The sequence below is a fragment of the Ochotona princeps genome, chromosome 10, assembly GCF_030435755.1.
Source record: "Ochotona princeps isolate mOchPri1 chromosome 10, mOchPri1.hap1, whole genome shotgun sequence".
Lineage (NCBI taxonomy): Eukaryota > Metazoa > Chordata > Mammalia > Lagomorpha > Ochotonidae > Ochotona > Ochotona princeps.
The window spans coordinates 66,755,803-67,044,160 of NC_080841.1; the positions used below are offsets into that span (position 1 = coordinate 66,755,803).

General features: G+C 40.8%; 3 protein-coding genes across 11 annotated transcripts; 2 read left to right on the forward strand and 1 right to left on the reverse strand.

The window, feature by feature from the left end:
• Positions 1-2,679: 2,679 nt before the first annotated feature.
• ZMYND11 (zinc finger MYND-type containing 11) lies at positions 2,680-110,745 on the reverse strand. 8 transcript variants are annotated; one of them, XM_058669548.1, is made up of 16 exons: positions 110,612-110,745; positions 74,511-74,645; positions 46,741-46,900; positions 36,995-37,039; positions 34,260-34,421; positions 20,066-20,143; positions 19,498-19,590; positions 17,515-17,602; positions 16,650-16,705; positions 15,236-15,313; positions 14,303-14,421; positions 9,518-9,725; positions 9,012-9,080; positions 7,700-7,972; positions 7,207-7,392; positions 2,680-3,234 (listed from the first exon to the last, which is right to left on the reverse strand). In XM_058669548.1, the coding sequence occupies exons 2-16, from the start codon at positions 74,624-74,626 to the stop codon at positions 3,112-3,114; spliced, it is 1,854 nt and encodes a 617-aa protein (XP_058525531.1). In that variant the 5' UTR covers positions 74,627-74,645; positions 110,612-110,745; the 3' UTR covers positions 2,680-3,111. The 8 variants fall into 8 exon arrangements, with proteins under 8 accessions (XP_058525531.1, XP_058525530.1, XP_058525532.1 ...); XM_058669547.1 differs by lacking the exon at positions 110,612-110,745 and adding an exon at positions 109,720-109,860; XM_058669549.1 differs by lacking the exon at positions 110,612-110,745 and adding an exon at positions 103,610-103,628.
• An 81,426-nt stretch (positions 110,746-192,171) lies between these two features.
• Positions 192,172-222,974, forward strand: LOC105942025 (putative ankyrin repeat domain-containing protein 19). Of its 2 annotated transcripts, XM_058669555.1 has the most exons (11): positions 192,172-192,513; positions 197,173-197,287; positions 197,445-197,618; positions 199,774-199,880; positions 202,772-202,906; positions 205,232-205,299; positions 210,600-210,793; positions 217,022-217,122; positions 218,781-218,904; positions 221,320-221,361; positions 222,767-222,974. In XM_058669555.1, the coding sequence occupies exons 1-11, from the start codon at positions 192,296-192,298 to the stop codon at positions 222,818-222,820; spliced, it is 1,332 nt and encodes a 443-aa protein (XP_058525538.1). In that variant the 5' UTR covers positions 192,172-192,295; the 3' UTR covers positions 222,821-222,974. The 2 variants fall into 2 exon arrangements, with proteins under 2 accessions (XP_058525538.1, XP_058525539.1); XM_058669556.1 differs by lacking the exon at positions 202,772-202,906.
• A 28,623-nt stretch (positions 222,975-251,597) lies between these two features.
• RHOU (ras homolog family member U) lies at positions 251,598-258,984 on the forward strand. The gene is made up of 3 exons (XM_004588456.4): positions 251,598-252,164; positions 253,746-253,804; positions 258,419-258,984. Exons 1-3 carry the CDS (start codon positions 251,903-251,905, stop codon positions 258,872-258,874), a joined length of 777 nt encoding a protein of 258 aa, XP_004588513.1. The 5' UTR covers positions 251,598-251,902; the 3' UTR covers positions 258,875-258,984.
• The last annotated feature ends 29,374 nt before the right edge of the window (positions 258,985-288,358 follow it).

The following is a 288,358-nucleotide window of genomic DNA, read 5'->3' on the forward strand; positions in this document are numbered from 1 at the left end:
AGTTGCCAATTAGTAGGTGCCGCACAAGTTGTTACATCTTCTCAACTAATCTATGTATTCCTATTCTGTCTTGAGTAACCAGATTAAGCCTATGGCTTTATTATGGTAAAATCTCACTTGTTAAAGGATCTCTTCCATGCAGCTATCTGATTTCATTTTTTTAATATTAGAAGCTTCTTATTCTGATTCACCTGTTTTCCTAATTCAACCTGATCTTGCCCCAATTACCCAGGGGATCTGCTACTTCACCTTCACTTGTTGAAGCTATATTTGCTTGTCAGTGATATTCAAAAACGTTTTATTAGAGAGAAATTCCAGCAACTACAAAATGATTTTAGAGGTAGCTGCTAAGGAGATTAAGGACAAGGTGAGCTAATGCGTTCCCATCCACTGGTTCAGGAGGCCAGGGTCCCCAGAAATCCCAATATTTGACCAGTCACTACTACCTCTCACCAGCTGAACTGGCAGGAAGCTGGAGTGAGTACCCAGCCACTCCAGTGGCATCGAACTTCTCATCTCAAGACTCACCTCACACAATTCTGATGAAGGTGTAGCATCAGCATTGGTGTCTCAGACAACACACCACTTCTGAGTGTTGGAAACTTCAGAATTCTACAGTAATTAGGAGTTTAATATCCCGAGCCAAACCATCTGATTCTAGTTGTATTACATATTCAGGATAGCGTTAAAACCTAATAAGGTAAACTAACTTCTAGTTACTATACCAACAAGTACATGAAAACAGAGGATAAAATTCATTCATTTCCACTTAAATCTGATCAGTTCTGAGTACTGCATAAGTTCTCCAGGCTCTTGTTGAGAACTGATGGGTGTGGATTCGCTTTAAATGTCTAACACACCAGATCATCAACATTTAGATGCAGTTGTGCTTGGTCTCATCAGGGACTGGACTAAGTCAACACTTTACTAAAGCCAGTCTTTTTTTTAAATACATTTATTAACCAATGTTAACACATTAAATGAATCTATATATTGCTAGTCAGAGCAGCTTACAAAATGCCAGAATGCATCATAGAACTGGACAGCCACGATGGATACTTACAATGTGCGTAGTGGCTAAGCTCAACACCTTGATATAGCTTTATGATTCGCAGAAAAAAATTTAATGATTCCTAAAACAATCAATTGTTATTTTACCTAAAACTTTTACAAAACCAGGCCACAATCTTTTTTTTTAAATTTTTTTAAACACACAGTTTTCACGCTGTAGTAACTTGGAAATGTGCAACCGTGTCAGCAGAGACAAAAAGCCCAAGAAACACGAATCTCACTTTCATGCAGCTATCAGTTAAATATTACATACTCTGGGATGATTTGACACCAAAAATATTTCCACAATAACTTGCTCTCATAGGGGTGGATCGAAGCTTTAAAACTTGGAAAACAATCAAAGAAGGTTAAGTGTTCTTGATGAATGATATTTCTATCAGCGCCACAGCACTGTGGCAACGGTGAGTAGTTTCACAGCAACAAAGAGGGGAGGATGATGCCCAGTTACTGCATAATTTAGATACACTGTATGAAATAGGGCTACCGGGTAGTTTGTACAAAATATTGTGCACCATTTGGCAGTAGTTTTGTCAATTAACTTGTGTCACCACCATCTGCAACAGCATCTCAAGATTGGATGAATAGTTCACAGAAGACTTACTTACATTGTCATTTTTAGAGTGACCCTGACAAACCTGGAGAAAACTTTTTAAAAGGCTTTTCTCCCGATTCTTTCACTTCCATTGTGAGTAACTGCTTCAAATAAATATCAAAGGTCTAAATAAATATTTACAAATTATTTCTCTAACCTCAAAAAAATACCTAAATGATAATTGGGGATTTGAATTGGTCTAAGATCAGTCTTAAAAAAAAAAAAACATAAATGTTCTTGATGGTGAGCATTTTAAAGAAAAGTAATTTAAGTTTTCCTGGTTGTTTCTTATATTTATATGTATATAAAAAATCATTATTCAACTATCGATCCATTCCTATTGGTAATGCTTCTTAGTCCAGACATTCCGCAAAATACAGACTTTTTACAAACCACGGCATCTTTAATACAGGAAAATTAACATGCATTATTCTTCATTCTGTGTACAGTGATGGAGCTCACTTAGTAGGTAATGACCCATTCCTACAAACATAACGGCTTCTGTGAAACTTAAGTGCTTTCTTTCCTTTCAGTTTTAACTTACAATATACGAGGTGACACCAGATAATAGGCAGTAAGATGATTATTTGGGGAGGAAAGGGAAGAAATCTGTATGCCTCAGCTATAATTTCATGTATGAATAAAGGTAGTTTTTGGCTTTTTATTTTTGTTGTTTATTCATTACAAGCACTCATGTTAGGACAAAGATGAAATGTGCAAACTTTAAAATTTAAATATTCATTATCTCTAAGATCCAGCTCAGTAAAAGATTACCCCAGTTCCCTGCAATTTTAAACTACAAGATCAAAGCTAATAATTTGTTATAAAAGTTATATATTGAAAAGAAATAATGAAAAACACAATTGGGAAATAGTTAAGAAAAAATACGCAGGACTAGCCCTGCTGTGTCAACCCTGTTCCCTAAATTCAATCATATACCCACTGGCACAACCAATAGATAATGCCTTTGAACAGTAAATTAAGCTGAACAAAACCAGCTCAACAAGGTTAAGAAATCAATGTCACATCAAGGTAGTATGTTTTATTTCTGAAACAGTTCTGTAGTTCTTACATTCAGATCTATTCTAAATGCTTCTTTGTTAAACTCACTTGTATTCACCTGTTTTTTTTTTAAGATCTGCTGTTTAAAGGTTAAAATCTCTGTAAAACCTAAAAATGTTTTAAAATTTGCTGAAAATGCAACAAATTCTCAATTAAAATTTATTTAAAATAATACCCTCCACTGATGTTACTTTTGCCCCCTTGAAAAACTCTGGAGGAGCATTAACAGAACATTGAAACTACTGTGCAAAATTTCTTCACGAAAAGTGTTTAAAGGCTGGTGCAAAATGGGAAGCAAATTCGAAACAATTTTGGCTTCTTGGAAACAAAAACCGCTTTGTCTGAGAAGAGTAATGGTTGGGGTGGCTCTCCTGGGAGGACCGGCTTCATCTTTTCCGGCGACAGGTGCGCTTGTGTTCCGCATGCCAGTGCTCCTGCTGGCACTTGATGGAGCAGTAGGACGTGTTCCAGCAGCAGTGGTACATGGCCTCCTCTTCACAGTTGTAGCACTGCAGACACAAAGTGGGCACCGATTGTTCAGACTTGGAAGTGAATGAGTAAGCATCTCTTAGAAACTGTAGTCGCACGGTTGTGCTTTTAAGATTCTCCTGGCTCAGCCATGAAAGCTAGTGTCCTATTTTACACACTGAGCAGCAGGAGGCAACAATGGTGAGGCTTGAGATGGCAGCATGTATCTGGCTGTCAGCAAACTGCAGCTCACCTGTGATAGCACAACCTTTCATTGATCTCTACGGTCATTATCATCAGCATACAAGCATCATTTACTTACAAGCTCTTGCCCTGCTCATCATTCCCAGCTACCACTGTCTCTCTTCCCCCTCACAACCTCCTCCAAAGAATCACCTTTACTTCCCATCCTTTCTCCCAATGACTGCACAATTGTACTTCCACCAACGCAATGCATGTGCTATTATCAAGGTCACCTGTGACCTCTAATCTACTAGTCAAGTCAGCCTCCACAGTTTTTTTTGGCAATGTTTCACATATTTCTGATTGTCATTCTGTCAAGGAAGAAGGTATTACTGATGGTGGAAGTCTGGCATCCTACATCCCAAAACAAACAGTATGCAACATTGCTCCTCTGCCCTCCATGCTCTGGTCCAAACGTCCCCAGTACTCAGTTGTACCACTGGGACTGAAAAGAAGAAAACAGTGAGGGGTTCGCACTAGTACGATAACTGCAGCCTCAGGATGAGGCCGGGAAATCAGCAACACTTGTCAATGGGTCAGGACAGATCTAGAAATACATCAAGATGTTGTGAGAATAGAACTAAAACACAAAGTTATCCAGCTCTTGCAAAAATTTCAAATCCATGCATAGTTTTTTTCCATGCATAGTTTTTTTTCATCATACATATTTTCTGGGGATCTTTTGAAGTACCCATGGACACAAGTCATATAGAGAGAAGCATACATACTAAAAACAAATGTCAATTTGATACGTATTGAGCCAAGGAGTAGGATCCCAGGGATCCAGTTATCATTCAAGATCTAAAAATCTAAAAATTCACCTTCTAATTTCTTTCCTGATTGCATATTTTATGCCTCGTTTCTTAAAATCAGTTTTTTGAACTGTTGTATTATATCAGCCATTGCAAGTCCATGAAGTTCTCTTACAGGTTGGTGGGGGCAGGCCACCTCTACCACTGTTCCTGTGACTTTGGGCAAAGCCTTATCTTTAAATTGTATTTATTTCTTCTCCTGCCTCCTAAGTGCCCCATTAACTTATTTGTGCATTCATTTGTTTTCCATTTCTTCTTTTCTTTATAGATTTATTTAAAAGGTATGTTTCTCTTGATTGTGTCTCAAAGTAATACTCACTTTTTCTTTTCCTCTAACATGCCTGCATGTTTGCTTTCCTAACACTGTATCATTTCTTCCAATTATGTAAAGCACAGCAATGGGGGCAGAGCAAAGCTTAGGAGCTACAGACTCACAACAAGATGAATTCTAAGTCTATCAACCAGGTTGTTTGTTCGTTACTGGTCAATTTCACAGGTTTCAAATTCCTCATGAAAATGCTAGTTTTACCTGTTTCACAAATAGTAAAATGCTATAAAAGGTAGCATTAGAATTCTTGCTTAGAGCCATGTTGTTTTCTTGAGTTTTAATAAACATACAAGAAATTTCTTCTCATAAGTCTGGCATGTGATTTCTAGATCTTTTTTGTCTCTAAAGCCAAAATTTTTTCATCTTGTACCTGTTGTCACCTTGAGCACACCTTAGTTCCATTTAGTGATATTTCCTTACATCACTTACCATTTGTTTCCTACCAAACTTTCTTCATATTTATGTTATCTTCTTTTTCTTCCTTCCCAAACCTTCACTGCAAATTTTTGAATGTTTTATTCTTTCATGAAAAATTCACACATATTTAAAGAATCTCTTTATATAATGTAGGGTAGATAACATGGAGAATTAAAAGGCATCACAAAGCTTCTATAGAGAAATTCTAATAATTAAAACCAAGTTATGACTACTCAGGTGTTCCCCCACCGAATAACTACACATTGTAGAGGCTGTCGAGCACAAGGCTCTTGTGCAACCAGAGACATCCACTTTAGGGAGAACAAGACTTAGAAACAGAACATGACTGATGCACGAGTCAGGCTTCAAAGAGTGTAGCTGGAGATCAATAAGGCGTTATTACTATAAAGATTTCTAATGTAAAATGTTTAGTGCAGAGAAATATCAAAAGGTTTTATGTATTATTGTTATATTTGCAGTTTCACAATCTTGATATTAACTACAAATGCTCATGTCAAAGGTAGGACTGTCCAGACAGTACTGGATGGCATATCTGAGATCTGGGCCTTGGGGCGGGCCAGGCTGGGCCAGGCTACAGCAGCTGTATAACACAGCCTCTCAGAACAACCCCTCAGAAAAACCTCTCAAAACAATCTCAACTCACGCCCCTGGAGCAGTCTTCCCCACAGTGGGGCCTCAAGCAACCACCTCCTCTAGACACTGATACGATGTGATAGCAAGGGGCAGTGCGCTACGCTGCCTCCTCCAGTGCTGGTGCAGGAGGGAAGAATGCAACTTTTATCTTACCCACTTTGCCTCAGCCCGACCCCTTCCTTCCTAATTAGAATTGGAGGCCCACATGGGTCTGGAACCTCTTCACATGTATAACTAGCATTAAAATTTTTAAAAAGAAAGGGCCATCCAGTTGCACTAATGGAGAAATTATAGAACAAACTGTACATAGATGTTATGAACTGAAGTGCAAGGCTACTTTAGAGAGTTCATACAAAACTTATATTATTAAAAAAACTATAATAGATTTAAAAACCTTTTCATCAAAAGAAACTTACCTTTTCTATTTTCCCATAAACTTTTTTTTATATTTTTATTAATATTTTGCATTATGTGACAGTTTCATAGGCTCTGGGAATCCCCCCACCCCTCTCCCTCCCCTCCCATAAACTTTTAAACATCTCTTTCTGTTATAATTGCAATTTAACAAAGCAAGTCTGACCAGTAATGAGTAATAGAGTTCTGGTGTTAAGAGATTACATGATTTCTAATAGAAATTTTAAATTAAGTGGGGATGCGAATTGTACAATAGATTTTATTTCAGGAATAAGTTTTGCATCTAACTCCTTTACTACTCTGGATTAATTTTCATCATGCCTGTGGTAAACTGTCAGAAATGAGATTCTAAAAACTATACTGAAGAGGCAGAACAAGATGGTAACTGAGTGAGATGTTCCACTGGTGGTCTGAACAGCTATCCCTGCACCAAGTCACCTAGACATGAGCTACAGAGCCTAGTAAGAGAACTGCCTGCCTGCCTAGGGTTACTGCAGTAACACTAAAAGATGCACTGAGGGATACAGGGCGGGAAGATGGCCTGCAACACCCTGCTCCCAGGTCCAAGCACTCAGCAGAGAGAGAGAGGCCTCACCCTTACCTGGGAACGGGTTGGGCAGAGGGAACCAAGTCGAGACCTCAGACTTGAACCCCAGGGCCAAGTCTTTGCTCTTTCCTTAGTCAGGCAGCCAAGGAATCTCTTCCACTTGGGATTTTGCCCTGAAGTTCAATGCCAGCGCTGCTTGTGGTGTGACGGCTTAGGGCAACGCCCAAGGCCACTAGCACCAGGGCCAGGGCCAGCCTCTGGATCTGCTCTGGTGTCAGTGAGATGGAAGCCCTGGCGGGGAACTTGAAACATCACATGTCCCTACCAGCCCTGCCCAAGCCAGGCAAACACCAAGACTGCACAGGACCCGGGGTGGTAATGTGACTGCATTACTCTACATTAATGCATGAAAAACTGAAGCCAGGACCTGGAAGGCCCTAATGGCTAGGAAACACTAATTTCTTGAACTGATCAGTTTATCCTGTGTGTGTGTGTGTGTGTGTGTGTGTGTGTGTGTGTCTTGAAACTGTACTGCATCTCATAAAAATGTAGAAACACTGAATATTAATAAAAAATGTGTAAAAGTACTGATACTTACCCACTGCTTTTTCTTGGTCTGAGAAATGAGTTGTTTGTGCTGTGTTGCTAGCTTCTTGATTTCTTCTACAAATTCTTCTTTACACTTTTCTTTTACTTGCTTACATTTTCTGTCCATTTCACCCTGCATGTTGGCTACTGCTTTATTTACAGCTTGTCTTTTTTCTTCTTCCATTTCAGAACGTAGCTGGAATGTAGTTAAACCACCATATGTCAGTTCATAATTTACATGGACCATGTACACTGAATAGAAAGCTTTAAAAACACATAGTTTCCATTCAACTGATACTTCTTTACCATACATTTAATCCAAATGTATCAAAAAACAAAGATAATGAAAGTACCATTATGGATTAAAATGCTATAAAGGTAACAGTTTTATTACATTCTTAGTTTTAAAAACTTGCTACCTTGCTCATGCATAAGGAAAGCAGACAAGCCACTGCAGGAGAGACCCAGGTTCTAGAAGCTGGCACTACGGAGACAAGCTTTACCTTTTCTAGAGCTTCTCGGACAACTCGCTCAGTTTCTCGTTTGTGGTCAGATTTCATTCGGTCTTTAAAGTCATTGAAAATTTTGGTGTACTTGTCATGGCACATGCTCTGACAGATGCCATCACTGCTGGTCTGGGTGCTTCGATGCAGCATCCTTGGTGAAGAGGCACTTAACTTCTTGGTCTGAGTTGACACCGATACTTTTTCGATTGGCTGAGGCATTGTAGGAATTTCCTGGCTAGAACTTACAGCTTCAGTTTCAGGCTCTGGTTCCTTAAGGGTAGGAAATGTACTTAGATCCAGAACAAAGCAGTACAATTCACTAATTCAAGAACAGCAAATGAGGATATTTCTAACAGTTTATAGACAGTGTAATTAAAAGGTAAATTATTTTGGTGCACATTTTTGAAATCCATATAATATATATACATAATATTTATGTATATATTGTATACATATAATATTTATACATATAATATAATATTTATACATATTTTTCATTTCTTTTTGTAGACTCCTCGCAATAGGATGTTAATCAGTGATATGTTCATATATACTGCCATATAAAAAGTTTCTATTAAAAAGCATGTAATTAAGAAGCTAGATTTTATTGTGCCTAATTCATCTCTGTTTAAAACAAACCTCTCTCCAAAACATCAAATAAAAAAAAACATGCAATTTTAGCAGCTAACATAATCTTGAACAGAAATTTCATTAATAATTTCATCACATATTAATATAATAGATTTTATTTTCAAAACAGACTGAACAAAAAGTAATCATAGAGAATGTAAAATCATTAACTTAATTCACCTCCTTGGAATAGATTAATTAACAAATTTCCTAAAATCCTAAACCACTTCTCACTGAATATGTGTTTGGAATATTTCGAGGTTTACATGGTTTTAAGACAAGCACAGCTCACGTAACTTCCAATGGCTGAGCTCAGTCACAGTCTCCTCTGGTTTTCAAACACTGGCAGAACCAATTGGTTGAATAAATGCTTTGCCTTTAATAATACTATGAAAAATATTAAAGTGCCCAGGAAATGCAAAACATACCCTTCCCACTTAGCCAAACTTTGGTTGGTAGTTGTTAGTGAAGATGGAGACTTTGAGCATGTGTGTGCCAGTTCTAGAAGCAGTAGATAAGAACAGCAAAGTCAGAAGACTAGGTTCAAACTTGATGGATATTATTTGATTGATGACAACTAAATTTCACAAGTATCTACCAGAACCAATGGCCTTGATCATACTTTGAGAGTATTTCCTGTTTCAATTGCCACCTGAAAATTGCTAGGTGGGCAACTTACTTCCTTTTTGGGTTCCACACTTTGATTACGTCGTCCTTTCTTTGCTCTTGGTTCTTGGGTGACCTTCAGCTGTGGGCATTATAAAAGTAATATCATATTATTCCAGACACTAGGAAATATGTTTCGGCTGAAAATACCTACAGGGGACCCACAGGTGAGGAATGAGAAAGTTACTCCCTTTTCCATTACATCCTTCCATCCACTCAGTTATCACTTAATCTTACTTACTGATTCTGGTAACTGACGGTTTGAAAGAGCTAAAGTAACTGCAATAATGAGCAGAGGATTTACTCTCGTCACACTGGGAGGGTCAGGTTCAAGGTCAATGACCCCTGTCTCTATTGATTCGAATTGGTTTTGGCTTACTTGTGCAGATCATTCCGCAGTGTTTATAGGAAAGGGAAAGAAAGCGATCAATCTGTTCATTCCAGTGAGGAGTGTACACTGAGACATTCACATTTACAAATGATAATTAGTGGGTAATTCCTAAATGAGACCCCGCTCACTTGCTCGTTGCTGGTGGAGGAGATGCTGGATTCTGCCTCCTCCTCGCCTCGGTCCTCGTTCTTAGATTTCCAAAATCTCCCTTCACGAAGGAAGCGCTGGTGCAGCTCCAGCTCATCACAGGCCTTTTTCCAGCCCATGCTGCGCTTCACATGCAGCCGATGAATGTTGACTGTGATGTCTTGAATGTTTTCAGAAGGAATCCAGGCTCTTAGGAAAAACATTCAAAGTGGTACAAAAAGTATTAAGAATACTCAGTGGACTCTCCCTGTTGTAAAGTATGATTTCTGGCATCTATAGTCTATGAAGACCATTAGTTATTGCTTGGAAAAAAAACCAAACTGACAGAGTTCGAAATAAGTGAGATTTTTTTTCAGTCATCAAAGTTCTCAGAATTGAAATAAATCATGAATACTTCCTAACCATTCACTTTTTCTTCAGTCAGTTCAGCTTGTTACAGTTGATTTACCTATATTTTCATAATTCCTGTTTGAAACAGTTAACTCTGGGAGAGGCTATCTGGCACAGAAGTTGAAATGCCAAGTGAGGTGGCTGCATTCCCACCTCAACGTGCCTGGGTTCTGGCTCCATTTCTGAATTAACTGTTTACTCACACGCATGCTGGGAAGCAGCATGTAATGCCCTAAGTACACGAGTCCCTGGCACCCAAGTGAGAGACCAGGATTTAATGTCGGGTTCCTGGCTCCGTCAAGCCAGACCCAGCTGTTGCATGCCTCTGGGACATGAGCCTGTGGATGAATCTTTCCCTGCTTCTTTCTCTGTGCCTTTCAAATTAAATAACAAACAATAAAAAAATAAAAATATAAAAAATAAAAAAGTCCATCTTATTGTTTTGAATTCTCTAAGCAAGCAGGACCTATCTATTTAACAAATCATTTGAAAATGGCCAAAAAATTTTATGACAAACACACAGGCATATAAAATGAAGGCATCTGAAAAATACTAAGTATTATAATAACTATCTAAGTAATTCATATTTACAGCAGGTGCCTATTCATTACGTCATTAGGACAAATAGAGAACACAATTTTAAGTTCCTCCGAAGTGTACATAAAACAGATGTAACACTGAAGAATAAAAATTAAAAGTATGCTTAGTTTCATTGGAAAGAACACTCAAATATCAAGAAATTTTCCTTGGAGACTAACCTTTTGACTGAATTTTAACTAGTATTCATCTATAATTTTGGATCAATTTAACAAACGTTTAATGTCAAATATCTATGATGAAAGGCACTACAAAGAATACAAATGCAAAATTGGGTCTACATGTACAGAAGTATGAAACAAGACGCTTACTTCATACCTTATTCAAAAACCAACTCCTGGTGGACCAAGGATCTAAACCTACAGCTTGATACTGTTAAATTTGCAAAGGAAAACATTGGAGAAACTCTTACAAGACACTGGCAGAGGCAAAGACTTCTTTTTTTTTTTTTATTAATTATTTTGCACTATGTGACAGTTTCATAGGCTCTGGGAATCCCCCCACCCCTCTCCCTCCCCTCCCCCCGGTGGATTCCTCCACCTTGATGCAGCATTACAGTTCAAATTCAATCAAGGTTCTTTCCTTGCAAACATAAACCAAGCATAGAATCCAAATTGACTGGGATGATATTCTACCAGCTCTAACTTCGGACCAGAAATGGTCTCCCCAAGAAACTGTTCAACCCATCTGGACAAAGACTTCTTGAAAGACTCCAGAGCATGCAGTAAGAATAAAATACACAAATGGGATTATATCAAATTAAGAAGCTTCTATACTGCAAAAGAAAACATCAAAATGAAAAGGTGAGAATCAAGATGGTGGAATAGGCTAAGGACACGTTAAACAGATGGAGAAACATTAGTCGGTGAGGAAGAGAGGGCACATTCCAGGGAATAGCACAGGGCAGACTGATAGCACAGGGGCACCTGGAGAATGATGGACACAGCAAAGCAGTGAAGACAACGGTGTGGTGCTGCAGTGACCTGATATGCCAGCGACATTGCCAGCGGCATTCAGCAAGTGGTGATCTCCACTGGCGGCTTGAATTCCACCAGCAAACAGGTAGGAAGGGAAGTTCACCAGGAACTCAGCAGGTGAACCCATAAAAAGAACTGCCCATCTTGCTGGTAAGTTTGATTTGACCAATAAAATAACAATAATAAACAACCCATTGCTAAAATGACAGGAACAAATTACCACCTATTTATGTTAACGCTGAATGTAAATGGCTTAAACTCATCAATCAAATGTCATAGATTAGTAGACTAGATTAAAAACACAGAACCCATCTATTTGTTGCCTACAGGAGATGCATATCACCAACATAGATCAGTGGAAACTATCTCATGGATTTTCACATTTTTAGCTTCATTTCTTCAAAACACACTTTTTCTCATTAAATTCTTTAATGACTGATCATACAGTAGTATCATTTTCTTCAAGAACCAATATAGAAGTTCATCAACTAGATGAAAAAAATCAACTAGATAAAAAAAATGTGGTATATATGTTTATATAGCCATGGAATGGAACACTCCTCAAAATGGATGCAACTGGAAACCGTTTTGCTTAGTGAAATAAGCCAGTCCCCCCAAAACTAATCTCCGACATGTAGTAGGTAATACAGAGTTTAAAAAACTGTGTAGGAACAATTTGGAAATCCTGTGATTTGATTATTATTTTTAGCCCTGGTTGATAATCCTGTGGAACTGTGGTATTTTCCACTTCTTACTTCCTAAATATTATGGTTAGTGGTACATTAAGTCTGTGATTATATAGTAGACTAAAATTACATATATTTTTAAAAGTAAAGAAAAAAATGAAGGAATGAGGTAGAGTCAGGGTTGGAAAGGGAGAGAAGAGGGAATGAGGGAAGCATGATTATCCTAGAATTTACCTACAAAATACATGAAATCTGTCTCTTAAAAAGAATCCACTCCATCACTGTAATCAGTATTGTAGTTTCAAAAAGTATCACAAAATACACCTTCTGATCTATAAAAAAATATAAAAATAAAGCAAACACCTCAGAACTTAAGCAAGTCTAATAAAAATTATAGTAAAATTTTGCTGTACTTGCATGTCTGCCAATTTTGAATGTTCTGAATATTTGCAGAGTAAGATATTTCCATGCTCTTATGGTAAATAACTTAAAATGTTCTACTTTTTTTGCTTATACGTTTTTTTTTGTTTGATCAATGCCATCTGCATTGATCTATGTGCAGCAAAAGGAGATTCAGCCTTTTTAAAAGATATTGTCAGCTATTTTATTCCTCCCTGGCAGGTAAAATCATGTTAAATGCAATCACAACGAATCGTTGTCCTGACAATTTGCAAAGTGCTCAGAGTATATAAGAAGGATCATTCTATTTTATTTGAGTGTGTAAAAGGGACTAGTCCCAGAACATTATTTGTTTAAAACTTTTGTATCCACATTTTTGTATTGATATTATGGCTATCAAAAGAATATTTATTAAATAAAAATTTCTAAGTAGTGGCTTCTTAGCAGTTTTTTTGGTATGTTTTATGGTGCTTACATAAGTAAAAATCCATGACTATAATGTTATAAAGGTCATTTTCAATCAAATACTTATTTATCTATTTTTACATATTTGAGATGCAGAAACACAGAGATAACAAACAACTCTCACCCTCTAGGTCACTCCCCAAACACCCTTAGTAGTGAGCTGGGCTGAAGTCAAGAACTCAATCCAAATCTTCCACATGGGTGGCCGGGACCTAATTACCTGAATGATTACCACAGTATTCCAGGGTCTGCACGAGCAGAAAGTTGGAGTCAGGAGCCACACCTGGGCACTGATCCAGCTAGATTCATGTGTGACACAGGCATTTTAATCAAGAGATTGGCTACCTGCCCTGAATCTTTCAATTTCAACATGATAAGAATTGTTTTAAAAAAGATTTTTTTTTTTTTTTGGAAAATCAGATACATAGAGAGGAGAGAGAAAGACCTTCTGTCCACTGGTTCACTCCCCAAGTAGCCACAATGACTAGAGCTGAGCCAATCCAAAATCAGGAGCCAGGAGTTTCCTCTGGGTCTCCCATATGGGTACAAGGTCTCAAAGTTGGCCCATCCTTGACTGCTTTCCCAGGCCACAAGCAGAGAGCTGGATGGGAAGCACGGCCACGTGGATTAGAACCGGTACCCATAAGGGATCACGGAACATTCAAGATGAGGATTTAAGCTGCATGGATACTGCACAAGGCCCAAGAACTTTTAAAGTATATCCTAATAACTGACTTCAAATATCTTACTGAACATACTATGTGCAGGAAAAGCAGAGGAAAATGAGGCCCACCTGTTTAAAACTGGTGATATCTTCCAGGAAATGAGCTTGAGTGGGCAAAGGAACTTGTGGAAATGTAATTTTGTGTTTAATATTCTCCTCGCGTGACACACTTATTTAAAGACTCAAGTATGTTTTCTTCAAATATTCTTCAACAATACTTTCTGCACAGTATTCCTACTGACACTGAAACTACTATACTATCATTACAGTGTTTAAGGAACGGATGTTTCCTGAGGATGCTTCCACACCACTGCACTATGAACTCAGTCTTAGCACTATTATGTTCAATAGCAGCAGATACTGAAAAGATCCTGTTTAGTAAGCAGCATCTAAAGAACGACTTACAAACATCATTGTCTGCACTGCGCAGTTATCGCTGTGTTTTTCCTAGCTGAAATGAACTTCGTGTTCTCTCTGCACTTCCTGAGAAGCACAGCTATGATCACTGCTCACATGTTCGGGCATTACCTCTGGTGGTGATGGCCAAAGAAGCGAACATCAACTTGATTGTCCTCTTTTTGCATGACTTTGGCTGGCCAAAATCCAAAACCTTTCATTTTAGCCCAAACCAGCTCATGATTAGGTATCTGGAAATAAAATATCTTATGTTGTTATTAAGCATTAAATGCAAGTATACAATCAAAATTGAATTATACAGTGAAATATAATCCATTATCTTGAAAGTATTTGTTAACTTCTAAGCAAACATTTCTTTTTTCTGTGAACAGGGTTGCTTTCAAGAAAAACACAAAAAATATGACTCTTGTTTCTCACAAAGAGGAGGAACTGGAACAAGGAGACAGCCTGCCAAGACAATGACCATGTGAGCAATGATGGCGACTAGAACATCCAACTCTGCTTCAACAGTGCGGTCTGGGAATTGCTTAGAACTGGTGGACCTTTAGGTCTACGATTTCAAAACTGTACATTTGAACAAGATCGTCAATGGACTGTAATGCACAGTAATGTCGCAGAAGGATGGCTCCTTGCTCGAGTCTGAAGCTAATGTCACTGGGACTGCCTGCCAAGAGCACTCACAAGTTCTCTACCAGTATTGTTACAATCACACCATTGTAGGTGGAAACTTATATAATCTATGGACATATACAAAGCCTGAGAGCTCATGTCAAAGGATAAAAAGAAAAGCAAAAATTCAATTTATTATCTGTTAAAGAATCCAATGTTTAGTCTTAAGTATCTCATTTAAAAGTCAGAAATGTACAATCACAGGATATCTCCCCCATTTCTGTTGCTTATCCTCACTAAAACTACATATCATCTGAAATAAAAAATGTTTAGCATGGATCATAGTGTTTAAGAAGCTAGAAGTAACATCCTTAGAGCACTGCCAGGATAAAGTTAGGAATTAAAAACAGACAAAAACCGCAAAGTCTCACATACACAAGGATAGCAAAACCAATTGTCAGGACGTGCATTTGACAAATAGAAGCAGTTCTTGCAAAGCTGTAGTTCATCAAGCTGAAAAAGAAATGAAACAATAAAATACACATGTACATTAAACTATAAAGTTATTCATTTATATTAGTATTTTCACATTATCTTTACACATAGTTTTAACTTTCATTCCTCTGTGATCTCAGAATAGATTTTCAATAAATTATTTCTGAGGTTTAGCACAGTCTAATACTGCCTTGCTTTCATTTCATTGGCTAACACTCAGATTAAATGTTATTTTCACTAGAAGGTCTTCCTGGGGCAAGAATTTGGCCTAGTAGTTAGGATATCTGTGTCCTACATTGGAGTGTGGGGGTTTAGTGCCCAGTTCTGGCTCCTGACTCCAACTTACCCTAAGGAGATGCATTCTCTTTTCCAGAGTTCCTCTTAACAGAACTCAATGAGCAGGAAGCCTGGGCCCTGATAACCATTATTTTTTTCTTCTTTAACACACTGCTGGCTAATCTTGAGCACTCATCAAAGGAATAGTGAATGAATAAGAAAGTAAATTTTGAAATTAACTGAAGAAAAAACATTTGTTATAAAAACTGAGCAAGTTGGCAAAAGTATAGATCACAGCTGTTTTAAATAAAGAACAAAAAGACTATAAATTTCTACTTAATTTATTTCATAGACATGAATTTTGATTGTTTTGTTGTCAATGGAATTAGTGAGGATTCAGATTTAAAGCCTTCATTTAGGGCCCAGCATGGTAGCCTAGTGGCTCAAGTTCTCTCCGTGCACGAGCCGAGATCCCATATGGGCACTGGTTCTAATCCCAGTGGCTCCACTTCCCATCCAGCTCTATGCTTGTGGCCTGGGAAAGCAATTGAGGACGGCCCAAAGCCTTGGGCCCCTGCACCCGCGTGGGAAACCCGGAAGAGGATCTGCGCTCCTGGCTTTGGATCGCATCAGCTCCAGCCATTGAGGCCACTTGGGGAGTCAATAGAGAGAAGATGTTCCTCTCTGTCTCTCCTCCTATCTATTTTTCTGACTTTCCAATAAAAAGAAGCCAATCTTTTAAAAAGCCTTCATTTAAAGATTTATGTATTTATTTGCTTATTTATTGCTTGTCATCATACCATATTTACATGCACTATCTGATACAACAGCTCTTACGGGTAGTTCTAAGATTCCGTGTAACTGTTACTTAGTAATTAACTTTAATTTTCAAGCTCTCTCTGAGCAGTTGTGCCAAAAACTTTGTCTTCCAACTGCATTACAGCCAATATATTGTTACAAACATGAAGATAACATTACATTGAAAGGAAATGACATAATTGAAGAGTAGATGCAAGAGCAGAGTCCTGACGTGAATTTGGGTTAAGCCAAGAGTTTAATTATTAGGCATGAATAGTACCTCATGACATGTGTCTTTATATAGCATCCTTGCAATGTCAGCTTGCTCACTGTCTGCTGTAATAAAAACATAAACAAAATTCTATCAAATACCATCACTTTATTTGCTTTTAGTGAGAGGGGATATATACACTAAACCGACATGTGTATTTTAAATAAAGTTCAGGCAACAATAAAGAATTCCATGGGCAACTTTTATTTTGCTTGCAACACATCCAATAATTGTCTAGGTCTATAGTTATATTGTGATCCCTTACCTTAGAATGATGGGATATTAATGTAATGGGGAAGCAATTAGAATTAACATGCTAATGAAAAGTCTCAATGCTAAACAATAAATACATTTTCATCACTTAATAATCCATGTTACAGTTTTAAGGGCGGGCATTCACTTTCATACATCCTTAGATTTAGACTTTGATGCTACTTACTCTTTAAGCTATTACTTTTCAGGATGTAATGCTTTATAAAACTATTTCTCAACATAGAACGTAAGTGATACTTTTAAAATATGCACACAAGGGGCTGACACTGTGGCAGAGTGGGTTTAGCCACAGGTTACTACACTAGTATCCCATATGAGCACTGGCTGCTCCACTTTGGATCCAGCTCCCTGTGAACGTACTTGGAAAAGCAGTGGAAGATGGTTCAAGTGCGTGCAACCCTAGCACCCACTGGTAGACCCACATGAAATCTCAGGCGCTTGGCTTCAACCTGGCCGAGTCCTGCTCATTGCTGACATTCAGGGAGTGAATGAGCAGAGGGACACACTGTTTCTTCCCTTTCTTTGTACCCCAGCCTTGCATCAAAGAAAATAAATATATTTTTTAAAATGTACACAGAAAGAAAAACAGAAAATATTCAACCTCCATAGAATATCACTGTGTTGTGGAGAAGTAGTTGAGCATCAGCTTTGAACTCTTCATAACTTCGGTACTTCCCTTCATTCACTTTCTGTAGAAGACAAAAATTAAAAAAATTAAATTTACTGAGAAAATACATGTCTGAATTATGTTTATGGGGTTAAAATATGGGAAAGAGCAGAGATTTTCTTGGATAACAAGATGACTACTTCTGTCTCATGGTTCTAATGCGGAATATGCATCAAGTAAACCAACAGTTGCCCTCTTTTCTCTTTACATCGTACTATGGTACGATGAGGCATGGCCATCCAGAGAGCCTGCAACCTAGTTACTACACGCAACAGGAAAGAGTCAATCTCAGAGCTTGAGCACTGCGTTTCCCAATCGGGATTTCTGAGCGTCCTGGGGCTAGGGCTGGACTTAGGTACTGAGACTGCTCAGGAGCTCACTCAGATGACCCGATCCACACACAGCTAATAACCACAACCTCCCCCGAGCACTCCCAAAGCACCCGCGTGGAGTTCTGCACTTAATCATGGGCCACATTTTCATCTGTACCATAAATGGCTACAAACATAAATATCAAGTCTCCTTCTTTTCCTTATGGAAGTTTTGTTACAGTCAGCACTTGCTGGGCCCATGGCCAAGCCGCTGTGAACCCAGCTGCAGTCAACCCATCTACTCAGATCAACCCGGATCACATGCGGAGAACTAGGAAGACTTTGTTGGATGAAATGGCTATGGAATTCCATCTTGGAATATCTTTTTTTTTTTTTAATGAAGCTTCACGAGCAAAGTAAAACATAAGAAAGGGTGGATGGGTTTCTGAACATCTTGTACAGGGGCAGGCGTCACGGCAAAGCTGCCACTGGCGATCGCTGCGCCCCACATCTCAGCTACCGTATTTGTGATCCAGCTTCCTTCTAATATGACTTGGAGATAGCAGGAAAACAGCCCATGTAATGAGATCACTGCCACCTGTATGGGAGATCTGCACAGAGTTCCAACATCCTGGCTAATGTCTGGACCAGTTCCACCTTTTGTAGGCATTTGGGAAATGAAGTAACAAATGGATGCTCTTTTTGTCTATGTCTTTGATCTCATTTGTCACTCTGGAATATAATAAATAATTAAAACTTAAAAATATTCTTTAAGTCTTAGAGATTAGGAGAAACTGAAGATGGAAAGTAAATTAAAATTATTTTTATTCTAGTATTTGCCAGTCACGGTAAAAGAACAATCTTAATCTATACTGAAAACTGAATTCTTAAACTTCTCATGATAGCAAAGGATTGTTAATGAGTTTGTTAATAACAAAAATCATGTTCAAAAATGAATCTTTACATCTGAAATATTAAATTGCCCAAACTACAAAATATTTGCTAATCAGTTGTTTAAAATTGAGCCTTTCAAAAGATGACACCTGATGGCCTGGCACAGTAGCCTATAGATTCCTTGCCTTGCATATTTTAGGGTCTCATACTGGCACTGGTTCTAATCCTGCAGGCCCTGCTTCCCTTGCAAACCCTGCTTGTGGCCTGGGAAAGCAGTGCAGGATAGCCCAAAGCCTTGGGGCCTGCACACGTGTGGGAGACCTGTAAGGGACTCTTAGCTCCTGGCTTCGAATCAGCTCAGCTCCAGCTATTGAGGCCACTTGGCTGAGTTTGAACTAGCAGATAGAAGATCTTTCTGTCTCTCCTTCTCTCTGTAAATCTGACTTCCAATAAAAATAAATATATCTTTATGCATATAAATTTAAAAAGATGACACCTGATAGGTACTAGAGCAAACTCCTGAAATTTGCAATAAGTAATAAGTCTTCACCTGGTAGCTTTGCCTTTTTGGTTCGTTTTAATAATAAATTGGAGAAGATGCACTCTCATGAAAGAACAGCAAGCACAATCACTCTTTAACTGACTATGTTACTGCATAACGTGATCATTAAGGACACATATTTGAAATGGAAATAAAAGGAACCAACATTACCTCCTGAATGGTGGGCACGTCAACAGCTGAATGTACCAGTCTCCTATACATTGGATGTTTATTGTCCTTCCCCTTTTTATTAAGATCAATGGCCTAAAAGGTGGTCAGAATATCAGTTTTAAATGTAGCTAAAGAGAGACAGGTAAAACGTGAACTTCTAAAACTGAAAGTATTTTCTACCTTTAAAGGCACATCTTACATAAAATACTTTAAAACCAAACATAACAATCCACACATATTTGTAGTTTTATGTTGCAGTGTCTGGGATTTTGACAGAACCATTTTTGGAAAATTTCATTTCACTTTAAACAGTACTCACCAATGCAAATGCTTATTCTGATAAATGAAATTAAAAACTACACATCTCTGATCTAACATAACTTAAAAAGAAGTCAAAACCCAAAAACGAATGTTAAGTTGGCTATTATATAACTATTTGGTTCAGACAGCAAGTAAGACAGTACAGGTTTCCACATTTCATATTGCTATCTCCACATTCACACTCAGCAAACGAGCCAGGGGAAGGTATGTTTGGGGTGGTTTTTCAATGCACCTGAGCACGACTCACCCTCTCCTTCATGCGGGAGACAATGAACCTCAGGTATGTGCCCATCTCCTGTTTGTTGGTATTTTTTTTCTTAATGCTCTGTTAAAAAAAGAAGAGGTGATATATAAAGTCTGATCATTCTTACGGTTATTGTCATGTAAAAGGCATGTTCAGACTAAAGCATGCAAATATTAATAGAAATACATTTTCTACATAGTTGTCAAAGAGAAATTTAATCTCTTCAGGATAGAAATAGTATTTACTGCTGCAAGGTGAGAAACTGAAAAATTTCCATGCTGTAGTTGATATAAAATTTTAGAGATCACATTTTTTCTTGTTATTTTAGAACTTCAACAAGTTTTCAGATAAAAAAGTAATAGATACAATGGACATTCAGTTATTTTATTAAAATACTGAAGGATAAAGTGGTTTGGGGGCATATTTCCAATTAGCAACTAAATGGTGAATTCAAGTGTAACATTCTTCATTAAAAAGGTTTTCAAAAATCAATGCATAATAATATATCTACTTAAAAGTGTTACAGATATACACAATAATAACTCCAATTTCTATTAGCCTGGCTTATGAAGCAGTTTTCAATTTACCTTTCAAGAGAAATCTCACACACACATGCACGCACACACACACACACACACACACACACACACAATCAAAATTCTGTTTTTTTATGTCAGTTTTAGATGGCTAGGAAATAGGACAAAGGGTTCTGTCTACTTAATCAAGGCCAAGGCATTAAAAATAGTCTAAAGAATGCAAAGCCTGGGCCTGGCACAGTAGCCCTGTGACTACAGTCCTTGCCTTGCATGTTCCAGGATTCCATATGGGCACCACTTCTAATCTCAGCACCACAGCTTCTCATCTAGCTCCCTGATTGTGGCCTGGGAAAGTAGTGGAGGATGGCCCAAAGCCTTGGGACCCTGCATCTGCATGGGAGACCTAGAAGACACTCCTGGCTCCTGGCTCCTGGTTTTGGACCGCCTCAGCTCCAGTCATTGTGGCGACTTGGGGAGTGAATCAATGAACAAAAGATGTTCTTCTATGCCTCTCCTTCTCTCTGTACATGTGACTTCCCAATGGGAAAAAAAAGAATGCAAAGGCCAAATTTCTGGACATTTGAATGCAATTAGATTCTCCCTGGAGGAGCTGAGTGGGTTTGGCCACTGTTTCAATGGATATTTTAACATTTTCATGTGACTAAATTCTAATTCTCTGTCCGGTGATAGAATTCTCTTCAAAAAACATTATACACAAGAAGTTATTTAATTTTGTTAAAAACAGTAGAAGGTGGGCTTTTAGAATTTTTAACCAGAGCTTAATCAAATAGAATAAATAGGTCCATAGAACATTAAAATATCTGAATAAAAGGACAAACATTTTGTTATGTACAGTTAATCTTATCTACTTCATGTTTAAGGCACGTTCTTCCTTCCATTTCCACTTCTGACCTCAACTCTCAGGCAAAGCACACACATGTCTGTTCCGCCCCGTATTCAGCCTTACCACCTATGCATACAGCTTCTAAATTTATGCTTATTTCAAACCAGTTTTTTCCCAAACCTAGCTATGCATCAGACATGGGTGATTTTCCATCAAATGCAATTGTGCTTCACTCCTAAGTGTCTGGGTTGAAATTTCTAGAGTTTCTGTGCTATTTGTTCATTAACCTTTTAATTATTTAGACTGTTATGCTACCAATCCAAGAATGAGTTATAAACAGAGATGAGGTTGGAAACAATAAAATTTCCTGAATCCAAGGTTCATACTCTTTGGGAGGGATAAGCTCTCTCTTCTTTAAGCAAACAGGAAGAAATGAACTAAATTTCAAATGAGTAACAGCATAGGCACATTAAGAGAAAAATGAAATAGCATAGATACACAGTATTTAGTCACAAGCACAAAACAGCTTTAAAACAAACACTGAACTCTAGTGTTTTTACAATGGCCTGGATTAGCAATTCTTTTTTAAATAAAAAATTTTACTTGCAAAACAAAATTTTACAAACTTACAATGCACAACATGATTTCAAATAGGTATACATTATAGGTTCCTTAAGTTGAGCTAACTGCCACATGTGTTATCTCATGTCCTTAATCATTTTTGTTATTTTGAAAGCACTAAATTGCTCTCATATTTAGCCAGATACCCCAGTGACTGTCATACATTTAATAATTATTAGCTGGTCATTCATGTGTGCTAGCTTACAACAGACCGATGCTCAGTATCAGAGGGCCTTGGTGGGCTTGAAACACCATCTGCTATTAAAGCTTAGGGACAAATGTTCTCCCTAGCAGGCGGAAAGCCTTCAGTGCATTGTTCTGTATACATAAGAATCTGACAAGAAGTCAGACACAGCAAACAGGGCTAAGAAGGTCGGAGATGGCTGCTTTCCTCTCAGCACTTGGAAAGTCTACCTTCCTTTTCAAAACATGGGAGAATAAAAACAAACCCTTCCAGCCATGTGACCTACTGCCATCCTACCTCTAAAACATCCATGTGTACTGATTTCACTGTAAGTCTCACTAAATTATGAATTTGTGCAAATTCAGATATAATAGCAAGCTTTCTTTCAAGAGGTAACACATTATTTAGAGGAAGTACACACCTTACACAGGACTGCAAGTTCACTAAATATTTTCCCAAGTCCTTCTGGCAACTGAACAGTGTGGAAAAACCCTGCTCTCTAAATCTTCCTTTGAATAATTCACAATTAAGCTGAACAATTAGAAGGCTAACCACCAGACTGTCAGACTAGCTACAAGTAAGAACGTGTCTGAGAACTACTGGCTGGCCTCACCATGTCCAGGACAACCCCCTGCTCTTCTTCCAACGCTGCTGTGAAACTAGGTATATTGTCCTCCATGTGCTCTAAACATAAACCTATGAAATACCTCACTCTGTTAGCTTGAATCTGAGTTCTCCTGTTTTACAGCCTTAGAAAATAAAACCACCCAGTGCTTCTCTATGGGCAAAATAATGCATTGCTAGAATCAGACTTAGCATTACTATGGTTAAAATATGTTAACCACATTGCTTCTTCTTTGAAACAACAACAAATATTCAAACACTTTGAAGCGATTGTGGAAACTTCTACTTTATCATGCTTAAGTTTAGGTAGTTCACATATTAACTTGCTCATGCAATTAGTTCCTACCATTTTTGAATATAGAATCTATAAAACTGTGGCTATTAAGCACTCTCATAAACTGGTTTTACCTCCAAACTTCTTAAAATGAACAGCTAATTTAGTGTTAGCCATGTTTGCTTCTGGGGTGACTGGACACAGATCACATTAAGGGTACTCATTTCACATAACTAGAGAGTTTAACAAAGGATGGAAACCTGATTTTACATGCTGTTCAAATTTGCTTAGAGGTAAGTGGCTAGAGTTATCTCTTTTCAAAGTGCAAGTAAAAGTAGAGATTTAAACTTGGAAATATGAATTCTCAGCAAAGTCTGAAAGGAAATAGAGCAGGCTGGGTAAGAATTGTTCTTATCTGTCTCCGTTCTGTTTGATGGAAACTATCCAGAATGCTTTAATATATTACCTTCCTATAGTACTCCAGGAAAATCCTGCCCTTACTTAACAAAGTGCTCTTCAGGCTGATAGCTCATGCATGATTGTTTATCATATTACAACCACTTGGGGAGCCTTCAAAAAGCACTAGAGTTTATTAATATAAAGTCTTAGAACAGGCAAAAGTTATCTATGATGGAGAATGAACTGAACAGTTGTGGTCTGGGGAGAAGAGCCCGATAGTTGGTTTTATTCCAGGGCCAATAGTGTTGAACCTCCTATGGCTCAATGGGATTTGGATTACACTGGCATATGACTTTGTCTATTTCTCAGATGGTACACTGAATACTTGGACACACCTCAAAAACTATATTCTACCTTAAAGTAAAAACCCCACCAAGCTCTAAATGCCAATTCCAGAGATTCAGATACCACTGGCTTAGGGTTGGAGCTGATGTATTCATGGTGTGTGTATGTGCGTATGACTATGTATAGTATATATCACACATGGATGAATCTATCTATCTATCTATCTATCTATCTATCTATCTATCCATCCATCCATCCATCTATCATGCAGTCCTGAGAACCACTGGATCAAGTTGATAAAATATGCTGTTTAACTAAATAAGTGAAGACACAAATTGCTAGAACAGTTCAAATATTAAACTTTGCTGCCACATTCAAAGAATAAAGTTATATCTTTAAAAGTTCTCTTTTCGGGCCCGGCGGCGTGGCCTAGCAGCTAAAGTCCTCGCCTTGAACGCCCCGGGATCCCATATCGGCGCCGGTTCTAATCCCAGCAGCTCCACTTCCCATCCAGCTCCCTGCTTGTGGCCTGGAAAAGCAGTCGAGGACGGCCCAATGCATTGGGACACTGCACCTACGTGGCAGACCTGGAAGAGGTTCCTGGTTCCAGGCTTCGGATCGGCGCACACCGGCCCGTTGCGGCTCACTTGGGGAGTGAATCATTGGACGGAAGATCTTCCTCTCTGTCTCTCCTCCTCTCTGTATATCTGACTTTGTAATAATTAAATAAATCTTTTATAAAAAAAAAGTTCTCTTTTCAAGTTATCTTGCAGGTAATATGCATTTATAAAAAAATCCTCAGCAGATCCAGCATGGTCTCGGTCTACTTACTCATGCATAAAGGAATACTACATAAGCCAAACTTGCTGTAGTGGTTGTACTGTAAGTGTTTGTGAGCTCTATGCAGCCACTAAAGTGAGAAACAACAATGATTTTGGCTATATGAAAGGATGGACCAAAAGCTTCACAAAGAATAGTTTTGCTGAAAGCTCCCATGTGCCTTTACTTATAAAGTCAAAAAGGTATCTTTTCAGAGACTACTCCAGACCTTATGAGGCAGTTCTGAACTGACATGCATGTTCACATACTGCTTGGTAATGGCATGGTAATGGCCCTGGGATCTCACACTACTCAAGGCAGGGATACAGTGGCTGATAGATTCCACTTCTCCAGGCTCAGGAGTTTTCCTGGTTAATTGTGGCAAAGACAAGAGGACACTTAACAGAAGCCAAATCTTTCCCAACAGTTTGTAAGAACAGGCATTTGCTGTGAGATGTTTTCAAGTCGATAAACTTTTGGTTTGTTTTCTTATGTTTTCATAGTTCTAATTTCAACTTAGCATTTCAGAAAAGAAATCAAAGATTTACCTTCTGTCACTAAGATTTCTGGGGAATTCTTAAACTAGGAAGATTGGCTTTCACAAGCCAAGTATCAGCTGGTGCCTGTCAGTCAAACTGAGATATTTAAAATGGTTTGAGGGCCCGGTGGCGTGGCCTAGCAGCTAAAGTCCTCGCCTTGAACGCCCCGGGATCCCATATCGGCGCCGGTTCTAATCCCAGCAGCTCCACTTCCCATCCAGCTCCCTGCTTGTGGCCTGGGAAAGCAGTCGAGGACGGCCCAATGCATTGGGACACTGCACCTACGTGGGAGACCTGGAAGAGGTTCCTGGTTCCCTGCTTCGGATCGGCGCGCACCGGCCCGTTGCGGCTCACCTGGGGAGTGAATCATCGGACGGAGGATCTTCCTCTCTGTCTCTCCTCCTCTCTGTATATCTGACTTTGTAATAAAATAAATAAATCTTTAAAAAAAATAAATAAAATGGTTTGAGAAAAAGGTGCTGCAACTAACAGAAATTATAGGAGTAGCTTCTAACATAAATATCATTTTGTTTATAACAATAAGGTTAGCAAACATTTAGGAAGACTATTTGAAAGAATATTCAGGACTAGATGCTGGCCTGAATCTTCAGTTTTTTCTAGAGATCCAATTTTTCAGCTACAGAAACATATTTTGGCAGAGAATAATGTCTCTATCATTTCAGTACGAGTGTTTCAATGATGCTCAAAATCAGTAATCTAGATATCTTTTATCAGTTAATATGTTTATATTGATGCAGTTCACTTCATCCAATTCCCTCAACTTGGGCTCATCAAGGGCTTCAAAATTTGTTTGAGGATTTCAAATATACAGAATGCTCTATGCACAACAGACTAGACAAGATATCAAGATTTTCCTATAACAGACCAGGCAGTGAATATTTTAAGCTTTACAACTTTTGTCTGTCTCAACTGCTTACCCTTGCTGTTACAGTAAGAAATTAGCTGTAAATACACATCACATTAATATATGTTCCAATACAACTGTAGGATACTGAAATCTAATTTTTAAAAATTATTTCCACATGTTACAAAATATTATCCTCTTGGTTTTCTTCAACATTTTAAAAACATAAACCCATTATTAGCTCAAACGCAGTACAAAACCACAGGCTAAGCTCTGGTCTAGACTAAACATTATCAAAGGAGGTACCCTACAGCTCATGACAAATGTTTGATCAATATTAGTTGAACTGGACAGGCAGCATTCATTACTAACTAGCTTCACTGCCCACTAGAAAAACTATTGCATTTACTTGAATTTTTTAAAAAAGAAGTTACTTCTAATAACAGAAATTAATTCACAAGTATGTGTTAGCATACTGCAAGCAATATGTGTGTGTATAGTTTACTTTTGATGTGTGAATCAATTCATTGCCAGCTAACTACATACCAGTAGCTGTTGACTTCCAACAGTCCAGAACAGTAGCACCAACAGCTCATTTCAAAAGGAACAGATAATCACCTGTGGTACTTATTGGAAATGCAGATTTTTCAGCCTGATCCAAGACTGTTTGGGGAAGGACTTTGGACGTTTCACTTGGGGTGGGGGGAAGAGCATTCTAGCTGTTCTGGTATAAGCGGCTTCTGAATCTTATCTGGAGAAAATACTGATGTGAATACAAATTTACTGTATCATTTTAGGCCAAAAGAAGGTCTAAGATCTCTAGAACTGTGATCACAGAACACAAACATTAAAAGGATATTCTATCTGCAAAACTGCATTATGTTGCTATGGACTGTCAAGCACTGTGAAGTATCTTTGAGATGTGTCTGTAACAATGGAGTCATAAAGAATCATTTTTAACAAATGCCAATAACTAAAACTTTAAAAATAGATGTCCGATGGAAGAGACAAATGGCTTAATTAATCCTATTACTTCTCCCTTGAAACCAAAGAACTTACAGTAGCCCAGCAATTCAAATTACTCTCCAGAACTATGTCCTAAAAATGTACTTATATTCACTCTTTTGCACTCCAGCGACACACGGAAATTAAATCTTTACAAGACCAGAAGAGCAGCTCATCACATCTATTTCTGGCATTAACAGCAGGATAAATGGCCTTCCCAGTCCTGCATGTTGGCCAGCAATGGTTACCTGCACTCCGGTTGCTGGCAATTTTTCTTTTTAAACTTAAATAAAAACCTTTACATTACAACACTAGATTCCCTGCTTTTATCTATACCTACCATGCCATGATACATGTAACTAGCAGAAAGGTAGACTTTTAATTATTTATGACACTATTGTGATGATACGGGGGAAAATGCAGGGAGGGGGAAAAGAGGATAGAGGAAGGGGAGGGAGAAGGGTGAGCTGCTACATCTACAAAATCGTATTGTGAAAACTGGAAAAAAAGCCCTTTAATTTAGAAGAATTTCAGTTAAAAAAAAAAAAAACCTCTAAACTGTCACAGATGTGCTTTCTTACAAGTCATTGTTGTGACTCAGAATAACAAGTAAGACTACCTAAAGGTGGGTTCTTGCTGTGTGTTGGAAGACTGGACTAGTCGCTTGCCACCTCTGGTCAAAAACGTTAATCCAGCAGAACTATTCATGCAGCATTTCAAAAACACAGCCAGATTTACAATGGCAACACTGAATGCAATTACAGCTGCATCTGTGCTTCTTTATAACAATCAACTGTTATCTCAAATGATGCTAAGTACTGACTGAGCTCAAGAAATCAGACGAAACAAACAGCTCTGCAGCAAACAGTCTAGAATTGGTGAACAGCTTTTAAAACATTTTCCGAAGTAAATTAACAGCCCCAAACAAAACTACGACAACCATAAAAACATGTAATATTTAAAAATTCAGTAACAGATTCACAAAGGAACTGCCAAAATACTATAAGCTAAAGACATAAGGTTTGTTCAGCATTAATGCACTTTTGGAGGTAACTTCAGGCCCCTCTGTGGCTTGCTATTTGAATTAGAAATAGAATAGAGGAAGTCAGCAAAAATGTTATGGAGCACAAGATTTGTTTCTAAGGCTCTTTCCCTCTCTTACACAATGTAATTCTTTAAGAAAAGAACAAGATTGAAAAGGCAGGGCCCAGCGCCATGACTCAGTGGCCAAAAACCTCACCTTGCACACACCTGGTTTGGGCACCCCATATGGGCACTGGTTTTTGTCCTGGCTGCTCCACCTCACATCCAGCACCCAGCATGTGGCCTGGGAAAGCAGCGGAGGATGGTCTCAAGTCTTGGGCCCTGCACCCATGTGAGAGATTGGGAAGAAGCTCCTGGCTCTTGGATTCAGATCAGCTCCGCTCTGGCCATTGTGGCCACTCAGGGAGTGAATCAGCAGATGGAAGATCTTTCTTTCTCTCCTTCTCACTGTAAATCTGCCTTTCCAAAAAAATAGGCAAGTCTTTTAAAAAGCGCAGAGGAAGAACATATTTCTCAGTGGAAATTCCATTTTCAGAAAACAACTTACAGAATCATTTTAGTGACAAGAGCATGCATACCAGCAGTTCATCCCTATGGGGCATGCAGCCAATAAAAATGTACTTCCTGTCTACTTCTTAATTCTCTCAAACCTCTACCCTGCGCATTTTGCATTATAGAGACAACAGTAGGTAACTGTACTTACTCCATAGTTTCAATTCCTTGGTGTTGGAAACACTGATGAACTTTCTATCTAGATGAAGTTATAACCATCCTTATAAAAGAATCATGCTAGCTACTAACATTTCATGTTCTTGAATTTAAAAAAGATAAAGGTCAAGTAAGATTCTACACAAAGAACCAGAAAATAGATCACAAACATGAAATACATTACTACCCAAAATATTCCATTCCTATATCCAGGTCTTCATTTTTTCCTAACCCATCTTATTCTTAAATTTACCACAGAAATGCAACATGATACATACATGAACTTTTTAAAAACTGCTTAGGTAGAATATAAGGGATTTATAAGAATTAGATAATACATGACAATTTATAGTTTTAAAACTTGAAGCCAATTTTTAAAAATCATCTGGCTTAGGGCTGGGGCAGTGGTATAACAAGTTAATCCTCTGCCTTTGGTGCTGGCATCCCATAATGGCACCTCTTCAAGTCCTGGCTGCTCTACATTTTGATCCAGCTCCTTGCTTTTGGCCCAAGAAAGCAGCGGAGGACGGCCCAATGCCTTGGGACCCACTTGGGAGATCTGGCTCCTAGCTTCAAACGGACCCAGCTCTGGCCTTTGCAGCCATGGAGAAAGTTAACAGATGGAAGATCTCTCTCTGTGTCTCTTTCTGCCTTTCTGTAACTCCACCTTTCAAATAAATAAATTCATCTAAAAAAGACAAGACATATTGAATATACATATTCTCATTCATTACTTTTGAATAAGTTAGCTTTTCTTTTGTGACTTAGACTGGTCTTTCCATCTAAAAGTCACAGTAAGTTTTCATAAGTGGCATGTAAATTGAACCAAAGTTAGCTGTATGATTTAAAGACTAGCAATTCAAAACGTTTACATTGTAAAATGACAAAACTCTAAAATAAAACTCTTGCAAGGTCACTGTTCATCTTAGAGGCTCAAATGCATGGAAACCAAGTGTATCATGCAACTTTCCCATCCACTCCCTTTATATGAGACTCATTCACTGTCAAGCACACTGTAGAGTACACATTACACCATTTAGCATCCATAGATTTGACTTTATAACGACACATGTAAAACTTACAAAACACAAAACCTGTATTTATTTGATTTTAAAGGGGAAGAATAACATGAGTCTGCAATGTTTCTAAATTATGAAAATGGCACTCATTTATGTGAAGAACATGTGCCTGTTAAATGATATTGCAGGAAACAGGAAACAGGGATCAACTTTCAAACGATGTCTCCGAATTGCTAATCTGGAAAACACCACTTATTCTGTTTGTCAGTCTTTACTTGCTTTGCTAGATAGCTCGCCTCCTCAAATTAACATGTTCACGAGGTAATATAGATATCACAAACACTAGTCCATGCAGGCCAGTGTTTGCTACAGAATCTGTTGTGTACACTAGGGAGAGGAAGCCTTGAGGAAGCAATTGTTTGAGAATTCTCCAAAAGTACAACTATGGCTAAACTGGGAGACAAGTGCACATTTTGTAGCAAAGGATGCTTATTGGGCAGTAGCATGAACATTTGGAACGTGAATGACCTTAAATGGTAACTATGAGCTGCATATACACGGCACACTGAAATTCAGTTCTTCAGTGCACAAGCTACATCCAAGGACTCAACAGACACATGGGGTAGTGTCTGATAACTGACAACACACACAAACCACTTCAACACTACAGAGAAGACTCTTGGATAGGGCTGCACTAAAAACCAATGCAATGCCAGCCCAGCATGAGGTCCCGGGATGTCTTTATGAAACACTACTTGGCTGCAATTTTGTACTAAAATTTTTTACGCTATCATTCAAACACATTGTTACTGTCAGGTTTTAGAGCAGTCAGTGTGCAGCGCACATGGGAGCTCATACAACTCCGTGTATGTGTGCATGCACAAGGCATATATAGGCATACAGAGGCTTACCTCTAGCCAGCATATCAAACACAATGACTATTATCTGGAAATTGGATATTTGAAGCAAAAGTAAAATGAAACTTCTGTTTTCATCCTAGCAATTTAGCAATGAAAAATACTTTCACAGGCCTGGCAAAATGGGGTGTAATCTTCTAAAAGCCACTTCATGGCTTTTATAAAAAAAATCAAAATTGTTATTACTATACTTTAAATTGAAGCATTCAACTTCAAGTGAACTTATTTCACAAAAGATGATCAAACAATTACACAGATGTATATATAAATTAGGTTTTTTGCTAAAAAAAAATGGACTCTCTTAAAAATCATTCCTTTGTACAAATAAAATCTTATAAGCATTTTTTCAAAAGGGTATTTTTCCCTCAGAAAATTCATGCCTATTTCAGGAAAATAAACATCAAATAAAAGAAACGAAATGCAAAGTTAAACATCAGGCAGACCTAACAGTAAGAGTCTTCCTCACATGCTACCGGTGGAGGGTGATTTCCGATACATGAATAGAAATGTCAGTTTGCCAGATTCTGGGCAGACACGATGTAAGTGTGCATCAATGGCCATTTGATTCTATCATGGCACAGGCCACTAAGTTACAACACATACAAAATAAGATGCCTGGGACATTTGTTAAGCCAAAGTAAACTAGCTATAACCAATAATGCATGTGAAGTTTTTACAGACGTAGACATAAACATGCACACACACACACACACACATTCAAAGGGAGACGTTTATATTTACTGACAATGAGTAGGATTTCTGGGAAGTTGGTTTTTCTTACATTTTTCTAAATTATTTCATTGTCTTAGGAGAAATTTTAAAAACAATTTTAAGGCACCTCTCAGTAATAATAACAGTATGAAACTGAACAATAGTTAATATTTTTTAAAAGAAAACTCTAATGAGATACTTGCTGACTATTTTCATTAACAATCTACTGTGTCCTTAAAGTAAAAGTTTATATTTTAAAAAAAGCAGACATTCCAAAGAGATATCCTGTGTTCAAAGACTCCTTTTATTAGGAAGCAAAAATTCCCATTTTTTATTAGTCTGTATATCAGTAAATGAGTTGTAATAATACAAGATTCTTGAGGTTATAAAAACTGGCAAACATTTATTTATTCAATTAGCAAAACGCCTGTTAGTACTCTAGTAAAATAGTTTTTTATATTTTTATTATTTTATGATACAGTATAACTTGACAAATAATCAGACACATTAATTGAAGGCTTGTGAGCGGAACTGAATCTGGTAACTAGCTGAGAAGATAATTCATTCTCAGGAACTGTTTGAACAACGCTTGGACAAAAATCATGTAAGAATGGAGTCCTCTGGGAACTCCAGCAAATCAGAAAAGGGCAGAAGTGAATCCTTCACACAGGTAGTGCTGACGGACCTTCATTTACTACTTTCACTGCTAGTAAAACTCGGGTTTGGCATTTTACCTTTATTGGTATACGTAAGCTAATCTGCGAACATTAGTTGTTAAGAGAGTGGAAGATTATTCTGACTTACAATCAAAGTATTTTAGCATGGACCTACAGATTCAGAATCTAAACTTTCCTAGAGTTCAAGAATCTTGCACCTGGTCACTCACTCTGATTCTCTGAGCATTAAAAACAGCTAACACTTTGCTACTTTAAGTTTTTAACCACAAGATAAAATCTCCTGTACTTAAACAGATTTTGTGGGTCTTACTCCAAAGCAGTACACAAACTACAAGGCAAATGCACCATTTGGGATTTAACAATGACTTACAGCATTACTGAAATTAGCAGAAGTGTATATTTAAAAATCTAGATGAACAAAGTATAAAGAAAGTCAAATAAAATGGAGAACAGAATAGTGTGAACATGTTCCTGGCCAGTCAGGCAGATTGAAAAATATTTTAAAAATTCACTGAATCAGTAAAAAGAACAATTAGAAAAAACAGAATCAGACAACTTGATAGCATATTCTTATAAAAAACTATTGCACATTTTTGCTAAAGGCTAATTGTTCAATTTCCACTCTTGATATAAAAAATATAAAATGCCTACAATTAACTCATCTTCAATGATCCGTGGCTACAAACCCCAAATAATGCTGTTTTTCTCTTTCTTTCACATTTCCACAAATAGTATAGTACTCTTGTGCTTAAGATCTCATTAACTTTTAATTTCTCTTAATGTAAATTTTAACAGAAAAGAGATAAGTGTTTGCTGCAGAAATACACAATCCAGATCCTCAAGAGAATAAGATATGAATCCTAAGGCAGCGTGTCAGCTTGCAATCACCAACACTAAGCCGCACTTAGGGGCTGACCACTCCAGACTACCTATTAATGTCCTCAGACACGGGAATTTTAGCACTGCTTATCCGACTTATATGCAGTTTACTGATAGAACCATTAAACATTTTTTAATGCTATCCCAACTGTCTGCCGCCTATTAACTAGCTACAGTAATGCCGAAGAGATTAAACGGACTCGGGTGATATAAAGCCTTAGTTGCTAAGACTACAATGTACACTGTGTTTTGCTCATCACACAAGCAGAAAGGTTTTGATACCACAGAGGGGGAAAATATGAATGCAAAGCTTTTCTTTTGGAAGAAGAAATGATGATTTAAATTGTCCAAGGCCCGCAAACAATTTTTAAAAACTGAACTAGCTTGGATCCAAAGAAGGAGAGTTTATAATATCAAATAAAAAAATAGAGGCTGCAATCAAATAATTCCTTGCTTTTTGTTATCAGTGCCATATTCAATGTAGTGTTTAGTCATTACAAATCACTCATATACAGACACACCACATTCTGCGTCAGACAATCACAACAAGCATATTCTTCAGTGGGGGAAATGAGTTTAAAAAAACTGTATAAAGCATCTGTTTTATCTCCTAGAAAAATTCATTTTGCTTTAAATAACGTAATTAGAATTATTTACACACAACTGCCCCCTCCCTCCACACTCCAAATAAAATATAACCAAATAATAAAACTAACTGAAGATAGGACAAAAATAAAGGCTACATTCCATGGATATAAAGTTGTAAATAGATACAAAAATGTCTCCAGCAATGTGCCTCTTACTACCATGACTTTTGAATGGTATAAACTGCACAGTTTATTATAAGGTACTTATTGAACAAATCTTGGTATGGTACATATGATATATAGCTTAGATTTCCAGAGGCTATCTGTTAAGGTAGTAATACATTCCACAAGCAGGTGTTAAGAATGGCTACAGAATTTATGTTTACGCAATTGAAACTTCTAAAATGCACACTGACATGCAGAATGTGTTCTGTGATAGCCATTTAGGAGTGCTCTGTGTTCATTCACCATTTCAGCAGATAACCCCCACCCTCCAGGACTTTATCCATTCACCTGGTAAGAACACCTGGGGTATCTTTGTGAGGCTATTTGTGAAGTCCGACCCCTCTGACCAGCACATGAAAGCTCGTAGGTACTCACCCTGCAAACTGGGCACTGCCAGTGACTACTGCTGTCTCTAAGCCTGAACTCATCAGACAAACACTTGGAATGATACACACGAAAACACAGGTCACATATCAACACCTCTCCAGGCAAATGGCATTCAAAACAATACCAGTCATGATTTTCTGTTTCCCAGTCCTACAAAAAATACAAAATAATTTCGTATGACATTTTGTCAATATCTGCAATGACTAAGAACAAAATTGAAACTAGACTCCATCAGAAGTTAGGCATTATAAACAATTTTATACATTTCCTGTGTTAAAAACAAGAGGGAAAACAACTAGAAAGGTACTGCTTTTATATCTGAAATTCTTTCCTAAACAGTTTTAATTCAGAAAATCTTAAGGTGATCTGATAGCAAACCAGTCCAAAATGAAGTTAAGTCCAAGGCCAACCCCAGTACTAATATTATCTTTCACTTTTAAGAGTATAATCTAAGAAATACTTTTTTCAGTAAATTTAGTATCCCAAACCAAGCTATGCTTAACATTTGATGCAAACAAATATTTCCTAAACCTTTTCTTTTTTCCTTTTTTAATACTTCCGGCACATGGCACACTATGGGAGCATTCGTAGTAATGCTCGTTATTTATCTTCTCTACCATGCTACTGGATGCTTCACTGAAGACAACTATTAATCAGAAATGTCCATCATCTGATACATCAAATATTTAGACTTTCTAATTTGGAAAAAAATTGAAAATGTGAAACTAAAGGTTCAATGATTTTGTTCAAAGGAGATAACCATGGGAGGTTGGGGGAAGGGAAGCAGGCTTATTTCCTAATTGTAGCTATTTCTAGAAATAAAAAGAACATGACTACAGGTACACAGGTGTTCCTCACATGTTCTTAGTTGTAACACATTTTTTGTACAGTCCATACAAAAACACACAAACAAGAAGACTGTTAGAAGTTCTCTTGGTTTAGAATTAACTCTTAAGAAACATCACTCAGTTTTTATTAAAACAGTTACATAATGAGTGATGAACTGATTCTCAACATTTTTTGTAGATACGCTAACCAAATAACAAAGAGAAAACCTGTAGGTAGTGGGGGATCTGTGAGACCCTGCATTCTAGAACTTGCCTTCCTATGGGAGGTTCTGAGTTTCATCACTTTTCTTATTACTCTGTTTCAAGAGTAGAGACGTTTTTAAAAATTTTTCTCTAAGGAAAATATTTTCCCAATGAATGGAGTTTTAAATAACATTCACCTGAGTAATTAATCACTTCTTTAGAAACAAGGTTTAAGTATATTGCTTAACCATATTTGAGTGCCACTATTAACTCCATGGATATGGAAAGGTTTCACTAGTAATAGAAAAAAATTCATTTCTTCCCACACACATCCACAGTCATGGCCAAGTATAGTAGTCAATCCTGCAAAAATATAAGCTTTCTGACTTGCTTTTTATTTAAGAAATTGGAGGTCTTCACTGACCAAAGTTATAGAGGAAAAATATGGCTATTTTTAGTTAATGATTGTAGATCTAAATAGTCTGCCATCTCATTTTGGTGGAGTAATTGCAGTTGGTCTGTCATCATAAAATAATGCCTTTACGCAAAATTCTGATTGTGCAGAGAAAAAAAATCTCTAAGAATTCTGGCACAGTGGCACCATATAGATATAATACACGTGTATGGTGCGTCTACTCAAGACAGATCACGTTACATTTTAGCTGTTTCAAATTTTTTTCAATCAGAAATGTTCCAACACAAACTACATTTTGATGGGTGTAAACTACCTCTTCCATATTTAACGAACATAACTCTTCCCATTTTTTAAAAAGAAGTATGAAAGAATACCTTAAAGTTATCTAGAAGCATCTTACAGTATTTTAGTGGCTTATATTAGACTCATAAACAATAGAAAAGTGCCATCTGAATCATTTGACATTTTTATTCTTCTTCACATGATAGTGGACATGTGTGATGATAGTAAGTTAATTCAGAGAAGCAAGAACATCTCTCGAGCCTCTTCCACATTAACCCCTACCCTTTCCCCATCCACCCATGAAATGAAGATGAAAATGGATTTGCCTTTGATGGTGTATACTCTAAATCCAGTTTTTCAAAGCAACTGTAAAAAAAATTTGAATTCAAATCCTGTAAAACTAGAGAAAAACTTGGGTATATGTTTATATAATGGCATATAGCTATATCCATTATCTGATATAAAAGTATGGGCTAGGAAACACAACGTTATTCACTTTTTTATTCAAGGCAAGAGCTGTTCAGAAAATACAAAACACGCAAGTCAAGTTAAAACTTACTACACTCTGAATCCAGAAATGATTTTCTGAGATATAAATGGATATTATTATGCGATCAGTTGCCAACAATTTTCTATAATTAAAAATTATATAGTGATTTTTGACTAATATTTAATACCTATGCTAATAAGCTAAATTTGCACTTACACTGGATTCTATCAAAACTAATCACCTACTCTAGCACAGCCTGATTAACTATGTATGTAAAATGCCACTTCAAAATCAGAAAGCTCTTTAAAAAGCAAATCTATTAGCACAAAATTCAAAGCTAGAAGCAATGTAAAGACAGTATGGTTTTAACAAACGATTCTAGCAAGAATTAAGTAAACTAGCCTAAAGTAAGACAGAAATGTAATATTAAAGAATAAAACAAACAAAAAAAGCCCCAAAATTCAGCAGAATTAAAGCAAAATAACATATTGCAAAATGAGTTCACCTTGTTTGGGGTTGCTGTCCTGGAGAAAGGCTGCGTACTGTAGGCCTTTCAAAATAAAAACAAAATCATCTTGGTCTCTCTACTGCAATTGTGCTCAATATCAGGCAATACACAGAGCTTAAGGGATTTCATATATGGTCAAACGGTTATCATTTGCTATATGACTCACACTATTTTGAAGATATTAACTGATAATCTATCAATTTGCTAACCGTTAATGAGAACACAGTAGCATGCAAACTTGAGTTATTACCAGTTACAGAGGAAACTTTTCACACTAACACAAAAGCTACAAACAGACAAAGAAAGAATTTCTCCCCAGAACTTAAATGCCATGAAACCTATGATGATGGTGGTGAAACATTTGACTAACAGATAAATTTGTTGTCATTATAGATATACACAATACCATGAATATATGTCTCAGTGATCTGAAATTAGTTCACACTGGATATTTTAAAATTTGAATTGATGAATGCAAGTGTGATGAATACAATACCTCCCCACATTACAAAATTTATAGGCTGTCCTCAGAATCTAGTCGGAAAAAAGTTCCACCATCTAGTAGCAGTCTACTGATCTAAGCCTCTGTTATCGATAGCGCATTTGGTTAAGACTCTGGAGCCAGACCGGTTCAAATCCTGGCTCCGGCACTCACGGCTGTGTAATCTTGGGCAGAATGCTTAGCTTCTCTGTATGTCACTTTCTATCTGTAAAATGAACAGAATGACAGTACCTAGTTTATAGGGATTGTATAAGAATCAAATGAATATGTATATACTACCTAGTTGAGGACCTGGCACATGACTGCTCAGGAAATATTAATGATAACTGAGATTATCTGTTTAATGCAATAAACAGGAACTGATGTAACATGCTTATATAATTATCTGCACTATTTTTCCAGGCACATTAAAATGCATCATCCCATCTGACCTTCACAATTCTGTAAGCTGTATAGAGAAAAAAAAACCAATAATGATAATATTAATCCCAATTTAGAAGTAGAACTGAAGCAGCCGGAAAAAAAAAAAAAAAAAAAAAAAAAGCTGTGCAGGCAGCAGCAAGGGTGCCAGGAAAGACTGCGGGGAGAAAGTATTCTAAATTGTAATCCCCCCGACCAACAACTAAAGAAGCATTTTAACTGTTAAAGTTTTAACTTTCTATTTCCACTTAAGGGAGAGGTAAACATTACACTACCAGTATGATATCATACTTTAATGTAAATAGAATGCGAAATTAATGCTCTACACTTGTAGGTTTGGTTTCATTCTGTTAATTCAGTTAATCATTACCACAATAAATTTAGATGTTTCACAATTCTAGTTTTCTTAAACACTGTTTACTTTTCTACAATATCACTACATGGCCTCACTGAAACAGAATTTACACAGAAGAAAGAAAAAAAAGAGAGAGAACTCACATACACACACACTATCAAACACAAGCTCAAGGCAGTAGGACAGAATACTGCGACCAAAAAATATTTTATTAAGTAAACGGAAATTATTTAAGCAAGAATAATCTATGAACTGAGAAGGCTATAGTTTAAATGCACACAGAACTCTAATGTAACTGGCTCTAATTAATCAATAAACACTAACATTTTACTCAGCAAATAAATGATTTTTTGACATTTTTGTAACTGAGAGAATGAACATTTGGAAAGAATAAATGGTTCTTTATGGAACTGACATAAATAGAATAAAATATATTTTACATTAGAAAAATCAACAGTATTCAAGGTACATCAAGTTTTACACTTAAGGTATTTTAAACATCTGGTTAAGTTGAAAACTACAAATACAACAAGAAAAAGGCAAAGATTTAAAGATTTAAACTAAAAGCAAACAAACGAACCTGAAAACCTGTTACTTTTCTACACAACGTTTATGAAAGTGGTCTGGAAGAGCCAAGCTTGGCAGGAATTTAATGTTGTTGTCTTCATGCTTTTCTCAAGGAGGAACTAACTTCTTGCTATGAGTGTTGATGGTATGATTTTTGAAGGATAAGGTTACAAACTCAAATTTTATCTTTTCTTATATAAAAAAGATGTAAACTTAGCTTAATTTCAGCAGAAATGTAACCCACAACTTCTTTTTGACTGGACATGACAGTGAAGAAAGTATCTATTTTAAATCTCTGTAAGAATTCAGGACTATTTAGCCACAACATGTCAATCTCTTTTTGCAAAAAATACCATATTTTTGCTCATAATGATTTCCTAAAAGGTATCACAAACTTTAAATAAATGACATAAAGCAAAGACAGAGAATTGTGCCCTTCATTTCCCCTTCCTACTTCTTGGGCTGTTTAACAGTAGCAGTACAGACCTCAGAACTCAGCAACACGTCGGGCAGAGCCTTGAGTTCATGTCTGCATTTACTCTTTAATGATAACCAGCAAAAGAAAATGCATAAACTGTGCTTTACAAACTGGTATGGCACTTTTGTGCTACGATTAATCATGAAAAAAGTGGGCCTCCAAATCCAAATTTGGCAACTAAGTAATATTGTAATTTTGTGCTGGGGACTGTGAAAAATGTTAGAAAGTTACCTAAAAATCATAGTACTCTCCTCCATTTCAAAACATACATCAATACATTTTGTCTGAAATTATAAAATCCTAACTGAATATTACCTGTTTTACTATATCATGTTAAATTCTTTGGTAAGTTCTTTCCATTTTTAGTGAGTATCTTAGTAGTTAAGAGCTTAACTTACAAAAAGATTAACTTCTATTTATTACAAGGTGAGCTACTAAACATCAAACTAGCTCCATTTAGTAAATGATAATATTCTGCCCAAAAATATACCTGTCAAACACTGAGAATAAAGGGGGAAAAGTACTGTGAAGAAATATGTATCAAGTATAGTTATCCATGTATATTTCTTTAGAGCAAGTAAATAATGCTGTGGTCTATGAATTTTGAGAATATACCTCATTTCTTTTTAAAAACTCAAAAGTCATGAAATAACAAAACACAGAATGGTCAAACATTACAAAGTTTTTCTCTGTGCCCAGTCAAATGACCTTTTACCACTGTCATTTTAAAAGCTGAAAAACCATCTTTAGATGAATCATTTGGGTCTTAGGAATGAATATTACTGACATGCCAAGAAAGTACTTGGCCTAGCAACTACAGTGTCAGTTGAGAATGCCCGCATTTCCTATCAGAAGGTCAACATTACTCTCAGACAAGACAGAGATCCCATTCTCTGGCTTGTTTTCCAATGCTGACAATGACTATGATTAGCCAGGGGAAAAAAATACAAAACATGAATCCGAGATGTGACAGAAATCAACCACTTGGGATGTCATCACTCCCTCACAGGGCTCCCACCAGCAAGAAGCTTGAGACATGAGCCTTTGGTGTGCAGTGACAATGGAATGCAGACATCTTAACCACTCGGACAAACACCCACCCTCTAGCTTCCCACTGAGGCACACGCTGGGGAGCAGCGGTGCTGACTCAAGTGGTTGGGTGCCTGATACCCAAGAAGACCTGAAGTGAGTTTCCAGCTCCCAAACACAGTCTGGCTTAACCTGAGATCATGCAGGGTATCTGAAGAATGAACAAGAATGATCTCTCTTTCTGTCTCTCAAGTGAAAAATACATAAAAAGTTTAATAAGAATTTATCTTTAAAAAGCTTATTTGTTGCCTAATTAATTTAGCCATAGCTCCTTCATATATACTATCACTTGCATAGGCGGCTACAAATCATAGCTGAGATCAGCATCACAAAATGTTTAAAAGTTGGGGCCAACAGTGGTAATGCCTCCTGTAGTGCTAGCACCCCATATGGGTGTCAACTTGTGACCTGACTGCTCCTCTTCTGATCCATGTTCACATCCAGATATTAGGATAATGGCCTGAGCAAAGCAGTAAAACAAGACCCAAGAGATTGGGCTCCTGGCTCCTGGCTTTGGCCAGGCTCAGTCAGGGCCACAGCAGCTACTGGGCTCTGTTTCATCCTCTCCTTAAAATAAAGAAATATTAAAAAAAAAAAAATCCAGCACCAGCATTATGGTGTAGTAGGTAAAGCTCCCTCCTGCAATGACATATGGATGCCAGTTCAAGTCCCAACTGCTCCAGTTCCAATCCAGCTTCCTGCTGAAGTGCTTGGGAAAGCAGCAGAAGATATCAAGTGGTTGGGCCCTGTACCTACACAGGAAACCTGGATGGAGCTCCTGGCTCCAGCCTTGCCCAGCTTTGGTAGCAGTAGCCATTCTGAGGAATAAATCAATGCATAGGAGACCTCGCTCTCTGTCTCTCCTCCTGTCTTTGTAACTGTCTTTCAAGTAAACAAACAGATTTTAAAAAACAAAAGAAACTAAAGTCCCCTAAAATCATTGAAGTTCAATAGAAAGTATATCATTATCAAGGCAATGAACGCCTTTGCCTTATGTAGAATTCTTCATAGACTGTGTATAACTATATACTGATACACTACAGTTAGGATTTCATTATAAGACAGCTATTCTTAATAAAAACAATACTCAAAATGTTTATTTCTCAATTATTTCAAGAATACTAATCGATGAAAAACAGTACCAGAAGTGAAACTAAGATAGAATCCCAAAGGGCTGGCACTGTCTGCATCACCAACATTCCATATGGGCACTGGTTCGAATCCCATCTGCTCCACTTCCAATTCAGCTCCGTGATTATGGACTGGGAAAGCATCAGAAGATGGCCCAAGTTCCTGGGTCCCTGTACCCACATAGGCTCAATGGCTTAGCCTGGCCCAGCCTGAGTTGCTGTGGCCATTTGGGGAATGAGCCAGAAGATAGATCTCTCTGTGTCTGCCTGTCCACTTCTGCCCCTCCCTCTCTGTAGTTGTGCCATTCAAATAAGTAAATCTTCATAAAACTCTCTGACTTTTTAACCTAAACTATATTCTTGTCTACCTTCTCTTTTTCAACATAACTACAAAGTAAGATAAGTAGATTGCAGTCTTTTTCCTAATACAAAGTTTCTCAGGAGATACAATTTGTGGAACTTATGAATACGAAGCATCTCAGGAACTGTAACTTGTGGGATTTATCAATACAATTCCTTTATCTTGAGCCTATACTTACTATTTTGGGAGGAAATAGAAGGAAGAGACTTACTGCCTGCTTCTAGAATGAAAAAACTGAGTATGACAAATTTATGTAACTCTGAAATGTTTAAATAACAAGATAGTATATTAAAAACGCACAATACTATAACAACTAAAAACATTCTGCACTCTTCCTTTTCACACACACTTGCATTTTTCCTTTCTTGACTATGTGGGAAAGGCAACAGATGAACAATAACATATCTTTCAGTTAAAAACTCAAGATTTTTAAGGCACTAAAGTAATTCATACTATATACAAGGTGGTAAAACTACAAAGGAGGGGTTTGGCACTCAATGCTGGCATGCAGGACAGTCACTAGCCCAGAAACACCTCTGGATAATAAGGTCACTAGGCACCCTTAGTGTATACGCTCTTTATTAGACTAAGACACTTCACTATTATGTGCTAGAGAACTGTTAAATAAAGTTGTTAGAATCTGGTTATATGCATTAGCCTGCATGCACAGGCCAAAGTTAACAGAAATGCACCAAGGGAGCCAGGGTAGGATGACTGTGCCATGCAAGAGTCAACCTAGTTAATTCTATCTCCTCCTAGAGTGTCACTAAGGCTTGGAAACTGCAGCCTGCTGACAGCCCCTGAGGAGCCAGGTGGCAGAGCAATCACTTGGGAATCAAGGCAACCGCACAGACATATAGTTAGCCTCACTACTTTACACAATGTTCCAGTGCTTTAAAGGAAAATATCTTTATAAATAACGTGTTTGAGGACATAGGCTGAAAAGTAAAAAAAAAAAAGCCATAAGAATTATTATTAACACAGTTAGCAACAAAATTTGTATTTCTGCTATGCCATACATAGGCATTTTCTTGTTTCAATCATTTTAAAGTTTTAATTAATAAATAATTATATGTACTTATAAGATACAATGTGATGTTTACATGTATAGATTTGAAATAATTAATTCAGACTAATTAAATGTCTGTTGACTAAAACACTTATGTTTTCTTTGTAAGAACATTTAAAAGTCATTCTCCCATTAGTTTGAAATATATAATATCCTACTGTTCAGTACACGCATCTTCCCAGGTAACAGATCACCATTAAGTGTACATTTCTCATTGGTCAAAAGTTTGCAAAGTACATGGTATATATCTTTACATAAATGACCCCAGAACAATCTAATTAAATTGATACTAACATGCTGTTTTACACCTGATTATTAAAGAGGTTAAGAAACTTCCTCAAGCTCAGAAAACTAAGTGCTTCAGATTGGAATCTTTGTTTACTGTAACATATAAGAATGTATACCTTTGGAGGGTTTGGGGAGGGGTGGGAGAACCCAAGTATCTATGTAACTGTGTCACATAATACAATGTAATTAATGAAGTTAAATAATAAAAAAAAAAAAAAAAAAAAGAATGTATACCTTTGAATCTTAAATGTTTACTTATTTTTATAAACTACAAAATTTTGATACTGACTTCTGCTTAGAATACACATACATATGTGATATAAAACACTTGTGAGTAGGAACTAATCATGGCACTGTGGCATGGTAGTTTAGGCTGATGCCTGTAATGGTGGCATACAGGTGCCAGTTCATGTCCTGGTTGCTCCACTTCTAATCCAGCTCCTTGCTAACACGATTTTAAAAAGCATTTGAGGATGGCCCCACCTCGTGGGCTTCTGCACTCATATGGAAGACACAAATGAAACTGCTGGCTGTGGCCTGGCCCAGTGCCACCTGCTTGTGACACTTAGGGGAGTCAGTCTGACAGCTGGAGATCTCTCTCTCTCTCTCTCTGCTTTTCAAATAAATAAAACAAATCTTAAAAAAGAAAGAAAAATGGAATATACAGTCTAACGTAGTGGGGAACATATAAGCCCATTACTTGCTTATTAAACAAAGAAACTCCAACTTGATAAGGAAGAAAAACAAAAAATCAGAAACCTATACAGAAAATGAAAATAAAATCACTTATGAAGAAATGTATACATGACCCATGACCAAACTCCTATGAATTACACTGTACCTGGTATTACTATTATAGAAATGTTAGACGTTAGCTGTATAATAATCTTTTGTACTAAACCTGTAAGTTTTTAAGTGTTGGGGATATAACATTTTTTAAGATCTGGATTATGGGGCCCAGTGTGGTAGTCTAGTGGCTAAAGTCCTGCCTTGCACATTCTGGGATCCCACACAAGTACGGATTCTAATCCCAGCAGCCCTGCTTCCAATCCAGCTCTCTGCTTGTGGCTTGGGAAAGCAGTCAAGGACAGCCCAAAGCTTTGGGACCCTGCACCCGCTTGGGAGACCCGGAAGAAGCTCCTGGCACCTGGTTTTGCATTGTCTCAGTTGCAGCCAACTGGGGAGTGAATCATCAGATGGAAGATCTTCCTCTCTGTATATCTGACTTCCCAATAAAAACAAATCTTAAAAAAAAGAGAGCTGGGTTATGTTGGGTATATAACTGGTTATTAATTACTAACACCCTTCTTTTAAGTGTGTGATGCAAATGAATTTCTGTCACTTGACATTATTTTTATTGTGTCTTGGCAACCAGTTTCCTCACTGACAACAGAGCTTTAACTTTAGGTAAGGAAACTCAACAGGAAAATGGTTCTGACTGAAACATTTTCCCTTAATATTTAAAGAACACTTCCAGTGTATAAACCACAATTAGCAGTGAAAGCAAAAAATTTTTCCTTTTATCTTCTGTTGTGGAAAATGTGACTTTTTTTTCTTCCAACTATGGAGACACAGACTCGGCTGGCAAAAACAGTGTTAACATGGAACAATTCGAGGTGCACAGATGACCCAGTGCTTAAGATATTCACACCCAACCTCAACGAGTTTTGTTCCCAGCTCCGGCTCCTGACCCCAGCGTTTTATCAGTTCAGATGCTGGGAGGAGGCAGCGATGGCCTCAAGTGACTGGCCATGTTCCAGGGTCCCAGCTTTGTCCTTGGCATGGATCATCAGCATGAACCACTGTGGGTGTGAACCATTCGGTGGAAGCTTGCTCACTCTCTGCTGAGATCTCCATTGCTCAAGTCAATCAGTAAATAAACTTCTTAAAATTGAACAAGTTTTCTAGGCACAAAACACCACGGCTGCTTCTGTGAAACAGTTCCCCTTGGAAACTGTGGTGGTGAATTCACTGCTTTAGCCCTGACAGGTTAGCATATCTAATGACTCATCTGCTGTAGGCCAAAAAAAGGAGATAATGTTTTGGGTAAATTCTTCTGCAAAGAACTAATTATTAAGATTTTATTACTTACGCAATTTCAAGTTTCAGAGAATTTATGATAAATCAATCTCAAAATATCCTATTACTAAATACATTCTTCCCTAAATGAAAAAAGATTTTAACATCTTGTATTTGAAAGTTATATATGAAATACACATAATCTGATCAGCTTATATAAATAACAAATTAAACTAAAAAAAGCTAGAAGTTGCCATCTTAGAAGATGCTTCTTTGTAAAAATTTAGACTAATATATATGTTATATATATATTATACATATATATATTGTATATAACATAGGAAGAGAGAAATACTACATAAGGCCAATTTCTACATAAGAAAAAGTACTTCTTTACATGTCTCTGAATATAAAGTATATTCTGAAAGGAAAAAAAGAACAAAAATAGCTATAATGAAAAGAAAAGTCAGAGGCTGGCATCATGGCACAGCACATAAAGCCACTGCTGGCAACACTGGCAACCTATATGCACAAGGATTTAAGTTCCAGTAGCTCCCCTTCCAATCCAGTTCCCTGCTCAAGGCATGAGAGAAGCAGCAGAAGTTGGCCAAGTTGTTGGAGTCCTTCCACCCATCTAAGAGGACTGGATGGAGCTGCTGCCTGCTGATTCCGGTCAGGCCTTCTGAGAGAGAACCAGTGGATGGAAGATCTCTTTATCTGTCTCTCCCTCTCTCTGCTAAATCTGATTGAATAAATAAATAATAAATAAATAAATAAATAAATATTTTAAAAAGGAAGGAAGGAAGGATCAAGGGGGACAAGGAAGGAAGGAAGGAAAGAGAAAATGAGAAAGAAAGAGAAAGGAAAAGAGTCAAAATCAGAACCAGATAAAAAAAATAAAGAGAATGAACCACTCTCATTCCTATTTGTTTTCTGTTCCAGTGCATAAAACCTGCGACAGTCATACCTCAATGAAGACTGCTTAGAGAAATTTTATATTTGGAATATTTCAACTTCAGCAATATTCCTACTAAAGTGTAGCTTGGGGTCTGAAGCCATTGAACCTCAAATGTGTCACTATTTCCCTAAAAAAAAAATTAATCCCTTTCAGTTGTTGACATAATATTAGCATTAACCTGAATGGAAATATTTTTTGCTAGTTTTTATTTTTAAAACCCACAATACTTAGGAATGTCATTAATTTTTGTACATTTAAAAAGGCTTTTTCTTATTTTTTTAGATTTAAGATAACACAGACAATTAGAAGGTAAACTCCTTATAAAACTTATCTCCTAAAGAACCAATAAAGAAATTAACTGACTTTTGATAGGCTAATAGATTTCAACTGTTAAAAACCTTGAAATAAAATAAATCGCTCAAAATGAAATAAGCTATAAGATTTTGTCTAAAATAATGAAAATAACTGGGTCTACATTTCTAAATTTATCAAATAAAACATACTTACAATCTCATCTCCTGGCAACCAATATCCTTCTTGCTCAATACCAGCTTTAGAGCCTTTGCAGCCCACTGTTAGCGTCTCGACAATAAGACCATCTTTCACAGCTAAGCTCAGCTGACGCGTGGTCTCTTTTGGATGCATACCGTGGACTCGAGACATATACCTGAACACAGAAGAAGACAAATTTATAAATCCCTTAGTGCTAAAAACTGAAAGTTAACCAAAATAAGGAGGTGACTTGTTTATTATAATTTCTATCCATGAAAGTTCAAAATACTTCACTCTTCTAGTTATATTTGAAATTTAACCCAAAATCTATTCTATTTTTATTATATTTTTGACAATCTTTACATAGTTAATTAGGGCAAAAAGGCACAAGGGCTATAGGAAAGTGGGTAAGACTATTTCCATATTGTTTCCTTCATATATCTGAGGTAAAGGGAATATTGAGGGAGAAAATATAATAAAATAAAATAAAATAAAAAATAAAGTAACTTTGAACACCAAAAAAATCTATTCTTCATGTAATATTTGTTCAACAATTCCAAAAATACAAATGCAAATCAATTGATTTCAGTTAAATATTCTATTTAGTTTTAGCCTCCAGAGCTATTACCACCAACTTTGCAGGTTCTAAATTTAGAACTATATACTGTATGTATATATATACTATATACTATATACTATATACTATATATACTATATATATATATCCTCCCCCTCCAACAGAATCACAGAATCACAAAAAATTGTTTTCTAATATTTTACTCAAAACTTTGAAAATGATACCAGAAAAAAACAGAAATTACAATGAGTAGTTATCATCATGTGAGCATAAAGAAAACAGATAGGCATAAAAAAAAAAACCACTTCAAGAAAATATACTTTGGACACAGTTTTTTGTTTACAAAGAAAAAAAAATGAAATACCTGAAGCATACCATAGATCCTAGAAAATAACGGTACACATTCGTTTGTATCCGCCAATTACATTTAACTCCTGTTAAGATTTTTGCATTAACTACTTTATGTTTATTGTCTGGAAGAAGCGTTACAATACAGTTACATATTGATCAGTTTTGATCCCCTCCAAACAACCCTCAACAATGATATCTCCAGCTACAACACTTTCAAAAGCTCTTACAATACTCAGATGAAAATAGACAGTGAGATAAAATCAAGTCCTTCAAGTCTTTAAAGCCATCAAGTAGGATCAAGAATTTGATATCCAAATAGTCTATTAGTCAATGCAACAAGTAATTTTGAAAAGGCAAAACCTCAGCATTGGAGGTCCTTATAAACTCAGCAGATGAATTCTCACAGTAGACCCAGCAAAAGGGTTAGCATTTGTGTTTCTAGCACATGGAGGATGCCCTTTTCTGTTTAGGACAGTTGATTTTTAAACGGCCTTTGGGGGCTGGTGTTGTGGTAAAGCTGCTTAAGCAGCCACCTGCAACACCAATATCCCATATGGACATCTGTTCAGGCACCAGCTGCTCCACTTCTGATCCAGCCCTTTGCTGGAGCACGGGAAAGCAGCAGAGGACAGCTCACGTGTTTTGGGCCCCTACACCAACATGGGATACTCTGCACACAGTCCTCGCTCCTAGCCTCAGTACAACCCAGCTCAGCCCTGGCAGTTGTGACCACTGGAGGAGTGAATTGCAAGACGGACCATCCTCTCCCTGTCTCTGTAATTTTCAAATACATCTTTAAAAAACAAAAACAAAAAAACCCTGCCTTTTTCTTACCAATCAAGTTAACCGAAGGACTAAAATGGAAAGAAATGTGGAGATGGTGGTTACAGAACAGGAAAGAACATTAGCACTGAAAACGGAGACATGCTGTAATTAGCAAAGTGGAGAATATGGGAGAGAAAGAAGGTGGAAATTTAGTCAATCATATTAATTTTGTCACCTCTCAGGTTAACTGTTAGAAGATACAGAACGATAAATTTATAATATAAATTAAACATGTTTTTGCATATGAAGGCAAGCTGGTCATAAAAATAACCAACTACAGATTGTCAAGTGGAGAAACATGATGGGTAAAAGTAAACATCTGCTGATTTCCTTACCATTCATAGTACAAAACAAATTTTAATGATTATCTTAGAATTACGGATATTATTCAGATTTTATAAATGCAATTAAAATTTTTCTGTTACCTGATAACATTCATATAAAAGACATTATAAATGAAACACAAAATGACAAAAGAAAAAAACATGGGCTAGGCATTGTGGTTTGGTGGGTTTAGCTTTTGCCTGTAATCCCACATCCTGTATGGGCACCCAGTTAAGTCCTACCTCCTCCACTTGCAATCCAGCTTCCTGATAAGATACCCAGGAGGGCAGCCCAAGAGCCCAAGCACTGAAAGTCCTGTTACCCGGGTAGGAGCCCCAGTTGAACAAATAAGCCTTTCTTTAAAAAAAAAAAAAAAAAAGAACATATGAGGAAGAAAGGAACATAACCAAATATATTTGTCCTTTTTAAATAAAGTAGCTGAAAAGTTATTTTAAAAACTCACAATAACTCAGATTGAAAACAATAGGCAAAGACAAATACAATCCAAATGCAGCAAGGATTAAGCCTACTCTGGAGGGGACGGGAGTCCCTGCAGGCAGTGTGTATCACAATGCCTGGGCTGGAGTCCAGCTCACTGCCAGGGTAAGCTTCCTGAAAGGCAAGCAGCCTGGAACACAGCATACGATGTGAGTCAACGCCACTCACACAACAGACTACACTGAGCTTCTGGTCCCTCTCTCTGGACTTTCACCTGTCCCAGCCCTGGCTGTTGTAGGCATCTGAGGAATAAACCAGCAGATGGGGAAACTGTCTCCTTAGCTCTCTGATTTTAAAATAATATGGAAAAATACTTACAAACAGGGAATGGGTATAACATTAAAACTATTTTAAAAAGCAAGGGAAATATAGCAAAACAGAATTACGAGATTTTAACTCCCTTGTCTCAGTTCACAAATCCGTGAGAAAACAAGTATGCATTTATAGAAGATCTAACGGATAAGTCATATTGTAAAATTAAAATGTCTCCAAAAGCTCTACAGAACATTGATAAAAATTGATTTCAAAACTGCCACTATGATCTTAATAAATTCCAAAACTAATAGTCACAGTGAGATAAAATACCAGTAGCAAAATTTAAAAATTCACAATCATTCAATCAAAAAGTCTACCTAAAAATTGTAAAGATATGAAAACAATGTTACAAAAAGCAAAGGCGTGCTTGTTAAAAAAATAAGTATCACTAGCAAACTCTTCACTGTGACGATACAAAGCAAAACATGGAAAATTAAGAAATGTCTAGATACATACTACGTGTAAAAAGGAAATTACAAAGTCACAAGTAACTAACTTGTTCCATACCAAAAAAAAAAAAAAAAACCAGTATGAATGCTTTCATTTTTGAAGAAAATACAAATGACCAAAAATTGACTATACCAAAAAACAAAAACAAAAACAAAACAGAATACTTAGAAAGGTCAACTTTCTGAAAAATAAAGAACTTGATGAAGCACTCTCTAGGAGACATCAGCTAGGGGAATATTTACAAACCAACTGTTAAACCTTTAGTGACCAGAAAACTCCAACTTGATTTATACTCTTCTAGTTCATAATAAAGGGATGCAAGAAATCATGCATATAGTAAAACCCTATACAGCAGTTCAGAGAATGAATATCAGGAAGTGTTTGGTGCAGGACTAAGACACCTTCCTGGACAGCGGCATCCTCTGCTGGAGTGCAGCTCTGCTGACTGCGGCCTCGCAGGAAAGTGCACCCTGGCTGGCAGCAGAGGACGGCTCGTGCCATCCACGTGGAACACATGGATTGAGCTCTGAGCTTCTGAACTTTGGCTTCCTCAACAGCCCAACTGTTGTGGAAATTTGGGGAGTAAACCAGCAGAAGAAAGATCACTGTCTGTCTCTAAATTGAATAAACAACAACAACCACCACAGGAAAACTAGTTTTCAACAGGAATTCTGAAACATAGCCTAATATTAAACATAAATTAACACCTATTAATAGACAAATATGCTTAAAGTATTAGTAGACCATACCAAGTGTTCAATTCCAGGAATTCAAGGCAAACAGGTAAAGTTGCCTTCTGCACCAAAAATATCCCATAAGGGTACCTTTTGGAGTCCCAGTTGGTCTATTTCCCCTCCAGCTCCTTGCTAATAACCTGGAAAAAACAGCATCTGAAGATGGCTCAAGTCTTTGGGGTGCTGCCACTCATGCAACAGATTCTGAAGAAGTTCCTGGCTTTCAGCTTTCTCCCAGCCCTCCCTAGTCCTGGGAACAATCAGAGAGTGAACCAGCGGATGGATGATACATCCCTGTCTCTCTGTAACTCTTCCAAATGAATACATCTTTAAAACAAACAAAACAAAAATCTAAAAATAACTCAGTTCATCCAAGTTGCAGGTCAAAAACAAGTTGGTATTTGGTTATATTCAACAAGCAACCCTTAAAAACGAGTAACTGCTTCTTTAATCAGAAATATTTACATAAGCACTGCTATCATTTTACCACTCCACATAGTTAAAATAGGTATAAAGGTGGTAAGGCTGAACACCATTATCATTTAGAAATTGTGTATCTAGAAAATCCAAGATATTTAGTTGATAGTCTATTTTCAACTAATTCGATAAACTTTGGGAAATACACTAAAATTAACAGCACTTACATATACAAATTACAGAACAGAAGATTTGAAAGATTTACTGACAACAGCAGTAGGAAAACAAAATTCGTAATAAACAGAAGCTAGGGCAAATCCTATACAGAGGAAATTATGAAATGTAACAATATAAAATATATTGTAAAAGATTTATTCATCTTTGAGAGGCAGATTCACAGAGAAGGAGAGAAAGATAGAGATACAGAATTTTCCATCAATTGGTTCACTCCGCAAATGGCCCTAAGGGACAGACCCAGGCAGATCCCAAGCTGGGATGCAGGAGTTTCTTCTGTTTCCCAAGTGGGTGCAGGGCCCAAGGACCTGGACCGTCCTGCACTGTTTCTAGAGCCACAGCCATGGAGCTGGATGGGAAGTGAAGCCAGTTCCCTTCTTCCCTCTTAGGTTAGGTGTTGGGCAGTGGAGGAAACCAATCAGCAAGACAAAACTGTTAGAGAACACTGTCTCACAATCACCCAAACAGCAACTACCTATATTGAAAAAAGGGTTGGGGGTAAATTCATCCCATACATAGCGAATACTCATAACTCAGCTATGTATATACACAGTTTCTAGTATACCTGAAAAAACCTGTTATAATTTTTACTTGATCTTTCTAACATGTTTTTTCCCCTCTCTTTTCCTCCTTGAGAAATACCATGAACTTGGTGGCTCCCCAAGCAGTAAGCAGAATGAAGCGCACGCCAAAGAGCATGGGTCAAAATAAAAATAGCTGACCCCTCCATATCATCTACAATATAACACGTAAATTGAAAATACAAATAAACCCTCCTCCTAAAAGTACTCGTTAAATTAAAACAGAGACCAAGAAAAAGAAAGAAGGGGGAAAGAAAAGAAAGAAAAAGAAAAGCAGAACCTTGAACGCTTTGGTTTTTTTTTCTTCAAACTTTGTTGAAAAGTCATCTCGCTGGGCAGGCGGTGGGAGCCACGAGGGGCGGGCGTTGCCAGCGTAGGGCCAGTTGGCCTCTGTGCGGAAGAGCACGTAGCCGCATTCTAGGACAGGACGTGGAGAGTACAGAGAGAGGCCACAGGGATTTTCCAAGCTTAGCTTTTCCCTCAACTGCCTATTTAGCCATGGTTGTCATTTTCTGTAGGTGTTTCGGCCTCCTTGTCAATATCTCCACCATTTTCCTTCCAGTTCACCTTCTTCATCTATGTCTTCGGCGTCCCCTGCTTTCCCCGTTCGTCAGCAGGGGTTATCTCCTCTGCTTTCGGCCTCCTCCTTGGGCTCTGGGCACAATCCTAGGGCTGCTGTCAGCGGTTGTCCGCTGCTTGGTGTCTGGCGCACATCAGGGATCCACAATTTGAGCCACAATTTGATGGGCATCACCAGGATGGAGGAGCCCCCTGAGAACAGGGCAGACATGGCTTCTCAGAGCAGCTGGAGGGACGGGAATTGTGGAAGGGATGGCATTTCCAAGAGTCGATGGAAAAATATGAATGAATGCATGGCCCTGGGACAGTTGGCTGTTTAACATAAAACTAAAGCTAAGGTCCCCTAACTTAATCTGTACCTATAAAGTTTAGATCAGGCTTACATATGAAAACAAGATCACAAACTTAGAAACATTGGAGAATGTTTCTCACACTGTTGTGAAAAAAAAAAGAGTGATAGACGACTCACAATTTCAAAAACGAAAAAGTTAAAATACAAATGACATATATATAATGCCTATCAAAAACGACCCAAGATGTCCTACAGATTCCTAATATGGAGGCAACACCTGCCTATACACATTGAGTATCCATTCTCTGAAATGTCTGGAATCAGAAGTATTCAATTTTATAATATATATATATATATTGTTTTGGATTTTTAAATATTTGCAAAGACAAATTATGTCGGGAACGGGAACACAGTCTAAATATGAAATTCATGTGCTGTGACAAGATAACTTCAAAATGTTAGTATTTTGCATTCTTACAGTCCTTCAAACATGAGTAGGTGCCTTTTTCTACAGCGTCACCAAACCAGTCCTATCAGAAACATGTGAGGAGGAGCTGCTGCCAGGTTGCACTCCCTCCATCTGAAACACTTGAATCTAGAAAGGCTTCAGACTTCGCTTTTTTTTTTCAGATTGTGGAATATCTGCATATACATTATGAGACATCATGAGGATGGGATTCAAGTCTTCAACAAACACGAATTGTATAGTTTACATAGTAACATTATTAAATATTTTTAGTGATTCTGTATTTTGACTGCAGCCCAACCCAGGAGATCAAGTGTGACATTCCCACACAATCAGAATGGCCAAAATAACATACAGTGATGCTACTAAATACTGCTGAAGATGGAGAGCAACCAGACCACTCACATACTGCTGATGAGGAGTTAAGATGGGAAACAGGGGCTGGTGCTGTGGGGTAATAGGCAATCCTCCACCTGCAATCCCAGCATTCCATATGGGTTCATGTCTGGGCTGCTTGATGCAGCTCCCTGCTTGTGGCCTGGGAAAGCAGTGGAAGATTTCTGGACTCCTAGGACCATGTAGGACATGCAGAGGAAGCTCCAGGCTCTTGGAATTGGTCTAGTTCAGTCCTGCATGCTGTGGCCATTCTGGGAGTATACCAGTGGATCAAGATCTCTCTCTCTGTATCTCCCTCTTTTTGTCTAACTCTGCCTTTCAAATGAATCAATCTCTAAAAATAACTGAATCATTTAACAATGTAGTAACAGAGCAGTCATTTAGCATAGTGGTTCAGGCACACCCTGGGAAACACACATCCTCCTACACAGTGCCAGAGTGGGGTATGGGGTCTGTTCCTCCTCAGTCTAACTTCCAGTTAACGTGCAGGATGAAAAGCAGAGTGACGGCTCCAGCACGAGGACCTACACTTCTTTGGCCTGGCCCAGCTCTAGCTGCTATGGACATTTGGGCAGTAAATCAGCAAATGGGTGATCTTTGTCTCTCTCACCTTCTCTGTTTTCCAAATAAATTTAAATAAAACAATAAAAAATGAAAAAGCATCCACTATATCTTATCCTTCTAGTAAACGTACGAAAAGCTCCTTTTTCCTACATGAGCTTATTCACCTTGGGCAGTTCTCTTTCCTTTTCAAACTTACCATAGTTTTCTTGGTCATTCATTCTTACATAGTGACTGTATAATCAGCTTGCTAACATCCATGAAGAATACTGATGGGATTATAATTAGCTTGAGAATAAATGTTGATACATAACATGATCTTTTTCCTCTGATAAATTTGGTACATCTGCTCATTTAATGATATGGTATTTTGTGTCCTTAATAAACTCTTATGATTTTCCCCATAAAATTATTATCTGTATTTTGGGTTTTTCCCACATACTGCTTACATTTATTTTGGAAATGGATTTTATTTTGTAAAATCTTTTCTTGCTGGTGATGTATGTTGATTAACATTGTTAAACTTCCATTAGTTATAACTTTGTCAGTCTACTGAACTTGGATGTTTTATTGCTCTGATTAGGACTTCTAGTAATATATAAAATACACACACACATCCTATATAGCAATAGTTGGTATGCTTATATTCCAGAGTTTGGTACTTGAAGATGGTTAATGGGAGATGTATTTTATCAACGTAAATTGGTAAATATAAATACAAACATGATACTTGCTATAGGGCTTTGATACATATCTTTTACTAACAACATTCCTTCCCAGACTTAGCTTTTTATTCCATTTAAACAAAAATATCATAGCATTTTATTATTTGTTTGCTTTTGTAGTTTTTCTTTTACTTTTATACTTTGCATTTTATTACTTTTCATCACATTTTAAATTTAAAAAATTTTTGAAAGGTGAACGTACACACACACACACACATCACTCGTCTGCTAGTTCATGTAAAAAATGCCTATAACAGCAAGTGGCTGGTCCAAACCAAACCCAGACCGAATCCAGAACCTTCGTATGGATGGCAGGAAGCCAAATACTTGCGCTGTTAACAGTTGCCTCTTCAGGTGTTCTATAAGAAAGGTGGTAGTGTGAGGACAGCCAGAACTCCAACCAAGGCACTCCAACATGGGATGCGTCCATCTGATCTTTTTTATTCAAACACATTCACCACAGAAGTCAGTCTTTTTCATGGATAACACATTGGTTTTTGTTTGTTTTTTTTTTTTTTAGTTCAAGGAGTACTGAAGTCATTTAAAGCAATATATTATGGTCATTTTGGTCTTAGAGGAACTACAAAAGATGCATAATGAAGAGCAGGCTGACACCGGGAGGTGGGGAAGGGGATTTGTAGCTGTAAGGATCAGGATGGGGTACTGGTTGAAAAAAATCCTCCTAACCAGACTATGAGGACAGCCAATGACGCAGAAGGAGGGAAGGGCTGTGCTTCCTGACACCACTGATCCACTCTAGTAAGTTCATGGTTGTATGCATTCGGAATGGAAGGACTGTGTTCAAGCAAATCAGAACAAGTCTTCTAGTCTGTAATTAAAGTGTCATCGGAAGGCTAAGAACATATTTTCATCATTTATAATATGGGCAAATTTGAAGAAATCCAGACTCAAAAGTGAGGCATCAACACAATCGACTGCTTACTTTCCTCCATATTCTTTAAAAAGTGGTTGCTATGTTCTGAAGAGAGGTTGATGCTAACCTGTTTTTCTTCAAAAGATAAGAAGAGTTATCCTGACTCAGATCACTGTAGCTATTCAATGAGTGTTATGGGCCAAATTTATTTGACAAGACTTAAGATTGTCTTGAATTAAGTATAAACTCAGAAGGGTGAATGATTTGCATAACACCTCAAATGTAATAATGCTCCCACTTTATTATTCATTTTCTTAGATCACCACTCAGGTAGTGGGCCTCATGTGAAAATACTTACGCTAATAATTCCGGTGAAGGTCACCCCTGGACTTGCATTTTCAAATAAGCTGCTTAAGGCATTACAATGACTTTATCTTCTAACAACGAAGCAAAACCAATCATTTGGGCTTGAGACACATTTACAGGGGACTGCTAGTCTCCTATTTGGACTTCACCTAAATAGCATAAATCATGAAATTTTGTACAAATGTCTACTATTAAAATATTATAGCAAATTAAATTTTTTTTTAGTTTTCTCACCTCCTACTCATTTCTATCCTGTAATTTTCTTCCCAATATCTGAAGCCCCAGCCTGGTCCTCTGTCTTCCAGGAAACTACTTTCCAATTGTTATAAAGCAGTGAGGTGCATCCAACCACTAGGCTATAAAACCCTCAGCTATTTCCTCTCTCCCAATATAATTCTGCATGTTCCAAGATTCATTCCCCGGCATGCCGAAACACACATTTAGTCTGTCTCACTTAACTGATTTTCAGCACACAGTTAATAACAGACAATGTGCCTATGTTTACTTAACTTGGCTACTAAAATAAAAAATTCATGAGTCCTATTTCCATGCAGTAATTATCTTTCTAATAAGTATTCAATCTCTGAAACTTCCGGCATGTTATTAGAAATGGGAGATCAGCACACTGATGAGAACACAACTTCACCATATGAGAGAATGAGCTCCCACAAAACACAGTGACATGCTTTCCGTTAAGTAAAACGTAATGAAGGCTGCTAATAACCTCTTGTCCCTTACAAGCATCTTCAGGCCACTCATGCAATCTAGAGGTCTGAAAAATTTTAGAATTAGCATATACTGTAAAAATTTTAACATATTCTGGGTTATCTGGATAAATGTATTAAAAGTCAGTGCTGCTGGGGCCCCGGCATGGTAGCCTAGTGGCTAAAAGTCCTTGCCTTGCATGCATCAGGATCCCATTTTGGTGCCAGTTTGTGTTGCGGTGGCCTGGTTTCCCATCCAGCTCCCTACTTGTGGCCTGGGAAAGCAGTTAAGAACAGTCCAAAGCCAAGAACCTTGCACCTTATGGAAGACCCAGAAGAAGCTCCTGGCTCCTGGCTTCAGATCAGCTCAGCTCCGGCCATTGTGGCCACTTGGGGAGTGAATCAGCAGACAAAACATCTTCCTCTCTTTCTCTCCTCCTCTCTATATATCTGACTTTACTATAAATAAATACATAAATCTTTTTAAGAAAAGATTTTAGAAAGTCAGTGCTGCCTCACAATCCCAGTACCCAGCTGACCCAGTGAAACGGTTAAGTCTGAAAAAAAAAAAAACCTTGTAAAACAACAGCATCATTAATTCAAAACAGAAATCTATGTGGACATTGATCTAATCTCCCATGTTAAAAGACATTCGGGGGATAGTAACATAAGGAGAGAATATTAAATATCTGACCAGAAAGGAATTTACTCATGACATGTACAACATGTTTCTAGCCTCTGTAACAATAACCACTAACTTTCATTCTGCAAATTAAAAGCAAAATAACTGGAAAAACATTTATAACAAATATGATACAAAGCTCATGTCCTTAAAAGTTAAAACTAAAATAAGAAAACTATTTTCCTCTGATAAATCATCAAAACATTGCATTAGTTTTCTCAGTTTGGATAAGAAAGCTCACAAGAAATTCATATTATGTAAACACTATGAATGGATTTCAAAACTTTATTTTGCACCATAACACATCTGCCTGTTAATTTCATTTTCCATGAATTGTTTTAAGTGTTTTTGCACAGTAATTCAAAGGTCCTTTTAGAAAAACAGTTTAGCATTATATAACATGTTTACAAATAATCTTATAATTTGACAGTAATTCCACTTCTAAGAAAATACTTTGACCTAAGAATATATGACTTAAGTAGAAAAAATTGTTCTTTACATCATTTTAGAGGGGAAAAAGGCACTAAATGTCCATAATAGCAGAATAAATATGGTATTTCCATTCAGAATTATATAAAGCTAATAAAAATTAATGGTTTAAAAATAATACTGTGAGAAAAATGCTCATATAACAGATTTAACATATATACGTATACACCCATACATACAGAGCAGGAAAGTGTATTCTGCTACCAGTAAAAGTCGATTATTTAAAAAAAAATTTTTTAATATTTGTCTTTATCAGAAAGGCAGATTTACAGACAGAAGGAGAGATTGCCAAGGCCTTTTCTCCTCTGGTTCATTCCCCAAATGGTTGCAAAAGCCAGAAATGAGCTGACCGGAAGCCAGAAGCCAGGAGCCTCGTCTGTGTCTCCCACATGGGCGCAAAGTCACAAGCACTTGGGCCATCCTCCGCTGCTTTCCACGGCCGTGACAAAGAGCGGACAGGAAGTGCAGCAGCCAGGACATGAACTGGTGCCCACACAGGATTCCAGCACCACAGGGTCCAACAGTCAAGGTGCTGGCCACAAACTTGACTACATTATTCAGCTCAATGCTTCCACTGAGAATCAGAAAGAGCACTATTCAGCAAAAACCCATGAAAACAATTCATTTAAGACCATCTGCCAATTCTAGAAGCAGCAACTGAAAGGTTCAAAAGTCAATCAGCCTAATAGGGCCAAGGAGACAAAACTTGCAATTTCAACATACAAAAAAGGAGATCAGGCAGAGGTCAGTTCATACAGGCACTAAAGCTCACCTTCAAATCTTGTCAATTCCTTATCAGACTGAGGTGAGCGGAGGTTGGGTTACACCAGACAACATCACCCAAGAGCATCTATGTGTTTCCATATGTTTACTCAATCTATTTTTAAGACACTGGAAATAATTTTAAAAGGGCATATGAAAGATGAGAGACCATATTATATACAAATTAATTTTTAAATTTGTTTTCAAGTCCTAGGCTAGGGTATAATAATTTTTCTTCTCCATTTCTATCCCACTCTACAACTACTATGCACAGAATTTATTCATCACAGAAAAAAAAAATTTAAAAAGCTGAACTAAAAAATGTTCATGTCGCTTCCCTAATTAAAGGTTAATCGTAAGTGCTGAGTCTTAATTTTCCTCACTTTCAAACAAACAGCAAGGAATTTGGTGTTCACTGAATGGAAATACATTTTGAAGATTCTATGGAGAGTAATAAAAAATAATCTTCTTTTCCTTTAATAAGAAATGCATGACAAAAACTTGATCTTCAGAAATTATTACAAATGTCACAATAGAAATAATTATCTTTTATTTTGATCAGTACTGTATGTACCGTGACTTTAACTAAAACTGCCAAGAAAAACCTTTTTTTTTAAGTTACTTTAAACTAGTTGCAGACTGAGCTATCACTTGTATAACAGGTGTGTTTTTGGGGGGGAAAGAAATAGTTCTCCTGTGATAAATAACACTACTTACTACATAGTTCATGCTACTTCTGTTTTATAAAAGGGAAATAATTTAAATTCAAAATCTTGATTTCAATGATTAAGTATAAAATTTACAGAAAATGGGCCTGGCACAGTAGCCTACCAGCTGAAGTCCTGGCCTTGCACATGCTAGGATCCCATATGGGTGCCGGTTTGTATCCTGGCAGCCCCGCTTCCCATCCAGCTCCCTGCTTGTGGCTTGGGAAAGCAGTCGAGGATGGCTCAAAGCCTTGGGACCCTGCATCCGCTTGGGAAACTCAGAAGAGGCTCTGGGCTCCTGGCTTTGGATCACAGCAGCTCCAGCCATTGAGGCCACTTGGGGAATGAATCAATGGATGGAATCTTGCTCTCTGTCTCTCCTCCTCTCTGTATATCTGACTTTCCAATAAAAAATAAAAATAAAATAAATCTCTAAAAAATTTGCAGTAAATGTTTTTACATTATTAAATTAGAAGTATCCCAGATGTTTATCAACTTATGAATGAGTCAGCTAGCAAAAATGACAAATCTGTATAATGATATAAGAACCATTTGTTCAAAAATAATGTATTTGCCTCATATCTGGAAGTGAAATATAGTACAAGGGTGATGGTTGGCTTCCTCTACAGTTCAAAAAAAAAAAAAACAGAGCAAGAAAAACAATATTGTTTGGCATACCTTATTATAACAATATTTTAATTAATATTATCTTCAAATCTCCCCCTGATTACTCAAGAGTGCTGTACAGTAGTGGCCTGAGTTGCCTCTTGGTAGCCCCACTTCTGACTCAGCTGCCTGCTCATTCATGGTCTGGGACAAGTAAGAGCTTGGGTCCCCAATAGTCACATGGGGGACCCAGATGAAGCTCCGAGTGGTTGTATCCTGTTGGGGAATAACCAGCAGATGGAAGTATCTCTCTCCCTCTCCTGTGTTCCCTCCCTCTGCAACTCTGTCTTTCAAATAAATACAACTTTTAAAAAATTAAATGCACATTATAAAAAATAAACATCAACTTTAAAATATTTTGAAACATTTTAAGGCAGACTATAAAGACGGAAGCTAAGGCTTATAAAAGCATTCTAAAATGGGATGCTGGCATCACAAGTGCTGGCTTAATCTGAACAGCCACAATAGCAGCCATCACAACGTACATTTCCCCACACACTTTTTGAAGTTCTCTCACATTAGCTTTATACTTGGCTATATTTATGCACTAAACTTCATTTTATTTACCTCAATCTTTTCCTTACCGCACAATACAAATTAACTTACTCTACTTAAAATGTTTTTTTCCTAAGTGTTCCCCAAACATTCTTGGAATCATGAAGATTCAATAAAATATACTATTTATGATATATACACATGAAAACAAAGCACATTAACACACATGCACACATACAAATCAAAATCCCTTTATTCTTTCTGCATGTTTAAAAGGATCCTATCAGCTAGACTGTTTACTGTTGCACAGCACGATGCATCCTTATTTTTGTTTTTAAATTTATTGATTTTTATTGGAAAGGCAGATCTACAGAAAGATCCTCCATTCATTGGTTCACTCCCCAGATGGTCAATCCTAAGCCATATCTAACTTTATTTTCTGCAGTGCTCAGTACATTATTAGTACAAATGTTTCACCAACTCTGTAAGATAAAAATTTAATGATTAGCAAAATTTTATGATGTATTCCCAAATGATTTTTAAGGCTTTTCTTTCAAAATGAGTACACATTATTTTTTTAAAAAGCAGAACAGCACGTCTTGTTAAATTGGCAATTTTTATACTTCCATTTTCAAAACATGACAAAATTTTAAAATTCAAATTTTCATTTACAAAGTTTATTTATTTAAAAGGCACAGCACACCCATGAGGAAGGAGAAGGGAGGGAGACGGAGAGGGGAGGGAAGGAAAAAGTGGGGAAGAGACAGAAAGAACAGTCAGTCAGTCTTCCATCCTGTGTATATATATTCCTAAAAGCACATTTGGTTTTTAGCATTATCATTTTCTCCCTTCCTTCCTTCTCTCCCTCTTTCCCTTCCTTCCTCCCTCCCTTCTTTCCTTCTTGTATAGCACCTCATTGAGACAACACTGCATGCACTTCCCTCATCTGTTTCCTTCCCTCACTTGCATTTTCCTGAAGTTAATCCACACTGAAGTAGGACACTCTACTTTTACAGCAGTTTATTAGCTTGCTGTAAAAATGTATGACTAACCATTCTACTGTTGATGATCATTTGTGGTGCTTCTAGATTGGTATTACAATTGTTCTAGCTTATTTTCTTCCAAAAATTGAATCTTTTTATTTCATATAACTATTATTTTACTTTTGCTAGCAAATATATTAATTCTTCACTCACTATTCAGTTTTCATTTCAAAGATTTCATTTTTGATCTCTTTGTAAAGATCTGCCTTACGCAAGTCACTCAGGACTCCTTTACTTTTGAATGTTGTCTAAAGGTCTTTATTTCAACCTCCTCCTTGGAAGGTAAATATTTACAGGCTAAGAGTTATATCCCCTCACTAAACACTGAAGCCACAGTCATGCGAATTCCAGCACTGCAGCTAAACAGTCAGTTGTGACTGTATCAAACTTTGATAAGTTATGTCTTTAAAAAAAATTCATGGTTCCAATTATGATTTTGCATTTTAAAACTTTTTCTACGTTGATCTTTCTGGGTCTTGGAATTAGTATCTCTTAGTAATTCCAGAAACAGCTTGGCTGCTGCTTCTATGAGTGTTGATACCATCTCAGTCCATTGTTCCTTCTGTAACTATACGTGTACAGATCCATCACTGAACTTGTATGCAGAATCAGCAGCACTACAAATAAACCAACTCAATAAAAAATAGGCAAAGATTTTGAACTGATAATTTGTGAAAGAAACATGGTCAATAATCAAATAAAAATTTCAAAAATTTTTTTTAACCAATCACTGATTTGAACCATAATGAGATCCCACAACAAATCACTTGAAATTTTTGAACATATTGGAGAGAAATGTGGAGAACTGGAATTGTCACATTTTGCTACTGAAATTATTCCAATGGCTTCTTTGTAATGACGTTAAACATACCTTTTATTATCCAATTATACTGAAACCAATGATTACACCTGTAAATGAAAGCACATGTACCTTTTGTCATTGCATCCTCAATGGGCAAAAAATATACATACTTCAGGACGTGAATGGATCTTGAAAACTCTTCTATATATATGCAGTAGAGTACAACTAGGCAGTGAAAAGGACTCAATCACCGATACACATAACACATGAATTTCAACATGAGACCAAGAAAAATCACAATATTCAGGCTGACTATTCCATACCTAAAATGTTTGGGAAGAGAAGTGTTATAACTTTTGGGAAGTCTGCAGGGATTTTTGGAACATTTGCAGATTCTGCCAGCTGACCATGCACAAACTAAAAATATGAAATCCAAAGTGTTCTGGCATGTGAAACTTTCTGAATACATCTGAGATGACCCAGACATTCCAAAAGCTTTGAATTTTGAAACATTCTGAATTTTCAGATTAAAGATGCTCAATACATTATGTAATTCCATCTACATACGATTCTAGAACAAGCAAAGGTCATCACTGTGACAGAAAGCATTAATGATGCCTGGAGCTGGGGAGTTGGGGTAGGTTCACCACCAAAGATCGGAAATGTTTTTGGATGGTGAAACTGTCCAAATCTTGATTCAGATGTTACTTTCAGAGAGCTAGGAAAACCATTTCCTCAAGAAAAAAAAAAGTTCATTAAAAGCACAGATGATAAAATTTTATTAAATATATCATGCTTCCTGTTGAAAGGACAAACTCACTGCAGGAAAAGACCTTACATTCACTTAGAACTCAAAAAATATTGCTGAAGAAAGCAGGATTACTGTCATACATCAATCACTAGTTCCAGGTGTTTGGTAGATGCCAATACACAAAAAGAAATTATTAAAAAAATTGCATAGTGGAAAGAAGGCAAAATGATCTTGTTAATAAATAAATGGTAGATTACGGAGAACCTAAATTATATCCCACAGTGGCTTGGATTTTCAAAATAAAGCCTTAAAAAAAAACTTACATGAGGGGCTGACATCACGGCAATAGTCTAATCTTCCACCTTCAAGTGCCAGCATCCTTGAACAGGTTCATGTTCTAGCTGCCCCACGTCCCAGCCAGCTCCCAGTTTGTGTCCTGGGAAAGCAGTAGAATATGGCCAAAGCCTTGAAAACCTGCACCCATGTGGGAGACCTGGAGGAAGAGCCTCCTGACTTCAGATTGACTCGGCTCTGGCCACTGTGGCCATTTGGGAGTGAACCAGTGGACAGAAGATCTCTGTCTCTCCTTCTCTCTGTAAATCTGCCTTTCCAATAAAAATAAACAAATCTTTTTAAAAAAATTGTTTCAAAGTCAAAGAGATAAACACACACATATACATACACATGTGCACGGTTATTTTTACGCTAAACAAGAGGGGTAGGGTCTGGAGAGATGTTTCATTTGTTGAGTCACTACTCAGATGCTCACAATAGCTGGTGCATCCCATGCAGGCTTGGGTCCTGCACCCATGTGGGAGACCCAGATGAGGCTCTAGGCTCCCAGCTTCAGCCTGATCAATCCTGGCAGTTGTTGCCATGTGGGAGTCAATCAGCGGATGGAAGATCTCTCTCCTCTCCCTCTTCCTCTCTCTTTGAAACTTTGCTTTTCAAATAAATAAACAAATCTGTACCAAAAAAAATGGGTACATTATTTGAATTCTGGTAGATAAATTATATGTGGTTATTTTCCTTTTACCTATTTATTTTCCAAATGTCCTGTAATTTGGTTATGTTACTCTGACAAGTATTTTAAAGCAATTAAGTTTTGCAATATGGAAAAGAAATATGTTCTTGTAAAATTGTATTGAATAAAATGTAATTCAATACCTAAACATCTTTATTAATCCTTCACCAACAAATATTCAAAATTTGAGCATATTCTGAAGAACTGGGTTCTGCCTAGTTTTAACACTTAACAAGTATGAATAATCTACTATGAAAGCCTTTTGTTCTTCACCCAAGAAGTGGGGGTAACTTTCACCTCACACAGTTGGGGTGATACAGAAGTACTGTTTAGACAATCATATTTTGAAATCTCAAAATCCTGCAGGGATATAAAGACGAATCTGGTAAATACCAGAAGGAAACCTGAAACGATGGACAACTCGCCCGTCAACACTGGACAGATCTCTTTTCAAACTTCAGACCTCACACCAACAAGCTGAGTGACTTTTGGCAGTCAGTTTGTCTTCCTAAGTTTCACTGCTCAGATCAGCAATATGGAGATGATGACCACATACCCCTCACAGTGACTGTGAAAATTGAACCAGAGTGTCAGATACAGTGCAGAATGTCACAATATAAGTATTCATTCCTCAGATGTATGAAGTATTATAATCCTTTTTGAAACCACTTCTACAGTGGTTTTTACATTATTGCTAATGTCCCCAATTCACACTAAGTTCCAAAGGTAGTAAAAAGAGACTTCTGGCTTTTAAAGTGATGCTTGTACTATCAGTAAAAGAAGTTTTTTGTTCAAAGACATTACTGAAGTAAGAAACTTTAATAAATGAACATATTGAATATGTATGCATAATACATGCGTACCTATACATATATATGTATGTACACATATGTATGTATTAACGACAGCAAAGCAAAAGTGAAGTAGGTTGTTTATAATTAAGATTGTATTAAAATCTCAAAGGAAACGATATGAGTTGGATCTTAAAGGGTATGGTTTTGTCAATTAATAAAGAAAATATAAAAATAACAACTACATAGGATACACGGGTGATAAAGCCACATCTCAATAAATGGCATATTTTGTGCGAAGAATCCAGGTATACAATGAGAAAGAGTGCCAGTGCTGTGGCTTAGTAAGTTAAGTTACCAACTGCAATGCTGGCCATCTCGTACGGGCACCAGCTTGAGTCCCAGCTTCCCACTTATGATTTAGCTCCCTGAGAAAAGCAGTGGAGATGACTGAAGCACTGGAGCCCCAGCATCCACGTGGCAGACCCAGAAGAAGCTCCTGGCTCCTGGCTTTGGACTGGCCGGGCTCTGGTGTTGTGGCCATTTGAGAAGTAAGCTAGTGGAAGAAGACTTCTCTTCCTCTCCCTCCTTCTCCTCTTTCTTTCTTTCTGTAACTCTGCCTTTCAAACAAACTAATCTTTAAAACACATGCAGAAATGTTGGGATCTAATTTGGAAATGCTTTCAGCAATGTCCTACTTACATATTTGGACTTTATGAACAACAGACACACAATTTAGAAAACCAGCTAACATGCTGTGAGGCTCTGGGGAAGACACTCCCAGGAGTCTCAGCATGGTATCCCACCGTGTGGGAAACACCAGATCTGAGACCTGGTGCCACCTGACTGTGCAGCAGCAGGAGGTAACAGCAAGGAGGAAGTCGGGACAGTCACAGCTTTGCATAGCAAGAGAAAAAGGTGGGCAACAACAAAGCAGTTTGATAAGGAAAGTTTTATACATGTACTTCATAAGTAAGGTTGATTCTGCCTCTATCGGACCTTCCAACCTCTCACAGAGACTTTCTCTCCAGAGAAGGTTTAAAGGATTATTTTAAATCAACAAACTCTCATTGCATGAAACTGATACTACTGTTGTATTCTTTAATGGAAATTCACACCTTTATGTGTCTTCTCAGCAGGTTTGCTCTGTAGAAATGAAAAGAAATTCACAGAAAGTGAGCTGACATTAATCCAAGGCACAACTGTCATACCTATAATGTCAGGATACATTTCAATAGCAAATGATAGACTTATGACTGTTCATGAAGGACTGTACTGTTGTAATAATATAGGGGAAACTAGTAGGGAGAGAGGACTTGGAAAAGGGAAATCGCAGAGCCAATGGAACTGTATCATAAAATTGAAAAAAATAAAAAATCCAAGGCACAGTGAATGTCATAAGAAATTAGCACAATGAGGCCCAGTGCAATTGCTCAATACTTAAATTCTCACCTTGTAAGCACCAGGACCCCAAATGGATGCTGGTTCATGTCCCAGCTGCCGCACTTTCTTTCTAGCTCCCTGCTTGTGGCCTGGGAAAGCCATCGAGAAGGGCCCAAAGCCTTGGGATCCTGTGCTCCCAGGTGACACCCAGAAGAAGCTCCAGGTTCCTGGCTTCAAGTAGTTGGCTCAGCTCTGGCCATTGCGACCTCTTGGGAAGTTAACCAGTGGATAGAAGATCTTTCTGTCTCTCCTTCCCTCCATAAATCTGATCTGCCTTTCCAATAAAAAAAAAATGAATAAATTTTTTAAAAAAGAAAGAATTTAGCACAAAGATGAAACCTTACTATGGACTATGGCTATTCAGAATCAAATACTTGCTAAGATGAAAAATAATGAGGATGATAATGATGAGATGTATCTGCCAGTGTAAGAAGGGAAAAATCAATACAGATAGAAATGAGAATTTGGTGAATCTTTGTAAAGAGTGCTAGGGACTACATGGATTCATGTAATTCATGTAATCCCTATGTTCATGTAATCCCATCGTTAATGAATGGGTTTCAAAACTTACTTCAAAGAAGTTACTTAGTTAATGGCTGTTTGGCTCCTGTCCAAAAATTCTGTGCGAGGGAACACAGAGAAGTAAAGAGAAAACATTAAAAAACAAGGTTTTGGTTTTTTTTAAACAAAAAGAGACTCAGTTATTTGAAAAACAGAGTTAGAGAGAGGGAACAAGAGATGCAAAGATAGGTCTTCTTTCTGCTGGTTTACTCCCCAAATAGCTACAGCAGCTGGAGCTAGGCCAGACTGAAGCCAGGAGCTTCTCCCATGTCTCCTTTGTGAGTGCAGGGGTCAAGGCACTTGGGCAATCCTCCAATGCTTTCCCAGGCACATTAACAGACAGCCGGCTTGGAGATGGAGCAACTGGGACTTGAACTGGTACTCATATGGGATGCCAGGACTGCAATCAGCGCTAACACACCACACCACAACCCTAGCCCCAAAGTAAAGTTTAATTGAAATGAATACCTACTGGAAGTTGAGCTTCATACAGTTAAAAAGCAACAAATAGTAAAGAGGTAGTCAAACTTAGCTGCAACTTCAATGGCAAGCTACACACAAAGAGGACTTAGACTTTGGGTTTCTGTATCTGTAGCAACAAGGCAGATCCTAAGGGAACATAAAAGTTTTCATGCCAAACATGTCACAAGAGGCCAGAGGTCAGATTTCTAACTGGGATTTGAGTCTAAAGTAAGCAATACATGTAATTAACTGAGGCTGTAATCTGAAACATTAACCTCAATAGACTAGTCTTCCAAGCCAATGCCATCTAATCATGTTAATCATAACGTAATAATCCCCAGAAGCACAAATTCAAAGTTACTCAAGCTGGCAAGAAAACCTAAAAATCAACAACTATTCCAATTATTTTGCACAGAAGTCAATTCTGAATAAATTGATCTCCATCGACCACAGCTGATAATGTCAGTAAAGAGCAGTGTAAACTGTGTACTTGTGTCAAAAACATATCTTAAAACTATGTCATAATTTTTATTTAGAATAATTATGGCCCTCAAATGCAATGCTATAATTACCAAAATTAGATGTGAATAATTTGCTTAAATTAAAGAAGAAAAGGAAGTAACATGTATATGACTCACTTTTTTATTGGATAATAAAATATAAATGACAGGCAAGGTAGACAATATCAGAATAATTTGTTCTACTTAATTTTGTTACAACGATAAGGAAATCATTCACAATCCCAAGGAGTACAATTAATTATGAGTCTCTCAGGCTTAAACGCTCTGAAAAGCTGCAAGTTCTTTTTACAACCCCAGAACAACTCTTAGGATCTTAAGGATCCTGTGTTTGAAGAGGACATTGCATTGATTCTGATGTCTAGCATTACATACAAACATGAAACAGGTTTAAATGACTTGTAGCTCTGACTTTGGACTTTAGAAAATATCCAGTATGATCAGGCAAATGTCCTTTTCTTTTTGTAACAAAAATCACAAAACTTTTTTGCGCTAGATGATGGTAGAGGTAGCAAATTTTTAAATCTTGAAAACAAAACACTCCAGGACTACATATACAAAACAATTCAATAATACTGAGTCTTTTTAATCCCAAATTTTGAGACGGTGAGGACATATCTCCAAGAGCTATAATCCCAATTGGCACTAAAACCTGGGTAGGAGAAAAGGGGCACAGGAGAGGATCCAATGGGAGTGAGCACAGGCGGATAAAATAAACCTCTGGCTCACTGGGAAGCACAAGAGGCCAACTTGAGAACAACTGAAACCGGATTGGGTATCACACATTCCTATTTTAAATGACTCACGGCCCAGTCTCGCAGAGCTAGAGCATCATGTGCCCTGTGAATGCTAGGGCTAAGGTATCAATCACCACTGGATTCAGTTAGAACAGGGGAAAAATAGGGGGGAAACTCATATATTATGATGTAATATCTTAGACATTTAAAAAAACAGCGTAGGGATGAATTTTTTTAACCCAGATATAGAAAAACTATTCAGAACCACTTTCTCTTAGTACAAATTCAAAACACCTGATTTCACACCAAAATAGCCCATGGACAAGGACTAGGATTAAGGGAGCAGAATAACACCCTTACAATGAAGGTATGCCATGGAAGGTTCTCCCACAAAACAGAGGACGATTATAGCCCAATACTGCAAAAACACAGAAATCAAGAAAATCATAGAAGATATGAAAAATTCTATAGCAGAATTAGAAAAAACCCAAAACATAGAAAGCATTTGAAGAAAATCACTTTGGAAATGAAGTCTAAACTAGAAGGTATACAATTAATCACAGCCAATGTTATAAACAAAAGCTGCAGAGAAGGAAACTATTTAAAAAAAAAGATTAAAAAATCTCAATGGAAAATTTCAACATACTAGAAAGCCCCCAAATAAAAGCTAAACAAGATATTTTCATACAATGGTTTTCAAAAACATCCATGAAAAATGAACATTGTTGTTTTGAAAAGTATTTATTTATTGAAGGAAAAAGCAACACATGCATACACACAAGGAGAGGGAGACAAGGGAGAAAGGGGGAAAGAAGGGAAGAAGGGAAGGAAGGAAGGAAGGAACGAAGGAAGGAAGGAATAGAGGGAGGGAGGGAGCAAGAGAGGAGGTCTTCCCACTACTAGTTTATTCTCCAAGTGGCTACAAGAGCCATGTCCGGGCCAAGCCCAAGCCAGGACCCAGTGGCCCACATTCTTGAGCCATTTTCTGATGCCTGCCAAGTACTATCAGGAAGCTGGATTGGAAGTAGACCAGCTGGGACTCAAACTGGCACTCCAACAAGGGCTGCTGGTGTCACAGGTGGCAGTTCAGCCTCATGTGCTGCAATGTTAGCCCCAAATACTTTTAATTCCATTTTTATACAAGCTTTTTAAAGTACCCTCATACACTATGTAAAAACTTACTTTATATATGATACACATGTATACGTAATTTTTCAAGTAATTTTTTGTATATTGAATAAAATAACTGAATTATATGCTATTCTAAAATTTTATCAGTCATGAAATCCTAAAGAAGCATGAATCTTACTATGTCAGATAACAGATAAATATAGTTAAAGAAAACCCAACAGTCACAAATTTAAGTGTAAAACATCTGTATGATTTCATGAGGCATTTTTATCTTTTAAAAGCATTTTATTTCTTAATTTTGTCCACTCGAAGAAAGACCAACCTATCAATAATGAACATACAGAATGGCTATACAGTGCTACTGAAATGCAATTTCAAATTTCAAACAAACGAACAGAAAACAAAAACAGAACCCATGGAGAAATGGGTAGCTCCAATTCCAGGGCAAGATATGTACAAAATCAGTCTGAGAAACCTTGTCATATGAGAAATCAGGAAGGAACTTTAGGGGGAAAGATTTAGAGGATATATCAGCAGTGGATGTGCCAGCTATGATCTGAAATACAGCAACTCCATTTCATTGTACGAATCCCAATTACACTTTTAAAAAACTAATTGGTTATTAATAGAGTATGCTGTTTTGAAAACTAGTAAACAAAGAAAATGAAATACTTACTTCACTCTTCCTATGTGAACCATACTACAGGGTAACCGAATGGTAGATGATGACCTTATAAAATTTTCCAGTTTAAAGAATGATAAAATAATAACCATTTTGCATCTTTAATGAATTACTTGGCCTAGCATCAAAGGCTACAATAAAAGAATCAACAGCATGTAACTCCTGATGGCATACTATCAGCTATGAAATAATCTGACTGGCAATCCTAAACCTTTCTAAGCAGTTGTCAATTTCCATGAAATGGAAAGGACTTATTAATAGATTAAATTCAACTACAGGGTTGTGATTAGCAAAAGCCAAACTATGGGAAATCATCAGAACAAATGACTCAGTTCTTTAACAAATAAGTCCCAAAGAAAACCATCATCAAACAAAAACAAAAACAAAACAGAGAGAGAAAATCCTAGGTTAGAACAAAAACAAGCAGAAGCAAGTTATCACAGAAATGTACATTAGAGTGTTAAGGATATACTGGGCTAAGGGGTACATCATGATGAGCTATGCAGCCTTTATATCTTTGTTTTTATAATAGAGTCACTCGTCAGTCAAAGCACAGAATGAAATTTTATATAAGCATCTTGACAATAGCTCTCTCTACTACAGTCGTCAGAAAACTAAGGTATTTCAAACACGGATGTCACTATGTTCAGATTTAACCATAACCAAACAAGCTTGAATTAAAACTAATGTAAGGTTTGAAAACTAATTACCTAAGAGGTGTGCAAAACAAAAATACCCCACTTTAGAGCAGACCACGTGACTTTCTAGCATGACCCACTGCTGCTTCCTTACCTTGGACAAGGTAACAAGCAAGGGAATTAACATTCACCAAGGAGCAAAGCACTAGTTAGGCAATTCTCTAGACAGTTCCTTCGTGGAGCTGACTTTCTGGTAGGAAAATAATTATAAATGTGATTAATGTTATGAAAATGTAGAGGATTCTCTCAAGTAAGCCACTGTAAGAAAAAGGAATATAGAATCACTCTCAGATGAGATGAGGCAGACGAAACAATGGGAATCACTCTGAAACAATGAACCTTTGATTCCCTCCTGCGGCCTCCTCCCCTTCCCATCTCCCACCATCTTTGGCCTTTTCCTTCTCACCCTCCCTCCTTTCTTCTGTTCCTTCTTTTTTTCCTCCCATTTTCATATGAATCTGATAAAAACAAGATTATTTTGAAGGCAGATACATTTTCTTTGTATTTGGTTTAAAAACGATAGAATTTGTAACATGAAGAAATACGCCTTGGTAACATTTAAGCCTGCACCAATGCAGAGAGGAAAAAAAGGACGGCTCCGCTCGTCAACAATCTTCAACACCAAATGAGAAGGGAGATGCAGTCATGTTAACTATCTGTGCCTTTTATCACAGTGTAAAATACATGTACATGTATGCACACAGATGTCGGGATAATCCAAGAGAAATTTAAACCATTACTGGATAAATTCATTCTCTTCGCCTCACATTAGAAGAAAGTTAAAACCCGACATCAACATTCACTCACACTGGTAGGTTCTGAGGCTTCCTAGAGAATGTACCTAAGGCTTCTAAGAACACAACATTCTAGAAAAACTGAAATAGTTCAGTAAAGCCTACAAGAGTTTTATTTTATCCAAGGTACTGTATCTTGCTCCAAAAAATTGTATAAACAATTTTTATACATTAAAACTTTTTAATAGTTTCACCTATGAGAAGATACTTATGCTTCTTATTCTTTGCAATTTTATGAAAACTAAGATATTATTTCAGTATAAGCTGTATGGATTTAGCTACTATGCCCCCAAGTTATTTGCTTATTTAGAAACATAATAATCATGGTAATGTATTACTTATTCTTATTTTCCACACAGTGTTACTCTATTGCTTATTTTTCTCTACCCATGGAACCTAAGAATTGTACTTAGTCATCTTAAAAAAACACAAAAATAAGGATACAGTTAGAACAGCATATTGTCCATCCTCCTTTCAATTTCATGTTTCTTTGTTTTTAAGTAAAGTTTATAATCTTCACCAGAAAACAAAAGACAAAACATAGTGAACTAAAATTTGCTACTTGTTTATTAAAGCCAAAATCAAAGGCATTTTTATGTAAAGAGCTTTTATAACCAATCTGTCATCCATTTTATCCATAACATCTAAAAATGTAGAGAATATGCAAAAGATGTGTATCTAAAGAAAATTTATCCAAATTAATGAAAAAAATCATCCAAGCATTTTAAAAAGTTAAATTATTTTTATTTATTTTATTTTAAAAATATACAGAGTGGCCAGCTTTGTGGTACAACTGGTTAGTCTGCCTCCTGGGATGCTGACCTCTCACAGCACAGTGTTGGTCTAAGTCCTAGCTACTCCCATTCCAGCCCAGACCCCTGCTATGTGCACTTGGGAAACAGCGGGTGATCGCCCATGTACCTCAGTTCCTGTCACTCACATGGCAGTTCCTAACTTTCACCTTCAGGTTCGCCCTGCCTCCACCACTGCAGTCATACAGAGAGAGAACTTGTAGACAGTACGTCCCTCTCTTTCTCTCTGTCATTCTGCCTTTCAAAACATAAATAAATAAAACTATACAGGGAAGGGTAGTGAAGACTGGTTGTAATATTGATGTTCTCAGAGTGCCCAGAATTAAGCTGCAACCCTACACTGGGAGGTAGTGGTAACACTTTCAGTTGAGTCCACGCCACCCATGCACGAGTTTCTGGTTCTTATCTCTGGCCTGGCCTGGTCCTAGCCACATTTGGGAAATGACCCACAGATAGGAACACTCTCTCTAGTAACAAACAAATAGAACAAATAATTTTAAAATACCCAGAGAAATATGGGTATATACCAAAACAAAACCAATGTTTCTAACTGAATAATTCCTTGTAATTAGTATGTAACATGTAAAAAGAGGATTCATCAGACAACTTTTTTTTCTATTCTGAATCTTTGTCTATGAAAATAAATAGCATTAAAAACCAGGGGGAAATACAAATTTCTTTCTTTGAGGAAAATTTAAAATTGAATGTCCTTTTATTATTACTACTAAGACATAGAATGAAACTGTTAAAAAATTTTTTTTCTTCAAAGGGTTATAAACTAGTAAAATGGTGCTTCCTACATGTCCGATACTCATCCTACATTAAGATAAGTGATGAGGAGCTGGCAGTGTGGCCATGTAAGTTAGGATACTGCCTATAACAACAGCATCCCACACCGGAGCCCAAGTTCCAGTCCTGGCTTGTTGCTTCCAACCCAGCTTCCTGGTAATGAGCACGGAAAGAAAGCAGGTGACAGACCAAGCACTTGGTCCCTGACACACACAGAGCAGACCTAGACACAGTTCTAGCTTCCTGGCTTCAGAGTGGCATAGTAATGGCCACTGCAGCCATCTGGGGAGTGACCAGTTTGATAGGAGATCTCCCTCTGTCTCTCTGTCTTTTAAATAAATAAACCTACAAAAAAGTAATGAACAACAAATTGCTCAGTTTCACTCTAAAAATAGTGATTCATTACTTTAAAAGACACTTAAGGTTTGCAAGTGTTTAAAAATCTTTTTAGCTAATAAACTATCATAAATAGTATATATTGATATTTTACTTATCTCATGTCTTAAAAAAAACCTAAATAAATACAAGTTATTTGGGTATGCTGCCGTATTTGTTGAAAAACACCATGACACAAAGTGACTTTAGTTCTTTTTAATACATTAGCAGGAAAAAAAATAAGTATTTTGGAGAGCCTTACAGGATATTTTACAGAGATATTTTTGCTTACATTTACTTACTTTGCAATACGGTCAATGTTGGCAATTTGCTTCTGGTTTCTTATAATCTCAATGGCTGCCCAAAGATGTTGGATAGCTTTTGTATCCGCCTGTCGTCTTTTTGTTAAACGTGCCATGACCTGTTTACTTCTTTAGCTGTAGTGATATACAAACACATGAGGAAAAAAACATGGATTAAAAATGAATCATCAATAATGAACTTTTCAGCATCTCTTGACCAACACACAGGATGTCATACTGTCAACTTTGTATTTGTATTTATATCACCAACTATTTCATAAAAATTATCATTTTTTTCATTATTTTCATTACTTTAAAATGACACTCTTAACAAGCAAAAAGTCTAAAGAGGACTTCCCAAGATAACCAGCGTATATAGGTATCTTTTAAGTTTTATTCTAAATTACAATGCAAGGTGAGCTTCGATTTAAAAAAAAAATGTGTAATTTTATCAATACAAAATACAGTGTATAAGTATTATTATGTACTTTGGAATATTGTGGTATAAGAAATCAAATGACTTAGATATAAGTAAGTAGACAAATGGATGAAAACATTTTAAAAATAAAAATAAGATGTTACAAGCAGCTACTTCTCAGGTGAGATGGGAAAAGGCCTTGGAAGATTAGAAACAAATGCTTGGATTAGGTGTTAGTTTCAAGGCATTTATTACATTATTTGGCAATAACATCCGGATTTTTTGCAAATTTCAATATTCTGGGTGAACTCAAGAAAGTGGCCACACCATCCTTAGCTGTCTCCTAGAGCGACCGATGCCTGACTAGAGATGCTATTACAGAAGAGGCCACTCTTCAGCATGGATTCTGCCGGTTAGGAGTGCTCTGGGCCTATCAAATTCTCACCACGGACTTTGTCTTAAATCATGGATAGTAACTGGGGCACCTCTGAAACATACCATCTCTTTTTTCTTTTTTTAAAAGATTTTATTTTTATTTGAAAGGCAGATTTACAGAGTGAAGGAGAGATAGAGAAAGGAAAGGATAAAAAAAGAAATAACGATTCCAGTATTTACATTTTAAACAGGGCTTTAGCGGACCCTAAGTTGCGGAATGACCCACTAGAGAGATTTCTCTGTTTCACTGTCTCTGTTCTTACTCTCTCTCTGTAACTCTGCCTTTCAAATATATATTAGATCTTCTTTTAAAAAAAAAAAAAAAAGAGGACTTAAGGAAAATCAATGGTTCCATATAGGCTTAGACATATAACTAAATGACTAAAAAAATATTTTTGTTTTAGGAAGTAATCCCTTTAACATATGCAGAAACTTCTTAGGAGTACCAACTTTCAAAATTAGAAAAGCCTAAAAGAAGAAAATTGTTGGTAATCTACAAGATGTAAAGGAGACATCTAATAGTGGACTGTGTTCATACAACTAGATGTGATACCAGATTGTTCAACTACTCAGATAAAAGAACAAATTTCAGTTATGATTACATACTTTATAAAAACATTTGTTCACTACGTTTAAGGCACTGTGCTCAAATTTAAAAATGTATAAACAGTGATCCTTGCCAGAAAACAGTCTATAGAACTGGTAGTAAAAGTTTGAAGTATACACGAAGCAGCACTAACTGTAAGGTCACATAGGACAGAGCGTCTGGAATATGTGCTATCACACACAGGAGGCACACTAGGCAAAATCTGGCAAGGAGGGAACTCTGCAAAATTGAGAATATGTAGAAAAATGTAAAGATTTACTTCTTTTTTTTCTCAATTTCTCAATTTTTTCTCAATTTCTGCCAGCTGAAATGCCAGAATCCCAGATACAAGTGACAGTTGGAACCCAGGCTGCTCGACTTCCAGTTCAGCTCCCTGTTACTGCAACTGGGAAGGCAAGAGAAGATGGCTCCAGTGACTAGGCCCATGAGACCTTGATGGAGCTTCAGGCTCCTGGCATTGGACTCACCCAGCCCTGGCTGTTGGTGCTATTTGTAGAGTAAAACAGCAGATGGAAGATATCTCTTCCTGTGCCTCTCTCTGCCTTTCAAGTTAAAAAACAGCAACAACAACAACAAAAGCAGAACAGATAACTTGCTTAAAGTAAGATAAACACAACTAACAGGTGTCATTAGATATTATATGGAAACCATTGCACAATGAAGGGAAAGCAGAATGATATTATTACAATTTTCTTTTATTTTTCAAATAGTTTATTTCCTAAGTTTTAAATTTGCAAAACAAATTGTGTAATGGTAAGAAAAAGAGTTGCTATATACCCATCACTCCTATTATTAGCATCACATATTAGTATACTTGTATACTTGTCACAATGAAAGGAATTTCTTCACGTGTAGCACCATAGTAATTCGAGGAGAGACCATATAAATTAACATGCAGACTATGAACTCTAGAGCAAGCAGTGACTAATACAAATATGTATAGGTAACATGCAGGTCAACTTGTTATTTATTTTAAATACATAGAATCTGTGCAATTAATAACTTATTCAAAACTAGAAAAATGTGTAATAGCAAAGGTGACATTTTAAAATAATATTTTAACAGGTATGACAATCAGAAGAATATACTGGGGACTAAGCAGCAGAAAGTTTTCCAATGATGTCATATATTTTTAGAAATGATTACAGACAAGACTAAAGAATAGGGGCAGGTGTTTGGCACAGCACATCCCTAATTCAGTGTGCTGGGCTCCAAGCCCAGGTCTGCTTCCAATGGTGACTTCCTGATAATGTGCATCCTGGGAGGCAGCTCAAGTACTCCGGTCCCTGCCACTCTAATGGGAAACTCACATGCCTACCTCCTAGTTCTAGCTGGACCTAGCTGTGACTGTTGCAGGCAGTTAGGAAGTGAACAAGCTTCCTTTCCCTCTGTGTCTTCTCTTCACAATAAAATGAAAAAAAAAATGTTTTCTTTTAAAGATTAAGGATTGAAGCAATGCTACACCTCAAGAAAAGAGACATTAAGTCAAAATCAGATTTCTGAGGCTATGGTTTCTGTCAGTAAGATCACAGAACATAGATAAACCTTACAGTAAAGATAAATTGTGAAATGGATGACCACTGGGTTATAGGAGCCCAAGTGGAAAAAGAATGACAAATAAGTACAATGAAGTTTGTGATACATTACAGAAGTACCAAAACAATATGATGTATTTATAAAATACAACCAAAGCCTTCTTTCTTTTAAAACCAAAATCCTTTCATTCATTGCACATTTTATGCATATTTGCTACATGCCAGGGACTACTCTACCCTAGGAATACAGCAATTTTTAAAATAGACAAAACTGCCTTTTAGTTAACAAATATGATTAAGAATGTGACTAGATAAAAGGAAACAATAACAATTTTAGTATTCATCAGTTAAGTCTCAGTAAACAGGTTTCTTAGATCCTTTATACAAATAGTTGGGTCTTTTAAGGCCCTCAATGAAATGATCACAAAAAACTCTTCAGTCTGTTCTTATCAGAATATGTGCTACTATTAAACTACATTTCTCACAATTCTCAAATATTACGCTAGCCTTCACGTTTCTATCCCATTGTCTAAGCAGTTAAACCATTTCAGAGAGAACTGCTTAAGCCATGAGTTGGAAATGATTAATTTCTCTTTACTAATTACCAAAATTCCCCTGTCCTTTCTAGAAGAATGACCAACCTTTATTTTTGGAATCAAAGGAAATAAAACTCAAATGTCTTTTATTTTTTTTATTTATTAAATTTATTCATTAATTACATTGTGTTGTAATTTCATAGGAACTGGGATTCTCCCCACATCAAATGTCTTTTATATGCTAATAATGTGTTTATATTTTAATGAACAAACTGCTTCTATAAGTTACTTAGAAGTCCTGAAAAAGAATTCTTCAACTGAGGACATTCACATTTATTTTTACAACTAATATCTTCCAAAATTCCTAGTATTGTTTTGAACATGCTAAACTTTCACTATGACATTAAATTTAACTTTTCCAGTCATGTTATGTAAAGAACAATATCCCAGATAAAGCCTTTATTTATCCTTTATCAAAGACTGAGACATCAATAAGACTTACAGATATCATTTATATAATCTCCAAACTATTTTCTGTTCCGACATATCTGTAGAACATAACAATCTCCTTTCAGTACAAGTGGATCCTCCAGGAAGTGATTCCCGGGAGGCCTATGTTACAAAAGTAGAAGAGGCTGGCTCTGTGATACAGCAGTCAGGTTGCTGCTTGGAATGCCTAGAGTCACATTTCACGATGCCAGGCATCAACCCAGCCCCAGCATCTAACGTGCCTGGGGCAAAGCAGTAATGGCTCAGCAGCATGAGTCCCTGCAACCCAGCTGGGAGACCTGCTCCAGCCTGGCACCAGCCTGGCACCAGCCTGGCTTTGGAGGGTATTTGGGGAGTGGACCAAAAGTCTGTGTCTTTCACTCTGCCTTTCAGAAAAATAAATACTAAAGTTAAACAAAGCAGAAACTTTTAAGTAACTTTAATAAGCCCTCAGGTGATATTCTGTACTCTTATAAGTCCAGATTCACTACAATACCCTCACTCTAAAGAAATGCTATAGTTTTAATCATATCACTTTTACAGAAACAGAAAAGCCGGTGTGTGTTGGGGGGGGATTAAAAAAAAAAAAAACAACCAAGCCAGGAAACCTTAGAAATAAACAAAACTAAATAATACATTGCTTAGTGATAAATATGTCTGAGAACTGTATTTTATTTTTATTTATTTATTTTTTCATTAATTACATTGCATTATGTAACACAGTTTCATAGGCTCTGGGATTCCCCCAACCCTTCCCCGCACCCTCCCCCCTTGGTGGATTCCTCCACCTTGTTGCAGTATTACAGTACAAATTCAGTCAAGATTCTTTCATTGCCAGCATATACCAAGCATAGAGTCTAGCATCTTGTTGTCTGGAAAAATTCAACGGTTTCTTGGGGAGACCATCTCTGGTCTGAAGGCAGACAGAGCTGGCAGAATATTAACCCGATCAACTAAAAGCCCCAACATAACATCAACAACAATTTACAACATTATGGAATTCATTGACATGATATTGAGTAACCAATATATTAAAAAATGCAAGTTCTTAACCACATCCTGTGACTACCTCATTAACATTTCAATTTTAGTTTATATATAGAACCGGCTGCTAAACACCTTAAAGTGGCTATAGGGTTCTATTCAGCTGTCTCGTGTCTATTTTCATTTTAGTATTTAGCAGTTTATAGTGTTGAAGCATAATTTTGCTGAACTTGACAGATTTTAGGAGAGTCTAAACTGGCTTATAACTCTAACAAGGCATATGTCAACAGTTGAGGTGCAGAACAGTTTTAGGAGGGGTGTGCAGAGAAATCTTCAATACCTTAGTGAGGAGTAACTAATCTTTGTGTCCTACCTAGTAAGGTATATGTGAATACATGCTGACCGTTTCCTGTCTGGTTCTAAGCTTTCCTTCTTGGAGAACTGTATTTTAATGCAATCTATGTTAAACATAAAAGCAGGGAGCACAGAATAACTCAAGGAGCAGGGAAGTGGGATGGAAGGACAATGTGAAAACAAATGGCAGCAAAGGTGCCATTCTTCTGGCACTGGGGTTCAGATTTTAAAGTAGTTATTATTTTGCATGAAATGAGCCTAAAATATTTTCAAGTATTTACATTGAATATTGCATAAAATTTGAAAATTATTTTAATATGCATTTATTACTTAGTTATAAAACTTTCACAAGTCTATTAGCAATTATAAATTATCTGGCTGTCCACATCACTTTCGCATTTACATATTTTTTTCACTTAAGGCTACTCATAAGATATTTTTCATTTTTGTAATTTAAAATCCACTGAATAAGGGTCGGTGTGATAACTTAATTGTCTAATTCTCTCCCTGCGAGCCCTGGGATATCATATGGGAATCAATTCATGTCCCAGCTGCTCCATTTCCCATCCTTCCCCCTGTTTGTGGCCTGGGAAAGCAGTAGAGGATGGCCCAAAGCCTAGAGACCCTGCACCTGCATGGGAGACCCAGAAGAAACTCCTGCTCCTGGCTTCGGATTGGCTCAGCTCTGGCCACTGCAGTCATTTGAGGCATGAACTAGTGGATAGAAGATCTTTCTCTCTGACTCTCCATCTGCCTTTAAAGTAAGTCTTTAAAAAATAAGAAAATGAAATCCACTGACAAAATCATACTAAGGGATTGGCATCGCACTCAGTGGGTGAAATCATTGCTTGCAATGCCCATATCTGAGTGCAAGCTTGAGTTCTGGCAAGCCCCCTTCTCACCCAGCTTCCTGCTAATGCATGGGAGAAGGCAGTGGAACATGGCTCAAGCGCTTGAACGCCTGCAACCCATGTAGGAAACCAGAATAGTGTTCCTGGCTCCTGGATTCAGCTTTGTCCATATCCAGCTGTTGCCGCCATTTGGGGAGAGAACCAGCAGATGTAAGACTGTGTCTCCTCCCAGCTCAACTCTTTCTCTTCAAGTAAATAAAACCTTCAAAAAAGTCTGAAAAAGAAATTATACTGCAATCCAGTTAGGTATTCCTTTATGAATACTGTTATTACAAGTCTTTTATATTTCAGATCATGAAGATATTCAATTGCATTTTTAAGTATTTTTACAATTTGTTCTTAAATAATACTTTTCTCAGTTTACCTGGAAATATTTCTAAGAAATATTATTAATAAAATGTTTACTTTGGAATAGTTTTGTATTTCTTGCAAAACTGAGCAGGAAATAGAGTTTGCATCTATTCCTATCCCCCATATAGGTACAGCCTACTTACTCTATTATCTCTTGCCAGAGTGGGAGATATTTTTATAAACAATAATAATGTGTTATTTCAAGTAAAGTTCACAGTTTACTGCTACTGTTGTATACTCTATGGGTTTTGAGATATACCTAATGAATGGCAAGTAAATATAGATGTTGCAGCACACAGAGTAACTTCGCTGCATGGAGAACCACCTGTGTTCAGCCCACTCATCCTCCCTCCTGAAACCCCTGACAAGCTCTAATCTTCTGTCTTCACAGTTAAAACTTCTCCAGAATGTCATATAGCTGGAAATTATAGTATATAACCTTTTGGGATTGGTTTCTTTCATTTAGTATACACTTAACATCCTTCTAAATCACTTCATAGGGTAATAGCTCACTGTTTTGGTAGTAGATAATATTCCATTGGGGGGCAGACATGAAGTCGCTGCTTGGAGTCCTAGAATCCCATATGGGATGAGTGGTTCAAGTCACAAACTTCTGATGCAGCTTCCTGATAATATACATTCTGAGAGGCACAATACCATGGCTCAGGTACCAGCCCCTGCCACCTGCATGGGAGACCAGATTGGGCTCTTGTCTTTGGTCTAGTCCAATCCTAGTTATTGTTGGAATTTGGGTAGTGAAGTAGATGGAAGATCTCGTTCCATCTATCTCAGTCTTTTAAATAAGATGAAAACAAAACTGGTTTTAAAATACCACTTGATTGAACCCAGTGTGATGATGGTTCAACAGCTAAATTCTCACCTTCTAAGGCCGGCTGCACCATTTCCCATTCAGCTCCCTGCTTGTGGCCTGGGAAAGCAGTCGAAGACGGCTCAAAGCCTTAGGACCCTACACCAGTGTGGGAGACCCGGAAGAAGCTCCTGGCTCCTGGCTTTGGATCAGCTTAGCTCCAGCCACTGCAGCCACTTAGGAAGTAAACCAGTAGATGGAAGATCTTTCTCTCTGACTCTTCTCTCTGAAAACCTCATCTGCCTTTCCAATAAAAATAAATAAATCTTTTTAAAAAACATAGAAATGAAACTGCTAAACTATGGAACTACCCCTTTACCAGGTTTTCCCAACATCACAAATTAAACATGCCAGATGTTACTCATTCTTTTCCTGAAACTTCTCCTTGTGTGTGTTAACAATTGTTGTGATAAATATTTTTTCAAGTCCTTGATTTTTAGGATATGGGCAGAAGGAACCCAGAAGAGAGAGTTGGCTTGTTATTGGGCATATGCAAAGGTAAGCCTAGCAGCAGAATCAGAGCCCTTTCACAAGTGTGAGATCCACTGAACATGAACTCCAGAAATAAAAGTCCGTATTGCTGTGCTGGCCCAATTCCATGCCTCTCAAAATCTGCTTTATCAGTGTTTCTGTAGAGCAGCCTCCTCCTTCCTAGGTGATCCACAAAAACCTTCTTCACACACTTGAGTTGGGATTCAGATTTAAAGATGAGCCTAATTCTTCACTTGATCACCTTATTAGAAAAAAAAAGTCTGTGAAAGACTGTAGGCAGCATGTTGATCTTCTGATATCTATGGGCAGATGGACTCAACTTTGAAAGCTCTCATCTTTCAAAGTGCACATACCAACTAGCAATGAAGGAACGTTCTTGCTGCTCCACACATCCTTGCCAACATTTGATGTTGTCTCTATTTTTTGGACTTTGGCTATTCTAACAGGCTTGTAATGGAATCTCATTAAGGATTTAATTCCTAATTCTTTAATGACATGATGTTAAGCATAATTTCAAACAGAAAAATGGGCTGGCACTGTGGTGTTGCAAGCTGAGCTGACGCCTGCAAGCCTAGCATCCTATATCACAGCACTCAGCTACCAATCCAGGTTCAAGTTCCAGCTGCTCAGCTTCTAATTCAGCTCCAGGATACAGTGCTTGTAGGCAGTACAGGATTGCCCAAATACTTGTGCCCATTAGGAAACAAAGCTCACACATGGGACACCTGAATGGACCTCTGGACTTCTGGCTTCAATCTGGACCAGTGCCAGTAATTGTGGCTAAGGTGTTGGGGAGGACCAGCATATGGAAGACATCTGTCTGTGTGTGTGAGAGAGAGACAGAGAGAGAGAGACAGAGAGAGAGAGAGAGTGTGTGTGGGGTAACTGTCCAAATTTTAAAAAAATGCCAAAAAACAAGAGAAACAACCAACAAATATATAAACTTGGAAAGTTCAAAAAATCTTTATTCACAGAAACAAGTCTCATAAGTAAGAATGTCATCTGCAAACAAAAAGGATGTTAGTAACAATTCATTTCTCCAGGGATACAAAGTTGCAAACCACTGACATTTTAAGTTACTTGTTCTATACTGTAAAACCTAACTGATTTGGTCTGTTACAGAAATTTAAGGAGATGATACAGCGCTTGAATATCCTTTATCTGAAACGCCTGAGACCAGAAGTATTTTAGATAGTGAATTCTTTTTTCATATTCTGGAAAACCTGCAATACAAATGAGATATCCAGTGATGGGTTTCAGAATCTAAGCACAAAATTCACAAATGACTCATATATGCCTAATACTGAAGGTCTGAATGTAACGTCATATAATGTTTGTAGTCAGTCTATGATAGAATTGCAACCTCTTACAGCAGATCAAACATGGAATTTTCCACTTCTGCATCATGTCAGCACACAAAAAGATTAGAATTCTATAACATTTTCATATGCTCAACCTTCCAAAGAAAAGGAAAAAAAGCTAGTCCCACTAAGGGAAAAAGCATTTTCCCACCATGGAAAAAGCATGTGCAAAACAGACCAAACTGAGAAAGAATGTAGCAGACCATAGTATATCTGGCACAGAAGACAGTGGTTGGAATGTAGTAATGAGGAGTGCCGGGATCACAGGAGGATCCAATTGGGAAGGACCTAAAGTTCATCGTAAGCAGTCTGCAATTCAACGTTAAGTTCAACAGACAGCAACTGAAGTGGTTGTAAATTGGAGTGGAATTGAAGAGGTAATTGGGAATTAAGCAAAAAGCCACATAATACATCATGAATAACTGGTAGTCCCTTAAATTCCAGATGCCTGCTCTCAGGCTTGGGCAAGAGACCAAATATTCCAAATAATACCTGTATGGAGAAATTAAATGATCCCTGAGAAAGGACTTTTAGAGACTGACATGTGAACAGACTCAAATTAAAAGCCATTTTGCCATCTGATGTTCCTACAGTGAAGCCTAAACACAGGGTGTCTAGCCTGCATTTTATTGTCTCATCCCAAAAGTACAGACAGACTCCCACGAAGGGCAGCCAGACATCTGAGAGTAACTGTGCAACAACAGAAAGGACACACTGTGACAAACCACACTGAGCTGCTGCTGGCATCCCAAGTACAGTGCCAGTTCAAGTCAGACTGCTCTGCTTCTGATCCAACTTCCTACTGATGTGACTAGGAAAGCAGCAGTACATGGCCTAAATATTTGGGTTCCTTCCAACCATCTTGGGTGACAACTATGGAGTTTCTTGTTCCTGCTTTGGCCTGGTCAGACTGGCTTAGACTGGTTGTTGTGGTAATTTGGGCAATGAACCAGCAATGGAAGAACTTTCTTTCTCCCTCCCTCCCTCTGCTCACTCTCCAACCCTCCTTCTCACTCTCTCTCACGCTCTCCCTCTCTGTCACTGTATTTTTTCAAACAGGTCTTTTAAAAACAAGTTAAAATCAGAGAAACAGGCTGCATCAAGCGGAGGAAAAACGGTCATAGGAGGAGGAAGAGAGAGGAATCAGAAAATGCAGAAATGGTAAATATTAAAGAACAAAATATAATAGGAAGTAGAACAGTATTTATAAACAATAAATATGACACTATAAACGGGAAATTTCAAGAAATTCTAAAATGTGATAAAGAACAAACTCAATTAAAAGATTAAAGTTGGGCCTGGCATGGTAGCCTAGTGGCTGAAGTCCTCGCCTTGCATGCGCCAGGATCCCATTTGGGCACCGGTTCATGTCCCAGCAGCCCCACTTCCCATCCAGCTCCCTGCTTGTGGCCTGGGAAAGCAGTTGAGGATGGCCCGAGGCCTTGGGACCCTGCACCTGCGTGGGAGACCCAGAGGCGGCTCCTGGCTTCGGATGGGCTCAACACTGGTTGTTGTGGTCACTTGGGGAGTGAATCATCAGACGGAAGATGTCCTCCTCTTTGTATATTTGACTTTCCAATAAAAAATACATAAATCTTTAAAAAGGATTAAAGTTGTGGCAATCTCCCACAAAGAAGACAAAGAGACAAGACATACATAATGGAAGGTAAGGAAATAATAATAATCTTTAAAAAACACTTTAGGTGATACACTATCTGAATGAGTGAAAAAGAAAACAGAAAACAGGGAGGGGAAGGAAAGAAATTAATTTGAGAAAAGTATCTAGCTTTGAAAAGCAGCTTTAAAAGGGAAGGGTCCACCAAATTCCCAGTGTTGGAATGGCAGGGAGGTGCTCAGGTGCTCTCACCGCCGTGGGAGGTAAAGGTACCACCCACAGTGCCAATCCCAGCTGCTCCACTTCTGACCCAGCTCCCTGCTAACAGCCCGGAGAAGCAGCAGAAGATGGTCCAAGTGCCGGGGAGGGGTAGTGGGAGGGACCCTCCCACTCCTGCCCCATGCTGCAGCCATCCCCATCCGGCTACTGAACCAAATGATGAAAGATCAATATCCTCTCTCTCTGCCTGTCTCATTCTCCCTCCCTCTCTTTCTCTATAACTGGCACTCAAATAAATAAATAAATAAATAAATACATAAATCTTTCTAAAATAAAAGTGGTGGAGCCTGAAGGGAAGAGGTCAAAAATCAAAGAGATTTCAGTTTTTTCAGCAGCAACATGGCACCTAGAAAACAATGACAGAATGCCTTCAAGTTGTGAAGACCAAAAAATGGTGTTTTATTTTTTTGAGGTTTATTTATTTAGAGGTCAGAGCTACAAAAACAGAAAAGAGACACAGAGAAAAAGATGGAGATTTTTCCATGCACTGGTTCACTCCCCAAATGGCCCCAATAGCTAAGGCTGAGCCAGGCTGAAAGCAGGAGTTCCAGGAGCTTCATCTGTGTCTCCCACATGGGTGCAGGCATTCACCATGTGGACGGTTGCCTGCCATTTCCCCAGGCCCGTTAGCAGGGAGCTGCATGAGACACAGGAGGTCTGTGACTCCAGCTAGCACCTCTGAGGGATGCAGTGACCCACAGCCCCACAGCACCAGCCCTGAGGAACTAACGCTTTTCAACCTGAATTTCTAATCCACCTCAGTATCAACTAGCATGGTGTCAGTGTAAAAGTTTATTAAGGCCATCCAAAGTTTTTTCAAAACATATGTTGAAGACTCCATGTACACTGCCAATATTCAAATTTCTATCTTCTCAGATCACTTACGAATTTTTTTAAAAAGGTATTTCCTTTTCTTGCTCTTAAACTTTAGATTTTATTAAGCATTCACATATGAACGGTTTACAATTAAGTAATAGAGGGAGAAAAGCTATAGCCCTGAAAGAGAAAATTAAAACTTCAGGAGACATGATTTCCCTGCCCAGAATATAAAGATGACAATATAATGCCTGACAGCATCCTAATTTTGATATACTTGTGAAGAAGACAATCATGGATTAAAGCTTGGAACAATTCCCCCTCCAAAAAAATTATAAAATCACTGGTCATGGCAAAAACAGGAAAACAAAATTTAACACAGAAAAAAAATGGAGGAAAAGTAACCGGTTGTAAGGACAGCAACCCAGACCAGGAAAAATCCATAAGTGTTGCTCCTTTTAAATTTATGCAAATAGAACCAATTCCATGTATCTTATAAATACAATTTTGAGCTCTTAATGATAATTCTTACTCTTCCTTCCTTTTCATTTTTTCAATTTACTTTATAGTCACATACTTAATCCTTTACTAAATGAAGAATTCAACAAGTAGAAAGACTACCGCTCTGCAGCACTATAATCTGCAGGAATACAAAACAAAATAGCACAATCATTTATCACTTCACCAACCACTATGATGGCTACAATGAAAAAAAAAATAAGACAATACAAGTTTTGACAAAGATGTAGAGAAAACAGCATCTTCATACACTACTACTGGTATATATAACATGGTACAGTTTCTTTCAAAGTGGCAGCTCCACAAAAGGAAAAACAGTTGCCTTAGGATGCAGAAATTTTATTCCTGGGTATATCCCCAAAGGAACTAAAAGCATGCCTACACAAAAATGAATACACGTCTAGGTTGTCTCATATCTAGGTAAGTGCTAAAATGCTAGGAGAAAAGTAGCCTGTAGCTGGTGGGTACTCTTGGCGTGGTGAACACATACTCTGTGTTAACTATACCAATGTATGAGCAAAGTTGCCTTTCTATTTATTTTTTTAAAGATCTTGAAGGGAGGAGGCAGAATGCCTGCCACACCACTGTGGGTGCTCGCCAGCTAAGGGCTAAGGGATTGCTGATGGGTAGGAATGGGGACTGCGGGAGGATATGGCATATAAAAAATGATTTCTGGGGGCTTTCACATACCAAGCTACTGCACCTGCAGGTAATGAACAAAGCTGAGAAGGGAGGATCAAAAGAAGGAATCTGGAGGGCCTCTGTGAGTCAGGCTGAAACACCTGCCCATGCACATGAGAACCAGGGCTGGGGGTAGAAAGGGCCAGAGTAGGCTGCAGCACCAAGTGTCAGGGCTGGGTGTGGGCCAAGACGGGCTAGGCTGTAACACCTGCGGGTATACACAAAAGCTTGGGCTTGGAGCATGTCAGCTTGGGCTAGGTCACAACACCAGCTAGGCCAGTACCCCCCAGAATGCAAAAGAACCATAGTTGGTGCAGTTCTGGCAGGGGATCCTTGGGGATACCCCTGCTAGGCTGTGGCACCAGTTGGTGTGTGCAATTGCCAAGGCTAGGGACAGGTCAGGCTGGGCTATGCCACAGTACCCACCTGTCAGAGCTAGAAATGGGGACAGGGTTGGCCAGGCTAGGCTGCAGCACCCACAGGGACATGTGAGAACTAGGGTGGGCATCATAGGGATATGTAGGGGTCACGTTGACTAGGATGCAGCACCTGCCAGAGCACACATGACAGAGCCAGGGCTGGGGTGGGACATACATTGACTGGTGCGAGGGGCAGACTGAGACCAACTGGAACATATGAGAAAGGTCTGAGGATCTCCCAAGTGAGGTTTCCTAGAGGGCTTCCCAATTAAACAGCTACACTCAATCCCAACTTCAGAGAAAATTGCATAGATATGTGCTCCAAGATGGGAGCACATGTTGTACAACTGAGCCACCTCAGTTGCTTACCCTTGTGCAAAAATGGAGACCATACACAGATGAACATGAGAGATAAGACAACTAATTCACCTAAGTCAACAAAAGGCTTTGAGTACTTCATCAAAAGATGGGTTATTATAAACCCACAAAAAGGAAGTGGAGTACTAACACACTCCATAACATGGATGAATGTTGAAAATATCATGCTAAGTCAAAGAAGCTAGACTCAAAAGTCCATAAATTATGATTCCATTCCTATAAAATGTTCATAATAAGCAAATCCGTATAGAAATTTTAGTAGCTGCCAGGGGCTGGAATAAGAAAATAAGCAATGATATTTGTTAGATCTAGGATTTCTTTCTCTCTTTTTTTCTTTCACTTTTTTTAAGGTTTTCTTTTTGATGTGATGAAATGTTCTAGATGGAGATGGGGCTGCAATATCCTATAAGTATAGTAGAAACCGCAGAGTTACACACTTTAAAAACTCACCAGGGTCAATTTACATGCCATTTTGTTTAAGTGACAAGTTAGCAAAGAGGTACTCTTTTAAAGTTTCTATTAAAAACAATCAACTATCAAAGAATTTTCCAACCATGATTATTGACTTTTTTCTTTTCTTTTTTTTACATGTTCCTTTTTTTATTATTTTTATTAATTACATTGCATTATGTGACACAGTGCCATATGCATGTGCCTCCCCTTCCTTTCTCTGGAATTCTTCCTCACCTTTAAGTAGTTCCTGTCCTTTTCATGGTCATTACTGTCATCATTGACTTTAAAAAGAAACATCATAGAAGCTTTCAAACTAAAAAAAATTACAAATAATAATTATAGAAGCTTCTGAGATATAATAATTTATTAACATTTTACCATATAAACTGCTAATAAATAAATTATAGGGGACAGCATGGCCCCTATAGCTTCTGTGGCTGCTACCCATAATGACAGCATCCCCTATCCGGGTGGCAGTTTAATACCTGGCTGCTCCACTTCTGACCAAGGTACCTGCTAATGTTCCTGGAAGAACAGTAGAAGATGGTCTAAGTACCTGGCTCTCTGTAACCCATCTGGGAGACCTAAATAGGACTCCGAATCTCCTAGCTAGCCACAACCACTATACCATTTTCTCATTCTCTGTCGCTCTCCTTTTCAAATAAATACTTTAAGAGTCAATTATAAGACCTAGGCATTTGGCTTACCACTGCAACACGGGGTAAGATGCCCATACCTCTGTAGATTGCCTGGTTTGATACCCCAGCCCAGTTCTTCATTACAGCATTCTAACACAGAAGCTGAGAAGGCAAAGTGACAGCTCAAGTTGTCAGGCTCCTGCCATGCACATGGAGGACCCGATTGTGTTCCAGGGTCCCAGAAAAGCCCTCTGTACTGTGTGGCCATTTAGGAACAGAACCAACAGACAAAACTGACCTGTGTCTAAAAAACAAAAGCAAAACAAAAGGACATTGATTCTAACACCTTCTCCTCTTATCACCAAAGTTTCCAGAGATATAGACTATACATACTGACAACCCTTAGATAGCATTAATACCACAAAAGTCTAGATCAGAAAGGCATTTTTATTGTGTTTTTAATATGGCTCCTATTTTTGTGTCTGTATTAAACAAGTATTGTGAATCATGATTTGTATATTTAGGAAAATTCAGACTAAACAATCAGGAAACTTCCATTCCACAAATATACATTGTTCAAATTAGTACCATCCGCAGTTTATTGCCAGATCTAAATTATTATATTACTTGAAAGTTGGAGAATTAGTTGTTTTGTTTTCACCTAAATAAAGATCTTTAAACTAAATTACAGCATTGCCTGTTTGAAATTGGATGAAAATTAACTTTAACAGAAGGATGTAGCCTATTCATTTAAGAATAAAAAGAAAAAAAGATGAACCATCAATAATTTAGCTGATTGAATAAGCAAAGCACTAAAATACAGTAATACCTGATTTATTCTAATTTTAAAATACAATGTACTATACATTTTCCAAATACATAATTGTTAAAAATGTCTTAAAATAGTGTGAATGGAATCCAGCATACATTGGAAATATCCCTTTCTGCTTTAACAAGGTTTATTGTAAACACAGGTTTTACGCCTCCGGGGTCACGATGTGCAGCAGCACAGGGACACTAGGCACACAGGTGCAGCTCAGCTGCATGCCGTCCACAGCAGGAGCTGCTGGAGGCCACAGCCCCTCAGCTGCAGGGCCCTCCTCAGCTCTGCAGGAGGCTCAGCAGCGGCCCTGACCTCCACGCGGCATGACTGCAAGAAATGAGACTGTAGTAATAGTATCAAAACTTCATCTCTCGGCACATTTTTATGTTTAAAAAGCTACATTTATAAAATTATAAAGATTCTATAGCCCCAAACTTATGATATGTAGAGTTAATTTACTGGAACCCCACAGGCCACTGTAAAGAATTTGAGACTTGAAGGACAACAGGAGGTCACTGAAAAACTTTTGGTCTGAGGAGAGGGATGAGATTCCCAAAAGCCATTTCCAAATTTACTCTGTTCCAATCATGGTAATTCTATTTCCCCTTTCTGCTGAATGGTCAAGTGACCAGAAAGGGGAAAGGTATGATACGCATTCCTTTAGGATAGGTTTCCCAGATCCTAAAAAATTATCTTCTTCTAAATATCACTGAGTATGGATGTGATGTCCACAACTCATATGGCCATCTTGCAACCTAGAATAAATCTAACGCTATGGATAGTGGACTGCAACAAAGAAACAGTGGCCCTCTGAGCTGTTGTCATGTTACCTGGTGTCCATCTTATCTCTGCACTTCTAATTCATGAGAAGGTAAGTTTGTGAATGCCTGATGACACTTCAAGTCAATGTTTCCTGTATATTGCAGCAGGAATCATCTTAGTTAATAGAATGCATCATGTTGTTGGTATAAATGAAATCAGAAAACAGGGATGAGACTCTGGAGGGAGACACTCAGTAGCAATGGAAGGAGTCCCAGGGATTAATACTAAGGCACTCCACATTTAATCCTTGGTGGCAGAAGAGGGGCTAGCACAGAAGCAGCAGAAAGACTATAAACAAAAGCGTATGAGTCTGGTGTTACAGAGACAGACACTCAGAAAAAAAATCAGTATTTCAGATTTCAGGCGTGGGATGGCAAACTGCACGCAATGCTGCTGGAAGGCCAAGCAAAACGAGACAAAAAGAACTCTGCAGGACAGAGAACATGGATGACCTTGTTAGAGAAGTTAGACTCTAACAGTGGCAGAAGCCGAACTGCTACAAGCTTGAGAAATTATGGAGAAAGCAAAACAAAAGAAAAATAGGTGATTCTCTAAAAAGGAGAGACTTTGAAGGCAAGAAAAAAGAGAAAAACAAACAAACCACAAGAAAAAAAAACTGAGCAATGTGTTTGAAATTTAGAAAAGACGTGGTGGGTTTTTTTTTTTCCTTTGGTTTGGGTTTTGTTTTATTTTGCAGTGACGGGAAACTGCTGCATATAAGTAGATGCAAATGCAAGGGGGCTGGTAGAAAAGAGGACAAGAAGGCAAGTGAGAAGTTTCTGGAAGGAATGCTTCACAGAGGACAGGTGACGAAAAAGACAAAGGAAGGCAATGGTCAATGCAGGTGTGTGTTTGCACCTGTGGAGGAAAGGGTGGTGTGCCCAAGTGACCTTCCACAAGGGATGGGGAGAAAGTTGTGAGGAATACCAAAAACAACAATCAGGAAGGAACCTGTGGAGTAATACACTAACTGGAGAAATGAAGGGCAACCGAGAGGCCCACACGTGCTGGTTTCCAAGGACCGACAGAGTGTCCATCAGCTCCACCGTTTCTTTCCACTGGGTCACAAGCAAGGAGATTGTTAAATTCCCCCCTGAACCTGAGTTCAACAAAGAGTTCTGCAAAGAGAATGGGACTAATTCTCTCTCTCATTTTTTATTTTACTTCAAAGTCAGAGTCACAGAGAAGTGAGACAAAAGAGAGAAATTGTCCATCCACTGGCTCACTCCCAACATGGCCTCAACAGACAGGGCTGGGTCAGGGAAATGCCAGGAGCTTCTTCTGAGTCTACCCTCCTGGTGCAAGAGTCCAGGGACTTGGGCCATCTTCTGCTGCTTTCTCAGGCTAACGGCAGGGAACTGAATCGAAACTGGAGCAATAGGGACTCAAACTGGCATTCATCCTGGATGCTGCAAACGTAGGCCACAGCACTGGCTCCTGGGGGACTTAATTATTTCTAGCTAACTATGCATACATGTGATTTATTTTACAGACAGCACATTTCTGAACTTTTTAAAAAAGATTTATTCATTTTTTTATTGAAAGGCGGATATACAGAGAAGAGAAGAGACAGAGAGGAGGAGAGACAGAGAGGAAGATCTTCTGTCCAATGGTTCATTCCCCAAGTGACCGCAATGGCTGGAGCTGAGCCAATCCAAAGCCAGGATCCAGGAGCTCTTCTGGGTCTCCCACGTGGGTACAGGGCCCCAAAGCTTTGGGCCATCCTCGACTGCTTTTCCCAGGCCACAAGCAGGGAGCTGAATGGGAAGTAGGGCTGGCGTGATTAGAATCGGATCCCATATGGGATCCTGGGCATACAAGGTGAGGACTTTAACCACTATGCTATCGTACCAGGCCCCTGAACTTTTTCTAAGATTTATTTTTATTGGAAAGGTAGATATACAGAGAGAAGCAGAGACACAGAGGAAGATCTTCCATCTGATGTTTTACCCCCCAAGTGGCCGCAACTGCTGGAGCTGAGCCAATCCGAAGCCAGGAGCCAGGAGCTTCTTCCAGGTCTCCCACCAGCATGTTCAAGGCAAGGACTTTAGCCACGAAGCTATCATGCCAGGCCTTGGGCTTTTGTTTGTTTGTTTGTTTGTTTTAAGAGTTATCTGATTTTTTATTGGAAAGTCAGATTTACAGAGAGAAGGAGAGACAGGAAGATCTTCATCTGCTGGTTCTCTCCCCAAGTGGTAGCAAAGGCTGGAACTATGCCCATCTGAAGCCAGGAGCCAGGAGCCTCCCCCAGATCTCCTACGTGGGTGCAGGGTCCCAAGGCTTTTGGGCCATCCTTGACTGCTTTCCCAGGCCACAAACAGGGAGCTAGGAGGGAAGTGGAACAGCAGGGATACAAACCGATGCTCATATGGGATCCCAGCACATGCAAGGCAAGGACTTCAGCCACCATGCTACTGTACTGGGCCCCTCTGGGCATTTTAAAAATATTTTGAAAGTCAGGGTTTGCAGGTCAAGAGCAAGGAACAGAAGCAACGTTTAAATAAAAGACAATGTTAGAAGGGGGCCAATTTTAAATAATGTACCAGTTAAACTGAAGAAGCAGCTCACTGTGGGGTGACAGCTCAAGATGCGGAAGACGAAACATGACAAGAGCTTTCAATGCCAAGAAAGTTTAAACACCAGGCAGGCTATTTAATATGCCAGAGTTAACCGTGATTTAAATACCTGTTACAAAAATCAATAGAGTGAGTGGAGGAACTAGAAGTTTTAATTAAGGGTGTAGTGGGAGAGAAGGTAAAAATGCTACAGATTGCAAAGTGTCCTGAGTGACAGGACTGTGAGCCTAGAGGGAAGGACAATTAATGCCAACAGTCTGAGGTTCGCCTCAGTTACTCCTGGGGGCAGTTTCCAGGGCACAGTACCAGCAAGGCCAGATGCAAAATGAACCTCTGGTCTCACCATGTAGAAGACAAAGAAGACAGACTGGACTGGCCAATTTTCAGTTCAGCCTTTCTTTTCATAGAATCTAAATTCCTCAAAGATCAATTACTTTCTATTAACCAGATTTTACAGCTTCTTCCCTTCCTATTACAGTTAGTTAGGATCACTCAATGATCCTTTAAGACATAATGCAACGTAATTAATAAAATATATATATATATAACACTGTTTCAAAAAATCAATTCCAGAAACCATAACTAAGAATGTAACCCCTGAAAATATTTGATATGCAAAAGAGAGAAAATGATGTACATTTGGGAAATCTGACTTCACATTCTTGAAAGACATAATTAGAACTTCGTTAGCACCTGAAATACCAAGTATACCTGAAAAGACACTAACACCACAGGAAGTCAACTGTTTCAACTTTCTTTCTTCTGCTTCCTTGAAACCTCATCTAACACAGGACTTCACTTTTAGGAATACACTACTACATTCAGGAGAAAATAAAGAAACCTGTGGAATGATCAGGCATGGCTAGGTTCTGGGATCCCTCTGAAGTCTCAAAGCTTATATGAAAAATACTGTCACTGAGGACAGAATGCAGTTACTCATTAGTACAGCTGCAATGACAGTGAGTTCTACAGTTCAAGGACTTCCTCCCAGAGGCAAAGTAAGCCATGTTGTTCCAATAACTCACTCAAAGACTGTGATCTGCTCCTACTGATAGCCATTCCTGTGGAACAACCTGTAAGAGGAAATTACACTCCTAATTTAGAGGAATATCTAGAATCACTAAAAACCGACATTAGGGCCTGGGATAAAGAACCAGAAAGATAGAGACCAAAAACGATTCTCAAGTGGTCTCATTACAGACTGCAGATGTAACACTGAGAAGGTTGGTCTGTCCGCGCTCCTGAGCAACAGTGGTTTTTCCACTTACTACTGTTGAAGTGTTGATTTACAGGAGCATTTAGCTTGTGATTATAAAGTAAACTGAAACTGCACCAGTGCCAAAACTAAAAGAAAACTAAGGAAGGTGGAGGGAGGAGGGAAGGATCAAGGGAGGGTAAGGTGGGAAATGTCATTATGTTCCTAAAGCTGTATATATGAAATATGTGAAATGGTGTCCCGTTTGCGTTATTTCTGAAAAGAAGGCTGATTCAACGGCCTAGGAAAGATATCCAAATCTTCTGCTACTCATTAGGATTATGAGAACGATGTAGAGTTCACAAGAAAACAAGGTCCAGATACTACTGCAAGTCAGGTTTATATCAGGTCATTTTTCATCACCATTTTTGGGAATATGCAAGTGAACTGAAAGTTAGCCTTTAAGGATTACTAGCTATATACCTATCAATTCAAGTTGACACATTAACTGCTTCTAGTTCAATAAGCCAAAAATATAAAGTTTAACTTTCAAATGAAAACAAGTGTTTTCACCTGAAACAATCCAACATGAAAATGGATGAGAAATGACAGATTTCTTAAGGTTGTGTATGAAGACAGATGTGGGAGTGGCAAAACAAAAACACTTACCAAAATTAAAACTGTCAGGTATTTCTATATTAAATTGCATTAAATTTAATATTTCTAAGCATATAAAAATATTGTTAAATTGTAAATGTAGTAGAAAAACAAATTGTCTTAGATTTTATCACCTCTACAATTTAAGAAGACAACATCTCTATTGAAAAATAAACTCCCATCACATTTATTTCAAATGACATCAATAGAAGCCTCCAAATAAATTATTTTCATCTTTTTTTTTTTTAATCCAAGAGACACACATACCCACACAAAGATGACCTCCATCCACCGGTTCGCTACCTAGGCCAAAGCCACCAGCCAGGCAAAAGCCAACATCCAGGACCTCAATCTAAGACTTCTGCGTAAGGCAAGGAAACATACACCTGAACCATCACCTGCTGCCTCCCAGGGTTTGCAACGGCAGGAAGCTAGAGCCAGGAGTGTGATCCAAGAAACAGAGCGAGGCATGTCAATGCAGGATACAGCCACCTTAACGAGAATCCTATTCTCTCCCATTCTTATTTTGTCTATTGCAAGAATTGGACAATTGAAGTGGATATGTGTTCTATTAACTGTGGCAGGACTGTCAAAATTCAGTTAAAAAATAAGGATTTGTTCTCGTAACATTTATCAGGTGCCTTTTTGAGAGAGAAAAATAATCAATAAACAAATAAATCAAGAATTTACAGGGATTAGCCTGGCTAATCCGTCTCCTGTATTGCTAACATCCTATAGGGTCCCAGTTGCTCCACTTTCAATCCAGCTCCCTGCTAATGTGCCTGGGAAAACAGCAGAGGATTGCATAAGTGCTTGGGCCACTGCCACCCACAAGGGAGACCCAGAAGAAGCTCCTGGCTCCAGATCAACCCAGTTCTGAATGTTGCTGCCATTTGGGAGCAAACCAGTGGATTTAAGACCTCTCTCTATCCATGGCCTGGGGAGTTGACCTGGAGGCAGCAAAGTGGGCCTGGGGACTCATGCAAGTGCTTGGGTTCTGGGTAGATAGGTGGCTGGGCAGATGTTGGGGTTAGGGCCCTGGGCAGGCACACTGGCATGATGTGCTGGTACACTGAGCTTGGAGATTGTGAACGTGCTTGGGCCTCAGGTGGGCAGGCAATAGGGCCCAAGGTCGGCAAGCCAGTGTGGGCCTGAGGACCTATGCATGTGTACTGGTCCTAGGTAGGCAGAGTGGTAGGGCCCCAAGCTGGCACATGTACCAGAAGACTGGGTTAGGAACTGGAGCACATGCTTCAGTCCCAGGTGGGTAGAAAGAGCTCCAGGCCAGCTCATCATTTTGCCAGAAGACTGAGCTGTGGAACGCAAGTGCTCACAGGCCCAGCAGCTGTGGATTGCTCAGGCAGAAGGGAGTATGGGATGTGTGAGAGAGAAGTATGTTGCAGATGAGAAATGAATTCTGGGAGACTTCCACTGGCAAGGTCACTGTACTTGCAGATAAACAAGGGGGTTAAGTCCGGGAGGTTAAGAGGAGGGAAACTGGAGGGTTTTTCTGGATTACACCCATGCGGGATACCTGAGCTGGGCTAGCCAGCATTGACCACCGTCCACCAGCACATGTGAAAGCTGCCTGCCTGTGAGGGTCAGAACAGGCGATGAGTCCTATTAGGTTGATCAACATGAAAGAAAACCAGTTCTTGGGGCAGATTCTATGGGGGATTTATGGACTTACCTCTGTGGGTCTACAATATTTGCTGATTTGCTTAAGAGCTGGGGGTGGTGGCGGGCCAAACCAAGCACAACACAGAACTCACTGACACTCATAGGAATTGGGTTCGAGAACTGGCTGGGCTAGTCCATCCATGCTGCAGCACCTGCAAGCACACCCAAGAACTGGGTGTGGGGTGGGCCAGGCTGCAACATCCACCAGCTCACACAAAGGCCAAACTAGGGGGCAGACTATGCCAGGTAAGAGCCTAGCACCTGGTGGTATGTCTGAGATCTGGGTCTGGGAGTGGGCCTGGTGTGGGGCAACTTGGGGAACTCTCCTGGTGGGCTGTAGCCCCTGCTGGTAAGCACATGAGTCAGGGCTGGGTGGTGGTCAGGCCAGGCAAGTAGCTCCACTTGTCAGCAGGTGTGTGGGTTGGCTATAGGGGGTCAGACCAGGCAGAGCGGGGCCAAACCATAGCACATTGGCATGTACAGGAACCAGGGGAAGGTACAGGCTATGCCAGGCTAGGTTATCACACTTACTGGTTTGCATGAAAACCTCGGATAGGGGCAGGCTGGGCAGGGCTAGGCTGCAGCACCCACCAACAAGAGCTGGGACTAGAGGACTGTGGAAGTCCAAGGTGCAGCATTCGATAGCAACGGCCGAGCTGGATGATGGGTTATGCTGGGCTGAGTCAGAGCAACCACCAGCACACACAAGATCTGTGACTGGCAGCGAGCCTGGTCAGGGAGCCAATGGGACGCCCCTGTGGGCTGCAGTTCCCAGTGCCCACTGCAAGAGCCTGAATGGGGGCCATGAACTGGGAAGGACATGACTGAAACATGGGTGTGGATTGGGCATGGGGTGTGCCAGACTGGGCTATGTTCTAGCACCCGTTAGTGTTTGTGAGAGGCAGAGTGGGCTAGGTTTCAGATACCCACTGAGCTATGTGAGAGCTGGGTCTGGGGGTGGGCCAGGCAGGACTAGGTTGTAGCACCCATCAGCAAGAGCCAGGTACCTGAAGGGACAGGAGGTGGGCCAAGTCAGGCTAGGCCAAGCACCCACTGCTGTGCACAAGATCTGCCACTGGGAGGTGACCTGACAGACGAGTGTGAGGAATTTTTCTATCAGCACACAGTCCCAGGGGGTGAGCACAAGAACCAATGCTGACAGCAGCCCAGACCAGGTCAGCCGAAATACGTGTGGGTCAGGTGTGGGGGCGCAACATTCACTATGAGAACCAAAATGGGGTGCAGAACAGGTTGGGTTACACAGCCAGTACATCAGAACGGGCACTGGGGTATGGCTGGGCTGGACTGGGACTGGGGGATGGCTGGGCTGGGGTAGGCCACAGCACTCGCCAGCATGAGCTGGATCTGGAGGCAGGCTGGGCTGAATCAGACTGCAGCATCCACTGGCAAATGTTGAAGTGATGCGGTTCATGCCAGATGGCCGCAGCTCCCACCAGTACACGTAATACCCAGGGGGTTGGAGGGTGTGACATGAAGAGCCTGGTAGGGGGGCTGCAAGGGCTCCCCTGCTGGGCCATTACTGCCATTGGTGAGCACAAGAGCTGGGCCTTGAGGCAGCCCAGGCTGGGCTAAGTGACCATATCCACTGGTGCATGTATGAGCTAGAGTTAAGTGAAGGCTTGTCGGGCTTTGCTGCATCATCGGCTAGCAGGTGCTCAGACTGGGGGCAAGTCCCGTCAGGCTAGACAGCAGAACCACTTGGGAAGTGCAAGATCTGGGGCTGGGAATGGGCTTAGTAGGGGAACTCTGGGCACCCCTCTGATGGGCTGCAATTCCCACCAGTGAACATGAGAACCAGACCTAGGGGCAGTCCTGGTTGGACAGGCAACAGCAGCTGACAACGTAAGTGTAGTCTGGATAGTGGGGTCAGTCAGACTGAGCTAGGCTGCAACCCCATTGATGTGCACGACAGCCAAATAGGATGCAGGATCAACTGGACCACTCTGCTGCACATACTAACATGTGCAGGAACCGAGGCTGGGGGCAGGCATGGTGGGATTGATGGGGGTCGCTCCAATTAGGCTGTAGTCCCTGCTGGTGTGCTGGTGTGCTGGTGTGCATGAGGGATGAGTATGTGGTGGTCAGAATTAGGCCTGGCCACAGCATCCATTGGTTTACACAAGAGATGGGACTGGAGACACAACTGACTGGGCATCTGCAACCACCAATGTGTGTGTAGACTGATGTGGCAGATGGAACGAGCTGGAATCTGCACTGGCTGGCACATATAGGAGTGAGGTCTGGGGTCACCTCTGGCAAGGTTTCTTTGGGGACCCCCTCAAACTTAAAACCTCAACCACAGGGTGAATTATAGGATGTGTGGTTCTACCATGAAGTGCATCTGTCAGAACTGGCCTCCTTGGTTGTTGAAGCCTGTGCAGTGGACAGCATGCCCAGGTAATCACGGAGGACATGACAACCAGTTCATTGAGGGCTGCAGAGGATGTCTTATACCACTGGGGGCAGAAGAAATTGGACAACTCTCCTGGCCAAGCTTTGACAGCAACTTTCTGGATGAGTGGAGACTCTAGGGTGTACCATGTCAATCAATGGACCTTGGAAGGATTTCCTCAACCGTGGTGCAACAAAATCAATGACATCTCAAAATTTTCTAAGTCACTTAAGCAGTAGCCTTGGAACAGGCTCCACATCGGGGATCCCAGGATGATATCCAGATGTGGATAGACTGCTGGCAGCAACCCTCTCCTCTCTCCCTCCAGGTGGAGAAAGAGAAAAAAAACTGGAAGCAATTGTCTTATCCACTTTTCCTCATGCCCTGACTCTTCCCACACTAATCAGTAGTCCACATGAGTATACATCCTTCTCAACTATGTAAACATCATCAAAAATAAAATCTGTATCTAAAAAAGACCTCTCTCCTCCTCTTGACTCTCCCTTTTTTTCAAGTAAAATAGATTCAAATCTTAAAAAAATTCCTTTAAAACAAAAAAATCTACAAAAATAGAAAACTAAAAATTTCATAGCATTCAAGTCAACACAACTTCATGCCCAGCCTTTATTTATTTATTGTTAATTAACATTTATTTTATGATACAGTTCCAAAGGCTTGAGGACTCTCCCTCCTTCTCCCTATATTATTACAATAGCACAGTCCTCCAGGAAACAGTCATAAATCCATCATTCTGCTATTTAAGTGTATTCTGACATTGTGGGTGTGGAGAAAGGCAGGGTCCAGCATCCTATGGTCAAGATATATTTAACCATTTCATGGGGAGGTCAGCTTTGATCTGGAAGTAGACATGAACACTGCATTGTATCCTCACATCTCAATATGACAGTCTATTTTTTTAAGATTTATTTCTTTTTATTGGAAAGCAGATATACAGAGAGGAGGAGAAACAGAGAAGAAGATCTTCCATCCAATGTTTCACTCCCCAAGCAGCTTCAGTGGCTGGAGCTAAGCCAATCTGAAGCCAGGAGCTAGGAGCTTGTTCTGGGTCTCCTACATGGGTGCAGGGTCCCAAAGCTTTGGGCCGTCCTCAACTGCATTCCTAGGCCACAGGCAGGGAGCTGGATGGGAAATGGAGCTGCTGGGATTAGAACTGGTGCCTATATGGGATTCTGGCATGTTGAATGTGAGGATTTTAACTGCTATGCTATTGCACCGGGCCCTATGATAGTCTATTGCACAGTTCCTCTAGATGACTAGATGTACCTGCATGTTTACCTATATATCTACTGATCTTGTATTTTGCTTGAAGGTTGTCTTATATCAGACAGAGCATATGATATTTGTCCTTCTGAGATGGATTTATTTCACTGATTATAATGGTTTCTAGTTGGGGCCATTTGGCTGCAAATGATAGATTTTCATTCTTTTAAATGGTTGAGTAATATTCTATGGAGTAGATGTACCAAGCTCCTTCATCTATTCCTTTTTGGATGGACATCTGGGTTGTTTCCATATCTTTGCCATTATAACCTATGCTGTTGTAAATACAGGATTACAGGTCCCTTTCTCATATGCAGATTTCTTTTCCTTTGGATATATTCCCAGAAGTGGGATAGCTGGGTCATACCATGCATAACCTTTATTGAAAATGTTTCCATGAGAAAACCATATTCAATGTCCTGTTATAATATTATTACTGGTGACTGAATGGATTCTGAATGTGCTACAAACTACTTGGCCCATTTCTCTCTCCACTTTGTGACAAAATGGTATCATTTAAAATAATGTAGAACTACCCTAGAGTTCTGCAGCCTTGCTGGCCAGCATGGCATCAAACTGGATTAACCCACTACTAGCATCCCTTACGGATGCCAGCTGCTCTCTGTTCAGGTGCCGGGGACAGCAGCAGTGTTTGGGCCCCTGCACACATGTGGGAGACATGGATGAAGCCACTGGCTTCAGCTAGGAACCAGACCACTGTGGTCATTTGGGAGTGAATTAAGAGATTCTCTCTCCCCTCTCTCCATAGTTCTCCCATATAAATAAGTCTTTAAAAAGGAATTTTTAGCAGTTATATCGGCTTTTAAGAGAGTATTTATTTCATCTGAAGAATGACAAAAGATTCCTTAAGACTTCCGCTTCTAGGACAGCAGGATCTTGGAGTTGATTTCACACACTTCTCCTACATATAAGTATTAAAGACTGTGAGTCCCTCCCTGCAACTTGCTGCCCTTGCACCTGAGCCAAGTAATCATCATAACATGAGCTATCTTAGTGACAGCAAGAAAATGAGCCAATTATCTAAGCATGTTCTCAGATTACCACCTGTTATTACCACTGAAATCAGAATTAACCCCTTTTTAATGTACAGAACATTCTATTGAACAGGTTTACTACCTTTTCTTCCTCCTGCTTGTTTTTAAACATACACTTTTTTTTGTTTGTTTGAAAGGCAGTTACAGAGATGGGGAGAATCAGTACAAATCAATTTTCTGTGCATTGATTCACTCCTCAAAAGGCCACAGCAATCCAGGCTCCTAGAGCTCCATGTGCATCTCCTAGGCAGGTGGCAGAGGCATACGCACTTGGACTATCTTCCACACTTTCCCAGGAACAACAGCAGGCAGTTTGATTGGAAGTGGAACAACCAAGACTTCAAAAGAAATTAATTTATAAGTATTTGTGTGTGGAGACAAAATTGTGGTGCAGTGGGTTAGGCCACCACTTGTGAAACCAACATCCCATATCAAGACAGAAGTCCTGGATGCTGGCAGTGGCCTGGCCCACGCCTGGCTGTTGCAGTCACAGCAGTGAATTAGCAGATGGAAGATCTATTGCTCAATTGCTCTCATTCTCTCACTCCCTTTCAAATAAATACTGCAAACAAGTTTTTTTAATTCATGCATACTCATCTTTTGTTTTCACATGATAAAAGTTTAATCTGAAAAAAGAAAATCATTAGTTCTTCAATTACTTTTTAAAAGATAGTTATTTATTTATTTATATTGGAAAGGCAGATTTATAGACAGGTTCACTCACTAAGTGGTCACAATGGCCAGAGCCGAGCCAACCCGAACCAAGAGCCAGGCTCTTCCAGGTCTCCCAATGACTGCAGGGTCCCAAAGCTTTGGGCCTTTCTCTGCTGCTTTCCCAGGCCACAAGAGGGAGCTGGATGGCAAGTGGAGCAGCCAGGATAAGAACCAGTGCCCACATGGGATCCTGGCACATGCAAGGCGAGGACTTTAGCCACTACGCTACCACACCGGCCCTTACATTTTAAATTTACTTAACATACACACAAACCAAAAAAATAAAAACACTAACAATTTTAAATGTGTCTAACTTTCATACGCCTAGATAATATCTGGAAATCATAATAAATGTTTGAAATTTAATATTAAATCTCAAAACTTTTATCAAATAGAATAAACTACTAATCAATGTTGTTTCAAAACACCAGGGTGTGATTAATATAGTAAAACATCAAAGTTACAAATTGGAATAAATTGGAAAAAAGTTACAAATTGGAAATCAAATGGGGCTAGTACTGCAGCACACCGAGTACTAATCCGCCATGGGCAATGCTGACACCCCATCCCAGAGTGCAGATTGGAGTCCAGCCTACCAGCCTGCTAATATGCCAGGGAAAGCAGCAGACAGGAGCCCAAGGACTTGGGCCCGTGCCATCCACAGCAAGGTCTCCCAGTTTGAGCCTGGGTCAACCTTGATTACTGCAGCCATTTGCAGAGTAGACCAGCAGAGGGAATACGAACCTCTCTTCCTCCTCACATCTCCCACAGCTCTGCCTTCCAAATAAATAAATCTAAAACAAAACAAAACGCAAAATAATTTCAATACAATATACCTTAATTATACCTTAATTTCAATACAATATACCTTGACTCTTACACCTGCTTTTTTCTGTCTCATTTTATTATTTGGGTTATAGTAACTGTATTAACATACACTATGCACTAACTCTACAATGGATCATGACAGGTGTCTGGAACATAACAGCATTTTAATAAAACACCAATGTGTTAATAAATTGGATCAAGATATGGAAATTGCAGATTCCTCTTAAAAGAACCTAAGTGTATTTTAATGCAAGCCTATAAAACATTATAGTTAGGTGGACAATAAACGCATGTATTCAAAAAATAGCTTATCTACAAAATACTGTTTACAAAAATAAAAACACTGTGTACAAGTTTTCAGGAATATACATTTCCCAACTAAAGTGTAAGGTAATGTGATCTGAATATACATATTCCTCTTATCCCCAAAGAATTAAAATAAAAGATAAATCTATCGTGGCACAAAAAAATTGGTAATCCATGCATAAAGAACTCCTTAAAAAATCCATGGGAATTATATATTAAAAATAAACCCTGTGCATAGATTTCACAAATTTTTGGATCAAAATAAATTTATTTTTTACCTCCATTTTTCCACAAGTCTTTGGAAGAACACTTGTTTGTGATCTCCTAAAAATTTCTAATACAACCTTATGCCATTACCTTTGTCATTTTTCTGTCTGTATTTTACACTAAATTAAGGAAACTTACAGTTATTTATCAAGCATATACTATGAACATTTACTGATACTACCAAGCTTTTAGGGACATTTGCCATAGACCTAATATAGTGGTAAGTGTGCAATGAGTTAACAGTGTGACTAAAATACTTAAGTCATTGCACAAATGTATTTCTACTACTACGTTTTTATCAAGAGTATTTTAAAAGACTTTCTTGTCCATATTATTGAGAATAATTTACATGTTACTAAATTTCCTCTTTAAACACACACACATACACAAATCAGAAAATTTGGAGCCTGGCATGATGATGGCCTGATGGCTAAATCCTTGCCTTACATGCCCTGGAACCCAAAAGGGCCCCAATTTGTGCCCTGGCTGTTCCACTTCCCATCCAGCTCCCTGCTGGATCATCAGTAGAGGATCATCAAAACCTTGGGATCCTCAAGATTTTGTGTGGGACACTCAAAAGAAGCTCCTGGCTCCTGGCTTTGGCTCAGCTCAGTTCTGGTCATTGAGGCCACTGGGGAGTGAACAGGCAGACGGAAAACCTTTTTGTCTATGTCTTCTTCTTTCTGTAAACCTGCATTTTCAAAAAAAAAAAAAAATCAGAAAGTTTTCGGGCTGGTGGCATTGCGGCAGAGCAGGTGAAGCCACTGCAGCACCTGCAATGACACCTGCAGCAACAGCTTGTAACACCAGCGTCCCATCTGGGGGCTGATGCAAGACCTGGATGTTCCATTTCCAATCCAGCTCCTCGCTAACGTGCCTAGGAAAATAAAAGATGCCCCATGTCCCCGGGAACCCGCACCTGCTTAGGATATCCAAGTGAAGCTCTGGGATCCGGACTTCAGGCTGGCACAGCCCCGCCCTTTGTGGCCACTGGGGAGTGGACAAATGGAAGAACACCCCTCTCTGTCTCTGTCTCTCTCTCTGTCTCTCTCTCTCTCTCTCTCTCTCTGTAACACCTCCTTTCAAATAAATATATTTTGAAAAAAAAATCAGAAAGCTATTCTTAATACTTTCTATCCTCCCAAAAATGAAAAATTAACTAAACTTTCAACTATGTTAAGTTATATATTAACTTTAGCTAAAGCAGTAAATCTATTTGTGAAATTTACCTCAAAAACATATATCATGTTTTGAGATTCCAAAAATCTTCTTTAATGTTGACTATTTGACTGCATTTGTAATTAATTATAATTCATATAGCATTTTCATAATACATATTAAGTAACTTTGGAAGAATCTTCTACGTGAAAGATCAGTATGAGAAAGCATCACCAACACAAAAGCATACCTCCTTAAAGCCTTTTCTGCATAGAAAATTACAGCTGCAATTATTCAAAGAGACGGTTCACTGCATACTTAGAAGATTTGGATTCTACCTCACTTGTTATCATATATCTCTCACACCAGGATATTCTCGAACTTTCACGTGACACAGATTACATTCTCTCTCAAAACAATCTGTGCACTTCTCTATAGTTGACCCTTGTGTGGGCTATACTGGGATGAGATGGAAAACTGTCAGGGGGTGTGCTACAAGCAGGTGAACCCTCCTAACAATAGTCACTACTACATGGCTCAGATAATACATAAGAGATTTTCAAAGGCGAACAGTGGCTGAGGCATAGCAGATATAACTGATTTGCATTATTAAGGCATTAATTTTGGCATTCATTTATGTAATAAAATTGTAGATAATAAAACTTTTCAAACATCAAACCATCCTGGAGAAAAAACCCCTGGTCACTAAGTCTTCACAGAATCACCATCCCCAAGCAGATTTCCATTGAAAAACAAACTTGGCAATGATACAGCAAAGTTATAAGAAATTTACAAGAGTACCTCAAAATTTTCACAGAAAACAGAATTTAAAAAACTATTTCTTTTAAAAGCATAAACTTGTAAAATAAACCTCAAAATCCATTCAGCTCATATTATTTGAGTTATAATTAGAAACTCAGTTTGTGTGTGTCTTTTTTTACTTCTTGCTAAAATATTAAAAAGAAATTGACAAAGGATTAGTTTCCATAATGATCAAAAGAAAAGATGACAAGTTTCTCTTTATTAAGAAAGTCTGTCTCTTTCAAGAAAATATAAAACACACAACCTTAAAGTAGTTACAGACAGGAGATAAATGTGGAAAAAAAACACTTGAACACAATAGTGGTTCATTAAAGCCAACAGTTAAGAACCAGCACACTGCGCATTTTAGTTTCCTGTATTGTTCATCCAAGACTATGAAGTAATGATAGGAACTTTTCTTAACTCATTTGGGTGAACAATCCCTGAGGAGCGTAACAAGTGCTTATTTTGTAGCCCTCTGAGAGAACGAAAAGCAAAAACAGGGACTCGGAGGGACATTCTGATAGGTCAGCACAAACCAGTAACGAGCTCTACCATCTGCGAGCATGGCAGTGTTCATCGCAGATCATTACCCCTTTCCATTCTAACTCATTTCTCAAGAGAACAGAAAATATCACCTTTATTCCACCCTGGATCACTTAAAGATTAGAATTCCACGGAGTACACAAGATGGCCTATACCAGAACACAGTACGAGAACTGAGACAACTGGTTGAGGACCTACAGTTCCTACTGCAAGCACAGAATAGTGCAATGGGAAAAGATCAACTTGTGTTACCCTTTCCTGGCTAGCGCTTATTCTGAGCCATGCACTGGTTCAAAAGTTTTAGTGCATTACTTGGACCTTACAATAATTCTCCAAGTTCAGTGCAATTACTACCATCCTTGCTTCAATACACAGGACCTGCGAGTCCACATGGCATGGTTAAGTAATCTGCTCAGGGCTACTTTGCTACTAAGTGACAGAGGTGAGACTCAAATCACTGAAGTCTGCACTCCTAACCATTTTGATGACAACCTCCCCGCCGCCCCCCCCCCCCCAAAAAAAGACAACAGCAACACTTACACAGAGAACTAATTCTCCTGGAACAAAATCCTATGTTAAATCTGAGTTAAAGTTTCAGTGAAAAGTATTTCACTATCCTGTGACTAAGTCTCATTACTGTCTGTTTTCTCCAACTGCTTTTTAAGATACATCCTCTGTGCTTTAATGTACGAGTTCTTCGTGTAAAATTCAATTGAGAGACAAGAAAAACAACACACTCTGAAGCTAGGGATTAGGACTTTGCGTAAGCAATGCTAAAGCAGCCTATGACCTATCTATTAACAAATGTGAAAACTCTCCCTGAGCTCCAACTAATGTCTAGGTTAAGGTGTGCCAAACAGTAGGAATACCTCTTTTATACACTGAGCAACCTTGGAAAGAAAATGGTTACTAGAAGGGTGACAGTTCAAATAAACATGTCATTTACTGACATACGTGAGGTGCCATCCACAAAAGCATAAACATGATGCTACCTTAGGAATATTGAATAGCAGCTAAACTGTATCAATTAAATTGATTTTTCACTTTGAAGCTGGAAGTCCTCACTTGTATTTAAACACCTTGCACAAAGTGACTGCAAAAATAAATCACCCAATTTAGACAACGTGAAAGGGAGAATCCGCTTTGATATGAACAACAGCTATAGAAAAAGCATGTAAAATACAGAAATCCTCTTCAGTACTGAGTCAAGCAAGAAAAACATGCTGGTTCTTTCATAATTATATCTTCCCAAAGCTTCTGATCTTTGATTCGCTAGTGTGACCATCTTGGAAAGAAGAATCAACCAAAACAATGATTCTATTGGAACCCGCAACAGCTAGTCAAAAACAAGGAAATGAACCAGGCTTACATGGAAACTTTAATTTCTCCTCCTTGTACAAATCAGATGCTCAGAGAACTCGTAAGTATGACTGCCAGCCAGAGAACACTCAAACTTCTCACCAACAGCCAACACTATCAGCTCCTTGATAACTTCACTCATCAGATCCCCAAATCTGAGGTCAAGCATGCCATATAATCACTAAACTAACATAACGCCTCCACTCAGAGACAACAAGTGAACGCTTCTCTTCTTTCAACATCAGTTATTTTGAATAACAGTCTAGACTCCATACAGCACAGCTAAATACTGCGAGAAGCAGAATGTCCAGACGAGGCACAGGGACAGCTGGGGACCCAAACCTCAGGGACTGAGGTGGTGCCCACAGACCCCCATCCTCTTTCCCAAAGGAGTCACCCGAATATCACCTCCAAGCTCCCAGACAGGCCTGACACCAGGAAAGGCATGAACACTGGCCGGGGCACTGGGTACCGCAAACACAGCACAGAAGCATCCAGAACACTGAGTTCTCTGCATATGACACCAGACACTGTTCACACACTGTATATGACCCTGGGAGGGCCTGCACACCAGGTACTGGGCACACTGGGAAACCAAACATCAAGTCACACTGGGGACCCCGGATACTAATGTGGCTACTTGTCGATGCCACCGTGTCCTGCATACACAGCGTTACAAGGATACTATGTAAACACGTGCTTTGTGACTGACTCCTTCGAACATGGGATCCTGTGTACACCTCTGAATTCACACCCAGCATTCTGCACAGCCCATAGGTGACCTCGCGGGGGTGCACTGAGCACCATGGACACCAGGACTGGAAAGTCGGTCCCATAGACACATCGCAAGTGCCCCCTTGGCCTGGCCCGGTGGAGAAGTGAGAAGAGGGGTGGGGGGTGGGGGAAGATGTTGCAAGGGAAAAGTTCAGGTCCTGCTGCCCACAGGAAGCCCCCCTCATCCCAACAGGGGTGCAGAGCTGTTCAGCTCTCGCGCAGGGCTGGAAGGAAAGCAGCGCAGTCAGCAAGGCTGGCCCAAAGGCCCTGGAGGACCTGTTGAGGCAGAGATGGCCTCGCCACGGGTCGCCTGCAGCCCCCCGGCAAAACAGATGGATAGATCCCTGCCTCAGGCCAGCGGACCTGCTCCAGCCCGCGCTCTGTCCGCACGCACAGAACGCGCCGCCAAGACCAAGACTCAAGCCCTCCACCTCCACACGCCCGGGGCCTGACCGGTCGCCACCGCGTCAAGGACCCGAAGGCCGGGCCGCGCGGGGCCTGGCGGGGCGGCGCTCACGCGACTCCGCGGCTTCCCGGCCCGGGCAGGCCCCGCGCGCTTCTCCGAGGCCTGCTTCCCGGGTCTCCGCGGCGAGCGAGGGGGGCAGCGGACAGAGGGGGACACGCCAGCCCCCCGCAGGCCCAGACACCGCCACCGCCGCAGGCCCCGCAGGCCCGCACGCCGTACCACAAAGCTCCCTCCCGGGGCAGCTCCGAGCAGAGGCCGCACCACGGGCCGCGCCATCGTCACGGACGCCCTCGCCCTCCCCTCCGCCGCCGGCCGTCCCGCCGCCCCGCCGACGCCGAGCTTTCCCCACCATTATGCTCCGGCTCCGCCGCCGCCGCCGCCGCCGCGCCCGGCCCTCCCCTCCGGTGCCGCCTCCTTCCCGCCGCCCGGCGCCTCTCGGGCCTGAGCCGGCTACGGGCGCAGGGGGCGGGGGTGGGGGACGCTCAGGCCGCCGCCTCCTCCTTCTCCTGCTGCTGCTGCTGCTGCTGCTCCGCCACCTCTCCTCCTCCTCCTCCTCCTCTCCTCCCCGCCGGCCTCCTCCTCCCTCCTCCCCGGCTCCCCCCCGCCGCCGGCTCTGCGCGAAGGGCTCGCAGAGATCTCGGGTCGCCATGTTTGCAATTCTCCACCATAGAAAACAGCGCGGCCGCGCCCGGGCCGAGGAAGGCGAGGCGACGAATGAGCGAGCGAGGGGGTCGTTGTGTGCGGGCTGAGGAACGGGAGGGCACGGAGGTTTCGCTGGCCGCACTTACTGGGGTGTCCCCCCGCCGAGCGGCGGGCCTCCGGGGACTGGAGGGGCACCGGGGAGCCTCGAAGGCGCCAGGCTGGAGTTGGTGGCGGGGCCGGGGAGGCTGGAGCGAGGTCGCAGCCGAGTTGGTGCAGGGCGGCAGCCGGCCGCGGGCCCCGCGGGGGAAGTGGGGTGCCCGGGCCCCGCCGCCGCCGCCGCCGCCAGCCGGCGATGTTAACGTTTGTGCGAGGCCACGGCCGCCACTCACGTGGCCAGGCTGCTGTGCGGGGCGGCCCCTCGCCCGCTACCGCAGCGTTGATTGTGTCTGGTAGCGGCTCTGGGGCCGGCGCCACGGCCTGGGCCCTGGAAGCGCATGGGGAGCTCTAGCACCGCGAAAGCCGGACTTGTGCGCCTTGGCCGGGTTGGTAGCTGCCCGCTGCCTCGAGGCCCGGAGCCCGTGCACTCCTCCAGCTCCTACCTTCGCTGCAGTCCGGTCTTCCGCGCCTCTCTCCGAAATTTGTTTCAGCATATTCGGAGGGAGCCACACATGCACCCCCTTAGCAGACGCACGTGAGAGCGACGTAGATGCAGGCGCGCTCTAGCCTGCAGCTGAGGTGCGAGGGGAGCATTGTTAGAGCTGGGACGGTCCCTGGTTGGCAGCCCCTACTGGGGCCCCAAAAGACCTGTTCTGCGTTGTTCATGGTCTCGGAGCGCAAAGCAATGGGGACACATTCATGCTGACTTGGACAATAGTGGGTGAGATGGTTTGAATAGCTTGTGCATCCTGGTGTCAAAGAAAGGCTGCAAGATGCTACATGCGCCCTTTAGGGCTCAAAAAGAACGGAACCACCCATGATCTGGTTAGCAAAAATGTTACAAGTTTTGTGGGAGAAAAAACAGGTTATCCTTTACAGTAATTCTCCAGCTAACCAAAGGTGATCCCATGGACCCTGCGAGGTTGAACGAATTGCAAGCGCTGAACGTAATTTTAGGTTTAGGAATAGATTCCAATGACTTTTGTGAGCTAGAAGTTTGGAAGGACAAAGAATCAGGCAGAATTTCTTACCACCTTTCTCGTTGACCAGAAGAAAACCATCCAAGAAATTTCGGGATTCTCATTCAATTTCATTGCTCTCCAGAAATCTCATATGCACCGGTTACATAAAGCTGACCTTTCCCTACCATTCACAACCCTGGTTCTGCTCTAGCCTTGTTTTTCAGTTACCTCAACATTACAAAATAATTTAAGATGTTTTTAAGGAGAGATGCCCACCGTTAACCCTTCAGTAGAGTGTCACAAGAAAATCGAGGCACATGAAGTCCAAGTTCCAACAAGGAGTTGGATCAACAAGCAGGTGAATCCGCTTGTTTCGTTAAAGTTGGCTACCTTCTCTAAAACAGAGGACAACATGCTTCTGTGTGTTGCAGAGAGGCCTCCCAAGACAGCAGCTGAGTTGTGCAAAGCAAAAGCTTACCTTATAGGAAAGAAGTGGCTGTGTAACTCTACAAGTTCCTCAATTACACTTTCGAGGCATGATTTTTACTTTTTTTATCCAGAAACCACCTCTCAGTCTACCTAAGTCAGATAACTTGTCGCATACCGATTTTGCCTGGAATTTCAGCTTTGGCTCTGTTTAATTGGTCCCATTTGTCCATTAGGTGTTAGCTATGAAGTAGGGGAAGAGTGAAGGGGAAGCCTAGGAAACAAAATTACTTAAACCCATACACCCCAAGTCATGTCATGCATTTGTCTAGCAAGTTGTGGAAAGAGGGTGAAAGGCGAAGTTGGAGAGGGAGAAAAAGGGTGTGATGGGACATGAGGAATGGTTTGTATAATCCCAGACGTGTTTCCAAAGTTACCACCAGAAGATACTCCCTCCAAAGCGTGGTTTGTCCCTAGTCCCTGCCAACACAATCTATCCTTGTTCTATTGGATCAGCACATCACTTTCGAGATTTCTGCTTTGAGAAACATCATGTCATTCTTCATTTAAGAAAGTACTTAGGGGCCATGATCCATTAGGCTAGCGTCCTTGCCTTGCACGTGCCAGGTACTGTCAATGTTTTTATCATAATGAAATGTTGAATGTGTGGGGACACAGATTTACCTGATTGGTCATTATGCAGTATACATATATGCTTAGAAACAGCACAAAAGGTCCCAAAAACACATATACAATAACTTCAAAAATAAAAAACAAGTTATACCCTTATATTACTCCGTTTTATAAAAAGTCTAAATGAATTAAACTTACTTGTAAAAACAGAAAATCTTTCCTCAAAAGCCTGTCAAAATGCAGGTGAAGATATGAAAGATTGGAGGTGGAAAAAATACTCCTGAAAGTGCTAGAACAATGGAGGAAAGAAATAGGCTGATAGGAGTTCTCCCTACTGGTTAAGAATACCTGGGTTTGATTCCCAGCAGCAGCTCCTAACTCCAGCTTCTTCTCAAAGCTGATCCTTAGAGGCAACAGTGATGGTTCCAGCAACTGAGTTCCTTTCACCCAGATGAGAGACCTTTATTCTGACCCTGTGAACCCCAGCCCAGGCTGGTGTAGGCATCTGGGAAGTGAATCAGCATACAGAAGCTATTCTGAAATATACCAACATACGTTTCATTCCAGCACTCTTCCTCCCACTGTCTTCACATGGCTAAGACCATTCATGTGTCCTTAGTATTAGCATGGATAGGGCCACATAGGATTATGCACAATTGGAGTCTCTTGTTAGTTTGCAGGGTGCTGACCGTTTGCTATTATGTAACATGCATTGGTCCCTGAAATTTTTTTTGACATTGCTGTTCTATTTTTTACTTTGTTTGCATTAAAGTTGAGTTATGTAAATATTGAATATTACATGCATGCTTTATTTGACAGCAGTCTTTTTGTAATTATTACATTTTTTTTATTTGAAAAAAGGAGAGGAAAAACAGACATAGAGTTTGATTTACCGTCTCCTGGACCACCCCTATATCAGCTAGGGCTGGGTCAGGCTTTAGCTCAGTCTGGACCTCCTATCTATAGTGATGGAACCCAAATCCTTGAGCCATTAGCCTGAACAGGAAGCTGAGCTGGTACTTGCACCCAACACTTTATCAGGAATAGGGATATCCCAAGGAGCACTGTAGTCACTACACCAAATGCCCACCCCTACCACAGAGTCTTAAGTGCACAGTATCGCACAGCTGTGAAAGCCTCTGGAGTGCAGACCAACAACACATTACAGAGAAACTAGTGAACAGGAAGTATTGGGTTGTGGTATGGTTACTAATGTAAACTAGACAAATAAACAGGTCTACCCCAGACAGACTTGCTGTTATACGCTTATGAGGACTTAGTAACCCATGGTATCTTTTTTCTTCTTGAAATTTATAGTAACATTTTCAAATTATAAGAATATTTTTCTTCAGGCATGCTTTTTGAGGAAGGTTATGAAATATTTATGAAAAACAATAATAGGATACTAATCTTTTTAATATATATATATAAAATGTAACACTTATTTTTTTTTTTCACTTATCCATTTGAAAAAGAAAATTCTTATCCACTGTTCCACTTCCCAAATGCCTGCAGTGGGCCAGGACTGGAGAACCCAATCCCAGCCTCCCGTGTGGGCATCAGGAAGCTGGCTACTTCAGGCATCATTGCTGCCTCCCAGGGTATATATTTGCACAAAGATGGAGTAGTGACGCAGAGGGAGGCATGAAACCCACACTCATAAGAGACATGGACATCCTATCTTGTGGTCTCACCATAAGGACAAATGCCCACCCTATGGTACTTACCATATCAATAAGGCAAATGCCAAAATTCCCACAGGCAAACAAAGTAACACTGATACATGCAGGTTTTCAAATTTACTAGCCATAAGTGACAATAAAACATGACACTGCTTTCCTTCCAATGGCAGAATTTTCTTTTCAATGGTAATAGGACTGAGGGTAAGCTAAATGGATATTCTAAGTAATAGACAGGAATTGAATTGGTGTGAACACATATGAGCTACCAAAAGGCTTCCAAATTTTTCCATCTTTAACTTGAAAAATCCATAAAAATCAGCCCTAAAGATAACCATCTGAGAAGCCAGTACCTGTGAGGTTGGCATCCCGTATAGGCACCAAGTTGAGTACCAGCTGCATCATTTCAGGTCCAGCTCTTTGCTAATGGGCCTGAGAGGCAGAGGAAGGTGGCTCGAGTGCTTGGATCCCTGTCACCCACATGAGAGGCCTATACTGAGATCTTGGCTCCTGGCTTTACTCTGACTCAGCCCTGATGTTCCAATCATTTGAAAAGTGAACCAGCAGATAGAAGATCTCTTCCTAACTCCGTATTTCAAGTCAATAAATACGTTTTTACGAAGAAAAACAGATACCATCTGAAAGACAAAGGTTCATGAACAAGTGTATTGCTTCACAACTAAACATAAAGCAGCCTTCAACAGATTTCTCCTGCGTTTCAAATCAAGTCCAAACTCTTGCTTGACTCTCAAGATGCTACACAGTCTCGCCCCATCTGCCTCCTACCTTTAACTTCAGCCCTGCCACACTGACATTGCAGCATCTTGGCACAGTGCAAGGTTCATTCCTACCTGGAATGTGGTCCTTCACTTCTCTAAGGCTCATCCGACTCAATCTTCAGGTATCTGTTCAAATATCACTTTACAGATACATATGTATATGTAAACATGTATATACTTAAAAGGGAGAGTTACAGAGAGACAGAGAAACAGAGAAATCTTCCATCTATCGCATCAGCTGATTCTCTCTCCCAAATGGCTACAATGGCCAGGGCTGGACCTGGACAAGCTAGGTGCCAGGAACTTCATCCAGGTCTCCCATGTGGGTGTAGGGGCCCAAATACTTTAGTCATCCTTCGTTGAATTTCCAAGTGCATAAACAGAGAGCTGGATAGGAACTAGAGTAGTTGGGATTCAAATCTGGTACCCAGACGGAAAGCTGGCCTGTAGATGGTGACCCTAGCACACACAGCTCTGGTTCCTCACATGGCACTTTCTAAAAAAAAAAAAAAGCCTTCTGGAGCCCCAATCTAAATTAGGTTTCCCTGCATTTTTCACCATAATATAATAATCGTGGAAACCAAGCCTTAACATGTCTGGATTGATGGGAGGTTTGTCCTGCAGGGTATAGTTAGGCACCCAATGCATACTATGAAATGCAAACGTACCACAGGTAAATTGGGTCTCAGCTGAAAGCAAAGCAAGATCACAACTTTAGTATTTTATTTTTAAATAACATAGTAGCCTTGGCCCTGTCACTCAGGTATTGTAGTCTTTCTTAATGCATATTAATTAACACTACATGTTAATTGGATCATGTTGTACTTAGGTTAATAGCCTAGGGCTGTGGAGAAAAGGATCTTGTTATGCAGGTGTACCAAGCCCCAGGAAGAGCTGCATAATATTCTCTCTTGCCATGGATGCAAATATACTACAAAGACAAATGCATTCCTGGGGTAACATTTTGGGGGCATGTAAAAGCCCTTTTCTCCTTTATACTTCCGTGTACATGGTGTCTTCAGAAAGCCAGAGGCCCCTGTGCATCATGATGAATGGTGTCAGGAATGTCACAAGACTATGTGCAGGGGATGGACGTCTGGTGCAGCAGCTTGGATGACACTTGAGACACCTGCATTCCTTACCTGATGCCAATTTGAGACTCAGCGCTACTTCCGACCCCAGCTTCCCACCACCGTGCACCTTAGGAGGGAGCAAGTGATGGCTCAAGACTTGGGTGCTTGTTACCCACAAAAGAACCTTGGATTGAGTTCAGGGATCCTAGTTTCAGACTGGACCAACTCTGCATGGTCTGTGAGCATTTAAGAAGTGAGCCAATGATGGAAAGTCTGTCTCTTTTCCTGTACCGTTCAAAAAACATATGTTTTTAAAAATATGGGGGAATTTGAGTTCTTAAAGTATATTGGTGCAAAATGTTTTGAAACCTATGCACTGTTTTGTCACAATAATTCTCCATCAACTACCTGAAGGCCCCTCACATAAGGAAAGTAAATAATTCCCCTTCTGAGATGCTAAATATCAGGATTGAAAAAAAAAAACCAGCGTAGACAGGAAAGGAGATAACTTCTATTTTCCACTTCACTCTGAAAGTGCCCTCCAAAGCAGGGGTGAGTCAGAATTCCAAGCCAGCTTTCCCATGTGGGTGGTATGAACCCAATCATTTGGGCCATCCTCACTGTCTCCCAGGAAACTGGAGTTAAGAAGTAGAGCCAGAAATCAAACTCAAGTACTCAGATGTAGGATTCAAGCATCTTACTCAGTATCTTAAAATGCTAGGCTAAGTACTTACTTCCTACCCTCTCTCTGGCTCAAATGAGATATTTTGATTTTATTTTAAAGATCTATTATTTGGAAAGCAGAACGAGAGAGAGAGAGAGAGATCCCCAAATTCCTACAAGAGACAGGGCTGGAAAAGACCAAAGCCAGAAGCCTGGAACTCTAAGAGAAGGTGGGAGGGATCCAACACTGAGCCCTCATCTGCTGCTTCTCAAGGTCTGTGTCAGCAGGAAACTGGGTCAGAAGCAGAGCTGCGACCCAAACCCAGGAACTTTGCTATGGGATTCAGGGTTCTCAAAATAGTGTCCCACAAGGCCAATTTCCTGGCAGAAAAGTTCTTTTGTTTTTTAAATTAAACTAAAAAAAAGATTATTGGAGAGGCAGATATACAGAGACAAGCAGATACAGAGAGCAAGATCTTCTGTCTGCTGGTTCATTCCCCAAGTATCTGTAACAGCCAGAGCTGAGCCGATCTGAAGCCAGGAGCCAGGAGCTTCCTCCAGGTCTCCCACACAGTCACAGAGTCCTAAGGCTTTGGGCCACACTCTACTGGTTTCCCAGGCCATAAGCAGGGAGCTGGAAGGGAAATGGAACAGCCGGGACACGAACCAGTACCCATATGTGATCCCAGTGCGTGCAAGGCTAGGACTTTAGCCACTGTGCCAGGCTCCTGGTAGAAAGTTCTAAGCTGCAGCAATGCAACAGTACTGCAACCCTACCTTTGTTGAACAATAATTGTCTTATTTTTCTCCATTTAATACATATTTGGAATCAGTTCCAGCCTCAGAAACACATGCCTATGACCACCCAAGGTGGGAGACTAGAGACAAAGCTGCACAGAAGAGGAAATGTGAGGTATATAATTGCCTAAAGGTAGGACATTTTCTGCAAACATTGAGACACAGCTGATGGGCCCAGAGTCCCAAAGTCGGAGCCGGTTCTCTGCCCATTCCCATTCCTCAGATGCCTCACTCGTCTTTGTGTTCAACAGGACAGTAATGCTACCATTTCCTTCAATAAGAGTTTAGTGGCAGGTGGTATGACTGCAGCTACCCCAAGATTGCAATAGCACCTGTGGAGAGGGCCAAGCTGCTGTTACGGGTGCAGAACGTCCCCAGGGAACAGGGAGTCCCGTCCTTCTGGCGTGATAACCAATGTCATCTGATACCTCCCCACACAGCTCTCTCAACTTGGCCTTCAAAGAGGGGGTCCTTTCCTGGGTCGTGTGGATGAGAGAATCTGCTTTGGGCGCTACTTTTCGGGGAATCTGGCATCAAGTGACTTGTGTTTTGTATATCCTCTTAATTTGGCCCCTGCATGTCTAGCAGCTCACATGGATAAAACTGGCACTGAAAGAGAATCCAAAAGACTCAGTGACTGCCTGTTTAAGATCTACAAATCTGATGGGATTAAGGGCCTGTAACCAGGCTTCCCTGCGTCTGCGCAGGGCATTATCCTCTACCAATCTGCCTACTTCAGTATCTGTGGAACTGCCTAAGGAATGCGTCCAGAACACACACGTCCTCACCAGCCCCTCCCTGCCATTCCTGGACTGGATTCCTAGCCATTTGAAACTGTTCATCGCCATGTGATAATACAGTCAGGATCCAAAAGAACTGATATTATAGAGGCATGCTGGGCTGCTACGGGAAGACTGTTAGTAGTGAGAGAAGCAAAACTTTTTCCAAGGTGTATGGTCCAGTGTCCCCAAAGGCATGGGTGGTGTTTTTGTGTTTGCCTTACTTAATGTGATGAGATCAAGAAATTCACTTGCTTTCTAGGTCTGTTCTGTGAATAGACATGTTGTATTACATAATCCTGAGCATTCTTTGACAGACTTTTACCTGTCTGTTTATCAGAGGCAACTGTATGCTGGCTGACAATAGAAAAGAATAGTATTTTTATGAACAGTTTTCTCTTAAAGTCATTTGATGGTAGGACTCAATTATATTTTTATTGGTCCCTTTTGATAAATAATAATGACCTTGAAGAACTAAAGATATGAAACAAAAAGAAATGGTTTGTGATTTAATGAACAAACTTCGTCACAATGCATTCCTATAGTATCAATAAAATCAAATGGTAACAAAATAAAAATCTAACAAAAATGTAAAAGAATGTAAAACTACATATGGTTTCCATTTTGCTGAATATTATGGAGGAGAATGTTTAAAATGTATATTTGAGGCTTTAAGTATCTTAAAAACATTTGCTCATATTAAGGGAAAAAATCTGCAAAGTATTGACCAAACATTCAAGTTGTCTTCTGTGTTGGAAACTGTACATAAGAACCCCTTACTGTAAAGAGCATATTATATCCACTCTGGGGCCAGGCATTTGGTCTGGTGGTTGAGAGATCAGATAAGGTGCTCATTTCCACAGCAGAGAGCAAGGGCCTGGCTTGTGGCTCAAGCTTCTGATTCCAGCTTTCTAATGCCAGCCTGGGAAGGCAGCAAGCGCGGGTTCAAGCAGTTTGGCTTTCAGCCCAAGCCAGTCCTGCTGTTGTGGGAACGTGGAGAGTGAAACAATCAAAAATAAGAACAAAGAAGTAGAGATTTCTGTGTATTCAATATTATAGGAAGTATAGTTTGTGGTATAAGATACTACCAGAAGCAGCTACATACTAATAATAAGGTGTGGAGTGTTGCAAATGACTGTGTGTATTGTAGAGTGAAGGTTTTCCTGTAACAATCTTCTTTCTTTACTCATTTGCCTTTAGAGATGCTTTCTGGAGTAGGAGAGAAAAGATGGAATTAAAACATAACGACTTAGAATCTGAGTTAACCAGGCTTATATAGCATCTGTGTAGCTTAGCACCTGTATCCCAGGACATTTCTTTAAAGATTTGCTTATTTTAAAAGCAGAATGATAGAGATAGTGGGACATGTGAAGTACCTGGTACAAAAGGAGCTTTCCTTTCAGAAAATCCTAGAGTTAGGCAGGGTGACCATCAAGTGAGGACACCTGAAGATACAAGGACATGCCATGAAGAATGATAGGTGCGCCTTCAGCTCTTTGCTGTACCCTTCACATCCAATAGCATTTATTTATTTATTCATTTATCTGAAAGGCAGAATCACAGAGAACATGATAGATAGATAGATAGATATCTTCTATCTACTTCCATCTTTACTCTCCTATTGACGAGGACAACTGGGACTGGGCCAGGCTGAGTCCTGGAGCCTGAAACACTATCTAGGTCTCCCACATAGGTGGCAGGGGTCCAAACACTTAGATCATCTTGCAGCGTTTTCCCAGGCACATTAGCAGGGAGATTTATAGAAAATAGAGCAGCTAGGACTCAAAAAGGCGCTTGTGTGGGATGCCAGTATCATGGGCAGCAACATTACTGCTTTTGCCACAACACCAGTCCCATCACTTGATTTTTGATAACTGAAGTGCAGGCAAAATACCAACATTTGGAACAGAAGATATGTAAAGCTAGCAGCCTGTACTGATTCCTTTTGTTGTTATTTTCCGGTTTCAGTAGTCATTTTCCCAGACATTGCCATTAGTTATATAACTCGGCAACTTTCACTAGTTTCTTTTTCCTCTGCTGAAAAGGAGGGAGGTCTACTAATTGCATTTGAATATTCATATTACATTCATTACTTTATGAACTCCAGTGCTATCCTGGTACGTTCCTGGGGATTGTGTTGTGTTTTTGCTCTGTTCTTACCGTCCCTGTTTTCTCAGATATTCCTTCTGGTTTTATGCATCTTTATTTCTGCACTGATTTCCCTCCATCCCTCCTTCCTTGCTTCTTCCATTTGTCCCGTGTGCTTACTGGTTTAGGTTTAAAGCCGCTACCACAATGATTGACTCAGGACCTCTCTGCCAGCTTTATTACACTGGTGACTCATTCTGAGAGTACAACAGCAGGTGCACATTGAGCAAATTACTCTTGAATTCTCGGTATGAATATACAAAGGCCTGAGGGGATAATCTACGTGCTCTTCTGAAACGTTTTCTCTTCTAGGCCTCTGTTGTGGCATGGCAGGGAAAGCGGCTACCTGTAGCACTGGAACTCCATATGGGCACGGAGTTCGAGTCCTGACTGTTTCATTTGTGCTTCACCTCTTGGATCATGCCACTGGGAAAACAGAGGAAGATGGCCCAGGATCTTGGGCCGCTGCACCCGCCTGGGAGACCTAGAAGCAGCTCCAGGTCTCTGGCTTTGGTGTGACCCTGCCCTAGCCGTTGTGACCATTTAGGGAGTGACCCAGCAGATGGAAGATTGCTTTTCTGTCCCCCCTCTCTTCTGTGACTCTGCCTTTCAAATAAATGATTTTTTTAAAAAGTTTTTGTTCTTCACATAAACATTTAAAATACTAGAAAACACATATTTACACATTTCTGCAACCTTTGTCCAGGGATAAGTGCTCAAGATCTTGTTACTTTCGAAGAAAGACAAAATTTAGTCAGATGCCATGTTACTGTCACTTTTCAAACCTAGTACCATCAGTTCACGTTAGAAAAAGAGACATTTATACCTGACCCTTTTGAAATAATGTTTGCACTCTCAGTGATTGCAAATGAGCATGTCTGGCCACACACAGCTCAAACAGACGTTTTCTTTCTTATCGTCACCTATTTATGGAGGCAGAAAAGAACCTGTGGGGATTTTTTTTTTAAAACCCGGTTCTGTGGTAGACTAGTCAGCTTTCGTTACCACAGTGATTTCCCCAAGACAAGCTGCTTGTGAAGAATGGAAACTCATTGTGGCTCACCATTCTAGAGGTTCCTAGCCCAAGAGGAGGCGGCCTCCACCGGCTCACTTGTCCAGTGAGACAGTGGCAGAGGAGACGCTATACGCTGCAAAGTGAGCCAGGAAGTGGAGAGAGAGAGAGAGGCCCTGCTGGACTCGGCTTACACAAGCAGCCCTCTCTGAGGAATCACATTCCTGGACATGTCCCTGGTAACCTAAGGACCTGCCCCAAGCCCACCTCTTAGACATGACACTTGGATCACGTGCCCACCTCGTAATGCCATCAGTCTATGATCTTGGCACTTGGCCATCGGACTGGGGTGAGCCAAATCACATCCGAATAGAGCATGTGGTTCTATAACAAAGGATTTCAGACTTTCCTTTCATCCTTTCCCTTCAGCTTTGTGATAGCTGTACGTGGATAGTTATGCTCTCAGGCAAATTGGTGGTTAAGAAAATATCAGAGTGTTTCCGTTTATACCTCTGGAATTTTATCTTGGTCTTGAAGATTCTTTTCTAATATTTAGAGAAAATTTTTTTTTTAGATTGGACTATTTCACATGAAATGAAAATGGATGTTACCTTTATGCATGTTTTAGTTTTACAGTACCAATGGAATTGGAGGGAATTTTAAAAAGTCTGAGAGGATAGGATAAGTCAAAGTAACAAATCTAAGCAAACACTCCCTGTCATGTAGAAGCAATAGAATACAAAATATCTATTTGTGTATTCACCTTTCATTACTTGAAGGAAACTCTCACTCATTAAATTGCCCAGTGCTAAGTCACTTCAAGAAATTAAGGAAAACATAAAAAAAAACATTTTGGATCTCTCAGGGGAAATATGAGGAAGCAGAAATCTAGAGAGAAAAATGAAGTGAAATGTGAATAAATGTAGCGTGAAGTTACTCTTTCTATGAAAAGACTACAAGCCAAGAATAGTTGATGTTATTTGGTTCCTGTGTCTGCATGTAGTTTCATCGGCTTCTTTTGCTGTGTGAAGCGTCTTGCAAAGTCCCAGAGAAGCAGCCGAGAGCCTCACTTCCTTTTATCTTTCATTGAACGGTACTAAAATGTTCACACACAGGAAGTTCTGTGTCCTGGACTGCTAAGCAACAAAACCTGGTGCATTTCTTCCTGTGTCAGTGGCCTGGCTCGGCATCGCTTCATCTCCGGTAGTTGCGGCTTTTTCTTCTTCCGTCCTTGTCGCTGAAGCCCTGTGTTAAATTCACACATGCACAGTGATTCAGGGGCTGACCAACCTTTGCTAAAGCTGTTGGTTTCTTCTCCTATTTATGGTTTGTCAACTCACCCAGAATATGCGGCACAAAGAAAGGAAAAAGAAAAAGTGAAACTGAACATATTTGTGTTTCTTTGTGATTAGGACTTTAGTGTTTTAAAAGACAGATGAAGAAAGAATGACAAAATACAGATTGCAACTACATTTCAGGATAATTACAGAATTCTTTGTGTATTTATTAATGGACTAAGTGCTAATTATAAAACATTTTTTGAAAGTTTATCTGCTTTTGTTTAAAAGGCAGAATGAGAAAGAGAGAGAGAGATACCCATTTGCTCACTCATTCTTCAAATACCTGCAACAGTCAGGTAGAGCAGGCCAATGCCAGGAGCTGCGTTTGTTATGTCACATGGGGATGACAGCGACCCTGGCATTGAAACTGTCACCTGCTGCCTCAAGGTGTGTATCAGCAGGAAGGTGGAGCTCAAGCAGAGGCAGGACTAGATCCCAGGGACTCGCAGATGTAGGTGCCCCAGGAGGCAGTTTAGCCCCCTGTGCCACAACACCCACCCCTATAAAGCTACGTTAGAGCACAGACTTACCTTAAGCCTGCATATAAAATCAATAATGCTGCTTGCTTTAGATGCATTTATTTCTGTTGCAGCACTTAACTGGGGGTTTATATTTGAAGTGCTCAGTTGTTTCATGTGAATGAATCACATTTTGAAATTCTTTATGTAAATGATATGTCAGTAGGTATTTCTCACACACACATAAACACACACAAAGAACATGGTTAGGTAAATTATAATTTATTCATAGGATAAGATTGATGGAACCACTTAAAAAGTGGTTTGTAAGGTTATTTTCCCATGTTAAATAAAAGACAGCATATGTATTTTTTTTTAATTTCTTTTTTTTTTTTATTGTTAATTATTTTGCATTATGTGACAGTTTCATAGGCTCTGGGTATCCCCCCCTCCCTCCCCCTCCCCTCCCCCCGGTGGATTCCTCCACCTTGATGCAGTATTACAGTTCAAATTCAATCAAGATTCTTTCATTGCAAACATATACCAAGCATAGAGTCCAGCTACTTATTGTTCAGATTGGTTGAACAGTTTCTTGGGGAGACCTTTTCTGGTCTGAAGTTTGAGCTGGCAGAATATCATCACAGTCAATTAAGAGTCCCAATATAACATCAACAGCAATTTGCAATGTTATGGAGTTGACATGGTTTTGAGTAACCAGTGTATTAAAAAGAAAAAAAATAAATAAAAAAAAAAAAAAAAGGAAAACAAGTCCTAGCCACAACCTATGATTAGCTCATTGACATTTCAATTTAGTTCATATACAGGACCGGCTGCTCTATACCTTAAAACGGCCATAAGGCACCATTCAGCTGTTTCGTGTCCATTTCATCTTAGTATTTAGCCAGTTGTTGTGTTGAAGTAAAATTTTGCTGATCTTGGCAGATTTTAGGATAATCCAGACTGGCTTGTAACTCTAACAAGATATATGTCAACATTTTAGGTGCAGAACTTTTTTTTTTTTTGGGGGGGGGGTGCAGGAAAATCCTCAACACCATGGTGAGGAGTAAAACTAATCTTTGTGACCCACCCAGCGAGGCATGAGCCAATCCATGCCAGCTCTTTCCAAGACAGCATATGTATTACAGCAAATAATCACATGATAAAAACAGACAAATACTAGGAAGAGGTCATTAGGAAGTATACAATAAAATCTGGCAAATATGGCCATATGCATTAACTTTTTCTCTTAAAATTTTTTCTTACGCATGTTTACTGTTAACGGTTATATTCTTAAAAGGTCTGAACGTTAATTATTTCATAGTGTCAGGTAAATAAATTTAAATGGTGTTCACTTAGTAATGAAGCTGCCCTGAAAAGTAACACACAATGCAGAACAGAAAATATATTTCCAGTTAAAATGTCTTTGAATACATTATTCTATTCAGTAAGCAACAGCTCTTAATAGCATCAAATTAAAGCCCTTTTAATCAAAGAAACTGAGCATGGAACATCTTTATGTGTTTCAGCCTAAGAGATGGCCTTGAGAATTTCAGAACGGAAAAAAATAGAAGTAAAAGGGAAGCCATGGGCCTGGTGCAGTAGCCTAGCAGCTAAAATTCTCGTCTTGAATATGCTGGGATCCCATATGGATGTTGGTTCTAATCCTGGTGGCCCTGCTTCCCATCCAGCTCCCTGCTTGTGGCCTGGGAAAGCAGTCGAGGACGGCCCAAAGCCTTGGGACCCTGCACCTGCCTGGGAGACCCGGAAGGGAGTCTTGGCTCCTGGCTTGGGATTGGCTCAGCTCCAGTCATGGCCATTTGGAGAATGAATCATTGGACGGAAGATCTTCCTCTCTGTCTCTCCTTCTCTCTGTATATCTGACTTTTCAATAAAAATTTAAAAATAAATCTTAAAAAAAAAGGAAGGCAGACACAGGAAATTGTAATCAAATAGAATAGTGGAGGTCCAAAGAGAAGAAAGTGCTCCAGGTAACATTCAATGAAAATTGTCTGTCACAGGTGACTTCTGGAAGTTACATCATCATTTTGTGTTTAGCGCTCTAAGGAGGTTCCACTCTTAAGCCTACAAAGCTAAGAAACTCTATGATGGTGAGGAGTCATAGTTAGGAAGTTTATTTCCTCCAGAAATTTCTCCCTGTATAATTCCATGCACAGTGACGGCCTGTCTTCATAAAACTGAACCATTCGAGTCGCTAAGTGGCAGTGGCTGCGCTCCGTTTACTCTCTAACAGCTGATACCACTCACATTTAACTCAGGAGTAAACAGATTTTGAAAGATGAAAGGTCTTGCTTAATCTAAGAACTGGGAAGTGACCTAATTTAAATTTGAGTCCAAGATAAACTCCTCCGAGAACCTAAAGTCTGGTATATTTACTACCACTCAGATTTGTCCCTCATTTCAGATCAATATCTGAATGGAGAGCACAGAGTTTTAGAATATACTTTTGGTGCCATATACCTAATAAAACTTGCATTATGTTTATCTGAACAAAAGATGATTTTTAAACGCACATTCTTTAGCAAAAGCTTTCAGATATGCAAAACCCCTCCTCCAAAAAAAAAGCTCCAAATATTGTTTTCAGATGAGCTACTCAGACTCATATTTTATTCTTACTTATTGTCCCTTAGATTGGAACCTCTGAGAGCTCCACTTAGGGCTGCCTTCTACAAATGTTCTCCAAAAAGGCACATGGAAAGTGTGTGTGGAGAAAAAACTATACGTGCACTTTTTTCATCAAAATATGCTTCTGTTTGAGCTCCACTTTCCTGTGAACTGTTTGAACTGCTCTTGTAGGAGTTAGGACCTTGAAGAGAAAGAGAAGCCCTGGAGAGAAACATCTGGGCTGGACTGAATGCCACTGACTTGAGAGCATATGTGGAGGGTCAGAGGAAGATACACGAAACAAAGCCCTGGAAGCCCACCAAGGAGACCACGGGTCGGCTGGTGACGGAGCAGGAGAGCTGTCTTGGCATGCTGCTGTAGAAAGAAGAGTATGCCTGGCATGTAGAGCCTGACTGCTTCTGCCTGGGAAGGGAAGCTTTTTTTTTTTTTTTTCTGCTAAGGCCCATTTGGATATTTGTAATATTACCCACAGGCTATACAAAGTTATCACCATAAAAATTACATTTATTAGGGCTAGTGCTATGCTGTAGTGGGCTAAGTCATTGCCTGCAATGCTCTCTGCCCACAGGGATGCTGGTTCAGCTCCTCGCTGTTCTGCTTCTGATCCAGCTGAAGCACTTGGAAAAGCAATGGAGGCTGGCCCAATTGCTTGGGTCCCTGCCACCACAGGGGAGAACAGAAAGAAGTTCCTGGCTCCTGGCTTCAACCTGACACAGCCCTGGCCGTTACGGCCATTTTGGACAGTGAGCCAGCAGATGGAAGATCTCTCCCTCTGTCTCTGTCTTTTTTTTCTGGCTTTTCCTCCCTCTCTCCTTCTCTTGGATTCTGCCTTTCAAATAAATAAATAGATATTTTTAAAAAATGAGATTTATTATACCCCAGGTCCTACGTGCAGTTGCCTTCCAGCTTGTGGGCTGGCTGTGCCTCTCCCCTGGCTGATACTAACAGCTTGTGAGTGGTCAAGGCAGTGATGACAGATGGTTCCTTTGGATCTTGTTGGTGGCCTTCACATGAGCATTTTTACTGTCGGAGTGAAGTGAAGCCAAAATGGTGTTAGGTTACTGAGCACTTGCCTTAGTTCAGAAGAGAAATATGAGAGAAAAGCATAAATGTTTCAGAATGGTCTTTGTCACCAGGGTGACGAGGTTCCAGAGGAATGTTCCAGAGAGGAGACTCAGGACTCTCCTGATCCATTAGGTTGGAAGATGAAAGGAACATCCCATGTATTCTGTTAGTCCAAACATCCAGTTTCGTTTCATTTATCTGTCCATTAATTTAAAACATAGAAAAGGATGTCTTTTTCTGTCCACTTGTGTGAAATTAAGACAGAAATGACAATGTCCTAATATTCACAGAATAACAAACAGTCTCTCTATAAGGACAGCATATTTAAATGGAACATGCAGATATAAGCACTGATAAAATGTGTATTTTCACATTCATAAATTTTTTTGAAAAAATCTTTCAGGGCAAAACTGGGCTGTATTGTTACAGTCTTGACTGTTATGAAGCAGAGACAAGCCAGGGAGGTGCTGAGAATACCAGTATGCCCATACAGGCTTCCAGAATAAAATCTCGGGGTTTGGGTTTACTGACATGGTGATTACAAATCAGATTACAATTAAGTATCCAGCATGTAACTTTGTTGTGTCTATGATAAATGAAGTATGTGTGTATGTATATGTAGTCGGGTGACAAATACTTGGTTCCAAATAAACAATACCTTTTGGGGTTATTATAATATTATAATAGTGCATGATAATAATCTTTTCATTTGAAAAGATGATAACTGGGCAAAATGATGTATTATTATGACTTTTTATTAAATAAAAATTTCCATCCTTCCATATGCCAATCTACAACATACACAATGACCTTGGAGGGAGACCCATATGACAACAGAAAGTCTTTCTGGTGTTTATGTAAGAAAGCTAGGTCCCAGATGTCTACAAAGGAAATAAAAATTTCCAGAAAATAAATTGTTTGGAGTGTGTGTTATTAATTTATAATTCTACCGAAACAAGACTGAAATTTAATGGATGATTTTGTTGTTTACTCTGTCTCATTCTCTCTCCAGCTGGTTTCCATTTGCGCCAGTGAGATGATCTGGAGGAGGGGTTTATGAGAAGCCTGTCCAAGACTGATGTCCAGCGTTTACTGGAAAGAGTATGAGAGCTTGAGTGCTGGGAAGGCATGTGATCCCTCTGTGCCTGGTGCAAAGGGTGGTGGGGAGGGGACCAGAGCCCATTTGTGGGCACCACTCCCAGGAGCCCTGCTGACAGGGTGATCCTAGCACATCGAGTATCCTATAAAACCTGTGTGAGAAAATTAACCAGTTAAGCCAATTATTGAGTACATTGGAAATCATGTTAACCCAAAGAAAGTCAAAGGAAAGAGAGTGAAAGGAAAGAAGAGGGACTGGGGGAGGGAGGGGAGTTTATCTTCTTACACTGCATCTATGAAATACACGAAATCTATTCTCTTACTATTGATAAACATTTTAAAATAAATAAAAAGTTACTGAATGCAACACTGCATATTGTATCTTTCATGTAAAATGAAAAAGAAGAGAGGTTTTTCTGTAGATGCTTTCTGCTTTGTCTGTTTGCTGCAGCAGAAGCCTGTTCACTTGTGTGATTAATTCCACCTTCTTCAAGCCCTCACTATTACGCTTTAGTGGCGTCTGACCAAGGTAAAGTATCTTGTCCCACAGTCACTGTAGTCTCTCTGGCCACTGTTACAACCAGATTCCTAACACAAATAAACTTGATCACCACACCACCAGGGATAAAGAGATTTCCCTGAGATCCAAATTGCCTCTCCCAGCTTTTGGCACTGGGGCAGTGGGTGGGTAGGTGAGGGGGCGTTCTTTATGGTGTCAGCAACCTTATCCTCTTTCGGACCAGGAAAAAAAAATAGATTAGCTCTTTTAAAAAAAAGGTGTCAATATTTAAAATCCATGCAATAGTTTCTAGGAAGCATCCGAAGAACACTTTAAATGCAATTTCCATTTTATGTGATTAGTAAAGTCCATTATTTGTTTCTTTCTTAGAGAACTCATATTTTCACTGGCAAATGTATACTAATTGGTCTCCACCCTCATATGAAGATGTTATTAGCATAATACATCATCAACATCTGAAATTTCAGTGAAGTCCCATGATTCTATGTCAGAATAAAAATCACCTTTTTCGTATAAAATAACAATTCTAACAATGGAATCAAGAATAGTTAGATTGGAAAATAGCATGTGTGATTCAATTTCAAAACTAGCGCAAGGCTTGGGCAGTGTTTTGCCATTTCCTCCATGCACACTCACTTGGCCTTGCCTTTCTCAGTCACGGAGCTGCATTTCATTTTTTCCCACCATTTCTGGGCAGGAAGATGCCAGTGTCGAACTCCACTACTATGGGATCAGGGAACAGATGCTAAGATTCAGAAAATGTAAGGATGAAAATAGTGATGAATTCCCATGTTTGAACTGACTCCGTTCTGAAAAGGAATTTTTTAGTATTTATCAGAAGCTAGAAAAGAGGCTAAAGCGCTTGAAGAGGGATTGATGACTGTCAACTGCCCACTAGCTCATCCCCATCGGAAGTTTTCCTTGCTCCTTTTGCAAGACTTGATGGTGTCCATGGCAAACTGTTGACCCATCTTCTCACCCAAAGATCCTGAATGCACACGTAGCAATCACCTACAATTCCTGTGCTTGGCAGTCACTTCCTCAGAGTGCAATGTACATTAAGAAGTTCTGGGGAATTCACTCTGCCAAAGCAGATGCTTGTCCAATAGTGTCTTTTATGTGTTAAAGTGCTATGGTAAAGTTTGAACTCTTCCTCTGACAGAAGTTGCTGTTCTAGCAGAATGGAGCAAATCTGCCTACCCCTGGAAATAGGTTAAATAATGGACTCAGCGAAGACGGAGAGTAAAGACCCTGAGTAGGCTGCTAATGCCCTAGGAGTTGCTGCTCCCAGAACGCACTGCATCCACCTGCAGTAAAGAATTCTCTCTTTTGATTTCCTGTGGGTCTTGGTTACATGGACTCCATGTGTAACCATTAAACAAACCTCCTTGTATAGCTGGTCTGTGTTTTTATGCCTGACTGGAGGGAATAATAACCCTATAGTCTAATGCTGCCTGCTGTGTGGTTGCTGGGAGAGTGGATTAGCTATGCCTGTTTTGATTTCAAGTGAATAGACCCCCTGGCAAGCCATGTGGCCAAAATAGTTTCTTGGTGGCAAGATCACTACATTAATAGACTCGGTGGTTCATCCTTACAAACACCCTGTATCCATATGGGACTAAGCTTTCTTTATGGAGGGGAAAAAAAGCACAGACACAGGATCAGTTTGCTTGCCTGCTTTTCTTGTTTTCATTCTTCTTTCCTCTCAGCCATCCGCTCTCTTCTTTCTTCTGTAAGAACGTAAGGATGCAAGGATGTTTCAACAAGTCTTACCTCTCTAGGAGCACCAGACCAATCTGTGTACAGATATGATCCACATCAGGAAGTTAGGAGTCCGTGAAAGCATCCAGCTCTGAGTTTTGTGCTCAATCTATTACTCATGAGCAAAGCATTTGCCTGAAGCCTTTGTGCAGCTGTTCCCTGGTTTTTCTCCACTCGGAATAAATACACTGACAGAACCAATCTGTGGCTAGTGTGTGTTTAGCCCTACATCCCTTCCTGCAGTAGGAGAATCCAGTATCAAAGACCCCAAGAACTCATCAGGCAGTGGGGTGAGAGAACTTAGACTGTGGTGAATGAATTTACAACTTGGTCTGTTGTGTGCGTAGCAGCTGTGGCCTTCTCTGTGACATGGAAGCTGTATACTTAGAGATCCATGAAGGTGTCAGCAAGGAAAGAATAATTTCAAAATAAATACAGCTCAGGATAACACATTTTTATAAAATTAGCAAGGGAGATTAGTAAAAAAAAATTACTGATGGAGATTAATAGCTTGGCATGGTTAGAGCTCCTGGTGTTTCTAGTGAATTGTGACTGATCACTTTCTCCTGTTGCCAGAAGCTGATTTTTCAACAATATGGGGGTGGGGGCGAAGTATGGATTTATTTAGCTAAGAGTAATGTGCATCTGTGTCCAATATGTATTATACTGGTTATATGGGTCTAACCAAGCAATCCAGTAAATACTTATAGGGGAAGAATTATTAATTTTCAGGGATTGCAATGATTGAATCTACTGTTATTTTCATTAAAAGATAAAAGGAGAGATATCTCATTTCATCTTAATTTCTGTTTTTTTCTTTTTTACCAAGAAAACAGAGTTTTTATTTCTCTCTGGTTACAGACAACTTTTCTTGCCTTCCCTTAATGTCTATATGGCTGATTCTGACTTGTTCTCTTTGTATTTTCTTCTCTTTCTTAAAGCCAGTCAGCAGGGAATCGAGATGGTGGAATAGGGTAAGGACATGTTTAAATAGACAGAGAATCATTAGCCAGGGTGAAGGAGAGAGGGCACATTCCAGGAAGTAGGAGAACACAGGTCGACTGTAGAGTGCTGAAGACTGACACATAGAGGAAAGCAGTGGAGACAACAGTGTGGTGTTGCAGTGACCAGATACCCCAGTGTCAGTCAGCAAGCAGCAGTCTGAGCTCCACTAGCAGCCAGGTGGGAAGGAGAGTTCACTGGGAGCTCAGGAGGTGAACCTGAGGCAAATGAGCAGGACAGGCAAAGAACCGTCTGTCCTGATCATTTGTTTGATTTGATCAGGAACAGAGAAAGTGCAGCAGATCCCAAACAGGCTGTCCAAAATGGTAGATTTCACAGCCCAGATCCTCACCAGAGCTGCATTGGGTGCCATTCCAAAGACTTTGGGATAGGACTGTGCATGTATTTATTTGAGAGTGAACTCATTTTTGGCTCAGTGCATTGCATCACCATGGCATTCTACAGGTTCCACCCAAAATAGGTCTGGGTAGCTCCCAGACCTAATGGCCAGCAGAACTCCATGAGTCACACATCAGGCCCCATTTTGTACAGTGTGGCAAAGGCTGTGAGACTGCAGAACAAGAAATGAGCTGTACATGCACTGAGCTGAGAGCGAACTTGCTTTCTGCTCAGTGCATTGCACTGGTCCCAAGAGAAACGAATATAGACATTGGCATCGTACGGGTCAAAATAGGTGCGGGTGACCCTCAGACCTAACGGCCCACAGGTTCCTGCAAGATCAGCACCACCTAGTTATTTAGGACATCTGGTATCTCCCTAATCCTGGGAACTGTGTGGACCAGAAGTGGGAGAAAGTTTGTACAGACAACGGTGCAGCCTCAGCAAGGTATCACAGGAGGTGGAGACTGGTAAGCCAGGAGCTGGGGCTATGGAGACCATGATGAAAGTGTAACACAAGAGCCCAAACCTGAAACTTGCTGGAGGGAGTGGCACAAGTGACTGCAAAGAACCGTGTACCAACTGCAATCAGTAAAATTGAATTGTAGACCTATGAATGACACAGCTTAGAAACCTGCCCTAATGACAAGAATCTGCTAAGCAGAAGTACAATGACCATGAGCAAAAGAACAGACAGAGGCACAATGAATATTACTGAAGACTCCCCTGCAAAGGAGCAAAAGCCTTTGCCAACCTTAGAGTTAACTGAGGAACACATTGAGAAAATGGCGAATATAACACCCACAAGGAACACAGAACTCCCAACAGGGTTGACCAAAAGTGATCTTCACAAAACACACGATAATCAAGCTCTCTTCAGTTGAACATATGGAAAAGATCCTTAAATGTGCTCATGAAAAAAATCAATTGACCTATAGAGGAATGGCAATTAGACTCACAGTTGATGTCTCACAGTAAACTCTATAGGACAGAAGAGAGTGGAGCAGCATATTCCAGATTCTAAAGGGAAAAAAAATTGTCGGCCCAGGATAACATATCCAGCAAAGCTTTTCTTTGTCTTTGAAAATGAAATAAAATTCTTCCACAGTCAAGAAAAGTTAAAAGAATATGCCTCTTCCAAACCTGCCCTACAAATGATACTTCAAGATGTTCTCTTGACAGAGAAAAGGAATAGGGTCCACCAAAACCAAACGTTAATGTGAAGAACATTCCAGTAAAATAACAACAGGAGAGGAAATAAAAAAATTAACAACCCATTGCTAAAATGACAGGACCAAGTTACCACCCATTCGTATTAACCCTGGATGTTAAAGGTTTAAATGCATCAATAAAATGTCATAGATTAGCAGACTGGATTTAAAAAAAATCTATCTGCGGCCTACAGGATACACATCTCACCAAAAAAGATCAGCAAAAACTATCTCATGGATTTTGATGTTTTTGTTTTTATTTTCATTTCTTCAAAACAGTTTTTTTTCTCAAATTCTTTACTGACTCATAGGTCATACAGTAGCAGCATTTTCTTCAAGAAAATTCTTGATTTCTTTTTCATTTTTCAATGACGCATTAGTCATTTAGTGGCATTTAGTGGCATGTTATTTCACTTTATGACATTGTAAATTTTCATTTTTCTTCCTGTTGTTGATTTTGTTTTGCGGCTTTTCATTTAAGGGGATATATAGTGATTGAATAATGGAGACTATCATATCCAGTAGCATGTTATTTGGTTTATTGCACTTTTTTCTTAGAGAAGTCCATAGATGTTTAAGAGATTGTTGAAAAGTGTAACAAAAACATTTCCCATTTTTTGCTATATTTCTCCATATTTTCCTGTTACAACCAGCTTTATTAGGCTTTCATAGTTTAGAATAACTTTTGTGAAATAACTGAATAGGAACAGGCACTTGTCCTTGTGGTTAAGATGCTGGTTAAGACGCCTGTTTCCTATTGCAGCACATGGGTTTGACTCCAGGTCCAGCTGCCAGCTCCAGCTTCCTGCTAACACAGAGCCTGAGAAGCAGCAGTGAGGGCTCAAGTCATTGGAATGATGCCTCCCTGAATAGGAAAGTCACAGATGAGAGAGAGAGAGATCTTTCATCTTTCATCTGCTGGCTCACTCCCAAATGGCCATAATGGCTGGAGTTGGGCTGGTCTAAAGCCAGGAGACAGAAGTTTCCTCCAGCTCTGCCATCTATGTTCAGGGGCCCAAGCACTTGGACTATCCTCTACTGCTTTCCCAGGGAGCTGGATCAAAAGCGGAGCAGTCAGAACATGAACCAGTGGCAATATTGAATACTGGTGTCACAGGGCAGAGGCTTAACTTGCTACTCTAAGCTGATGGTCTTTGGATTTAGTTCTTGGCTTCATTTCAGGCTCAGCCCAGCCCCTACCATCATACGCATTTAGGGAGTGAACTAACAGATGGGAGCTCTCCCGTTCTCTGAGAAAGGGAGCTCTCCCTTTCTTCTCATTGCCTCTCAAATACATTAAAATGAAACAATGGACCATTCTGTCTGTGGGAATCTGATTGGATTCCACCTTGCATGTGAGGGCGAGGCATGGTAAATCAGCTGACAGAGCTCAGCTCAGCAAAGGACTTCAAACTCTGAAATTGACAAAGCCATCTGTCTGTCCCTTCTTCCTAAACTATGAGATTAAACTGGTAAGAATATGGCATAGCTCCACGGTGAAGAAATGCGATGTTCAACTCGTCTCCCCGCTTTCACACTCCTCATTTGAATGATTCCTCCTTTTCTGATGGCTTGTCCTTCAAGCAGTGCTAGAGAGAGCTCTCTGAGAAGATGGAAATGTACTTGGTCCGCCCTGTCCCAGGAGACTAACCAGCACTTGATATGCAACTGGTACAACTGATGGACCAAATTTCCTTTCTATTTTATTTAAATTTCAGATGCAATTGCTATTGTGTAGGATGGACTAGCCTTAGAACAAGTTGTTTGCTTAAGGTTAGTTAAAGAAATACTTGCTATAATCAGAAATGGTTTTTAGAAGATTATAATTCTCACAACAATGGTAATCTGAATAATTGTTATAAGGTAACAAATGTTATAATTAATCTTTCTATATTTTGACAACTTGATGTACATTTAAGAACTTTAAAAGCGATTCTTGGGGCCAGTGCAGTGCAGTGGCTCAACAGATAATTCTCCACCTGCCCATGCCGCCACCCCTTTTGGGTGCCCATTCGCTTTCCATTTCCACTTCTAAACGAGTTCCTTGCCTCTGGCCTGAGAAAGCAAGGGAGGATGGTTCAATTCCTTGGGCTCATGCACCCATGTGGAAGAAACGGAGGAAACTCCTGGCTTTGGCCTCAGATCAGCTCATCTCTGGCCATTGCAGCTCTTTGGAGAGTGAGCCAGCAAATGGAAGATCTGTTTCATTCTCTGTGTAAATTTGACTCTCAAATAAAAATAAATAAGTCTTTTTGAAAAAAGTGATTTTTTTCTGAGGATGATCAAACGACAATTTTATTCAATAAACCATGTGCAGTATGAGACACTTTGAGCTAAAAAGTGTTGTGAGGCTCAGGACTATGGTACAATAGTAGAACCAAGGCATCTTGACTTTATTTGTGATTATGACAAGCAAGAATAATCTACCTGGATAATGTATTATTTATTTTATATATGACTTTTAGAAGTCATTAATTGGGAGTTGGTAAGACATGTAAACATACAATTGCCATTTAACACTCCCCAAATTTTTCATGAATTAACAGGGGTTCCCTAATGACTTCTTTTTGCACTTGCATGTATTTTTAAAGATCTAACTTATGGCTGGCTAGGCATTGTCAATATCACCAATTATATTCAAGCTTTGTCCAATATAAAGATTATTTATTATACCACAAAAGAACGCAGAATCTGTGTATTCTGACAGTTCAATAGTTCAAGCACAGGCATGCTGGAACAAATGTCATACTGAAAGACAAAGATGCAGGGTTGCTGGCTTGAAGGAAAACTGCAGAATATCAAAACTTGGCTTCTGTTTCATTCTCGGAGTTGCTGTTAAATTCAAATGCTATCACCAAGTTAACGTTTATCTTTCATAAAATTGAATAAGATGCCAAGTGTAAGTGGGGAAGAAAGAAGCTATCAGAGGAAAACCCTGAGTAAAAAGTGGGCTATGGGGAGAAAATGCACTTACTGTTTTGACTGCTCCTCCCAGAAGGCAGTCTGACCAGCAGGGAGTTCTCTGCGAGCCCTTCCATTGAAATCCCCATGGAAACAAAGGGACGGCTGGACCCTGCACAGCACACATGGAGGGCCACGGGGCTCACAAAGGAACGGGCTGCCAACGGTCTGTCCACCTCAGCCACCCCTGCTGCACTCCAAGAACTTAGAAGTCTTTTTTTCTCGTGAGAAAGGGATCAGGCCTGCCTCTGGGCCTGCTGTATAAATCCCAGAGTGTTCTGCTCCTCCTGGTTTTCCCTTTTCTCTCTCTTGTAAAGGTGGACAGTTTCCATTGTCCATTGCTTTGCTTTTTAAAAAACGCTTTCAACGGAGCAAGCCCTGGGGATAAAGGAACTGAGAATTGTATCTTAAGGGTTTCTGTGTCATTGTTCGGTTTCTCAGTATTCTTTATTTCCCACCGAATATTTTAATTGGTAAAATGAGATTTCCTAGAAGTGTGCTTTATTATCTAGGATGATGCAAGTTTCAAGTACACAAAGAAAAGCTATGGGATGATATGAAAAACTTAATACTAAAGGTTGAAATTAACTAGAGTTGCTCACATTTAGTTGTATTGTTTACTCATATAGTTAATTTTAAAATTCAAATAACATAGTAAAGGGGACACACATAAGTATCCTTTCATGTAGAATTCAATTTCTGTCCTGTCCGTGTGTGTTGAAGATTGATGATCACTCCTTCCACTTTAACATGTGTAGCATTTGTTCTTAAACTTTCTAGGTGAATAGCAAAAAATTTTCCAAGTTATTCTAAAGAATGTTTGTCAAAAAAGAAAATGATCTCCTTTATTCATAGACACATATTTATTTCAAGGTTCTGATCACATTTAATGAATATTAAGTTATTCATTGGTGGCTTCATCTGTATCCTCCGGCTTTCCAGATGGCGCGGCAGGAGTCGTAGGGGAGTCCTGCAGGGGTGCAGGAGAAGATGTACAAAGCAGTGAATGAGGGCTGATGCTGTGGGGTAGCAGCCTAAGCCTCTGTCTGGCACTAATATCCCCTACGGGCCCTGGTTTGTACTCTGGCTGCTCCATTTAGGATCCAGCTCCCTGCTAATGGCCTGGAAAGCCAGCAGATGACCCTGGCATTTGGTGCCTGTCATACATATGGGAGATCTGGATGGAGTTCCAGGCTCCTGGTTCCTGGCTTTGCATCAGCACAGCTCTGGCCATTGTAGCCATTTAGGGTGTGAACCACTATAGGAAACATCTCTGTGTGTGTGTGTGTGTGTGTGTGTGTGTGTGTTTCTCCTCTCTGTTTTCTGCCTTTCAAATAAAATTATTTTAAAATCTTTTTAAAAACGGACTTCATTTTCACAAAGAATGCGTTGGTCTACTGATGTACTTTAGCTCTGTGAATAATCGAAAGCACTTAATAAGATACTTGCTTATCACTTTGATGATTTCATTCTTGCTCTCCGTTTCCCTCTTCTATTACTGATTTATTCTGTCATCTGATTTATTAAACCAGGATGGGGTAATGGAGAAGAAAATCAATTGATAAGACTATTGGTCAAAGATTAGCTTGAGGTAAAACATGAAATATGAATAAAATTTAGTTGAAGGATATGCACTTTTTGTTTACTCATTGCTGTCAATCTACGCTGACCGCTGTAATAAAATCCCATAGACTTGGCGGTTCAAGCAACAGAAGTCTGTTTTGTCATAGCTCTAGAGGCTGAGACATCCAGGCTTAATCTGTTGGCCAATTTGATTTCTGGTGAACGTCTTCTCTTATCTTGCAGACTGCTGCTGTCTACTTCTTCTTAAGGTTCATTTACTTACTTAGAAGTTAGAGTTACAACAGAGAAGAAACAGAGAGATCTGCCATCCATTGGTTCATTCTCCAGATGGCTACAATGGTTAGGGCTGGGACAGGCCAAAGCCAGGAGACAGGAATTTCCTAGATCTGCCCCCCTGGATGACAGGGACTCAAAGCACTTGGACCATCTTCCATTGCTTTTCCCAGGCTCATTAGCAGGGAGCTGGCTGGGAAGCAGAGCAGCTGGGGCAGGAACCAGCGCCCACATAGAATGCCAGCCTTATAGGCTTTATCTGATATACATCGCGATGTCAGCCCTGAGAGCTCTCTTCTCACTGTGTCCTGGGAGGCAGAAAGCTCCCTGGTGCCTTTCATATAATAACATGCAGCATGCAGTATCAGAGCCCCACCTTTGAGAAATCCCTGCTTCCAAAGGGCTGTATTAGGCTTTAGCCCCTCTATGTATGAATTTGAAGTAGATACCATTCAACCCACAACACTCAAGATTTCCTCCTTCATTACATTGGAATTACCTAAGACCAAAGTGGGCATAGCTTTATCATTGAAGTTCCATGATATAAATATCGCTCAAACAGTAAAATTTTATCAGAAATTTGCAAACATATAAAAACTTCAAAGACCTTGGCACATAAAATAGAGTAATCCTTAATAAAATTGTCTATAAAATATATAAACATACAAACACTACAAAAATGTATTTGTCCTATAGAATCTAGTTGCAGTCATAAATAAACTTTATTGCTGATCAAGTAGAAAACATCAGTGTTAACTATTTCCTCCAAAGTAATTGTTTGACTCAAATCTTTTTAAAGATCTAGTTGTTTGAAAGGTGGAGGACAAAGTGAGGGACAGACACACACAAAGACACGAGGGAGAGTGGTGAGAGGGGCAGAGAGAGAGAGAGAGAGAGAGAGAGAGAGAGAGAGAGATTTTTCATCAGTTGGTTCATTCTTCACATGGCTGCAGCAGTCTGGGCTGACCTAGGCCAGGCTGAAGCTGGGAGCTGGGTACTCCATCCTGGTCTCCCACATGGGTGCAGTGGCCCAACCACTGTGGGGTTATCTTATGCTGTTTTCCAGGCACATTATCAGGTAGTTGGATCTGAAGAGAAGCAGCTGAGACTTGAAGTGATGCTTAAATGGGATGCAGTTGTCTCAGATGATGGCTTTACTCACTATGCCACAGTGCCAACTTCAAAAATATTTTAAATTTACAATAGATAAATCATTGTTAAAAACCACAATACATATTTTAACAGGTCCAGCCCATTTTCTGGCCAGGAAACTAAAAATCTTTCAGGCCGTTGTGAACAACAGTAGCTTTCACCATCTATATTACGTGTGTAATTATTATGAATTAAAATGGAATCTTGCCACTAAGTTTCTTCTGCAGCCTTCCTAGGCATATTAGCTGGAAGCAGGATTGGAATTCATGCAGCTGGGATAGGAAACACCAGAGGCTTCATCTCTTGCTTTATTATGGGTTAGATTCCTGACCCATGTCATGAAGCAGGCACCTTGAAAGGTGTAACAAAGGTCTCCCTCCCACTCCTGCCCTACAAATTCCCACCTCACTCATTTTTGTTGGATGTAACATTGGAACTTTTTGAAATTACTCATCATCTTCCTGCTTTAAATAAGTACATATGACCCCATTGCACAGATATATGTGAATTATAATAACCCATACCTTTTTCTTTCTTACTTTGGTGTTCTGGATGGTTCACTGGCTGCAGCACGATTTGAGAGAGGGACCTGGCTGCATGCAAAAGGGAGAGAGGGCATTGTGAGACAGGGAGCAAGAGATGTTCAGGAGACAGCCTTGTCCTTTTTTGTAGCAATGTGCTCTCACAGGAACAAACTGGAGTCCTTTAAGAATCAATTCCCAAAGATACAACTTGCTTAGGATACTGGCAAGGAGGCAATTCTAGACCTTCCACCATTCCCTCAGATGTGTGGGTTCACAGCACCTGCGGGCTGACAGCTCCAGCAGATCCGTGATTTCACAGCTTGACCTGCAGAGTGCTGCAGGCTCAGTTAGAAAGTTTCAGCCACCTGAATGATGATAGGACCTGCCATGTAACAGCAGGTCCTGCCTGCCCTTCTATGACAGCTTGGCTGGCAGTGGGACAGCTCTCTGCACCATCAAATCCCCTTGCTGTGCAATCCATACTCTCTTCCCTTTCTATTTTCTGTACTCCACCCAAACCACTGTGTGAACCCCTTCCCCCACCCCCCATGCTGCCACCTCATCCACATAGCAGAAACAGCAGGTTCTGTAATGGTGCAAACTTGGAAGCAGGGCCAGCTGGAAATATGGCTGCAATATGTGACTCTTAGGTCATTAGAATGCAATTACTATGCGAGCACTCCTGTTCCCCTAGCAGACCTTATGCCAAGACACTCCTGAGAAAAGGGCACAGGAATGGGTGGTGCTCAAGCCCTACCCCAAATTCCAACCCACTTTGAAGGTTCAGTCAAATTCCAACCCATTTACCATCCCCTATGCCCTGGTTAGCATAAAAGGACAGCTGGAAATTGTGAAGGGTTTGTTGTTGCCGTTGTGTGTTTTAGGTCTTACATTTTAGCTTTCTGTTTATTTTCCTTCTCTTAAGCTGGTCTTCGGTGTTCACTTTGGGTGTTCTCTTTTGTTTTGCTTTAAAGCAAATAAATACGTCCTGCTTTCCTGTACACGTTTATGCTTCCACTTCAAATTCTTTCACATGTGGAGGGAAGAACTAGGAAGGGAGCTTGCCTGAGGACCCTAGTGTCCACAGCAAATACCCGCCCATCCTCGCCACCACCCCCATCTCCACATACTGGCAGTCAAGCTTATGAAACTGTGGGACAAAACTCAAACAATATCCATACCATAGCTGATGGATAACAGTTGCTAAAGCAATGAGTGTTCTGTTTAGTAACCTTACACATACATTGTGTTGTATACAAGCAAAAGTATTTATAAAGTAAATTTGCAGAAATGCAGTGGCTGGATCAAAGGATACACTCACCTGCCATCTTTAAAGAGCTTAAATGTTTTTCCGAGGAACTGTTCCAAGTAAAGACTCTAGAAATGCAAGAAAAACTGTTACCTCACAGCTGTACCAACAAACAATACACTGAGTCCAAAACAATTCTCTTAATATATACCTGGTGTTTAGAAAGGACTCAACAAATACTTGCTTACTTAGGTAATTAATATATAACCAGAGAGCTGCATTTGGAAATATTTTGTTACTCTTGTCTAAAATATACATGCAAACATTGATAATTCAATTGACTCATTCATTCATTTATTTGTTCAGCAAGTATGGCACTCCCTTTGTATGCCTTGCACTGGAACAAGACGGATATTGCACATACATCATGCATGAGAGGAGAAAAGGTAGGAGATAAGTAAAAATTGCACGTGGGAAAAGTGATAATCAAAGAAAAAAGTGCCAAAATGTGAAATAGAGGGACAAAGTGTCAGAAAGTGACTTTTGACTTAAGACTTACTTAAAAAAAAAACCAAAAACCAGCCATTTGAAGAGCTCAGAAGAGAACATTCCAGGCAATGGTAGGGACAAAGTGCTCAGGGACGACATACATGGAGTTAGAGAAGAAGGTGAGAGTACTTCTGGTCTCAGGTTACCTTATGGGTCCTGGTGAAGATTCAGATTTCAAATTTTCTTAAGTTGCATTTGAAAGGCATATAGAGATATAAGGGAGAGAGGGAGAGAGAGGGTGGAGAGGTGGGGAGAGAGATCTTCCATTCACTCCCCAAATGCCCACAACAAGGGCTGGTGCAAGCCCAAGTCAGAAGCCCAGAACTCCAATTAGACGTCATACGTGGGTTTTAGGGAACCAAGTACTGAAGACAATGCATGTGCCTCCCAGGGCTTGGGACATTAGCAGGAAGCTGAATCGGAAGTGAACCAGCTGGAACTTGACACAGGCAAGCACAAGAGATGGGCCTGGGGGTGGCCAGGAGAAGGCTCCCGGAGTCTCATGAGCTGTTACATGGAGTGTGGTTGTTCCATGTCAAAAAAAAAAAAGAAAAGAAAAAAGAGGCGGGTAATGAGCACCCAGTGCAGTGGCCTAGTGGCCAAAGCCCTCACCTTAAATGTGCTGAGATCCCATATGGGCACCGGTTATAATCCCAGCAGCCTTGTTTCCCATCCAGCTCCCTGTTTGTGGCCTGGGAAAACAGTCTAGTCTCTATTACACAGTTACTATATATCCCCTTAAATGAAAAGCCACAATACAAAATCAGCAACAGGAAGAAAAATAGCAACTTACAATGCCATGAAGTTAAATAACATTCTACTGAATGACTAATGTGTCGCTGATAAAAATGAAAAAGAAAATCAAGAACCTTCTTAAAGAAAATGCTGCTGCTGTATGATCTATGAGTCACTGAAGAATTTAATGAGAAGAAAGTGTTTTGAAGAGAAGAAGCTAACAAAAAAATCAAATCCATGAGATACGGTTTCCACTGATCTTTGTTGGTAAGATATGTCTCCTGTAGGCAACAAACAGATGGTTTTGTTTTTTAATCCAGTCTACTAATCTGTGATGTTTGATGAATTTAAGCCATTTACATTCAGGGTTAATAAAAATAGGTAGTAATTTGGTCCTGTCATTTTAGCAATGGGTTGTTCATTGATTTAGTCTTCTGTTATTTTACTGGGATGTTCTTCACATTTACCTTTGGTTTTGGTGGGCGCTATTACTTTTCTTTGTCAAGAGAACATTTTTTAAAAGATTTATTTTTATTGCAAAGTCAGATATACAGAGAGGAGGAGAGACAGAGAGGAAGATCTTCTGTCCAATGATTCACTCCCCAAGTGACTGCAATGGCTGGTGCTACGCTGATCCGAAGCCAGGAGCCAGAAACTTCTTCCAGGTCTCCCACACAGGTGCAGGTTCCCAAGGCTTTGGGTCATCCTTGACTACCTTCCCAGGACACAAGCAGGGAGCTGGATGGGAAGTGGAGCTGCTGGTATTAGAAGCGGCGCCCATATGGGATCCTTGGCACATTCAAGGCAAGGATTTTAGCCACTAGGCCCCTGTGCCAGGCCCTTAGCATATCTTTAATCGAGGACAGCCCAAAACCTTGGGACCCTGCACCCACATAGGAGACCTGGAGGAAGTTCCTGGTTCCTGGCTCTTGACTCCTGCCTTGAGATCTGCTCAGCTCTGGCCATTGTGGTCACTTGGGGAGTGAGCCATCAGACAGAAGATCTTTCTCTCTGTCTCTCCTCCTCTGTATATCTGACTTTGCAATAAAAATAAAATAAATATTTTTAAGATGGTGTATTTTTTTCTTAGCATGATAACAACAATGGAAATATGCATTTCATTAATTTTAATACTGATTAACTGCTAGAATCAGATTAAAATATACTTAAAAATTTCTTGTTTCAGTTAACATTTGTGTATATGGTATCCTGCCTTGCCAACTTCTTTTTTTTTGCATGTATTTATTTATTTATTTATTAATTTTTTGCTGGCTTAATAATACTTTATTATGCATAACATACCACATACCACAGTCTTAAATGTTCTTCAGGGCACTTATGATGTTTTTTTCTCTCTTTTTTTTTTTATTAATTACATGCATTATGTGACAGTTTCATAGGCTCTGGGTTTCCCCCAACCCTTCCCCATGCCCTTCCCCCATGGTGGATTCTTCCACCTTGTTGCAGCATTACAGTTCAAATTCAATCAAGATTCTTTCTTTGCAAACATATACCAAGTATAGAGTCCAGCATCTTATTGTCCAGATAAGTTAAACAGTGTCTTGGGGAGACCATTTCTGGTCTGAAGGTAGAGCTGGCAGAATATCGTCCCCATCAATAAAGAGTCCCAACATAACATCAACAACAATTTACATTATGGAATTGACATGGTTTTGAGTAACCAATATATTAAAAAAAAATGCAAGTTCTTAGCCACATCCTGTGACTAGTTCATTGATATTTCAATTTTAGTTTATATACAGAACTGGCTGCTATACCCCTTAAAATGGTTATAGGGTACTATTCAGCTGTCTCATGTCTATTTTCATTTTAGTATTTAGCCATTTGTTGTGTTGAAGTATAATTTTGCTGAACTTGGTGGATTTTAGGATAATCTAGACTTTGCCAACTTCTTAACTTTAATTTTTAAATGTTTGCCACAAAGGCGAGGGAGTGATAGGGGTCTGTGGGGACAGATGGGCAAGAGAAATGTCTTCACCTTCACTCCTGTGTCCTGGGAGGGAGGACAGCAGGAGAGGAAAGAGAGTATACCATACCTTGCTGTCAGACTACAGCAAGGCCATGGGACGGGGTGGGGGGGGGTCCCTTGCTGCTGCCTTGGGGACCCTAGTGGTAGAAACAATGTCTTGACGGTATTACTTGAGTTGTAGGCAGGTGAGACTGACATAAAGAGAGGGAGATGTGACTTCCGGCCCATGGCCTTAAGCTTGCTGTCCAGTTGTTCCAATTCTGACCCTTATCTACTGCATTCCTACTGCTGGCCTGAGCCATTCCCTTCAGTAGTTGTGTCCCCCACATTATCCCAATTAAGCTTGCATCTTGTACTGAGGAGCTATACTAGCATAACATGGGGACAAATGGTAGTAGAAGAAAATGGGGATGGAGGAGGGGAAGGAAGAGGGAAGATCCCCCATGCCTATGCACTTTACTGTGGGGAGAAAAAGATGAAAGAATACAAAAATAAAAAAATAAAAAATAAAAAAAGACCATGTAGATGGAGGACAGTAGGAAAGTTTAAAAACAAGCAATAAATAAACACAGCATACACAATCCCCTTCAGCATCTGTAAACACTCCAACACTCTCCTAAGCTTCCCTACTGTAGGCCTGTTTGTAGAAGACCTACATTACTTATTTGCCTCTTCAGTATGCTTTTATGGTTTCCATGAGAGCATTTTGAAGAAATCTTTCAAAGAACTTTTCAAAGTATATCTGTTCTTGTGAAAACAATCGCAAGGAACTGATGAGTTGGATTCAGTGCGAGGAAACCTGGTTAGAAGTGGATGTGACGCTCCATGTAGGGACCAGAGGTCTTGAGCTGAGAGGTACTCAGAACCAGGGGCAGACAAGCAGAAAGAGTCCTTAGGCCAGGCAAGAGAGCATGTCAAGGCCTCTGTGGTTTTATCATTCACAAAGGAACTGCTGAGAACAAAACATGTGACCTTATGATTCCGACTCCACTGTTCTTATAAAGAAATACTTCATTTGCGTAGAATAAGTGGCACTTATTACTATTGCAGGTTAAGGTCTTCCAATGAGCTGCTACTCTATATTGCAGAGTTTTTATTCCCAGCAGATTTAATTTTCAAATAAAATGTTGTATTTTATTTTAGGACTGCTGGGTAACATATGCCAGAGTTTCTTTTACACTCTACTGATATGATGATTCTACTAAAGAAAATGATTAAAAACTGCTAAATAGTCGTGGTTAGTTTTCAAAAACATCAATGATTTTTTTAAAAGTTTACTTTCATTTCCTATGGCTTTGTGCTGCACATTTTGTCACTAAGATGTGTAAATTTGACTGAATATAATAGCATTTAAACAAAGAGTTCCTCTTTCTTTAAATTGATACTATATTTACATTGTTTTTAAAAAGCATTTGTTATTTCCAAGTTTTGGACATTTAAAATCTGAGTTGTTACACAAGTTAACTTACTCAAACAGTTTACTTTGGCAAAGATTCTTCAGCCAAACTTTATTCATGCTTCTGAGTCTTCTGGAAGGTCCTTTTGTGTGCTACTTCTTCATGAAATCCAGTTTTAGCTAAGACCTCTGCTAAGTTGGCTTACTAAGAGCCATCCCCTAGCCTCGTCCTCCATATCGGATCAGCCTGATTGATCTCGGTTCCTCATCCTCTAGTGTCCCCTGGTCTGTCCTTCATAAGAATTTTGAAAGGTTGGTTTAGAGAATCTCCTACATTCTTGCAGGTTCCTCTTAGTAACTTCCACCCAGTTCTTTGGTGAGACATCCCGTCTTGTGTGTGCTGCAGCCAGCACAGAGCTCAGTCTCTCCTGTCCACCACAGGACACACCCTTGCACTAATCTCTGCAGGAGTCCAGTGGAGAGTCTGTCTTACCATGCCTTAACAAGATCACTGAACAGCTTTTCCTTAACCATCCAGGTGGATAGCTAGCCTAGGGTCACAAGCTGGAAGCCACACTCACTCTGCCCTTTGTAAATCCCTCCTTTTTGTCAATCAATGACCCCTCCGCAGGATGGCTTTCCCCTCTTCTGGAACCCAGAGCCACTTCCTTTCCCAGGATCACACATGGAAACCGGAAATGCTGAGGTGCCATTTCTCTCGCCCCACCAACACAGAACGGAAGACAGAAACATTTCATCCTTTTCTACCATTCCCCTCCCAATCCTCTCCATCTTAAACGTGCCCCATGTGTACCTGTGATCTCATCTTTCAAACACACTTTTTTTAAAAAAAATGGCTATTTGAAATAAGATCAGTGGGCTTACATATTCTGTTAAGAGTCACCATCTTTTCGTGGTTAATAATGGTGCTTTTTGCCCTCAGCACTAAATCAATATTCTGCTTCATATTAATTTTCCTCAGAAAAATCATGCTCTTATCTTCATATATGTGTGCTAACCACTTTTCTAGATCTGAGTGAGTTGTTCAAAGAAGACCCTAAAGAAATGCAAATTAGATATTGTTCCTTTCCTGATACGGAAAATTCCAAACATTATTAGCAAAGAAGAGAAGGGAACTAACAATGATTCATACAATGTTATTTCCGCTACATTTTTCTATATATATATTTTTTTGCTTTAGTTGGTTTGTGTTTCCCCGTACTTTTTTAACAATGTTATCTCTTAATATATTTAGTATTTACAGGCTGTGTTTCTCAGTCACTTTATGTTTATTTTTGGTGGTAGCTCGTTATCTTGTTTTTCTCCGCTGTTACTTCTTAATGGTGAACATTTGAATTTGGAATTGGGCACTCATGTAGATGTAGGCAGCAAGCCATTTTTCATTGGGCTTGTCTGGATTCTGAACAGCAGAAAACAGGGCAAACCAGTTTGAAGGACGTAGGAAATGTGACTAAAAATACTGCATTTCACAATTCAGTGGAGGTTGAAAATGATGAGTACAATTTCCTAGCAATGATCAAACCATTAACTTACTCATTTGTATGAGAGGAATGTTGAAGCGAGGAGTCAAGGTATCATTCACTATGGAAGGGAGGTTGGCTTCTTTCATTTTTCTAAGCTTTCATTTTCTTGCTCTCTCCAGTGTGCAGAGTGGCTGGGGACTCGGATCTACTACGGTTCCATATGTCAGTAGTTACACCTTTTCTATAACTAATCAATTAGTGACTTTACTGCTGCATTGTTGATTCCTTTTGCTCCTTTTTTTCTCAGAGAAAGGCTTAGTTATGAAATATATATCTATACTTTTTAAAATTCCACATTTAAGGTAGTGGTGCCATGTTCTTTGAATGATTTTTTTTGCTAACATCTTGCCTTAATAAATCTGTCCAAACCTCTAAAAAAAACCAATCAAGCAAAAGCCAGAGCAAAAAGGGGCTTCAAAACCTCCATGAAAAATGCATGTTATGATAAAAAATTAATTTGAAAAATCTTTTTGCATTTAAAAGAGCTTATTTTATAATTAAATTTTCTAGGAATTTTTTTGAATTTCTTACACTTAATGCTTTCTCATGCACAACAATAAATTGTGTTTACATGAATTTTTTTCTGGGCACATTTCTGAGACTTTCTTGTCGTTGTGGTTACTGTTCTAGAGCAGTACAGATGTCTACCTCTTCATCCAGGTCAGTGTTCCCTTCTGTGCAGAACATAGTAGTGAGAGCCTGGTGTCCACTCAGGGAATGGGCCTCTGTCTTTCCTCTGCTCACCACTGGCGCATGCATCAGCGCTGGGTACACAGCCACCACCCAAATATTTGCTGAGCTGACAAATCATGGCTGACCTACATGATCTCTACTTCCAGGGCTCAAACTTTTCTCTAAATATAGTATATCATATTGATGTGTCATGACCCTATTTTATAAATAGTGCTAATAATTCTCAGAGAAAATGAGGCATTTTCTCTCTGTGTTGCTAGTTTTCTTTTCTGGAAAGAAAAGCTCTGGGCTGTCAGTTGAATGTATTGTTGTCACTGTAGCAAGGCAGTTAGCAGGTATTTAATTTGACTATTGAAAGTCTAATGTTTTCTCTTTTCCCAGCTTTGGGACACCTAGAAGAAGTGAAAAGGATAGAGTTGGACTGCAATTGGCTGGTCCAAAGTGTTGCATCCTGTTTACTATTGAAACTTTACAGTGGTTAAAAAGAAATGTATTACTTGAAATACCCTAACTCAAGATGTGTCCAATGCATTTGCTGAGTTCACATGAGAGTCAATTTATTCTTTTTTGTACTATACCTTCTTTGAGTTAGAAACCTGGGCAAGGTGGGTGACAATAAGTCACCTATGAAATTGTCAGACAGTAAACTGATATCTCAGTGCAGGTAGTGATCGCCGTGATTAACCCACAACACACTTCTAGTTAGTACCTTGAAATTATTTGTATGTCTGTCTGTCTTTTGGGTGAGTCTATACATTCTCAAAGGCAAAGCCAGTAACTCATTTGTCTCTGTAAAGTAAATATAAAGTTCATGATCCAGTGAATAAATCCACACCGAAATGAATATTTTATATAGGGTGTATACACACCAAAAACTTGTCTAGATATTGTGACACAGCAAACTGATTTTGAGTAAGAATTAATGGCCATAAGTCATTGTGGCATTTGTATATGATTGAGACAAACATTTGAGGGGAGTAGATGTTTCTGTATTTTCTGAGACCTACATGTCATAGTTGAGGCTTTCAAGTATTACACAGATGTGATTCCAAGAGCAATGGCATTCACGCATTGCACATAGAAAACCCTTTAGAGTTATCTATTCCAATCTTCATACAGTGCTTAGTTTAAGATGACTACCATCTCCTAAGCATGGAGTCCAGGGACAGAAGGTTTATATTCAGTTTTACAAGGCCATAAAAAGGAAAATAAACTCTTACTCATTTTGTGAAGCTGTATGGAAAGAATGTTATTAGTAGTCACATTGTTGCCAAGTTTCAGGAAGAAGGGTCAGCGTTAGGGATCAGATTTCATCTGGTATCTTGTCTAGTGAGCAAGTTCGTGAAAACTAGGAGTACACAGAGCAAGAGAGTTCAGCATGAATGCTGCCAAAGATGCTTAGAAATTACATATTAATAGAAAATATGCTTATGTCAATAAATACCCTACAAGCAGCCTTTAAAAGAAGTTTTAAGGTATTTATTTCAGAGAGAGAGAGAGAGAGAGAGAGAGAGATCAAAATTCCATCTGTTAGTTTACTTCCCAAGTGGCCATAATGTCCAGGGCTGGGCTAGGCTGAAGCCAGGAGCAAGAAACTTCTTGCAGATCTTCTATATGGGTGATAGGGCACCAAGCACATGGTCCATCTCTTGCTGCTTTCCCAAGAGTATAAGCAGTGAGTTCGATTGGAAGCGGAGCAGCCGGGGTGCTAACCAGTGCCCATAGGAAATGTTGGTGTTGCAGACAGTAGCTTAATGTGCTCTCAGACAGCTTTGTATAAAGTATTATTTATCTGGAAAGTTTGGAAAATTAGATTAAGAAAACTAATAAAAATGAATAGTAGATCTAAACACAACTCCAAGGAAGATATACAAATGGCCAAGTACATGAAAAAATGCTCAACACCACAAATCATCAGGGAAATTCAAATCAAAACTATGGTGTGGTATCACCTCAGTTTTGGTAGACTGAGTATTACCAAAAAGACAAAAGCAGCAAGTATTGGTGAGGATGTAAAGGAAAGGGAACGTTGTTGCTGGGATTGTCAAGCTCAGCTAATGTGGGAAACAGTACTGTGTATCCTCAAAAAACTAAATACAGAACTATTGCGTTATACAGCAATCCCAGTATATATCCAAGGGAAGTGAGGGCAGTTCATGGGAGAAACACTTGCACACCTGTGTCTACTCTAGCACTTTTCACAATTGCCAAGACAACCCCTCAGCAGCCTGTCACTGTGGAATGCGTAAATAAAATGTGGTACACGCATACAACGAATGCTATTAAGTCATAAAGCATGATGGAATATTTTCACTCACAACAACATGGATGGAGCCAGATGTCACTGTGTTAAGTGAAATGAGCAAGGCACAACAATGATGACTATCCCAAGATCTCATGCATTTGTCAAGTGTGAAAAAAAAATGACCTCATAGACGTTAAAATTAAAATGATAACCATCACAGGTTGGGAAGTATGGTGGGAAGGAGAGGTGGGAAAATGCTGATTAATGGATGCTAACTTTTGTCTACATGTGAGTAAGTAGTTCTATTTCCTAACAGGATGATATAGATAATGTGAATGTGCTATATTTCTCCAGAATCAGAAACTTAGAATACCGACATCTGAATGTTTTCACCACAAAGAATTTTTATGTATGATGTAAGGATATAGAAATATTTATTGTGATACACAACACACACACACACACACACACATCTTGCAACAGCATTTGGTACTACATAAATAGTTGCAATTTACATGTCTGTTAAACTTAAGAAATAAAATCAAATAAATATCGTGTCAGGTACAATGATGCAGGAGGTTCAAGCCACTACATGAACACCTGCATTTCATTTCCATATGCTGGCTGCAGTCCTAGCTGCTCCACTTCTGATCCAACTTTTTGTTAATGTATAATAGCAGGCAGCAGATGAAGGTGCCGGTCTTCACTGCCTGTGTGTCAGGTCCGGGTGAAATTCTGGGACGCTGACTTTTTTGTGATATGGCAACTGCAGGTGTTTGGTGAGTGAACCGGAAGATGGATGATCTCTGTCTGTTCCTCTGCCATGTTGACTTTCAGTCAATAATAATAAATAGATAAACATTTTGATAAAATTACAAAAGTTCACAAAGACAGAAGGATGCACTCATGAAAAGAATTAGATAGCTTGTATGACTTGTATGATTGAAACTAACTTAGAAGTTGCTCTGAACATATTTTACATTTAAAAAATTGGAATATTTCTATTTTTTAGTGATTTTAACTTTATTGACCTGTGAGAAACTAATTTATTTAGGCAGATATATTACAGATTTTTTTTTAAAAGTTAATGATTTTATACAAATATTTGTATAAAGAATTAAAATGATGTGAATCTTTGTTTTCTAGTGATTAATTAGGGATGTTTTCCTTATAAGAGTAAGAGGCTGTTAATTAAATATGCAACCAGTAAAAGATTTTCAGTGAAACTTTTCAGAAAAAATTATTTTTACATAATGTTGGACGGTGAATTTAGTGTTTTTGAGAAGCAGCATGGAGGCTAAGAAGAAAAGGCAGGCTGAAGTTTAAGAACCATTTGGTCTTTGCAAATCGGATCATGCAATCTTTTTAAAAAAAATTTTTTTTTTTGCCAGATAGAGAAGTATGTCTTCTTTCCTAGCAGTTTCACAAGTTAACGCTATTGTGAAAAATTCTGAAGATTTCCATACAACGAAGATTTTTCTTTGGTTTTTAATGTATAAAGAACCTTAAGATATCGCTGGAGTCTCTACTTGGGTTCATTCTATTTGTCAGGGCACAGACAGGAGGCACAGTGTTCCCAAGAGATCAGTAATTTACACAGCTGGCCTGCGAATTCTCCATTACTACTTAGATATTTGAGGAAAAAATCCCATTCCGGAGCTGGCCTTGTGGTATAGCAGTCATCCTGTATGGATACTGGCTGGCTTCCTGGCTGATCCACTTCCAGTTCAGTTCCCTGCTGATGGCCTGGGAAGGTATTAATGGCTATTAATGCTCATGGCCCCTGAACCTATATGGAAGACTGTAATGAAGTTCCTAATTCTTGGTTTAGCCTCAGCCATTATGGCCATCTGGGTGAACCAATGGTTGCAAGTCTCTCTCTCTGTGTAATTCTGCCTCTCAAATAAATCAAATCAATATTAAAAAAAAAAAAAGAAAAATTCAATTCTATCTGGCTCCTAAAAGATGTGTGTGTGTACCAAGGTTTGTGATTCAAGTTGTTAAATGATTTATACTAATGTGTTTTTTTTTCTTAAAAAAGATTAATTTTTACTTATTTGACTTATTGGAAAGGCAGAGTGACAGAGAGAGTCAGGCATGAGCTGGTTCACTCCACAAAAGACTGGCTACGTGCCAGGAGCTTCACCAGCACATCCCATGCAGTAGAGCAGCTGGGACTTGAACCAGTACTCAATATGGGATGCTGGTTTGTTTGTTGTTTGTCTGTTTATTTATTATTTCCCCTGCCCCCTCCCCGAAACTCCCCTCCCACCAAATTCCCCTATATTATTATTATAGTATAGCTCTTCATAAACAGTCATATGTTCATCAGTGTGGACATGGACAATGGCAGAGAGTCCACCCCCCCGTCAATATACGGCGAATAGTCTCATTGGTAGTTTATCTTTGATTTGCGAGTAGAGATGCACACTGCACTGCATCCTCACATCTGGACATGATAGTCTCCATTACACAGCCACCACACATTCCTCTTAAATGAAAAGCCACAACACAAAATCAACAACAGGAAGAAAAATAGAAATTTACAGCACCATGAATTTCTTAACAGGTTTTGATAGTTCAACAGTCCTGAATTGCTGGCGAATCTGCCACTCCAATCATGATGAAATCTCTCCCGAATCCACTGGCCGCTATAGTCCACCTTAGTGTCTCCGTCTGCCCAGATCTTCACTGCCAATGATTGGCTGGGGTAGTTGATCAATTTGCTCTGTCCTCTGTCCTCTGCCATGGTACCAGGTGTCCTCTGGAGGCTCCAATGGACTGCCATATCCTCCATGTACATTTGGATATGCTGTCCTCTGCTCCATCTGAGCCACTGAGGAGACCAGCTCAGACACATCCACTCCAACAGTCAGCCCATGGAACCTGCAATCCTCTCCATGGTTAGGGTTTTGAGTCCAGCAGTTCAGTTGGTAGGAAGTTGCCCAAGAAACTTCATCTGAAGCCATTCCATACCTGATTCTTGTGTGTGTTTGCCAATACAGGGTTTGGCACAGTCTGCCACCCAAATCAGCCTATGCACAAACTGGTAGTTGCAATTTTCGGGTCAGTTCTGTCTCCAGCCCCATGTTTTATGAAACACGATGATGTTGGGGCCCAGCCTGGTCCTGCCCACCAAATACTCTGCCTTCACATAAACCAGTGGGAGCTGCGGTCTAGTCAGAGTGACCCATAAAAACCCCCACCAGGCTCACCCCTACCCTGATCCCATGCTTGTTTGCCAGTATGTACAACAGACAGGACCCGTCTGTCCCACATCCCATTCAGTTCTCGTACATGTTGATGGGTAGCAAAACCCAGTTTGTCTCAACCAGCCCCACTATTCAGTCTGCAATGGTGCCGGCGGGTGCCACCATCTAAGCCATGCCTGACAGAATTTGGCCCCTGTGCCAGCATCTGCCAGCTAATGCTGCTGCAAAGTCCAATCAATCCACACCGACACTGGCTTATGCATGTACCAGAAGGTACACCAGCCCAACCTGGCTTTTCCCTGATCCAACTCACATGCAGGCCATCGGATATGGCCCTTCCTGGCCTGGTCTGCCCCCATCCCAGCTCTCATGCTCACCAGTGGGAGTAGTGGCCCAGCGGGGGGCGGGGAGGGGCTTCACAGCCCTCTCACTGGGGCCATTCCCACCACCCCCGGGTTTCACATGTGCTGGTTGGGTGCTGCAGCCCAGACTGGCAGAGCTGTCTCACCTCGGCATTTGCCAGTGGGTGCTGTAGCCTGGCCAGGCCAGGTCCACCCCCAATTCCAACTCATGCTGGTGGGGGCTACAGCCTAGCCCAGCCCTGCCAGCCCCCAATCCAGGCCGTCATGTGAACTGGCTGGTATTGCACTCTGACCCAGCCTGATCCACACTAGATTCTGGCACTTGGATTTGCCAGTCGGTGATATGGACTGACTCAGTCTGGCCTGCCCCTGACCTGCACCAAATGTATGCTGATGGGTACTGCATTTTGGCTTCATCTGGGCTGCTCCTCATCGTGGTTCTTGCACTCACCTGCAGGGAGTGTGTCCCAACAGAGAAGTTCCCTAGGCTCCTCCATCCAGATCTCTCCTGATGCCAGATCTCGTGCACACTGGTGGGTCCATGGGTCAGTCCTACTTAGTCCACCTCCTGTCCTAGCCAGAACAGTGGTCTTTCCTCACCAGCCCTCACCCATTATGGTTCTTGTTGTTGGGTGCTATAGCCCAGCCAAGCCTGATCCATATCCAGACACAGCTCACACATAGCTCAGTGGGGGCAGAGACCTGACCTAGCCCGTCCTATACATACCCTGGTTCTCACGAGTACCAGAAGGTGTTGGATTCTAGCCCAGTCTGGTGCATCCCATACCCAGCCCATACACATGCCGAGGGATTCTGCAGCTATATCCAGACCAGACCGCAGCCCCTACCCTGGCCCTCGTACTCTCCAATGGAGATCACAACCCGGCTAGGGTGTCCCCTTTGCTCCCAGGCCAGACCTGCTCCCCTCCACAGATCTCACCTGTGCCAGTGGTTGCTCTGACCCAGACTGGCATAGCCCCCATCTGTCTTAGCCTTTGCCTTTGGATGATGTAGCCTGGCCTGACCTACCCAGTCCACAGTTCCAACTCTCACTGTCGGGTGCTGCAACCTGGCCTTGCTCTGTCTGCTCATGTGAACCAGTAGGTGTGATACCCTACCCTGGTATGACCTGCAGTCCAGCCTGGTTTCTGCACTTGCCAGTGGGCTAAGATCTGCTTGGCCATTCCTGGTTCACCCCCTTCCAAAACCAACCCATACACTTGCCAATGGGTGGGGCTACCTTGCCCAGCTTGCCTGACCCCTAGGTCTGGAACACATTCTCACCAATGGGAGCTATGGCCCAGTAGGGGAGTCTCCCAGTTTCCCCACTCAGCCCACTCCCAGACCCAGATCTCACATGCTCCAGCAGGTGCCAGGACCTTGCCCGGCATAGCCTACCCCTCCATCTTGGCCTTTTTATGAGCTGGTGGATGTTGTGGGCCAGCCCGCACTACATCCTGTTTTAGGATGCACATGCAGGTCCTGCAGCTTAGACCTGCCCAGCCTATTCTCAGCTCCAGTACCCGTGAGTGTTGGTGGGTTCCATGTTCACTCCTAGTTTAGCCAGTCACCACCCCAACTCCTGAGCTAACCAGTAGGACTTGTATTTCCATAGGGTTGGGCACACTTATCCACCACAGAGTCTACCCCCGGGCCTGGTTTTCTTGAGTGCTGGTTAGTGTCATGACCCTGCCTAATGTGACCTGTCCCCTGTTCAGGTACTTGGATCTAGCTCTTCTAGACAGGTCTCCAGCCACAACTTTCGAGTGGTATGGCGTGTACTGGTCAGTGATGTTCTGCACTAACAAGCACATCTCAGGACTGCCATGTAGGCTGGTGAATCAGTCTGACCCATACAGATCTTCCAATCTCTCCCCTCCATACCAACAGGTCTCAGTCCCCTCACTTACCAGCCAGTAGGGTGGCCCTGTTGTTGGGTGTCCCTCAGGATTCATTCCTCACTTGCACATATGGTATCAGCATCCATGGATGTCCCTAGGCAATATTTTGTCACCTCCAAGTCCCCAGAGCTCATCAGCAGGCGGACACCCGATAAAGCCCAGAGCCTGATGGGCACACTGGCCGCCTGCAGAATAAAGATGGTGCTGGCTGCTTAAAAAGCAGCCCCAGGGGGGTGGGGTGGGGAGGATGGGCTGCTTCCTCTGCTCATCAGCCAAGATTGCCTGATGAAGTAGAGTTCTGCTCCACGTGCCCGACCAACTGGGATGCTGGTTTTAAGGTGGTGTGCCCTAACTTGCTGCACTATGATGCTGGCTCCCAAAGCCTTAGAACATTCTTTGTTCTGGGGAAAGAAAGAGTAGCAATCAGCTCTTACCAGTTGAGAAGAAAAGCTCTCCTTTCTGGTTCCCTTTGAGAAAACCTCTGAACCTCAAGGATTGTTTGTCGCAGGAGTGGGAACTTCCTTCAATGCACTGATTGTTCTTGGTGGCTTGTGGGTCTGTTTTCAGCTCTTTCATCATCTGGTTATGTTTTATTTCTCTGTGTTCATGGCCTACTCATTATGCATTCTACTCCAGGAGTTTTTTATGTGGAAGATCCGGTCTGATTCTGATTGAGTGGCTAACCTGATATTTTCAATGAACGTTTTGATGAACTGTAAACCTGGCAACCATAAATGCACATCGTAACTATCTTTTACATGTGGGTGTGCTTCATGAAACAATACTACTAGATGCTTTTGTAGATGAAAATAGCATTTTCAATGGGTTTACAATCTACTTGAGGAATGAATAGTAAAGGCAAACATGCTGGCATGGCATAGGGAAGTAAAAACAGATTCAAAATTCCAGAATAAAAAAAAATTCACTGTGAGTTGTCTTTACTACATCATAGGGAAAAAATCCTGGACAAGGACTTTGAAAACCTAATAAGGCTTATCATGAGTATTCCTAAGGAGCCAGAGAAATTGAGATTTTTTGGAATGAGAAAATATTTACCAAAAAACTCCATATGCTGTAAGTTTCTTGGAAAAACAGAAATTTTTGATCCAGTTTATTCCTTAGCTTATGGAGCACACTGAAGTTGTTTTAACAAGGCAAGGATAACAGGAAGAGAGGAGTGACAGGTTTAACAAAAGGTATGGGGAATAGAGATTAGCAGTTCCCAAACAGAGATTATCCTCCTGAACTGCTGTTAGATACACAATCCTGCAACTTTGCTCCTAAAACAGTTTAACTCCTTACATCTTAGGTGTGAATGTTTCTACACTTGTTCCTGTCTCTTGGTGTTACTAAGTGAAAGTCTGGTGACAATGTTCCAAGGGCAAATGAGACATTGCTACCTCAGAGAGCTGTCGCCCAATCGCCAATGTTTCAATCAGTGGGCTTTCCTGTTCAGATTCCAACATCTTCTCAGTAATGATCAAGATGTTTCAGAGAATAAAGGGCAAATGACGTTAAGGGATATTGATCTATTAAACTCTATGCTAACACATCACTGCTGTATTACTGACATTCCCCATAGTGAAGTATCTTTTTCAAATTTATGTGCAATAGATACATAAGAATCTATGAATAAGCCTTTTGTTTTGATATGGGAAAATACTGTTGAATTTCTTAGAGGAGGCTTTGGATCATCTCTTTGAAGAAGCTGTTGAGAGTGAAGATATGTTTTTTTGTTTTCCAAGATGAGATTTCTATTAACAAAAGAATGTACAAGGTTGAATGGGGGGTATGGCTTTACTGTTGCTTTTTTTTTTTTTTTTAAAGATTTTATTATTATTGGAAAGCCGGATATACAGAGAGGAGGCGAGACAGAGAGAAAGATCTTCCATCCGATGTTTCACTCCCCAAGTGAGCCGCAACGGGCCGGTATGCGCCAATCCGATGCCGGGAACCAGGAACCTCTTCCGGGTCTCCCACGCGGGTACAGGGTCCCAAAGCTTTGGGCCGTCCTCTCCTGCTTTCCCAGGCCACAAGCAGGGAGATGGATGGGAAGAGGAGCTGCCGGGATTAGAACCGGCGCCCATATGGGATCCCGGGGCTTTCAAGGCAAGGACTTTAGCCGCTAGGCCACGCCTCTGGGCCCTACTGTTGCTTTATTCTAGAACTTTCTACCTAAAAAAACTATCTTGAAACCACAAACCTCATCTCTGCAGATGACATAGACATGTGAATTTTGGACAGCTGAGAAATAAATTCAGAGGGTTAAGACAAAATCTGGATCCTCTTGGCATGTGATGAATTATTTTAAATTAAAAAAAATAAATTGATTGCTAACCTCTTCCTCTGAATATGTAGAAACACAATGCTTGAGTGACATTTAGGTCACGTCACTTCTTATTTTGTCTTTCTGTAGGATCACTGTGTAAGAAGCAGGATCTTTTCCATGATGACTGTATTTTTTTTCTAACACAATAAATAACACAAATCCAAAACTCTGTTCTCATTATATTTTAGTATATGTGCTGCCAAAGCGAGCACGTCTCTGTTCTCATTATAATGAAGAACAACTACAAATGCTACAGGTGTGTGTGGGAGGGCTGGTGCAGAGACATGTCAGACTAACCGTCACCTGCAGCGCTGGCATCCCAATGGGCATCAGTTCTAGTCCTGCCTGCTCTACTTCTCATCCACTCCCTGCTTGTGCCCTGGGAAGGCAGTGGAGGATGGATCAAGTCCTCCAGTCTCTGCACCCACACGAAAGACCTGGAAGAGGCTACTGGCTTCCAACTTTGGATCTGCTCAGCTCCGGCCATGCTATTTGGGAAGTAAACCAGCAGATGGAAGATCTCTCTTTCTCTCTTTCTCTGTGAGTCTGACTTTCAAGTAAAATTAAATACATCTTATTTAAAACGCTAGGGAACATGACAATTAGAGTCCTCGTGGCACGTCAGAGCATCATAAAGTAAAAATTCCTAGTGTCACTAAAAATTATGAAACATTTAATATGGAACATTGCACTAGCAGTGCTAAGTTTTTGCATGGCTCAAAATTTAAATATTTCATACAGCACTATTTTTATCTTTTCTGTAATATCATATATTCACCTATCATAATCTAAAAATTCATGATAGATTATGAGTATTAAAAGAGGCTAATAGTATTTAAACATTACAGTTGCTTCTTCTATGCTGAGAATACTAGAGTTTGATAAGGTGATTGACAAAAATAATATACCATGAGGGATGAATGTGTTTGCTTTGGATTTTTAGTCTACTTGCTCAAAAGAATACTTTATTTCCTTCTCACTTAAATGATAATTTTGGATTCAATTGATGTGAGAAAGTCTGAGGAATGTAGTCAGAATTTCTTAGAGTTGTTAATCCAAAACTAATAATAGCAATTTGATTGAATTATGGTTGGCTTACAATACTCTACTCCTGAGTTCTGGGTCATCTGAAATCACTTCACAAGTAAGAAAATGCATTTCTAGGTAGCGTAGGCTTTTCCCAAGTATCCCAGCATTGTGGCTTTCTCGGTTTTTTTTTTTTTTCAGAGATTTATTTACTTTTATTACAAAGTCAGATATACAGAGAGGAGGAGAGAGAGGAAGAGCTTCCATCCAAGAATTCACTCCACAAGTGAGTGCAACGGCCGGTGCCATGCCAATCCGATGCCAGGAACAAGGAACCTCTTCCAGGTCTCCCACATGGGTGCAGGATCCCAAAGCACTGGGCTGTCCTGGACTGCTTTCCCAGGCCACAAGCAGGGAGCTGGATGGGAAGTGGAGCTGCTGGCATTAGAACTGGTGCCCATATGGGATCCCTGGGGCGTTCAAGGTGAGGACTTTAGCTGCTAGGCCATGCCGCTGGGGCCCTTTCTCGGTTTTCTTTGAGGATGTTTTGTTCAGTTCTTTCATTTTACAGAAGAGAACCCAAAAGTGAACCCGAACATTGAGTCCAGTGTTCTTCCCACATGGGTTTTGGAAAATTACAGCTAAATACAGATTTTAATTTCTAAATTATTTTGGCTCTGACTGAGAAGCTAACAAGCATAGTGAAAAGTGTTGATGTTAATGATTTCCCAGAAAATTATCTTTTGTTGTTAGAATAAAAATCAATTTATGTTTTGAGGCCAACATGTCTCTTGTTTTTATTAGAATATCTTCAATTTTCAAGGCATGTTTTCCCATGAAAAACACTTACAAATCAATGTCCCTTACTTGGAGAGCCATTAACTGAAAGAGAAGAGTTCCCACCCACATCGTAATAACATTTATCTTGTCTTAAGGTTTTCTTTCAGGAATTAATTGTACAACTGCACATTAGAAGAAGTCTGACTAATGTAGCAAAAGCTCCAGTGAAAGGAGTTTGCTACTTTTTTTTTTTTTAGTGTGGAAATGTATGTGAGAGAGTTGGGGGAGGTGAAGACACAATTACCATCTGAACCAACTTCTTTTCTTTTGAGAATTTCGCAGGATGAAGCCTGCAGTTAGCTCTTCATCTTTGTAAAGAGGAAACTTGGGGGCCTCCTGAAACCTGGAGTTCTTTGTAGACAGAGATCACAGCGATCTGCTTCATACCTTGTTACTGTGGGATTGTGTGAGACCTGAGACACTGTTGGTGCCCTCTTCTACTTTCCCCCAAGGGAATTCCTGAGGCACTACCGGTGTAAAGCCACAGAGAATACATTGCTTACCAGCTGCATGCACTCTGCAAGCCTGCCTTGTATTTGTGGGAGGAAGCTAAAAGCCTTCCAGGCAGCAGTGGTGTCCCAACAGGCATGACGAACTGCTCTCCAAGGGGCTGTCAGCTAACTGCCAGGCTTGTGTTATGCTCAAGAGTTGGACACCGAGGAACGCGAGGTGGAAGGACAGGCTCCAAGAGTGTATTTAGAAGCTGGGTGGGGCAGAGCAAGGGAGGTGAGCTGTAGAGCAGGCTGCAGGGCACTGTGGCAGTGAGCACTCAAACAGCAAATGCCAGGTTGTTTCTTTTAGGATATCTGTGAACTGTAAGAATTCAGTTTTTGTTCTCAGTTAAATCTGTTATGTCAACAGACTCGATAAACTTGTTGCAGAAATGCTGAAGACAAAGCAGTTTTTAAAAAGGGATGTTTACCTTTTGCTAGATGGTGTATCAACGCTTTAACATGGGTATTGATGCTCCATTCCAGAGGAGCTTTCTAGGCACAGAAACTGTAAATAACTTATGTCGAGTGACATAGCTAGAAAGCGCCAGAACTTGCATGCAGGTAACCCATGTTTTCTAACTCCAACCCAGTGCCCAGTAGACAATATGTTTATAATTCACTGGCAGCTGTTGGAAGCAAATCAGGCACAGAGAAGCACCTGCTTTTCCGCTCTGAGTTAGATTGCAGAGCAGAGTTCACAGGGGGACTGAAGACAATGGGCATGCCAGGATGCTTTCATGAACTCTTCATTTAGCATGGCTATCCCATGTTCAGGAAAGAGAGAACTCCACAAACCGACTGCACAACTACACATTCTGAAGCTCATTTTGGAGAAGACCAGTTGTGTCCTAAGTAGTGTTCAAGGATGATGACCAAGATTCAGAGCAAGGTCTACAGTCAAACTATGTATTGAGTGTTCGCTATCCACCTGTCCCTCTCTTGGGAACTTTAATTACTGGCAGAGAACAAAGAGAAACTTAAATTCATCAAGTTTACTTTCTAGTGCAGGGAGACAGAGAATAAATGTGAAAATAAGTAGCTAATATGAGATAACAACAATAAATGTGAAGAAAATAAGAGAGTGCCAAGGACTAATAAGCAACTGTGGTGGAGCTGTGTGAGGACTTGAAGTAAGGTGATAGTAAAGGACTTTGTGGGGAATAGTTGGCTAAGCTTCTGCCTGCAGTAGCAGCAGCATTCCATATGGGTGCCAGTTCTAGTCCTGGCTCCTCCACTTCTGATTTAGCTCCCTGCTAATGTGCCTGGGAAAGCAGCAGAGGATGACCCAAGTGCTTGGGCCCTTTCATCCATGTGGGAGAACAGGATGAAGCTCCTGGCTCTTGGTTTTAGGCTGGTCAGCTCCAGGTGTTGTGACTATGTGGGGCTTGAACCAGTAGATGGGAAGTCTCTCTTTGTTTCTCCTTCTGTCTCTGTAGCTCACCCTTTCGGACAAAAACTAAATTAACTAATTAATTAACCAATTAAATGGAGACCCATCTGCACATCAGCCTCTTCCAAGCCTATTACCTTGACTTCCCATTAACTGGCAATGAGACTCTCTCAGATGGAAGATATTTGTCTTGGTCAGTGAAAATCTTCTTGGATGATTTCTCTGTAAAAATCTAAAACACAAATGAGATAGTACATACTGAAAAACCAGTTTGTGAACTGCCTATGCTAACTGATGAAAACGCTGCCTTTTTTCTGGGAATTTCATTGTTGTTGTTCAGATTGAAAGTCAAACTGCTTCTACTTGCACTGTGACCTCCACTCACAAATGAGGAATGGTTTTGACTTCGGCTAGCCGCATTACTTTCTAGTAGCAAAACTATTCCATTAACCTCCGCTGGGTTGTGACTTTAAAATGGAAAGGGTAATATTTGCTTTTGTGAATTTCAATTAAGGTATTCTGTATATGATAAATATTTACTCACAGTGAGTAAACATTAGACAGACATTTTTCCAAATGCTATGAAATCTATGTTATCTTACAGTATTATGAACGGTTGTACTTTATCACAAAGGGAGAATGGTTTTGCATACTCCATAATCTTTCATAGGCTAATTGTGGCATCCAACTGCTTTATATCTGTAGTCTGACATATCCTGATGCCACTGCTTGACTTTCCTCCCTAAAGGAAATTACAGTGTTTATTTATCAACTTTGATTTTCATTAGCATTAGGTTGTGCAATTCAAGGAACTCAGCAAACTTCTTCCTGGAAGACTAGAACACTGGCATAGCTACTGGAAATCTAGACTCATTTATTTTGTAAGTATTGAACTGGATATCTGAACATGTCTGTTTTCCTAATTATTCCTTTTTAGAAGATTTTTTTTTTATTTGAAAGGTACAGTTACAGAGGGAAAAAGGACAGGAGAGAAAAAGGGGGATGGGGAGAGAGAGAGAGATCTTCCATTTACTGGTTCACTCTACAAATGGCTGCAATGGCCAGAACTGGGCCACAGTGAAGCCAGGAACTGAGAACTTTATCTGGTTCTCCCACAGTTAGCTTCAGGGGTGCAAAGACTTGAGCCATCTTCAGCTATTTTCCCAGGAGCTTTAGCAGGGAGATGAGCAGGGAAATGGAACATGGGAGACTTGAGTTGACAATCATAGATAATGTTGGGGTTTCAGGCCACAGCTTAATCCACTGTCCTGTAACATTGGCTTCTAATTATTCCTTATTTGTCCCCTCATATTTATTCTATCCCACTCTGTGCGGAAGGGACTCTGTCATTTTGGGAATGTTCTCGATAATACATGACCCTGTAAAAGTAGCCTGGAAGCTATTAGTGGAGCTAAGTGAGAATTTCACTTCCTACAGGTGCTACAGACAAAGATCTACCTGTTGGAAAGTTTAGGTAAGGTCCTACAGTCCACTATAAAGGTGGATTGTTTTCTTTTACTGCTACTCATTAGTACTTTTGCTGAATGGAAATTATTCTGCATTCAACTGGAAGAGCCTCAAAAACAGGTAGGGAAGAAAGACCTTGCTGTTCCAAACCAGAGCGTGTGTATTTTGATTACTGAAGGGCTGACACAAAGGTTGGCACATGTTTCATAGTCCGCGGGCTGAGGTGGTTTCCAGGTAGTATCTTTCAAGAGTGTTTGAAGACAGTACACGTACATTTTTTTTTTCTCTCCTCTTTCGGGAGTTAAACATTTAAGAAAATCATAGTCAGGTTGATCACAGAGAGAATAAAACAGAAATCTTAGCAACTACACAAAATAAGGAAGACACAATAATAAAACACCAGTAATCCCCGAAGAGACAGAAAATCAGATTTCTGGAGTTATACTGTCAACATTTCAACAAAAGTAACACAGCACACTGGAACGGGAATGCACATTGCCTTTCACAGGGAAATAAGACTTTGTCAGAAACTGTCCATGAGGAATTTTTGACACTGAAATGATCAACCATGTCTATTCAATCATTTGTCTTAGTTGTGTTCAAGACCTTTAACAAACTAGAACTGATGACAAGAAACTAATGCTGAGCAAAATGAGAATATTGACACATAGCAATTCTATCAGTCACCACCATCACAAAAGCAATGAAATCCCAGAGATTTAGGTGTTGAAAATTCCAATAATTAAAAAAAAAACTTTTTAGAAGGGTCCAAAAGCAAATTAGAGCAGGCAGTTGCAAAGATCAGAAAACTTTGTTTAAGACATCTTAAATTATCTGGTCATAAGAGCAAAAAAAAAAAAATGAAGGAAACTTAATAAAGCTGGATAAATTTATGAGGTCTTACAAGGTCCGGAAACAGTGGGACATCATAGGAGGGGAACTGGCCTAAGTGCTATTGGGACAGTCTTATCGGGACTTGAGTCAAAGTGGCCACACCTGTGGCCACACACCTGTGGTAGGGCAAGAACCTTGGATCCAGAAGCCTACATATTTGTGAGCCTTCTGCTTCCAAGCATCCCCAGGGGAAGTAGACATTTTTAGGTAGGCAGTTGGCTAAGTTGTTCATTAGCAGAACTGAAAACATTAGGGGTCCCACAGGGAGTTGAATCATTTGCTGCTGCTTTCACAGTCCACTAGCAGGAATTGGAAATGGAGCAGCCAGGATTTGAACCAATGCTCACAGAGGCAGGCAGTGGTTTAACTTGCTGCACCACAGTCCCCACAATCATAGTATTTTTATTTGGTGCAACTTCTCTCTTTTCCCTATATCATTTAAATGTGAATGCCTATAGCAATAATGATACATCTACATTAGTACACAATAATAAAGATATAATGTTTTGACAATAGTGATACAAAAGAAGAGGGAAAGCTATGTATGGAGTGTTTTTTATAATATTGAAACAAAGGTGATATTATTCAAATTAGAGAGCTATAAGCTTCAGATATTACTTTTAACATCTAACTTACACAGCAATTTAGAATATATGTGAAAGAAAAGCATATAAAATGTAGCTAAATATATAAACCATGAAAATGATCTAAATGCTCAAAATGGCAGTAATAAAAGAATTTAGGAACGCATGTCAAATAAGGAAAAAATAGTTAGTTGGTAGAAGCCAGTCTTTCTTCATGAGTAAACACATCACTTAACCATTGCATGCAAATAGATTAAACATACTACTTTTAGTACAGAGTTCAGACATTTGTGTTTAAAAGACAATATTTGTTTATATGTTGTGTATAAGACACAAAAAGTTTGGAAATGAAAATGTGGAAAAATATGTGCCGTACAAATTATGATCAGGAAAAACTAGTGTTTATATTATTGGCATACAAAATAGACTTTAAATGAAAACAATTCAAAAGATAAAAAATTGAATCCAGAAATATGACCCAACAATTACACATGTGTATACATTCAACAATAGAGCCTTAAAATATATGGAAGCACAAATGAAAAGAACTAAATGAAGAAATACTGTTCAATGAAGATTGTTAGAGATTTCAATACCCTAAGTAGAAGCAAAAAGACAAAAGTTTAATAAAATGCTCTATGTAACACTAGAAGAATATACATTCTTCTTAGGTATACACAGAACAATCTCTTAGATCATTTGCAAGGTCCCAAATGAGTCTTGATAAGTTCAGAAACTTAATATACTTCAAAGTATTATTTTCATAGTAATGAGATAAATGTAGAACTTAACAATAGAAAAAAGACTGAATATTGGTAAATGATAATTAAACAGCACACTCTTAAGTGGCCAATGTCGCGGAAAAAACTACAAAGGAAATTAGAAAACAGAGACAAATGCAAATGAAAATTTATCAAAACCTATGAACTATGGAAAAGCTATGCTTAAAAGGAAATTTCTAATGATAATACACATAGATAACAGAAAAGCAAGACAAAAAAACAAATAAAATTTATAATATTTTTTTATGTTGGCTAAGGAAAAGGTAAGATTCAAATTATTAAATTCCAAAATGAAACAGGAACAGCATTACTGGCTTTACAGAAGCAAATGAAGATTTTTTAGAGATCAGTCTGAAGAGCCATGCATTGTCAGATTGGATGACTTCTATGAAAGATAAAGAGGAAGCATCAGATCAGACTCAGCAATGATAGAATTGTTGGTATTATTAAGCCAAATTTTAAAACAGCCATGATGAGGATGGTAAGGACTCTGTTGGAGAAATTGCACAGCATGCAAAAACGTGGGAGTAGTGCGATGAGAAAGAGAGGAACTCTGAGAGTGAATCAAAAGGAAACAAGGAATGAAATCACAGTAACAGAAATGAAGAATGCCTTTGATGGTTTCACCAATAGAAAAGACATAGTCAAGTTAGGAGTCAGTGAGCTTGAAGAAGTGGTAATGGAAACTTTCACAATAGAAACACTTAAATATGACAGAGAGCATAATAAGTAAGTTAAAGCAAAAAAAAAATTAATGCGTATATAGCAGAAATATCAGAAGGAGGAAAGAGCAAAAAATATAAATATTTGAAGATCATTGATTAAAATTCACTTGGAATTCCCCCAATTTAGTGAAAAGACATTGACTAATTTTCCAGGGCTGTCATAATAAATCAACAGAAATCCGGTAGCTCAAACAACAGAATGTGTTGTGTCCCAGTTCTGGAAGCTAGATGTTTGGATGGAGTGTTTGAAGGTGTGTTTCTTCTGAGGAGTAGAAGGAGACACCTGCTCTGTTCCCCTCCTCTAACTTCTGGGGGCTTTCTGGTCATCTTGGGCACTTAGCTTGCAGGGGTATCACCACAAGTTCTTTTCCATCTTCACATGACATTACACTGTGTGCACAGGTAGGGTCTTCAGTCACAGTAGAATAGTGACCCACCTAACATCAGCATGTCCTCATATTAACTAATTGTATCAATAATAGCACTGTTTCCAAAAGATGACATTCATAGGGAGTTTGGGCTTCAACATACTCATTTAGAGTGATACAATTAAATCTACTCTAGATGACAAATCACAGACCAGGGAAGCTCAGAGAATTTGAAGCAGGATAAATATCCCCAAATCTACACTGTGTACATCATTAGCAAGCTGCTCAAAATCAAGACAAAAAAAAATCTCAGAAGTCAGAGGAATAAAACGTCTCATCCATTGAGTGGAAAAAATAAGAAATATATTGGATTTTCTTTAGATATCATTCAGCAAGAAGAGAGTGGATCAAATATTTAGTGTGCAATTACCCCCCCAAATTGACATTTTTTTTATGCTCAGGAGAATTATCCTTTAGAAATGAAAGTGGTTTTTAAGATCTATTTATGTTGGAAAGGTAGATCCACAGAAAGATGGAGAGACAATCTTCCAACCACTGGTTTACTCCCAAGTGGCTGCAATGGCTAGAGATGAGCCAATCTGAAGCCAGGAGTCACTTCTGAATCTCCCATGTTGTTGTACAGGGTACTAAGGCTTTGGTACATCTGTTTCTGTTTTTCCAGGCTACAAGCAGGGAGCTGGGTGGGAAATGGAATGGATGGGACACAAACCGGAGCTCGTATAGGATCCTGGTGCTTGAAAAGGGAGGATTAGCCAACTGAGCCACTGTGCCAGGCGCCTGAAATGAAAATATTTTTTAAACAAAATTTGTGGGACTGCCTTGTAAGAGAAGGAATAGTATAAGTGTTAGAAATTCATATTTATGTAGAAGGGGAAGACTTCAGAGAAGAATAAATGAAAGTCTTGCTTCCTATTCCTAATTGACTAATCAGATATTTTCATCAATAATAGTAACAATAATGAATTCAAGAATACAGATAGCTTATGGATAAGTGGAATGACAGTGTTGTACGGGAGAGTAGGGGTGAATTTGGATACTTCCCTTATAATGTATTTGTACTATCTGTGAGGTACATGCACTACCTGAGGCATGGCAGAGTACTATTTTTTAAATCAGTAAATTACCACCTCAAATCCATCCTGCAGTGACCTGTGAAAAAGTTACAGAAATGGTTCTAAGAAGGTCTGAAAATGACACTTGACACAGAATTGGAACTTAGTTTCAAGTTATTTTTCCACATCCACCATACTTTAACATACTTTTTACCCTGTGGTAATTAAGATCAAGTGTACTTTAAATTTAACTCCAGTCAGAATCATCATGTCAATCACACTGTAAATAACACGATCTGGTATAATCTGTTGCTCCCCCAGTTCTTCCAGCTGTTCCCCTTTGCTCACTTCACTGCCAGAAGGCTCCGTTCCCAGAACCCTGTTCAGTCCTTTTCTTGGATGACTGATGTTCTGATTCTGTTCTATGTCTAGGTCTTTCTTGCTTTCCTGATTTTTTCTTTCTTAGCCTTCTCATGCTCAGCATCTGGTCTTGGAGAGTCATATTTATGTCCCCTCTTCTCACTTTGTATAATTTCTCCCAGACTCAGCCTGGCAAGAATGCTCTGCAGCAGAATCCACACTGATCTCTGCTTCTCTTTGAACGGCTGTCATCGCATCTGAGCCTGGTGCTTAACCAGAGCAGGAACATGACTTGTGGTGCCTTTTACAGTTCCTACGGTCCTTATTGTCCTTTGAACAGGGAGGCTAACATTAGCGTTCAAGCACACGCGTAAACTACTTACCTATTGTTTTTATTTCAGATTCTAGGGTTATGCGCTCAAATGCTGACTTTTTACAAGTATCTCCCAGGTAGCTTCTCAGACAGTATTCAGTTCTGTAGCAGGTGCACTTGCTTCAACACACTGTGGACACTAGCATAGCAACAACTGACGATACATTGCATATGCATCTATATTCCCAAATAAGAGAAGGACTCCCAATGCAACTGTCAAATATATCTTGACTAAAGGATGCTGGACTTTCTACCATTGTCTATTCCTAAAATGTCAGGACACACTTACATAGCAGAATGATGGACTTGTAACTGTTGTAACAACATAGCGGAAATCAGCGGGGGCAGGAGGCAGGAGTATTTTTGAAACAAGGGAAATCCATGAACCTGTGGAACTGCATCATTAAAAAAGCAACAAAAGGAATTTTTTTTGGTTCTTCAAACTCAGGCTTTTTATTCAGCACATACAATTTGAGAGGACAAGAATTGGAAGTTCTGGGGGAAGAGGGAATGGCCTTGGGTCATTATCCATAATGATTTTGTAACTACATCAAGCGAAGCTTTTCGTTTGTTTGTTTGTTTGTTTTTAGAGCTGATAGAACATTTCCACGCAGCTTGTGGAAGGAAAAGAAGAGAACAGAATACAGGGTGTCATTATCCTGTCTGAAATGTTGCAGCTTCAGGAGGGGAGGTTGTGCACATACTCTTCTCTTTCTCCAACAAAAGAAATTTTAAAAACCCGTGGATTCATTTCATTTCATCTTCAGAGCCTCTTCTGTCTTTTCATATCCACATGTTTCTGCTTTGCTGGTGAACTTCAGAAAATCAACTTGATGTTTCCTAAATTTAACTCTGCCACAAAAATCTTCCAAAGTAGTGTTCACTTCAATAACAAATTCTTTATCTCTTCATTTTAAAAAATGGTTATGTGCTTTACGATCCTCAACATAAACACTTGAGAGGATCAAGCACGGCTGATCTAGGCTGACCACACACATTGGTGAACTCAGTGTTAGAACTAACAGTTGAACATTATTGCACAAGATGACATAGAATGTAGTTGTCCATGTTCATGTAATTCATCTAAACGTATCTGAAAATGTTCTCTATTTTTATTCAATAATCTTCTCCCAGTAAATTCTTTTGTTTCTCTTCTTTTTCTTTCTAAAGCCAAAAGCATTTTATGAAGGCAAATAAATGTATTTTCTTTGTCCATCTTCTGTGAAGGTTGGGGTATCCATCAGATAGTGTTGGACTTCAGATTAAGCAGAAGAACCTGTTTAGCCACATTGTTGGCTATGCTTTTTAAGGTTTCCCAATTCCTCTTTCGTAATTGCTTTGCTTGCTTTGTCTCTTTCTTTGAAAGAAAGTACAAAGCGACTTCATCAATTTCAAGAGAATCACATCCTGATATTGCTTTTCTGTCACCTCTCCAAACATTGTGTCAGGTTGTAGAAGTCATGTTTTCAAGGAAATACAGACAAGATCCTCTTACTTTTTGAATTTGGTTTCTCTCTCTCTCTCTCTCTCTCTCTCTCTCTCCTTATTTGGAATCTACACATATCAAAGATCTTTTTATCCTGTCTCGATTTTCTGGTTGTAGAAAATGGGGCTGTGGACCTTGGGGTGGCCTCTTCCTGCTTCAGCTTTGATTATGGCATGCAGGGTTGATTCTGTAATAAAGCGGGCAGCAACAATGGCACTTTACTATCTCTCAAGACACACTGGTTCTTTACGTATGGCACAGTAAGATTCTTTAGTTCTAGAATTACAGTAGTAAGTGTTTCTAGGTCTGACACAATGACACATTTGGCTAATCCTCCCCTTCAAGCACTGGGATCCCATATGGGCACCTGTCTGTGACCCAGTTGCTCCACTTCCCATCCAGCTCCCTATTTGTGGTCTGGGAAAACAGCAGAGGACGGCCCAAGTCATTGGGCGCCTACACCCATGTGGGAGACCTGGAAGAAGCTCCTGGCTTCAGATTGGCTCAGTTCCAGCTGTTGCAGCTACCAATGGATGGAAACTCTTTGTCTTTCAGCCTCTGTGAAGTTACCTTTCCAATAAAAATAAGTAAATCTTTTTAAAAATAGTAAGGGTTTCCAGAATCAGATCTGTACTCCTTCCACAGCCATTTAGATAACAGATGTTCAATAGATGTTTTTTCTAAAATAAAAGATCTATTTCGAGGGGCAAGTGCAGTGTTATAGTAGGCTTAGTTTCCATTGTTTATGATCTGGGAAAGCAGTGGAGGATTATCTAAGTTCTTGGACACCTGTACCACTTTGGGAAACCCAGAAGAAGCACCTGGCTCCTGATTTCAGATGAACTCAATTCTGACTGTTGTGGCCATCTGGGGGAGTGAACCAGCAGAATGAAGATCTCTTTTTATCTCTCTTTATCTCTGTGACACTGTCTTTCAAATAAAAATACATTAAAAAATTTATCTTGAAAGTCAGGGTAATAGTAAGAGGAAAGAGAAGCAGATAGAGAGAGGTCTTCCATCCACTGGCTCACACCCCAGATAACTGCAATAGTTAGGGCTAGGCCAAGCTGCAGCCTGGAGCCTGGGGCTTCATTTCAAGTCTCCCATATTGGGGCAGGGACTCGAACATTTGGGCCATCTTCTGCTGCTTTTCCAGATCATCAGCAGGGAGCTGGAGCAGAAGTGTAGCAGCTGGGATACAGTCAATGCCTATAAGGCATGCCAGTGAAACAGGCAGTGGCTTTACCTACTGTGTCACAATGCTGGCTCCCTCAGCAGGTGTTTTAAGTTCCTCTGGCTTCCCCCAGGTAGACTATTTTGTTTTGATACTGTGGTCAGTTCTCTTACCACATCACATATGTTCAGTTCAAATTACTATTTATTGCCAGATATTGCACCTACTCCTGCATGCATACTATTCACTCATGGTACTAATACAGGCTGCATGGAAACTTGAGGCACATGAGACACCACCATTGCAGCCATTACTGAAGACAACGTTCCATCATGCTTCATGAAGTAAGCCAGTCCCAAATGGGCAAATATCATAATTCTCTATCATGTAAGACAGACAATATACAAAGTACAATATATTTATATGTACATGTAAAATATGTGCATATACTAACATATACATATATACATACATACACACACACATATATCTATGTGTGTGTAAAGTTCTCTACTTCCCAATAAAAGCAAGACTCCCAATGAAACTTGTAAATACACCTCTATGCTATGATACTAGGGTTTCTACCTTTGCCTGTACTTATCATGTTGTGTTAAGCTTGTAACTTGTACTAAGGGAAAACAGCAAGGTTGGGGGAAATGAAGAAGGATGGGGAGAAAGAGGGAGGAATCCTTATGCCTACAAAATTGCATTGTGAAAAAATCAACAACAAAAAAAGAAAAACACAACTGACCACAGCTGGGTCAGAAACAAATAAATGAGCAAGTGAATAACAAATGAGGAAACTGAACAAATAGAAGGAAGAGAGGGGTAGACTTATGGCCTATTGAAGAAGACACCAGTTTAAACACACAGATCCCATGTCAGCATATTTGGACTTAATGTCTGGTTCTGGCTGCTGACACAGCTTCCTGTTGATCTGTATCCTGGGAAGAAGTGGTAATATCCAATGTACTGGGATCTGCCTCTCATGTGAGAGGCCTGGGTGGAATTGCCACATTTAAAAGTATATATTTATTTTATTTGAAAGGCAGAGTTAGAGAGAAAGAGAAAGAGAGAGAGATCTTCTATCTGCTGGTTCACTCCCCAGATTACTGTAATGGCTGGAGCTGAGCCTATCTGAAGCCAGGAGCCACGAACTTCTTCTGGGTCTCCCACTTAGGTGCAGAATCCCAACTACTTGAGCCATTCTCTGCTGCTTTCCCTGGCCATAAGCAGAGAGTTGGATGAGTAGATCAGTCAGGACTTGAACTGGCATCTATATGGGATGGCAGTACTTCAGACAGAAGATTAACTTACTACACCATAGAACCAGCCATAGAGGAATCTTTTCCTCTAAAGAGTTTTAAAATTTATTTGTAGAGAAACAGAGAGAGAGATTTTCCATCTACTGATTCACTCCCCAAATTGCCACAACGGCTGGGGCTGGGCCAGGCCAAAGTCAGGAGCCGGGAGTTTCTTTTGGCTCTCTCACATGGAATCAAGAATCCAAGCACTTGAGTCATACTCCATTGCTTTCACAGAAGCATTAGCAAGGAGTGAGATCAGATGCGGAACTCACACAGGCACCAATACAGGATGCCAGCCTTGATGTTGGAGGCTCAACCCATTTTGCCACAATGCTGCCCCCACAATGTCTTTATGTAGGAGTAGATTACTCTTACAAAACTAATCTTGGGTAAGAAATCAAGATGGCGGAATAGGGTAAGGACACATTTAAACGGACGGAAAAACATTTAATCAGGATGAAGCGGAGAGGACACGTTCCAGGAAATAGGAGAGGACAGAACAACAGCAGAGGGGTACCTGGAGACTGACAGACATAGGAAAGCAGCGGATACAGTGGTGTGGTGTTGCAGTGACTGATACTCCAGCAGCATTCAGCAAGTGGCAATCTGAACTCTACCAGCAGCCAGAACTCCACCAGCAACAAGGTGAGAAGAGACCTTCACTGGGAGCTTGGGAGGTGAACCCAGACACAGAATTGTCATGCTGGCCTGTTTGATTTGACCAGGAGCAGAGACAGAGCAGGAGATCCCAGATGGGTAGTGTGAAAACAGGGTGGATTTCACAGCCCAGTCAGCCCCCTACAGCTGAATTGGGCACCATTTTGCATAAGGAGGCAAAGGCAAGGGAAAGGACTGAGCATGCACTGAGCTGGGAGTGAACTCATTTCTGACTCACTGAGATACAACAACATGGCATTCTACAGGTTCCACCCAAGACAGGTCTGGATAGCCCTTGGATCTGACAGCCAGCAGATCAAGAACTCTAGTAGTGGTATGTTAGGCGCCATTTTGTACACTGTGGCAAAAGCTTTAGACTGCAGGGAACTGCGTATGTTATGAGCTCTCCAGAACTCATTGAGTTCCATGGATGTACCGGTTTCACAGAAAATAATCCTGACTTTGGCATCGTATGGGTCAAAATAGGTCCGTGTGGCACCCAGACCTAACATCTAACGAGTTCCGACAAGATCAGCGTCACCAACAACCTAGCTATATAGGACACCTGCTGTCTCCTTAATCCGGAAGTGGGAGAAAGGTTGCAGAGACAACAGTGTAGCCTCAGCACGGTATCACAGGAGGTGGAGACTAGTGAGCCAGGAGTTGGGGCTACAGAGTTTTTGGTGCAAATCTAACATAAGACCCAGACCTGGAACTTGCTGGAGGGAGTGGCACAAGTGGCTGCAAACAAAAAGTTGTGTATCAACTATAATATGTAAAATTGCACTGTAGACCTGTGGGTGACACAGTTTAGAAATCTACCCCAAGGAGAAGTCTCTGTAATGACCAAGTAGCGAAAAGAAGAGACACAGGCACAATGAATATTACTGAAAACTCCCCTGCTAAGGAGCAAAACCCTATGCCAACCTTAGAGTTAACTGAGGAAGATATCGAGAAAATGGGGGACACAGAATTCATGAAACTCATTTTAAAGCTTCTGATCAACAATGAGAAGCACATACAAGAGTTCAAAGAATTTAAGGAATATTTTACACAAGCAATAGCACCAATAAAGCAAATCAAGGCAGATATATCAGAAATTAAGAACACAGTAGAGCAAATTGAAAGTACAATGGAGAGTCTCCAAAATAGAATGAATCAAGCAGAAGAAAGAATCTCAGAATTGGAAGATATTTCCTGTCATCAGGGGGAAACAAACAAAAAGCTAGAAGCAGAGCTGGATCAGGCCAAAAAAAAGTATTCAAGAATTGAAAGACACTATTAAGAGGCCAAATATAAGAGTTATGGGAGTTCCAGAAGGTGCAGAAAAAGAAACTGGTTTCACAGATACATTTGATGAAATAATAAGGGAAAATTTCCCTAATCTACAGAAAGAATTGGGAAACAAGATCTAAGAAGGGCACAGAATTCCCAACAGGCTTGATCAAAAGAGATCATCACTACGACACATGATCACCAAGCTCTCTTCAATTGAACATAAGGAAAAGATCCTTAAATGTGCACGTGAAAAAAATCAGTTGACATATAAAGGAATGCCAATTAAGCTCACAGGAGATCTCTCCCAGGAAACTCTATAGGCAAGAAGAGAATGGAGTGACATACTCCAGATTCTAAAAGAAAACAATGGTTGGCCTAGGGTAACATATCCAGCAAAGTTTTCTTTTGTCTTTGAAAACAGAATAAAATTCTTCCACAGTAAAGAAAAGTTAAAAGAATTTGCCTCTTCCAAACCTGCCCTACAAATGATGCTTCAAGATGTTCTCTTGACAGAGAAGAAGAATAGCACCTACCAAAACCAAAGGTAAATGGGAAGAATATCCCAGTAAAATGACAGAAGACTAAACCAATGAACAACCCATTCCTAAAATGGCAGGACCAATGTACCACCCATACATATTAACCCTGACTGTAAATGGCTTAAGCGCAATCAAACGTCATGAATTAGTAGACTGGATTAAAAAACAAAACCCATCTATTTGCTGTCTAGAAGAGACACATTTCATCAACAAAAATCAGTGGAAACTATTTTGCATGAGTTTTGATGTTTTCTGTTAGTCTCACTTCTTCAAAACACTTTCTTCTGATTATTCAATGACTCATAGATCATACAATAGCATCATTTTCTTCAAGAAGGTTCATGATTTTCATTTTTCCAGCTACATGTTAGTCATTTAGTAGCATGTTATTTAACTTCTTGGTGTTGTTAATTTCTTTTTTCTTCCTGATGTTGATTTTGTTTTGTGGCTCTTCATTTAAGGGGATGTATAGTAGCTGTGTAATGGAGACTGTCATATCTAGTAACATGTTATTCAACTTCATGGCATTGTAAATTTCTATTTTTCTTTCTATTGTTGATTTTGTAGTATGACTTTTCATTTCAGGGGATGTACAGTAGCTGTGAAATGGAGACTAACATATCCAGATGTGAGGATACAATGTAGTATGCATTTCTACTTCCAGACAAAGATGGACTTACGATGAAACTGTTTGCTATATCTTGACAATAGGATGCTGGACTCTCTGCCATTGTCCATGTCTGCAATGATGGACATATGACTGTGTATGAAGATCTATATTTTAGTAATGATATAGAGGAATTAGGTGTGTGGGGGGGAATTGGGGTTGGGATAAGGGAAATACCAGGAGCCTATGGAACTCTATCATAAAATGATGATGATGATAATAATAATAATAGTAATAAAATGTAAAAAAAGAAAGCTACAAAAAAATTAAAAAATAATCTTGGATAATTTTCCTTTCAAATGATTGAAACAGATGGAATAACTTCTATCACATTTTATGTCAACATCACCTTGATCCCTAAGCCAAAGGCATCACAAGAAAGTAAAACTATATCCAGTCTTTGTGATGAATAGCGATGGCGAAAGCCTCAATAAAATATTAGCCAACTAATGCAACAACACCAAAAAGGCTAAATATCTTGACCAAGTGAAATTATCTCAGGCATGAGTTTCTGGTTCAAAATACACAAATCAGTCAGTGGATTTGTTCAAAGCTGGAAAGATAAAAATCATGTGATTGTCTCAACTGATGCTGAGAAACACTGCACAGAGTCCACCATCCTTTCCTAATTCTCCAGAATTTAGATGTAGAAAGAAAGTTCCTCAGTGTGATACAAGCTACTTGGGAAAAACTCAGCATAATAATAAATGGGGAAACTGAAAGCGTTTCCATTAACATCTGGAACAGGGTAAATATGTTCACTCTTGCCACTACCATGAAACACAGTATTGGTAGTATTGGCAAGTGATATCACGAAATATCTCTATTTTCTATGTATAAATGTAAAAAAACAAAACCAAATGAAAAAACTTGAAAACAAAAACCCCCAAGGACTGCACACATATACCTATAAAAATTACTAAATGAATTCTGGGGCCAGCACTGTGGCACAGTAGGCTAGGCCTTCACCTGAAGTATCAGCATCCCATACGGGTGGCAGTTTGAGCTCTGGCTGCTCCACTTCTGATCCAGCTCCCTGATAATTGCTGAGAAGGTAGTTGAGAAGGGCACCCACATGGGAGACCTGGTGGAAACTCCTGGCTTTGGATTGGTCCAACTCAGGCCATTGTAGTCATTTTGGGAGTGAACCAATGGAAGAAAGATCTCTTTCTTTCTCCTCTCCTCTCTCTGTTCCTCTTTTAAACAAAAGAAAGAAAGAAAGGAAGAAAGAAAGAAAGAGAGAAAGAAAGAAAGAAAGAAAGAAAGAAAGAGAAAGAAAGAAAGAGAGAAAGAACAGAGAGAGAAAGAGGGAATATGAAAGAGAGAAAGAAAGAGAAAGAAAGGAAGGGAGGAAGGAAGAAAAAAGAAGGAAAGAAAGAAAATTGATCTCTAAAGAAAAAAATTATGAAATGAATTAGTAAACTTGTAGTGTGCAAATCAAAATGTAAAAATCATTAGAACTTTTACAAATGGCAATCTAACTAAAAAAGAAATCAAGAGAAAATGACATTTATGATAGTAAAAGTTACTTAGAAATAAATTCAACCAGATGAGATGCAGCCCTGAAAAACCATAAAGCACAGGTGACAAAAACTGAATAAGACACAAACGTATGGAAAGATATTCCATGCTCACGGATCAGATTTATAGTGCTTACAAGTCTATCCAAACAAAACAGAATTTTGATGCATTTCTGTCAAAACCCCCACTGCCGTTCTTCACAGAAATAGAAAAATCAGCTCTAAAGATTGTAAGAAAACATTAAAGACCCTGAGTGAATTAAAAAAAAATCTGAAGACGTTGAACTTGACTGGACAATAAGATGCTGGACTCTATGTTTGGTGTATGCTTGCAATGGGGGAATCTCAACTGAACTTGAGCTGTGGTTATGCAACAAGGTGGAGGAATCCACCATGGTGGGAGGGTTTGGGGAGGGGTGGGGAGAACCCAAGTATCTATGTAACTGTGTCACATAATACAATGTAATTAATGAAGTTAAATAATAATAAAAAAAATCTGAAAAAACAAAATAAAGACAAAGTTGGTTTTAAAAGGATATTACTGGATTTGTGGGTAGGAGGCTGCTTAGCACAGCAATCAAGAAGTTGCTTTTGGGACACCTGAATCCATATAGGAATGTCTGGGTTTGAATCCCAGCTCCATTCCCAACCCCAGCTTCCTAGTAATGCCAACAGTGGGAGGCAGGAGGTGGTGACTCAAGTTCTTAGGGTCTGTGTCAACCATGTAGGGACCTACAGTGAGTTCCTGACTTGCAGCTTCATTCAGGCCCGACCCTGGTACTTGCGAGGGAGTAACCAGTGTGTGAGCTTTCTCTCTGCATCTGCTTGTCTCTCACTGTGTGTGCATCTTCACTTGAAATGAACAACGCTGAAAAATAGCAATGCATAAACATGAAATGATGCTGTAGGTATGGGCCTTTGCCTTGCCCTGAAGATGCCTGCATCCCGTGTGGCTAGGCTTCACACTGGGCTCCTATTCCCAACTCCAGCTTCCTGCTGATGCCTTGGGAGTCAGCACTGAGAGCTCAAGCAGTTGGATTCCTGCTGCTCAGGGAGACACTTGGAAGATGCTCCTGGCTCCTTTCCAAGGTCATGGTGGGAGCTTCGAGAATGAACTGGAAGGTGTATGTCTCTATCTCTCTGCCTTTACATTTCTCAAATAAGTAAGTAAATTAAAATTAATAATACTACAGGAAGTAGGCATTTAGCATAGCACTAAAACTCAGGCATCGTACATCAGAGTGCTTGGGATTAGTTTCTACCTTCAGATCCAGATTTCCTATCAATGGCAGAACCTAGAAATAGTGATGGCTCAATAATTGAATTTGGGGCACAGTGCAGTAGCCTAGTGTCTAAAGTTCTCACCTTTTATGTGCCATATGGGCACTGGTTCTAATTCTGGAAGCCCGCTTCCCATCCAGCTCCCTGCCCTTGGCCTGGGAAAGTCACCGAGGATGGCCCCAAAACGTTGGGACCCTGTACCTGCATGGGAAGACCATAAGATGCTCTTGGCTCCTGGCTTGGGATTGGCTTAGCTGCAAGCCATTGCGGCCACTTGGGGAGTGAATCATCTGATGAAAGATTTTTCTTGTCTCTTCTCCTCTCTGTATATCCGACATTTCAAGAAAAATAAATCTTAAAAAAATTGAATTTGCCACTCCTGTTGGAGATCTGAATTACACTTCTGGCTCCTGTCTTCAACTCTGGCCCATTCCCGGCTGTTGTAGACTTTTAGGGAGTGAATTGGAATACCTGAGTCCCTGCCAGCAATATAGCAGAACTGGCTTGTGGTCTGTGCTTCAGGTTTTGGCTGGGTCCATTCCCATGTGTTGGGGGCATTTGGGGAATGGACAGCTGGGAGATCTTACTGCTCTGTCTCTTTCTCTTTCTCTTTGAAATACATAAAAATAAAAACAAAATTTAAAAAGTGAGCAAGTTTTCTTCAAAGGAGACATGAAGACATAAAAATGCTTAATCGGTAACACTAAAGATGTTCAACATCATGAATCATCAGGGAAACACAAATCAAAGTCACTGTTTGATATCATCTCATACCTTTTAGGATGGCTGGAATAAAATAATCAAACAATAAAAGTTGGTGATGGTACGGGGAAATGGTTAATCTTTTATGAATCAGGAGGAAATGTACACTGAATAGCTATTTTGGACGACAGAATGGAGCTTTCAAAAAGAATTCTTGAAACAAGTGGGCATTTGTTGTAACCATTAGTCACCTCTTAGAATGCTCTTATCCCAAGTTGGAATACCTGGCTATAGTCTGGGCTCTGTTTCCAAACCAACTTCCTGCTAAAGTTCATTCTTGGAAGCAGTAGGTGGTGGCTCAAGTACTTGGGTCCCTGATATTCCTGAGGGTAATTTGCTCTTGGTTCCTGGCTTTGGCCAGGCCTAGTCTTGACTGTTGTAGGATTTGGGGTATGAATTATAGATGGAAAATCTCTCTTTCTGTCTTTCAAAAAAGATGAAAACAAACTTTTTTAAAAAAATTGCATTAAATGTTGTAAATTGCTGTTGATGTTATGTTGGGGCTTTCAATTGATCAGGATGATATTCTGCCAGCTCTACCTTCAGACCAGAGATGGTCTCCCCAAGAAACTGTTGAATTTATCTGGACAATAAGATGCTAGACTCTATGCCTGGAATTTGTTTGCAAAGAAAGAATCTTGACTGAATTTGTACTGTAATACTGCAACAAGGTGGAGGAATCCACCATGGGGGGAGGGCACGGGGAGGGCTTGGGGGAATCCCAGAGCCTATGAAACTGTGTCACATAGTGCAATGCAATAAATAAAAAAAAGTGCATTAAAAATGGCACAGTAGTCTGGTGGTCTGGGTCCTTGCCTTGCACGCCCTGGGATCTCATATGGGCACTGGTTCTAATGTCAGCTGCCCCACTTCCCATCTAGCTCCCTGCTTGTCGCTTGGGAAGGCAGTTGAGGATGCAGAAGACCTTGGGACCCTGCACCCTCATGGGGGATCTGGAGGAGGCCCCTGGCTCCTGGCTTCGTTGTAGGGTTTTTTTGACCCAAAATACTGCAGCAACCTCAATTCTTGTCTTGCAATAAGAGAGGAGTCAGACTTGGTAGTAGGCAGTTAGAGTATTCTGGGTTCTGAGCACTTGCGTGTCGGAACAGGGGACAGGTCACAGTAGGCTGGGCCATGACACTAACCAGCATGCAAGAGAACCGGGTCTGGGGGTAGATTCTGTGGGGAATATGGGGGCCTAATCCTGTGGAATTATAAGTCCTGCTGGCTGGCTTAAGAGTTAGGGTGGTGATGGGCTGAGCTAGGCAAGAACATAGAACCCACTGACATTCACAGGCACTGTGTCTGAGAACGGGCTGAGCAGGTCCAGGCTGCAGCACTCACATGGACTTCTTAAAATAGGGTGCGGGGTGGGCCGGGCTGCAACATCCACCAGCCAGTACAAAGGCCAGGATAGAGGGGGCAGCCTATACTGGGTAAGGGTCTAGCACCCAATGGCATGCACAAGATCTGGATTTGGGAGTGGGCCAAACGGGAGAACTTGGAAAACTCTCCTGGTGGGCCACAGTTCCTGCTGGTGAGCATGTGGTCCAGGCCTGTGTATTGGATAGACAGGGCAAAATAGCTCCATCTGCTGGCGAGTGTGTGGATTGCTTTTTGAAGGGGCAGACAGGGCACGGCTGAGCAAACCTTAGCACACTGCCAACTGCAGAAACCAGGATGGAATGCAAGTCATGTTGGGCTAGGCTATCCTACTTATTGGTTTACATGTGCCATGAATGAGAGCAGACTGAGCAGGGCCAGATTGCAACACCCGCCAGCAAGACTTGGGACTAGGGGCTGGCTGGGTGAGGTTAGGCTACAGCACCTAAAGGCAAAGGCCAAGACAGGTGAGGGGCTATGCCAAGCTGGATCAGAGCAACCACTGGTGTGCGTAAGATCTGTGGCTGGGAACAGGCTTGGCTGGGGAGCTAATAGGACACCCTGGCTGGGTTGTGGTTCCTACTAGTGAGTACAAGAGCTGGAATAGGGGCTGTGATCTAGTCTGGACACGATTGCAGGATCCCTTGGCATGGGTTTGGACTGGGTCTAGGATGTGCCAAACTGGGCTGGACTCCAGCACCCTCTGGTGATCATGAGAACCAGGGTGGGTGTAAGATGGGCTGGGCTAGATTTTTGCCCCTTTGGAGCCACACATGAGCTGTGTCTGGGTGTAGACCAGGCTTGGCTGGCCTGTAGCACCCAACAACAAGAACCAGAATGGGTAAGGACTGGTCAGGAAAGACCACTGTTCTGGCTAGGACAGGAAGTAGACTAAGTAGGACTGACCCATGGACCCACCGGTGTGCTAGAGAGATGCTGATGGAAGAGCTTAGGGAACTCCTTGGTCCCCTACTTTACCAGCAAGTACAGTGGCCCTGTCATTGGGTGTTCCTCAGGATTCAATTCTCACCTACAAGTACAGTGGTCTTATCCATGGATGTCTTTAGGCAGCAATTCCATACCCCAAGACCCCAGAGCTTGCTGTTGGGCTGCCAGTGGGTGAATCCTGGAGCCAGTTGGAGCTCTGGCCACCCAAGCCCAGGAAACTCCCCTTGCCTAGCAGTGGTGGATGGGGAGCTAGGATCCCCAACATGAAGCCTGGGTCAACACAGGTACCCCCAGTCACAGTCACATGGCTGGGGATCCAGACACCCATGCTGCTGCTTAGGCTTACTTGGACCCCAATCCCAGATGTGTTTTTTTTAAGATTTATTAATTTTTATCAATAAATCAGATATTATCAACAATATTATCAACATTATCAGATGGATCTAGAGGAAGAGAGACAGAGAGGAAGCTCTTCCATCTGCTGATTCACTCCCCAAATGGTCACAATGGCTGGAGCTGAGCTGATCCGAAGCCAGGAGCTCAGAGCCTCCTCAGAGTCCCCCACATGGGAGGAGAGTCTCAAGGTTCTAGGCCATCCTTGACTGGTTTCCCAGGCCACAAGCAGGGAGCTGGATGGGAAATAGGGCAGCTGGGATTAGAACCGATGCCCACATGGGATCCCGGCGTGTCCAAGACGAGAACTTTAGCCACCAGGCCACCACGCTGCACCCCCAGATGTTTTTAAAAAGCATTTTCTCAGGGATCCAGCATGGTAGCCTAGCAACTAAAGTCCTTGCCTTGAATGTGCCAGGATCTCATATGGGCCCGCACCTGCACCTGTGTGGAAGACTGGGAGGAAGCTCCTGGCTCCTGGCTCCTGGCTTCTGGCTTCAGATCGGCTCAGCTCCAGCCATTGCAGCCACTTGGGGAGTGAATCAATGGGGGGAAGATCTTCCTCTCTGTCTCTCCTCTCCATGTATTTGACTTTCCAATAAAAATAAAATAAATCTTAAAAAAGGATTTTGTTCTATTTTATAATTTTATAAACAGATGTATAGTCTTATCAATTATTATTTTTTTAACATATATTCATTGCTTCCTTTCATGAGTTGGCTTTTCATGCTGTATTTAAAAACTCAAAGCCATGTAGATTTCCTTCTCTGTTTCTTCTTGCTATGAGTTTCACAATTTTTAATTCAAGAGTCCAAGTCTACGTGTTACTTTCGTGGTGAGCTGATATGTTTGTGTTCCTTTTTTCCAGATGGTTTTCAATTCTTCTGTTGTCATTTGTGGAACAGGCTTTTCCTGTTTCATTCAATTGTGCCTTTTCCTTTGAAAGTATCAGTGCCCTGTGTGTACGTTTCTTGCTTCTCTTTTCTGTTCCATTGATATGTTCATCTCTTCTTTCAGTAATATCAAGATCTCTCGATTACTGCAGCTTTGTAATGTGTTTCAGTCTGAAATTATAATGTCTACTGCTTTGTTCTTTCGTCTGATTTCATCTATTATAATTCGAAGTAATTTGTCAATATGTTTTGGGGATATTTGATTGCTGTAGATGAAGTTAGAAAGTACTGCCATTTAGCAATAATGATTATAACACTGCTGAAAACCAGTTAATTTTTATCCTTCACACAGCAGTCTTGATTCTAATCTCCATCCATCCTGACCGAGGTGCAGGATCCAGGGCTACATTTCAGTTTGGGGTTCCAAGTTGTGTGAACCTGAATTTGGAATCCCAGTTTCAGAAATTCACCAGAATTGCCAGGAGAGGGAAGACCGCCCCCGTGGGATGGTAAGTGCCAAGCATCCCAAACCCCCGCTCCCTGGGCGGTGGATCAGACGCCTGGGAAACTGGTTTTTGAAGCATTAGAAGCGCTCTGCTTGTGTGCGTGGGCAGCTCTCCTTGTCCTCGCGGAATCCCAGAGCTTTGGTGCCCTGAGGACTCGCTGGAGAGGCGGCTGGAGCGTGGGGACCCTCCAGGAGCTGCATGAGGAAAGGTGCGGGCAGAGCTTCCCACGAGAGGCTCTGATTGCAGAGGGAGCTTCGCTCCCTGTCACGTTTTCCTCTAGCTCCTTTGTCGCAACCTTGGCCAAAGCATTGGACACAGACTGTCCCGCGTTTCGCTGTGGAACAAGACAGGGATCCATCCATGTCGTGTTGTGTACAAGGATGTGACACCATGTTGAGAGCACACGCAGTAGGCATCTTAAAACTTGCAACAGTATTTGAGTGTATTATTTACATCCAAACTAGAATTTTGGCAGTTTATTTTGTGACTTGAGATGCTGAAAGTTTTTCCATATATTTCTGTTAATTTGATACTGACCCACAGTACTTTGTAGCTTCAACAGAATGAAACTCAGCACCATTGTTGTCTTTTGTTGAGAAAAATCCCAGTTGAATTGATGGTATGTTTGTAATGGATCATAAAAGAATGTATAACTTGTAACACTGACATCCTGTATTCAAGTGACTATATTAACTGTATCAACCAATCTTTGGTAGCACACCAGTAGTTACAAGTGAAGGAAGTCAACTCTTTAATTTTTTTTTTATCTTGGCTATTTTAAATAAAATCAGAGCTTGTTCACTCAGCTGTGAGTGTGCATGTTTCTGCCGTCTTTTCTAATTAGAGATTTCTAAGCATCATCATTCCAACCTTTTCTAGGCTGAGTGATCTGTTTGCTTCATTTCAGTATACAGTAGACGATATGTCCAGTTTAATGTCATAGTTTTTCTCATTTGACTTTTAATTTCTCTTCAATTTAACATTCTGGAACCCCCCAAACCCAGGTCTAGTCACCCAAACACAAAGCAAGTCAATCAATGATGTGAGGGTAGTAGACAAAAGTAGGTATTATCGCAAAGCTTAGAGCGAGGCACCAGGCAAGGTTGCTTAACTCTTGGGCTTCTTGCGAGGCAAGAAGTAGAGCCTTGTAGCACTGAAGTTAGGATTGTGTGTTTGGTTTATAAGCCCCAAATACAAATTTACAAAAATTAGTTCAACATGAATCAAAGACCTAAATGTCAGAGGGAACAGCTGAAAACATTTTGGAGAAAAGAGGAAGGAAGCATTATCCAATATTTGAATAGATTCGATGCCAGGATGAAAATACAATAGAAACTATAGATTAAATTAGATCCAGCCTATGACATCCTTCCACGTGTGTGGGTCCAGCTTCTTCCCCCTCCTGCCAGATAAGAATGAGGGTCGAAGTTGGGGGAGGCACCTACTGGAAGGGCTCTGGGTCCCTGGATGATCATGGGCGGAGAAGTTGCCTCAGTAACCTGGGCACCCAGCCAGCTCTGGCAGATGGGTACAGGTACAATGCTGAATCAGTGAGATGCAGGGATTATTTGGTATTTCACTGTAATGACTGATGCATCTACACACACACAAACGATTCACACAGTTAGCTTAGCCTTTTTCATAGCCTTTAGGGTGACAAGTTCAACCCACCTCACCTTGAAGTCAGCATTATATTGTTATTCAGTAGGTTTGCTGAAAAACTATTTTTTCAGAGCAAATTTCATTGAAGTAGTTTTAAGAGTCTTGATCTATTTGATAAAATATAGAAATCTAATTGTAGCTCAAGTCAAATTTCTTGGATTCAACTATGTTTAAAAAATGCTTTTTTTGTGCGCGGCGCGATAGCGTAGCGGTTAAAGTCCTTGCCTTGAATGCACCAGGATCCCATATGGGCGCTGGTTCTAATTCCAGCAGCTCCACTTCCCATCAAGCTCCCTGCCTGTGGCCTGGGAAGGCAGCTGAGGATGGCCCAAAGCTTTGGGACCCTGCACCCATGTGGGAGACCTGGAAGAAGCTCCTGGCTCCTGACTTCAGATTGACTCAGCCCCAGCTGTTGTGGCCACTTGGACAGTGGATCACCGAATGGAAGATCTTCCTTTCTGTCTCTCCTCTCTGTATATTGGCCTTTCCAATAAAAATAAATAAAATCTTTAAAAAAATGATTTTTCCCACTAAAATTTTTGGTTGCTCCATATGCAGTTTTAACCATTATCGGCTTAATCGGGATAACTAATTTACTGTTAATATAATCATGAGGGTTGAAGTATCCTGGTCAAAATGGTCAGAAGGAGGCATTCTATTTCTTTAGCTTGTAGACATTCAAAGCAAGCAGCTCTGCAGATTGCATGACTCTGTGCTCAGCTGTGCCTCATCCATGAGCTAGAGGAGGATTTTCTCAGAGCTCCTTATGAACTGAAAGCAAATGGAAGAGAACACGGGGGCTTCGAGCATTCTAAGAAACTGAAAAGCTGGAGGCCTGTGTTGTGGCTCAGTGGACTAAGTCTGCCCCTGTGGAGTCAGCAGCCAATGTCAAATCCCTCGATTCCAGTCCTGGTTGCTCTCCCTGATAAAGTACCTGGGAAGGACCTGGGCCCCTGCCACCCACGTGGGCGATCATGGGCTGCAGCCTGGACCGGCCCTGGGCATTGTATGTTTGCGTGAAAAACAATTTTATTATGTCTAGATGACCATAGGAATCAGTAACTTAATCTGTCTCTGTTTCCTAATTATAAAATTGCTATAATAATACTTCATTCAAATGCTGTTCTGAGTGTCAGCTGACTAAGATGGAGCGTGCCAATGAGGGATACCCTGAGAAACACTTGAGAGTGCTACTACCTCCTTACTGTTTATGAATAGGCTTCTAAAACGAGCTAAAAGGCAGACTTCCAAAGTGATCCAATGTGCATACTCAAATTAAAATGTATATCTTTCTGACTTTGATGTACCACGAAAACAAACTGGGGAAAACATGACAAATTTTAATATGACTTTTTTGCTTGAAATTTCAGATACTATCTGGAGAACATCATGCATGTTTGACATAATGCAGTTTTACTTTTTGGTACAGTAATATAAAATTAACCACTCATAATAACATTACTTTAAAACATCCTCAACTGGTTAACATTATAAAAGCTCAAGGTTGCAAATTAGAATACATTTGAAATCATTAGTGCTGAAATATAACACTAATATAACCTCTTAGCGTAAATGCAATAGAACTTAAATTGTACATTGTTCCTAGACTTACTCTCTTTGCTTCTCCTTGTATTTGCTTATTTCAGTAACACTTTTTACCATTAAGAATAAACTCTGAAATGGAAGGAACCCTCTTATCTGCAGTTGGCAAGTTTCTTACTTATAAAAAGGTTTCAATAAATAACAACATTCAGTGAAGTCAGGATACTAAAACTGCAGAAATACTACTTGTAAGCAAATAAGAGATACGTGATTTTATGAAACAGATCGTGGAGTGACTGACTTGAACTTTCGAAGCAAGCATTTAAAATAAAACCACTTTACCTACTAAGTATTCAGATTTGTAAACTTTCAAGTCTATACACACAAACTTTCAAGTTTATACACATCTCTGTGTGTAGGTGTGTGTGTATTTGCTGGGCTAGGATAAGGGCTTAGCTACTTTTAAAGATTTTAAAAAATTTAAATCATTGGGTTTTAAACATTTGTTACCTAAGTGAGGGAATTGCAGACTCACGCAGACTTCTGGTGGGATAGGAAGGGATGGAGTGGGAAAAGGTGGGTAAGGAAAGACCCTGCCCTCCTCCTGGGGCCGCAGGGATGTGGAAGATGTTGCCCACTCCTTGTTGGCTGATCACTTCAATGTCAGGGGACAGAGATCGCCCTCTGATTTTGCCGTAGGGACCCTGAATGGGGAAGAATGATCTGAGGGTGTAGCCTTGATTGTTGGTGTTGAGATGGTGTTGGCTTCATTGTGCCATGTGTGAGATATCATTTCCCATGCTTGCTGGTTGTCTATGTCTGTTTTGGTATGTCTATAGCCTTAGATGTTTGGTGAATTTGGCCTGTAGCATTGTTCAACCTGATCTTTCTCTCTTTAGTGAGACACTCAAGGTCTTCTGTTGAATCACAGAGGCTGGCTGTCTTGCCTTTTGTGTACCTCTCAGTATTTTGTCTTTCCTTACCTGGAGTCAGCCCAATCCTACAATATGTGCTTCGATACCTGGCCAAGCATCCATGTGGTATTCCCTGAGGTTGGGGATCAGGTGGAGTGAACCCATTGGGCTGACTCCGAAGAGCCTCTACTGAGTTGGTTTCCAGGCCTGGCTGTCATGTGCCAGCGGGTGCTTGAGTCTAATCCAGACCAGCCTGCCTCAAGACCTAGCTTTGTGTGCACCAGTGAGTGTTGTGGCCTGGTTTGGGCAATCTCCAAGAACCCCAACTAGGCCCAATGCCCAAACCTGGCTTTTGTGTACACTGGGGCATGCAGTGGTCTGGCCTGAACTGCTCCCAGACTTAGCTCTTGTGAGCACCAGGAGGTGCTGCAGATTGGCCCTGCCCAAACCCAAACCTGAATCTTATTTTACTGGTGGGTGCTATAGCCTAGTCAGGAAGACTCCTGTCCAGGCCTAGCCCTCAGACCCAGCTCTCACTTCTGCCACTGGGTGCTGCAACCTAGCCTGGCCTGGAAAGCCCCCAGACCTGGCTTTCATGTACACTGGCAAGTGCTGTGAGTTGGCCTGTCCTGCCCCCAAATCCAGTTCTTGTACTGATGAGTGCTGCAGCTTAGTTAGGAAGACACTTGAGGACTTTTTTCTGGCCCATTCCCAGACGTGGCTCTTACATTTACCAGTGAGTGCTGTAGCCTAGCCTAAGGCAGCTCAGCCTCACCCTCAGTTCTACTCAGTGTGTATGGTGGCCTAGTATGGTTCAGTCTGTCCCCAGCCCTGGCTTTTGTGTGTGTTGGTGGGTGCTGTGGCCCAGCTCATCCCAGCTTGCTACCAGTTACAGCTCTTGTGCACACTGGAAGATGCTGCAGCCAAGCTGGGCCTGGCCCATTTCCAGCTCTGACACGCACTGGTGGGTGCTGTGGCCTAGCCTAGCCCAGTCTATCCCAAGCTCTTGTGCTTTGGCTAACCAAAAAAGGTCCTCCTGATTCCCTGCTTCTGATCCACCCTGTCTCAGCTCCCTTGACCACCTGTGTGTGCTATGGTCCAGTCCATGGAAGCCCCCAGAAATCATTTTTTATATTACAAACAAGCCCTCAGTGGTTCCTGCTCCAACCTGCTCCCAGTCCTCCAGCCCCTAGCAATGCATGCTATCCCATGTACTCATGGCGGTGATGATGGTGGTGGGGTAGCCCCGTCTGCCCATAGTAGCACAGTGGATGCTCTGCCTCCTCCTCCCGGATATTTTTAAAAAGCAGAAGAGGCTGGCACACTGGTATGGTTAATACAGAGTTGGCATTAATCACATCCAGGATGCCTGCCAACTGTTTCCTGCTTTTCTCCCAGCAGTATAACACTTGCCTAGGTACCAGGCAATCTAGGCAGTTGCCTATAGCTGTGAAAGACTACTATTCTTCCAGATGAAAATATGTTTTTTTAATGAAGTAGGATGATGTATGTAAATAAGTGTGCACAGAGACTGAGGTGTGGGGAACACACAATACGTAATATTTATTACCATAGTTTTCACTTACGAATTTAAGGTAAAAGAATTTCATTCAGAACGTAAGGCAAGAGAAGATAGCATTTTTACCTAACGTCAAAGAGATGCATTGCTTGGTATAAATGAGCAACATTGGCCCGGCACCATGGCCTAGTGGCTAAAGTTCTCGCCTTGAACGCCCCAGGATCCCATATGGGCGCCGGTTCTAATCCTGGCAGCTCCACTTCCCATCCAGCTCCCTGCTTGTGGCCTGGGAAGGCAGTTGAAGATGGCCCAATGCTTTGGGACCCTGCACCCGTGTGGGAGACCTGGAAGAGGCTCCTGGTTCCTGGCTTCAGATCGGCGCGCACTGGCCATTGCGGCTCACTTGGGGAGTGAATCATTGGACGGAAGATCTTCCTCTCTGTCTCTCCTCCTCTCTGTATATCTGACTTTGTAATAAAATAAATAAATCTTTTAAAAAAAATGAGCAACATTTAAAAACAAGTTCTCAGATGTTACAGCATATTGCAAAATAAACCATGAGTTGATTAAAGAGTTTCCTGGAGAAAACGGGGGCAAGAACTAAAGTGATAGTGAAGATGAGGCTGGGGCAGAGGGAAGTGGTAGGAGGCAGGCAGTAAAGCATTCGGGAGAGCATGCATTGATGTTTCCTCACCACTGTGCACTGGGCACACTGCTGTGATCTCCGTAGTTGAGACAACAGCCTCTTGTCATTGCATCTGATAAATTTCAGGAGATTGAGGAAGGGGAATAAAGTGAAGCATAAAGAAATTTAGAGGAGGTTTTGGGGAGTAATTTCCTCAGGTACAAGGCTTTCCACATCTTGATGTTCCTCGTTACCCTGGTCCTTATTGAGTGCAGAAACTTTGTTTCCACAGATGTGTGTTTTTCTTTCTCCAGATATTCCAACACTCAGGCTTGTCCCATTGATTTTTTTTTTCTCAAAAAGTATAGAAATGAAGTATCTGTGTGCTAATGGGGTACTTCACACTATCCCAACAGGTATAAACACCATACAGTGATTATGCCAGTCTACCGGTATATTATTATTTTGGTTATCACAGACTGTAGTTCTCCCCACTGTTCTGTGGGATCCCAAAGCCCATTAGCTCCACTAACTGCATTGTGATACCCATTTTCATATATCCCATTGCCCCCTAATTTCCCAGCCATTATTAATGATTCCTAAAGAATACATACATATATATATATATATATATATATATATATATATACACACACACACACACATATATATGTAGCAAAATGTACATATATATATCTTTAGGAATCATTATATATATCACACAAAATATTAATGGAACTCGTGCATAGGAGGGAATGTCTCATCCTTGGGGCACCCGCAAGAACTTGCTGAGGTCCGTGATTGCACTGGTCCCACAGGAAATTAATACTGACTGTGACAGCATACCAGTCAAAATAGGTCCATGTGGCACCCAGACCTAAAGTCCAACAGGTTCCGACAAGATCAGCACCACCAACAACCTAATTATATAGGACACCTGGTGTCTCTCTAATCCTGGGACCTGCTCCAACCGGAAGTGGGAGAAAGGTTACAGAGACAACAGTGCAGCCTCAGCATGGGAGCAAAGGAGGTGGAGAGTGGTGAGACAAGAGCTAGGGCTGTGGAGACCACGGTGGAAATCTAACATAAGAACCCAGACCTGGAACTCGCTGGAGGTTGTGGCACAAGTGGCTGCAAGCAAGAAGCTGTGTAACAACCGCAATAAGTAAAATCGCATTGTAGACCTGTGGGTGACACAACTTAGAAAACTGCCCCAAGGAGAAGACTCTGCTAACCAGAAGTGCAATGATCAAGAGCAAAAGAAGAGACAAAAGCACAATGAATATTACTGAAAACTCCCCTGCTAAGGAGCAAAATCCTATGCCAACCTCAGAGTTCACTGAGGAAGAAATCGAGAAAATGGGGCACACAGAATCCATAAAACACATTTTAAAGATTCTGATCAACAATGAGAAGCACATACAAGAATTCAAAGAATTTAAGGAAGCAATAAAGCAAATCAAGGCTGGTATATCAGAAATTAAGAACACAGTAGAGCAAATTAAGAGTACAGTGGAGAGTCTCCAAAATAGAATGAATCAAGCAGAAGAAAGAATCTCAGAATTGGAAGATATTTCCTGTCATCAGGGGAAACAAACAAAAAGCTGGATCAGGCCAAAAAAAAGTATTCAAGAATTGAAAGACACTATTAAGAGGCCAAATATAAGAGTTATGGGAGTCCCAAAAGGTGCAGAAAGAGAAGCTGAGTTTGCAAATGTATTTAATGAAATAATAAAGGAAAATTTCCCTAGTCTGGAGAAAGAATTGGGAAACAAGATCCAGGAGGGGCACAGAACTCCCAACAGCTTGATCAAAAGAGATCTTCACCAAGACACATGATAATCAAGCTCTCTTCAATTGAACATAAGGAAAAGATCCTTAAATGTGCACGTGAAAAAAATCAGTTGAGATATAAAGGAATGCCAATTAAGCTCACAGGAGACCTCTCCCAGGAAACTCTACAGGCAAGAAGAGAATGGAGTGACATATTCCAGATTCTAAAAGAAAAAAATTGTTGGCCCAGGATAACATATCCAGCAAAGCTTTGTCTTTGAAAATGAAATAAAATTATTCCCCAGTAAAGAAAAGCTAAAAGAATTTGCCTCTTCCAAACCTGCCCTACAAATGATATGTAAAGATGTTCTCTTCACAGAGAAGAGGAATAGCACCTACCAAAACCAAAGGTAAATGGGAAGGACATCCCAGTAAAATGACAACAGAAGACTAAACCAATGAACAACCCATTCCTAAAATGACAGGACCAAAGTAACACCCATGTATATTAAACTCTGAATATAAATGGCTTAAGCTCAATCAAACGTCATGAATTAGTAGACTGGATTAAAAAACAAAACCCATCTATGAAGTTAAATAATAAAAAAAAAAAAAAAAAAAAAAAAAACTCCAAACCAGAAAAAAAAAGTATCTAAAAACTCAAGGTAAAGAAAGCAGCATTGTTACTTAATGCCAGAAAATGGAACATCTGGGATAAGTGTACATCTGTTAAATTAAATGACATCAACGAAAACCAGTTCTTAAGAGTTCCAACATGTTCGAAGACAAATCATGATGAAAGATTCTATTGTGCAGATAAAAGGTATAATGCAGAGTAAAGAAACTATAAAGAGAAAGTGGGCCAAAATGCAGTATTACCCTTGGGTTTCTTCTGGAAGATGTGTGTTGATTTCTTATTACGTTTGTCCTGAAAGCCACACTGCCCTTATCCCTGAAACACAAAAACAACTGTTTGTCCTTGCATCTGCTCATTTCCACCGCAGACAGAGCAGGATCAAAAAACTGAGGAAGGAGAATAAACTAAATAAATCAAGACAGGCTTGTACCTGAGAAACAGGCCTTCGCTATCTTGTGTCTCCGTACTACTCTGACACTCCCACAAGCCTTGGTGGTTTACTTTCCCACAATGTCCCAAAATCTCACTGAATTTCCCCCCCTCCCCCCAATTTTGGACGGACACGAAATATCGAATTTTTTTTTTTTTTGGTTCGGTGCAGTATTCCAACCGATAGCCACAAAGCATAAATCAATTATACTTGTCTACAATCAGCCTGCTGTCTTGTGGAACACCAGAACACATTCCACCGTGAAGTACTGTGGTACTCACACCATCCTCCGCATTTCCAACACCATTTAACATTCACAGCGAAGATACGGAGGTTTGCGTGTGTGTGAAATACAGAAAATGGAATTTGAGCAATATGTAACTTTTGTATATGGGACACAACATACAGCGTATATCTGTGAGGGGATTACCTCATCACGGGTAGCAAGCTCCACGGTATTCAGCGTGATTGCCTTACTGGCTTTTACACATGCGCACTGAGCACCCGCGGGCCTCTGTGCGCATGTGCGGCACCGTGGCCCCCGGAAGCACGAGCCGCCGAATGTGTACAGTGGCGTTGCTAGGTTACGTTATTCGGCGCCAGAGGACGGGCGACCTCGGAGCCCGCCGGAGCAACATGGTGGTCGGACCAGTTGTTTTCTGTAGTCGCGCTCTGGAAGTGGCGGAAAGCCGCCAGCTGCCTCGGAGATGAGGAGGATGGTGTCTTGGGCATCCGGGAAGCACCCTGGGCTCCTGCAGTCCTCGGTGCGGGGCCAGGACGGGCTGGAGTCTCAGTTCGGCTACCGCGTCCGACCCAAGGACCTGAGGAAGATCCACAGAGCCGCCAGCCAAGGGGACGTGGCTGCAGTTCAGTACCTCCTGCTGCTGCGGAAAAGCAGAGTGAACGACCGAGACAAGAAGAACAGGTAGCAGGGCGTGCGAGGCGCTCCTCTCAGGGCTGGACCTGGCTGCCAGCAGGTGCCCACGACCGGGTTCCCCTGAGTGCCCTTCACTCAAAAACACTCTTTAGAGAGTGCTTACTGAGCCATTTAAAGGGATTTAACCAACACAGCTAATTCTCTGAAGCAGTTTATCTTTACTACCCGCGTGTTCAAAACCATATTATGGCAGATGGTATGGGAAAGGGCATAATGAAAGCATTTCAGTAATTTATCGCTTCTGGGCTGAAATTCTTGCAGGAAAATCGACTATCCCTTGCCCCCCTGTGTATTATTGTGTTTGACTGAAAGATCCCAGGTGAAAATATTGATGGTGGTGTGTTAAACAGGCGAACTATTTTCTTTTTAAACCAAATTGTGTATTTTTTAAAAGATTTATGTATTTTTGAAAAGCGGAGTCAGAGAAAAGGAGACACACACACACCCCTTCCATCCACTGGTGAGCTCACAAGGCTTCTGGATGTGGGGAGAAAGGTACCCTCCTTCACTGTTGGTGGGCGTGAAGGCTAGTACAGCCACTAGGCAAGTCAGTATGCAGAGTACTTAGAGAACTGCAAATAAACCTGTCATATGACCCAACTATTCTGATCCTAGGAATATAGCTAAAGGAAATGAAAGCTGCATATGAGAAATAGCTGCAGAACCATCTACAATAGCAAAGACACAGAAATAACCCAGATGGCCTTCAAAAGAGGAGTGAATAAAGAAACCGTGATGCATCTACTCAATGGAATACTACTCAACCATTAAAAAGAATGATATTCCATCATTTGCAATCAAATGGTCTAGAGACCATCTCACTCAGTGAAATAAGTCAATCCCAAAAGGACAAATATCATATGTTCTCTCTGATATAAGGCAACCTTCATGTAAATCATATCAATAGCACTTTCAATACTGTTTTTGCTGCAACTCATTGGTTTCGATTTTTTTTAAGTTTCACTTCTTCAAAATAGTTTATTTTCTCTTATTGAATCCTTCACTAACTCATAGATCACACAGTAGCATCATTTTCTCCAAGGTTTTTTGTTTTTCATTTCTTCATCGACACATTGGTTATTTGGTAGCATGATATATAACTCCATGGTGTTATAAAATTTTTAAACTTTGTTCCAGTTCTTGACTTCTTTTTATGGCTTTTTATTTAAGAAAATGTAGAGTAGCTGTGTAATGGAGACTGTCATATCCACACGTGAAGGTACAATGCAGTATGCATCTCTACTTCAGAATCAAAGATGGACGTCCAATGAAACTGTTGGATATATCTTGACAATAGGTTGCTGGACTATCTGCCATTGTCTGTACCTGCAATGTCAGGGTACACTTAAACAGCAGAATGGTGGACTTAATACTGCTAATGAATGACTATACTACTGTAATGATATGGGGGAAATGTGTTGGGGGAGGGGATTTAGGCAGGGGGTAAGGGAAATTCCAGAGCCTATAGAATTGTATCCTAAAATTAAAAATAAAATAGAAGGAGAAAGAAGAAGAAGAGGAGGATGAAAAAGAAGAAGGGATGGAAGGAAGGAAGAAAGGCAGGTTATTAGCAGAGAGCTGTGTCCAAAGTGGAGCAGCCAGGACTTGAACTCATATAAGACACTGGTACTTCAGGCAGAGAATTTGCTATACAACGATGCTGGCCCCAAATTGTGAAGTTTTAACATTTTACATGACCCAAATAAAAATATCAAAGTTTTAATTTTTTAGTTGCAGCACATAACTTTTTTTTAAAAAGAAGATTTATGTTTTTTAATGGAAAATCAGATGTACACAGAGGAAAGACACAGAAAGATCTTCCATTTGGTCATTCACTCCCCAGGTGGCTGCAGTGGCCAGATCTGAGCCAATCCGAAGCCAGGAGCTACTTCTGGGTCGCCAATGCAGGTGCAGGGTCTCAAGGCTATGGTCTGTCCTCTATTGCTTTCCCAGGCCACAAGTAAGGAGCTGGAAGGAAAGCGGAGCAGCCTGGATACAAACCGGTGCCATATGGGATCCTGACAGGTGTTAGGTGAGGATTTAGCCACTAAAATATCACGCTGGGCCCAACTTTGTTTTACTGCTGTGATAACAATAGACCATAATGTATTAAATTCTTAGCCTCAGAGATAAAAAAAAAAAATGTGCTGCAACTTTCAGGAAAAAGTTAACAACAAACATAAATATTTACAGCACTTATATCTCAGATGAAAATTTTGTAGAATATTCTTCAAAATAAATTAGAATAAAACCAAAGTCTTTGAAATTGAACAGAGTACTTTTGATGAATCTTGAAGTAACACATAGGAATAGAAAAATTATTTCAGCTACTTGGTAAGGGAAGAATTTAAAAGAACAATGAAATAATGTTTTCTGTTCACAAAGTCTGTGAAGATGAAGTGCAGTGATGTTTATATCTCTGCTTAAAGTTTAGATTATGACTTTTCAGTTAAAAACATTTAGTGGTGAAGTACTGTGTCATATTTAAAAATTGTGTATACCCTCTGTATGTCAATTATGCTATACTTTCATATGCTTAAGAAATACAGTTTTCTTCCCGTCAATGCTCCCAACAGCATCATCAAAGTGTGGACTTGTGGCACAGCAAGTTACCACTTGGGACATACTCCACTGTATTTTCCTGGGATGGAGTCCTGCTTTCTTATAAGATCCAGTTTCCTGCTATTTCGTAGCATGAAAGGCAATAGATAGTGATTCAAGTTCTTGCATTCCTGTCACACACACATAGAAGACCCATAAGGAATTTATGGCTTCACACTTAAGCCTGGCTAAGCTTTGGCTCTATTAATGTTTTGTGTGGTGAATCAGTAGGCGGTAAACCTCTCTGAATCTCCTTTAGAAAAAAAAAGTAGAAATCATGCACATTTTTTTAAAGTGAAGAAAGGAAATCAGAAAATATTCCCAACATGGAAAAATGGATATGAAAAGTACAAGTCAGTGAAAACAAACAGGTAGAACTCAAGGAGGCCTGCCTTGTGCGGTGCAATGGCCTCAGCCACAGCTTGTGCACAAGCATCCTGTATGTCAAGTGACTGGTTGATGCCTTGGCTGCTCTAAACTTCTAATACAGCTCTGGTAATGAGCTTGGGAGTCAACATGGGTCTCACCCACTGGGAGGAATTCCCAGTTCCTGGCTTCACCTGGTCCTGCTCTAGCGTTAGTGAAAATATGGGGAGTGAACCAGCAAGAGGAAAAACTTTCTGTACCTCTCTGACTTTCAAAAAATAAAATAGCAATAAGAAGATTCCGTATTACGATTTTACAGGTAAATGACACTGTACCCATACTTGTGATAATACACGGCCCTTGAAGGTGGTACAGATACAGATTATGTGGACATGCAAAAATATAAACAGGTGTATCAAGTGAGAAAAAAGTCAGTTTCACAATGTATACACACAGAGTATGGCCTTCTAGCCAAGAAAAATGTCATATTGGATAAATTGTGTTCCTGGTGGGTTCTATATAATTATATGTGATTTTGATAAAGAAAATAAGCAAACGTTCTAGTAAAAACATATATATTTTAAATTTTTCCTCTTTTTGGCAGGTCCAATAAAGTTTATAGATATAGTTCTGAGAATATAATGATATTCCATTTCTCTCTCTCATATTCCCTCTCTTTTGTCCCTTTCCTTCTAAAGAGAATTACTAATGAAATAATCTCAGGGCAGAACACAATATGAATCTTGCACAAATAAAAACTTCCTACTTTCTATTCATCTGGTGTGCATATATGTGTGTGTGTGAGGGCAGTATTATTTTCCAAACTTTGCTCTCTTTGAAAGTAAAGTTTTTTTTTTAAGATTTATTTATTTTTATTGGAAGGGCAGATCAGATTTACAGAGGGAAGGAGATACAGAGAGAAAGATCTTCCATCTGCTCTTTCATTCCCCCAATTGGCCACAATGGCTGGAGCTGAGCCAACCTAAAGCCAGGAGCTTCTTCCAGGTCTCCCATGTGGGTGCAGAGTCCCAAGGACTTGGGCCATCATCTCCTGCTTTTCCAGAACACACGCAAGGAACTGGGAGGGAAGTGGAGCAGCTGGGATGTGAACCAGCACCCGTATGGGATACTGACGCTTGTAAAGTGAGAATTGACCATTGAGTCATTGTGAAGATCTTTTAATCTGTGTTTGCTTTATCATGTATGCCTCTCATTATACATTTTATCACCCATAGATTTTTTAACCTATGTGATGATTATAGATTAACTATTTTATCTTAGATGTAAACCTATGAAAATAAAAAATAGCAGGTATAGATGAATGTTACTGCAAACTATCATTTCACAGTATTTTCTTTAAAAATAGTGAACTCTTGGGCTTGGCACAGTAGCCTAGTAGCAGAAGTCCTTGCCTAGCATGTGCTGGGATCCCATATGGGTGCTGGTTGGTATCCTGGCTGCGGAATTGTGTTGAATGCAAAGGCCATGCTCTTTCCCTTTAAAAGTTTGTTCTTTCAGTAGCTTAGTGAGTATGTAGAACTTCACAGATAATGCATTTGCTTCAGAAGAAAAACAACTGTTTGAGAAGTAGGAGAATAACATCTAAAGTTGATGAATACAGGAATAGTTGTTTTGGGGTTGTCCACTATCGTTTCCTAACAAGCCCTCTCCCTTTCACAGGACTGCTCTGCACCTGGCTTGTGCCGAAGGCCAGCCAGAAGTGGTGACACTGCTTCTGGAGAGAAAATGCATGATCAATGCCGTTGACAATGACAACATGACACCTCTCATGAAGGTATGCACTAGCCTTCAGTTTAACATGAGATGGATATTGTGTAAATACTTAGAATAAAAATGAATTGAATCTCATTCATGCGCAACAAATTGGTGAAACTTGTGCAATGTTTGTGTTCTTAGCTTTTACACACTATTTCTTGGCGCATTCCTGACAGGCTGTCCAGTGCCATGAAGCAAAGTGTGCCAGTCTTCTGCTCTCTCACGGGGCTGACCCAAATGTTACGGATGAGAATGGCAACACAGCCCTCCATTTTGCAGCCTACTGTGATAATGTCAGAATAGCGAACCAATTGCTCATACACAGTGCAAACATGGAAGGGAGGAACAAGGTAGGGACAAACCAACTCCACTGTTTACATGTTTGAAATACATTCCTTTTTATGTAGTTGTATATAAAGTTAGTTTTCCTTTTGATCATCATTTCTTGAATGGAAATATTTTGAAATACTAGTCTAAGAGATCACTCAGACATATTTTTAAAGGAATGTTAGAGAATACAACCATCTTACAGGCACTAATGGCTAATATTTATGAATACACGAAAAATTTTAAATATAAAACTTTAAAACTTTGTTAAAGATTTTTTAACTCCTTTTTTTAATAGTGGAAAATAACAGGGCAGCAAAATTTGTCTTGGGTACAGTCTTTGCTTTCAGTAATAACCCAGGGGGCTTGGCACAATGGTTTAAAGTCTAAATCCTCACCTTGCAAGTGCTGGAATAACGTATGGGTGCTGATTTGTGTCCCTGCTGCTCCACTTCCCATGCAGCTGCCTGCTTGTGGCCTGAGAAAAACAGTGAAGGATGACCCAAGGCTTTTGGACCCTGTCTCCACATGGGAGAGTCAGAAGCAGCTCCTGGCTTAGGATTGGCTCAGCTCTGGCCATTGTGGCCATTTGGGGAGGGAACCAACAAATGGAAGATCTTTGTCTCTCCTTCTCTCTGTAAATTTGCCTTTCCAATAAAAAAAAATCTTAAAAAAAAAAAAGAAGCATGTTACAGTTAATGTTACAACATGTTACAGAACTCATGAAATGAAAGTTTCTAAATGATTATTTTGATGGAAAAGAAAAAGAATTATTCAATGGCAAGTCATAAGAAGGGGGCAACCGAGAACAGGAATGAACAGGCAGGAACTGGCCAATTTGGATATGAAGTCATCCAGAGAAATCCTAAGAGAACACTTTTTTTTTTTTTTATTGCTTTTTTCTGATGACATGTGAATAAAAAGCTTTCTTCTATTCTAGGTTGAATGATTTTGAGTTTTGCAAAGAGGGTTGCAAATCTTGCATTTTGATCAATTTTAGGAGAAGATTATATGGAAACCAGACTGGGAGTGAAAAAGTGGTGATTAATGAGCCAACAACTGGGAGATCCAAATAGTTACCAGGCATTATTCTAGCCTGATAGACACAGCTGTGTAGATGGGGTCTGTTCTATAGTCTAGAACGTCTCATTGGGAAGGTGGGTGAAAAAGAGCTCAGAAATAATAAAGCCAGTTGGATTTTGACTTTGCTAGTCTCGGATCTGCCTCTGCATGGGAAAGTTAAATGCAGTTTCAGAAATAATTCTCCTACCTTTTCCTTTTTCTTGTTTAAGTTTCAAATGATGATTGAGATTGGTTGGTGTTAGAAGAGCTTACAATGATGACTGCTTCCTAGTATGGCCTAAGCATATGTTTAGTTTTCCTCATCAGTTGTGTTAGCATGTATAAATTTAGGATTTGCAGGCAGAAATCATTCAAATTTCTGATTTCCTTTGAGCCCATCAAGCTGTTTGGTCTGCTGTGCAGAGGTTTCTCCCGTTTTTACAGGTCATGTTCTCTCCTGTCTGCTATCTTCCACACCCTGCTATTTTACTTCCTCAGGTCACCTGCTTTGCTTCCACGCCTATTTGAATTTACAACTCCATTTTTTTTGTGTGGGGGGCACTTTTATAAATATTCTAATGGAGTGTGATTATTCATAATCTATATAAAGGAAAAATTTAGAAAACCAAAAATCTTACTTCTTTATGTTTTTAACTATTAATTTTATTTTTAAGGAACAAAGACAAGGAGGAAGCAGAAAAAGAAGGGCAGAATGAGAAACATCTTTAACATCCCCAAGAGACTAATACAAATTATAAATGAAGATAAGGGTAAAAATACCTAGAGCTTTACTACTGTGTCATAGGGCTTGGAGCATTAGAGATAAAACCAGGTTGAGATGAGGGACAATGAGATGATCTTCATACGCTATGGTCAAGACTCAGAACAGGGAGTCCTGGATGCCTCAAGTGGCGCATGTAAGTTATTGAGGCAGTTGTGGTTTGTGTGATGAGGCAGACGAGAGGATCTTTTCCCAAAGGAGTAGCGCATGTGAAACCATGGCAAGGATATGACCAACACTTTTATTTTCCCTATGGATGATGATATGCTTGAGTATAAGGCCTTCAGTTTTGTTGAGAAACATGTAATTTGGTGAATCTTAAATTGTTTTTACAGGATGGCTTCACACCACTTTTACTTGCAATATATGAAGATGGTGAGGACATGGCAGAATTTTTAATACAGAAAGGAGCCAATATTCATGCTGTTGATAACATTAGACGGTATAAGTCATTTCTTTTTTTTTTTTGTTAAGTCCAAGAGTAACAAAAACCACTTGTCAGAAAAAATAAGTAACCAGCAGATTAACTTATAATTATTGGTGTGTAGTATAAATTGCAAATCATCGGTTAAGAAAAGCAATTATTTAGACTAAGCAATAAGAAGACCAATATGTGGTAGGAATCAATTCTTATATTGTATTGGCTGATATTTCAGTGTAGCTTTTTAAGAACATAGAATCATATTTCAGAAGGTTCACTTTAGTTTGTTAGTTTTATAGTGCATATACTTTTTGTTTACTTTATGTATTATTGAGCTTCTTAATCCTTTTACAAGTTTTAATCTCCTTTCACATATTTTTGAGAATGTTAAAGCTGGAGATGAAATCAGCCAGTCCATTTGATGACTGTTTCTAGTTATTTTCTTTGAATAATACTGATAGGTTATCCCTAGTTGTAAATTACTATTATCAGATACTGTCATTGCATCAGTTTTTTTTTTAATTTTTACAGTGTATTTTGATAGTTTTATTTATTTTTAAATGCATTCATTTAATAGACAGAGAGGGCCAGTGCAATGACTCAATTTGTTCATCTTCCACGTATAAGTGCTGGGCTCTCATATGCTACATTTCTGATCCAGCTCCCTGTGTTAGGTCTGAGAGAGCAGTGAAGGACAACCCCATGTCTTAGGGCACTGCACGGGAGACCTGAATGAGACTGTTCACTCCTATCTTTGGATTGACACAGCTGTAGTCATCGTTGCCATTTGGGAAGTGAACCAATGTGCGGAAGATCTTTTCTCTGTCTTTCCTCTCTAATTCTGCCTTTCCAATAAAAAAATATTTTAAAGAGCGACAAGAGAGAGGGAGAGAGACATACACATTTATTCACTCTCCAGATTCTAGAAGAGCTCTGACTAAGCTGAAGCTGGGAGTGTGGAACACCATCTGGTTCTTTCATATGGGTGGCAGGAGTCCAGTTGCTTGAGCCATCCCTTCTGTGTTCATTAGCCTGAGGAAGCAAGAAGCTGGGGTCAGAGCTGGAGCTGGAAATGCACATATTTCAATATAGAATGTGGGTATCTTAACTGGTGTCTTAATGGCTGGGTTAAATAATTGCCCCTGATTTTTTTCTACATTTAATTGGTATACAGCACAGGAAGGAAGAACAATTTCAGCTGGATAAACTTTTCTTTTAATGAAGACCAGTTATAGATGAGTTATAAAGAGAAAAGGCACACTATGCCTAGTACTAGGTATGGGACTATTTTTGCTTGTTTGTTTCATCATTTTTAAAAAATTTCATTTTATGACACAGTTCCATAGGCTCTGGGATTCCCCCAAGCCCTCCCCCCATATTGATTTCCTCTATATTGTTACAGCAGTAGAGCTCATAACCAGTCATAATTCCATCATTGTGGGCATGGACCATGCAGAGTCCAGCATCTCATTGTCCAGATAAATCCAACAGTTTCATTGGGAGATCATCCTTGATCTGAAAGTAGAGCTGGCAGAATATCATTCCCTCCAATGAAAAGCCACAACACAAATTCAACAACAGGAAGAAACATGGAAATTCACAATATCATCAAGTTAATTGACATGGTACTGAGTGACCAATGTGTTAGAAAATGCAAGTTCTTAACCACATCCTGTAACTACTTCATTGACATCTCAATTTTAGTTTATACATAACCAACTGCTATAAACCTTAAAATGATTATAGGGTACTATTCAGCTGTCTTGTGTCATTTTTTTCTTCATATTTATATTTAGCAGCTTATAGTATTCAAGTGTGATTTTTACTGAACTTCGTGAATTTTAGGATAGTCCAAACAGGCTTATAACACTAACAAGCCATATGTTAATGATTGAAGAGCAGAACAGTTTTAGGAGGGGTGTGCAGGGAAATTTTCAATACCATAGTGAAGAGTAATTGTTCTTTGTGTCCTACCTAGTAAAGTATATGGGGGGACTTTGAGGGCATTATTTATTACCAAGTGTTAACTGATATGAACATTCATGAGTGATTGGAAGTGAATAAAAATACATATAGGTAGCATTCACTTTAGTACCTGGAGGGTTTTTGTTTTGTTTTGTTTTGTTTGTTTGTTTAGCACAGTTAAGTAAAACTACCACTAGTATTATCTCCATTATATTTAATATTATCATCTTCAGCCTACAATTAACTTTTACTTATCCTGACTTTAGATGATTTTGAGTTACAACAAATTAGTGAATATTTGCTATTTAAAATGTAACCCACTTCAGGCCTGGTGCTGTAGTCTAGTGGCTAAAATTCTTGCCTTCCGCTTGCTATGATCCCATACTGGCATCAGTTTGTGTCCCAGCAGCCCCACTTCCCTTCTAGATCCCTGATTGTTGCCTGGGAAAGCAGTCAAGGACGGCCCAAAGCCTTGGGACCCTCCACCTTCATGGGAGACTCAGAAGAAACTCTGGGCTCCTGGCCTTGGATCAGTTCAGCTCTGGCCATTGTGACCACCTGGGGAGTAAATCAGTGGACGGAAGATCTTCCTCTCTGTCTCTCCTCTTTGTATATCTGACTTTACAATAAAAATAAATAAATCTTAAAAAAAAATTGACCCACTTCAGAAAAGTAACCTTGGCAGAGTTCTTATTCATTAATGGATGTTAAATGGGCCACTTCTGTGGAATTACCCCTATTGAGAAAAAAGGCATGTTTTTGGTCCTTTTCATCTAGTCTTGTAAATTATAAACATGAACATTCGGGCTCCCAAGTGGCCTATTAGTACATGTATGTGGTCAATTCTATAGAGACCAGCAAGATATGAAATTGGTAACATATGTCACATTGCTCTTTAAGTCACTTTATTAAAGTTTTTAAGCATGAAGTTATGTCTCTACTCCTAGGACGGCTCTCATGCTGGCTGCACAGTATAGATCAACCAAGATAGTGAGGCTTCTTCTGCAAAAAGGCATTGATGCCTCTTGTCAAAGCATGAATGGATGGCCTGCAGAGAAGTTTGCTCTTGTGACGTTTAATATGTAAGTGTTCCTACTGAAACGCTAGTCAATATTAAGTTGAAGGCCAAAGTAATTATAACTACTACATGTTATGTGTCAGGTAAAACATTGTACTTTTTGAAATGACAGGGATTTGGTTCACTTAGAAACCAAACAGTGGGTTCTAGATTCTTCAGCTCAGGAATGTGTGGGTCTTTATTGATTCTTATATTGTACATTTCATCCCATGGATAACACCAGTACATGGAATCTAAATATTGTCACATTTTTGATGCTTCAAATTACTTAGGTGGGTATTGAGATGTTTAGTTCTAGGAAGTATCATACTTTCAGGGAGAGATATCTCCTACCTCTTAAATCTTCTAAGACTTTGAGGCAGGATTGGGCAATCGTTTTTCTGCTCAGTGCCATTTGGATATTTATGACATTATTCAAGGGACATACAAAATTACTAATGTAAAAACTAGCCTTCTGTACATTTATTGAATTGTGAGTTCTACTCACAGTTGCATTTGTAGGACCAGATAAAATCATTTGAGAAGCGAGGAATACACAGACTGGGCATTCCACAAGTCCAACAACGGCAACCCTGATTCCAGAAGCAAGAAGGAACGTGGCAAAGGGCATTTCATTTTGTGGTTTCTGTGGCTGCAGGGTTGCCATTGAAATGGCTCCTGCAGGAGAATGGTGGTGATGGCCACTGTCAGCAAGGAGCTCTTACTCATCCAGGTCTTCCAGTTTCAGTGTGGATCCTCACATCCACTTCAATGTTAACAGTGTTTATTAATTCACCTTAACAATGAAGCTATTGTCCTCCAAGCAGAAGTACTCTGCTCTTGCAGCCGAGTCTCTTGGTTTTCCTGCACACCAAAAATACTGACCCTTTTTCTCACCTTGAAAATCTTACGTTAGCCCCAGAACATAAGAAAGTGTTGTAGGAAACAGTAATTTCCCTTCTTGTTTGCCACCAGGTTTGTACCCCGAGATCATTTCGTATCTCCTGAGTGTACCACCTTTGGTTTGTTGGTTTTTCCTAGAGTGGCAGTCAACTTGTATGAGTGCCAGATATAATCTATTTTCTGTGTTCACAAAACCCTTCCATACTGAGTATTCGATTTGTACCTCAAATTCTCTTAAATGTTTGAATTGTGGCACTCATCAGAATATTCTGAATGTAGATATGTAATTTTTTAGATGGAAAAGAGGTGAGCCCCATCCATAACTCATCAGTTTCTAAGGGTAGGCACCCGTGTCCTCAGTCCGTTGGAGCTGAACGTGAAGACTAAACAGGATTCTAACAAGGTGTACTGATCGAGCGTTTTGAGTAAGAGGAGAAGGAATAGCAATATTCCAGTTCATGCCTTGATGTCTCTAGTTCTCTGTGCTGAGTTACCTCAAAGAGGGGATGGTACTCTATCTCAATTAATGGGATGTTTTGAATTAAATTTAGTCAAAAATTACTAAATAACTGAAATACCTTGAACAATAAAGCTTCTGAGACAAACTGACAACCAGTGCTAGCTTTGTGGCACAGCAAGTTAAGCTGCTGTTTGCAACATTGACATCCCTTATGAGCTCCTGTGTGAGTCCAGCTGCTTCAATACCAACCTATCTCTCTTGAAACATACTTATTATTTTCAAAATATTTAAAAAAAATGTTTATTTTAAAAAATATTTATTTTAAAAATAAGTATTTTTAAAACTATTTTTAAAAATACGTAGAGAGGGCAAGATAGGTAGATCTGCCATTTCCTGGTTCACTTCCCAAATGGCCACAATGACCAGAGTTGGACCAGTCTAAAAACAAGGAGCAGGAAGCTTCTTCTGAGTCTCCCATGTGAGTGGATGGGATCCAAGGACATGGGACATCCCTCACTGCTTTCCCAGGATATCAGCATGGATCTGGATTGGAAGTGGAACGGCTGGCATTCGAATCAGAGCCCATATGAAATGCCGGCAGTGCAGATAGAGGATTAACTTGATCACCACTGTGCCAGCCCTCCAAATACTTACTTTTTCAAAAGAATTTGAAGCTAAGAGAAGTAAGTTATCTAAGAACAAATAGCTATTGATTACAGAGCTGGGACTTCTTAGCTCATGGTGTTCTTTATTATGTCAAGTTAGTACTCGTCAGTTTAGTAAGAGATAGTACCCTCAATTCATAAGAGCATCTGGTTACTTTTTCTTAATTTCAAGATTAGGAAAATAAAAGTCTGAGGCATATTGGGATTATATGAAGTTCCGATATTGTATATTATCTGAAGTCCTCTTAAGAATTTAATACATTTGGTAAATTGTTTTCGTATTACTAATTATGTAAAATTTCGGTACCTCTTTTGAATGTAGGACTAATCGCCAGCTCATTCTGGATTATGAAGAACAGAGATCCAAAATGCTTGCAAAGAATAAACCAGGTAAGTGAATTACTACTAGTGTTCCTACCATATATTAAAAAGGAGACAGGAAGATCTTGGGAGGGAGAGTGGGAGAGACAGAGAGAGAGAGACAGAGAGAGAGACAGAGAGACAGACAGAGAGAGAGAGAGAGAGAGAGAGAGAGAGAGAGATTTTTCATCTACTGGTTCAATCCCCAAATGGCTGCAAAGTCCAGAGCTAAACTGATCCAGAGCTGGGAGCCAGCAGCTCTTCCCAGCCTCCCATGAATGCAGGGTCCTAAGGACCTGGGACATTCTGTCTGCTTTTTCAGGCCATCATCAAGGTGCTGGATTGGAAGTGGAGCAGCTGGGACTGGAATTGATGTCCATACAGGATACTGTCATGTGCAGGTGGTGGATTAACCTGATATTCCACTGCACTGTCCCCTCCCATAAAAATCCTTTTAGAGAGTAATACAATATACTAAACCAAATTAATTTTAGAAGACAGTGTAGAGTTCATTTCTTGAGCAATTCAGAGGTATTTGTCTGCTGAGGTATCAATTATGCATTCACCGTCTTAACTATGTCTTCCTAAATTACAGAACACATTGAGAAACATTGATAAATATTGCCAGTATGATAATTTCAGTGATTATAACATATCGCAGTAAAGAAATGCTGTTGTCCACCTTCAACTTTCACATTCACCTTCTCGGGGTCATGCTCTGCTTCTCAGATCAAACATAATTGGTCTTGTCAAGATTCAGGCTAGTCACCTGGGCACATGCACACTTCTGCTAGTTTCACTCACTGGAGGCGGTTTTGCTTTTGAAATTTCGACATGTTTTATGAAGCTTATGTTCCTTTTCCTTCAATGCACTTTTTTGTCACTTGCTGTCGTAAATAAAAAGAAAACAAAAACAAAGCAGAACAACCCAATCCTACAGTAATGCTTTCTCCAAGCAAACGTGAAGACTTTGCTCAGTTGCAGCTGTGTTTCTGTGTGTGATTGGCTTTGTCATGTGTATACATAACTGATTCTGTCTCTTATGCTTTGTAGAGTCTTTGAGCACAGACCTTTATTTGACGGTAATTCATTTGCCTTTTTATCCTGAATTTTGAATTACATGATACATGAAATATACATTATTAATCATCTTATTTAAATGTCCATTCAGACTAACATTGAAAAGAAAAATCCTGCTCTAAATAACGGGGAAGATGACAATGCTTTACAAATATCCCGATCAGGTAAGTTCTGTGATGAAATTTAAATCTGGAATGAGGTAAGTGAAAATACTTGAGGTGCTCCCAGTCTTAATAATCCTATGTTTCTACTTCGGTGTTTTGATATCTGAGATTCCCAACTCAAAATCCCTACCCTTGAGAGGGATTTAGAGAGTTTGACGAAGAAACTAAGATTGTATTTTCAATATTTTATAGTACTGTGAAATTCAGTTCTTTGATTTGAAGGAAGCAATATTTGCTAACATTTCAATTGTATTTTAATTACTTCATAATTTAAATGGGGAAAATAATTATTCCTTAGTGAATATCTGACGGACTGAATTTGTAAAAACAGTGATTCTGAATGTTTTGACCTTATAAGTTCTTTTACACTATTAGGAGTTATTACAAAGAGTTTCGTTTCTAAGTCTACTTAACTGGCATTTATTGTATTAGGAATGAAAACTGAACAATTTCAAACACTGTTGTACAAACCTATCCATTTCATTTGCCGTTAGAACCATTGCTGATTAATCGCTGGAGCTCCTGGCATTCTGATGTGCTATATCTTTGAAAAATCCCCTGTATACTTCCAGAAGAATGAGTGGAAAGGTGGCAAATAAAATTTAATATTACTTAATCCCTTATTCCCCTAAAGAAATCTAAAATTCCAGAGATTCTCAGATCTCCATTTAGAATCACCATTTTAAACCCTGAACAGGGTTAGGGGATGTCAAATGATAAATGAATTCTTGATGAGGAAATAACGTGTGAAGTTCTACTTCTATTTTTTCTTGTTTCTTCATTACACTTCTCTTAAAACATTTTAACCACACAATTTTGTTGATAAAGAAAAACATTTTCCTCTATTGATTCTTGTCTAATGGCACTCTGTCCTCCTTGGGTCTAGAATAATCTTAGATTCATCATATTTTAATATGAAAATAACTAAATCACTCAACTATCTTTTTTTCTTCACAGTAGTTGACTATGGTTATCCGGTATTTATTAAAAAGATTCTGAAAATATTCATGTGTTGAAGAAATATCGTTTTATTGTATTTAAAGTCTTCATACAATTTATTCTATTCTTCATATTTTTTAAAACTCCAAGTTTTCTAATGCACCCAACACTGTGGTGCATAATTATTGTAAAATGTTTGTTTACATCTATATGAAAAAGAGAGAAGTACAGGAAGTAAGAGAGAAATCTTCCATCTTTTAATTCACTCCTTCAAATACCCTTAAAATCCATGAGCTAGCCAACATTGTGGGACTGACCCATCACCATCTGCGCCCCAAGATGCACTAGCAGAAAGCTGGATTGGACAAGTAGTCAAGACTTGAGCTGGCACTGTATTATGGAGATGCAGGTTCCCATCACGATGACTGTCTCACATAATACATACTGACGTATGAAGCAAATATGGCAAAATGTTAACACGTTATGAAGTATCTTAGCACAGTGTCTCAGTTCGTCACATGGTCCGGTCTAACAAGCCGAATGTGATAGTTTGCAACTAGTTCCTGTTTTCTCTTTACATATATAACTAACATATTTTATAGAAATTTGCAGTTGTATTCTAGAGTAGTCACTATAAGATATTAATTCAAACTTATCGATTTATAGGGGTGCTTTGTTTGTGATTATTTATTCATGAGTGTGGTAGCTCCAAGAATGCCTTTTCTTAATACAGGCATACACAAAACAGAAAGACTTAGAAAACATAAACAACACCAAAAATTAATGGAAATCATTTCACTTTTTTGTTTTGGATCATTTTTGAAGTAGTGAGTACAGCCTTCCACAAATTCAGATTCGTACATTTATTTCTCTAGCAAGAATCTCTTCTATTCCTGGCACTGATAATTTTATATCCTACATATTTCTGGAAACATTTATTCAGTTTAAGACTCATCTTCGAGTTTATCCTCCCTACAGCAGTTAGAGAATTATCTCCAGTGCCAATATAGCTATGAACTAATACTGAAAACAGTATCTAAGCGTTTTACTATTTTGTCATTTACAATTTGTTAATTATAAAAATTAGAAATCTGTTACATGCCTAACTGTCCCTCTCACGTCATTTCTCTTGCACTGCCAAACTGCCTCTTGATGCCCTCCTCTCTAGTCCCATTTTTAGGGCAAACATCTCCCCTATTTAACACTTCCCTGCCTCTCTGGCTACTGCTTTGCATACTCTCACCTGTTCCTACCCACTGCCCTGTTTAACCTGGCTAATTACTCTCTTAAAAGCTCAAACCAGGCATCATCTGTAGAAAAACCAATTTTAATTGCACTCTCTACAGCCTAGTGCCTATAACTTTGCAGGGACTCTAATCATTGACTAAAGTGAGGCTTGTTGATATGAATGATTTAAAAGATGGTTCCATATAGTGTAGGAACTAAGGGGATAGACATATAAAGAAATAATTATGGTTCCAATGGCATAGGTACAGTAGAAAAATCTGTACTCAGGTAGCCCCCAAAATGGAAAAATCTGTTTCTCTGGGGGGGAAGACAGCAATAATCAAATAGTCCTTTACCCCACAAGGTGAGTCTTGCAAGATGAAAAGAAATTTGTCATCATAGTAGATTAAAGCATTTCAAATGAAGCAACTGCTCACGTGATGGCAATGATATACACAGACTAATTGTTTTTTTTTTTTTAATTATTTATTATTTAACTTCAGTAATTACATTGTATTATGTGACACAGTTACATAGATACTTGGGTTCTCCCCACCCCTCCCCAAACCCTCCCACCATGGTGGATTCCTCCACCTTGTTGCATAACCACAGCTCAAGTTCAGTTGAGATTTCCCCATTGCAAGCGTATACCAAACATAGAGTCCAGCATCTTATTGTCCCGTCAAGTTCAACGGCTTCTTAGGTATACCCTCTCTGGTCTGATGACAGAGCCAGCAGAGCATCATCCCAGTCAATTGAAAGCTCCAACACACCATCAGCAAAAATTTACATCATTATGGAATTAATTGACATAGTAATGAGTAACCAATATGTTAAAAGTAAATGCGGGTTCCCAGCCACCTTCTGTGACCACCTCACCTATACTTCAATTTTAGTTTATACACAACATATAACATTCAAAACATAACATGTTATACATAACATCATATCATCTTAAATTAAGGCAAACATGTGGTATTTAACCTTTTGGGATTGGCTCATTTCCCTTAGCATTAGGGTTTCCAGTTTGGCCCATTTGGCCACAAAGAACTGCATTTTGTTTTTTTTAATAGCTGAGTAGTATTCCATGGAGTAGATGAACCATAGCTTTCTTATCCAATCCTCTGTTGATGGGCATTTTGGTTGTTTCCATGTTTTTGCAATTACTGATTGTGCTGCTATGAACATAGGAGTGCATGTTGGTTTCTCATAGAACAAGTGTTCTGGATATATTCCTAGGAGTGCTATTGCTGGATCATACAGTATGTTGAATTTGAGTTGTTTGAATGTTCTCCATACTGATTTCCATAGAGGCTGTACCAGCCTGCAGCCCCACCAGCAGTGGAGTAGGGTTCCCTTTTCCCCGCAACCTCGCCAATTGTGAAAGCCACTAATAGTGAAGAAAATGAGTGATGCTGTTGTAAGATATAGAGCAGTGCACAGTATGACATCTATTTCCTCTCTCTCTCTCTGTATTTTATTTTTTCTGCTTTTTAAATTTGTGTCAAATAGATGAATTTGTGAATGAATAGTTGAGATGTTTGTATGTCTTGAAATTGGCAATGTTTAGTGTCTCTATAAGTGGTTTGTTATTTTAGAAAAATAGTATTTCTCAAAACAGTAAGTATAGTTAAAGGTTAAGATCAATTTAAATTTTCAACTGATAACGTTATTTTTCTGTTATTGTAAATATATGGCTTTATCTCTTCTAAGTAGATTGTTCTACTGAATATAAAATGTGTGAGGACAAGTATGCTTTACAGTGCAAATGACAAAATACAGGAACCAAAATTTTACTACCTGAATGAGACAAATTCATACTTTATAGGGTCCAGAAAACCTTCTGTACTTGAGACCTACCTTGCCCCAAAACGAAGCACATGATTTAAATAAACTGACATAGTATTTATGATGTTACAGACACATGTAATAACAAAATAAAACCAAAACAAGGTGTGCTCAAGGAGCCAGCACATGATAGCTGTAATATCAATAACTCTAAAAGCATGGAACCTGAACTTGGAGATGTGAGTTCTCTAAAACTTAATGACTTAGTCACAAAAGTTGGGCAAGAAGAAGAAAAGCTTGATGGAAGTGAAGATGACCAGCCTCTGGTATGTAAAACTTTAATTTCTGCCCTAATATTGTTCTGCTTGCCTTAAGACATGACACAAAATAAGGAAAAGACACCTCTGGGACAACCTTTAGAATAACTAAATAATTTAATACTGAATTAAAAATTTTTCCAAAGCTCAAAAGATCTTTATAATTTCTAGTAAATTGCAGGAAGTTTTCATCTTTCAAATCAAGACCAAAATTTTCCTAAATTTTCTACATCTACCATTTTTATAATTTGTTAACATAATAAAATGTAACATTCGAAAATGGATCATAAGTTTAAGCAATTAAAATTATGTATATAATGTAATGCTAATAGCATTAAGTAATTTAATATTGCTGGTCATTAATATCTAGAGAGGTGATGGAATGTAACCAGATGGGGAGAGAATTAGGTCACCAAAACTACCCAACTGTCTGTTGAGAGAATTTAATGTTCTAAAACAGAAAAGTTTTGTTACAGTACAGATAACTTTCAAAAATACCTTATTGGAAGGAGAAAATGGCAAATATTATGGGAAGTTATACACACTATTAGTAGTGGATGTTCATATATTTTAGAACTGATATTTGAACTGAAGAAGATAGTCTCTATAGATACATAAAAGTATTGCAGTGTGTCATGTGAGTTATAATTGAGTAATTTTATTTTCTTTGGGATTAATTGATTTTGGCTCCTAAAAATTGATGGTTTGCCTTTTTTAGTATTTTTATAAAAACTATTGAGAATCAATGAAGAAGTTCATAATTTAAAGAATAGTAAAATTTTGTAAACTATTTTCATGTGGAGCAGCTTTTCTCATCTTAAATTTATCTCCTATTCCATTTTTGGTAAATTTCACAAATTATTGAGTCCATCTAAGTCCATTAACTTGAAATTCCATCTAGGATATTCTCTTCCCACTCCAGAGTGCCTGGGTTCAAGTGCCAGCAATCCTGTCAGTCCCAAGAGTTGAGTGGCATCATCCCAGCATGCTTCAGAAAGGCGATTCTTTGGTGACCACATCTTCAGTTTTAAGATAAACTAGATTAGAGGCCCACAGGATACTTAGGAGATACATTCAGACAAAGGCTTTTGGAGTAGTTGAAAATGGCTTTACTCAGAAAAAGCATATGGTTCCTAAAAGAAAATTTTATTCACTTCACTAAGTGAACTCTAAAGTAAACTACTCAATAGGCAAACCTCCATAGAACTCTGAATTTTGGAAAATGAAGTCAAGTATGAAGGATAAGTTCTTGAGATAAAAATTTCAATGATATATACCTATATTTGTAAAAGATTTATTTATTTTTCTTGGAAAGGCAGATTTACAAAGAGCAGAGACAAAGATCTTCCTTCCACTGATTCATTCTTCAAGTAACTGCAATGGACTGGAGCTGGACCAATCTGAAGCCAGGAGCCTGAAACTTCTTCTGAGTCTTTCATGTAGACACAGGGTCCCAAGGCCATGGGCTGTCTTCTACTTCTTTTCCAGGCCACAAGCAGAAAGCTAGATGGGAAGTGGAGCATCTGGGATACGAACTGACACCCATATGGGATTCCAGCACTTGAAGGGGGAGGATATGCCAACTGAGCCATTGCACAGGGCCCTACATTTGTCTTAGGAATGTAAAATATATATTGGCCTATACAGATAGTTAAATATTGAATAGTATGGTAATATTGATTTGTGAAACAATGCAGGATTTAATCCTTAGACATCAACTGAAGTGTCTGCAAGATGACTCCTTTGAAACATAATCTTAAATTTTTTAATTGTAAAAAACAAATGTTTATGTATTTCTACATATTTCTGCATTTTTAAGTGCAACCACAGTGCAAGAATGATGTGTTAAACCAAATATTTTAGCATACATGTTTAGTTTTTGTACATTTTTTAGAAGGAGCTATTAATACATCAAAGGAGACATAAAGAGAGTAAATGAAATACAATGAATGACAGTAAGCAACAGAAAAATAAATTGCTTTTCTGTTGCTTTATTCCCAAAGCCTGCCATTGCTGGGAGTCAGAAAATCAGTTTACGTTGAGTAGCAGTGGTGAAAGTGGACATGCATCTAGGTCAGATCTTAATGGAAAAGCTTCTAGTCTTTTCCTTTTTGCATGGTGCTGGCATTGGATTTTTTTTGTTTTTTGTGGGTTTTTTTTTTGTATATTGCTTTGATTGTGTTGTAAAATATTTCTTCTCTGCCTATCTTGCTTAGGAGTTTTTAACGTGTAGTGGTGTTGGATTTTTGTTACATGCTTTCTATACCTCTATTAAGATGATTATATGGTTTTTCATTCTGCATTTTGTTCAAGTGGTGTATCACATTCATTGATTTGTGAATGTTAAACCATCTTTGCATGTCAGGGATAAATCCCACCAGGTGCAGGTGAATGATCTATTTGATGTATTGTTGGATTCTGTTGGCTTGCATTTTGTTAATGATTTTTGCATCTGTTTTCATCAGGAATATCGGTCTGTAGTTCTATTTCTCTGTTTCATCTGTATTTGGCTTTGGTGTCAAGGTGATGTTGGCCTCATAGAGTTTGGAAGGATTGTCTCCCTTTCTGCTGTATTGAATAGCTTGTGGAGTATTGAAACATTTGTAGAACTGGAAGGGAAGCCATCCAGTCAAGTCCTTTACTTTGTTGGGGAGGGATCTAACTACTGACTCAGTCACCATCCAGGTTATATGTTTATTTAATTTTTAATTACCTTATGATTCAGTTTTGGTAAATGGTGTGAGTCCAGAAATCTATCCATTTCTTCTAGGTTTTCTGATTTGTTGGTATACAGTTGTTTACAATAGTTCCTGATTATTCTGTATGGCTGAGATATCTGTTGTTATGTTTCCTTTTTTCATCTCTGATTCTATTGATTCATATCTTCTCCCTCCTTCTGTGGCTAGTTGGGCTAATGAATAATCTATTTTTTTATTTTCTCAAAGAATCAGCACTTTGACTTATTGATCTATTCAATATAGTATTGAAACTCCTCACTAGAGTCGTTAGACAAGAAAAATAAACGAAGGGATTTCAAATCAGAAATGAGGAATTAAAATTATCCCTGTTTACAAATGACATGATTCTATACATAGGAGAAATAAGATTCAAAAAAGATTATCAAAAGTAATATAGAGATTCAAGGTAATTCCAATCAAAATCCCAACAACATTCTTCTCAGAAACAAAGGAGATGATACAGAAATTCATCTGGAAATGCAGAGATCACAAATAAAAATCACAAATAAAAATAAAAATCAAGCTGGAGGAATCATAATTCCAGGCCTCAAGAGGTACTACAGGGCAGTGGTCATCAAAACAGGCTGGTACTGGTACAGCAAAAGAGGATAAAATCAACAGAACAGAATAAAACCCCCCAGACGGAGCCCACATACGTATAGCCAAAGCTTTTTGACAGAACTGAAAATAATCCATGTAAAAAGGCTGGTCTTTTCAACAAATACTGTTGTGACCATTGGATATTAGCCGACAGATGTAAGAAGCAGGATGCTCCCCATCCTGCAACCTGTCATTGTCTAAAAAAAAGCAGCTCTGAATGGATCAAGGAACTAAATCTGTACCAGAAATGATCAAACTAAAAATTTAAATACTGTATGTCCCACCTTCCTACTCCTGGGGATATATCCAAATGAAATGGAATCTGTATATGAAAAAGTGACCTGCAACCCTATGCTTCTAGCAGCTCAATTCACAATAGTGAAGAATGGAAAAATCTCAATGCCTGTCGACAGAGGAATGCATGAAGAAACTGTAGTACAATGACTCAGTGGGATACTTTACAGCCATTTGCAACAAAATGGTTCCTACTAGGGACCATTACACTCAGTGAAATAAGCCAGTGTGGAAAGTACAAATATCCTATGTTCTCTCTGATATAAGGCAACCTTTATGTAAAATACAAGATCAGTAGATACATAAGTAAACATGTATATCCATATATTCTAATAGATGAACTATTGAATGGAGACTAGCATATCAGGATGTGAAGACATTGCAGTATGCATCTTTACTCCCAAATAAAAGGAAGACTCCCAACGAAACTAGTAAATATGTCTTGGACAGTAGGTTACTAGACTTTCTACTATTGTCTATACCTACAATGCCAGGATACTTTCAAATAGCAGGATATTGAACTTGCGACTGTTGCTGAAGAACTATACTATTGTAATAAAATGGTGAAAAACAGTGTTGGAGGCAGAATGGGGAAGGAGGAACTAAGGTGGCCTGGGCAATTCTTATACCTATTAAATTGTGTTTTGAAAAATAATTGTTTTAAAGTAAAATAAAATAGCTATAAATATTGGTGCTAGGTGAAATAAATTGTATGGATTTAAATGATAAAAAAAAAAATGAAAAAACTTAATCCAGGTCTCCCACATGTGCAGCAGGGCAGTAGTTACTTCAGCCACTTCCTGTGGCCTCCCAGAGTACTCACAAGCAGGACCTGGCCTCAGAAGCAGAGCCATGCTCAGGTCCAGGGAATCCAATATCAGATGCAAGCATCCCAAAGCGCATCTTGACCCGTATGTCCAATGCCTAGCCCAAGCAATGGTTTGAGTGTATGGTTGAGTGTATTATGTATGAAAAATAAGGTAGAAGGGGATAACAATATAAACGACCTCCGAAGAGATCACAACTGGAAATGCAGATGGAAAAATCTGGGTGAAGCATTCAGTAATCCTGAGAGAAGTTTAAAAAGGAATAGGAAGGGGCCATACTGAAATTCAGAGATTGCTGTGTTTAGGTCAGGAATTTAGGGTTAGAGGGATGGTTGGCTGTGGTTGCTACTAGCAGTCAATGCTGAGAAGGACAGCAGAGGGGGCACTGGAAACGTGTCCCGCACGACCTGTGGTGTGTTCAGCAAATTGAATCGTGATTTAGATTTTCACATAAACGATGAAATTTAACTGGGGGGTGGCGGCGGGGAATGAGACCAGGAATTAAGCATTGAGATTCCAGTAGAAGGGGCGAAGCAACAAAAATTATAGGTCCATTTTGTTTTTGTCTTTCATGGAGAAAACTTAGGGTTGAAGGAGAAATTCTTCATTGGAAAGGTTAATTTGAAACCCATGGAAAATTGCTTATGACCATGAGATGTGAGAAATTCAAAATTTACAATATCTGATTTTACAAACCCAAAACATTTAATTCTTGATGAAAAGTTTTCATTTAGGTACTACAATGTAAATGTGTGATTGTTGAAAATAATTCCTTAACACTTAATATTTTTTTGCGTGTAAGTACCTGTGTTTTTAACAAATACTATTACGCTTAGTGAAAATACTCCAATCTCAGGAAGACAAATACCACACTTCTGTCTGATATATGGCAGTTAATACAGAATACCAAAAAATGCGTAGAAATGAAATGGTCATTTCAGTTCTGTTGTACCTAGACCTGGTTTTATATTTCTGTGGAACTGTGGTCTTCCTACTTTTTACTTATTGAATACTATGATTTATGATAAATCAAGCCTGTGAATGCAGAGTTCATTAAAATCGTGTCTTTGAACAGCTGATGGGGAAGGAATGGTAGAAATTTATTGTGGAGGGCAAGGAGAGTGCGGGAACTATGATTGTTTTCTGTTGTCTTCCTGGAATTTATCTATGGAATACATAAAATTTGTTCCCTATATCTTAGCAAAAATTTAAGAAAACCTTGTATATGAAAAAGTATATGTTAGCATTTAAGTTCCAGAAAATATAATGAGGAAAGTATACATCAGTTTGAATTAACTCATTGTTTTTGAAAAATATATATTGGGCCCAGTGCAGAAGCTTAGTGGCTAAAGTCCTCACCTTGAACGCACCAGGATCCCATATGGGCATTGGTTTGTGTCCCAGCAGCCCTGCTTTCCATTCAGCACCCTGCTTGTGGCCTGGGAAAGCAGTTGAGGACGGGCCAATTCCTTGGGACCCTACGCGCACGTGGGAGACCCTAAGGAGGCCTCTGGCTGCTGGCTTAGGATCGACACAGGTCTGGCCATTGCAGCCAATTGAGGAGTCAATCAACGAACAGAAGATTATCCTGTCTCTCTCCCCTCTGCATGTCTGACTTCTCAATAAAAATAAATAAATCTTAAAAACATATATATATATATGTATATATATGGTATTTGTACTTTTATAAATTTTAGCATTCATGAACTCATTTGAAATTATAATTTTAAGATGACTGTCTAGCTTAAAACTAACTTTCTTTAAAATTTGTCTCAAAGTCCAAGGAAGAAAAGGCACACCTAGAAAAGGTTACTGCATTGCAATCTGATCTGAATGAACAGTGCAAGAAAAATGCTGAATTAGAAAAAGAGCTAACTGAGTAAGAGTGTACTAGTTCAGATCATTTGAATCATACTTTAAGAAAGCTTAATTGCAAATTCACTGTATCCCCTGCATTTCCATAATTAAATTGTTTTAAACTTTACCTTAAAAAAATCTCACAACACCATCTGAAACCTTTTTACATCTCCAGGTATTAGACTTTTGTCAACAGCTTCAAAAACAATAATGTGTTTTTCATCTATCTTAAATTAGTATTTCTGAAGGAATTTTTTTTTTTTGGCTGTCTTTTTAACCTCTTTTTGAAAGTGTGCTTTTCTTCAGCATTCAAATATCTGAAGTTTGTCGGTGTCATTTTTTATCAACACCAAAAATGATCCTTTTAAGAATATTGATTTATTGAGAGAGTCACAGAGTCACAGAGAAAGAGAAAGACAGAGAGGTGTTCATCTGGTGGTTCACTTCCCTGCTGGTTGCAAGTGCCAGGGCTGTACCAGGCTAATGCCATGTGATTTGTAGGGACGCAAACCCTTGGGCCATCTTCTGCTATTTTCCCAGGCAATTAGCAAGGAGCCGGATCAGAAGTGGACTAGCCTGGATATGAATCAACACCCACCTGTTGGATGTTGGTGTCACAGGTTGTGGCTTTATTCTCCGCTCCACAACACTGGCCTCCAAAAATACTCTTGAATCTGGCTTCTACTTTCTTTTTTGTTTGCTCTAGCTATGAATATAGTATGGCAATTTCTCTTTTTCCATGGGTTTCTCTCATGTATGCATGATATCCTTTAACTTCTGCTTTAAGTATATTTATCATATATATATACACATACACACATTTAATATATATATTAACATATGTGTATGTCTATGGACCCAAATATGTGTATATATACATGGCATAAGCCTTGCATATTATGTAGAGAAATGATGATAGCAATGATGTTTCTACTATTGGCTAAAATAACAGAATGTTTCTCAAGGTCTTTGAAGCCACCAGTGTGATTGCTTTTATCTTTAATATGTGGGTACTTACTTGGTGTGCTAAGTCTAATTTTCTCTCATTTACCTGTTTTTACATGGTTCTGCATCCTTTTCGTTTGGTTAACATTGTGCTAACCAAAGCTCTCTAAGTGTAGTAAAGTGGTATTTACTGTCATTTCTGTAAACTTTCTTCCTAAACTTCGTTATCGCCCCTCCTCAGTGCAGACGTAAGAGATGTTCTTTGCTATCCCTTATTCTATTCTGAATGGCACTGTTGATATTTTTACTCTGTGCTGACTTTTCTTGTTGCAGATTATGGTTAATGGATACCAAGATGTATATTTGCATCTTTTTAATAACATTCATATGCAAGTATGCTTTTTTCCTCACTACTGATAATGATCTCTTGGTTGTAACTAATATTAAATAACAGGCCAGTGATGGATGTTAACATACTAAAAAGGATGTTCATAATTTATAATAACTGTACATGGTTACCATACTAATTCTCTTGCAATGTGCATCATAAAATTTACTCTTTATTTTGAAGATGCTAATTTGTTATAATGCTTCAATGTTAAATTGAACCCAATGAAAGTGGAACATAATTTGTAGACTTCTTTCTTTTACATGATAGACTTCTGTTTCGTAATATGAATTATCTTAAAATACTAATATTCTGAAATTTTTTACTTTTTATGTTCATTCTTGTAGATATAAGACACTTTTAAGAGCTATAAGAAACAAGTTAAAGCAATATGAAAATGGAGTTTTCCCTTTCCATGCAAATTTAAAAACCAGTGAAATGGAAACTCACCATCGTATGGTAAAATATCAGGTAATTCTTCATCCATTGAGGGACCAGAAATCTTTGAATTCTTTGAACAGTACAGTAATTTGGCAAATTTGAATCAAGCTAAAAAGATAGCTTTTTAAAATACATTGTTGTTCTCTCTGTATAAAAAATGCACACTGTTGATTCTCTTATGTCTCAAACTCTGACCCGTGAGTCTAAGGCCAAGTGACACATCATTACATGATCCTAAATTCCTATGGCCATCGACTGCTGGAGGTCTGGGGCAGTGGAATCATCTGAAGCTTTGTTCCCTGACACATCTACATATGGTCACTGGCTTCATGTGTAATGGGAGCAGGCAGCCACTCTTGAACACCTCCACTCTTTGTGGCCTGAGCTTCCAAGCCATCTGGGATGGAGAGCGCTTTCTACCTGGTATTAGAATTCACACGGCAACACTTGTGCTACACTGCACTCGTTCTAGGTGACTGACGATGGATGGCTCGTACTCTACCTTTTCCAATAGGATGAGTGTTTAAGTATCATACAACATGTTTTGAAGCATCACTATTTATCCTCAGTCCATAATCAAAAAAAATTTCATCCTACTTGAAAAACATACTCACCTTACTCATACTCTGTAAATCTCAGTTGTTTTGATACCAGACTTAGGCTTGAAGCCACAGCTCTTTACTATAGTCTGTGGGCATTTCGTTTGTTACCTTTGTCAAACAAGAATGTTATACTACCATTATTTTTTTTTAGATTTATTTATTTTATTACAAAGTCAGATGTACAGAGAGGAGGAGAGACAGAGAGGAAGATCTTCCCTCCGATGAATCACTCCCCAAGTGACCACAACGGCCGGTGCTGCACCAATCCGAAGCCGGGAGCCAGGAACCTCTTCCAGGTCTCCCACACGGGTGCAGGGTCCCAAAGCTTTGGGCCGTTCTCGACTGCTTTCCCAGGCCACAAGCAGGGAGCTGGATGGGAAGTGGGGCTGCCGGGATTAGAACCGGCGCCCATATGGGATCCCGGGGCGTTCAAGGCGAGGACCTTAGCCGCTAGGCCACGCCGCTGGGCCCTATACTACCATTATTTTTAATGACACTCGTTGTTTTGTGATATATAGCCTTTATAATTTTGAGGAATGTTCCTTCTATACATAATTTGTAAAGGATTTTTTTTAATCACAAAGAGGTGTTGAATCTTACCAGATACTTTCTTTGCATTTTTTGAGACCATATGGTTTTTGTTTTTCATTCTAATAATGTGATTCATGATATTTATTGATTTCTGCATGTTTAACCACCATTGAATTTCTGGGATAAATCTCACTTTTTGATACGATTTTGGATTTTACTTGCTAGGATCTTGTTGGGAATCTTTAGGGATAATGGTCAGTAGTTTCATGTCTTAGTTGGTTTTGATATCAAAGTAATGCTGGCCTGATGACAAAAGTTTGGCAGAGTTCCAGCGTATTCAATATTTTGGAATAATTTGAAGAGTATTGGAGTTATATCCTCCTTGAATTTTTTTGTAGAATTCAGGAAGTAGGTCCTGGACTTCATTAATGGAGGACTCTTAGTTACTGCTTCAACCTCATTGCTTGTTGTGAATCTGTGGGTGTTGTATGTGTCTTCCTGATGTAATGTTTCTAGGTTATATAAATCCAGGAATTTGCCTATTTCCCTGAGGTTTCCCAGTTTATTGGGATACAGTTCTTCTCGGTAGTCTCTCATGCTTTAATATATTCCACTGTGCTTAACTACCTAAAATAAGTTAAAATTATAAAGAATCCTATCTTGCTTTTCAATTTCTAGTTCTAGAAAATTAGGAATTCAAAGAAACCAAATGTGAAAGCTAGCTTTCACCCATATTTGTCCCTTATTGCATTAAATTTTCTGAGTCTATGTGAAAAAAATTACTGAATCGTAATATGGTTACCATGGTGATTTGACTTAATCTTTGCCAGTAAGATTCTCACAAGACATTATGACAGTATTGTTTTTTTTCACTTATGTGCTTAAAATTCCATGCTGAAAAACTGGAAAACATAAAGTTGGTTTTACAGAAAACTTAGAATTTAAGATCTCATTGAATTCTTTAAAAAAAAAAAAAAGGCAAAGCCTGCTAACGAATACAAAATAATTAGTTTGGAATAAAATATGATATGACTTATTTTATACTAGCATTACTCTTCTACAATCATGTTTATTGCAGAGTAATCCTAACTGTAGTTGTTCTCAGATTAATCTAAATAGCATTATCCACTCATATCTTCTTTTAGGTGAACGTTTTAAAAAGTGAATCTTACTTTATTTATGCATTTATTGCTCAATTGAAGTCTGGTTTGGTTTCCAATGTCTTACATAGAGGTCTCATTTTCTGAATGATATAACATACCCATGGGATTATATGTTGCTTAACATAAACATTATTTTCAACTTATCACAGATGCAGGAGAAACAAACTGATTTACTTCAAGAAGCAGATGAGGTATGTCCCCAAATTTTTTCATTAAATTTACATGATCTTATTTCTTAAATGAACTGAAAGTAGTATATGTCATCACTTTCCTTTGTTTTTGGTACTACACAAAATATTTTTCCTGTATGCATATAATGATATGTGAAAACACATTCATAATTAAGAATACAGTATTATCACTCCTTAGTTATAATTGTAATTAATAGCTTTTTAAAGGGTTCTGGTGCCATGGCTCAATGGCTAAAATCTCAGCTTGCAAGTTATTGGTTCCCAAATGAGCACCAGTTCATGCTCTAGTTCCCATCCAGCTCTCTGCTCACGGTCTGGGAAAGCAACAGAGGATGATGGCTCATAGACCTTGGGACCCTGCACCTGTGTGGGAGACCTGGAAGAAACTCCTGGCTCCTGCCTTCGGATTGGCTTAGCTCTGGCCCATGTGGCCATTTGAGGAGAGAACCAGCAGATGGAAGATCTTTCTGTCTCCTTCTCTCTGTAAATATGATCTGCCTTTCCAATAAAAAAATAAAAAATTCCTTTTAAAAATAGCTTTTATAATGCTCAGCAAGTCTGGGTGTTTTTAGTGGCATTACACTTTTATGATTTCTGCCAACCCTGTGGAAAGGTCATTCTGTGTGGTACAGCTGTTCTCACATATTAATGGCATCATCAACTTCCCAGATGCTTGGCAGAGTTAAGCTCAGAAATCCCAACTCAGTAACAGTTGGTCAAGAAGTTACAGTTCATAAATTCAGTACCCGATAGGTGATGTTTGACCTGTCATTTACACAGAGTTAGTGTCTGCCCTCTGGAAAAGTTCTCAAATCCTTAGCGTGGAGTAAAAGCACCGAAATCATTTATTTCTTGTGAAGACAAAGCACACTGCTCATAATCCCACAAGGCTTTTCCCTGACCTCAAGCATACTGTGTACCTTCTGATTCTCCCTCTTATCTGGGACACAGATCTAAACTGCAGATGTCAGTGGTACAGATATTAATGTGCACTTCAACCCCTCCAGAAGATGTACAATATTGCCATGAAATTGGGAGCCACATCCCCTCTGTAGTTCAGTACAGCCCTGTTTAATTTATTTGCTTTTGTCTATGCATTGCATGATGATTGCCCAATCAGCTTTTTTTTTTTAATTGGAGTTTGAGAAGACCAGTTTACATAATGGAGGAATGGACTATCTCCTCTTCATGTTGTAATCCTATTACTAAGTGCATGGTACAAGGATGAGGAGATGAATGAGCAGCTCTGAATATTAACCCATAAACATCATGAGTTCTAAGTACAACTATAAATACATATTTGATACTGAATGTATGCATCACTGTGTATATATACATATTTTTCTCAATAGTGATTAAGATTTAACTATGAAGTCGTTGAGATAAAATACTTTTTTCTGTCTAGCTATTACAGAACTTGGACCTGGATCTTGTGCAGGCTTCCTCTGTGATCTCATGAGGAGGCCGACAGAAACCAAGACAGAGTTTCGGGAACATCCTGAAATTGTGCATATATTTTAAACATACCCTCTGCATGACAGCAACACTGTACTGACTGCCTTATTTGCTCAGTATTTTAGTGGCTTTGTATTAAAATATATTGTGTGAATATCTGTATTTTGTATTACATATGTATCATGGCAACAGGTATAGTATTTTTAAAGTTTAATTTATTTGAGAGGCAAAAAGGTACCCTAGAGAGACATGGGGTGGGGAGAGAGCCAGTGCAAGAGTGAAATTCTCCTTCTACCTGCACATTGGAAAAGTCTCGATTTCATCAAGGCTAATCTTATACAGCCTTCAGGTATCCATTCAAATATCAGCTTGTATAAAAGGACCTTCCTGAATTTCATTATAAACGTGGACTTCCATGTATTTTTCTCCATTAACTCTAATGCTCCGTGTGATGTTTTTCTTACAGTTTCTAGACTACTATTCAGTTTCACACCCGACAACGTACCAAAGCACCCAGTCCATAGTGGGAAATGGAAAAGGGTCAAAGGTGAACAAGATCTCATTTGAAAACTAACCACTGTCTAGACTTTAGTCCTTTGCTTTTAAATAATGTATTGTTTTTAAACGTCCTTCGGGACCAGGGAGGAGAGCTTTCTCTGGTCCGAGCCTGGCTCCACCTCTGGACCCCCACTCTCCCTCGCAATGACCATCGGGATCGCTCCGAAAACCCCTCATAGCAAACAAACAATCATACAAACTAAAAAAACCTATAATAAATAGGCAAACAACAAAAAGTAGAGCTTGGAATCTGACAGGAAAGAGCTGGCGTGGATTGGCTCATGCCTCGCTGGGTGGGACACAAAGATTAGTCACTCCTCACCATGGTGTTGAGGATTTTCCTGTACACCCCCTCAAAAAAAATGTTCTGCACCTTAATTGTCGACAAATGTCTTGTTAGAGTTACAGGCCAGTCTAGATTATCCTAAAATCTGCCAAGATAAGCAAAATTATACTTCAACACAACAAATGGCTAAATACTAAAATGAAATAGACACGAGACAGCTGAATGGTACCTTATAGCCATTTTAAGGTATATAGCAGCTGGTCCTGTATATAAACTAAAATTGAAATGTCAATGAGCTAATCATAGGTTGTGGTTAGGACTTGCTTTTTTTTTTTTTTTTTTAACACACTGGTTACTCAAAACCATGTCAATTCCATAATATTGCAAATTGCTGTTGATGTTATATTGGGACTCTTAATTGACTGGGATGATATTCTACCAGCTCTAACTTCGGACCAGAAAAGGTCTCCCCAAGAAACTGTTCAACCCATGTGGACAATAAGTAGCTGGACTCTATGCTTGGTATATGTTTGCAAGGAAAGAATCTTGATTGAATTTGAACTGTAATACTGCAACAAGGTGGAGGAATCCACCAGTGGGGGGGGGGGGGGATTCCCAGAGCCTATGAAACTGTCACATAATGCAAAATAATTAATAAAAAGAGGAAATTCCTCCAATAAAAAATATCATAATAAATTTTAAAAAAATAATGTATTGTTTTAAAGAATAATAGTCTTGGCTCTTATACCTCTCAAGTACAACACCTTAATGCATACCGATTAAAGCTACATGCCAAGTGGGTCACATTGGTGATGGTTCAAGTCCCTGCCAGCCTTACAGAAGATCCCGATGGACTTTCTGGCTTTTTGCTGGAACAGCCTTGGCCGTCTTCAGGTACTGAGGAGTGAACCAGCCCTGTGCCTGACATTGATGGCATTTGGGGAGCAAGCCAGAGTTGCGAATGTTCTTCAATAAAAAGCATTTAGAAGACATATACGCTTTTCAGAAATTTAACTGTGTAATTCAGTTGGATAAATCCTTCCTTCTTACATATTTCTATAGTTAGTACACACAGGTTTGTAGATGTTATCTAGTCATGGCTTCCATCCCAGAATTTATGTAAAATGTAAATAAATGTTACTGTTGGGCCTTCTGAAGCTAATAAAAAGGCAAAAAATCTTGGCGACCTATTTTAAAAAAAAAGATGTACTTGTTTTAAAGGCAGAGTTCGAGGGTGGGGTGGTAAAGAAAGAGAGGAGAGATTCTATCTGTTGTTCACTTCCTAACTGGACAGAAGGGCCGGAGCTGGGATTGGTCTGAATCCAGGGGCCAGGGACTTCTGAGTGCACTGAGGCCCTGTGACACTACTTTCCCAGGTGCACTTTGCAGGAAGCTGGATTGGAAGTGGAGCAGCTGAGAACTGAATTGATGCCAGTACGGGAGGCTAGTGGCACAGGCACCATTTTTACCCTTCATGCCACAGTGCTGGCCCCATGCGGAAGTCTTGACAGAAGCAGCTCATCATTTAAAACTTCTGTGTTTCAGAATGGTCTTTGCTGCCAGGATGACTAAATGATATGAACAGAAAAGAGAGAGAGAGAGAGAGAGAGAGAGAGAGAGAGAGAGAGAGAGAGACTCAGAACTCTTGCTGATCCATTAAGCCAAGCTTGTATTTTGCAGACGAAACCCTAGTGAAGTGAAAGTAATGCCTCATTTATTTCACAGCTATTTCCAATATCCAATTTTGTTAAAGCCATGTATCTGTTCACATACTGAGTATTCATTTGAAAGATGGCAAGTGGGAAGAGCTTCATTTTACTAATCATGATTGCAAATGTTGTCACCGCACTAGTCTTTTTTTTAAAGCTCGAATCAGCTTTATAGATCATACAAATGGAAGAGAATGAGATTCCTTTCCATTGAATTCCATGTCACTCCATAATTAAAATGCCAACACTTAAAACTGAATTGATGGTTAAACACTAATGTGCTCAAAAACTTCATCTTTAAATGCTCAAATTCCAGATGCAGACAAAAATGTGTACACAGAAGATAATTTGTTATATTGTTGAAATTAATAATAGAACACTGAGAGTCCTCCTCGCCCTGCCCTCAAATATAAAGAAGATGAATGCACGCACTAACACAAGTGCCCGTCGTCGGCACTCTTGTGACTCTGCGACACAGGTGATGCTTTAAATTATGTAGTAGAATCTGGGCCTGGCACAGTAGCCCAGTGGCTCAAGTTCTCACCTTGCATGCCTGGGATCCCATAGGGGGGCCGGCAGCCTGGTTTTCTGCATCCAGCTCCCTGCTTGAGGCCTGGGAAGACAGTCTAGGATGACCCAAAAGCCTCGGGACCCTGCACCCATGTGGGAGACCTGGAAGAGGCTCTGGGCTCCTAGCTTCAGATCAGCTCAGCTGTGGCCATTGCAGCTGCTTGGGGAGTAAGTCAGTGGACGGAAGATCTTCCTCGTTGTTTCTCCTCTTCTCTGTATATCTGAATTTCCAATCAAAATAAGTAAATCTTAAAAAAAAATAAACAAATTAAGTAGTAGAATCTCATCAACTTAAGGTCCATTTCAGCATGCTAAATTGTCGTAAACATGACCACAGTGGTTCTCAGGAAATGTGTTCATTGTCAGAAAGGCTTACACACGCACCACAGTGTAACTGATTGGGAGCGATAACAGGTAAACCCTTTTCTCTAGTTTCCAGTTTCTTTGATATCTTGTCTTACAAGATATTCTGAATCTAATGCTATCTCTGAGTAGCTTTAGCTATAGTAAAAATAGTTTAATAATATGTTTTATCATTGGAATCTATTAAGTTAAAAAGGGATTCTCTCTCCACTTTTGGGGTCTATCTTCGTATGGAAATCTTCCTTAACTTCCTTGTCAAATTGCAAATCAGTGAAGTTGTCATCTTTCGAAGGCCAATGTCATGGAATTTCTTTGTCCCCAGATGCTGCTAAAGTTGGGAAAAGACATAATGTGTATTTTGAACTCACTCGTTTTAAATATTCATTTTCTTACCATTGGTTATAAAGATTCTTAAGTTAGCAAATCCAACTGTTTCCACTTACTGTTTCCGCTTTTCTTTTCTTTTATAAAACGGTTATGTATTCACGGATTTTAGAACAGAAAACAGCAGTATTTGAGGATAACTCAGTTCAAATGGCTAGGAGAACAATCTGACAAAAGGAAGCAATTAGGAAAATAATGTTTAGTGTCCCTCATTTGAAATAAGTTGCCGTTAAAGAAGAGCTTGGTAAACCTGCCTCTCCCTGGGCATGGATTCCACAGTGGACTCAGCTTGAGAACACACTAGCCATCCATGCTCCTGGAAAGCATGGCCTTCACCTACTGTAAACAAGTCTGTCTCAATCTCCTGTGAATCCTGGTTACATGGGCTCCAACGTAACCATCAGACAAACGTCTGTGTATAGCTGGCCTGCATTTTTATGCCTGACTGGAGGGAGTAATAACCCCACAGCCAATGCTGCCTGCTGTGTGGTTGCTGGGAGAGTGGAATAGCTATGACTGCTTTGATTACAATGGAATAGACCCCCCGGAAAACAGAGTGGCCAAAATAAGTTTCTTAAGTGGCCAGCAGACCTGGCAGAACACACTGTGGCACTGACTGCAGAGCTTCAGCTGCATGCGTCAGAAGCCCCGGTCCCACAGCCCGAGATGGCCCCGAGAGGCTCCGGCGCACCAGCTGCAGGTAGAGCTGCCTGCATCTCCATAGCGTGTGCACATCCTAGCAGGTGCTGGTTCCTCAGCCACAGCTCCTGCTGGCTCTGCTGCACGCCCGCTCTACCAGAGCCCTGCCAAGGCTTTTGTTTTCATTTTCTCAGAAGGGTTTACTGTATCTTACCTCCTAAATTATACTTCTAATAAGACATCTCACTGCGTCTCAAGTAGATGATTTCATGAAATTAAGTGTGTTTCTATGCTGTGCAGAAGTTACCACTGTCTAGGTTCCAGGAAGCTCACATCAGCACTGCAACCCTTGAACAGTCACTCTTCATTTCCCATGACTCCCTGCTAGACTCCATAGAGTCTAGATTCTGGAAGATCTTGGTTTTTCTCCATACATTTTCATTTTGGGGGGATTTTTGTGTCACTGCAATCATTTAATTATGAACCATATTGTGTCTGAACAAATATCCCATGAGGATAATGATCATTTTCTACTTTCGTTTTAAAGAAATAATAGTTTATTTTGTATGAATATCACAAAAAGACCACAGGTTATATGTACAATGTGAGGTTCAGCAGAAATATGAACAAAATCTTTAAGCAGGGGCCACTTTCCTGTGATTTAAGTGCCAGAGACACAATGGAAAAACTATGAGGCCAGCATTGAGATGCAGTGAGTTAGGCTGCCACCAGAAACATCAGCAATTCCATATGGTTTCAGTTTTGGCAAAGTCAGATTATATAGAGGAGGAGATACAGAGAGGAAGAGCTTCCATCCGTTCATTCACTCACAATAGCTGCAGCTGAGCCGATTGGAGGCCAGGAGCCCACAGCCTTTTCTGCATATCCCACGTAGATGCAGGGTACCAAGGTTTTGGGCCATACTCAACTGTTTTCCCAGGCCTCAAGCAGGGAGCTGGATGTGGGGCTGCCGGGATTAGAACCAGGACCCATATGGCATCCCGGCACTTTCTAGGTGAGGGCTTTAGCTGCTAAGCTACTGCTCTGGGCTCCCGACTGGTCCACTTCTGATCCAGCTTTCTGCTAGTTGCCTGGGAAGGAAATGAGATATGGCCCAACTGCAGGGTCCCTGTACCACATGGGAGACCTGAATGAAACACATAGCTCCTAGCTTCAGTACAGCCCAAACCTGGCCGCTGAGGCCATTTGGCAGGTGAATCAGCAGATGTAAGATCTCTCCTCGTTCCTCCCTCTAACTCTGTCTTTCAATTTGTAAAGCAGGCTTACAGAGAGAAGGAGAGCTAGAGAAAGACCATCTATCTTCTTGTTCACTCCTTAAGTGGCCTCAAGAGCTGGAACTGAGCTGATATAAAGCTGGGAGTCAGGAGGGTCTTCAAGGTCTCCCACTTGGGTGCAGTGTTCCAAGGTCTTAGACCGTCTTCTGCTGCTTTCCCAAGCCACAAGAAGAAAGGTGGATCACTTGTGGATCGGCCAGGATTCGAACCAGTACCCATATGGGATGCCAGTGGTTAAAGGTGGATTAGTTTGGTGACACATTTTGCTGACTCCTAAATAAATAAAGCTTTTAAAAGAAGATTTGAAAGAACTGCAGATTAACATTCTATTAATATTATACACTTTCTGGACTGGCGCTGTGGCATAGTGAAATAAAATTTTATATGAGCTGACAACATCCCATATGGTCACTGGTTCGAATCCCGGCTGCTTCACTTCTGATCCAGCACCCTACTATGGCCTGGAAAGGCAGTGGAGGATGGTTCAAGTCCTTGGGCCTCTGCACCCACGTGGGAGACCTTGCTGTGTGCAAGTCTTCACGTCCTGGTTCCTGGGCTTCAGATTAGCTCATTTGGGGAGTGAATTAGAGTTGGAAGCTCTCTCTCTCTCTCTCTCTCTCTCCCTCTTTTTCAGTCTCTCCTTTCTGTAACTGTATTTCAAATGAAAATAAAACAAGTCCTTAAAATATTACATGCTTTTATAGACTTACAAAGACATACTTTATAATAGATGAAACTCTATCTCTTCTGTAGCACATTTCAATAACATATTTTGTCAATGAACTCAAGATATTAAAATGCAGTAATTCCACTTTCAATAAGATAATATATATTACAGTGATTTTATGGAATATATTATGGAATAAGTTGAACTACAGAAGAATGTATCTGAAATTCACAAATCTAAAATAGTGCAAAAATAGTATGTATTTGATAAAGAGAGGAAGAAGGAGTATGGGGGAGTAGAGAGAATAATATTCACTCTCTGGATCATTTCCCAAGTGTCTGCAATGACTGGGGCTGAACTGAGCCACAGCCAGGAGCTGGGTATTAAATCGGGACCTCCCTAATGGGGGACACTGTCAGGTATTTTGGCTTATTAGTGGCTTTATCAATAAGACTAAGAGATCTTAGTTTGCAACTTTTTAGTATTCTTTGTCTGGAGAAGGAAGAGTTTTTGGTCTGTAATGGAAAAAGCTTCCCCACTGAGGCTTGTAAGCTTTATTGCTTTTTTTCTGTTTTCCCAATTTAGATAACAAATAAAGACTAAAACCCAAGTCACCCAGGACTGGGATGAAGTGAGTTCGAGTCCTGAGGCAGGGCCCCAAGCTGGCTGAAGGGGAGGGCTGCTGTCCCGCAAGGCGATGGCAGGAGCTGCTCACAGACAATCTGACTTCTGCTGTGCTCAGTATCTTGCCGGCAGCAGCAGCAGGTGCAGGCACCGAGGAGCTAGGCTCTGCTGGGCCGGGTTAGCTTGGCCCTAGCCTGCCAGCGCTTCGCCTAGCCTGCCCCCTGCTGGAGGGAAGGAGTCTACTTCTGCCTCCTGTGACTGAATCCAGGAGCCCCGGAGACTGTTCCGTGTGTGTGTTGCTGGAGACTTGTGTAGTTTCTCTCAAAAGAGGAGAGCCAGGGCTCGCGAATGGCAGTTGGTGAGTGTCCCAGAGAAGTGAACACCCAAAACCTCATTGAGAACCTGTGTAAATGTCTATTTGAATGTGACAGATGGTATTAGAGGGACAGGTTGAGTATAGGTGTGGGAAACATCTGTAGCAAGATAATGTGTAACCGTGGGCAATCAGATACTTGTGGCCTAGAAAAAGACAAGCGACCTACTTACCCTAATTCTTGTTTATTCTCGTGGTGCTCCTCAAGCTGGAATGGGAGTGTTTGAGTTATTGTTGATAAAGCCATTCATATCAACATATATGCAAGCAGGACCATCAGCCATCAGCCGCTAGGCCTGAGAATACTGAGAATACAATGTCCTGGAGAGAGGCCCAGCGGCGTGGCCTAGCGGCTCAAAGTCCAAATATGAGGGCGTAGAAGTTCTTCAGAGTAGCTTGGTCAGACGAAGCATGGAAGTGTAGAAGCAATAATTCTCAGAAAACATTGAAGTTATATTTACATAGTGGATTCAGCTGTCAATGTGAGCAGTGGGGAGCACAGTGGTTTCTCCTGTGGAGGTGGTGGAACGGTGGCTCACAGTGGCACTTGGCTGCGTCACGTGGCTGGCTGCGTCACGTGGCTGGCTGCGTCACGTGGCTGGCTGCGTCACGTGGCTGGCTGCGTCACGTGGCTGGCTGTGACAATGTCACCGTCTCTTCTCGTTCCCTGGAGGCTTCGTTGTTTACGTTTTTTTTTTTTTTCTGTCCCCACTTCTCTGAGAATTTCCACCAGGCTTCTCCATTTTGGAGAGGCCTCACATACGTAACAAAATCATAATGCAAATGCAGATCTAACAGAACCCTACAAGCACGTGAGATTTTGTGTCAGAAGTCTGATGGATAAATTGCATTGTGTTTTCCCCTAATCATTATATTTCATCTTTACACAGTATGAATGCAGAAGTATGGAAATTCTGATCTCAGGGCATCTCCATCTCCTTGCAAACTGCAGCACACTGGCTCACTGTGCCACTTGGAGACACAGCTGACGTTGATTTACAAGAAATCACTCAGAGGCTACATTTCTAGCCTCACCCAGAACCAAAGCCAGAACCAAAGCCATAGCTTGCATTCCTGCTAAACAATGCACTCCTTACTATAAAAACTCATTCTGTAAAGAAGAATGAACTGTTACATCAGATGGACAGACATAAATGTAGGAATACAGGAAACATGAAGAAGCAGGGTAGCATGATGACCATAAGAGATAACACAATAACCTCCAGATTTATACCCTGAACTGCAAGAAAGCTCTGAAGCGACAGAGTTCAAAATAATGATTGTCAAGAAAGTCAACGCGATGTAAGAGGACACAGATAGATTAAAAAAATAACAAAATCAAAACTTACAGGAATTAAAATATTACTAAGGAAATAAAACTCATTAAGAAGAACCAAATAGCAGTTTTGGAGATTAAATCAATCTCAGTGAAATAAAGAATCAGAATGTACAGGTTTTTTTTAAAGACTTATTTGTTTTTATTAGAAGGACAAATCTACAGAAAGAGAGACAGATCTTCCACCCACTGGTTCACTCCCAAAGTGGTTGCAGTGGCCAAAGTCAAACTGATCTGAAGCCAGGAGCCAGGAGCTTCTTCCAGGTCTCCCACACGGGTGCAGGGTCCTAGTGCATTGGGCTGTCCTCCACTGCTTTCCCAGGCCACAAGCAGGGAGCTGGATGGGAAGTGGAGCTGCCAGGACATGAACCAGCGCCACTTGGGATGTCGGCAGTGGGAGTTTAGCCTGCGACGCCAAGGAGATGCCCTGAGATCAGAATTCTCATACTTCGGCATTCACGCCGGGTGAAGACGACTACAACTATCAGAGAGAAGCACAATGCAAATTATCCATCACAGTTCTGACACAGCAATCTCACGTGCTCATAGGGTTCTGTCGGATCTGCATCTGCTTTCTGATTTTGCTACCTATATGATTTAGAGGAATGTGTTAAATCTTCCTTTCCTTCAACTTTGCGATCAAGAAATTAAAAATAAAATCACATAATTCATGGAGTTCCGCAATATTTAAATGTGTGAGAATCTAAATACTTTGCAGTCATTGTAACAATTTTGTTAATGAGTGTTAATACAGTGGAGTTTCTATTAGGGGTGATGAAAATGTAGAAAATGGGTGGTTGTGGTGATTATACAACATTTTATGCTGAATTTTGTACATGACATGGCTAAAAGGACAGTAAAATATAAAGCTATAAGGTATGGGGGTGTCGCAGAGGATGGGCCAGTCCTTGATCCTCTGCAGCCACAGGAGACCCGGAAGAAGCTCTTGGCTCCTGTCTGGGTCGGCTCAGTCCCGGCCATTGTGGCCATTTGGGAAGTGAATCAGCATATGGAGGATCTCTCTCTCTGTCTCTGTCTCTGTCTCTCTCCCTCTCTCTCGCTCCTCTTTCTCCTTCATCTGCCTTCTAAATAAAAGCAAATCATAGAAAGAAGCAACAAAATACAACAATGACATAATACATTGAAGATCTACTATGTGCTATGTTTAGTCATGTATTTCTGAATTTCAATTTAAGAAATGCAATGATATATTCTTTGCATGTATTACTATACAGCTTTGATATTTAGTGTGACAACATAAGTTGATCTTTTATCCACCCCTCTGCTCCCTAAATCCCTCTTGCAGCCCCTTAGCAGACAAGGCTTTTGAATAAGACATAGTGCCTAAGAGCTGAGAATCGTGCCCTCTAGTGGCCACCAGGTGCCATTGCAGTTACTATTGCAGTGTGAAAGAAAGCATTTGGCCCACAATGCGTTTGCTCTTAAAATCTCAAGTTGCTACCTTTTTCAGCTTTAATAATCAAAAAAAAACGATAACCATTTGGTGAATTACAGGAAGTGATAATATCCACTTATGGAGGGAATGCACTATAGTCCATTTTCTGTTTATGAGGGAGCTGCTGTTTTATTTTTGTTTTTGTTTTTTGTTTGTTTGTTTGTTTTTACCACAAAGTACAGAAACATAGGACAGGGCTGTGAGCACCGCTTGGCCACCGCTTGGGCTGCCCTCAGGGGCATCGTGGCTTCCGTGCTCAAGTACTCCGCTGGCATGGCTCTGTGGGCCCTCCTCACCTCTTCTCTGTTGTCTTTCTTCCTAATATTCGTCACTTTCTAAAAAACCTGTTCTTGTCCTCTTTGCCTTCCCCTTGCCCTTCTTCCTCCCTCCCTTTCTCCCTTTCTGCTTTCCTTCTTTCCTCCATACCCCCAATTTCCCTCCCTTCTTTCCTGCTTATTACGTATGATCCTACCTGTGCCCCTCCCACCCCCAACCTCCCACAAACAAGACAAGGCAAACTACAGAAGAGCAGCGATGTGATTTGTTCATTATGGTTCACTCCTGCTTTTCAAGCGTCTAGAACAGTGCCTGGTTGCCAGGCATTCGATGAACAGGCAACTGCTGTGATTTGGCGCTCTTTGATATTGAGCCTGAACTAAATTCTCACCTGCATTCTACTCCCTACCCCCTACCGCCTTTTTTGAAGAAGGTAACCTTGTAAACTGGTACTCTCCCATCCAAGCCCTAACCAGACCCAGCCGTGCTCAGCCCTGAGTTCAGACGAGATAGAGCACATTTAGGCTGCTATGGTCGTAGGTAAACCACTGCTCTTTCTGGGGAATGAGCAGTTCATTTTTCTCTAGCTCTGACATTGTCTTCCTCCATGTGTGAAGAGCAGCAAATCTCTGTGAGCTGAGAAATACAAACTTCAGCTACACAGCAGAGCCATGTTCCAGACCACTGGGGCTGGAACTCTCCCATGCTTGGCCTGATTGATGTTACTTTCTAATACTGGATGCCTCTTCCTACCAAAACAGTGGGAACACATCCTAGCCAAAGGTGCTGCCCTTCCCTGCTCTGGCATTTGTCCATGAGTTAGCTCCAAGAAACCTGGCAGGAGCCACTGATGAATTACTGTATGTGCCGGTATGCAAAGCTACCTGCCAAACATGTGGAGCTCTGAGAGTCACGTCCTTGGGTGGCTTGTCCAAGAAGATTGTTCCCTTTGCTTCCCCGGCCTCTTGGAAGAAGCAGGTCCCTGGCATGAGCAGAACGGTCTTCTCCCCCTGCTTCCACGTATCAGCTGGGTTGGCCAGCTTAGCTAGGTGACAAGGTGCAGAGACCTGAGCCACGCCTCTGGTTTTCAAGCAAAAAGAGAAGCAAATGTGAAGCCACATGCCGGTGTGAGGAGCTGCACCTTTGGAAGAGGTTGTAGAGCAGTGAGGACCCACGGTCCTGCAGCCACTTCAGGAAGGAGGACCACTGGCTCTTCCCCCTCGCCCCTCATCAGCTCCTGTGCAGCTCATTTTCCCAACCCTTGCTTCCCTTCCATCCTGGGAGGATCCACACTTTGGAGCTTCTCTTCATGCGGGGTTGGTCCACTTCAGTCCAGCATGACACCGTGAGGACCCCTGAGGCTTCTCTGATCAAGCTTGTCCACAGTCAGAGAAGCAAGCACGCGATGCTGTATGTAAGCTGGGATCCAAGAAGCCAGTTGAGAGGTGAAATCCTTTGGGCTCCAGATGGAGTCCCAGCGGATGCTATAAAAACATCCATTATGTGGCCATGTTACAGCTTATTGATTTATTCACCTGCTGACCTCTTGTTTCCAAGTTCAGACACTTGTGAATAAAGCTACTATAAATGTGCATGCGTGGGTTTTTGTGTGGACCTAACTTTTGCAGGCAATAGATTTTCATCTCTCATCCTCAGGGTAGCTGAGGACAGTAGCTGGTAAAATTCAGCTCAAACAGCACAGCTCTGAGGCTGGTCTTTACTATGTCTCCTCACCAAGGCAACCATGCCAAATGTTAGCCAAGTCAATACAAAGGTTGAAAGAACTAGGGCGGAAGTATTTAATCATATTATCCTGAGTTTATTGTACTTGAAAATGATTAGACTGAAAGCACCCAGTAAGTACAAACTAAATGCAATCACAAACGTCCTGGCATTGCGTGAGACCTTTAAGCATGCTGTATATTGCTTTTAACCATAAATAGTTCAGGCTGTAATTACAGCAGAAGTAATGAGACTTTGGCTTGTATCAACTTTTTTTCTTTTTAAGCAAGAAGAGGACCACTGCACCACAAGGTGGCGCCCAAGATATTTTAAAATTCAGAATCTGTGACCAAGTGAGCAATGAAAACATGAGACTGATAAATGAATAGAATCGAAGTCCACAAATGCTGAGAAAAAAATTCACTGTATGGTTCAATGGCATGTATACATTTAAAAAATTTTTTTAAAAAACTCATAATGGTCGTTATCCAAGTTTATTTTTATTTATTTATTTGGTTATTTGAGACAGAAAGAGATACAGACAGACTCTAATTCCAGGAAGCGAGGACCTGACCATGTGAGCCATCACCAAGATCTCCCAAGGAAATCAGAGATGGGCATTGGATCCTTGTGATCTATACAACACATGGCATGTAAATGACCAACTTTAGATGCCACATTCCTAAACATTAAACACTTCAAAGCTTCTTTGTAGGGCCAGGGTTGTGGAATTTTGTGTTAAGTCACCACGTGCAGTGCAGGCATCCCATATGGATGCCAGTGTCAGACCCAGCTGCTCCACTTCCAATCTAACTCCCTGTTAGTGTGTCTGGGAAAGCAGTGGAGGATAGACCAAGTGCAGGGGCCCCTGCACACACATGGAAAACTGTAGAAGCTCCCAGCTATTGCAGACATTTGGGGAGTGAGCCAGAGGATAGAAGATTCTCTCTCTGTTTCTCTCTCTCTCTTTCATTTTTTACCCCTCCCCATGACATTCAAAATAAAATTTTATATATATATACACATTTTTTAAAAAGTCAAGACTTGAAAGCCAAGACAACCAAGGAACTGAGTATTTTCACAGCAATGGTTTGCTGTGGGGACTTCCCTTTGCAACAGCAAGCTTCTCCAATTCATCATGCCATATCATTGGATTTACAAAAACCAGCTTTCCATACGGCTTTGCAGGGCCAACCAGCATCCGTATCTGGCAGATGTCTCAGAAACACTTGTGTGCCTCTTGCCTGGTTTTCATTCTAGAGGGTCCAGCCCAGGGTTTCTTCAAAGTGGGCAAGTTCCATAAGATAAACAAGTGGCCATGGGTAATGAATTTGGGGCTTAATAAGGAAAAAGAATTAAACCAAACATTTTCAGTTAAATATATATATATATATACACACATATGTACATTGAAACAGATTGAAGGAATTTTCTTTTTCTATTTTTTGGTAGTTTTCCTTTGTGCGCGCGTGTGTGTGTGTGTGTGTGTGTAATTTCACATTTGTGTTGCTCATACCTGACTGGTCAGGTAGAGAGGTGCCGTGGGGTCCTGGGGGGATGTGGTCTCTACCTGTCTGCCTGCGCTGAGGGTTTCCAGGCTGCAAAAGCTCCTGAAAACCTTGTGTTTGATTCTCAGGTAGCAAGTATTGACTGCAAGTGTGGTAAAGGAAGACATGGACATTCAAAGGAAAAACAGACCAAATCTCGTCATTGCTTCCTGTTAATAATTAATTCTAAACTGATTGTCAACCATGAAACTAAACAAGAATCATGTTGCAGTTAATATTAACCTTTACCAAGATAATACCCCTTTTCCTCAATGTGAAGTGATGAATGAAATCATAGCATTAGGACAGTGGGATTTTATTGCCAGAAGGAATATCAAAGTATGAAGGCTCTGCATGGCCATCAGTTTGTCTTAGAGGAGATCATGAAGCCAGATAGTGCTGGAACCAAACCTCAAAATGTACAATCCACTGATCTTCCCATCACTCCACATCCATATCCAATGACCCAGGAGAGGCCTTTCTTTCCATAAAGTGTTTAATCGACATTGTTTCACCAGTGGTAGGTGATTGACGGTGCTGTGGCAACACCTTCTTGATGTTATTGTAAGTTGTTTTTTAAAATCATCTTATCAGCAAAATGTTGCTGTTTGCATGTATGAGATAGGAGGCAGAGCAACCAGGATTTGAACCTTGCTTTGGTGTGAGACACCGGAGGTGACAGTGTCTTTGTGACTTAACCCGTTGTAGCACAATGCTGAACCAAAAGAATCAATTTTCAGAAAAAAAATGTACTTTTTTGGAAATTATTCATCTTACCCAATATTTAAATTTATTTTCATTGAGGCTTGCGAAGTAGCCTCTTAACAATGTGGTTTCTCCCATTTCTGTAGTTATTTTTCTCACTTGCTTGTTTGATATTGTATTTTTCATGATGAGGCTAATGAATGGTTTCTTTCGGTTCTTTTTCATACTTTCCTTTGGTTTTCTTTCTTGTGTTTGTTTGATCACTTCTTTGAGCTGTTGATTTAACATATTTAAAGTCTCACAGCCACTTAGGGAGTGCACTAGCAGGTGGAAGATTGTTCTCCTGCTTTCTCGTTGTCTCTGCCTTCCTTTCTATAACCCTACCTTTACAAAATAAGCATAAAATGAATATAAATGTGAAGTAAATATAAAATAAGTAGCTAAAACATTTTTATAGTATGCGTTTTTGAAAAACCCGTGTTACTTTCCTTGGTATGAATAATTCCTGACCTCCCTCCTGCTTGGCATTCACATGCCAGACTTTTTCCTGATCTACTATCATTTCTCACAGTGAACACAAGCACATATCAAGTTGTTGTACACATCTGACATTCCTACTATGTGCTAGGCGTGATGCCAGCTCTAAAAACTCAACGAGAAACTGCATTCCAGCAGCTCACTGCTCCTGTTTATTTTTATTTCCAAACATTTGGCTCAAATTGTAGCTGAATAGCTAGCTGTTAAATGTCCTAAGTTTCCTGGGAAATAGGACTTTCTTGTCTCTTGTGCAATTCAGTTCCCACATTTCACATAGGGGGCACAGTACGGCCGACATCTACTGAGCAGGCCTTGCATGGTTCTAAATCATCTTTATCGTCTTTAAGCTTTTTATTTTTTTTAAGATTTATTTTTAGAAAGACAGATTTATAAAGAGAAGGAGAAAGAGAAAGAAAGATCTTCTATCCGCTGGTTCACTCCCCAAGTGTCAGCCATAGCCTGAGCTGAGTTGATCCTAAGTCAGAATTCAGGAACTTCTTCCAAGTCTCCCACATGAACGCAGGGTTTCAAGGCTTTGGGCCATCCTCCTCTGCTTCCCTCGGCCACAATCAGAGAGCTGGATGGGAAGTGGAAAGTCTGGGACATGAACTGACTCATATGGGATCACAGCACTTGCGGGGGCGGGGAGGAAACAGCCAATTGATTCTAAACTTACTTTTTTTAAAACCAGATTCTAAACTTTTTTTCTTTTCTTTTTTAAGGTTTATTTCTTTAACTTGGAAAGTCAGAAGTAGCAAGAGAGAGAGGGAGAGGGAAAGGACGAGAGAGAGTCTTTCTGCTGGTTCATTCCTTAAAAGGTGACAGAGGCCACAGCTATGATGATCCGACGCCAGGGGCTAAGTGCTTGGGCCGTCCTTCACTGCTTTCCCAGGCCACAAGCAGGGAACTGGATCAGGAAGTGACGCAGCCAGGATCTAAACCAATACCCATATGAGTTATTGGCACTGCAGGCAAGAATTGACCTGCTGTGCCGTCATTCCAGTCCCTACACTTTTCCTTTTTGTACATTTTATACATATTTATTTATACTCCATAGGAGAAACTGGCTATAACAGTGTAAAATACTTTTTTCCAATTCAAGTATGACATTTTTCTCACCCAAGCACAGTCTGATATGCTTCTCACAATAAAATGTCCCTGTGCCAGAGGAGGAGGGTTTTATTTGCTATTCAGGCTAAATGCTTCACGTCTCATTTTCACCTCTGATACAGCGGGTTCCTTTTTATTTACCTTTCTGGAAAGCCTGGCACAGCTGGCACTCCCAAGGCGTCCCCCACACAGCAATGCCAGCTGCTATCAGGAGGGCTGGGCCAGGGTTCTGCTCTCAGATTTGGACAACATGGCTACAGGGGACTGCTGTCCCCAGTCAGCCTCTGCAGGTCACCAAAGTAAAGGCATTCCTCCTCTCTGGGGGCATTACAGAGAACCAAGAATTTCAGATCTTTGGAACCATCGAAAACGGTACAACCACTTTGAAAGGATGCCTGGATTTGCTTCTGTAGTAACTCTGTATGTCCATCAGTCTCCTGGCAGTCAGCAAGTACAAAACACTCTGTACGGTCAGAGTCAGGAAATCTTAGAATACAGTGATTATTGGTGCTTCGGATTTGAAGTGACCGCTCCCTCGTCCCCTGGGGCTTTAGGGTGTGTTACTGTTACTAAAAGGGAAAAAATTTCAGAAGGTAGAAAGGAGTCCAAATTGCCCATAGGCGCCCTCTTAGAGTGTGCTTAATTCCATCCTGTGTGAAGGGATAGGCAGGGGAGAAGGCTGCCTCTGCCCACCTTGACATCATCATAACAAAACACCTTCTAGCCTGGTGCTGGAGGCGTGCCCATGACATCATCCGAGAATCTGCGGGGAGAGATCCTATCAGAAACAGATGTTGACTAGTCATCTCAGCCAATGAGAAGCTCATCCTAGTTCCTTCTCTGGGCTATTGGGCCACACACAGCTCCCATGACCACTGTCATAAAAAAAAATATATTCAGGGTCAGAAGACAAACTGGATACAGGAAAAAGATCAAGGTAATTCCACGGCCCCGCCCCCGCCCTTTGGTACATTTGATCTGCAAGGTAGTTTCATGTCTAAATATAAAAAGTAAAACATCTGTTCATATAGATAATTCCATTTGGGTTCCTTGGTGCAATTTATGACTATTCCTATTCTACAGAGTAAAGCTTAAAAGAGAATTCCAGATCATTTTCTTAGGAACGCTTCCATGAGAAGTCACAGTAAAAGCATGGGAGAGTGAGGGAGTAGGAGATAGTATTCCACAGCTTGTAAAATAAGTGAACTGTCTGCTGGTTTCTAGTGGGGGGTTGGAAAAAGAGAGAGTTGAGATGGAAATCAAGAAGTTTGCTTCTAGTCTTGAGAGAGAGATGGTAGAGAGCTATTCATGCTTCAAGCTCAGATGGCATCGGCTAGTAAGGTGCATGCCGTACGCAAATACACTAGTTATTTGTTGTCTTTTAACAAATTAGCCCAGAATTTAACAGCTTAAAGCCACACTCTTCCATCTCCCAGTTTCTGGATGTCAGCAGTTATGTGGCAGCTTAGTTAGGTAGTCTGATCTGTGAGATTATATCCAGGATGTCAGCAGGAACTGACGTCTTCTGAAGCGAAGTTCGAGCCGATTCACTCACCTGACAGTTGACAGGAGACCTTAGTTCCTTGATTGCGTGGCTCTCCACAGGTCGACTTGAAGTCCTCATGACATAGCCAGGAGTGAGAAGCTGCCTTCCATGATTTGGGCAACATCTTATTGGTGATATGTATCCCCCTACTTAGTATGGGAGGGTGTGATTTCAGGAGTTAGGAACATTAATGCACTCCTGGAGGGCAACAACCCCAACAGGTTATGCCCAAGTCGAGCCCAGCAAAGTGAAGAGAAAACTGGAAGACAGCATTGTGGCATAGTACATTAAGCCACCTCCTGCAACATGAGAATCACATATGGTTACTGGTTCATATCTTGGCTGTTCCACTTCCTGTCCAGACCTCTTGTGCACCTAGGAAAGCAGTGGAAAACGACCTAAGTGCCTGGGTACCTGCCACACATATGAAAGACCCAGAGGAAGCTCTTGGCTCCTGGCTTCTCCCTGGCCCAGCTCAGCCATTGTGTCAATTTGGAGAGTGGTATAAGATGTAAGAGCTCTCTCTGTGTGTCTCTTTCACTCTCCATCTCTCTCTCTGTCTCTCTCACTCTCAGTCTCTTGTATTCAAGTAAAATACATCTTTATAAAGTCAAAATAAACTTGTGAATTGGTGGGGCGGGGAGGAAGGTGGGTAACTGGGGACCAGGAATCTTAAGGTCCTCTGAGAGCGGAGGGCAAGCAGCGTGTGAACCATCAATACAAGGTGGCTGGTTCAAGTCCAAGGGCTGTGTGACTCCTTTGGTTTGTCTGAGGGCCACAGGTGGCAATGGTGGGACACAGGCAGAAGATGAGTCACATGGCAGCTGGGAAGTGGAGCGAGAGAGATTTGGCTTTTATTGCCAATTTCTCAGAAGACCCACCTTCCAAGGATGCACTTCCAGTGACATAGGATCTTCCACTAAGCCCCATCTCTTCAACATTTGATTAAATTACTTTCATAACTTAAGACTTACAGATTTAAAGTTCTGCATTAGTTTGGAGGCCAAATTACATTCAAGCCATAGCAGTGGCTTAAAGTTCAGATGCAGCCTATTTGGGAAAAGCTAGAGAACTATCTTTCTCAGCCCAAAATGTCAGAACTAAGGTGTCAGAAGGATCGGTCTGGTTGCAGGAGTTCATGAGCAGTTCTGCCAAGACCTGACTCGGGAAGGTGTACCTGCGGGTGATCCTGACTCTCTGCTCTCACTGTGGGAGGGACTGAATCTTCCATGGGGTAAGGAAGCAGAGTGCAGGTGAGGATTCCAGCAGCTCTGGTGGCAGTGCCAACCCCAATCCATCATGGCTACTGAGGATCCAAAGACAAGGAGATTCCGAAAAACTTTAGCCACGTCTGTTCTTTGTGCCGCACCTACCTTGGAGGAGAACTGAGGGTGACAGGAAACGGCGTGAGGTTTCCTGATGGCCTCACCAGTCACATACCTATTTGGTTAAAATTTAGATAGATTGAGAAAATGTTCATATCCTGTCTTATTTTTGCTTTCCTATGTTTTGATTGATGAATGCATCCACCCATCTTCTACCATAGATCATTTACTTTGTACCTCGATTCTCTTCAGAAAAAGATGAAAATGTTGAATTTCCAATTCATGAAAGTATTTTCAAAAATAGTGAGCATAATAACCTGTCTCTGAAGCATGTTGCTGCACTAGTTAAGAAAAGGGAGGTTAGTATTTATTAAGGTTCAGAATTGCAAATGATTTCAAATTGGTCAACCCTTCCAGCTGTACTCCTTAGGTAATTTCTTACTTTTTCTTCCCTGAGTGGCTTTCTTCTCATACCTTCTCTGGTTATGGCTTCTTGCGAGAAGATTCTAATTGCTTCCAAGAAGACGTGAAATAATCCTGCAGGAAATTAAATCAAAATATCTCCATAGCTTAAAAAATAGCACCTTTTCATGAATATCTGTATTGGCTCTCCTGGCATAATGAGAATTCCTGTTATAGTAAGTCAAATGACTTGTATGATAAATGTTTTAAAAAAGAACAGAAAATTGTCAGATACAATTGATAGTACATCATAGATCTTGTTATATATACATAATTTCTAGCCACATGGGCATAACAGAACACGGTCCACTAACAGCAGCACCCACATGATTTGGCTAAATTGTATTGTGTCAAAATGCCTTTTTTGAAGGCTTAACATCCACTCCCAGACTGTATTCTGTTTGGAGATCAGATCTTCAAAGATGTAGTTAAATTAGAATGAAGTCAGTAGGGTGACCCCTAATCTGACTTGGTATTGCACCCACAGACACAGAGAGGGTGAAGATGACATGGAGACTCAGGAAACTCGCCACCTACAAGCCAAGGAGAGAGGCCCCGTGAGAAAGCTCACCTGCTGGCGCTTTGACCTCCTAGTTTCTAGGACTGTGATGAAATAAGCCACTGTTGTTAAAAGTCCCTGACTTATGTTGCTTTGTTATGGCAGTGCACTAACATGGCTACATTACTGATTACAAGATTCAAGGTAAAATAAATAAATAAATAAATAAATAAATAAATAAATAAATAAATAAATGGCGTATGCAATCAGGTGGCACTAACGGGACCAAATATAGGCTTGTTAGACCGTAACAATTTTGTAGCCCTCCCCATTATCAGAACTGACTCCAGGGAAACAGTGATGGACTAACTAGCATCTTCCTCTCTTGTGTCCACAGCCATTTCTGGCTTGACAGAGCCTGTCTCATTCCGTGTTGCCTCTGAGTTCCCACTATCGACTTATCATGTAATTGTTGCCTTGTCTGAAGACATAGCTGTCGGAACACCACACATCATATTCAGAAGACCAGAGAATATTTTTCTTTGTAAGGAAGAAACATGATACTGGTGTTTCAATAGTTTTCCTTTGTTTTAAAAATATTTCTTTATTTTATTGGAAAAAGATTAGATTTATAAAGAGAAGAAGATACAGAGAGAAAGATCTTCCATCTGCTGGTTCACTACCCAAATGACTGCAATGGCAGGAACTGAGCTGATCCAAAGTCAGGAACTAGAAGTTTCTTCTGGGTCTTCCACAAGGGTGCAGGCTCCCAAGGTTTTGGGACATCCTCTATTGCTTTCCCAAATCACAAGCAGGGAATTGGATGAGAAGTGGAGCAGCTGGAATATGAGCTAGTGCTCATATGGGGTCTTGGCACTTGCAAGGTGAGGATTTAGCCACTAAACCTTCAATATTTTTTCCAAGGGTATCCACGACATGCTTGTTGCACGCTTGGACCTTCAGGTTTACCTGAAGATCTCTAGTAAGTTTAGAACACACATGGGCCTTATTAGGCAAATCCACTCAGGGCATGTCTGTTTGCTAACACAAGCAGATCAATGTCTGGATGCAGTGGGTATGCTGGACACAGCAATCCAGATTGTTCGGTTCAGGGCTGTGTGCTGAGGGTGCCCATACCTGTGCCACCCACTCAGGCTGTGTGTTTTCAACTAGAGTTGTGCCCTCCTTCCATGGACATCCAACCCAGCAGCAGAAACCAATTAAGCAATCACTTGACAAATCTACCAAGACTCGTGTCCTCAAAGCAGGGTGACTGAACTATCAAAGCAGATGAATTTTTGATCGCATGATCCTCGAAGGAGCAAATGATTACTCAAATTCAGATGGGGCTAAATGTCTTACCTTGCAGCCGGATAGGCAGAGTATTCGGCAGATATATTTTCCACTTATTGAATCCCAATGCTTGACACTGCATCTTCCTAATATCTGGTATTTTACTACTCAACTATTAAAAAGAATAAAATGTTATTGTTTGCAACCAAGTGGTCCCAACTGCAGACCATTATACTCAGTGAAATGAGTCAATCTTAAAAGGACAAATATCATAGGTGCAGTCTGATATAAGACATCCTCAATCCAAAATACAAAACAAAATATATAAAGGCAAATAAGTATTCATGTGCTATCTCACAAATGAAGGATTTAATGGATTGCAGAGTACCAGGAATCATGGAGGATGGACAGCATGCATCTTAAATAAAATTAGGCCCCAATGAAACTTCTAAATAAACCTAAACTGCAAAATACTAAACTCCTCTACCTTTGCTTATACCATCAGTGTCATGAACCACATAAAGAGCAGAATGCTGGAGTCAAACCACAGCCAAAGGCTCTTGTTAGGCAGGACGTGGAAAGCTGCCTCCAGACAGCCACAATTCTATAACCATTTTTTAAAAGATTTATTTATTTTTATTGAAAAGTCAGATATACAGAGAGGAGGAGAGACAGAGAGGAAGATCTTTCGTCCGATGATTCACTCCCCAAGTGACCGCAACAGTTGGTGCTGTGCAAACCTAAGCCAAGAGCCAGAACTTCCTCCAGGTCTCCCACGCAGGTGCAGAGTCCCAAGGCTTTGGGCCGTCCTCGGCTGCTTTCCCAGGCCACAAGCAGGAAGCTGGATGGGAAGTGGAGCTACTGGGATTAGAACCGGTGCCCATATGGGATCCTGGTGCGTTCAAGGCGAGGACTTTTATTGCTACATTTTTGCGCTGGGCCCCACAATTCTATAAATATTTTTAACCCAACTCAAAACTTCCCAATTTTGATTACCGAGAAAACCATCTGAATTAATGACATGTTACAAAAGTAAAAAAAAAATCAAACATGAAGTAGTTGATCATTTAAGAAGTCTTTAACAAAATTACTCAACTGATGTTTTTGCAATCAATCTGTTAAACTTTTTTTTTTTTTAATTTGAGAGACAGAGATCTCCTAGCTACTAAATCTGCTCTTGGCCAATGGCATCATGGCGGGAGAGCCTGTCAGAGCAAGAGGTCCCATGGCCACACAGGGAGCGAGAATGGGTCCATCTTGCTTCCTGTGAGCATTACATTTCCTTCTGAAGGCAGCAGCCCCAGTGACCCCACTACGTGGCATGACTTTCCAGTGCTGTTACTTAAAGGTTGAGACTTCCAGTACATGAGCCCTTGGGAGATGTCACATCCAAAGCACGGCGTAGGGTGTGGCAGTGTCCTGTGACTAGGCACTGAGCTCTGCCACCAGCCAGGCAACATCAGTGTCTCTGAGTCATTATCTTCTAACCAGTAACTTACAAGCTCGGAATCTGTGAGGATTGAGTATGACGAGGCATGGAAAAACTCGTAGGGCAGTGTGAGTTACATCAGTGAGGCTACACTGTTAAGTTCATGACACCTGGATGGTGATGGGCAGGTGGGGTGTTCTGCATCCCCCTGGCTGCACCAAGCTGTCTTCTCTCCTATGGTTCAGCAAGTTTGTTTGCAGTCCCACTGCGTCCCCAGGCACATACTTTCTATCACACTTTGCACGTCCTCTTACACTCCTCAGGCATCATTATTTTACAACCATCTTCTCCCTTACAGGGAGTAGAACTTCCCTGACACCCAGAGCATGCTCTATCATTGTCTTAATGACCACTACTCCTATGTAGTCACAATGTTTATTAATTAGACTCGATAATGTTAAAATATTCATAGCTTCTGAAATCAAATTTGCTTCCTAATTTCACTTGATAGAAACAATATTCTCCTTCTGCTTATGTTATTCAAGGTTGCACATAAAAGAGAAAGAAGCACTCCTGGTTGAGTAGACTTCTGTTTTTTCTCAAACCCTGACTTTGGCAGATTGGTATGGTATTTGAATAGCCACACATTCATTCCAAGTCTTACAGCGTTATTGCAAACCCAGTGATGAATTTTGAAAACTACTGGGACACTATATAAAAACACACTTCCTCTTCTCTTTGTAGGATTGTGGGAGCCTCCATACCCCTCAGCTGGGAAGAGTGAGACAAGAAAGGGCTGTGGTTTTAGAAGTGACTAAGGCAGTTCCAGCACCGCACAACTGCTGGCCCAGATGACTATGGTTGGTGGGAAATGATTACGTGGTCAGTTTCTTATCTTTAGGGTGACTGAAAAATTAGGGGAGGTCAAGTTTTTGCAATAGCTAAAAGGGGTTTCTAAAGCATTCTTATCATCCACAAGGAACTGGGCAGCTGGAAACTGTTTGGCCTGGGGAGTTTCTGTGATGTGCAACTGGACGCACACCAGTTGCTTCTAAGGCCTGGGAAGGAACTATGCAATGGGAAAATTCAGGCAGCTGGGAGAAAAAGCTTGGAACACCCCAGCAGCTCTGGAGGGGACTGAAAAGGCCTGGATCATCAAAAGTGAATGACAGAGTTGCAACAGCTGGGAAGATCTGGAGGGGGAAGCCCCGGCTGCACAGCCCAGCCGGCCTGGCCCAGCATCTGTTTGGCACGTCAGCAGTTGAGCGTGACTTTTCCTCCCCAGCAGTTTACCTGCCATTCTGCCCCGGGGCCCTTCCTGGAACTTTCATTTCTTTCCCCTGTAGCTTGTATATGTAAATTGTCATTTGTCTCTTTTGTAACAACCCTGCAGAACCAGTTCAGTTGGTTAAAAATTATTAAAACCCTTGTAAATAACACTCATGGACGATGATATCCCTATTAAAAATAAACATTAGCAATGTAAACAGTGTACAGTAATACTTCATGATATGTGTTCCTGGGAAAGTTTTGTAAAAAAGGATTTTGGTCACTCAAATCACGTTTGAATTTTGAGATAAGAGTGTTATTTAATTCAAAAAGTGTGCAGTATGCGATTATCACCATTCTCTGCTAAAGTAAATAGCTCTTTGGAATGTAAATAACCATGAGTCCTGAGTGTGATGTGTAGGCTAGACTATTTTAACCATTTATAATTTGGAAATATTAATGCAAAATAGTTTTTTTAACAAGAGTAGGTCTAACAAAAATATGACATAATTAATTACTAAGAGGGTACTTTTAAAAAGTTCAAGAAAAATGGAACCAAAAGATAGTTGACACAAAAAATAATTGAAATCTGTGTGTAAATTTTTGATCACATCTTTTTTCCATGAAACTTTTTGAAAGATTTATTTATTGATTTGAAAGAGTTACATAGAGAGAGGAAGAAGCAGAAATGACAGCACGTGCCAGGGCTGAGCCAAGTTGAGCAAGGAGCCAGGATCTTCATCCCTGTCTCCCACACGGGGTGGCAGGAGCCTAGCCTTTGGGACATCTTCCTCTGCTTTACTTACATTTAACAAAAGAGCTGAATTAAAAACAGAGCAGCCAGGACACAGACCAGTGCCCATACGGGGCATTTCTCCCACTATACCACAGTGCTGGGCCTGCACTCATTTGCTTGACTAAACAAGGTAACAGACATTCCAAAGCTAACTTACTCATTTTCTTGGTTTGGACATCAAGCTTGTGTTTTACTTTCAGCTCTACACATTTGTTGCTACAACGTGTGTGTTCATGTGAGAAGCGTGTGTCCCTGGTGGGACAAGCCACAGTCAGGCTGAAGTCCTGAGTTGCTACTTGGAAGGGAGCTGCCCTTAAGAGTCATTAAATCTGCTGTGAATTTTGTGTACTCAAAAGCGACTCCTATTTTTCTAGACACTTTGAGCTTATTTGCCACCGAGCACAGCATAGCCTAGCCTAAGAACACACAATATAAACCTTATATCCAGAAATATTTTTCTAAGCATGGGCCAGTGTCATGACATGTAAAGCCACTGCCTGCAGCACTGGTATCCCATATGGGTACCCATTTGTGTCCTGGCTGCTCTGCCTCTGCTCCAGCTTCTTCTCCTAGGAAAAGCAGCAGATGGCCTAAGAGTTTGGATCCCTGCTACTCAAAATGGAGAGCCATTTGAAACTTCTGATACCCAGCCTTCCATTTGACTAAGCCCTGGCGGTTGTGGCTATATGGGGAGTGACCCAGCAGATGGAAGACATATTGGGAATAATCTTGCAGATGGAAGATTTCTCTCTCTCCCTCCCCCTACCCTTCAGCCCTGCCTTTCAAATAAATAAACTCTTTTACAATAAAATAACTTTTTCCATACCTTAAAATTCCAGTTTACTCTAAAGGTTATTGCAAGTGACAGAGGGATATCTGGACATGGAGGAATTTGTACCAACGTGTGGACCCATATGCTCTGAGCCCTAACTGCCACACCGACTACATTTGGACTATATTGTAATGCCAACCCTCTGCAGCAACATGTACATTTTACAGTGGAAGCTTTTTAGTGCAGGCATCGCAGGACACCAATCTGACTCCTGCAGAAGGTGTGTCCGTGGTAGCCATTCCCACTGGAGGATGATGAGCAATAACACAACATGGGAGAACCATAAACCATACAGCATGTAAAAGTTGGGGCTTGAGAGAAGCAAACCAGGCAGCTGAGGCTCAAAAACTTAAGAGGGTTCAGGTTCATGCAGGTGCTGACCTTTAAGGTCAGTGTCTGCCCTTAATTTCTGCCCCTTGGTGGCTCTCTTTTCATATCTCTACATCCCATTAATTTAAACAACATCTCTCCCCAGCCTCACTTTTGTTGATTTGAGCCTTAGAATTTTCAGATGACTCAGTAGGAAGGGAAGATAGAATCAAAAGAGACGGTGTAGAGAAGTGGTGGGTGGGCCAGTGCCACAGCAAAGCTGCTGTTGTGGAGTGGGCGTCCCATGTGGATGGCGGTTTGAATCTCAGCTGCTCCACTTTCTGTCCAGCTCCCTGCTGACATGCCTGGGGATGCAGTGAAAGATGGCTCAAGTGCTACTTGGACACCCGGAAGAAACTCCTGGCTTCACACTGGCTCAGCTCTGGCCATTTGCGAAATGAGTCCTTGTAAGGAAAATTTGTTGACCTCTAGCTTTTTTTCTCTGAATCTTTACCTTTCAAGCATATAAATCTTACAACAAGATAGCACACAGACATATGCAAAATTTACAAGAACATATTGACGCATGTGCTCATTTTTCCGGGTCTCCACATGCTGTTTGCGGGTGTGGGGCTGGGGATCCAAGTTTCTAACCTGCTGGTAATTCTTTCTCAGCACCCTGATCACAGCCATGCTTCTAAGTCTGAGATGACCCCGTTGTCTTCTTCCATACCTATAGAACGTCAATTAGGAGCTCTTAAAATGGAGAGAAACTCTTTGCATTTCTCCTTCAGGCCTGGCCCTGAAACTCAGGAGCTTGTCGAACTCAAAACACATGACTTACAAGCTCTGTGCCTCAGGTTTTCCCTTCTATAAAATGGGTCCAAGTCATGTTAAGTTGAAAGTTAACTGCGCCAGAGTGACGCCATGTCTGTTGGTTACCCCTGATGTCCTGTCCCTAAGGAGCCCTTCTTTAAAGAGTAGGCTCAGCAGCGTTGGTCCGGTTGTTTGAATGGACTATTTGTTGCCTACAGGTAGGAAGCTAAACAGAAGAGTCATCAACAAATGAACTTCGTTTTCAGCTAACCATTAGGTCTCGAAACTATATTTAAGTCATGGAAGAACGGGAGTCATCAGGAATCCAGTCAGTCTGTAATGGCGAGGAGACACAACAAAAATCCAATGGGTACTTAGCAGTGGGGCTGCCTTCCATTCGCTCTGAATCGCACAAACTTGGGACAGATGGGTTGGGGCAAGGAGACGGGGTGGAGGAAACACAGAGGAAGCTCATGGATGGAAAATACCTTCTCAGGAGGCGCCGGCATGAAGGGACCAAAAACACAGGATTATTGGGGTGGATATGAGTCATCAGCTGTAGGAAAGCAGCTTCACGAAGTATATCAAAGATCACGTGACACCAGAGGCAAACATGAAGAACGGCGACGAGCAAGAGTCAAACCTTTTTTTTTTTTTTTAAAGATTTATTCATTTTATTACAGCCAGATATACACAGAGGAGGAGAGACAGAGAAGATCTTCCGTTCGATGATTCACTCCCCAAGTGAGCCGCAAGGAGCCGATGCGCGCCGATCTGATGCTGGGAACCAGGAACCTCCTCCGGGTCTCCCACCTGGGTGCAGGGTCCCAATGCATTGGGCCGTCCTCGACTGCTTTCCCAGGCCACGAGCAGAGAGCTGGATGGGAAGTGGAGCTGCCGGGATTAGAACCGGCGCCCATATGGGATCCCGGGGCTTTCAAGGGGAGGACTTTAGCCGCTAGGCCACGCCGCCGGGCCCAAGAGTCAAACCTTTTAGGACAGGGGCAACAGAACAAACATAGCACATCCTTGCCATTTCAAAAACGATCCGTTCTATATTGTTTTTTTTTAACAATTTTTTTTAAGATTTTATTATTATTATTGGAAAGCCGGATATACAGAGAGGAGGAGAGACAGAGAGGAAGATCTTCCATCCGATGTTTTCACTCCCCAAGTGAGCCGCAACGGGCCGATGCGCGCCGAACCGATTCCGGGAACCAGGAACCTCCTCCGGGTCTCCCACGCGGGTGCAGGGTCCCAAAGCATTGGGCCGTCCTCAACTGCTTTCCCAGGCCACAAGCAGGGAGCTGGATGGGAAGTGGAGCTACTGGGATTAGAACCGGCGCCCATATGGGATCCCGGGGCTTTCAAGGTGAGGACTTTAGCCGCTAGGCCACGCCTCTGGGCCTAGTTCTATATTGTTGATTACAGGAGTCCAGATGGCGTAGTTGCTCTGCCGGACTACCGTGAGGATGTTGTGGCCCTACATATGATTTTCTTAAAGGATGGTTTAGAAATGGAACAATGCTAACCAAATTGGCAATTACTTTGGAACGATCACTGCTCATCCTAACTGGTGGCTGGTAGCACCCACAGCTCCAGGGCTTGGAAGAAATGGGACTGAGGTTAACTAGAGTTCTTTATTTTGTGCTTTACTTCTAGGAAGTAAAAGGAAAAAGGAAAGAGACATGGTCATGTAGGTTGTCTAAAAAAAAAATGCATTTAAAAAAAAAAAGCGGAACCGTCCTTACAGGTCGGGTTCAGGGTCGCAGTCTGGAGCCTGGAGAGAAGTTGCCCAAGCCGGAGCTCTTCCTTCGGGCGCTGCTCCCCGGAGCAGGTGTTCACCGTTCCCCAAAGCTCCAGTTCGCACTCAGCAAACCCAGGATCCTGCGCCTTGGTGATCCCGGCACCGGGTGGCGCGGAGTCGCCTGCGCCCCGCGTGTGCTAGGACGGGCAGCGCAGGCTGGGGGCGCTGTGTCCTCGGCGCGGGGACCGAGGGGCCAGGCCGGACCCGCCTCTTTCCCCTCCCCGTCGGCCCGCCTGCCCGCCCCCCACGCGTCGTGTCGCGGGGAAGCCGGGCGGAGGCAGAGCGATTGGGCCACACGGCGCTCCGGTCCGCAGTCCACCGATCGCGCGGGACCGAGCCGGCTGGCGCCTCTGGAGCGCGGAGCCGCAACTCTCCCCGGCTGCCTTTGTCTGAGAGCCGCGCGGCCAGGAAGCGTCGCTCTGCGGAGCCGGGGACGCGGCCGCGGCTGACGGTGACAGCTCCACCCTCCTTCGGCCCTCCCGGGCGGAGTGAGGATCGGGCCGGGCCCCTGATCGCCCGCGCCTGCAAGTCTGTGCACGAGGACCGATGCCCCCGCAGCAGGGGGACCCCGCGTTCTCCGGCCGCTGCGAGGCGCCGCCCGTTCCGCCCCGCCGGGAGCGTGGGGGACGCGGGGCGCGCGGACCCGGGGCGCCCGGGGGCCGGGGGCGCGCGGCCGGCGCGGAGGGGCGCGGCGTCAAGTGCGTGCTGGTCGGCGACGGCGCGGTGGGCAAAACCAGCCTGGTGGTGAGCTACACCACCAACGGCTACCCCACCGAGTACATCCCCACCGCCTTCGACAACTTCTCGGGTGAGCAGGGGCCTGAGGCGCAGGGGTGCGGGGTCGGGAGGCACACGGAGGAGGGGGAAGCCCGCCAAGTGCGGAACGGTGGGGGATGCTTTTTTTTTTTTAAGGGGTGGAGTGGGAGAAGTCGGAGAACACTGCAAGGTAGTGAGGAACCTTGAAATCAGAGTTTGGGGAGACGCAAGCGGTGGCTTGGAGAAAAAGCTGGCTTTGGCAACCATCGAACGGGGAGTTGAACAGGTGGAGTTTGGGTGCCAGTGTGCCACGCAGAACAGTTGCGTCCGCTCGGCGTCGCTGACGCCACCGGCCTGTTTCTAAGGACAGGTGATGCGCAGGTGCCTTCGCTCGCACCCGTTTCCTTCCTTGGGGCGCGTCTCCACACTTTAAAGAGACGCCTTGGTGGCGCCAGAGAAGGCCGAGAAGGGCGTTGAACCCCAGACACGAACAGCCTCGACCTTCGGAGCCCGTTGGCTGTTGGCGATGGTCAGCGTGTCTCTCCAGATCTCCTTCAGTTACCAACTAGAAGAAGACTGTAATGTATGGAGTGCTCTGTTTTGTGGTTTGGTCGACTTAAACATAATTCGTCCGTCGATCTTGATGTGTCAGATCTGGAATTAAAAAAAAAAGTTAAAATTCGCAGAAGCTGGTGAGAAACCACTGCCTTACTAATCGAGAACATTGTCCTCTGTACCCACACCCCAAACCCCACCCCGCACACTTCCTTGATCTCTTTCCGTAGTTCCTGATGGCAAAGTTGGGGTGTCTTTCAGCGCCTAAGGGACCCTAGATAAAGGGTGTCCCGCGCCTGCTTTCCCATCAGAGCGTTGCCTCTTTTCCTCCCGCCCACAGCCAACTCCCATAAACATTTGTAAACAGTTGGAAAAGCGCTGCAGACCAAGCCCCACGCTGAGTGCTTGGCAAGCCTCCTGACTTGCCCAGACGCAGCCCCTCCCCCTTACCCCAAAGGCTCTGATCCTGGTCAAAAGGTGGGCGCCCGCGTTCTTTTCCTTCCTTTTCTTTTCTAAATCCTCTCTTTGAACTGACAGACCAAGATAAGAATGTCCTCTGTTATAAACAGGACCGTGCGGGGCCTTGCCTGTGTTTGCACAAGTTCTCAAAACACAAGCTAGAGTTCCATGGTAAACCCTGAAAGTGGGGGAGCATTTCCCAAGCGGGAGGGAAAGTGGGGAAGGAAAAACAACCTCATGATTTGTGCGAGTTGCCACCGATTGGAAACTGCAAGGTCGCTTCTCAATGACTAGCCTGCTAGCCTGCCCCCCTCCTTCTGTGATGTGTTAAGATCCTTTGAAAGGAGTGTGACAGGAAAATAAATCTTCCTGGGCTGGGAGCAAAGCACAGGGTCCTTCTGGGGGCACCATCAAAGAGCTCAGGGCTGGGGGCGGTGGAGTGGATGGCCAGCCCTGGAAGGACAGCTTGTGTACAAAATCGCTTCCTCCATCAGCCTCCTGGCTGGAGGCGACTGCTCAGAGGGCACGGATGGAGGAGGCACCCAAGGGCTCAAGTATTTGGACTTGGGAAAACAGTTGGAAGGCACCTGCTGACGGTCCTATTGGTCTTGTTTTGAAGCTGTGGTGTCCGTGGATGGGCGACCTGTGAGACTCCAGCTCTGTGACACCGCCGGTCAGGTCAGTATCATGTTACTGTGCTGGGAAGGGAACCGGCCCTTTCAAAGGTTTACAAACCACTGTTGATGTGCTTCCAAATGATTGTCACGGTAACTGGGTCACCCTGTAGCCTTGTGGAGTAGACCCGCCTTTGCTGCTGGTGCTGGCCCTTTCAGAAGGCACACACCTCCCAACCCACCAAGCAGGGTGAGCCAGGGTCTTCAAGGACTCTCCTCAACCAGGCATTCCCCATACCACTGATGGCAAAGTTGGGATTTCCACTGAGAGCACATCAGTGAAGCTGTGTAATCGTTTATCAGAGTAAACAGGCGATATGATTATTTCATTGATGGTCTATGAGTCAGTTTTGTTTTAAAAGATTTATTTATTTGAAAGGCAGAGTTACAGGGAGAGAGAGCTACAGAGATCTTCTTTCTGCTGATTCATTCCCCAAATGGCAGTAACAGGTGGAACTGGTTTGGTCCAAAAGCCACGAGCCAGGGGCTTCTTCCTGGTCTTCTATGTGAGTGCAGGGGCCCAAGCCCTTGGGTCATCCTCCGCTGCTTTCCCAGGCACATTAGCAGAGAGCTGGATCAGAAGTGGAGCAGCTGGATCTGGAACTGGTGCCCCGTGGGGTGCTGGTGTACACCAGGCCGGAGTTTTCTTTATCTGTTATACCACCATGCTAGCCCCAAAGAGCCTGATATCTTAAGAAATTTGCTCAGAAAGAGATGGAACTTTTGTCATATTAATATTTCCAAGCTAACAGCCAATTGCCCAGGAAGCAAGGTGGCAGATGGGGAGTTAGGAAAGAGAGTTGTCAGAGCAAAGCTAAGCTGCGGGCACAAATGGTTGGCACTCACTCCAGATCCTGAGCAAGGGCCAGGTGCTTGGAAGCTACAGCGAGGCAGTGATGGAGAGGTGTGGGACTGCCTTGTGACTCTTCCTGCTGGGTGTAAAGTCACTCAGTTTAGACTGGCCTTGTGAGTACTCCCTTGGGGGATTGGAGTTTGCCCAAGTGACAGATAACATGCTAGGTGCTTTCCCAGCATGCTATAGTTTGCAAAGTGCTGGCAATTACTTTGGAGGCAGGTAAAAGTGCTGACCAGGGTAACCTCTTGAGGGTCAGGTTTCCTGATCTTAAAATATGGGCAGAGGAGCATCCCAGGAAAGGTAGGCATCAGCCACTAGGGGTGGGGACAGGAAAACACGGGAAGTCCAAAGATGCGGTTCCCAGGGCTCTCTTATAAGAAGGGAGCAGGCAGCCCAGCACCCTAGCGGATGTCACTGAGACATCGTTGTTCCATCGCTGGGCTCCCTGGCAGGTGCTGGCTGCCCACAAGAACATGACTTCCTGCTTCTTGAGTCTGGCATAGTGCCTGGAGCATTGCAGGGCTAGGGGAGGAAGGCTGGGTCCTCAGGGTGGTGACACAGACCATTGGCCTGCCATTCATTGAGCCCAGTTTGTGGGGAGGACAGCTTGGTTCACAGCAGCTCGTGGAGGAAATGTAATTAAGTACAGTAGTTGTGAAGCCTGGGGGCACAGGCTGGTGGGCCTGGAAGGAAGACCTCCAAACAGAGGCTTCAAAGGAGAATAGGATTTTGGGATTTTCACCAAAACAAAACAAAACAAAACAAAACAAAACAACAACAACAACAACAAAAAAAACCTTGTTGAAAATGACTCAATTATCAGAAAGAATTAGACACTTTTGTCATTTTAGAAATATTTTCACAAAAACATTTGGAGGGGCTGACACTGTGACACAAGTTAAGCCATTGCTTGAAGTGCCAGTATCCTACATTGGAGCATTTTACTACTCTACTTCCAGGCCATCTCCCTGCGGATGTTCCTGGGAAGGCAGCAGAAGATGGTCCACGCACATAGGTCCCTGCCACCCATGTGAGAGATCTAGATGATGTTCCTGGTCCCCAGTTCAGCCAGGTCCAGATGTGGCTGGGGGTTGCCATTTGGGAAGTGACCCAGTAGATTTCCCAAGTGCAAAACTAGGCAAGATGGTGGACATTTTCCACTTGCCTTTGTTCCTATCGGGTAAGGTATAGGATTTGACGCAACACTTGATGAAGCTGACAGCCTCAAGTGAGCATAGTTAGACTGGATGGAGAAAGCCAATATGCTTATTCAAGAAGGTGTTGAGCTTGGAGCAGAGAGGTATGCTTTCTGATTGGATAAATATCTGATGGTCACTGTTTTGCTTTACTAGGTAGGTAAGTGGGTCTATAAGATGCCAAAAGGAGTTTTTAACACTGGACTCACAGTCTCACTCAAATACAGAGGGATCAGAGAGAGCCTGATGACTTTAAGATATGTCACTTTGGCATGAAAGAAAAGCTTGTTGCTGAAACGAGAGTAGCTCACTGTAGAATTGCCAATAGAAGCTGAAAGTTCTCCAGCCTTTTGACTCATAAGGAGCTTGGGAACATCTTTATACTTCAAACAAAACACAAAAACCCTCAGGCTCATCTTGACCGAAGGGCTGCTGCAGTCCAGCCCCAGACTCCAGTCTCAGTGCCTCAGCACCCTAAAAGGGGACCCTGTGAAACAGTCATGTGGCAGACGGGGCAAGTGCTTGCAAAGCACCTGGCCTTGGAACCTGTTTGCTTGAGGGTGCGTTCCAGCTGGCCTCTGCATACACGTGTGGACTTTATTATTTCAGCAAATAGCCAAGATTTCTAGTCAGGCATCGTACAGGAGGTTTCATTTCTGTTTTGTTGCCCAGAGCCCTCGGCCAGCATTCCAAAGCCCAAGCACCCAGCTGGCTCCTGTACTGCCATGGCTTGCCTTTTCTTTCTTGTTTGGTAATAGAATCCCAGATCCCAGAGCACACAGGGAGCCACCTTCCAAGAGGGGCTGCCTGAAGACAAGGCTCCATTTTCTTTTCTTTTCCTTTTTTTTAAAAACATGTATTCATTTATGTATTTTTAAATCTGAAAGGCAGATGTTACTAAGAGAGGAGAGACAGGGAAGTCTTCCATCCACTGGTTCATTCCCCAAATGGTTGCAATGGCCAGAGCTGATCTGATCTGAAACTGGGAGCCAGGAGCTTCTGGGTCTCCACATGAAGCAGGGTACCAAGGGGTGCAGAGTCCCAAGGCCTTGAGCCAATCCTCCACTGCTTTCCCAGGCCCTAAACAGGGAGCTGGATGGGAAGTGGAGCAGCCAGGATACGAACCAGAGCCCACATGGGGTGCTAGCGCCACAGGGTAGTGGATCAGCTAGATACATACACCACCACTCTGGCCCCAGGACTTGGCTCATTCATGACCTCTGGAAATGAGAGGGAGGGAGGAAGGAGGAGAAGAGAGAGAAAGAGAGAGAGAGACAGAGACAGAAAGAGAGAGAGAGAGAGAGAAAGAGAGAGAGAGAGAATGTTGTTGATGATTTGGAGCCCTGTGTCATTTGTTTACAATCAAACTCCTTTACCATACCTGGTCATAGAGTTGCTGTTGAGTATGTTTTGCCATTAAATGAATGGCTGCAGAAGACAAAGAGCTCAAGGACAGTTTATGTGTAACCAACCATAACTTACTTGGTTTAGTTCTCTAGGCTTTAAGGTGGTGGTGGATATGTCCATTTTCTGTTTTTGTTTCTTTTTTTTTATCCATCCAGAGTATTTATTGTAGATGGTGGATGCCTACGGTGTTGGCAGAGATCAAGAAAGGAAAAAGGAATATAGAGACAGTGAGGCAAGGAGGGCAAAACAGGAGATAGAACCAGAATAAGAAGGCAGTAACTGGAGTGCATGAGCTAACACCGAGAGGCCCAGATTCCCCGCGTTTGCCAGTGACAAAGGCCCAGCCAAGCTCCTCAGCTCCATTTCTGGGTCTGCCCTTGTGTCTCAGGAACATGATTCTATGTACCATGAGTGCTAGGTGCAGAGACAATGAAGTCAACATCATTCACGATGCAGCTGTGTTGCTGAACCGGGGTGTGCCAGGGACAGGTTGGGGATGCAATCTGAATTTCAGTAGAATAGCTGATTACCAAGAGCCAACAGAGAGGTCTGAGTCCTTCTGGTGGAAGGCTAGGTAAAATTAAATTTATTTCTAAAACACTGACTTTATTTTTTTTTATTCATTGATTACATTGTATTATGTGATACAGTTTCGTTGGAACTGGGAATCACCCCACCCCTCCCTCCGCCCTCCCCCCATGTGGAATGTTCCACCTTGTTGCATATCCACTGATCAAGTACAGTTGAGAGTCCCTCTTTGCAAACATAAACTAAACATAGAGTCCAACATCTTATAGTCCAATCTAGTTCCTCAGCTTCCTGCGGAGACCCTGTCCGGTCTGAGGTAAAACACTGACTTTAAATACTTTTCCTATGATAAGGTGCAGATCTGATGCAAACCACGAATGCATTTGGCAGTGTGAGGGCCATAGCTGGTCCTCAAAGCAGACAGCTGCTGCACCTGTCTATATTCCTGGATCTCTGGGTCCACTTGGACAAGCGTCAGAGCTGCTGCTAAGATGTTGTTTCTTCCATTGGTAGTCAGTGGCTTTGGATGACCTGCCAACCCCCCTCCCCCGGGATAGATGTGAAACTGTTTTGCTGGTGAGAATGGATTTCAGAAATCTTATTTTTGTTTTGCTGCTCTACTTGGTTGCAGGATGAGTTTGACAAGCTGAGGCCTCTGTGCTACACCAACACAGACATCTTCCTGCTGTGCTTCAGTGTTGTGAGCCCCTCGTCCTTTCAAAACGTCAGTGAGAAATGGGTGCCAGAGATCCGCTGCCACTGTCCCAAAGCCCCCATCATCCTCGTCGGAACACAGTCAGACCTCAGAGAAGACGTCAAAGTCCTCATCGAGCTGGACAAGTGCAAGGAGAAGCCAGTGCCGGAAGAGGCGGCTAAGCTGTGTGCCGAGGAAATCAAAGCCGCCTCCTACATTGAGTGCTCCGCTTTGACTCAGAAAAACCTCAAAGAGGTATTTGACGCGGCCATTGTTGCTGGGATTCAATACTCAGACTCGCAGCAGCAGCCAAAGAAGTCTAAAAGTAGGACTCCAGACAAAGTGAAAAACCTCTCCAAGTCCTGGTGGAAGAAGTACTGCTGCTTCGTATGATGCCGCCAGACACCCAGAAAGGCTATTTTTCAGATGAAATCCACATTAGAAGCTATATTAGCTGAAATGACTCATACTGTGTAGAACCAGGAGAGAATGAGAGAGAGAGAGAGAGAGAGAGAGAGAGGGAGAGAGAGAGAAAGTGTGTATGTGCGTGTGTGTGTATGTGTGTGTGTTCTCAGAGTTCTCAATTTATGTCTTCTTCCTTGCCTTTACTTTCCCGTTCGTTTGAGCTTAGGGATGACACACTTATGCAAGATGTTTTTGAAGTAAGTTAAGACTTTTTCATAACTCTGGAATTTAGTGCTTTAGAACTCTGGATTAATTTATATCTAATATGAAAAAGGCACCTCAGAAGTGTATGTCACTAAATGTAGAGACCAACAAAGGTGAGGTTGTCTGGCTAACCCTCTCTTAGTTAAGGGCTACTTAATGTATAGAGCATTGTGCACATGGATCAGCCATACTGATTATAGCTGTTAACTTTGAAACGCTATACAAACCATACCTTTTCCTTTGAGAACAAAAGTAGGAGGAAAAAAAAATGAGACCTCTGCCTGACAAAATCTTAAACTAGTCACTTCTGTCATTTCATAATATCCAGTTCATTAAGATTTAAAAACAACCAACAAAAACATCCTACTGTGTAGACCAAAAAGAAAGCATGTCCATTGTTGTTTTTTTCTCCTGAATCCAGCTTGTGTTGGTATTGTGTGAACATAATCGAAATTGGTCACAGTGTGGAGGAAAGCTAGTGGGATCCCATATTTCTTTTAGTATAGATCAGAATGTGTACTTTGCTTTCACCACTGCAACAGGTGCACCGAGCAGCCTAAGTCCCAGGTGACTCAAGCAATGAGGTCCATCTGTTGGGAGTGTCTAAAACTTTGATACTCACATTGTGCCAAAAAGTGAGCATCCTTGAAAGACCAATAGCAAGTATTCCTGGGACATGGGCATCTTCTTTCTTATGTCAGACAGAATGTGCTTTCAACACACACACATAAGCATGGATGTGTACAAGTCTATGCTGCTGATGCAAGCTCACAAATAAGAACAGGGAATAAGCAGGGAAGAGTGTGGCCATAAGAACAGATGTTAAGCAGCTTGGTTTCTTCTTGCTAAACTTTTTTATTAGACCCTAGATATGATTTTAAGTACATCTGAACTTACATATTTTTGAGGCCATCTTAATAAGTACAGTGAACATCTCTTGAATCCTGCTACAACAGCCAATTAGGTTTGTTGGTGGCTCTCAGGGCAGTGCCAGCAGAGAATGCTGGGTGCCAAGAAACTGACCAAATATACACCTAGACCATGACCCCCACTTTGAAGAGCCTTCTTACCGTGGACAGTCAGAAAACTATGACTACAAATCGTTCTTGAAGGTGGAAGGTTAAAACCTTCCCTAAAGGGCTGGATCATGGGGACAAAAGAGTGGGTGATCTTAGCAAGGACTGCTTCTGAGTTGCCACAAGGTAATCAGAGTTAAGTTACAATGTCAAGACTTCTGGGAGTGCAGCAGAATAGCCAAAGTCAATGCCATAACTCGCTAGGAAAATCTCAGTAGAGCCAGTGGGTAGAAGAGCTTTTAATCTCTGTGTTTTTTATGTTGCCTTTTCTTTAATATTTTAAAAAAAATCAAGTTGTGATTTTCAATAGAAAAAAATGAACAATCATCTAGATTAGGGGTTTCCTTTATTTCTGTTAGTAAATGAAACAACTTTATTTTAAAAAAGGTTAGCCTTCAAACCATTGAAATACAGTGTGCTAGTGATTTTCCGGCACATTGAAGTGTATACCATAATTTCATGAAGCGTTTAGTTATGACCTGGGTGAATAGAATTACTCAACTTGCAGTGCCTGGTTTGTCTATGTGTGGAAAGCTAAGCTTCCTACCCAGACCGTGGGCAGAAGTGAGGGAGAAGGGAATGAATTCTCCCAAAACGAAGTAAATCCTAAATATTATATCAAAGGTTGATGTCCTGGAGTACCAGGCAAATTTACTTTTGAAGGTCAGACACAAAACTTGAAAGCAGTTGCATGTATGGTGAAGGGGGCCACACTTGGTCCTCCTAGGCGGGGCTGGTTGGCCACCTCTGCCTTTAGACCACAGGTGGACAATAGTGAGGGACACTATTCTGCGACCCTATTCTGAAAGCTTTACTCAAGCCATTTTCTTATATATCCTGGGCTATTAGTGCTAAAAATCCAAAGGGGTTAGCATTAAATACAACTATTGTTCACCACGTTGCTCTGTTTTTTTAGAATAGCAAAGGTACTTGGGCTTTCTCTTCCGGTTTTGTTTGTTAATTTCCATATGGGGATTGGAGCCAAACATCTATGAAGTGTACACTTGAGTTAAACATGAATTTGGCTTACCTCAAAGCTCAAAACCTGTTCAACTTGCAGCTTGGTATTGCAGAAATTGTTGTGTGAAAGAATTGTTCTTTAGAGAATACTGTCTCAGCTTAACTTGATGGTCAATGTCATAATTTAAAAAGACATGTGTTCCTAAGCTGTTATCTCCTTTTACCATGTATGTAGAAGTGCATCTCTTGTAACCTTGCTGTCTGCCTGATAGGCTTAAGCCTTTGCCCAGGTACTACACAAGCCAAAACGAGGACAGTCTTCTCTCCAGACTCTTGTAACCTGGTGGCCTTACCAAGTTGTACCTTTTTTAAAAAAACTTAAATAATGTTGCGCAAAAATGTTGTACTTCAAATGCTATAATGTTATAAATGAGGTGGTATGAAATAAATTCTCACTGACGGCTGTAGCTGTTCTTGCTTTTTTCCACTAAAGAAGTTTGTTGCAAGTTGTTTTAGCTTTTTGTCGCAAAGTATCTGAGAGAAGCTTTTATGAAAGCATGTTTATGTTTGCTTATGGCTCTGTAGGTCCTCTGTCTCAGATCGCACAAGACTCCTTTGCCATCCAGGAAAACCAGAGGATGTCAATGACCGTGTGCTCCCAGAGGAAGGATTGCATGGAGAGCTGGGACACAGAGAGAATGGCCAGGCCCAGCTGGAGTTTCACAACCAGCTCTTACAACAACTGCCTTTCCAGAACCCCAAAGGGCTCCGCCTGAGGCCTGCCTCCCAGATACTGTGACTGGATGGTTTTTGTCGTAGTAATATCAGTTTATGACTGAGATTTAACATCTGCATGAATTTGGGAGCCATATCCTATTCAGATTGTAGCAGAAGTGAATAAAATTTAAGCTACAATTTGAAATGGCCATGAGTTGGGAAGCATCTTGGAGTGCCTCAGAGATGTTCTGGGAATTTGCCCCCACCAGTGTTAAACACTCAGGATTCTGCGAGTTCTGGGATCATGGCCTCATAAGCATTCCCTGATGGTGGATTCCTAGCAGTTTGTGTGTTGGCAGTCCAGTGTTCTGGAAGGAGTGTGATTCTCAGAGCCAGGCTCAGAGGAGAACTTAGTGTGCAGGAAACCACCTGAGCTCCAAGCATCAGTTCCCTCCAGTGTGAGCAGTCCTATCTGAGCTCCAAGTTATGTGATTTGTAGATCTTCGTAGAAGAGGTGGGAAGTCAATGGTTCCATGACCTCCCAGCTGCACGTAGTACAGGATTCCTTTTGTCCTGAAGGCTCTGGGAGCTGCTGGCATGTGATTTCATCAGGTTCTGGAAGCAAGTACACATTACAGCATGAGGCTATAGCCTTTATTCCAGAGACTTCAAAGAAATAAACCCACTGAGATGACCACTCTGAAGAGCTGAAAGTCACTTTGCTTCAAGGTGGTCAAGAAGGAAGATTGCATTTGCTCACTTCCTTTCTGTGTTGGATCAGAAACTAGGCCTACAACCTTCGTGAACACCCAGGAGACATTCAGCCACAGTAGCTGGGAATATTTTTCAGAAAGCAACTAATGCGGACTTCTGCATATGAACAGAGAAGTTGGGAACGCACTGACTTCCTGGCTCTCAGAAGCCTCAAGGTGAGCATTTGGGTCCCTGACCTACCTGTCTTATCTGGGATGGGCCTTCCCAGTACACATTGACATAGTGCTATATCCTTACAAGTCAGCTGCAGGCGAGTGTCACTGAGACATTTTCAGGACCTGAAGGAGGGAAGAGAATGAAAAGCACTGGAGAAAAAGTTTTTCCGAAATGTAAGGAGGCAAGAAAGCCCAGAAGCAGAAGTGAACCTTACAGACTGATCTAGATACAACGGGAGAACAGAGAGGGGGAGACGGAGATGATGTCAGGAAGGTGATGACATAACAGAGTGACCATGACATCAGGGCCAGCAGGAGGCCCAAGCCAAGCAAGTGATGGGGAGAAATGGGTGGAGAGGCTGGGTTCTGGAGTAAGGCTCTTTCATTCTGAATCTTTGCCACTTAGTGGTTTTCATTCCTTAAACTCCTCCGTTTTCTAACCTCTAAAGGGGATCCCCGATGTGTTGAAGAAAGGCTTCAGCAGGGCCCATGGCTATCAAGAGCTGGTGTGTGCTAAGCTTTCAGTGTGTGTCTACTCTAGATGGTTGTCTTGATAGACCTGATCAATGATCCCCTTGCCTTTCCATCATCACAGCGTGATCCCTAGTCAACACTCAGGTTCCTGCCTCTTACCTAATGAGGAGTTGATTGACTCCTAATGATTTTCATCTTCATCTCGTATAAATTTTACGAAGCAGGTGCTTTTTCAGCTGCTTACATCTTGATTTTCTGATTCCAGTAGTTGGCCAGGCTGGCTCAGGGGATTCAGGTTGCTGCTGACCTCATAAAAACAGGAGGGGCAGACTGCCCCCATTAAAACCTGATGTGACGCACCCAGTCTGAATCCAGTGTGCTAAGGAGGTTTAAAGGTCAGTGCGCAAGGCAGCAGCAGCACAGGCATTGCATGGAAGTTGTAGCTCTGCTGCATTCCCTAACCCTCTGCTGTCCCGTGACTCCTGTCATCCCAGAAGTTCTTGCTCTTGCTCCAGAGTAGCACATTCTTAACATTTTTACAATCGTGTATCAGTCTCAGTCACTCAACCAAAGCTCTCCCTGTTGTTTAGTACAGTGTACAACCTTAACAGTAAAACCAAGTCTTAAAGAGGCATAGCTTCCTTACAACAAACATGTGCAGTTGGGAGCTGGGTACTTCAAAGGTGGACACATCCTGAGGCACAGTTTGCCTGTGGTCCTATCCTGTCCCGCAATGTTGCTTAAAATTGAACTCAGTTGGTGTAACAGTCTTCCCGGATACTACAGCAAATGCGTCCAAACTCCATGGCTTCAACAGCACACACTTGCTCCTTTCTACTTCTGGAGGTATGTGGCCCAACATGGGTCTCACAAGAGAATTAGCAGGACCTCTTGGTTTCCCAGAGAAGCTACACGGGAGTATATTTTCTTCTTTCAGCTCCTAGAGCCCACCTGTATTCCTTGGCTTAGGTCTTTCACCACGATCAGAGCCACCAATGGCCGGCCCAGTCAAAGCTACCTCTCTCTTCACACTGAAGTACTCTATTATGTATCAGGTCTGCCTGGAAAATCCAGGGTAATTTCTCCACCTGACAACCAGGCAATTAACAAGCTTTAATCCCATCAGCTACCTTAATTTCCCTTGGTCATTTTGTGGGCATTTGGGAACCGTTTTCTTGCTGACCACACTCAGCCCTCTCTGAGTGGAATTCCCTGCAGCTGTTTGAGGAAATCCAAGCAGCCCTGGTCTGCTGCTCTGCCTCCTTGGCTTCATTACTCCATTGATTTGTAAGTGGACAAAAACTTCTCCTGCTCTGCCAGGAGTGTGCTTGCAAGCAAAATGAAAATCGACAAAGAATAGTCCTGGGTGTTTGTGTTTGTAATGACAATGTGTAATTATGGTGTGTGTGTGTGTATTTGTGTGTGCTGCTGTGTGAGAGTGTGTCTCTGTGATGATTTGTGGATGTTGTATTTATGTGTATCTATACATTTTGTGTGTTGTTGTATGTGTTATGCATGTAGATGCATGTAGGTGTATATATCTCTGTGTGAGATTATGTGTGTGCATGTGAAAGAGAGGCTGTGATGATCTCCTTGTTGTTAACAATTGAGCCTAAGGAAAAGATAGCTGTCCCCACAAACGTGAAAATCACAGAGTTGAGGTATCCTTTTATGCCCACGCACATGATTACATGAACACAGAGAAGAACCAGGTGAAGTATCCTAGTGAGATATTTGGTGGAACAGGACTTGGGAGGTTCTCTATACAAATGTTAGGAGGGAGGACCACGTGGCAGTCAGCTGCAGCCACGGCCATGCCATTGCTGGGAGTAGTCTCAGCCTTTGAATATTCCTGGTGCATTGAGATGGAAGTGGTCTTGTTTTACCACAGTGTCACTGAACAGCCAGGTCTCCTGTCTCTCCAAATTCTTCAAAACACCAGAAGCCCCTCTATGAAGATCTAGCATCCTGGAGAAAAGGGCTCACTTCCTACCAACTCCATGGGCCCACCCTTTGTGAAACATGCTTTCTCATACTACATTTAGAAACTGGCTTATGACTAAAATTTGGCTTGAATTTGGATCCCAAAAATGTCAGTATGGCTATTTTACATCTTTGCATAGCTCTGCACAAGATGGAGAAGCATTCTCCATATGGCCGCATGTTGCATTTCTTCTCACACCACTATAGATGTGACATCAATTTAGTCTATGTTGATTGCTGCTATGAAAAGTATTTCCAGCAGAAGGTGTATTCTGACAGTCAAAGAATGCTACTTTGGAAGGTTTAAACTTACACCCAGAATAAGTAGAACTCAGATGTTTTAATATAGACTTTACTGTACAAGCTTTCAGATATAGCTCTTAACAACAATTTGAGAAATTTGAGACAATAGTTGATTTGGGGTTTAAGACAAGTACCAATATTGTGTCTGGCTAATGGTTGAGCAAGAGCCTATCCAAAGCCAGGAGCCAGAAGCCTCCTCCAAGTCTCCCATGTGGGTACAGTGTCCCAAAAATTCGGGCTATCTTCTGCTACCTTCTCAGATCATAAGCAGGAAGCTAAATGGCAAGTGGAATAGCCAAGACACAAACCGGCTGCCATACAGAATGCTGGTGCTTCAAGGTAGAGGATTAGCCAGTTGAGCCAACATGCCAGCCCAATTATCAAGAATTTTTAAGAGTGAATTTCATAGTATAACCAAAAAGAGTTGTGTTTTTTGTTTGTTTGTTTGTTTGTTTTCCAAGTTGCCCAATATGCTTGGTGAAAACTTCAAAGATGTGTGTTGGCCAACTAATGCAGTAATGATGAAAACCTCAGTTAAGAATTCATCATTTTTCTGGGCTAGCACTGTGGTGTAGTGGGTTAAACTGCTGTCCACAATGCTCTCATTCTATAAGGACATCAGTTTGGCTCCTCCTGCTTCATTTCTGATTCAGCTTCCTGCTAATGTACCTAGGAAAAATCAACAGAAGATGACCCAAGTGTTCAGACCTCTGCCACTCTTGTAAGAGACCCAGAAGGAACTTCTGGCTCCCCATGGCATCAACCTGCCCCAGGCTCGGCTATTGAAGCTATCTGGGGAGTGAATCAGCAAATGGACATGCCCCCCTTTGTGTAACTCTTTCAAATAAATAATTTTTGAAATGTATCATTTGGGGCTGGTGCCATGGCATACTAGGTAAAGCCTCTGACTTTGGTGCCAGCATCCCATATGGGCCCTAGTTTGAATTCCCGAAGCTCCATTTATGATCCAGCTCCCTGCTTATGATCTGTGAAAGCAGCAGAAATTAGTACAAGCACTCCCCAATAGGTGCAGGGGTGTACCCATCTGGGAAACCCTGAGGAAGATCCTAGTTCCTGGCTTTCAATTGATTCAGCCCCAGCCAACGCAGCCATTTGGGGAGTGAGCCAACGAATGGAAGGTCTCTCTTTCTCTGTCTGTGTTTCTTCTTCTCTCTGTAAATCTGCCTTTCAAAGATAAATAAACAAATCATTTCTAAAAATTAGCTTTCCTTCCAACTGATGAAAAGTTCATGGATTTTCAGTGAATTAAAGTCAAATCTTCCTAAAGTAATCAGTGAAGTTACTGGTTTGAAAATAAGCATATGTGTGATCGGATAAGAAATCAGAAAACGATGTTGCTGTTTAATCTCCAGTATTCTTTCCACTAAATTTAGGTCTCTCTTTGCATGCCTGTGAAATGAATTTCACAAGGAGAACAACACAGGGACCTGGTCTACAAGCTGGGAAGCATTAGAAAGGGATGCTCATGTGGGTGTATGTAAAATCATGGGAGAATTTTCAAAAAGAGCATCACCACAAACACACAAAAAATGCGAATGTGTTTTCTGAGACAAACCACACGCTGAAAGGCAAAAATCACCTACTATTTAAGATACAAAATTTCAAAACATAGTTAATGATCATGGAAGTTGGTCAGTTCCTATGCATAGCCTCTCCTGTCCATAAAAATTTCATCATAAATGTCTTCATTTTTAAAAAGATTTATCCCCAGGGTCTTGAGTTGTTAGCATTATTTTTAATAATTTTCTCTGTATTTCACTTACAATTTAGAGTTACATATTGTGTAAATACAAAAAAGATGATTCTAATTCACTTTTTGTTAAGTTGGTGCCTTATCATGGAGGTGACTATTCGTGTGTGTATAAGAAGGAAAATGGAGAGATGCCATTCTTATATATCTTTATTGGCTGAAGATAAATTTTATTGAGCTCTGAGCTCGTTAATTGAGTGTAAATTTGGTGGTTGACCTATCTAGGGCTTTGATCAATATCCTCAGAAAACTGAGGTTGTCTAATGGCATAGGAAGTGATAGCAATCATAAAACTGGGGGCCCATGGACCCGGCGCGGTAGCCCAGTGGCTAAGGTCCATGCTTTGCACATACTGGAAGCATATATGGGTGCTGGTTCTAATCCCTACAGCCGTGCTTACCATCCAGCTCCCTGCTTGTGGCCTGGAAAAGCAGTCAAGGACAGCCCAGTGTGGGACCCTGCACCCATATGGGAGACCCAGAAGACGCTCCTGGCTCCTGGCTTGGGATCAGCTCAGCTCCAGCCGTTGTGGCCACTTGGGAAGTGAATCAATGGATGGAAGATCTTTCTCTCTGTCTCTCTTCCTCTCTGTATATCTGACTTTCCAATAAAAAAAATCCTACCAAAAAACCAAACCAAACCAACAAACAAACAAACCTGGGACCCACAGTTACCAGCCCTAATGACAAGCAGTGTGGGTTTTGCCTTTTTGTCTGCTTGATTACTACTTAATAGATACTATCTGCTCACAACTCTCATACCTTTGCAACTGTCACTCATTGTTTTCAAAATATGTAGATTGTTATTGCATATTTTGTTTTTTGTGTAAAGTGATCCATGAAGTACTCACCTTTGCTTATCTGTTTCCCAAACAGATTCTACTTATTTTATTCGATTTAAAATTTCTTAAAGCTATTTGAGAGAAAGGGATAGCTAGAATTCCCATTCATGGGATTCCTTCCTGAATGCTGACCAGAGTCAAGAGGACACTGGGGCAGAAGCCAGGAGCTGGGAATGCAATCCAAGTCTCCATGTGGGTGGCAGAAACTCAGCTACTTGAGGCAGCTCTGCCTCCTCACAGGGTCCACCCTGGGGATGGGAAACTGGGGTCAGGAACCGGAGCCAGGAATCGAACCCAGAGACTCCTAATTGCCAAGCTACATGCCTGCTTTCTCAAATTCTCTGTTAGAGGTAGAAATAAATGTTTTCTCAACTATCTTTTTTTGCTGTTAAATTTTATTTTGAAGTTTTGAATTTTACAATACAATTTCATAGAGACTGGGATTCTTCCCCGTCCCCCTGAACTCCCACCCTCTGTCAGATTTTCCTCACATTGCTTCAGTAGCATAGTCCTTCATGAGGAGTCATGATTCAATTATTCTGTTATTTAAATGTGCCTCAACATTGCTGTTACAGACAATGTCAGACAGTCCAGCATCCCATTGGCTACCCATGTCCAACAGTTTCGCAGAAGTCCATCTTTGATTTGGAAGCAGGGATGCATATTGCATTGTATCCCCACATCTGGAAATGGTAGTCTCTTATTACTCCATCACTATACATTCTCATAAATGGGAAGCCATGAAATAAGGTAAACAACTGGTATGAATTAGAATAAAAACAACAACAAACTATCTTTTTTAACAGTAGTGTACTTTCTTCACTGTTATAACTATCGTGAATTTTCCTTTTCGACATTAATATTATGGCAGCTGTGATTGTGTGATTTCAGAATTCTGGTCCAGACTCACTCTTGTGTACAACTGGTTTCACAGTCTGTATTTCTGCTGATGATAGGTGTGTTAGTCAGGGTCTGGAGGTTCAAAGGCTGAGACAGTATGTTACCTACACTCCTCACTGACTCTGAGGGACGCGGTGTACTTACAGCGAGTGAAGAATGGCACCTCGAGTGTGGAGAGACAGTTGGCAGAGGTGGAAGTTGGTTGCTCCTCTGAGCAGCACATCTACTCCTCCCCACCGCCCCTCCCAGCAAAAGGGACAGAACTGAGCTTGTCTTTGAACACATGGAGCAAATAGAGCAGACACGCTTGTAGTGCGATGAGTATTTGGTGAGCAATTGAGGTACCCCTTGGGAAGCTGGCATCCCATCTGGGAGGGTCTAGGTTCGAGCTCCTGCCTGCAGCTATCTGAGAATGCTCACTCAGGGAGGCAGCAGGGGATGGGTCTCAGTACTTGGGTCTGTGCTACCCAATAGCAGACCTGGATTGAGTACCAGGTTTCTGACTTGAACTTCGTCCAGCCCTGGCTGTTGGGAGCACTCACGGAGTGAATCAGCAGAAGGAAAATCTATTTCTCCCTTCTTCCCTCTCTCCTTCCATTTCTTTTCATCTGTGTTTCTGTATACCTTTCAAATTAATAAATACTTAAAAATAAACCCTTCTATTACAATTATTTCTATCAATAGTAGAGCTGTACAAGAACTGAAACTACTCGCAGCTTTCCATTCATCGCCAAAGCTGTAGCATGGCCTGCGGAGCTCCTGGCTTCATTTCCCTTTCTGACCCTCTCCCTCCCAAAGGATACTGTCTGACATTAACTACTGTTGTTCTTTGCCTTGTCCTCTGTCTAGCCATGCGTTTGAGACATGGTTCACTTTTGTCTTGCATGCAGTGTGTAATACGCCCGCATTTAGAATTTAAACAACAGTGATTGCTCTAGGACCTTAGTGTCACAGAGACACTACATGGCATAGAGCTTAGAGTATGCACAGCAGTCCTGCCTTGGCCACTGACAGCTCTACGTCTTCAGAACATGCTGTCAATTTTCTCCATTTAACCAAGAGCTGAAGCTATGAAACCTCCAATACATCTCTGTAGTTTTAAGGCGATCATAATTCATGTTGCTTTTGACCTCTACAGGCTTAGGATTTCTTCTCCTTAAGAAATTCAAAGCTCTCAATAAATTGCTGATTGAGAAAAACAATGTCTGGAGACCACTGGGCTAGGCATGATCTGGAAACCTGGCTCAGCTGGGCCATGAACTCATGGTCAGGAATCTGCCAGCAGCAGCCATACGGACACATAAAACAGAGCTGTAGCTCTTCCATAGAGCACAGCAGGTCAAGTCCATCACAGACAAGATTTTCCTAAGAAGATAGGACATTTTTCTGATGTGGAAGCTTTACTCATCAAAATTGTATTAATGTGAAGAAGGAAAAAAAAATAATAGAGGAAGAGGAGTTGAATCATATGAAATAGAGATAATAACGAAGCCAACTACTGTGTGTGCTGAGAGAGGTTTTTTTTTTTCTTTTTTTTTTTTTTTTTTTTGGTTGTTATCTGCAACAGGCTGACAATGTGTACCTTTATGGGCACACCAGTGTGATAAGTGATGCACAGCATCCTTGCCCTTCCAGAACTTCCGCCTCTGCATCTGGAAGGACGTCTGGAGATAACTGTATTTCTCCTTGAACTTGGAGTTCCCACTGAGATTTCCCAAGTTAATTGGTTTCTCTTGGGGAGCCAGAGTCATCTCTTAATGACTCACCCATAATTGACTTTTTAACAATTAAGTACAGCCTTCAACCACAAATATGCTATGATTTAAACAGCATAATTATGCCAAAGATGTCTCAGTTCTCAACGCGTATTAGCTAGAGATATTTTACTCTTGCCAGTCCTGAAAGAGCTCGACAACCAAGGCATAAGAAATATTGGTGATGTTACCATGCAGGTGGCTTTTATGGCTGGTGATTGAAAAATGGGTAATGAGAACACCAGGCTTAGAAAGAAGTTACACTTAGGAATGACCATGAACAGTTATTTAGTTTAGCCCTTTTTAACCGTAAAATCACTAAAGTCTCGTTATAGGAATATTAGAAAAATAGGAAGCTAGAAAGAAGAGGGGAAGCAATCACAGTCCCAACTATAATGACAGGACCTATTATGTTTTTACATTGTTATCTCAGTACTTTTTTGGCATGATTAATGTTCCTGCCTCACTCTGCTCCTTCCCCTGCCTGCTTAGTATTAGGTACTGTTTGGAGGTATTACTCAGCCAGAAGTGAGGCAGTCTGTTCAGAACTTTATGCATTCCACAGAAATGATCTTGCCCTTCTTGTATGTTACGGGAAGTTCAGGAATCTCCTTCTTTGGGTTTTTAGTTTAAACTTTACATTTTGGATGAAATATGAACTCTGACTTTCGTTTTTTTAAAAAAGGATTTATTTCTTTTTATCTAGGGAAAGTAAGATTTACAGAGAGAAGGGTAGACAGAGATATCTTCTACCCACTGGTTTACTCCCTGCATGGGCACAATGGCTGGGACTGGGCCAGACAGAAATCAAGATCCAGGAGTTTTTTGAAAAATGTATTTGTTTTGGTTGAAAGCTAGAGTTACACAGACAGAAGGAGAGACAGAGGAGCTTCCATCTGCTGGTTCATTCCCCAAATGGCCACAAAGTCTAGTTTTGGGCTAATCCAAAGCTGGGAGTTAGGAGCTTCTTCTGGGCCTCCTTGAGGGTACAGGAGTCCAAATTTTTGGGCCGTTAGCAGGGAGGCTGAATTATAAGTGGAACAGAGAGGACTTGAACTGGAGTCCATATGGGATGACAGGGCTGCAAGAAGAGGATTGGCCTGATAAGCCACCACACCAGCCCTAAGAAGATTATTTTATTCTCACAGAAAAGAATGTGTCAGCATTGGCATTACAAGGCTGTGGGTTAAAGTATAGGCTGGCATCTCCTATGGCCACTGGTTTGTATCTCAGCTGTTCCACTTCTGATCCAGCTCTCTATTAATGTCCCTGGGAAAGCATCAGAAGATGGCTCAAGTCCCTGGATCCCTGCATCCTGATTCAGTCCCATTGTTGAAGTCATTTAGGGAGTTAACCAGTAAATGGAAGATCTCTCTGTCTCTCTCTTCCTGTAACTCTGCCTACCAAATACAAGAAGCATAATTATGCCAAAGATGTCTCACATGTCCTCATCATTGTCCCAGTGGACAGCTACCTGCCTCTGTAACAACAAAGCTCCCAAACAGAGAGGTAAGGAGCAGGAACAAATCAGAAACAAACAAACCAACAAAATGGAGCCCAGATCATGAAGTTCCTGAGGCCCAATGTTCTGCATCTCCAGTTATGGAAGCCAATAAAATTCTATGGTATAATCCCTCTCGAGAAAAACTTTCTGGTGTGCACTGCCAAGAGTATGTTAACTTTTACATAATGTTCCTCTTTCTCCCACTCTCAAATAGCATTCACACAAATTAGCTATATACTAGAAAATGTCTGGAGCTGTTGGATTTATATCCCAGAGCCATAAATCACATGATCTAATACTGAATATTGCAGATAACGCTTTTCTTTTGCCATTTAGGTAAATATTTTAGAATTATTATTTTCTAACATGTGGAGCCAATATCAAGTAGACTTTTGCCTCTGAGGACCTGCTGGCAATAGTGTGGGGGAGATTACAGGGGTGTCTGAGGAGTGTGCCCCAAAGATGTAAAAACTGCATATGGAACAGCTCTGCAGAGAAATAATCACCAGAAACAGGATGCAAATGGTGCTGTCAGGAGGCACATCTAGCTCCAAGTCTTCAAGGTCTACAAGCTTTGAGAGGATGAGCTCACCTCAGGGGAAGAGAACGGTTGAAGATGGCTTTATTTCCTCAAAAGGTCTTGTGTGCTCTCTTGGAGGCTTGCAGGACAGTGAAGGAGAACATTGACAGTCCTTGTCCTCAAGGGGCTCATGGTTCAGATATGAATTGGGTATGTACATGTGAACTCCACGAAGAATAGGAGTGACAAGGCTTCACAATCCAGAGCTCCTGGACTGTAGCACTCACATATTTTAAAAAATATTTCTATTATTTAGTTGAAAGGCAGAGTTACAGAGAAAAAGAAACAAACAAACAAACAAAAAAAACTACCATCTGCTGATGCTGATTCACTCCCTGGATGACTGCAATGGTCAGGGCTGGGTCACATGAAAGCTAAAAATCAAGGACTTCATCTGGGTCTCCTACGTGGGTGCAGGGGTCTGGGGACTTGGGCCATTTTCCGTAGCTTTGCCAGGTAGGGAGCTGGGTTCAAGCAGCCAGCACTCAAGCTAGTGCCTGACCATGTGGGATGCCAGCATCATAGGTGATGATTTTATCCACTATGCCACAACGCTCACCCCAGAGTTTATATTTTTGAAGAGTAGAAATGCTGTTTGCTTTTTAAAGCTCTAGGGGAGCTCCCCCAGGGTGCTGACACGTGCGTGTCTTTCCATGTGCGGATGTAGGGACAGGAAAGATCCTGCCCTCATTTTCCCTTCCACCCCAGCTCTTGCCACCAAGGTCCTGGTTGTGTATCCCACCCTGAGACTGAACATAAACAAAGGATGAGATCACTCCAGAAAGACTGTGTGGAGGAGGAGGAGGAGGAGGAGGAAGGTATAAATAAACAGATTTTGGGTCTTGCCATGTATCTTGGCAGGGATCACCCAGTATTTCTCCCCTGCACTGCCCTCCAATCTGGTGAGAAACTCTATCTGTGTGTGTTTTAGAGATCGGAGAATCAAGGCCCGAGTTTAATAAAGCGTCTACAGTGACACAGAGTGTAGGGGAGAGGGAGCTTTCACCAGGCCTGTCTAACTCTAAAATGCACCTCTGCTCCTTTGAATGACCGCTGCTCCTCAGTTGCATGCTCAAGAGGGAGGAATGAAATGTGGTGTTGGAGCAGAAGAAATACCTCAAAGGGTACTAATTACAACAAGCAAAAAAAATTAAATATATTATTAAGCACAGACCAATCATTTGCCAGACTAAGGATACATTTGTCTCCCCTTCTCTGTGGTGAATGTGTTCCAGGACTCCTACCAGATGGCTGAAACTGGAAAGTATCAAACCATATAAATATGCCATAAAGTTGGTTCATGGTACCCATCCTTTTGTGTTTTGTACCTGTTAACAATAATGCCTTGGGATTACTGTTTTTGCCTGTTAGAGTCCTTATTAAAGGAAGAAGAGATTGGATGAATACAAGTCCTATGGTACTGCTATAGTCAATGTGATTATCAAGAGGGCCACCAAGTGACCAATAGGAAGGTAGCGGACATAGTACAGATACGTTGAACAAAAACACGATTCACATCCTGGGCAGGATGGAGCAGGGAGTTTATTCAGAACAGAATGCAATTCAAAACATGCGAATGGCTTATGTCTGGAATGTTCCACTTAATAATCAAACTACGGTTAACTGTGGGGAACTGACACCATGGAAAGCAAAACTGGACTGGAGTGGTGAGAAACTTTCATCAGTCAGAGTTTGGTGCAGGAATAGATATCACTAGATGTTTCTTAAATAGAAATGCATTTTGAGAGATGAGAATTAAGTGCTTATACAACAACTAAAAGAGCTTGAGGGGTGACCTTCAGCTTGGAATTCCAGGAATGACTCTAAGAACTTTACAGAAAGGGCTCAACTTTAGACAGCCATGCGAACCAGAGCTTCCATTTACAAATCAGAGATTTGGTGCCACTTGCCTAATTACCTATCAACACTCCACACTGGGAGAAGTAGTTCTGGAATACAGGCTGTTGAGTAGTTCCTGCCACAGTTGCTTCTTAAATCCCAAGAAATTGGAGATCTTAGCTGCAAGGGAGTCTGAAATATGTGGTTTCTGATCTTCCAGAATCTCATGATGCAGAAGAATGGAGTAAGCCAATCACCAGCATGTAGCAAAGCTCTGTGATTTCATGTGTTCCCACCAAAAGATAAAGGTGTTCATATTTGTTGTAGAGGCAAAAAACGCTGAATGTCTGCTATGTTCTCTCAACAGCTTCTTGATTGAGACATGTTAAAATTATTTCTTTAAAAGCCTGCTTCATACGGAATCATAATTCAGACAATGTCAGACAGTCCAGCGTCCCATTTTCTATACATGTCCAACAATTTCATTGGGATACATCTTAAGGACTACACTATTGTAACAAAATGGAAATAATCGGGGCGGGGGTGGAAGTTTTGGGGGGAATCCCAGTCTATACGAAATTGTACCACACAATTCAAAATTCAAAATAAAAATATATTAAAGCTGAAAAAAAAAGCCTGCTTCATGCATTTGTGTGCCACAAGTACTTTATTCAGGATTTAGGACCCTTGTCTTATAACAAAGAGGCCTTGTCTCTGGGTTGGGAGCTTAGGTAGGTGGCAGGAGCAGCCTGCAAGGCTTTGAGGAGGGAAGAATCTGAGTTGCTGTTGCCTTGGGAAGTCTGAGTCTGCTGAGCCCAATTGCAGACAGGCAGGGCTTATGTGCTTCTGGATCCAGCATTCCTGGCAGCAGTTTTTGCATCATATCTTGGGGGTATTTCTGCGAGATCTGGAAATAGGTTATTGGCCACTTTCCTTTTCCCCATATTTTGCCATGATTCCTGAGAGAGAAGACATTCTAGCTGGAAGTGACTTTCCTTTTCATGCTTTATGAAGTAACTTTGTCAGAAACAGCTACTGTTGACCCTCATCCTATGGCCAGTGTTCCAGGGCTGGCAGGTGGCTTCACACAGGGCTGAGGTTCTTGCAGCTCTGTCTCTCTAGGAGAGATATAAATGGCATCCCATAAACAATTGTCATTCAACAATTTCATCAGATTCTGTTTCCTTAGGTCCAGTGTTAAAAGGAAATTCAAATCTAAGCTGGCTTCCACACAGACGCATTGAACTTGGGAATGGGTTTTATAGGGCTCTATTAGTGACCAAACCTTACCTTGGTACTTTGTCAATGAGGCCAGTGAACAGGGAGAAACCAGGTCCTATGGTGGAGGGAGCAGAAAATTGCTAACACCTGTTATGCATGTTCCCCTCCCCAACCTGACGATTTTGTGACCCATAAATATGTTGCTGGGCTGAGAATAAAAGACAGCTTCATTTCCATGTAGAGCTGGCAAGAGGATCAGGAAACATCATTTTCCAAGAGCTGAAGCAATGAACCACACAGCTCAGCTGCCCAGATGGGAGGTGTAGTTTGATCTCTGCATCATCTTTTTTTTATTATTTACTTTTATTTTTCTCAGAAAGTCAGATACACAGAGAGGAGAAGAGACAAACAGGAAGATCTTACGTTGGTTGATTCACTCCCCAAGTGGCCACAATGGCCAGAGCTGAGCCTCTTCTGGGTCTCCCATGTGTGTGCAGGTTCCCAAATTTTTGGGACGTCCTCAACTGCTTTCCCAGGGCACAATCAGGGAGCTGGATGGAAAATGGGGCCACTGGGATTAGAACCGGTGCCCATATGGAATCCTGGCGTGTTCAAGGTGTGCTATGGTACCGTACTGGGCCGGCTCTGCATCATCTAGAGAAATAGATTGTGGGCTGTGCAACATTTTATCACAGTTGGGAGTTGGCAGAAATGGATTCTGCCCCTGAAACTCTGAGATAGGCTGAGCAGCTACAGAAGGTGGCTGGGTGTGTGAAATGTTGAGAGGATCTCTGCAGAACCTGTCTCTGCAGGTGTGTGAGGATCCATATGAAAGTTTTAGGGAGCCATGACTCCACATTTTTATGGGATCCAAAGGCCATACTCTGCGTGACACCTAAATGAGACACACTGATTGTTGCTGACCATGGCAAAGCTGACACGCAAGGAGCAAGTGTTGTCACTGAGGGACAGATTGAGGGGACGATCAGTAGACCAATGAATGAATCACAACTGCTTGTCTTGAAAATGCTCGTTTCCAAACAGCTCCAAGTTTAGCTGAAAGGGAATGCCTTATACCTATTGTTTTGTGCATTGGTGATACAGTTAAGCTCTAAATGTTTAAATCAAATGTGAGTGAGTGAAAAGAAAAATCCCAAGCCCATGGCTCTGGTGTGTAATTGCCAGTCAACTTGAACAAAGTAGCCAGCTTCTTTATGTCTTGGTTTCCTTTATGGAAAACAAAATCTTCCCTGTAAGGACAACTGGAAGAATGGAAAAACGAGGAAGGAGATCTAAACTAAAAATCTCTTATGCTTCTAATAGCTAATGTGGATGACCAAGCTTCTGAAAACATGCCAGTTACTCAGAATTCACAGGCTTAGAGCTGGCGTGGGTGTAGGGTCATGGGTTTAGTTGAACTCGATTTCAGGATTCTAGCCAAGCTTGGAATGTAACCAGCATGTGAAGCACTACTGCATCAGCTGAGAGTCTCAGCACTGTGCAAGCCAGAGGAGCTGGAGGGGAGCATGCTGGAGCTGTGTGCCTCTCTTCCTTTGCTTGCTTCTCTCTCTCTCTCTCTCTCCCTTCCCCCCCCCCTTTCTCTCTCCTTCACACACACACACACACACACACTCTGATGGGTTGTCTTTCCTTCAACTCAGTCAACTCAGTCAGCTTTGTTTTTTTCCCAGAGATTCCCAGCACCATGTCAAGCTATGAATTTAGAAATCTTCCCCCACTGTGTTAGTTCTTTGGAACAGGGATGATGAGACCTGGTAGAGGAGTAGACAAGCTGTGTGTGTGGCAGAGGAGGAGATAAAATAGCAGAAGCAGACTGGATAGGGTGACCTTAAGCAGTGTTACACGTGGGACAGTTTCTGGCAATCCAAGTGGACCCTCCAGAGCCCAGCTGCCCTTCAGAGCCGCAGTGCATGGGCTAGGAGGAGGAGCCCAGGCCTGCGTGCTCATTAGTAACTAGCTAGGGGCTGTCTGCAACAACATAGCCACTGGTCTGCTGGAGGCTCTCTGCTTTTCATCCAACTGGGCTGCAAGCTCTTCCATGGCAGGTGATGGGGTTGCCATACCGACCGAGTGGGTCTCAAGACCTGAGTGCTCTGTGTGTTTCAGTGGTGTCCACAATGGCAAGTTAGCCTCTAGCTTACACTTGGCAGTGCTTATGATAATTTTATTTAAGCTTCAAAATAGCTCCAGGCTAACTTTTATTTTCTACATTGAAAAGGTGAGGTAACAGAAGCACAGATTAATTCTCTTGCTCAAGTTCAACCAGGGACTAGAACATTGAAGAATCAGAGAATTCGAATGTTTACTGAGGAAAGAGTTTCAGTGTAGAGTAGAAACTTGTCACATTATTACAGAAACAGAGGACATATGTTCAGTTTATCCAAAGAGTGTAGGAGTTTTACCCTGGTCATAGTTTGTGTGTGTATGCATGTGTTCATGTGTGATGGCGTTGGGGGCTATTGAAGAAGGGAGTGTATACATGTGATAAGGAGAGAGAGGAGACTGGCGGCATTAAGAGTGACAGAGACTTAACAGTATCTGTTTGTGAAAGGATCTGAATCTTCATAGTCACTGTTCAAAAAGTAAGAACAAGGGGGTAGTAGGTAATTGAGAGGGTCAAAGAGGTGGGAGTATTGGACAGATTACATTTAAAAAGAAAGAAAGAAAGAAAGCCATGTTTTGCCTGTAAACAGTCAGAAATAACAATTGTAGTTTAAAAATTCAAAAAAAAAAACCTTTGGCAGATATTTTATTTAATTTGAATTTGTTGATTGGTTCAATTACTTTCATGCTGTCAGTGGGGGGTGAATTTCTTTGGGTGATAGAAACACAATGAGTTTCCATCCACCTAGAAGAATCTGTCCCCCTTGATAGCCCAACCGTGGCCTCCAATTCCTTTTCTGGTGAACTGACCTCGATCTGTCTCCAGAGTATCATTATATTTGGGCTTCAGAGAGCAACAAGATGTCTATACTAATCTGGCCAAGGTCCTTGAAACTCCTAACAGACTTTAACAAGCCAGGCACTAACAGAGCTGGCTCTCCTTTTATTCCTTTACAAAGGAAGCAATGTATGTTCAAGTTTAACCAAATATGGGAGAGGGATGAATGTCTCTAAGAATGCCCAAGATGAAATTTTGACAGATCCTCTCAAATAGCAAAAGGAGAGTATTAATATTTGAGTCCCTTCACTCTGTTTCACACAGTTCATGCTGCCAGTACCGAGAATGAGCAGACGTCAGGATGTCTGTGCCAAGATGGAAGTGGGACTCAATGAGCACTTTCCTTGCGATGTGAGGCATTTCTCCAAACATCCCTCCAAGGAGATCTGGGGTTCTGAACCCAGGCCTGCTGTGAGGAAAGGGGAGAACATGGCATGACAAGTGATTAATTGCAAGGTGCTGAATGTTGGCCTTGGGGGGACTTAGAGAGGCTCCTCCAATCTTCAGTTGCCATGCAATATCAGAGTGTTTGTATAACAAAATCTATTATCAATTATGTATGACATTAAAATGTTTTAGCTTCTATTTTAATCCACATATAACCTCTATTTACTTATTTTTTAAAATCCTGTGTGTTTTATCTGGCACACCTACACTGATCACAGTCTTCCACACCAAAGAGCAGAGCCAAGGAGTCAGTCCACAAGAATCAGACAGCAAGGGGTGTTCTAATAACTGGCTCATGGGACCAGTTTGAAAGAATAGACAATAACAGGGCCAAACAACTGTGAGTGGTTGGAATCACTAGGCTTTATCAGTTTATGGAACCATTCAGAGTGACATATTACATCTGATGAAGTGACAGTGACTAGAAAGGGATATTTAAAAGGTAGGCACTATTATTAGACCATTTTATAACAGAGGAAACGGAGGCATCATGGGTCACCCAGTCTTGCACAGTCCTAGAACTCTCTTCAGGGACACTTTTATTTCACTTGCTTATAAAAATAGTTGGTGACTAATGGTATCAGGCACTTCCTTTGGAGGACAACTTCTCTGTGTGCAGGTAGGGGGAAGTTAATTCAGAACAACAGCAAGCAACACATCCTCTTTATCTATGTAACTGTGTCACATAATACAATGTAATTACTGAAGTTAAATAATAAATAATTAAAAAAAAAAGAAAAAAAAAAGAAGAAGAATTGTTTTAGGAAGAAGGACCTTTAAAGAATTGGGGTAGGCAATGTGTTGCCTGTTCAAGAAAGCCAGAGTTTATGAGTACTATGGCATTCATTGCAACACTTTCAGAATCACCTAACTTCTCTTCCATGCAAGAAGTTGGTGAGATTCATGTGGAGCCTCATGAGAGTGAGATGTGGTCATGAAAAGCTGTACCACACACAGTCCCTGCCTCCTGGGAATCTAGTTTGGCCTACTTCCTCTGCCTTACTTCAATCTGCTGTAAGGCCCAGACAGCCAACCTTCTCCCCCACAATCTGTGTGTTCCTTGCTTCTGGCTGCACTGGGCCCACAGGTCTGCATTCTAAACACCCTCCCCACCCTACTTAATACCCTGCCTCCAGGGTTCCACCAGACCCAGGGGTAATAGGCCCTTGTGCTTGCTGCAGATCCCTGGGGCTTTATCTTGGCCTGTTGGTCTCCTTAATCCATTCTGGCTTTTCTAGACAGTCTGTCTTTTAAGCCTCTTAAGCAGCCCTTTGAGTGTGTCATCCTTCCTGCTGTGATGCTAACTGGTAATCAGCTTCACGATGTCTCCTGTGGTTACTGCTTTGTAGGTCATCCACAAAAGTTGATGGGAAAAATAAATTTGAACAAGAGAAAAAAAAACATTCAAACAGTGGAAAACCCTTAGGAGAATGTAAAGCTTCTGACTCCGTGTTGACTGTATCCTGCAGAGGAAGGGGCATTGATGCTGACAATACAGTAAAATTCCTACTTCGCTGACCTGAGTCCATAGCCAAAGAGCTACTTTAGTAGGAATTATCAGTGCAAGGATCATAAATTTGTATAGACACACAGAGTATCTGTTGCTAAGCTACTAACTACACACATTTAAACATATATTCATAGTATCCAGGTCAGCATTGTTGAACAGCAATTTCATCCACCAATTCAGCAACCATCTTGGAATTCTGGCCACTGCTGCTCCACTTCTATCCCTGCTAATAATGTACCTGGGAAAGCAGTGGACGGTAGCCCAAGTGCTAGAGCTTCTGCAGCCAGTTCCTGGCTCTTGGGTTTGATCTGTTGTGGCCAACTGGGGAGTGAACAAGTAGATGTAAGATTCTCTCTTGTTGAAATAAACAAACAATCGATAAATATTTTATTGAAAGGTCCATGGAAAATGGGACTAAAAGAAATTTTATTTTAGTGCAAAAATATTTGGAATCAATGCATGTGAGATATCTTCAAAAATTTCATGCCTTGAAGAGATTATGCTTGGATTTCAGGGTTTTTGCACCAAAAAGAACTCATCTTCCATTTCCATTCTCACAAAACTTTAAAGGTTCCTCATGTATGTGGTTTTTAAAATTCACATGTGTCATGTATAAAGAAGAGCTGAAAGAATTGATGACATTTAACAATGAAGGAGGAAGGCAGGACAAAGGATTGCTGCATTCACTCAAAGTTTTCCAAGACTGTCAAACATGTTTTGAGCTACACTCAAGAGAAATCACAGAAAACAAAGCAGGGTGTTACATGGGAGAAGAATTTACTTCTGTGAAAGGGGGAACTTTAGAACAGCTTAGGATCTAGCAAGAATTCTACAGTTGCTAAGAAGAAAAGCTCAGGTTAGGAACCAGTGTTATGGTATTGTAGGTAAAACCTCTGTCTGAGTTGCGAGCATCTCCTATGGGGCCCAGTTTGAATCTCAGATGCTCCACTTCCATTCCAGCTCCTAAATAAAGGCCTGGGAAAAATAGAAAAAGATGGTCCAGATGTTTGGGTCCCTGTTCCCCTGTGGGAGACCTAAATGAAGCTCCAGGCTCCTCGTGTTGACCTGGCCCAGCCCAACCATCTGGAAGTGAAGCAGGGGATGGATTATCTATCTCTTTCCATATCCCTCCGTAACTCTGACTTAATAAATAAATCTTTGGAGAAACAGAAGTCTGATACAAGTCAGTTTTAACAGTATTAAGTTGAGTAAGAATGGCTTACTATGCTTGGTATATGCCTGCAATGAAAGAATCTTGACTGGATTTGAACTGTAATATTGCAACAAGGTAGAAGAATCCACCATGCAGGAGAGGGTACGGGGAGGGGTTGGGGAATCCCAGAGCCTATGAAACTGTGTCACAAAATGAAATGTAATCAATAAAAAAAGAGAGTGACTTACAAATTGGGCAGCCCTCAAGCAGCACATGTCTGAAAAATCAGGCTGCAATGTGGTCAGGTAGTATTTACAGATAGCAGGAAGGTGGGCCACAAAGACAGTTTATTGATGTCAGCTCCATCTTTATCCTTTTCACAATCAGTTGGTTGGCTGCTGGTGCTTGACTGATGCTCAGCTACCTCTTAGGTCTGCAGTCAATTTAGGTGCTATTTAGTGAGTTTAGGTGCTATTCTTCACTCAAAACTCCAGTTATGGGGCATCCTCAGGCCAAATTTCATTTGGTTTAACACATTTTAGCTCTGTGTTCAGTTTTGTGAATTTTAAAAAAGATGACTTGGTTTTAGCTTCAGTTAGTATCACCTACATTTATTATTAAAATAAAGTGTAATGAGTTTAATTAAATCTGTGATGAATAGCATAATGGAATTGTGTGTGTGCGTGTGTGTGTGTGTAGTTTAGTAGGTAGTCCCCAACAGCCTTTCTTCATGTGGGGCTTGCTCTTTTTTATTGCTCCTTTTCTGCTAAGGGCTGCATCTTCAACAGTTTCATGGAAAATGGAATTTTGCCAGAGATACGTAGGCATTCATAGTGCTTTGCATTGTGTATGTGTGAGATGTTAATAAACAGAAAAAGCTCACAAGGTGCTAATGTGTGTAAAGCTGCTGGAGCATTGCCTGGCTCCTGGTAGGTGCTACTCAAGTGTCTGCACATGTCATTTTGATGGTGGCTATCGCTATTTTCTCAGCAGCTCTTCACATTATAGTTGTTGGTCCAGCATTCATCTACCTACTAAAGACAAGATCCCTGCCATACCTTTCTCCTCATTGTAGGTGTTATGCGTATGTCTGTCTCAACAGCCACTTCCCTCCAGTCCTGCGGGAAGTCAGTCCTGCGGGAAGTCATTCCTACTCTCTACTTTGACAGAGACCTTGGAGGAGATTGTAAAGGGCTAGCAGGACACTGTTGAAAAGCAGAGGACAAGGCATGATTCCAGGGATGCAGCCTGGCCAGCTGCTGAATTTTCATTGCTCAGCCAATCACCTCTCCAGCAGCCTCCTGCAGGTGCCTGACTGTCACTCCCCTCTCCCAGCTGGAGCATTTGCACATGGTCACACAAGGCCATAGGCAGCTCTACTAGGACCCTGGAGGGTGGTGAGGCCAAAGGAAGACCATCGTAGAAGAATAAACAAAGTGAGATGTGCCTGTGGCTATGACAGTTTGTTTGACCTTGCTCTGATCCAGCAGCCAATTACAAAGATTGTCCCTAAGAACCTGCAGCTAGACTGGACACACATGTTCAAACCAAATGGTTTAAACTCATGCTGCACTAACTAAGCTGAATATTTGCAATTTCACACTTTTATTTTCTTGAAATATTCTCAGGTCTTTGTAAGATTCTAATTAACATGCTTGTCACTTTCACACAAGATGGGGCTTGTTTTTATTTTTAGTCCATGTCAAAATAAAACTAATATTAGCACTTCATTGCAGTTAGAAATCTTAGATACACATCTTACTGCAGTGGGAAAGAGCTGTGGGATTTCAAAACAGAAGAAAACTTGAAGTCAGTGTTTTCCCCTGTAACATTGCAAGACACATTGTCTCCCCGTAGATATGAATCTATATTTTTACTAGGCTTAAAACTAAAAGAAAATGTAATGGCTGAATTCGGAGTTGGCCTTCATCAGAAAGCTTGTCCTTTGTTAAAGTCTGATGAAAAAGTTCATCAATCAGTAAAGAACCAGCCTGGGAAGGAAGTGGAAGATGGCCTGATTCTTGGGACTCTGCCTCCCATGTAGGAGACCCAGAAGAAATTCAGGTGCTCCTGTCTTTTGCCTGATGAGTCTCAACCATTGCAGTCATTTGGGGAATGAACCAGTGGTTGGTAGATCTGTCTCTTTCCCTTAGGCTCTTTCCTTTTCTCTCTCTCTCTCCCTTTTAACAGAAAAAGTAAGAAAATAAGAGATGATTCCTCTAAAAGGTTTTCTTCCTTTCTTTTTATTTATTTGGAAGGTAAAGAGAAATCTTCTGTCCACTGGTGATTCACTCTCCAACTGCTCACAATAGCTGGGACTGGGCCAAGTCAAGACAGGAACCAGGAACTCAATCCGGGTTTTCCTTATGAGTGGCAGCGATGTACGCACTCAAGCCATCAGAAATGGTACCTTAGTAAACACCCACCAAACCTCAATGGCTCAAAACATGGAGAAGTGTTCACATTGTATGTCCTTTAAGGGTTGGCTGAACATGGTTCCATTGATCCATTGTACTACTGGATCCAGACTATGGAACTGCGATTAGCAATCATCATGGCAGAAGGGAGACAATGACAAAACCTCCAATGACTTAAAACTTCCACTCTGAATAGACATGAGGAACCAGAGACACAACTCTTGTGTGGGAGAATTCTAAGTGAGCCATGCAAGGGAGGTGTTGCTCAATTCCTCAGTCCTCAGACTGGGCCGTGCCCTTTCCATACTCTTTCTCAAGGGAATGGAAAGGTCCCCGTAGAAGAGCCAGGCAAATGACATGCAGGTCCTTTGGCTACAGCCAACATCAGCAGCCACCGGTCACACTGGGAACTTGTGCTCTTGACAGGATGGGATGAGATGGCTGTCTCATCTCTGTGGTCTTGCTCCAAATCCCTTTTACCTATTCAATCATGGAAAAAACAACAGAAAACCCCAAAGTGAATCGTGTTCTGCATAACACTGACTGGAACTCCTCAAAACTGCCAAGGTCATCAAAACTAAGGAAAGGAAAGTCTAAGAAATTCTCCTAGAGATCCCCAGTTAGCCTGGCTCTAGTCCCAGCCCAAGTCCCACCCTGAGCACCGACCCCGGGGTCCTGACAGTCCTGGCATTGGCTTGGAGGGCAATGGCTGCTGATTCTCCTGGACCTGCTAGAACTCAAGTATTTCTCCTGGCCTCAGCTCTCTAATGATGATAAAGAGGAGCATGGGAAGATTATGGGGGTATGAGTTGACCAGCATGGAAGACCAGTTCATATGCCCCCACAGACCTATCACCTCACTGTCTGTGAGACGGTCCCACTGGTGCGTTGGCCTGCTCTGAAGCTGATGGACTTGGCCTCTCAGAGCCATGATTGAGAAGTTGAAGGTCAGACACAATTTCTTGCCTGGCAGAAGGAGTCACCGGGTTGTTCTCGATGTACCTCTATGCCAGCACCCTCTACTTTGAGATTAGTGAATACTGATAGGATGTGATGAGATGGCTATACTATACAGATAGGCGGGCCCTGGCACAGAGGCCTAGCAGTTAAAGTCCTTGCCTTGAATGTGTGGGGATCCCATACAGGCATCGGTTCTAATCCCAGCAGCTCCACTTTCCCTCCAGTTCCCTGCTTGTGGCCTAGGAAAGCAATGGAACATGGATTAAAGCCTTGGGACTCTACACCCATGTGGGAGACCTGGAAGAAATTCCTGGTTCCTGGCTTCGGATTGGAGCAGCACCGGTCCGTTGCGCTTACTTGGGGAGTGAATCATTGGAAGGAAGATCCTCCTCTCTGTCTCTCCTCCTCTCTGTATATCTGAATTTCCAACAAAATAAATAACTAAATAAATCTATACAGATAGGGAAGATGTGTTTGTAAGTGGGATTCAGCCTCATGGCTAGGGATGAAAGAGCTAGCATTGAGTGCCATTGAGAACAAAATTGGAGAGCAGAGGCAATTCACTTCCCAGCTTAGGAGAGGCCTGCATGAAGAGAAGGGCCTGGTTGTTGTTGATGTGACGGGGACGTCAGGGACACAGCAGGGACCTCAGCAAAGTCAGTGAAACCATGAAGAGCTCTGACATTAAGGCCATCCTGGAAGCCTCTGCCTCTACCTCCGAGAGCCTGACCCATCCCAGCCTCACATGGTGCTGTGGCATAATAGGCTAAGCCTCCGCCTTTGGTACTGGCATGCCATATGGGCATGGTTTTGAGTCCTGTCAGCTCCACTTATGAGCCAGCTCCATGATTGTGGCCTGGAAAAGCAGTAGAGGACGGCCCAGATGCTTGGGTCCCTTAGCCCATGTGGGAGACCTGGAAGAAGCTCCTGGCTACCGGCTCTTGGCCTTTAGCTCCAGATCGGTCTTTCTCTGTTTTTTGCAGACATTTGGGGAGTGGATCAATGAATGGAAGATTTCTCTCTCTTCTCTCTCTGTAGCTCTGCCTTTCAAATAGAACTGAAACAGTTCTTTAAAGGAAATAAAGAAAAAAAAAAGCAGTTGATGTTTCTGTTCATGAAACAGACCCAGGAATTTCACAGCTTTGCTCTTATATACGTTATAATTTGCCTGCTGTGTGCTGTCTTCCAGTATGCCTGTGAGGTTACAAAAATAAACAGACTGTGCTTCACCTGCAATAGCCTGCAGCCAGGAGCAGCCAAACACCAACACATTTATCACCTACAGCTAATGGGAGTAAGGAAATCACATAAAGTAATATATACCAGAGGTTTACAAAATACTTCAAAGCTTCACTTGCTCAGAGCTGTTATTTCCACAGAAATATTTTGGCAGATGGCAATGCCAGAGGCACATCTATTTCCCATGGTGGGGGATGGTGAACAAGCCCACTGTGCACACACAGTGTTTGTCAATCCCTTCTAAGCTTTGGAATCAAACAGTACCACTTTCCAGGCTCCTATGACCTTGTGCTACTTAACGGTTAGGCTGAGATCTTTCTGTGCTCATCCTGAAACAAATATTTCCCTTGGTACCATCTGCTCCCCGGAACACAAAGTTCCTTCCTATGCATGATGTCCCTGCTCAGTCTATCTCATCCCTAGACAGTGCTGTTCAGTGATAATAATATCTGGGCTGCAACATAGAAGTTTATCAGAATTCAAAAGAATAGACAGTGGTGAGGAAAGTGAAATAAAGAAAACTTAGGAGTAAGTAAGGCCTGCACGGAGGATAGAGAAGAGTCAGGCTGGTGGGACTGTGAGGCGAGCATTGGGATGTACATGGGATAGCATGTGAAGCTGGCCTGTGAAGCGCCCTGGGTGTTCAACAAAGGAGTGCGAACTTCACTGAGTGGAGAGAATCCACTGAGAGAGAGCTGGGTAAAGGTTGCCTTGAATCTGATCATGGTGTTGAGGAAGGATTGTAGCCTACTGACTGGAAGCCGCAATCTAAATGACCATGCACATAACCATGCGTATACTGGGATAGAGAACAATAAGACAAGTTTCATAGTTTTCACAGGTCTAAGCGAGGTGTAAATGATCAGGTTTAACTTCCAAATGTACGTTGTTGTTAAGATCAATGGGAAAATGTTTTCTCAGGGGCACAAGTTTCCATCTTTTTTTCCCCTAAATAGCAAATCACTCCAGGGTAGTTCCTTTCTCATCTGATACTTTCTGGGAGCATATAGTTCTTATTTTCGCTTCTCTCAAGGTAATCTTTCTTTAATGGCTCCCAGGGTCACTTCTGCCTTCACTAAGTTAGTGGTTGGGCTCAGAGCCAAGATCATGCAATTTGGTGTTTACACATGGCTTTGTTGCATCTGCTGGGCCAAATTACCAATGCGAGGGGTGGGTGGGTCTCAGCGTGTGCCTGATAAGCCCTTGGGAGGGAGCCTTGTGCTTGTTAGGGTCAGCCCTGTGTTCTGTTGTCAATACATTCTCATTTTCCCAAATGCTGCACTAACTGAAATATCTGTTTCATTAAAGAAAACCATGAAATTGGTTTCATCACCATAAGGGTACATCAACTCCTAGCAAAAGTATTATAAGAGGCAAATAGACATTGGGTAGGGATGGGACAAGCGTTTGCGGGTGGGAGTGGGGGGTGGTGTCCTGTCTCTCCCACTAGGTAACCTGATACAGCATCTGGGCACTGCACTCAGCCAGTGTCATACACCAGCTTCCCCTCTGTTCCTCCCGCAAGCTGCTAGCTGTACAGTGACTGGCCCACTGGCCTACAAACTTAACTCCTCTTAGAGGTTTTGATGAAGTCTGTGGGGTCCCTTGTGCTAACAGAAGACATGACTGTGTGCAACGGGCAGGAGCTGTGTGTAACGCCAGGGTAAA

Bases quoted from the DNA above. Each gene is read 5' to 3' on its own strand.
- LOC105942025 (XM_058669555.1), top strand. From the start codon at position 192,296: ATGAGGAGGATGGTGTCTTGGGCATCCGGGAAGCACCCTGGGCTCCTG. The intron at 199,881-202,771 runs GTATAAGTCATT...CTCTACTCCTAG, and splicing joins GCTGTTGATAACATTAGACG to GACGGCTCTCATGCTGGCTG. The intron at 202,907-205,231 runs GTAAGTGTTCCT...TTTTGAATGTAG, and splicing joins GCTCTTGTGACGTTTAATAT to GACTAATCGCCAGCTCATTC.
- RHOU (XM_004588456.4), top strand. From the start codon at position 251,903: ATGCCCCCGCAGCAGGGGGACCCCGCGTTCTCCGGCCGCTGCGAGGCG. The intron at 252,165-253,745 runs GTGAGCAGGGGC...CTTGTTTTGAAG, and splicing joins CGCCTTCGACAACTTCTCGG to CTGTGGTGTCCGTGGATGGG. The intron at 253,805-258,418 runs GTCAGTATCATG...ACTTGGTTGCAG, and splicing joins TCTGTGACACCGCCGGTCAG to GATGAGTTTGACAAGCTGAG.
- ZMYND11 (XM_058669548.1), bottom strand. From the start codon at position 74,626: ATGGCACGTTTAACAAAAAGACGACAGGCGGATACAAAAGCTATCCAA. The intron at 19,591-20,065 runs GTGAGTCGTGCT...ACCACCTTTTAG, and splicing joins TCTCCCGCATGAAGGAGAGG to GCCATTGATCTTAATAAAAA. The intron at 14,422-15,235 runs GTATGTGAGACT...TTTTATTTCCAG, and splicing joins ATTGGTTTTGCTATCCTTGT to ATACCTAATCATGAGCTGGT.